The sequence below is a fragment of the Loxodonta africana genome, chromosome 12, assembly GCF_030014295.1.
Source record: "Loxodonta africana isolate mLoxAfr1 chromosome 12, mLoxAfr1.hap2, whole genome shotgun sequence".
Classification (NCBI taxonomy): Eukaryota; Metazoa; Chordata; class Mammalia; order Proboscidea; family Elephantidae; genus Loxodonta; species Loxodonta africana.
Genome location: NC_087353.1, coordinates 59,010,673 through 59,245,181, shown reverse-complemented (window position 1 = coordinate 59,245,181; position 234,509 = coordinate 59,010,673). Strand labels below are relative to the sequence as shown.

The window sequence follows — 234,509 nt, the reverse complement described above, 5'->3', positions numbered from 1 at the left end:
CCCTAACCAAAAACAAACCCGTTGCTGTCAAGTCGATTCCGATTCATAGCAACCCTACAGGACAGAGTAAAACTGCCCCATAGGATTTCCAAGGTACAGCTGGTAGATGCAAACTGCCGACCTTTTCTTTAGCAGCCAAGCTCTTAACCACTGCACCATCTATGCGCTCCGACGATACTCTAGAGCCTTCTAAACAACAGCTAAGATTCTTGAACAAGCCCAGGGAACCCCCCCCCCCCCGCGCCCCAGGGTTTCAGGAAGTAGACGAGAGAGTTGTATCCAAATCTAAAATGTTTAATGCTTCTGGTTGGAGCAAATTATCAGGCAAGCAAGAAATCACGTTTTACTGGCTGAAACAGACTTTGTAGAAAAGAAGTACACTACTTTCATTGAACAATTAATTTCGCAGAGGAAAAAAAATGCCAGAGAGCACAGAGTAGGAACAAAGTCTGAAACTCCCCTTCTTCCAACCTGTGGAGAAAACATTCTCTAACTGGAGGGGGAACACCACTCAAATTGCTGCTCTTCTGGGTCAGTGGATTTGCCCAGAAAACACAAGCTGCTTTCAGGAGGGAGAATCTGACTGCCTGCCCGCCCAACTAAGAGGGTAATAATAGCTTGACACCCACTTTTCCCTGGACCTATGCAGTACTCTGAGCCCTTCTGTCCCATGAAAAACAGTAACAAGTATCCTTGGGAAGGACCCTGGAATTTTTGGATGAGAAGCATTAAATAATCAGAGTAACAGCTGGCATTTATTAAGTGCTTCCTGTGTGCTAAGGACTTCACAACTGCTATCTCGCTTAGTCTCACTACAACCCAATGAGGTGGGCACTGCTATCCCAGTTTTACAGATGAGGAAACTGAGACACAGAGAGGTTAAGTCACCTGCTTAAGGTTACACAGCTACTGAAAGGAAGGCTGAGGTCTGAACGCCACCCCATCTAAATTCAAGTCCCAGGCTCCTCAGCACCATGGTGCCTGGGCAGGGGGTTGTAGCTGGCAATTGTTGCTGCTACTGCTGTTCTGGCCGTAATGGATCAATGAGTGAGATGGAGAAAGAAGTCACCCCAAGGAGTTTCCAGCCCTTGGGACATGGGGGTATCAAAAAGCCAAAAGTTTGGCAGCCCTGCCATTGGAGTTTTCATTCTAGGCCTCCCAAAGGCAAGAGAAAGGGGTTGTTGACGCTTCAATGGGCCACAAAGACTCCCAGCATGAGAGGAGAACCAGAGCAGACACCACAGTGGGCATCTGATGGTGGTGTGGCCCAGCTCCCCTTGTTCACTGGGGGACTGACCTTCCCCCAGGCCAGTGTCACTTCTGGGGTAGGAATGTAAATCACAGGACCCCCAGTCCCTTGGCCAATATGGGCCATAGGAATAAGCATGTGACTTGAAGCAGGGCCAGTCAGAGCCTTTCTGTGAGATCTGAGATGGGGAAGAGAGAATCTCTCTGCCTTTGAGGTCCTGAGCCATGTGCTTGTAGGCTTGGGGCTGCTGGGAGCCACCAGATGAGGGAGAGAATGAGGCCAATGTGCAAACATCCAGGGATGAGAGACTGAGCCCTGATGACCTTGGGCTCCTGGATCCAGCCATACCTGAAGCACACTCAGCCCTCCCAGTTACAGGGGCCAGTGACTTCCCTGCTTGGCATAAACCAGTGTGAGTGGGTTTCTCCTGAGGGGAGAGAGAACTCTTACGAAGCATGCCAAAGGGCTCTGAGGCTCCTCATCCCTGTCGTCAAGACTGGATTGATGACGGCAGACCTCCCTCTCTGGAATCAACAGATCCAGGTTCCACCAGTTTATCAAAAGCCAATTAAAATCCCAAGTCAAGGAAAGACTTCTCCCTCCTTCTCAGAGCCCTGGTCCTCGAAAATAAATGCAATGAGACCGGCATAAGCCTCTGGTCTTGCCTTTGATTATGGATGTTTTCAGAGACCCCACTATCATTAACACAGTCCCTTCCAGTGCCCGCCTCCGGACAGAACCTACAAAGGGGCTATAAGACCAGCACCTGTGCTTTAGCCTCTGCCGAATGGGGAGGGGGAGACCTCCTGGACATCCTCTGGGTTCCAGAGACAGCTGAGAGCACCAGGGAAGCTGATCCCAAAACACTTCTAGGATGGCCCCTAGTTGTTAGCAGTAAGCTAGAAATCCATGGAAAGATCACAAAACATCACAAATTGCTCTCATCCATAAACGTCCCATGATGTGGACACAATTAGTTTTGAGAATGTCTTCCTCCAGTCTCTCTCCCTCTTGCATCTGTACAATGCACACACACACATTCACACTTTGATACAGGGTGCAGTAATGGATTTTGTCATAAACCTGAACCAACAAGAAGTTGGATGAGGTGCTCTTCCTAAAGGGAGAAAGATGTCTCTAAAAAGAATGGCCTCTGCTCTGGGGTTTGGGTTAAGGTTGGTACAGAAGCCCTGCTCTTCTTGTCCCATGAGGCTAAGCCTGTGATGAGGTGACGATCCCCATCACTGTGGGTATAAATGCAGCCATCATGCAAGGCCCAGGGACTCTGGGTGTCAGCCACTGATAGCCCCCAACTCTAAGCTTACAGAGATAACAGTAATACTGATCTCTCAGCCCCCAGACTGGAGCCCAGGCTGCCAATGGAGCTGTATTTCCCTTGCAGGCAGTTATGAATGAGTGACATGGGCTGGGCATGAGGCAATAGAGAGGACCAGGGACTGAGGCAGTCCCACCAAGAGACACAGGCGCTGAGGTCACAGCTGGTTACTTTCATGCAGAAATGGTGCCCTCGTTTTACCAACACTCCCAAATGCCTAAGAGCTGCTGGACATCCTGAATTTGAAGTAAAATTTCCCAATTTTGAGATCACTCTATGGGCATAAAATAAACTTAAGGGCAGGCAGATCAGACTGCAGGCTGCCAGTTGGGGAGCTCTGATCTGTTGCCTCTTCTAGAGCCCAGGAAATGAAGGGAGAAAGGTCCTCGGGTCTCAAGGAGACAGAAGACTCTCCCATCTAAGAACACAGAGAAAGCTGAGGTCAGTGTTGGAGCTGGGTCTGCGAGTCAGATCTGCCCCAGGACAGAGTCAACAAAGTCACAAGCTCCCTCCTGCAGGGAAGTTCTGATGCCATGCTGGGGCCTGGATCCAGCTGTACCTGAAGGCCCCTTAGACTGACAAGTTACATGCACCAATAAATGGTTACCTTTTTTTGTTTAAGCAACTCGGAAATGAGTCTCTACGACTTACAACCAAAAAAGTTATAATTAAACTGCTAACCAGGAGAGAAAGGAGCCTACAGAGGAGGGTGGGGACAGCCTGAATCACCCCATCACTACCTGGAACTTAACAGAAACCCTGGGCCTCCCCCATTCTCTTCAGATCAGGGATGCTCAGGGCTAGGCCTGCCCACCAGAGAGCTGGGAAATGGCTTTTCCTTCCAAGGCGGGTTACTCCCCACAAAAGCAGTCTATGACTCATGTAACTGCTCAACCACACACATTTTGGGACACTGGGCATTGGCTACAGAGTCAGATACCATGACGAACACCAGCCATTTACCTGCCCAGCACCCTTTCCCCCTTCTTCTGAGGGGGACCCCAATATTCTTTGGGGTACCCATTTGCCCCTTCAGTCTACATGGCTGGCTCCTGGAGTGTGCATGTGACCCAGGCCAATCAGTGTTTTCTGTTCTCCTGGCAACTGTGATTGGCTCAGGAATGTGTGGGGGACCCAGTTAGGTTTATGGAAACTCAATTCCAGGACATGACATTGGTTGGAACTTCTGGGAGAAAGAAGTTCTCTCCTTTGCTGAGCTGGTGGGGAGGGTACCTAGTGGTGATCGCTGCCCCCTGCACGGGGAATGCCCACCTGAAAATGAACAGGACCCAGGAGAAAACAGAGCAAGAGTGGAGAGGGCAGGGTAAGCCCTGACGACATCATCACTTGGCCCTGAGACCCAGGTGGACCCCATGGTAGTCAGAGCGACACTTCGTATCTTCGTTACACAGTTCTGTTGCTTACAACCTCAAGAGCCTAGACTTAGAGGCTCATGTGGCACACAGGCTCTGGACACCGTGACTTTGGCAGCATCTAGACCCAGGTCACCAGCCCACGTGGCCCCAGACCTGACAGCCAGCAGGATTCTGGTTCTGGACACTTCCAGATGGCCATGGGAGGTGCTATCTGGAGATGAGGGAGCTGCTGTGCGACTGGCCAGAGGACGAGGAGGTAGCTGTGCTGAGCTGGGAGAAGCTGCTAGTGCAGGATTCCAGGCTGGACATGGAGCCCCTGGGGAGGCAGGCAGGGCACGGCATTACCTGCTGGTGGTGACACAGCCCCGGGGCCAAGCCACAGCAGAAGGAAAGCTGTTGACACTGCAAATGAGGTCCCAGGGCTCACACCATTGGGCTGATAACAGCCCGGAGACCGGGCCAAGTGCAGAGAGAAAAGCAAGAAAGCAATGATGAGAACGAAGTTCCAGCCCTTCCCCCATTCTACCCCCAAACATAGAGCCGTTCAGGGGCTTCCCACTCACCTGAACACAGCCTGGAAGAGTCCGTGGCCCCACCTCCAGCCTCACCCCCCTCTTGCTCTTTGCCAGCAAGCCACACTGGCCTCTGGCAGCTCCTTCGATGTCTGGCTGCCCTCCAGCCTCAAGACCTTTGCATGTGCTGCTCCTGCTGTTGAAGCACCTTCTTTGCTCACCTTCCTCATTAGGTTAACTCCTACTCCAAACTTCAGAGCAGGACTGCCTAGTAGAACTCAGCAACGATGGACGTGTTCTGTGTCTGCTCTGTCCAGCGTGAAGCCACGAGCCACGCAGGACTACAGAGCACTTGAAACGTGGCACGAGCAACTGAGGAACCAAATGCTCAGCTTTGGTTCGTTCTGATTGCTAATTTAAATTGCTGCATGTGGCTCGTTAGCTCCACATTGGACAGTGAGCCTTAGGGCCTCACTAAGCAAATGTGGGAGACCCTCAGTGGCACAAACAGAGAAGCGCTCAACTACTAGCCAAAATGTTGGTGGTTCAAGTCTACCCAGAGGCACCTTGGAAGAAAGGCCTGGCGATCTGCTTCCAAAAGGTCACAGCCTTAAACCCTATGGGGCAGTCCTGCTCTGCACAACTGGGTTTGCCATGAGTCTGAATCAACTCGATGGCAACTAACAACAACAACAAAGTGTTGTCTAGGGACCAGCAGCATCAGCACCACCCAGAACTTTCTAGAAATGTACCATCTCTGCCCTGCACCAGACCTGCTGAATCTAAGCACTCAATTACTAACCAATAGGTTAGTGGTTCGAACCCATTCAGAGGCACCTTGGTAAACAGGCCTGGCAATCTATTTCTGAAAGATCAGAACCTTGAAAACCCTATGGGGCAGCTCTAATCTGCAGACATGGGGTCACGAAGAGTTGGAATCAACTCGACAGCAACTAACAATAACTCCAATGTCACTTCCTCCAGAAAGCCTTTCCAGAAGCCTCTCCCACGTCCCCTTCTATGCCAGGCCCCCTTGCCACAGGCTCATAGCTCACCGTATGAAGGTCCTGGGCATCTGGATATTCAATCAGCAGGTGGGTGCATCCCACACCCCCAGCCCAGAAGAGGTGCTCAGGAATGTTGGCCTGGCCTGGAGGGGCGTCCCTGTCCCCATCCCTCCTACCTGAAGTCCTCGGATGCCAGCACCTCGTAGTAGTACAGCAGCTTGCATTTGGGGCCAGGGCTGTGCAGGGTGATCAAGACATCGTCCATGCCGGGGAGGCTGCAAGCCATGCTGCCAGGCCCCCCGTGCATCTGCCACCGCAGCAGGTAGACACCGGGCCAGCGGGTCACATGGGAGCCCTGGAACACAGCAGCTGCCTGAGGCTCCATCCTCCTGGGCCTGGAATGGGGGCTGAGCCTTCATGGGCTCCCGGGCCCAAGAGTGGACAAGTGGGCCCTGCTTCCTGTGCTGACTCCCTGGGTAGTGCAAACGATTAAAGTGCTTGCTGATAACTGAAAGGTGGGAGGTTGGAGTCTACCCAGAGGCACCTGGGAAGAAAGGCCTGGTGATCTACTTCTGCAAAGTCAGCCACTGAAAACTGTGGAGCACAGTTCTACTCTGACACACATGGGGTCACCATGAGGTGACCAGGAGAGCCTTGAAAGCCAAGGTGAGTCACCCTCCAGACTTTCCCTCTCAGCCTAGCTGCCTGAGATCAGGGTGAGCATATGAGGCCTGAAATTTAAGGTGGCATCACTGAACCCTGAGAATGAGCTCCACCTTAAACTCTGCACCATCCACACCTCCCTCACAGACCCTCACCTGGCTCAGCCCACAGACCCTCCTCCCAAGGGCCCCTCTCTGGGATAGATGGTGCCCTTCCCCACTAGGGCAGCCCCCCTCATCCTTCTGGTGTGATAATGCTGGATTTTACCTGAACCCCGTGGAAACAGCAATGGTTAAGGAAATTCCCTGCCCTTTGCATTCCAGAAAACGGCTTACTGCATGAGACACAAATTCCCCTGGTTTACCTATGACACGGCTGGACCAGACTCTCCAAACTCCAGTTCCTCACCTCAGAAATGAGCAAACGAACTGCTTGTCCCCACTGATCAATCGGAACAACTGCTCCTTCACCAAACTTGGGTTACACTTCCCTCCTTCCCCTGACTCCCTGCACTTTGCCCCCTACCCCAGCCTGAGCCAACATACAGCCCTTTCTTAAGAACTCCTTCTGGATTGCCAGAAGAACGTTCGCATGAGGAACCTATACATAGATCAAGAGGCAGTTGTTCGGAGTGGTTTAAAGTCAGGAAAGGTGTGTGTCAGGGTTGTATCCTTTCACCATACCTACTCAATCTGTATGCTGAGCAAACAATCCAAGGAGCTGGACTATACGAAGAAGAACGGGGCATCAGGATTGGAGGAAGATTCATTAACAACCTGTGTTACACAGATGACACAACCTTGCTTGCTGAAAGTGAAGAGGACTTAAAGCACTTACTAATGAAGATCAAAGGCCTTCAGTATGGATTGCACCTGAACATAAAGAAAACAAAGATCCTCATAACTGGACCAATAAGCAACATCATGATAAATGGAGAATTCAAAAGATGCATTGCACCCCTGAGGGAGCAGGAGATCAGTGGGATGCAGACCCCAAATTCTCACAAAAAGACCATACTTAATGGTCTGACTGAGACTAGAGGAATCCTGGCGGTCATGGTCCCCAAACCTTCTGTTGGCCCAGGACAGGAACCTTTCCAAAGACAACTCATCAGACATGGAAGGGACTGGACAATGGGTAGGAGAGAGATGCTGATGAAGATTGAGCTATTTGTATCAGGTGGACACTTGAGACTATGTTGGCATCTCCTGTCTGGAGGGGGGATGGGAGGATAGAGAGAGTTGGAAGCTGGCAAAATTGTCACGAAAGGAGAGACTGGAAGGAGGGAGCAGGCTGACTCATTAGGGGGAGAGCAAGTGGGAGTACGGAGTAAGGTGTATATAAGCTTATATGTGACAGTTTGACTTGATTTGTAAACGTTCACTTGAAGCTCAATAAAAGTTAATAAAAAAAAAGATGCATTGCATTGGGCAAATGTGCTGCAAAGGACCTCTTTAAAGTGTCGAAAAGCGAAGATGTCACCTTGAGGACTAAGGTGTGCCTGACCCAAGCCATGGTATTTGCAATCACATGATATGCATGTGAAAGCTGGACAATGAATAAGGAAGACCAAAGAAGAACTGACACCTTTGAATTGTGGTGTTGGCGAAGAATATTGAATATCCCATGGACTGCCAAAAGAACGAACAAACCTGTCTTGGAATAAGTACAACCAGAATGTTCCTTAGAAGCAAGGATGGCAAGACTGCATCTTACATACTTTGGACATGTTGTCAGGAGGGATCAGTCCCTGGAGAAGGACATCCTGCTTGGCAAGTACAGGGTCAGCGGAAAAGAGGAAGACCCTCAATGAGGTGGATTGACACAGTGGCTACAACACTGGGCTCAAGTATAACAATTACTGTGAGGGTGGTGCAGGACCAGGCAGTGTTTTGTTCTGTTGTACATGGAGTCGCTATGAGTCGGAGCTGACTTGATGACACCTAACAACAACAACAACATTTCATGCCCACCCTGAACCTTAGAATGTGACCTTATTTGCAAATAGGCTCTTTGCAGATGTAATTAAGGATTAGGGTGGGCCCTAAACCCAGTGGCTGGTGTCTTTATAAGAGAAAGGAGAGGGAGATTTGAGACCCCAAAAAGAGACACAAGGAGAAGGCCACGTGATGATGGAGGCAGGGATTGGAGTGATGCATCTACAAGCTAAGGAATGCCAAGACTTGCCAGCAGCCACCAGAAGCTAGAAGAGATGCAGGGAAGGATCCTTCCCTAGAGCCTTCAGGGGGAGCACAGCCCTGCCAGCACCCTGACTTCAGACTGCTTGCCTCCAGAACTGAGAGAAGATAAATTCCTGTTGTTTTAAGCCACTAGTTTGTGGCACTCTGTTACAACAGCCCTAAAAAACAAAACAGTTGCCATCAAGTTGATTCCAACCCACGATGACCCCACGTGTTGCAGAGTAGAACTGTGCTCCATAGGGTTTTCAAGGCTGTGACCTTTTGGAAGCTGATAGCCAAGGCTTTCTTCTGAGGTGTCTCTGGGTGGGTTCAAACCACTAACCTTTTGGTTAGTAGTCGAGTGCTTAACCATTTGCGCCACTCAGGGACTCCTATGGCAGTCCTATAGCACCAATACACTTAGATAATGCTATGATTCTCATTTCTCAGATGGTAAAACCAAGGCTCCAGAGCCTGGTGCTCTCCACTGCCAACGTGCTGCCCCTCTCAGCCGAGGCCTCGCACATTTTCTACGTAGCACTGAGTGCAGGTTGGCTGGGTGAGTACTTACACGATGTCTCTCTCTCTTCCTGCCCCGCAGAGTCCCTGAGGCTGGGACCTCATCTGCTTTGTCCACTGCTGTATCTCCAGAGCCTGGCACTTAGGGCTCAGCAGTGTGTGACGAGAGACTACGTAAACAGAAGAACACGCACCTGAATGCTCTCCCCTTCACGGCAGACTAGGGGAGCCTCCACACGGCTATAGTTGGTGCCCAGGACCCAGCCTTTGTCCACCAGCTGCCCACTGGCCCTGGCTCCAGGTTCCCAGGGGCCCGGCGTGAGTGCCTGCCTGGCATGGTACAGGCTAAACACCACATCCCCGCGTAAGACGTCAAAGTCCCAGGTAATGACCGACTCCCCTTCCAGAATCTCCACTGCGACCTGCAATGGAGACAGCAAGGCTGAGGGTCCAGGCCAGGACGAGTACCTTGTCCTCCCACCAGAATCTCCCCAGGAGGAGAAGAGCTGGGATGGGGAAGATAGCCTTAGGAGGTACTGGGGGTGCCCACCCAGGTCTCCTTTCCTGGGCCACATGCTCACTCCCTGAGTGTGGGCTGCTAAGGTTCACAGCTGCTCCTAGGTCCAGAGAATTGCTCTGGGCAAAAGGAGCCACCTCTCCCTGAACTGCCTGGAAGCTTCTGCCCTGGGGGCAGGCCACAGTCAATGACTGAGACAGGTACAGACGGCTGCAAGGCCAGCCATTCTGTGATGCTGCCCACACTCCCAAGGTCCCCACGGGCTTATGTCAGTGAAACTGCCTCTTGGCTTAGGTTCCTCCCCATGCCCAGCTGCCCCACTCCTTGCAGGCTACCCGAGAGCTGTCCATCAACCAGTCACTTGCACAAGGATTCTTGTCTCAGGCTCTGCGTCTGGGGAACCTAGGGCCACCCCCAGCCTCGTAGGCCCTCCCAGGCCAAGCCCAACACCTCATGGGGGGCGCCCTGGAGCACGCTGGCTGAATGGTAGGTCTCAGTCCACTGCCGCAGCTGGTCGGCGTGTTCGTGTTCCTCCTCAGTCAGATAGAGGGACTTGGGGACCAGCCCTCCTTCGGGGACGTTACACTGAGGGACAAAGACAAAGGGTGGCAACAAGAACCATATGATCCCACTAATGTGGAATATCTAGAATAAGCAAATACATAGAGACAGAAAGTACAATAGTGGCTACCAGGGGCTGGGGGAGGGGGAATGGGGTTCAGGGTTTCTGTTTGGGGTGATGAAAACAGTGGTAATGGTTACACAATATTGTGAATGTACTTTATGCCACTGACTTGTACATTTAAAATTGGTTAAAACGGTAAATTTTGTTATAAGAGTACAGCCATAGAAAACCCCATGGAGCACAGTTCTGCTCTGACACACATGGGGTCGCCAAGAGTCAGGATCCACTTGACGACAATGAGTGTGGTTTTTTGCTATATTTTACCATAACTTTTTAAAATTAAAACAAAAGATAAGAAAAAGGTTGTCAGGTCCGGGGCCATCCAGCCCTGACCTGATCCAAGAAGGTGCTCTACAACCCCCTGAAACAACACTTACCACAGCTACCCTGTACTGAGCTGGGAGCTGGGCTTCCGTGGTCACACGTTACCCCCAGAACTACCTCTTAGGTAAGAACTATTTTTCTTCCCATTTCACAGAGGAGGAAACAGAGGCTCAGAGAGGTCAGGTCCCTTGCCTAAGATCACACAGAAGAAAAGGGCTCGGCCAGGATGCAAACCCAGGTTCATCGAACCCCTAGGCTCATGGTCCTTATCCCTAACTGATGCCTAAGCCTGGGACCTCTCCCACACTGCACCCTGCGGGGGCTATGTCTCTCCCTCCCTGATGGGGATGGAACAGCTGTGGGCTGTTGTAATATACAGGCTTCCTAAAACCAAAGGCATCATGGATCCTCAGGCCCTCAGGAGATGCCCTGCCACTGCTAGAGGAACCCCCACCCCACTCCATTTCACTTGGGAAAACACCAGTATTAACAAGGCAAGGCTGCTGCCCACTGCCCTTAAATCAGTCACTCTGAGACCTGCTGACCCACTTGCTAAAAATAAACCATATAAATGTATCACAACAAGTGGAAGAGCAGGCGAGGTTGGCCCTGTTCCTATGAAGTCTTTTTTTTTAATCTGGAAATTGTGCATGCATGCTGTTAGTACTTCTCTTAGACAAGAACAGAGGGACCTGCTCGCCCACCATCATTTCAGCACCAGGGAGGCAACAAGAGGGGTGTGGGCCTCGCTCTTGAAGCCGCTGCCTGATGCTCCCAAGGTGCCGTGTGGTTGTGTGCTGGGACAGATCCCTTTGGGTACGCCAGCTCGGGATCCAGGGCTGTTGGGACATTTAAGTTGCTGCCCCTGCGGCAGAGGGAAGCGTGAGCATGTAAACTCTGACGGCTGCTTAGCAACACCTTGGAGAGGGAATAAGGATGGGTAAACCTTTGGTGGAGTCCCTGGTGGCACTGGTTAATGCGCTTGGCTGCTAACAGAAAGGTTTGAAGTTCTAGTCCACCCAGAGGCACCTCGGAAGAGAGGAGTGGCAATCTACTTTCAAAAAATCAGCCATTGAGCTTTTCCCTTTTGCGGCCATCGCTGAAGCGGCTGCGGGTGAGGACTCGCCGGCAAAGCGCGTGTAATCTGCTGCCATCCCTTCCCGGCTCCGGTGACCCTCGCCCCCGGGGACCCTGAGACTTTCCCGGTGGCCGAATAGAAGCCGAATAAGGGGGCCGGGATAGCCTCGGCCCATTTTCCCCCTAGATCAGGAGCCACCGGGCTGGGGAGGGAAGGCAAGACCAGGAGTGTTGGGACTCAGAAACTGGGAGGAAGGGGACCTGTCGGGATGGAGTCACGTCTCGGCGGTGTAGTTCCGAAAGAATGGCCTTGAAATAACTTCTCGGTAAAGCATTCATGGAACTTCCAAACCGCGCTCGCCCATCGGATGGCTTTTGGATCCGAGAAAACTATGCAGGATTTTCCAGCCAAAATGAAGTTCAATCCCTTTGTGACTTCTGACCGGAGCAAAAACCGCAAAAGGCATTTCAATGCACCTTCCCACATTCGCAGGAAGATTATGTCTTCCCCTCTTTCCAAGGAGCTGAGACAGAAATACAATGTTCGGTCCATGCCCATCCGAAAGGATGATGAAGTTCAGGTTGTGCGAGGACACTACAAAGGTCAGCAAATTGGCAAAGTAGTCCAGGTTTATAGGAAGAAATATGTCATCTACATCGAACGGGTGCAGCGAGATAAAGCTAATGGCACAACTGTCCACGTGGGCATTCACCCCAGCAAGCCCTGGGTGGCACAAACAGTTAAGCTCTTGACAGCCCAGAAGTAACATCAGTAGAAGGGCCTGGCAGTCTCATTCTGAACAGTCACAGCTGTGAAAAACCTTATAGAGCAGTTCTCTGCACACATGGGGCCACTGAGTTGGAATCAACTTCTCAGCAATTAACAAGAGTGGTTATCACTAGACTCAAACTGGACAAAGACCGCAAAAAGATCCTCGAACGTAAAGCCAAATCTCATCAAGTAGGAAAGGAAAACGGCAAATACAAGGAAGAAACAATTGAGAAGATGCAGGAGTGAAATAATCTTACCTACAACTTCCATTAAAAACTGCAGAAACGAAGCACCTTTCTGTTACGTGTGGTGCTTTGGAGCTAGTTACTGTTGGTTCAGTTCAGGCTCTTTGGATTTGGAAAAGGAAGCTCGGGAGACATTTGCTGGTTGGAGGCTGGTCATGCCTATCTTGTTTGCTTGAGTGTACTAATGAGAAATACTGTTTAAGTATCAGGACTGGTAGGGTGGTGATTTTTTAATTTTATTTTTTTCAAACAGTTACTTTACATAAATGTTTGGTGTTGTAGACGTTGGATAGGTAATCCCTAGATGCTTGTCAACTGGACCACCACAGGTTTTATAAATACTTGTCAACAAAAACAAAAAAATCAGCCACTGAAAACCCCATGGAGCACAATTCTACTCTGACACACGTGGGGTCACCATGTGTTGAAGCCGATTCAATGGCAATTAGTAAACCTCCAAACTGGTGTCTGGGTTTCCTGAAACTTTTGTCTTTCCCATTGTGTTTGAAAGAATCGACGTTAAGGTCACACACTCAGGAAGCAGTCACACCGCTTGGGGAAGCTACTAATACAAGCAGTGTCCTCCGAAGAGCCAGGATGGCCCTCCCCAGGAAGAACAGATGCTCTCGCTTTACTCCAGCGCTCCGGAGGCTGCATCCTGCAGCCCTAGAGCCCAGGAATCCTGTCACCAGAGGCCCTGAGGAGATGACAGGGCTGCAGTGCTACCTCTCCCACCCACCAGCAAGCCCAAGCGCCCCATCTGCTGCACTCACCACGCACTCGCCCCCCAGGAAGTCGGGGATCACTTCCTTATCCAAGTAGTCCACGAGGCCCCCAGGGCCCTGGTAATTGCTGCCGCTGTAGATGAGGAATTTCTGTCTGGTGTTCTCGTTGATGAAGGGGCTGATCTGGAATGTGGGAAATAAATGAAATGGAAAGCTTTTTTTTTTTTTTTTTGAACCATTCCCAGTTCCAGATGGTTCTACTGTTGAACTGTTTCATGCCCGCTCTGCCATACTAAATGCCTCTCATTCATTCATTCACCATTATTGAACCCACCCACAAGCATCCAGGGTGCAGTACGAAACCAGATCGACAGGCAGCTTGTTGCCTGATGTTAAAAATACTCCCCATCTGGCATCAACACAATGTGGCCCACCCATCAATGGAATATCACTCAGCCATGGAAAGGACTGCAGGACAGATACCTGCTACAACGTGGATGGACCTGGAAAACATGATGCCAGGTGAAAGAACCCAGACACAAAAGGCCACAAATTATATGATTCCATTTTGTGACGTACAGAAAAGGCAAATTCACGGAGATAGAAAGTAGATTAGTGGTTGTCTAGGGGCTGGGGGGAAGGAGCCCTGGTGGCACAATTGTTAAGCAACTGGCTGCTAACCAAAAGGTCAGCAGTTTGAACCCACCCAGCAGCTCCACGGGAGAAAAGACCTGGTGATTTGCTTCCATAAAGACTACAGCCTAGGAAACTTTATGGAGTAGTTCTACTCTGTCCTATAGGATTGCTGAAGGAGTTGGGGGCAGGGGAGGATAGGAAGTGACTGCTAACTGGTATGGGGTTTCTTTGTGGGGTGATGTGACGGTTGCACAATCTTGTGAATGTACTAGAAACCAAGAAACTGTACACTTTATACTTTACACTGTACACTTTAAAAGGGTGAAATAATGGTATATGAATGATATGTCACTGAAGCTGTTATTAAAAAGAAATGACAGCTACCATTACTGAACATTTTGATTAAAGATTCTATAGATGAATCCTGATGAAAAGGAGAAAACGTAGAACAGAATTTCAAATTCTGATGGAATTCAGACTTTTTGGAGTCATGGAGGGTGGATGAATCCCTGAAACTATTGCCCTGAGATAATCTTCAAATCTTAAACACAAAATATCCCCTGAAGTCACCTGAAACCCAAACAACAGTTTAGCTTAACCAGTAAAAAATGTCTGCCTTGAGCATTATGCTCTTTTAAGAGCTATCTCTATGGGATCAAAGGGACAACACCAAATGGAAAGGTTAGATAGGAAACTTAGGGAGCAGTGAGTTTATGTTAATGAAGGAGGAACAACTCAGAAAAGGAAGGTGAGAATGGTTGCACAATTCAGAGGATGTAATCAGTGCCACTGAATTGTACATGTAGAAACTTGGTGTACGTTTTGCCGTGTATATTCTCAACAGCAACAAAAAAATAAAAAAGAGAAAGAAGTGAGAATGTACTGACAAACAAGATCGTGTTAGGGTAAATTAATTACCCCATCATATATCATATTTTTAAAGTCCACCCCCCCGAAAAGAAATGAAATGGGACAAAGGGGCAGGGCAGCTCACAGAGGGACCGCCCTGCCCATCATCAGCTTCCACCAGAGGGGGATGCAGCCCCGGCTCCCACTCTTACCAGTGTCCAGAGCACAGGGAAGACACAGGGGGCCCGCACAATGAGCAGCCAGCCCAGGGTCTCAGGGTAGTTGTCCTCTACCACCTCGATCATTCGCAGCAGGGCCTTCACCCCTGGCCGCCACAGGTGCCGCATGTTGAGCCCCTCCAGGTCCACGAGGCAGGTCCAGGAGCTGCGGCAAAGACAGCCCTTCATGCCACCTCACTCTTCCACCTGCCACGGCCCCAACATGCTCTCAGGGTCCCATACAGCGGGATGGAGGGGGTGGTTCAGTAAGGCAGGGCTGGAAGGAGGGAGCAGGGCCACAGGATCCCACACCATGGGGTGGGGCATGTGGAGAGGAGGTTAAGAGTGTGGACACTGAGACTGGCACCTGGATTCAAGTGTCACCTCCACCCCTGAGAGCTGTGTGACATGGGCAGTGAGCCTGACCTTCCTTGCCAGGAGAGAGGCAATGAGAATCACAGTCCCCATCTCAAGCCATTGTTAGGATTAAATCAGGTGGTGTAGGTGAAGCCTTCCACCAGCCTGGCACACAGCATGCACACCATAAAAACTAGTTGTTATTAATTACTGAAAAAATGCTAACTTCTAAATATAGAGTGTGTGGAAGGTGTACTCCAGAGCCAAGTGGCTGGGTTCAAATCCCAGCTTCACCACTTACCAGCTCAGTGACCTGGGTGAGCCTCACCCCTCTGAGAAGCAGTTTCCCCGACCATGAAAACAGGGACAAGAACAGTCCCTGCCTCATTGGATCTAGTGAGGAAATTAGGTTAGCTGTGTCTAACACTTAGGGGGAATTCGCTCCCAGCCCAGAATCTTGCCTGATGGGACGGCCAAACTGTTTTCTGTTGCCTTCACACCTCCTCTGGCCTTCCTCATTGATGGAAAGCACCTGGATGGTAGAGACAGTGGTGGGAGGTGTTCTCATGGCAGCCCCACCTGCAGGCAGCCTTCCTATAGGCCCAGCCCAGCCACCACCGGGTCCCAGAAATGGGTCCCACTCACGTGCTGCAGCAGAGCCTCCTCCCCCACTGCTTTCATCAAGCCTTTGGTGTCCATCTGGCCCAGGCGCAGGATGTAGAGGGGGCGGCCATCTGGGGAGATGGGGCCAAGCAGAGAGAAGGGCCGGTTATTTAGGGGATACTGATGAGAGGGGCAGGGAATCCCTGGGTGGTACAAACAGTTAACACTTGGCTGCTAACCAAAAAGTTGGAGGTTTGAGTCCACCCAGAGGTGCCTTGGAAGAAAGGCCTGGTGACCTACTTCCAAAAAATCAGCCACTGAAAACCCTATGGATCCTGAAACTATTGCCCTGAGATGATTTTTAAACCTTAAGCCAAAAATACCCCCTGAAATCTTCTTAAAGCCAAACAGTAGTTTAGCCTAACTAGTAAAGAATGTCTGCCTTGAGCATGGTGCTCTTTTAAGAACTGTCTATATGGGATCAAATTGACAACAGCAACTCTAAAGATAAGATAGGAAACTTAGGGGGCAGTGAGTATATGCTAATGGGGGAGCAACAATTTGGAAAAGGAAGGTGAGAATGTTTGCATAACTTGAAGAATGTAATCTATATCACTGAATTGTACACGTAGAAACTGTTGAATTGGCGTATGTTTTGCTGTGCATATTTTCAACAAAAATAAATGTATATAAAATAAGAAAACCCTATGGAGCACAGCTCTACTCTGACACACATGGGGTTACCATGAGTCGAAATCAACTGGATGGCAACTGGTTTTATGTGGAGAATTTATCTTGCAGGAAACCCTGGTGGCGTAGCGGTTAAGTGGTATGGCTGCTAACCAAAGGGTCAGCAGTTCGAATTCGCCAGGCGCTCCTTGGAAACCCTATAGGGCAGTTCTACTCTGTCCTATTGGGTCGCTATGAGTCGGAATCAACTCAACGGCACTGGGTTTGGTTTTTTTCTTTTTTTAATATATCTTGCAAGATAGAGCATGTTAACTCTGCTCCATGGTTACAGACCCAGGGAGCCTAGGTGAGTTTCTTCATGTCAGAAGGAGAACTGCCGGTATATCCTGGACTCCAACACTCTGACCCCGACATCACCCCCATTTCACTTCTCCTCCTGGGTTTAAGGTGGGGACAGCCTTGGCATCTATTAACTGCCAACTGGATGTGCACAGGGTTCCTTGGATGGTGCAAACAGTGAACGTGCTCAGCTGCTAACTGAAAGATTGGAAGGTTGAGTCCACCCAGAGGAACCTTGGAAGGAAGGCCCAGCAATCTACTTCAGAAAAATCAGCCATTGAAAACCCTATGGAGCGCAGTTCTACTCTGACCCATGTGGGTTTACCACTAGTCGGAGTTGACTCAATGGCAACAGGTTTGGTTTTTTTTGTATGCATGAGAGGGTCAGGTCAAAGCTGGGGATGAAAAGGTCAGCTCCTCAGAGAATGAGGTGCCCAGTATACGGCCCACCAAGGCCCAATCCATTCATTCATTCACTAATGTTGTTGTGTGCCATTGAGTCAAATCGTTCATACCTGCCTGCTTCTAAGAGGAGCTCAGACCTCTTACCACGAAAGACAGGAATAACAAAAGTGTGGAAATAAAGATAAGGTTTATGCATCATGGGGAAACCAGGTGAGGTACATGTGAGAACTTTCTGCTATCTTGGCAAATTTTCTGTAGCCCTAAAGCTATTCTGGAGCCCTGGTGGTGCAGTGGTTAAGAGCTTCGCTGCTAACCAAAAGTCAGCAGTTCAAATCCACCAGGCGCTTCTTGGAAAACCCATGGGGCAGTTCTACTCTGTCCTGTGGTGTTGCTATGAGTCGGAATTGACTTGACGGCAATGGGTAAAGCTATTCTAGAGTCTCTGGGTGGTGCAAACAATTGCTGCATTTGGCAGTGACCCTGGAGTGCTGTGTACATTACATGGGTAAAGGGACGCACCTATGTCCTGGTAGTGCCAGCCCCCAGCGTAGAACTCCTCCATCAGGGCAGGGGGCCGCCAGGTCTGAAGCAGGGAGTCCACCTGGTACTGCCTCCGCCAGCTCAAGGACTGGCACAGCATGTCCCGGGCCTTGTCCAGGTGGAAGTCTCGAGCCCGCAGGAACCGAAGAATGTGCTCATCTTTGGGAATCTGAGAGAAGACGGAGGAGGAAACCCATAGGATTTTATCCTCTAATCCAGTAGGTGACATGACAAAAAGCAAGTCTTCTGTCTCAGCTGCAAAAATGTTTTGGCAGGAACAGAACCCAGTTTTCCCCCAAGCACAGGCAGAGAGGCAATCGAGGGATGGAGTGTATGTAATAGCACAGGATGGGCCACCCCAGCCCCCACCACAAAGAATGATCCGGCCCACAAGGTCAATACTGCCAAGGCTGAGAAGGCAAAATAGCAAAGCATGTATTATGGATACATAACCCACTGCTGTTGAGTCGATTTCAACTCATAGCAACCCTGTAGGACAGAGTAGAACTGCCCCCATAGAGTTTCCAAGGCTGTAAGTCTTCATGGAAGCAGACTGCCACAGTTTCCTCCTGCAGAGAAAATGGTGGGGGGTTCGAACTGCTGACCTTTTGGTTAATAGCCAAACGCTTAACCACTGTGCCACCGGGGATCCTTTACGGATACATGGAAAACCAAAAAAAAAAAAAATCAAACCAGTTGTCATGACATGGATTCCAACTCACAGCGACCCCATGTGTGTGCAGAGTAGAACTGCTCTGCACAGGGTTTTCATGGCTGTGACCTTTCAGAAGCAGATTGCCAGGCCTTTCTTCCGAGGTGCCTCTGGGTGGGTTTGAACCACTAACCTTTTGGTTAGTAGCCCAGTACTTAACCGTTTGTACCACATGAGACAGTATATAATAAAAAATAAGGTGAAATATAAGTTTCCAGTATTGTTAATTCCATGAACATCTCGACCTCACCCTCCTCCCTGCCCCTGGTGCCTGTCTACCTGCAGCGGAAGGTTTACACACTGCTGCAGGGCCGAGCCCTGCACCCACCTTGCCTTTGTGGGTCTCCTGTAGCCAGTCCCGCAGCTGGATCAGGCAGCTCTCCTGCATGGGTGTGAGCTGGCCCAGGCACCGCTCAATGTAGTCCGAGTCCAGCTTGTCCCCTTGGAGGAGAAGAAGGGAGTTCAGGAGAAGAGGGAGACACCCCTTTCTGTAGCCCTTGCCTTACTGGCCATCCTAGCTCTGAAACACAGTTCCCAGCAATACTGTGACCCCTTCACCAGATGATAGCCCCCTGGGCCCAAACCAGTTTCCAAGGTGGTGTTTTTGTCCAAGGAGCCTGGTCACATCTCTCTGTAGCCAGTGAGTTCTCCTCTTTGACCTTCTGAAATAAAGATAAGAATTCCCACCCTCTGGAGCTGTTCTGAGGGCTCTTAACAACATGAGCTCATATTTACTGGGTGATGAGGGCCCATGTCAGCTCAGGGAATCCTCCCAACAGCGAAGAAGTGAGGCAACTGTCTCTATTCCCACTTTAGAGAAGGGAAAGCTGAAGCCGAGAGGTGAAGTCAAAAGAGAATATGCATAGCATGTGCCCAGCATGAAGGAGGTGGTTGGTAAATATCAGCTCCCCTGGCTTTCTGATCTCCCTACCCTCTTGCTGGACTTGAGACTTCTGGCAGCCAGACCCTGATTCTGAAATTCCATTGTGCCTCTGGTTAGGGGCCCTGGTGCCATGAGGATCACCCCCATTGTCCTGCCCCGTCTCACTCGACTGAGCTGTGTTGGGTCAGCACGGGTCAGCATTTAAAGGCCATTCCCCCACCTGAGTCCCAATGCCCTCCTCTTTTTTTTTTTCCCTTAAATTTTACTGCGCAGTAAAATTTACATAATATGAATTGTGCCATTTTAACCATTTGTTTAAGTGTACAATTCAGTGGCATTAACCTATTTCCAAAATTTTTCATCCCCGCAAGCAGAAACTCAGTACCCATTAAGGATTAACTCCCCCTTCCCCTTCTCCCCAGCTCCTGGTAACCACTAATAAACTGGTCTCTGTGCATTTGCCTGTTCTAAGCATTTCATATAAGTGGGATCATACAAAATTTCCCTTCTGTGTCTGGCTTACTTCACTCAGCATAATGTTTTTGGGGTTCATCCATGTTGTAGCATGTATCAGAACTTCATGTGTCTTAATGGCTAAATAATATTCCATTGTAGGTATATGCCACATTTTGTTCATCCATTCATCTGCTGATGGACACTTGGGTTGTTTCCATGTTTTGGCTATTGTGAATAGTGCTGCTAGGAACATTGGTCTACACGTATCTGAGTCCCTAATATACCTAGGAGTGGAATTGCTAGATCACATGGTAATTCTATGTTTAACTTTTTGAAGAACCACCAAACTCTTTTCCACAGTGGTTGCATCACTCTACTTTCCCGCCAGCAATGCCCACTGCCCCTCTCAACTGGGTGGCAGATGGCAGTGCACCACAGCATCTCAGCAGTGGGTGGAGACATTACAAAAAGAAGCAGCCTGTGTGGGCATAATGGTCCTTTGTGTATAGATGGGCACAACAAGAAAACAACTTATATGTCCACATTTCCAGCAGCAGGACCTAAAAAAAAAACAAAAAACAAACCCGCTGCCGTTGAGTCGATTCCAACTCATAGCAACCCTACAGGACAGAGTAGAAGTGCCCCATAGGGTTTCCAAGAGGCGGCTGGTGGATTCGAACTGCTGATCTTTTGGCTAGCAGCCGAGTGCTTAACCACTGCACCACCAGGGCTCCCAGCAGCACCCAAGGCTCCCCCAAAACAGATAAGCCCAGGGCCAAGGTCACCCCAAGTGCACCAAGAGGTATCTGTGTAAATAGAGGCAGGAGAGGAACCAACCAGGCCCTGCAACACTGCAAAGTGGTCAGCAGTAGAGATGCCAGAGACAGGGAGGGGATGGGCAGGGAGAAAATGCCCTGGAGAAGATTGCCTCCAAGCAGATGTGAAAGCCCTTTCTCCTGAACACAAAAGTGCCATGATTCAGTATGGGTAAAAGGGGTGCAACTGGCTTCTGCCAGCTGCCCTGAGTGCCAGCCCTGCTGGGGCAATGGAGGAGCACAGACAGAAAGGGGAGGGCAGGCTGGGGCACAAGTGGGGACACAAAGGGGATGACATCACTGAGTATGTGTACTGGAAGAGGCACGGGATGTGCTAAGAAAAACCTGCAGGTATACTAGCAGCCAGCCTTTGTAGAGTTGGTGTGGAATAAATACTCATGGCATGAATGAGTTTTGTTCTCCCCCCAAAATCAGCCATTGAAAACCCTATGGAGCACAGTTCTATTCTGACACACATGGGGTTGCCATGAATCAGGGCTGACTCCTGGGCAACTGTTTTTTTTTTTTTTTTAACACAGCCCCAGGCACATTTAGTTACAGGCACTATTATCTGTGTATCCTGGAGCCAGGTAAACTCCTACAATCCAGGGACCCTGGGGGAAAAACTGAATCAATGTGAACACACATGCACATTTTTAAAAAAACTAGGCTCATGGTGTATGTACAGTTTTGTATCCAAGATTTTAACATTATATTGTAAATATTTTCCGTATCTTTAAAAATTCTTTATAGTATGATAAAGGGCTAATTGCCTTAATATACAAAGAGCTCCTATAAATCAATAAGAAATTGATGGGCAAAAAGGAAAATGTAAAGAAGACAGGAACAGGAATTCATAAAAGAGGAAAACAAAGATGTCTAATAATGAAAAAATACTTGATCTTGCTTATAATAAAAAAAAAATTTTCTTATAATTAAAGAACTGAGTGACTGTTCCGCGCCTTTCAGGAATTTAAATCATTTCATAATATTCTTGTGGGGAGTGGGTATGGAGTCAGGAATAGACACAGTTACACACTTTTAGTACAACCTTTTAGGAGAACAAATGGATAATATCTACCAAAATTTTAATTGTACATCACCTTTGAACCCAGCAATCCACTTTTTAAATTTTATACAAATACAGTTTTTAAAAAAACCTACCTTAAGTACAAAGATGTTCCACATTGTATTTAAAAAAAAAAAAAACTTAAACAACCTAAATGCCCATCATAAAGGAGTTAGCTAAATAATGGCTCAGTCACATCATGGAATACTGCGATGTAGTAAAACAAGACACATGCTCTGATATAGAAAGTTGTTCAAGAAACGTTAAAGCTGAAACCAAACCATCAAGTCAATTCCGACTCACAGTGATCCTACAGGACAGAATAGAACTGCCCCATAGGGTTTCCTAGGCCATAAATCTTTACGGAAGCAGACTGCCACATCTTTCTCCCGCATAGCAGCGGGTAGATCTGAACCACCAACCTTTCAGTTAGCAGCCAAGTGCTTAACCGCTGTGCTACTAGGGCTTCTTATATGCACATACCCAAAAAAAAAAATACGTACCTATATATATGGAGTTGCTGGGTGGCACAAACCGTTAAGCTCTTGACTACTAACAAAAAGGTTACCAGTTCAAACCTACCCAAAGATATGTCAGAAGAAAGGCCTGGTGATCTGCTTCCAAAAGATCACAGCCTTGAAAACCCTATAGGGTAGTTCTACTTTGCACACGTGGGGTCACCATGAGTCAGAGTAGATCTGACAGCAACTAACAACAACCTATGTATGCTTAGATACTTTCAGGAAGCATAAACACAAAACTATTGTTGCCTCAACTGAAAGGAAAGGAGTCCTCTTCTCATTGTCCATCTTCTGAGCAGTTTGAATTTTTTCATAAAACCAGAGGAAAAAGCAATGCTGAGTCACCAGAGGTCAATCCCTGATGTAGAAATGAACTGGCTCTGGCTTTTGAGAGCAGTCAGGAAAGGGAGCGGGCTGTAGCCCATCCAGGACCAAGACCCGACCCAAGAGGACCCATAGTGATTCACCATCTGCAGAGCAAGTGGAGCTGCTGCAGACTTCCTGGGACTGTGGGGAGCCCCGAGGGCAAAAGTGGCCACCAGCCTCAGCTGCAAGGACCTACCATCCACAGTAGCCATCTCAGGAGCCAGGTCCAGGGTGCTACTGGGCCTGCCAGCCTTCGGGGAGTCTGCGTCCCGAAGTCCAGCATGGGTGCACAAGTCCTCCTCACAGACAGGGGCAGGCGTCCACTGGGGAATGTGAGAGATGCCCTGGGAGATGAGCTCGTTCAGGTAATGCTCGATCACCTCCTTCCCCTGGAAGCCAGAGACCCGAGACACATGAGCAGGGGCAGGGTGGCCGTGGCTCCAGCCTCAGGGCCACCCCACCTGGGTCTAGCCCCAGCCCCCACACACACCTCATGAGCAGCTGACATGTGGCTGGTCCAAACGGAGATGCGCTATATGTGTAACACACACCACACTCCAAGACTTAGCACATGTTACTGTTGAATACATATAGGACACGGTTTGAATTGTGTCCTCCAAAACAAGATGTTCAAGTCCTAACCCCCAGTGCCTGAGAGTGTGACCTTATTTGAAAATAGCGTCTTTGTAGACATAATCAAGTTAAGACAAGCTATTAAGGTGGACCCTAATCCAATATGACGGATGTCTTTATAAGAAGAGAAGAGACGAGACACAGAGGGAGAAGCCCTGTGAAGATGGATGCAGAGATTGGAATTATGCTGCCACAAGCCAAGGAATGCCTGGGGCCACCAGAAGCTGAAGGGACAAGGAAGGATCATCCCCTAGAGCCTTCAGAGGGAGTGTGGCCCTAATGACAGCTTGATTTTGGACTTCTAGCTTCCAGATGTGTGAGAGTATGAATTTCTGTAGTTTGAAGCCATCCAGTTACTTTGTTACAGTGGCCACAGGAGGCTGATACAGTATGAAAGAATGTAAAATGTCTATCTCATCTAATTTCATATTGATAGCATGTTAGATGCAATGTACCATCAAAATTAACGCCACCTGTCCCATTACACTAAAAGGCCTCTAATAAGTGATGGGTCTGAGATCTTTAAACCAAGCAGTGATCATTTTAACCAGGAAAAGGCACCGTGGAATGTCCCTCCTCCATCCAGAGGGTTCATTCCAAAGCCCAACATCAGGGGGCTTTGGACAGTCATGACAGGGCACCCACTACAGGCCATATTTTCTACCCATTATCTCAGGTGATATGGCCATTACTATAACACCCATTTTAGAGATGAGGCGACTGAGCCTGGGAGGGTAGGATCATATGGCTTGTCAGGTGGCAGAATAGGATTTGAACCCGGGACTGGTGGCTCTGAGATCTAGGTGAAGACCAAACCTGCCTCTCACCCTCTTGATGTTGGCTGTGTACTGCTTCATGGCAATCTTCTCCAGGGCATTCTCGAAGCCAAAGAAGGACCGGATGTCGAGGGAGGCAGACTGCTCGAAGCAGGTCCAGTTTTCATTCTCGGGGTGGACCTGAAAGCCAGAAGTGGTGTGATGACAGGGCCTCAGTGTGGGGACACTGAGCCCTCCCCTGAGGCTCTCCCAGTGACCTGGGCACAGCCAGGACACACTGTAGACAACCCTGAGTGGGAGAAAGGACCTGGCGATCTGCTTCCTTAGAGATTACAACCTGGGAAACCCTCTGAGGCAGTTCTACTCTGTCCTATTGGGTTGCTATGAATCCGAACTAACTTGACAGCACCCAACAACAACATAACATACGTATTATGTATAACCAGTTGCCGTCAGTCATGTATATAATAACATCATATATAACATGTATATATAAATAATACATTGATATATACATAATATTATATAAAAATAAGTAAACCAAACCAAAAACCCACTGCTGTCTAATCAATGCTAACTCATAGTGACCCTATCAGACAGAGTAGAACTGCCCCAGAGGGTTTCCCAGGCTGTAATCTTTACAGAAGCAGACTGCCACATCTTTCTCCTGTAGAGTAGCTGGTGGGTTCGAATGGCCGACCTTTCGGTTAGCAGCTAATTGCTTTAACCACTGCACCACCAGGGCGCCTCAAAATAAGAAAAAATATACTATAAATAAACTATATATATCCTGTATATAAATATGCTTTAAGAACTATATATATAAAACAGCAAAAACAAACTTCGCTGACAGAGCTACTCTGCAGACCCCAGATCAGTGTTCCACAAAGTCCGTGTGCTGATCTAAGATGCATCAATTGGTCTCAACCTATCTGGAGCAAAGGAGAATGAAGAACACCAAACACTAGGAAAATATAAGCCCAAGAGAAAGAAACGGCCACATAAACCAGAGACTCCATCAGCCTGAGACTGGAAGAACTAGATGGTACCTGGCTACCACCACCGACTGCCCTAACAGGGAACACAACAGAGAATCCCTGATGGAACAGGAGAAAAGTGGGATGCAGACCTCAAATTCTCATAAAAAGACCAGACTTAATGGTCTGACTGTCTTAGACATCTAGTGATGCCAACAAATACCACAAGTAGATGGCTTTAACAAAGAAAAATTTATTTTCTTACAGTCTAGTAGGTTACAAGTCCAAATTCAGGGTGTCGGCTCCAGGGGAAGGCTTTCTCTCTCTCTCGGCTCTGGAGGAAGGCCCTTGTCCTCAGTCTTCCCCCAGTCAAGGAGCTTCTCAGGCACAGAGACCTCATATCCAAAGGATGTGCTCTGCTCCTGGTGCTGCTTTCATGGTGGTATGAGGTCCCCAACTCTCTGCTTGCTTCCCTTTTCCATTTATCTCTTGAGAGAGAAAAGGTGGTGCAGGCCACACCCCAAGGAAAATCCCTTTACACTGCATCAGGGAGGTGACCTGGGTAAGGGCGGTGTTACAATCCCACCCTAATCCTCTCAACTTAAAATTATAAGCATAAAATGGAGACAACCACACAATACTGGGAATCATGGCCTAACCAAGTTGACACATATTTTTGGGGGGACACAATTCAATCCATGTCACTGACTGAAACTGGAGGGACCCCAGAGATCATGGCCCCTAGACTCTCTGTTAGCCCAAAACTAAAACCATTCTCAAACAAACTCTTCAGACAAAGATTGGACTGGATATAAGACATAAAATGATAATGGTGAGGAGTGAGATTTTTAGCTCAAGTAGACACATGAGACTATGTTGGCAGCTCCTGTCTGGAGGCGAGATGAGAGGGCAGAGGGGGACAGGAGCTGGTTGAATGGACACAGGAAACACAGGGCGGAGAGAAGGAGTGTGCTGTCACATTGTAGGGAGAGCAACTAGGGTCACATGACAATGTGTGTTTAAGTTTTTGTATGAGAAACTGACTTGAATTGTAAATTTTCGCTTAAAGCACAACAACAACAAAAAATAGGAAAAAAAAAAAGTCCATGGGCTCAATACCACCTAGGAGTCTGCAAAATATGCAGATTCCTGGGCCCAGCCTTAGAAACTTGTGACTGAGCAGGTCCAGGGTAGAGCCAGGGAATCTGCATTTCACAGCAAGCAGCCTGGGTGATGCTGATTCAGCTACTGGCAAAACTCCCTCTGAGAAACTTCACACTACAAGAGACTTAAAAAAAAAACAAACCCATGCCTCCCCAGTGGGAAACATCTGAGCATCCTGGTACTAGATTCTAGGAGCCCCCAGAGGAGCTGCAGATGTGGAAAGTGAGGGCAGACTGGCCCACTGCTGGGAGCCCAACCTTGGCAAGAAGTCTAGCATGTAGTAGGTGCTCAATCAGAATGTGCTGGAGCATAATAATTCATTATATCAAGAGGTAACACTGAACAACTGCCTCCTTTGCCATGAGACTAGTAGAACTGGATGGTACCCAGCTACCGTTACTGAGCATTTTGATCAAAGATTCTACAGAAGAATCCTGATCAAAAGGAGGAAAGGCAGAACGGAATTCCAAATTCTTATGGAAAAATCCAGGCTTCCTGGAGCCATGGAGGCTGGAGGAATCCCTGAAACTATTGCCCTGAGATAATCTTCAAACTTTAAACCCAAAATACCCCCTGAAGTCTTCTTCAAACCATAGTTTAGCTTAACTAATAAAGAATGTCTGTCTTGAGCATTATGCTCTTTTAGGAACTATCTATAGAGGATCACATTGATAACAGCACCTTCAAAGTTTAGATAGGAACCTTAGGAGCAGTGAGTTTATATTAATAGGGGAGTAACAATTTATTAAAAAAAAATTTTTTTTTTTTAATAATTTGGAAAAGGAGAATGAGAATGGCCGCACAACTTGAAGAATGTAATCAGTGTCACTAAATGGTACATGTAGAAACTTGAATTGGTATATGTTTTGCTGTGTATATTCTCAACAACAAAAATAAACAATTTTTTTTTTTTTTTAAAGAGGTAATACTCCTACAGGACATAGTATGTACCATGCATTGGTCCAAGGGGTTTGGTTATTTTACTTCACTTAATCCTCACCACAAACTATGTGATGGATTGGAGGATTAACCCCATTTTACAAATCCATTTAAAAAGTGGGCAGAGGATATGAACAGACACTTCACCAAAACATTCAAGCAGCTAACAGACACATGAGGAGATGCTCGAGATCACTAGTCCTTAGAGAAAGGCAAATCAAAACTACAACGAGGTATCATTTCACCCCAACATTACTGTCTCTAATCAAAAAACAGAAAATAACAAATGTTGGAGAGGTTGTGGGGAGATTGGAACTCTTATGCACTGCTAGTGGGAATGTAAAATGGTACAACCACTATGGAAAACAAGATGGAGCCTCGTTATTGTTAGGTGCCATCAAGTCAGTTCTGACTCATAACGACCCTGTCTACAACAAAATGAAACACTGCCCAGTCCTGTGCCATCCTCACAATCATTGTTATGCTTGAGCCCATTGTTGCAGCCACTGTGCTGCAACATCTCCTTCAGAGCCTTCCTCTTTTTCGCTGACCCTCTACTTTACAAAGCATGATGTCTTTCTCCAGGGACTGATCCCTCCTGATAACGTGTCCAAAGTATGTGAGACATAGTCTTACCATCCTTGCTTCTAAGGAGCATTCTGGTTGTACTTCTTCCAAGACAGATTTGTTCGTTCTTTTGGCAGTCCATGGAATATTCAATATTCTTCACCAGTGCCACAATTCAAAGGTGTCAATTCTTCTTCAGTCTTCCTTATTGATCATACAGGTTTTGCATGAATATGAGGCGTTTGAAAACACCACGGCTTGGGTCAGACACCCCTTAGTCTTCAAGGTGACATCTTTGCAGCAGATTTGCCCAGTGCAATGTGTCTTTTGATTTCCTGACTCCTGCTTCCATGGGTGTTGGTTGATTGTGGATCCAAGAAAAATGATCCTTCAATCTTTTCTCCATTTATCCAGATGTTGCTTATTGGTCCAGTTGTGAGGATTTTTGTTTTCTATATGTTGTTTTTTTTTTTTTGAGGGGAAACCCTGGTGACATACTGGTTAAGTGCTAAGGCTGCTAACCAAAGGGTCGGCAGTTTGAATCCATCAAGCACTCCTTGTAAACTCTATGGGGCAGTTCTACTCTGTCCGATAGGGTTGCTATGAGTCGGAATCAACTCGACGGCACTGGGTTTGGTCTGGTTTTGGTTATAAGTTGAGGTGTAATCCATACTGAAGGCTGTGGTCTTTGATCTTCATCAGTAAGTACTTCAAGTTCTCTTCACTTTCAGCAAGCAAGGTTGTGTCATCTGCATGACAAAGGTTGTTAATGAGTCGTCCTCCAATCCTGATGCCACATTCTTTTTCATATAGTCCACCTTCTCAGATTATTTGCTCAGCATACAGATTGAATAAGTACGGTGAAATGATACAACCCTGACCCACTCCTTTCCTGGCTTTAAACCACGCAGTATCCCCTTGTTCTGTGCGAACAACTGCCTCTTGATCTATATACAGGTTCCTCATGAGCACAATTAAGCGTTCTGGAATTCCCATTCTTCTCAATGTTAACCATAATTTGTTATGATCCACACAGTTGAATGCCTTTGCATAGTCAATAAAACATAGGTAAACATCTTTCTGGTATTCTCTGCTTTCAGCCAGGATCCATTTGACATCAACAGTGATATCCCTCATTTCATGTCCTCTTCTGAATTTCTGGCAGTTCCCCATCGATATACTGCTGCAGTCGCTTTTGAATGATCTTCAGCAAAATTTGACCTGTGTGTCGCTATGAGTCAGAATCGACTCGACGGCAACAGGTTAGGTTTGGGTTTTTTTTTTTTTTTCCTTTGATGATATTTCTTTGGAATAGAAATAAATACGGATCTCTTCCAGTCGGTTGGCCAGGTAGCTATCTTCCAAATTTCTTGGCATAGACGAGTGAGCACTTTCAGCCCTGCATTGATTTGTTGAAACATCTCAATTGGTATTTTGTCAATTCCTGGAGCCTTGTTTTTCACCAACGCCTTCAGTGCAGCTTGGATTTCTTCCTTCAGTACCATTGGTTCCTGATCATATGCAACCTCTTGAAATGATTGAATGTTGACCAGTTATTTTGGTATAGTGATTCTGTGTATTATTTTCATCTTCTTTTGATGCTTCCTGCATCATTTAATATTTTCCCTGTACAATCCTTCAATATTGCAACTCGAGGTCTGAATTTTTTGCCCAGTACTTTCAGCTTGAGAAATGCCAAGCATGTTCTTCTCTTCTGGTTTTCTATCTCCAGGTCTTTGCACATGTCTATAGTATTTTACTTTGTCTTCTCGAGCCGCCCTTTGAAATCTGTTCAGCTCTTTTACTTCATCTTCTTTTTGCTTTAGCTACTGGACATTCAAGAGCAAGTTTCAGAATCTCTTTTGACATCCACTTCCCTCCTCTTCCCTCCCCTCCCCTCCCCTTCCCTCCCTTCCTTGTCTTTTTAATGACCTCTTGCTTTCTTCATGTATGATGTCCTTCTACAACTCGTCTGGTCTTTGGCCATAAGTGTTCAAGCCCCCATAATACGAAAAACTGACAGACTTGTGGGGGCAGGGAGCCTCCTTAAAAGGCTAGAAAAAGAAATAACATATGATCCAGCAATCCTACTCCTAGGATATATCCTAGAGAAATAAGAGCCATCATGCAAATACACATATATATACCCATGTTCATTGCGGCATTATTCACAGTAGCAAAAAGGTGGAAACAGCCTAAGTGCCCATCAACAGATGAATGGATAAAAAAAACTTTGGTACCTACACACAATGAAACACAACTCAACTATAAAGAACATCCTCACAATCCTTGTTATGCTTGGGCTCAAAGATTAGACAGGCCTTTAAAACAAACAGTAACACACATGTAAGGAACGTGCTTCTTAGTTCAATCAAGTACACGAGACCAAATGGGCAACTGCTGCCAAATAGGAAAGAAGAAAAGGAAGGAAGGGACAGAATACTGGACCAATGGACACGGGGAACCCAGGGAGAATGCTGACACATTGTGGGGATTGGAACCAATGTCACAAAACAATTCGTGTATAAATTTTTGAATGAGAAACTAATTTGCACTGTAAACTTTCTCCTAAAGCACATAAACAAAACAAAATCCCATTTTGTAGATGAGGAAACTGAGGTACAGTTTGATGAAGGGAGGAAAGGGGAGAGGCAAAGAGGGAGGGAAGGAGCAGGGTTGCCAGATTTAGCAAATAAAATACAGGAAATCCAGTCCCATTAGAATTTCAGATAAACTATGAATAATAGTGTAAGTATGTCCCAAGCAATATTCAAGACATACTAAAAACCACCACTTGTCTGTCGGTTTGTTGTACTGTGGTGGCTTGCCTATTGATGTGATGATGCTGGAAGCTATGCCACCAGTACCACCCATGGTGGACAGGTTTCAGCAGAGCTTCCAGGCTAAGGCTGACTAGGAAGGACCTGATGATCAACTCCTCACAAAAAAATCAGCCAGGGAAAACCTTAATACTACAAAAGTTATCTATTGTTAATCTGACCTGCCAACATAACTGGGCGTGTTGCATCTTATCTGACAACGCCTAGAAGGGAGGGAGGGGGCTAGGGACCGAATGGGCATCCCACCACAGTGCTGGGCACAGAGGTGGATGCCAGGCCACGGTGCTCACCGTGTAGCTGCAGGTCTCGTTGACTACCACACGGCTGGCAAAGGTCTCGTTGTGCGCATTGATGAGGAGCGTCCTCTCCTTCCAGTTCAAGACGTTTCTCTGCACAAAAACAACGTGCTCCACGCCCACTATCTGCGAGAGAAGGGAGGCTGGCAGTGGAGCACGAGGGGTGGGGGGTGACCCCGAACCCGCATACCAAGGCCCCAGCAGATTCCCTCACCCACATCTCCTGCCCACGCCCCGGCCCCAAGTCCCCAGCCTCAACTCCCACAGCCTCGGTCACTTCCCCCCAGCTATCTCCTACCCAGCGCAGGACCCCCAGACCTGGACCCCACCCGGACCCCTGCTACCTCCCAGCACTCTGGCCCTGACTCAGCTGTCTGGTCCCCGCCCCGCCGCCCGCTCTCCCAAGTCTCCCCACCCCAGGCATCCCATACTCCTTCCCAGACCCGTGGACCCCGCACCTCCGCCGGTACCTGGTCTCCCGGGCCCCAGTCCCCTCTCTTCCTTCACCCCACCCCCACCCTCTGAAGCCGGTGCAGCCCCGGCTCAGCACCCCAGTTTCCCGCCTCCCGCCCAGACTGGCTCCTTTCCCGTGCCCCCGGTGCCCTGCTCCCCGGCCCCTGCCCACCTTCCGCAAGAGCCGCGGGGCCTCCACGCGCAGCTGGCAGCTCCTCTCTACCACGTGCACCGCCCCATCGGTGCTGCGGGACTGGCGCAGGACCTGGCTGCCCAGGAATACCGGGATCTGCGGGCAGCTGGGGAAGCGCTTCTCATAAGCCTGGGGAGGCGGGGGAGCGGGCGTGAGCGCAGAGGGCCAGGGTCGGGGGCGGGTGGGCAGCGGCCAGACTGGTCGTCCAGAGCTCAGCCCTCCACCTGCCCCACTAAAAAAACAGCGCTGTGTTATTTACGGAAAGCATCGCTAACTCTTGAAGGAGCAGGGATCACTGCTGTTATTACTAACAATAGCGTCATTTTAACACTTTTTACAGCAGTGATACAAGAGTGCCTGGGCACCGATTTGGCAAATACCTTTTAGTTCTACATCTGAGTGTTTGCTCCCAGAAGGAGGAGTGGACTAGCCTGGCACATTTTAAAAGAGTGTGTCTTTCAGGGAAAAAAAAAAATTGACAAAATTCAATACCCCTTCATGATAAAAGGAGTCCCAGGGTGGTGGTTCTAGTCCACCCAGAGTCACCTCAGAAGAAAGACCTGGCAGTCTATTTCTGAAAATCAGCCAATGAAAACCCTATGGATAACAAAGTTATGACCCACAACTGATCGTGGAGATGGTACAGGACTGGGCAGTGTTTCGTTCTGTTTCGGGTTCCCATGAGTCAGGGTCTCCAGGAGTTGGGTGGTGACTTGACAGCAGCTAACAACATAAATATATATAATATAAATTACGTATGTATATATAAAATTACATATATACACAGGTCCCTGGGTGGTGCAAACAGTTTGTGCTTGACTGCTAACCTAACCGTTGGCAGTTCGAACCCACTGGGGAAGAAAAGGCCTGGAGATCTGCTTCCACTAAGATTACAATCAAGAAAACCCTATGGAGCAGGTCTACTCTGTAACACACGGGGTTGCCATGAGTCAGAACCAGCTCTACAGCAACGGGTTTTACACACACACGTAATTTTTAAGGCACAAAACAACCTGTTGCCGTGGAGTCAGTTCTGACTCATAGCGGCCCTATAGAACAGAGTAGGATTTCTAAGGAATAGCTGGTGGATTCGAACTACCAACATTTTGATTAGCAGCTGAGCTCTTAACTGCTGAGCTACCCAGGGCTTATACAGACGTATTTGGTGTATTATAAATGTATATGTACACACAGGAGCCCTGGTGGCACAGTGGTTAAGCTCTCGGCTGATTATTGAAGATTATAGCCTAGGAAACCCTATGGGGTAGTTCTACTCTGTTCTGTAGGGTCACAATGGGTTCAAATGAACTTGATGGCAATGGGTGTATATATATATTAATATACAGGCTGTTGGTGAACCCCTCGGCACATGCCCCCTGTGAGCTGTAGCGAGTCTCATCTGGGGTGAAAAGCACAGACCCTGGAGCCTCCTGCCTGGGTACAAACCCCAGCTCCACCACTTACGAGCTGTGTGACCTCAGGCAGGTTACTTCTCAGTTCCTCGGTTTCCACGCTTGTCAATGAGCTAATACACAGCCCTACTGCTCAGGGTCACTATGAGGATGAGGGAGCTGAAGTGGGTGGAAGAAGGGACAGCTGGATCATTTCCCAGGGCTTGGCACTAAGCAAGTGGTTGTGGAGTTGGGCTCCACAGCACTGAGCCTTGCTGTCCTTGGAGCCATCTCAGGCCAGCGGCAGGCTCGGGGCTGGCTCCCTCCTGCAGGCAGGGGGTCCTCTCAGGCAGGTGCTGAGTTGGGTGAGAGCAGCTGGGGAGGATCTCCAAGCCCATAAACAGCGCTCAGGAAGGCCAAGAGCTGGTGCCCAGTTCTAGAAGTGCTGGGGTCAGGGTGGTGGGGGGCTGTGCCTGGCATCTGTGGCTGACGTTTCACAGGTGGGGTCTGCTCCAAGTGCCTGCTGCAGCCCATGTGCCCCGGAATCGGGATCAACGCGAGTGCAAAAACAGTGCTGACATCTAAGGACAGACATCACCTCCCCCATACCCCTACGCTCCCCAGAGAAGTGTCACCTCTCCCTGAGCAGGGGGAGGGGGTCAAGAAAGAAATGCGATAGCGGCCAGGTGTCTTTGGTCTCACCCCAGTCCCCACTAGGCCAGCCCAGCACTCCCCCACCCACAGTCAGAAAGACCGAACTGCTTCCTGCTATATTTCAAACCTGGATACTTTGACAAAACAGCAGTATTAGAACTGGGACTAAGCCTTGTTCAGGTTCTTACCTTTTTCTGACCAAGAATGACCAGGAGAGGCTCAGAGGTTCCACATGAACAGAGGATAACATTGAGAAGAATGGGAACTCTGGGGAGCCCTGCCCTGTAACAGTTCCTCATCAGCACAATTCAGTTGTTTTTCAAGGCCTCACCAGGTACAGAGCATGCGCAGTAAAGTTTCAGAGTCTCTTCTGACATCCATTTTGGTCTTTTCTTTCTTTCCTGTCTTTTTAATGACTTCTTGCTTTCTTCATGTATGATGTCCTTGATGTCATTCAACAACTCATCTGGTTTTCTGTCATTAGTGTTCAATGCATCAAATCTATTCTTGAGATGGTCTCTAAATTCAAGTGGGATATACTCAAGGTCATACTTTGGCTATTGTGAACTCGTTCGAATTTTCTTCAACTTCAACTTGAACTTGCATATGAGCAATTGATAGTCCATTCCCCAGTCGGCCCCTGGCCTTATTCTGACTGATGATATTGAGCCTCTCCATCGTCTCTTTCCACAGATGTAGTCGATTTGATTCCTGTGTCTTCTATCTGGTGAGGTCCATGTGTATAGTTGCCATTTATGTTGGTGAAAAAAGGTATTCACAGTGAAGAAGTCGTTGTCTTGCAGAATTCTATTATGGGATCTCTGACACCATTTCTATTACCAAGTCCCTATTTTCCAACTATCGATCCTTTTCTGTTTCCAACTTTCATATTCTAACCTCCAGTAATTATCAATGCATCTTGATTGCATGGTTGATCAATTTCAGACTGCAGAAGTTGGTAAAAATCTTCAATTTCTGTATCTTTGGCCTTAGGGGTTCATGTGTAAATTTGAATAATAGTTTTAACTGGTCTTCCTTGTAGGTGTATGGATATTATCCTATCATTGACAGCACTGTACCTCAGGATAGATCTTGAAATGTTTTTTGACAATGAATGTGACACTATTCCTCTTCAATTTGTCATTCCCGGCATAGTAGGCCATATGACTGTCTCATTCAAAATGGCCAATATCAGTCCATTTCAGCTTACTGATGCCTAGGATATTGATGTTTATGCGTCCCATTTCATTTCTGATGACTTCCAATTTTCCTAGATTCATACTTTGTACATTCCAGGTTCCAGTTATTAATGGATGCTTGCAGCTGTTTCTTCTCATTTTGAGTCATGCCACAGCAGAAAATGAAGGTTCCAAACAAAAGCTTGACTCCATCGACATCATTAAGGTTGACTCTACCTTGAGGAGGCAGCTCTTCCTCAGTCGTATTTTGAGTGCTTTCTACCCTGAGGGGCTTATCTTCCAGCACTACATCAGACGATGTTCCGCTGGTAATCATAAGCTTTTCACTGGCCAATTTTTTCAGAAGTAGACTGCCAAGTCCTACTTCCTAGTCTGTCTTGGTCTGGAAGCTCCACTGAAATCTGTCCACCAAAGGTGACCCTGCTGCTACTTGAAATACTGGCAGCAAAGCTTCCCATCATAGCAACATGAAAGCTACCATGGTATGACAAACTGACATACATATATATATATATATGTATGTATGTTTTTTTTTTGTGTTATTGTTGAGACTATACATGGCAGAACATAGACCAGCAGTGTCAAAATGTACAATTCAGAGACACTGATTACAATCTTCAAGTCGTGCAACCATTCTCACTCTCCTTTTCCAAGTTGTTCCTCCCCATTACATAAACTCACTGCCCCTTAAGTTTCCTATCTAATCTTTTGAGTTGCTGTTGTAAATTTGATCGCGTATAGATAAATCTTAAAAGAGCACAATGCTAAAAGCAGACATTCTTTAGCAGTTAAGCTAAACTATTGTTTGGCTTTAAGAAGACTTCAGGGGATATTTTCAGTTTAAGGTTTAAAAATTATATCAGGGGAGTAGTTTCACAGGTTCCTCCAGTCTCCATGGCTCCAGAAAATCTGGATTCCATGAGCATTTGACATTCTGTTCCACATTCTCCCCCTTTTGATCAGATGGGTGCTGACATTTTTTAAGGCATATGGGGAAAGTATGTATAATTCAGAAGTGCTTAGGCTCAGATCAAGTCCTGGCTCTGTTACTTTCTCACTGAGTAATGTGGGGCAAGTCTCTTGACCTCTTTGAGACTCTGCTTCTTCATCTGTAAAATGGGGCTGTATAGTTTGTACAGGAATCCCTGGGTGATGCAAACAGTTAACAGGCTTGGCCACTAACTGGAAAGTTGAAGGTTCGAGTCCACTCAGAAGCCCCTCAGAAGAAAGCCCTGGCAGTCTACTCCCAAAAAATCAGCCCTTGAAAACCCTGTGAAGCACAGCTCTACTCCGATACACATGGGCTCCCCATGGATCAGAATCTTCTTGACAGCAGCCGATACAGCCCCACCTCACAGTGGTGGGAAGGATATTCGTAGACAGTGTCCCACAGCAGTCAGCACACAGCACGCCTTGGCTGCCTCCACGAGACTGGCTGCGTTCGGCATGTTTTGCACTTTCTTTCCTTTAATCCTCTGAATGGCAACCTCATTTGACAAATGAGGAAGCTGGAGCCCAGAGAGGCCCAGTAACTTATCCAAGGTTACACAGTTCGAAATGGGAAACCCAGAATCATTTGAATCCCCAGTCAGCCAGACCCAAGCCCAGGCCCCCCTTGCTCCAGGAATGCATTGCTCAGCAACCAGGCTTGTTCTTGTAGGCAGCTCAGAAACAGCCAGACATTGTCCTCCAGAACCATGCTGGTCACTTCTCTACCTTTCTCCACCCTCAGTCCTTCAACTCTACCAGCCACGGCCAATTGCCCCTGAGCTGCTCTTCTTCTTCTGACTGTCCTTTAATCTCTCTCCTGTCCCCTCAGTGGAACAATTTGCGGGAGGGACATTCTCAGAACAGACCCTGATGCTCAGAGTCAATCCTAGGCTCCTTACCGTGGTCCACCACGCCTGGAGGATCTGCCCCACCAGCCCACCACCCACCCCTGGGCCTCTCACCTTGCTCTGGCCCCACCAGCCTTCACGCTGTTTCTAAAACACATCAATCTCACTCCTTCCACAGGGCCTTTGCACTTACTTTCACTCTGAAATGCTCCTGCCCCACAGCTCCCTCTCTCACCCCATTCAGATCTCCCTGTTTATGTGCCCCTGCTCCACAGAGGTCTGTTTGGACCACTGAATGTCAGATCACCTACTTATTCACAACATTACTCATTACGGCCAAAAGGTGGGAACAACCCAAATGCCCATCAACTGATGAACACATAAACAAAAATGTGGTATATCCATACCATGGAATATTATTCAGCCATAAAAAGGACTGAAGTACTGATACATGCTACAACATGGATGAATCTTGAAAATATTATGCTAAGTGAAAAAAGCCAGACACAAAAGGCCACACATTACATGGTTCCATTCATATTAAATGTCCAGAATAGGCAAATCCTTAGAGACAGAAAGTAGATTACTAGTTGTTTAGATCTGGGGGCATCATAGTAACATGTATGCTAAACAGGTTTCAACGAACGTCCAGACTAAGATGGACTAGAAAGAAAGGCCTGGCTATCTACTTCTGAAAATTAGCCAATGAAAACCCTATAGATCACAACAGTCAGATCCATAACTGATCATAGGGATGGCACAGGACAGAAGAGGGAGCATTTCATTCCATTGCATATGGGGCTGCCATGAGTGGGGGACTGACCTGAAGGCAGCTAACAATGACAGGGCCGGTGGGAGAGGAGAGTGGGCAGTGACTGCTTAATGGGTATATGGTTTGCTTTTGGGGTGATGCAATGTTCTGGTATTGGATAGAGGTGATGGATGTGCAACATTGTGAATATAATTAATGCCACTGAACCATACACTTTGAATGGGTGAACTGTGTGATATGTGAATTATATCTCAATAAAAATGTTAAAAATTAGATTTGGTTGTACAGCTGGCACTCTAAACCCTCACCTGGCTTCATTCTGCTTCACAGCAGTCATCACCACCAGGCACAGCAGACACAGTGCCTGAGACCCACAATACTTTCAGGAGCCCACGGAAATGTTTTCATTTTAATTTCTTTTAAAGTCATGTCATGGATTGAATTATGTCCCCCAAAAAATGTATCGACTTGGTTAGGCCATAATTCCCAGTATTGTATGGTTGTCCTCCATTTTGTGATTGTAATTTTATGTTGAGAGGATTAGGGTGGGATTTGTAACACCACCCTCACTCAGGTCACCTCCCTGATCCAAGGTAAAGGGAGTTTCCCTAGAGTGTGGCCTGCACCACCTTTTATCTCTCAAGAGATAAAAGGAAAAGGGAAGCAAGCAGAGAGTTGGGGACCTCATACCACCAAGAAAGGAGCACCAGGAGCAGAGCACGTCCTTTGGACCCAGGGTCCCTGCACCTCAGAAGTTCCTTGTCCAGGGGAAGATTGAGGACAAGGAACTTCATCCAGAGCCAACAGAGAGAAAAAGCCTTTCCCTGGACCTGATGCCATGAATTTGGACTTATAACCTACAAGACTGTGAGAAAACAAATTTCTCTTTGTTAAAGCCATCCTATTTGTGATATTTCTGTTATGGCAGCACTAGATGACTGAGACAAGTCAGAAGAAAAAAAAATGAACATATCATGAATCCAGCCTGGTCAATAAAAGTGCTTTTCGGCAACAGTGACCTCATGCCTGGCCCCAGCTCAGTCCCTGGCACACACTGAGGCATAATAAAGAAATGTCAATGCTTGGGGGACACTGAGCTTCTGCTAAGGGAGGTGGTAAACTTCAGGAAAGGTTGATGGCGATGGTTGAACAGCATGATGAATGTAATTAAAGCCACTGAACCGTGCACGTGCAAGTTGTTAAATGGCAAATGTTCTGTTACACCTATATCTACCACAATTAACAAAAAACTAAGAAGGGACCTACATAAGTGGGAAAACATACCTTGCCCATGGATGGGAACACTATGTTAACATAGTAAAAATGTCTATTCTACCAAAAGCCATCTATATTACAATACACTTCTGATCCAAATTCCAACTACATTTTTTAATGTAATAGAGAAACAAATCAACAACTTCATATGGAAGGGAAAGCAGCCCCGGATAAGTAAAGCATTACTGAAAAAGAAGAACAAAGTGGGAGGCCTCACTCTACCTGATTTTAGACCATATTATACAGCCACAGTAGTCAAAACAGGTACTGGTACACAGGCACATAGACCAATGGAACAGAATTGAGAACCCAGATATAAACCCATCCACATACGAGCAGCTGATATTTGACAAAGGCCCAATGTCAGTTAATGGGGGAAAAGATACTCTTTTTAACAGATGGTGCTAGCATACCTGGATATCCATCTGCAAAAAAATGAAACAAGACCCATACCTCACACCATGCACAAAAACGAACTCCAAATGGATCAAAGACCTAAACATAAAGACTAAAACGATAAAGATCATGGAAGAAAAAATAGGGACAACGTTAGGAGCCCTAATACAAGGCATAAACAGAATACAAAACATTACCAAAAACGACGAAGAGAAACCAGATAACTGGGAGCTCCTAAAAATCAAACACCAATGCTCATCTAAAGATTTCACCAAAAGAGTAAAAAGACCACCTACGGACTGGGAAAAAATTTTCGGCTATGACATCTCCGACCAGTGCCTGATCTCTAAAATCTATATGATTCTGTCAAAACTCAACCACAAAAAGACAAACAACCCAAGTAAAAATTTGGCAAAGGATATGAACACGCACTTCACTAAAGAAGACATTCAGGCGGCTAACAGGTACATGAGGAAATGCTCTTGATCATTAGCCATGAGAGAAATGCAAATTAAAACTACAATGAGATTCCATCTCACTCCAACGAGGCTGGCATTAATCCAAAAAACACAAAATAATAAATGTTGGAGAGGCTGTGGAGAGATTGGAACACTTCTACACTGCTGGTGGGAATGTCAAATGGTACAACCACTTTGGAAGTCGATCTGGCATTTCCTTAAAAAGCTAGAAATAGAACTACTATATGACCCAGAAATCCCACTCCTCGGAATATATCCTAGAGAAATAAGAGCCTTTACACGAACAGATACATGCACACCCATGTTTATTGCAGCACTGTTTACAATAGCAAAAAGCTGGAAGCAACCAAGGAGTCCATCAATGGACAAACGGATAAATAAATTATAGTATATTCACACAATGTAATACTACGCATCGATAAGGAACAATGATGAATCTGTGAAACATTTCATAACGTGGAGGAACCTGGAAGGCATTATGCTGAGTGAAATTAGTCAGAGGCAAAAGGTCAAATTTTGTGTAAGACCACTATTATAAGATCTTGAGAAATAGTTTAAACTGAGAAGAACACATTCTTTTGTGGTTACGAGAAGGGGGAGGGAGTGAGGGTGGGAGAGGGTTTATACTGATTAGGTAGTAGATAAGAACTACTTTAGGTGAAGGGAAGGACAACACTCAACACAGGGGAGGTCAGCACAACTGGACAGGACTAAAAGCAAATAAGTTTCCTGAATAAATTGAACACTTCGAAGGTCAGTGGAGCAAGGGCGGGAGTTTGGGGGCTATGGATTCAGGGGACATCTAAGTCAATTGGCAAAATAAAATCTATTAAGAAAACATTCTGCATCTCACTTTGAAGTGTGGCGTCTGGGGTCTTAAATACTAACAAGCGGCCATCGAAGATGCATCAATTGGTCTCAACCCAGCTGGATCAACGGAGAATGAAAAACACCAAGCTCACAAGGTAATTATGAGCCCAAGAGGCAGAAAGGGCCACATGAACTAGAGACTACATCATCCTGAGACCAGAAGAACTAGATGGTGCCCGGCCACAACCGATGACTGCCCTGACAGGGAGCACAACAGAGAACCCCTGAGGGAGCAGGAGAACGGTGGGATGCAGACTCCAAATTCTCATAAAAAGACCAGACTTAATGGTCTGACTAAGACTAGAAGAATCCCGGCGGTCATGGTCCCCAAACCTTCTATTGGCCTAGGACAGGAACCATTTCCGAAGCCAACTCATCAGACAGGGATTGGGCTGGACAATGGGTTGGAGAGAGATGCTGATGAGGAGTGAGCTACTTGCATCAGGTGGACACTTGAGACTATGTTGGCATCTCCTGTCTGGACGGGAGATAGGAGGGTAGAGGGGGTTAGAAACTGGCAAAAAGGCCACGAAAGGAGACACTGGAAGGAGGGATCGGGCTGACTGACTAGGGGGAGGGTAAGTGGGAATATGTAGTAAGGTATAAGAGGCTGACTTGTTTTGTAAACTTTCACTTAAAGCACAATAAAAATTATTTAAGAAAAACCCAAAAAACTAAGAAAACAACTGTAGGTCATTCCTAAATCATCTCTCCTTGTGAGACAGATAGGATTAACTGTGCCGGTGGCTGAACAAAAGAGCCGTTACAACATTACCACCTAGAAGTTGGGTAAACAGGAACCCACCCTGTCAACATGAAATAAGATTGAAAGAACCCTAAGTGTTTTCTAGTCCCCTCCTCCTTTACAGGCTCCGCATACACACAAGATCAAAGCGTGACCACTGTTTAAACTTCCTTAGCCCTCCAAAGATGGCAACATAGTGCCGAAGATCGAGTGCGTTTGTGCTATATCCCATAATAAGTGACACCAAGGGCTGCACAAAGGACTCCATCTTGAATATCAGTGGGTTCCATCTTAGATTCCAGATGCGCGAGCAACCTAATTAACACACACTGCCATTGTGAGAAGTACCCACCCCTTGAAAAAAGCCCACTAAATAGTCTTTATTGTCTCCACCGAACCCATATAAGCCCTAGCCCTGCTTCCGTTTTTGAGTCAGTCTTTTGGAGAGGCTTAGATCCCCAGTGACTCCTTTTGCTTGACTCAAGCAAAATAAACCTTGCTGAAGATAAAGTTTGTCTTTCGCGTGTATTCTTACTCAGGAAAAGACAAGGACCCTTTGTGTCAGATTGGCAACTGGTAACACTTGTTTATTTTTTAGATCTAAAATATGTGTAGAATACCTTTATACCTAGTGGTGCTTTGGGAGATATAAAACATGTATAATTTAGTAAGTGACAATGTTGTTGTCATTTGGTGTCATGGAGTCGATTCTGACTCACAGTGACCCCATGTGACAGAGTAGAACTGCCCCATAGGGTTTCCTAGGCTGTAATCTTCAAACCACCAGCCTTTCAGTTAGTGGCCAAGTGCTTAACCGTTGCACCAACACAGCTCCTTTAAGTGACAATAGAACTTTCAAAAAAAAAAGAAATGTCTCAGGCACAGGGACCCCGTGTCCAAAGGATGCGCTCTGCTCCTGGTGCTGCTTTCTTGGTGGTATGAGGTCCCCAAATTTCTGCTTGCTTCCCTTTCCTTTTATCTCTTGAGAGATAAAAGGTGGCGCAGGCCACACCCCAGGGATGGGGGAGGTGACCTGAGTAAGAGAGGTGTTACAATCCCACCCTAAGCCTCTCAACATAAAATTACAATCACAAAATGGAGGACAACCACACAATACTGGTAATCATGGCCCAGCCCAACTGATACACACATTTTCGGGGGGACATAATTCAATCCATTGATAGAACATGCAATCAAGATGCATTGATAATTACTGGCGATTGGAATGCAAAAGTTGGAAACAAAGAAGGATCAGTAGTGGGAAAATATGGCCTTGGTGACAGAAACAATGCCAGAGATCGAATGATAGAATTTTGCAAGACCAACCAATGACTTCTTCATTGCAAATACCTTCTTTCACCAACTTAAATGGCAACTATACACATGGACCTCGCCAGATGGAACACACAGAAATCAAATTGACTACATCTGTGGAAACAGACGATGGAAAAGCTCAATATCATTAGTCAGAACAAGGCCAGGGGCCAACTGTGGAACAGACCATCAATTGCTCATATGCAAGTTCAGGGTGAAGCTGAAGAAAATCAGAACAAGTCCATGAGAGCCAAAATATGACCTTGAGTACATCCCACCTGAATTTAGAGACCATCTGAAGAACAGATTTGACGCACTGAACACTGGTGACCGAGGACCAGACAAGTTGTGGAATGACATCGAGGACATCATACAAGAAGCAAGCAAGAGGTTATTGAAAAGACAGGAAAGAAAGAAAAGACCAAGATGGATGTCAGCGGAGACTCTGAAACTTGCTCTTGAGCGTCGAGCAGCTAAAGCAAAAGGAAGAATTGATGAAGTAAAAGAACTGAACAGAAGATTTCAAAGGATGGCTCAAGAAGACAAAGTAAAGTATTATAATGACATATGCAAAGAGCTGGAGATGAAAAACCAAAAGGGAAGAACACGCTCGGCGTTTCTCAAGCTGAAGGAACTGAAGAAAAAATTCAAGCCTCGAGTTGCAATGATGAACAATTCTATGGGGAAAATATTAAACGATACAGGAAGCATCAAAAGAAGATGGAAGGAATACACAGAGTCATTACACCCAAAAGAATTAGTCGACGTTCAACCATTTCAAGAGGTGGCATATGATCAGGAACCGGTGGTACTGAAGGAAGAAGTCCAAGCTGCTCTGAAGGCATTGGCGAAAAACAAGGCTCCAGGAATTGATGGAATATCAATTGAGATGTTTCAACAAACAGATGCAGCGCTGGAGGTGCTCACTCATCTATGCCAAGAAATATGGAAGACAGCTTCCTTGCCAACTGACTGGAAAAGAGACCCATATTTATGCCTATTCCCAAGAAAGGTAATCCAACTGAATGTGGAAATTATAGAACAATATCATTAATATCACACGCAAGCAAAATTCTGCTGAAGATCATTCAGAAACGGCTGCAGCAGTATATCGACAGGGAACTGCCAGAAATTCAGGTCGGTTTCAGAAGAGGACGTGGAACCAGGGATATCATTGCTGATGTCACATGGATCCTGGCTGAAAGCAGAGAATACCAGAAGGATGTTTACCTGTGCTTTATGGACTATGCAAAGGCATTCGACTGTGTGGATCATAACAAATTATGGATAACATTGCAAAGAATGGGAATTCCAGAACACTTAAACATGCTCATGAGGAACCTTTACGTAGACCAAGAAGCAGTTGTTCAGACAGAACAAGGGGATACTGATTGGTTTAAAGTCAGGAGAGGTGTGCATCAGGGTTGTATTCTTTCACCATACCTATTCGATCTGTATGCTGAGCAGATAATACGAGAAGCTGGACTATATCAAGAAGACCAGGGCATCAGAATTGGAGGAAGACTCATTAACAACCTGCGTTATGGAGGTAACACAACCTTGCTTGATGAAAGTGAAGCGGACTTGAAGCACTTACTCATGAAGATCAAAGACCACAACCTTCAGTATGGATTGCACCTCAACATAAAGAAAACAAAAATCCTCACAACTGGACCAATGAGTAACATCATGATAAATGGAGAAAAGATTGAAATTGTCAAGGATTTCGTTTTACTTGGATCCACAATCAACAGCCATGGAAGCAGCAGCCAAGAAATAAAAAGACGCATTGCATTGGGTAAATCTGCTGCAAAGGACCTCTTTAAAGTGTTGAAGAGCAAAGATGTCACCTTGAAGACTAAGGTGCACCTGACCCAAGCCATGGTGTTTTCAATCGCATGATATGCATGTGAAAGCTGGATAATGAATAAGGAAGACTGAAGAAGAATTGATGCCTTTGAACTGTGGTGTCGGCAAAGAATACTGAATATACACCATGGACCGCCAAAAGAACGAACAAATCTGTCTTAGAAGAAGTACAACCAGAATGCTCCTTAGAGGCAAGGATGGCGAGACTGCGTCTTACATACTTTGGACATGTTGTCAGGAGGGATCAGTCCCTGGAGAAGGACATCATGCTTGGCAAAATACAGGGTCAGCGCAAAAGAGGAAGACCCTCAACGAGGTGGATTGACACAGTGGCTGCAACAATGAGCTCAAGCATAACAACGACTTTAAAGATGGCTCAGGATCGGGTAGTGTTTCGTTCTGTTGTGCATAGGGTCACTCTGAGTCGGAACTGACTCAACAGCACCTAACAACAACAACAACAATTCAATCCATGACATCATCTATCTTATAAGACCTTACTAGCCAGAACATATAAAGAGCCCCTACAACTGAACAGCAAAAAGACAAATAACCTGATTAAAAAATGGGCAAAGGACTTGAATAGGTATTTCTCCAAAAATATGCACATGGACAAAAAGCACATGAAAAGATGTTCAACCTCATTAGTCATTAAGGAAATGCAAATGAAAACCACAATGAGATACCATATCACACTCAGTAGGATCGCTCTATCAGAAAAATAAAAAATAACAAATGTTTTTAAGGATTCGGAGAAATTGTAACTCTCATCCATTGCTGGTGGGAATGTAAAATGGTGCAGCCACTGTGGAAAACAGCTGTGCAGTTCCTCAAAAAATTAAACATAAAATTAACATACGACCCAGCAATTCTACTCCTAAGTATTTACCCAAAAGAATTGAAAGCAGGGACTCAAACAGTTGCTTGTACAGCAATGTTCACAGCAGCACAATTCACAATAGCCAAAAGGTGTAAACAACTCAAGCATCCATCAACGGATGAATGGATAAACAAAATGTGGTCTATCCACACAATGAAGTATTATTCAGTCCTTAAGACAAATGAAGTTCTGGTACATGCTACAACATGGATGAACCTTGAAAACATCATGCCAAATGAAATAAGCCAGACATAAGAGGGCAAATATCAGATGATCCCACTTATATGAAATGTCTAGATTAGGCAAATGCATAGAGACCAAAGGTTATGACTGGTTACCAGGGGGCAGGTGGGAGGAGGAAATGAAGAATTATTGCTTAATGGGTACTGAATTTCTGTGTGGGGTAATGAAAAATTTTAGGAAACAGATAATGGTGATAGTTCCACAACACGGTGAATGTCATTAATGTTACTGAATCGCACACTTAAAATATGGTTAAAATGGCAAACATTTTGTTATATATGTTCTTGTTGTTCGATGCCATTGAGTCAATTCCAACTCATAGTGACCCTATATACAACAGAACGAAACACGGCCCAGTCCTGCACCATCCTCACAATCGTTGTTATGCTCGAGCCCATTGTTGCAGCCAGTGTCAATCCATCTCGTTGAGGGTCTTCTTTTTCGCTAACCCTCTACTTTACTAAGCATGATGTCCTTTTCCAGGGATTGACCCCTCCTGACAACATATCCAAAGTATGTGAGATGTAGTCTCACCATTCTTGCTTCCAAGGAGCATTCTGGTCGCACTTCTTCCAAGATTTGTCCTTTCTTTTGGCAGTCCATAGTATATTCAGTATTCTTCTCCAACATCACAGTTCAAAAGTATGAATTCTTCTTTGGTCTTCGTTATTCATCGTCCAGCTTTCGCATGCATATGAGGCAACTGAAAACACCATGGCTTGGGTCAGGCACACCTTAGTCCTCAAGGTGGTATCCTTGCTTTTCAACACTTTAAAGAGGTCCTTTGCAGCAGATTTGCCCAATGCAATGCGTCTTTTGATTTCCTGGCTGCTGCTTCCATGGGTGTTGATTGTAGATCCAAGTAAAATGAAACCCTTGACTTCAATCTTTTCTCCATTTATGATGATGTTGCTTATTGGGCCAGTTGTGAGGATTTTTGTTTTCTATATGTTCAGGTGTAGTCCATACTGAAGGCTGTGGTCTTCAAGTTCTCTTCACTTTCAGCAAGCAGGGTTGTGTTATCTGCATATGGCAGGTTGTTAATGGGTCAATCCTAATGCCACATTCTTCTTCCTATGGTCCAGCTTCTTGGATTATTTGCTTAACGTACAGGTTGAATAGGTATAGTGAAAGGATATAACCCTGACGCACACCTTTCCTGACTTTAAGCCATGCAGTATCCCCTTGTTCTGTTCCAACGGCTGCCTCTTGATCTATGTAGAGTTTCCTCATGAGCACAATTAAGTGTTCTGGAGTTCCCATTCTTCTCAAAGTTATCCATAATTTGTTATGATCCACACAGTCGAATGCCTTTGCATAGTCAATAATACATAGGTAAGCATCTTTCTGGTATTCTCTGCTTTCAGCCAGGATCCATCTGACATCAGTAATGATATCCCTGGTTCCATCCTCTTCTGAATACGGCTGGAATTTCTGGCAGTTCCCTGTGAATATACTGCTGCAGTATATACATATACTGTATCACAATAAAAAAAAGGAAAGGCACTGCCTTCTCCGTGTAACCTGTGGCTACTCAACCCACCAGTGCTGAAACTGAAGCCTCTACGGAGACTCCCCCTCCCCTCCGCCGCAGTTCCCCACCCCTGTCACAGCCCACCAAGCCACAGCTTCTAGCTGCATTTTGGCCCAACCACGCTGTGGCCATAATCAGTTTGAATTGCTGCCAGAATCCTGCCCATGTGCAAACCAAGATTTCGGCAAGTGTGCAGGACCTGAAGAGCTGTGTCCTCAGTCTTTCCTTGGACCTGAACATCACCAACATGATTCAACATCTGGACCTCCAAATGTGGACATGGGAGGGCTAAGGACGGAGAGTTCCCAGCACCAAACCTAACCTCCAGACACCACTGGAAATAAAAAGCTCCCCAACTCCCTCAGACAGCGAGCACGTGGCCCTATGGTCACTAGACCCCACGTTGCTCCTTGTCTGAGCAGACAATAAATTTCCACTTTCTGTTTCCTTTACAACTGGTGGCGTGGCATCTGACTTATTTTGATTGGCTAATAGGACAGGACAAGAAACCTCCTTCAGTTACAAACCCCAGGCATTGGGAGACCCTAAAGCTCAGGCTCCATCAGACTGGGGAAGTCAGAGACCGAGATAAGGAACTCTTCAGCATCCCTGTGCCAGCAATCCAGCCTGGGGGATCCACAGGAGTTGTGAGGTCCAGTGTTGGACACCGTTTTTAGCTGATGTTTACTGAAGTCTAACTGCATGTCTTTTGGGGGACACATTTCAGCCTGTAACAGTCCCCATTCACTTGGCAGACATTTGTATTTTATACAATAAGTGTTTATTCAATTCCTGCTCTGAGCCAACAGCAGGCAGGGGACACCAGTGAATACGCCCTCAGAGGCGTTCAGAGTCGTCGGGAAGACAGACACGTCCCCATCACGTGGGGGACTGCCCGAGGAGGAAGGCAGAGGAGGGTCAGGGCTGGGCTGAGCATGACCCCAGCCCATCGGAGCCGAGGTCCGGGTGACAACCCGACATGAGAGGGCATTTGGTAGACATTGAATTTAGCATTGATTCATTTCAATTCTGCAGGCTTCTGTTCATAGTCTACAATTACTGCGTTTATTTTCTTTCCCACGCTTGGCCCTTGAGAAGTCTGAGTCCAGGACCCCCTGCCTGGCAGAAGGCCTCAGCAGGGGTTCTGAGTCTGAGCAGACCCTAGCCCCTTTGCTTTCACTATGCAGCAGGCTCACATAGTCAAAGAGTGTACAGGACCCTCCCTGTGTCAAAACCAGCTCGTCGAGGTTAGATTTGCCCAAGTAAGCAAGGGCCTCAGCCGCCTGGCTCACGTCCCCACAGCTGGCCTGCCCAGCACTGCTACCCACGAATGAGGCCTGAGCATCTCTCTGCTGAACACACATATGGTCAGCAGAGGATTCAGTTACAGCCCTCCTGACAGGTGGCAGGAGAGAGACACTTGAGCCTACCAGCTGGGGCGGGCAGAGACTGGTGCGCACTTCTGCTGGCTGCCTCCTTTGAGACGCCCATCTTGCCTCAGCATGTGGAGGTGGGTGGCTGGAGTTAGACAGCCCTGGGTCCCTACCCGGAAACTCTGGTGGCCTAGTGGTTAAAGTGCTACGGCTGCTAACCAAAGGGTTGGCAGTTCAAATTCACCAGGCGCTCCTTGGAAATTCTGTGGTGCAGTTCTACCCTGTCCTATAAAATCCCTATGAGTCGGAATTGACTCAACAGCACTGGGTTTGATTTTTTTGGGTTTGGGTCCCTACCCAGGCTGGCCCACCTCCAGGCTGGGTGACCTTGAGCATGTCACTTCCTATCTCTTGGCCTCAGGCTTATCATCTGTAGAGTGGAGTCACCCCAGAACCTCCCAATTAGTGCTCAGTGGTGCTTGTTTCCTTCCTTCCTGCATCAAGACTGCTGAAGTCAGGAGTCATCAGCTCCCTGGCAGTTCATCCTTGAATCTCCAGTGCTTTGCAAAATGCCTAGTACACAACTGACACTCAATAGATGCCTATATGATGAATGAATGAATGACAGCATAGCATAGCTGTTAAGAGCACAGATTTTAGAGCCTGGGTTCAAATCCCCACTCTGAATCATACTAGCTGTGTGACCTTGAACAAGTCACTAACCTCTCTGATCTTCAATTCATTTATGGGTAAAAGGAGAATAATTAAAGTGCCTGCCTTACTGAGTTGCCAGGGGAAATAAAAGAGTTAATTTTTGTGAAGCTTTTACAACAGTACCTGGCATATGGTTGAGTTCTATATAAACATTTGTTAAATAAAATTAAATTTCCAAAAAGAAGTTCTATAAAGAAAAGCTATTTCTGCTAATCAATTCACTTGACAGCTGCTCTCTCCCCTCCCCCTCCCCCCTTTCCGGTTGTTCCTCATCCAAATTCAGAGGGAGCTGGAACACTGTTTACCCCAAACCTTCAGTCGTGAGCAGGGAAGGAATATCCAAACTGCACCAACGCATTCTAGTGCAATACTTTGCCTTCCCTTTTCTATTCCACAGGCAGGATTCAGGGCACTGTCCCTCGGTGACAGGGCATCAAGGACGCCTCTCCCCCACCACACTCCTCAGGAGTCTCACTGATCAACCCCCTGCAAGCCTGGAGGACCCTGGAACAGGCAAGGGTATCAAGCAAATCACCTCCCCAATTCTTTTGTTTTTTCAATTGAGATATAATTCACATAAGATGAAATTCACCCTTTTGAGGTATAGATTCAGTGGTTTTCAGAATACTTACAAGGTTGTGCAACCATCACCACTATGTAATTCCAGAACATTTTCTTCACTCCAAAACTTGTAGCCTGTCATGGACTGAATTGTGTCCCCCCAAAATATGTGTCAACTTGGTTAGGCCATGACTCCCAGTATTGTGTGGTTGTCCTCCATTTTGTGATTGTAATTTTATGTTAAAGAGGATTAGGGTGGGATTGTAACACCACCCTTACCCAGGTCACATCCTTGATCCAATGTAAAAGGAGTTTCCCTGGGGTATGGCCCTCACCACCTTTTATCTCAAGAGATAAAAAGGAAAGAGAAGCAAGCAGAGAGAGGGTACCTCATACCACCAACAAAGCACTGCTGGGAGCAGAGCTCATCCTTTGGACCCGGGGTCCCTGCACGGAGAAGTTCCTAGCAGGGGGAAGATTGATGAGAAGGCTGACAGAGAGAGAAAGCCTTCTCCTGGAGCTGATGCCCTGAACTTGGACTTTTAGCCTACTTTACTATAAGGAAGTAAACTTTGTTAAAGCCATCTGCTTGCGGTATTTCAGTTATAGCAGCACTAGATGACTAAGACATAAAAAAAAAAAAAAAAGACATAGCCTTTAGCAATTATTCCCCACTTACCTCCATCCTCTCCCCATCCTAGACAACTCTAATCTACTTTCTGTCTCTATGGATTTGCCTGTTCTAGACATTGCACATAAAGGGAGTCAGACAATATGTGTCCTTTTGTATCTGGCTTCTTTCACTTAGCATCATGTTCCTGAGGTCCATCCAAGTTCTAGCATGAATCAGGACCTCATTCCTTTTCATGGGTGGACAGTGGTGAGTAGTATGGACCCCCTACCTCTTGCCAGGGGCACTCAACCAGAGCTTTTTTTTTTAATTAAATTTTATTGTGTTTTCGGTGGAGGTTTACACAGACATTTAGGTTGCCATTCAACAATTTCTACACAAGTTGTTCAGTGACATTTGATTTAGAAAATAATATTGGAATCATTATTCCCTGACCTTGAGCATAGAGAATGTGACCCAGCTGGAGCTGAGCTCACAAAGACTCACAAGGACACATCAACTGAGCCCTGAGGTGAAAGACAATAGCTAGGATAATCTTGGAAAGTATCTTTTAGGGAAGAAAAATATCTTTTAGGGAACCTTTCCCATAAGCCAATCAAACAGAACACACATGACTTTCCACTCTTATCTTTTCTATTAGCATTTAGTGAATAGAAAATTTGCTGGACCGGTGAAGACCCTCCTGACTGTCCTTACTGAAACCAGTACAAACAATTTTTAAGAAAGACAATTCAAAATGTAGGGTCACAGTTTCTAGCCAATCTGTGAAAAGGGGAAGCTTATTTTGTCAATTCTGTAATATGCTGTAGGGTAGAAAACTTCAGCTAGGTCACATTCTCTACGCTTAAAGACAGGGAATAATGATTCTAATATTTCCTAAATCAAATATTCCTTGGATTCAGGCAGACATTAGCTCTGGTAGCATGCTTGTCCGCTTCCCACTTTTGCCTTTTTGGATATATGCCAAATAAAACTTTCTTTTTGCTCTGCTAAACTCTGCGATGTTTTTTCCCTATAACATATTGGTTACATTCTTCACAATGCATGAATGTTCTCATTATTTCCATTCTGGTTGTCCTGTTTCCATGGATCTAGTTTCCCTGCCCCCTTGAATTCTCATTTTTGTTTTAAAGTAATTGTTGACCTTTGGTCTCATATAGGTGATTTTTTCAAGGAGTACAGTTCTTATGAGCGATATTATTTTTGAGACAATCTTTTATTTAGCTACAAGGTGACCTCAGGGGCTAGTTTCAGTCCAAGATCTGAAGATAGCTCAGGGCAATAATCTCAGGAGTCCTCCAGTCTCAACCAGTCCAGTTTCAAACTGAAAACCAAACCCACTGCCCTAAAGCCGATTCTGACTCATAGCGACCCTATAGGACAGAATAGAATTGCCCCATAGGGCTACCAACGTTGTAAATTTTTACACGAAGCAGAATGCTTCTCCCTTGGATTGGCTGGTGGATTTGAACCATGGACCTTTCAGTTAGCAGCTGAGCATTTTAATCACTGTGCCACCATGGCTCCCCAGTCCAGTTAGGTCTTTTTTGTTTTTTGAATTTGAGGTTCAGTTCTACATTTTTCTCCCATTCTATCATGGTCCATGTATTGTGGCCCTGATTAGCATGTCAACCAGAGCTTTTCTGCCGAATGACCACACACCTGATGGCATTGTGTCATCCCAGCTGACAAAGGGGAGGGGACATATTAGAACGAGGACGACATTATTCCAGCAGCTCCCGAAGATGGCCGATGCAGCAACTCTGTACACACAGGTATACCCGTGTGGCCTTCCTGCTGAAAAGCCCACTGCTGCTCTAACCAAAGAGCATTGTGGTTCACTGGTAGAATTCTCACTTTCCATGAGGAACACTGGAGCCCTGGTGGTAGAGTGGTTAAACAGCTCAGCTGTTAACCAACAGGTCAGCAGTTCAAATCCACCAGCCACTCCTTGGAAGCCCTATGGGGCAGTTCTACTCTGTCCTATAGGGGCGCTACGAGTCGCAATCGACTTGACAGCAACAGGTTCAGTTTGGTTTTTGGATAAGGGACACCCAAGTTCAATTTCCGGCCAATGCTAAGTTCTGGAAGGTGCTTATTTGGCAGGTGGAATGAATGCCCCAGTAGTTCCCCCTCTATAAGGTCACTGTGAGTCGAACTGACTCCAGGGCAACAGGTTTGGTTTTGTTTTTTTTTTTTTGAGATCCCTCTCTGCTGTCATAATGAGCAGCAGTGCAGCTGCAGCACCTGGGAAAATGGTGGCATTGGCCAATGAATAATCGTGAACAAGGTAGCAAGAACAGTTTTACCTGTTCTTAACAAGTTCCTGGACCTGTAGCTGCAGCCTGGAAAAGGTAGAGGGGGCCTAGTTTTCATTCATTCCTGGCTCTTCCCCCAAGCGAGGCAGGCTCCTTGCACGGATGGGACGTTCCCTTGTGCTGGCTGCCATGTCTCCCCATGTGAAGACACACCATCTGCACGCCCAGCCCCTCGGCGCTGGGAGAATGTGCCAGCTGGTGCCCACTGCCCATCCCCAGCGTCGGCACACACAGCCTGCTGTTGAGTCTCACCCATTTGTCAGAGTGGGGGAGGAATTTCTCCTGCTCTGAACATACGCTGCGCACAGGCACTTCAGGATCAGGTGGTGCCCCTGATGGTTTGGGGGAGATGCTGGGGCAGCAAGGCTACTCCAGATGTCTTGACATTTAGGTGGTATGTCAAGATCTGGGTCAGAGGGGAAGAGCTATTCTAGATTCTCCAAGTGTCTCAGGAATGCTTCCAGCCACCCACCCCCGCCCCCATCCTCTCTCGCCCAGATAACTGCCTGGATAACTGCAGAAGCTTCCGGACTGTTCTCCCAGCCTCCTTCAATCCACAGGCAGCCAGGGGATCCTCCTGCACCCCAAATCCCATCATATCATGCCCTGCTTAAAACCTTCAAAGGTCCCCAAAGTTCTTGACATCACCAGCCACTTTCTAACTAAGCCACTTTGATTTCTTGGGAGAGACAAGCTCTGTTCCCATGGGCCTTTGCATGTGCTGCTCCATCTCACCCTCCCTCCCTCAGCAACTTGCAGCCTGGTAGACTCAAATGACACTCCAGGTCCACCTCCCACCCCTTCTCTGTGTTCCTACAATGCCCAGTTCTTGCCCCATGGTACCCCACATGCTCCTATATGTGCATGCATGGCCTAGGACCACAGTAACAAAGTGCTGGGAACTGGCCAGCTTGGAACAACAGAAATGCATGCTTACAGTTCTGGAGGCTAGAGTCCAAATTCAGGGTGTCATTGGGTCCAGGCTCCCTTTGGAGGTTCCAGGGGAGAATCCTTCCTTGTCTCTTCAGCTTCTGGTAGCCCTGAGCATTTCTTGGCTTGTAGATACACCCCCTCAATCTCTGCGTTTGATTTCACATGGCATCTTCCCTCAGTTTTTGTGTGTCTGTTCTCATAACGACATTACTCATATTGGATTAGGGGACCATACTCTAGTATGAACTAATATGAACTTAACCAATTATATCTGCAAAGACCCTATTTCCAAATAAGGTCACGTTTACAGTATCAGGGGTTAGGACTTCAGTGCATCTTTTTTGGGGAACACAAGTCAACCCATAACAGCATGGTATTTGCCTGGCTGCTTCTCTCTCTCTCCCTTCCTTTTCCCCCTCTCTCTCACACACACACGCGCGCGCACACACACACGTACACTAGACTGGAAGCTGTATGTGGGCAGCAGTCAGGGACCACAACAGGGGAGCCAGCTGAACAAGACAGACCTAGTCCCTTCCTCCATGGAGCTGGCCTTGATGGAAAAGACTCAGGTAAACGAGTAAGCAGGCAAATCAACAGAATAATGATGCATTTCAAAAAGTGCTACGACCAAATATTTTGTAGCCCCTGCACCTAGCACAGAAGCTCTGGTGACACGGTGGTTAAGGCGCTTGGCTGCTAACTGAAAGGTCAGTGGTTTAAACTTGCTAGCCGCTTGGGAGAAAGATGTGGCGATCTGCTTCCATAAAGATTTACAGCCTTGGAAGCTCTCTGGGGGGCAGTTCTACTCTGTCCTACGGGGTCCTTATGAGTCGAAATCAACTCAACAGCAACAGGTTGTACAGTACTTGGGAACACGGCGAGAACTCAATAGATATTTGTGGAATGCATACATGAATGAATGAATGGAGTCCTCAAATATATTTCAGGGTCCTCTGAGATCAGAAGAGCACTGCCCTGGGCAGCAGATCACCTCCTTTCTCCCAGCTGGAATCAGAGCAACTTCAGGGCCCTCCCTGTAAGTGATCTATCTGGTGGAAGACGTTGTTTCCTTTAAGCTGTTAGCAACCGGATCAGATGACAGGCCCCAGGGAACTAATTTAAACTCATTTAAATAAGGCCCCTGCCGCTTTACTAAGGCTACATCCAAAACAAGGATTTCAACGGCAGTTTTTTTGCTCCTTATTAAACATCCTTTTGCTAAATGACCAGCTGTTTATCAATACAACAAAGCAAGGCCTTTAAATATTTCAACATATAATTGCTAATGACAGCCCTCACCTCCTTACCCTTCCTCAGCAAGAAAAGAAATTCTACTCCCTGCCATCTTCCTTCTTTAGGACAGCAGAGCCAGAGGTGGTGTGGAGGACAGGGATCCCTGGGGAGTGGCTGGACAAGAGGTTGCCATGCCATTCCTGAAGCTGGGACATCAGAGCCAGAATACGAGTGCCATGGCTTTGAGCTTAGGCTGTGGGGTCAGAGGCCCTGAGTTCAAATCCCAGCTCTGCCATTTACTACGCTCTGGGACAGATTCCTGAACCTTCCTAAGCCTCAGTTTCCTTGTCTGCCAGAGATAAGGCTGCTACAATAGTTCCTAGGTCTGAGATAATGGCAAGGGGTGGGAGCAGCAAATGTGCCTCTTGTGCAGCCACCTGTCAGTGGTGGCTTGCCTGTTGCTATGATGCTGAACAGGTTTCAGCAGAGCTTCCAGACTAAGACAGACTAGGAATAAAGGCCAGGCAATCTACTTCTGAAAATCAGCCAGTGAAAACCCTATGAATCACAATGGTCCAACTGGCAAACAATCATGGGGATGGCACAGGACCAGGCAGTGTTTTATTCCGGTGTGCATGAGGTCCCTATGAGTCAGGGGCCAGCTCAACAACAGCTAACAACAACAGAGAGCATTCAATAAACACCAGGCTCTGTAGACACTGTCTGCCTCCAGGAGGTCACGGTCCGTGGGCTTCAGCTGTGCTTCCCTTTGTGCGAACCTGGAAGAGTGCGGGTGATCTGGAAACAGTCCTATTGGTAACCGTCCTCATGAAACCCCTCCCTTCGCCCTGAGGCCTTCAAACCCTCAAGCTAGCTCTGAGAAAGGACAGCGGCCTGGGTGTAGGTCCCAGCCTGCTGCATGTTTGCTTTGTGGTGTTGGGTAATCCACTCCTCCTGTCTGTGCCTCAGTTTTCTCACCTGTAGAACGGGGCCACTCACAGAACCTAACTCATAGGGTAGTTATGAAAAGCCTATTAGTTAATTTTGGAATGGGTTCAGAACAGTGCTGGGGGTCTCATCAGTGCTGCGTGCATGATTGTTAAATAAGAAAATTTACAATGTAATCTGCTTATATCTATTGAATCATCACCACGACTCACAGCAGGGATTTCTTTGGAAGGGATACTTGATTCAACGTTATAGAAATTTATCACACGGCTACTGGTGATGGAGTTTAGAAACGGGAGAGGGAGAGAAGGGACAATGAGCATTAGGCTTCAAATTTAAAAATACTAAAACTAGGCATCCATTGCTAAGCATATGCCCAAGACAAATGAAAACACAAGTCCACACAAAAACTTGAACACAAATATTCACAGCAGCAGTACTAATAATAGCCAAAAGGTGGAAACAATCCAAATATCCCCTCATCCATGAATGAATGGATAAACACAATGTGGTACAGGCATACAATGGAATATTACTCAGCCATAAAAATGAATGAAGTCCTGATGCATGCAACAGTGTGGATGAACCCTGAAACCATTATGCTGAGTGAAAGAAGCCAATCATGTGTGTGTGACCTGGGTTCGATTCCCAGCCAGTTCACCTCATGCACAGCCACAACCTGTCTGTCCATGGAGGCTTTCTTGTTGCTGTGATGCTGAGCAGGTTTCAGCAGAGCTTCTAGACTGAGAGAGACTAGAAAGAAAGGCCTGGCAACCTACTTCCAAAAATCAGCCAGTGAAAACCCTATGGATCACAACAGTCCAATCCACAACTACTTATGGGGATGGCACAGGGCTGAGCAGCATTCAGTTCTGTTGTGCATGAAGCTGCCATGAGTCGGGCTGACTGGATGGCAGCCAACTTCCCAAATGGGTGGTAGGTAAGAGCCAGACCCACAAGGCTGGGTTTCTGCTCCTGGATGATTCCTTAATTCCTCTGAGCCAATGAAAGGTGAGAATTTTACCACTGAACCACAAAAACCTTCATATAATCTAGAATAGAGACAATGAGATGACCAGAGAGTGGCCTTCAGAACCAAATCAATCTGATCCCACAGTCCAAGATCTGTCCTTTGTATCCTACACATATGGACCTCCACACAGCCCCACAACCACCTCAGGGGATCCACAACAGTCACAGGAACCAAGGACCTGCTCCAACCTTGGGTACTGCAGCTGCCTCCATTGTTCTCATTGTTTATAAGGATAATACAAGCACATTGTCTGGCACCCAATAATATAAAAAAAAATAATATAGACTGCTATTTTTATCAAGAAAGAAGAAAGTAAAAATCTCCTGGAATTCCATCACTGGCGGCAGGATTCATGTCAGGTCACTTGGCCCAAGGAGAGAGACACCCATTCATGAGATTAGAGAGATTTTTTAAGTAAAAGGGAAAAAAAAATTATTTAAAAAAATTTTTAACCTGGGTCTAGAAAAGTTGCCTCAAAGTACTATTTTACAACCAATTCCATGAACCTAATTTCAGCTGTTTTGTTGTCACTGGTGGAGTTTTGAAGAAGCAAGGTCACTTTGATGTTAAAACAGAAAAACCAAGAGGCGAGCTCATCTGGCCACTGGGATGCAGAGAAAATAGCTTAGTTCATTCGCAACTTCCCTGGCAGCGGCTCCACACTGAGGACAAGCGTTTAGCTGAGAAACAATGAGGAACATTAAGTGCAGAAAACTCCTGTTGTGCTTCTACAGTGCACAACTGATGCTGAGTTATGCAGCTACGGGGCGGGGGGGGGAAGGTGCAGGGACGGGACAATGCTGGCAAAGTGGCTTTGTCAGCCCTGCTGCTGTGGTTTGGGGTCATTTCACTGACAAGAACTGTAAGGAAGATAAGAGAATTTGATTGTGGCAGTTCCATTGAAAAATACAAATAAATTAGCAGAGATGCAGATAATACATACTTGAAAACCTTGTTTCCTCACTGCAGCCACAAGCTTCTATACAGGTAGTCCCTGACTTACGACTTACGACGAGGTTCCATTCCAAGGACTCCGCTGTATTCTGACTTTTAGTTTTCATTATTATTGACTTTTTTTTTATCAATATCTTTTAAATTCGATCTTTGTCTTTGGGGGTTGGAGACATTACATATAAACTTATAAATATATTTTAACATTGTATGTAGCACATATTACTAATGACAAGATGTAAAAAAAAAAAAAGAGACGGTCTTAAGTGTGGTTCATCTTAACTCGAGTTGGTTCCTATGGACCTTGAAGCTTACGAAGTATGTGTAACATATTCTGATCAAGGAAAGAGAGTACGTTAGTAGTCCTATTAATACAGTCCTAAGAGCCCCATTAGCTGGCAAGTTTTATTTTACAGTGCAAAGATTATCAGTATTTTTGAGAACCTTAAACATACTAAATTCTGTTTACATTTATCAAGTCCATGCAGTAGTTAGTTTTCCATTCTGTGGTCACGTGGATTTATTTCTCTGCTTCTTGACAGAGAACCATGAACTCCTGGGTTGTCTGTTCCCGAGGATGGGGATGTATCCCTCTTCTATTGAATGAATGAATCCTAGGGCCTTAGAATGTGTAAGCTCCCAAGAACTTTAAACAGAGGACAATTATTTATATTTAGCTACTGTACTGTACTGTAGTGGCTTGTGTGTTGCCTTGATGCTGGAAGCTATGCCACTGGTATTTCAAATACCAGCAGGGTCACCCATGGTGGACATGTTTCAGCAGAGCGTCCAGACTAAGATGGACTAGGAAGAAAGGCCTGGCGACCTACTTCTGAAAATTCTCCAGTGAAAACCCTACGGGTCACAACAGAATACTGTATGATATTGAAACAGGCTGCTCAGCCATATCTTGAACAGTACCTGAGCCAATTTTTTTTCCTTCTTCTTTCTCTCCTTTCTCTCCTCTAGCCCATCCCTGCCTCCAAGTAAGATCCTGATGTTAGCTACCCAAATGGTTAAGTGTTAACCAATGTTTCCTCTAAGACTGTGGAAAACAAGTGATATTGATCTAAGCCTGTCAAATAAGATGAAGGATGGAGCCAGCTACCCCCTGAGCTGATGGGATAATGGCAGGAAAAGATCAACATGTTTGCGATACGACCACCAAAACCAAACAGAAGAAAGAGAGCGCACATTCCACAAGTCCCTAAAACTTACGGCCCGGCCCCTTTTCCCTTAAAAACCCGAACCCATTGGTAGTCTGGTGAGACAGACGACTTTAAGAGGAGATCATTCCCCTCTGTCTCCACATACCAGTATATCTAATAAAGCTCTTGTTACCCACCTCACCCCGTTCTCAAGAATTGGCTATTTGCGGCAGGCGGCTCCAACTCACGAAATTGCGGTAACGATATAATGCTGGAACATGAGCCCCGTAGGTTGGAAGGCATTCAATGATCAATGTTCATGAAGATGGCACAGGATCAGACAATTTTTTGTTCTGTTGTACCTGGGGTCTCCATGAGTCAGAGCTGACTTGTAGGCAACTGACAAAAACAACAACGATTTATTGTCTGTTTACTATGGACCACGCCCTGGGCTGGGCACCATACACACAAACACCCACACACACAATCATCTTATTCCTCATGACAACCCTATGCAGTTCATGTAACCATCCCCATTTCACAGATGAAGAAACTGAGGCTCAGAGAAGCTCAGCAACTTCCCAAAGATACAGCCAGAGTGTGGCAGAGCAGTGGCTGCGACCCAAAGCTTCTGACTCTACCTCGACTGTCTCTTCCTCACCTCCTGGCACTCCTGGCGCTCCATTGCCTTTATAAATGAAGAAAACTCAAACAGCCACAGGCAACAGCAACAGTTATAAAGCAGCTCAAATTCAGTCAACACTTGACCTGTGCCGACCCCTGCACTGGGAGCTTTACATATATTGACTCATTGAATCCATAGCATAACCCCAGATTTGGAAACCACTGTGATGCCCATTTTACAGTGGAGAGAGTAGAGGCTCAGAGAAGTTAAAGAACTTACCCAAGGTCACCCAGCTAGTCCATTTTGGAGCTCGGAATGACCCCAGGCAGAATGGCTGCACCATCTGTACCTGTAACCACAATGCTTCCTGCCTCTCTGCTACCTGGAAGAATCTACAGGTGACTGGGCAGGACACACACACACACCAACTGACATCAAAGTTCTTGGACAGGAGGCCGGGGCTAAACAGCCTGGGGAGGGATTCTAGTGTTTCTAACACTTTGAATACAATCATTTATAAGACTGTGTGGTTCGATAGGAGTCCCGTGGGTGGTGCAGTTAATGGTGCTCAGCTGCTAACCAAAATGTTGGAGGTTTGAGTCTACCCTGGCAATCTGCTTCTAGAAAATCAGCCATTGCAAACCCTATGGAGCACAGTTCTACTCTGATACACATGGGGTCTCCTTGACTGAAACTTGTACCGGTGTACAATAACAGTGACAACAGGATTTAGTGAGCACCTACTGCGTGCGAGGCACTGAGCCAGAGGCACCACAAAATATCACTTTTAATCCTCAGCACAACCCCACAGCATTGCTCTATTTTCCCAAGAAGGGAAGCCAGGCTCCAAGAGGAAGAGGGTGGGGCCGAGAAAGAAACCCCCATCTATCTGCCCTGGGGTGCCAAGACAACTGACGCAGGGGCTGAGAGTCTTGAAGGCCATCCTTGTCCCCCAACTGCCTTGCTGTGCAGTACTGAGCAGAGCCACTCTGAGTCTACCTGGAAAACAACTCACAACATTTAGCTGTTTCCAAACCACCATTAGGGGCACCCGCACTTGGAGACACCAAGTCTGTTCACCTCGCCCTCTCCCCAGCTCCCATGTTTCAGGAGCTGCCTGGGCCCCAAGAAGCAGTGCCCTACAGCACGTAGACCTCAGAACCAGCAACCAGGACTCCAACACACCCTTCGCTGCTCTTCCCTGTCTGCACAGGAGCAGGGTGTGCATCCAAGGTGGCAGCGCCCACAACCTCTGTGCCCACCTACCCCCTTTCTACTCTCTACTCCCAAAGTGGAGGGGAGGGGATCTGGGAGCAGAAGGAGGACCCTCATGGATGTCATGGCTAAAATCGAAGCTCTGGAGCACCCCCCACTCCATCTTCCTAAGAGAAATAGGCTATACTATCAAGGAGGTAATAAGGGGTTGAGTGTGGAACCTAGAGACTTACTGAGACAGAGAACAGAGAGGCCCCCAAATCTGCAAACAAAGTAACAAGAAATGGGCCAGGGCACAGAAACAAAGCCATTCCCCAGAACAATGGGGCAGAGTATCTAAAAATAACCCGCAAAATTCTTTAAAGTTGCCTTTCAGAAGTAGCTGGAGAAAACCAGGCCCAGGGACACGCGCAGAACATCCACCTGTAACCGCTGTGTCGCCTTCTACCAGAGGCAGTGAGGGGCTACAGCCCCAGCCAGGGAATCGAACCCAGGGAGTGAGAGACTGGGCAGGTGCGACACCCCATAATAAGTCCTGCTACGAATCCCAGAGGCAGGAGCCATCTTGGAAAGCTGCTGCATAGGCACCATAGTTAATATATCCCCACCTGTGTCTATGAATAAACATGAATCTTTTCAGCTCAAGAACTTTTAAAAACTCGGGCCTGTCTTTTGTTCTGTGAGGGGGGGTGGGGGGGAGGGGTAAGCGTTGCTAGTCTAGGCCCTCCTCATCTCCACTTGCAAGTCTCTTCAATAAAGTTTTTCTTGTATGGAAAACTACATTGCTTTACCCGCTCCTTCTTGACCAGCGAGAAGCAAGAACCTTATTCTCGTAACATTCCCCCTCAGTGTGGTTCTGATCTCCAGCTCTACTTTTCCTCCTGACGAAGCCTGGAGCTGCCACAACACCTATTCAAGCCTCAGTTTACCCCCGTTCCCGTCGAATCGATTCCAACTTAAAGCAACTCTGTATGATAGAGTAGAACTGCCTATAGGATTTTCTATTTTTTTTTTTTTTTTTAGTCTTTACAGGGAAACCCTGGTGGCCTAGCGGTTGAGAGCTATGGCTGCTAACCAAAAGGTCAGCAGTTCAAATCCACCATGTGCTACTTGGGAATCTTATGGGGCCGTCTATTCTGTCTTATAGAGTCACTAGGAGTTGGAATCAACTGGACAGCAACCAGTTTTTTTTTTTTTTTTTTTGGAATCTTTACAGATTGCCAGGTCTTTTCTCCCTTGGAGCCAGCTGGTGGGTTTGAATCCCCAACTTTTCTGTTAGCAGCTGAGCACTTAATTGTTGTATCACCATGTCTCTTATATTTACTTATTATTATCACACAAAATGACAGCAGTGGCTTGGACCTTGATATACTTGTTTTCTGTCAAGGATGGCTCAAGTGAGAGCATAGGTAAGCTTTATAACTAGGAGAAGGAAGAAAGGACTTGTTGCTGACACTGGACAAGGATTCCAGAAGTTCTGGTGAAAGGTAGCGGGTGGTGAATGGTTGAGTGGAGGGGTCACTGCTTAGAAGTCTGACCCATCAGGTCAGCTGAGCAGGGTGGTCTAGTTGACTCAGACTGATCTGGGACTCCCTGTCCCACCACCATCACCCGAGGGCCGAGAATCGGGGTTACTCACCGCCATGACGAGTTCAAATGGGTACTTGTAGACGCGGACCGGGGATTGGTACTTCTGCACCATGTTCACTAGGGGCTCCAGGTGAAGCAGTCCAGGCAGGGTGGGCACGCAGAACCTGGGAGGTAGTGACGAGTAAGGGACCGCCCCGGTTTTCCCTCTGGCCCCACATCTCCCAGCCCTCAAAGTGAGGGGGCCGGAATTGATCCCCAAATTACTCTGAGCCAAACCCCAAACACCTATCCTGTCCATTTCCCGCTCCCCAGACCAGCGCGGTCAGCACATCCAAACGTCTCTTCTTCCCCACCTCTCCACATTGAGGGCCCTCACAACGCACCTCTCACTGCCACTTGCGTGAAAACACCCCCCCCACAATTCCTAACCTCCCACAATGCACTTCACGCATGCACTCCACAGGCATCCTGACCGTATAGCCCATCCAAGTATTCTTTCCATTTTCCTCCAAGACACCCCAACACACACATAGAGCTCACCAAATTTCACACGCACTGTCTCGGTCATGCACACACGCACAGCTCCCCTCCCACACGGGTCAACCCTTGCACAAGTACGCAACTTCGCACACACACACCCAGCCTCCCCAGCACACACACCTACCCAACTCCAGAAACCAAAAACCAAACCCTTTGCCATCGAGTTGATTCCCACTCATAGCAACCCTATAGGACAGAGTAGATATGGCCCATAGGGGTCCAAGAGCGGCTGGTGGATTCGAACTGCCTATCTTTTGGTTAGCAGCCGAACGCTTAACCACCGCGCCTCGAGGGCTCCAACTCCAACACACACACAATCCCCTGGTGTGCACAGACGTGTATGCACACAGACAAGCACGCACACACTCATGCACACACATACACAATCACAAGCACGCACACAGGCCCCTCAGCCCTGCTCACCTCGCCCTCGGAGCTTCTGGGGACGCAGTCCCTGGGCAGTGCCCCGGGCGCCGGGTTGGCCCTGAGCTGAGCCTACCAGGGTCCCTGCAGCCGCTTGGGTCGGAGCGCAGTGCCTGGGGCGGGACCCCAGTGCAGCCGCCCAGCTCGGAGCTCAGTGCCTGGGGCGCGACTCTAGTGTGGGCGCCCGGCCTGGGGCGTCCGGCCCTGCACACCCTGCGGCCCGACCCGCCGGGGACCGGCCTGAGAGGCGCAAGCGGGATCTGCGGAGCAGAGCTCTCTAAGACCGGGGAGAGCGGAGATGCCGGGCTGCCCCGCCCCCGCTCTGGCCCCGCCCAAATCCATTCCGCGCCCTGATCTTTCCCGCAGCCCAGCCCCATCCCCAATCTCTAGTCCTCCTTGGCTTGACCACGCCCCCGATCATGTATTAGGAAGGCCCCGCCCCCAAATTATATAGGTGCCCCCTCCCCTTACATCCCCATTCCTGGTCCTACGCCCCCTCGCGGTCTTGTCCCTAAGGTGCCTAGCCTGGGCCCCAGAAGACCCCTCCCCCAGGCTCCACCCCTAGTCTAGCCCCGCCTCCAGGCGGACCCTACGCTCTGACCCGCCCCGCCTCTCCTAGGACAGTTGACATTTGGCCCCTTTCCTAACTCGGACTCACCTCGACCTCCAGTCCCTCCACTCTGGGCTCTGAGCTCCAATCCTGCACTTGGCCATGCCCCCAGAGCCCGTCAGCGCCCCGCCCACATATTCATTCATTCATTCACCCTGCAGGTCCAAGAACCAAAACCCACTGCTGTTGAGGGACACCGACTCATGGCGAACTAACAGGGTTTCCAAGGCTGTAAATCTCTGTTGAAGCAGACTGTCACCTCTTTCTCTCGTGGAGCAGCTGGTGGCCTCCAACCGCAGGCTTTGTGGTTAGCAGTCGATCGCTTTAACCACTGCATCACCAAGGCCCCTACCCTGCAGGTACCCAGCCAAACCCAGTGCTGTCTACATGTACGTATTTATAGAGCATCTGAGTCCTGGTGACACAATGGTTAAGTGCTAGGGCTCTTAACCAAAAGGTCAGCAGTTCGAATCCACCAGCTGCTCCTTGGAAACCCTATGGGGCAATTCGCCTCTGTCCCATAGGGTCGGAATGGACTCAAGGGCAACGGGTTTGGCTTTGGTTTTACCAAGTGTCAGGCACCGCTCCAGCCGCTGGAAATTTAACAAAATAGACAGGAAACTTTGCCTTTATGGAGTTTACATTCTGCTGGGGCAGACATTAAATAAATGAGACAAACTCATAGTATGTGAGCTGCTGAAAATACCAAATAACTCAAAACCAAACCATTGCCGACGAGTCGATTCCCACTCATTGCCACCCTATAGGACAAAGCAGAACTGTCCCAGAGTTTCCAAGGCTGTAAATCTTCACAGAAGCAGATTGCTACGTCTTCCTCCTGAGAAGCGGCTGATGGGTTCGAACCAGTGACCTTTCAGTTCACAGCCGAGCGCTTTAACCACTGCGCCACCAGGACTCCTCTGAAAATGCCAAGGAGGGGGATAAATAAGCAGGGAAGAGGGACGGAAAGGGAGCGGAATGGCGTCAATTTAAAATAGGATATTTTGAAACGTCCCTACCCTCCTCCTAGGACCCCGGGAGGGCCCAGCCTCCCTCCCGGTAAATACTCCCCACCTACTGGGGTCTGAGAGAAGCAAGAGACCTACTCTGGACAGCACTGTCATCCGTGTATTTGTTCATACAACACTTACTGAACAGGGATACATGTGTGAATCAAAAAGACGTGCCTGGGGGTGGAGAGACCGGCAGGAAGGCAGACAAGATTCGTTTATCAAATATGTCATTGCACCTTATGAAAACTAGCTCCTGGTGTATACCAAAGGAGCCCTGGTAGCGCAGTGGTTAAAGCACTCGGCTGCCAACCAAAAGGTTGGCAGTTGGAACCCACCAGGCACTGTGCCAGAGAAAGATGAGGCTCTCTGCTTCCGTAAGGATTTATGGCCTTGTAAATTCTATGGGGCAGTTCTACTCTGTCCTCCAGGGTGGCTGTAAGTTGGAATCCACTGGACGGCAGGGGGTTGGTTGGTGGGTTGGTTTGGTGTGTATGGTGCTCTGTAATTATTGTATTTTTTCATTTGTTTGTGGGTTACTGACTGTCTCTTCTCAGACGCTGTGAGCTCCATGAGGGCAGGGAACTTGTCTGTCTTAGTTCTGTCTTAGTCCTGTGGGCAGGCTCCTAATGGGGGTGTTAGGTGTTAGTAGGTGTTAGGACGTTTTGATTTAAAATCATTATGAAAATAGAGTGCACAGTTCGTTCCTGCCACAAGGTGGCAGCAAAGGACAGCCAGTCGCTCCCGGGAGTCTCCAAAAAGGGAATTGAGGGTGGAGATAGGGTCCAGGGACGTTTGGCCCTGCCGTGGCTTATCCAGCAAACCCTTCCTCCTCCACCTGGGCCTCGGTGCCTGGCCTGTAGGGAGCTTTAACGTCGCTGTTAATACCAGCACAAAGGCATTAAGTTGGTACAAAGCAACCACAGAGGATATTTATACCTGGAAGGATGGGGCCAGGCAGTCTGTCCCAAACTTTCCAGTTCCTAAGGCTTCCCAGAGGAGCCCTGGTGGCGCAGTGGTTAAAGTGCTCGGCTGCTAACCAAAAGGCCAGTGGTTGGTACCCACCAGCGGCTCAGCGGGGAGAAACATGTGGCAGTCTGCTCTTGTAAAGAAACCCTATGGGACACTTCTACTCTGTCCTATGGGATCGCTATGAGTCAGAATCCACTCATCGGCAATGGGTTGGGTTGAAGGCTCCACTAGAGTGCATGTTAAAATGCAGGTTCCCAGGCATCACCCAGAAGAGCCTGGGAATCTGCCTTTTTTTCTTTATTAACTTTTATTGAGCTTCAAGTGAATGTTTACAAATCAAGTCAGACTGTCACATGTAAGTTTATATACACCTTGCTCCGTTCTCCCACTTGCTCTCCCCCTAATGAGTCAGCCCTTCCAGTCTCTCCTTTCGTGACCATTTTGCCAGCTTCCAACTCTCTCTATCCTCCCATCCCCTCTCCAGACAGGAGATGCCAACACAGTCTCAAGTGTCCACTTGATACAAATAGCTCACTCTTCATCAGCATCTCTCTCCTACCCACTGTCCAGTCCCTTTCCTGTCTGCTGAGTTGTCTTCGGGGATGGTTCCTGTCCTGTGCCAACGGAAGGTTTGGGGACCATGACCGCCGGGATTCCTCTAGTCTCAGTCAGACCATTAAGTATGGTCTTTTTGTGAGAATTTGGGGTCTGCATCCCACTGATCTCCTGCTCCCTCAGGGGTTCTCTGTTGTGCTCCCTGCCAGGGCAGTCATCGGTTGTAGCCGGGCACCATCTAGTTCTTCTGGTCTCAGGATGATTAAGTCTCTAGTTCATGTGGCCCTTTCTGTCTCTTGGGCTCTTAGTTATCGTGTGACCTTGGTGTTCTTCATTCTCCTTTGATCCAGGTGGGTTGAGACCGATTGATGCATCTTAGATGGCTGCTTATTAGCATTTAAGACCCCAGACACCACATTTCAAAGTGGGATGCAGAATGTTTTCATAATAGAATTATTTTGCCAATTGACTTAGAAGTCCCTTTAAGCCATAGTCCCCAAACCCCCACCCTTGCTCCGCTGACCTTTGAAGTATTCAGTTTATCCTGGAAACTTCTTTGCTTTTGGTCCAGTCCAGTCCAGTTGAGCTGACCTTCCATGTATTGAGTATTGTCCTTCCCTTCACCTAAAGCAGTTCTTATCTACTAATTAATCAGTAAAAAACCCTCCCCCCTCCCCCCCGTAACCACAAAAGTATGTGTTCTTCTCAGTTTATACTATTTCTCAAGATCTTATAATAGTGGTCTTATACAATATTTGTCCTTTTGCCTCTCACTAATTTCACTCAGCATAATGCCTTCCAGGTTCCTCCATGTTATGAAATGTTTCACAGATTCGTCACTGTTCTTTATCGATGTGTAGTATTCCATTGTGTGAATATACCACAATTTATTTAACCATTCATCCGTTGATGGACACCTTGGTTGCTTCCAGCTTTTTGCTATTGTAAACAGAGCTGCAATAAACATGGGTGTGCATATATCTGTCTGTATAAAGGCTGTTATTTCTCTAGGTTATATTCCGAGGAGTGGGATTTCTGGGCTGTATGGTAGTTCTATTTCTAACTGTTTAAGATAACGCCAGATAGATTTCCAAAGTGGTTGGACCATTTTACATTCCCACCAGCAGTGTATGAGAGTTCCAATCTCTCCGCAGCCTCTCCAACATTTATTATTTTGTGTTTTTTGGATTAATGCCAGCTTTGTTGGAGTGAGACGGAATCTCATCGTAGTTTTAATTTGCATTTCTCTAATGGCTAACGATCGAGAGCATTTTCTCATGTATCTGTTAGCTGCCTGAATATCTTCTTTAGCGAAGTGTATGTTCATATCCTTTGCCCACTTCTTGATTGGGTTGTTTGTCTTTTTGTGGTTGAGTTTTGACAGAATCGTATAGATTTTAGAGATCAGGCGCTGGTCAGAGATGTCATAGCTGAAAATTCTTTCCCAGTCTGTAGGTGGTCTTTTTACTCTTTTGGTGAAGTCTTTTTTTTTTTTTTTTTTTAGATGAGCATAGGTGTTTGATTTTTAGGAGCTCCCAGTTATCTGGTTTCTCTTCATCATTTTTGGTAATGTTTTGTATTCTGTTTATGCCTTGTATTAGGGCTCCTAACGTTGTCCCTATTTTTTCTTCCGTGATCTTTATCGTTTTAGTCTTTATGTTTAGGTCTTTGATCCACTTGGAGTTAGTTTTTGTGCATGGTGTGAGGTATGAGTCCTGTTTCATTTTTTTGCAAATGGATATCCAGTTATGCCAGCACCATTTGTTTAAAAGACTACCTTTTCCCCAATTAACTGACACTGGTCCTTTGTCAAATATCAGCTGCTCATATGTGGATGGATTTATATCTGGGTTCTCAATTCTGTTCCACTGGTCTATGTGTCTGTTGTTGTACCAGTACCAGGCTGTTTTGACTACTGTGGCTGTATAATAGGTTCTGAAATCAGGTAGAGTGAGGCCTCCCTGCCTTTTTTTATAATAATTTTTATTGAGCTTTAAGTGAACGTTTACAAATCAAGTCAGTCTGTCACATATAAGCTTATATACACCTTACTCCATACTCCCACTTATTCTCCCCCTAATGAGTCAGCCCTTCCAGTCTCTCCTTTCGTGACAATTTTGCCAGTTTCTAACCCTCTCTACCCTCCTATCTCCCCTCCAGACAGGAGATGCCAACACAGTCTCAAGTGTCCACCTGATACAAGTAGCTCACTGTTCATCTTCATCTCTCTCCTACCCATTGTCCAGTCCCTTCCATGTCTGATGAGTTGTCTCCGGGAATGGTTCCTGTCCTGGGCCAACAGAAGGTTTGGGGACCATGACCGCCGGGATTCCTCTAGTCTCAGTCAGACCATTAAGTCTGGTCTTTTTATGAGAATTTGGGGTCTGCATCCCACTGATCTCCTGCTCCCTCAGGGGTTCTCTGTTGTGCTCCCTGTCAGGGCAGTCATCGGTTGTGGCCAGGCACCATCTAGTGGAATCTGCCTTTTTAACAAGCTATTCAAATCTGGACAACGCTGGCTGACAGCTCGGTGGGGGGGGGGGGTGCGGGCAGTTTCTCAAGCCTTCGGGATCCCAGGATGCCTGGGTGGGGGGGCTTGCTGATAAGTCTTAGCTCCTCGGGAATGGGGGTGTGTGGCTGCTCCTCACTGGCCATCACTGTGATGGCCCACCCAAGCAGAATCTTCCTGGCTGCCCCACCCCCACCCCACATGTGTCTCCTTGTCATGCTTGCGGGAGCAGAAGGGGGCAGGGGAGATTGGGGAGCAGGGTCAAGAGAAGCCCTGAGACTGGGGGGACCAGGTTTCCTTGCTACCATCAGCGCTTCCCTTACCCACCAACCTTGAGGAGTACAAAGGAGGGTGGAGAGAGGCAATGTGTCAGCTGAAGATGGGGCCCACGGGAAGAGAGAACCTAGGTCCCCACCTCTAGCCCTGGCAATTCCAATTAATAATAAACACCACCGCCTACCACGTGCAACCTATTACGAGCACTGCTCTCTTACTAATTATTCCTACCATTTAGCGCACACTCATTGGCACTTACTGTGCTGGGCCCCATTGTGAGGGCTTTGCAGACATTAGCACATGTAATCCTCAAAACAACCCCTACAGTGATGAACATGATTTGGAACTGGAGAGAGGGGGTGTTTTTGAAACACTGGGAATGCATTAAACATCACTGAGTTGTACACATTCAAATGGCTAATTTTTTTGTAAGGTTCTGCAATTGTATTTTATTTTCTGGGAAAATATTGTCTGTGTAATAAATACATAAAGCTTGTCAAGTGCTGTGAGTCATTCACGTTTCCAAACAAAGAGTGAGACACTACTGAACACTAAAAATATGATCAGTTAACCCTCCCTTTCCACTCCCCATATGTTGGGGCTGGGAGAAGCAAGGTTGGGCCCCTTCAGTGGAGCAGGATGGACTGGACTGGGGTCAGGGGTGGAGCGGGAAACCAGGGCTGGGAGGAGGAGGGGGTTGTCCAGATCCCACTGGTGTTGACTCATCGGTCCCTGAGGCTTGGCTGGGCAGGGGATTATGCCTGAGCCTGTGACCAGAGAATGGCCTGGAAGGGCAGTTGATGGGACAGGAATGTTTGAGCTCAGCAGAGAGAGTGGACAAAGGGTCTGGGCAGACCCAGACTGAGGCAGGTAGGAGGGGGCTCATGGAGACAGGGCAGCTCTATTTTAAGTCTAAATGGCAAAAAGACAGCACCTAACGGTGGTGGAAGACCGAAGAATTGATGCTTTTGAATTATGGTGTTGGTGAAGAATGCTGAATATACCATGGACTACCAAAAGAACGAACAACTCTGTCTTGGAAGAAGTACAACCAGAATGCTCCTTAGAAGTAAGGATGACATCTCATCTCATTTACTTTGGGTGTGTTATCAGCAGGGGCCAATTCCTGGAGAAGGACATCGTGCTTCGTAAAGTAGGGGGTTGTCAGCAAAAAAGAGGAAGACCCTCAATGAGGTGGATTAACACAGTGGCTGCAACAATGGGTTAAAACATAGCAATGATTATGAGGATGGCGTAGGACAGGGCAACGTTCCGTTCTGTTGTACATGGGGTCGCTGAGTTAGAGCTGACTTGACGGCACCTAACAACAACAATGGTGGTGGCCTCCTTGTTTTACTCCCTACATCTTGGGCTTCCTTCTGGTGGCAGACATACAGACTTCCCATGCCCCTGACTCAGGCCCTAGTAATCCTTGGCAGATCCTCCTCTGTGGGCCTTCCCTGGGCATTGGTCCTCTCATTCATTCATTCAACAATGACATTGAGTACCTCCTCTGGTCAGGCACCTGGTCTGATGCTGCCAGAGGTGGGGACAAAGGCTTGGACTCAGACTGGCAATGTTTAAATCCTGAGTCGACTGCCGACCACCTTGAGCAGGCATTTCATGTTGTGGAGCTTCTGTTTCCACGTCTGGAAAGTGGGGAGAAGAAGAGTACTCATTCATCATCTCAATTGTGGGAATGATTTCATGGTTGGATACTTACATCAAAACTCATCAACTTACACATTTTAATATGGGCACCTTATTACATGTCTGTCATACCACATTAAAGCTCGAAAAAAGAAGTGCAAACTCCTGAAGTCAAGCACTTAGCATAGTACTTCGCACACGGTAAGTGCTCAATAAGTGTTGCTATGATTTGTCATTATTACATGACTTACATCATTGTCTGTTCAAAACCCTGGAGAGTAGAAATAGGAATCCTAACGCATTGCTGGTGGGAATGTCAAACGGTGCAGCTACTGTGGAAAACACTTTGGCAGTTCCTCAGAAAGTTGAACATAGAACTACCGTGTTGTTGCTAGGTGCCTTCGAGTCTGTTCCAACTCATAGCAACCCTGCATACAACAGACTGAAACACTGCTGGGTCTGGTGACATCCTCCAATCATTATACTTGAGTCCATCGTTGCAGCCACTGTGTCAATCCATCTCATTAAGGGTCTTGCTCTTTTTTGCTGACCCTCTAGTTTACCAAGAGAACTACCATACGACCCAGCTATTTCACTCTTAGGTTTATACCCAAGAGACTTGAAAGCAGCAACGTGAACAGACACATGTTCCTTGCGGCACTTTTCACAACAGCCAAAACGCGGAAACAATCAAAATGTCCATCAACAGATGAATGGATAAACGAAGTATGATACATACACACAATGGAATACGATTTTACAATAGAGAGAAATGAAGTCCTGATGCATGCCACAACATGGATGAACCTTGAAAACACTACGCTGAGCAAAATTAGTCGAAATAGGACAAATACTATATGATCTCATTTATATGAAATAAGCAAAGATATATAGAAACCAAAGCTTATGAGTGATTACTGGGGATGGAAGGGAGGGGAACATGGGGAGTCATTACTTAGGGGGCATTGAGTTTATGTTAATGGTGGTGGAACGATTTGGAAAGGGATAGCAAGAATGGTTGTACAACTTGAAGAATGTAATCAATGTCGCTGAATTATACATGTAGAAATTGTTGAATTGGTGTATGTTTTGTTGTGTATATTTTCGCCATTAAAAAAAAAAACCCTGTGGGGCAGGTGGCAGAGTTTCCCATTTTACAGATGGGAAGACTGAGCTCAGAGAGGTGCAGACACTTGCCCAGGGTCACACAGCCAGGAAATGAAGAATTCAGATTTGACTTTGGTTCTGCCCAGTGGGGCCAGGCTGGGCCAACACACAGGGCTCCAGGCTCCAGAGGGAAGGGGTCCCGACCTCTTGACTGGGACCTTCCCCAGGGTCAGGTCATACCCTGGACACTGGCCCCAGGAATGCAGCCACACAGGTCTTGGCAGCATGAGCCCTGGGAGGGCCTGTGAGGCGGGGCTCGAGGAAGTAGCAGCGGGTGGAGGGAAGACAGGAGTTTTAGGGTGAGGCTGCGCAGCCTGTCCTGCGGGGATCCCAGGCCTGGCAGAGCCTGTCTGGCCCCACCCAGCTCCACACCGTGCCCTGGCGGATGGCTTGAGCTTGAAGAAGCCCTGGGTCAGACTCAAAATGAGGTGTCCGCTCGTGTGTAGCAGGTTGTACCGGAAAGGCTGCCCAGGGTTCAAGAAGAGGTGTCTGAAACCCCTGAGGCCTGGATCTGCCAGATGAGCTCCTGGTGACAAGACTGGTCAGAGGGGGACACCAGCAGCTGTGGTGGCCCCCTGCTGAGCTGGGTTAACCCCTTTGTGGCTGGGTCCTGGGGAAGGGCAGGGAGGGGGGTGGCTGGAGGGCACTGGGCACTCAGAACAGCTGCTCTTCAACCACTGGTGTGGAGGTGTTTCAATATTTTGTCAACAGACACGACTGACCATGGGCACTCCTGCAGCTGGGAGGGTGCACAGCAGGGGGTCATAGGAGCAGTGGCTCCCTGGGGCAGGGCTACGAGGCAGGTGGCCAGGAACAGGCCTTGGTGGGCGGGAGCCCTGGGCACATTCTCAGGGAATGACTCAGGGGCAGGTGGAGCTGGTGACTCACCAAGGACCCCCTCCTGCCCCTGCTGCCAGGTCCAGCCTCCCTTCTGCCCCAAGAGGGCCCCCAGCTCAGGGCTGAGTGTGAGTCAGACAATCTGGGCTAGAGGGCCAGCAGAATTTTCCATCCCTCGCATAGTCTTTCCAGAAAAGTAAATAAACATTGCAAAATATGGGGTGAAGCTGGGCCAGCCCCCTCGTGTCCCTTGGAGGACGGGTGGGAATGAAAGGGGCCTCCAGGTTAAGCACTCTGCGCACGTCCCTGCTCACTGGCTCGTCCCTATTTTACAGATGGGGAGACTGAGGTTCAGAGGTCAAGCCACCTGTCCAAGGTCACACAGCCAGGATGCAAGGCCAGGCTGGCTCCAAGCTAAAGACAGAATGGCCTGGTCTGTCCAGCATCTGTTCAAGGCTGTTTGTCAGGGTGACCCAGCATTCCATGGGTAGGGGTTTGTTAAAAGGCAGATTTCTAGGTCCCACCAAGAACCACCAAACCATAATCTCTGGAGGAGGGGGGCCTGGAATCTGCATTTTTAAGCGCTCCCCAGATAGCAGTGGGAGAATGGCTGCCCATGGGAGGATGGGCCCGGGCCTCCACCCTGGGAGGAGAAGGTTCCAGGTCCCATCCCATCCTGAAAGGAACAGGCTGCCCCATCCCACACACCCCTCTCCCAGGCTGGGGAGAATGCTGCCCTGCTTGTTTCAAACTGGTTCACGTGGTGAAAGCTCTGACCACCACTACACCTCCCAGGAAATAGGGAGGGCCTGGGCAACCTCTTCAGGCTCCTGCTCAGCTGCAGGGAAGGGACCGGCTTCAGGGGCCGAGGGGGGCCTGGTGGCCAGGGAGCCGGATGGCCTGCAGGTGCCATCTCTGTGGGGTTAACCATCAAGCATTCCTGGAGGAAAGGAAACACCCTCCTTGGCCCCGGAGCAGGCTGGGCCCCCACCCCCACGTCAGGAGAGGAATGAGTCATTTGGCATATGAGGGCTCCATGGAACCCAACAAATTGCATCTGCCCAGAGGAGGATGCACAGGGTGGAGCAGACCTCCCCTGATCTGGCCTTCCCAAAGATATGTATCTTTACACGTGTGTACACACATGCACACCCACAGTACCCATCAGCTCTGAGCGGGCTTCCAGAGCACAGAGGGGGCAGGGGTGGTGGAGAACAACTCACATTCCTCCTGCAATGCTAGTTCTCCCCATCTCTCAGCTGCCCGAAGCCTGTGAGGTGGAGGGTGGAGGCACGCGGGGGTCCAAGACCTGGGATGCTGCAGCAGGCTGACACGGGGGCTAGCCCAGCTTGCCACTGCACTCCACAGAGCCTTGGTTCCCTTCTCTGGGAAAGAACACAAGAGACTGACCACCTCCCAGGCGGGCAGCTGGTCTGTTTCACCCCATGTGGGGCACTGGGGAAAATCTGTACCCCTGGGCAGGTTGGCACAGGCCATGTCGCCTGGCCAGAGTCAGCCCTCCATAAACGACGTGACTATTATCAGTGTCGTTCCTGTTATTCAGCAGCTGAACTACGGGCCCACTAACCTGGAGATCTGTGGTCTGGATCCCTCCCCAAAACTGACCTTCACCTTCCTAGGAGGTATGGGGAAAGGAGGTTTGGAAGTTTTAACAAGTCTAGGGTTTGGACACTGTTTGGAGCTCCAGCAAACTGCTTGTACCCTTCAGTCCCACAAGCTTGTAGTCTTCAGCTACAGATCTAACTCCCTCCCATTGGTCTGAGCCCTAGCTAACTGCCAGGGGCCATGCTGAGTGCTTAACACACAGGATGGTATCCTATGAGGTCAAGGCTACAATTGCACCCATTCCACAGACGGGGAAAACTGAGGGTAGAAGAGGCAAAATGCCTTGCTTACCTTCACACAGCTGACCAGCACTGGGTTTTTCTACCCAAGCATTTGAACCCTGATGAGGTTCCCTTCTTCCCTGACTCTTATGCTGGTCGGCTTTATAGTTGTATCTTTGCCTCTGCCCCCGGACTATCAGTAACTTGACTCAGGCGACACTGGGTTTCTGGTAAGAGTTACGGAAAAATTCGGAAACAGATAATGATGATGGTTGTACAACATGATGAACACAAGTAATGTCACTGAGTTGTACATGTAAAGAATGTTGAAATGGCAAACGTTTTGTTACATACATATTTACTTCAATAAAAAGTGAAAAAAGCAATTCATTAAAAAAATCATATACATGATTATAAATAAAATGCAAACACCATAAAAGAGTACACAGTGAAAATTCACATTTCTCTCTTATCCCTTCTGAGGGGAATCGCAGCTAACAGTTTCTTGTGGATCCTTTCCAGAAGTTTTTTCTATGCGTGTACAAGAATAAGGCACACACACATATACTCCTTTCTCTCTCTCTCTCTAACACAAATGGGAGCCCCTTATGCACTCTTTGGCACTTTGTTCTTGCACTCGACTATATATATACGTGTCTGGTGAGCGTTCCACATCAGGCTATCATTCTTCTTCAGCTGCAGGGACCTCCCAGTGTGGAAGCATCCTGGATTATGTAATCAACCTCCTCTCTACACTATCAGATTGTTTCCAGGGCTTCCTCCTTAGCTATAATGTGACAGCGAACATCCCTGAAGGTACACTTAGTACCTTTGTGAATTTAGCACCCAGTGGGAACCCATCTGTAGGGAAGTTACTCCCAGGGAGAAGTAAGAAAAGGGTTTCCAGGCAGCGTGACAGCATGGGCAAAGGCAAGGGGACCAGCAAGATTCCCTCTGAGCCTGTCCCTGTGGCCCATCTGGGGTGCAGGAGAAGGGGTCCATGTGGATGAACAAGCTCTGTGATGAGTTTGACTTCTGCGGGTCCCGGTGGGCTGACCACCCCCTCCACCCGTGTTTGGAAATACCTGCTCCCAATGTCAGTTGGCTAAAGGGAGCATCCCCTAGGTGCCCTCCAGCCCTTGTCTGAACCTCCACCTCAGGAAGGGAAGTTACTTCAAGCGGAAGGAATTGCTCAAGACTTTACCTGCCCTAACAAACTTCCAGCTTAGAAGGGAGCCAGGCAAAGCCAAGTTCAGAAGGGAGTGACTAGAGAGAGGTTTGGTGGGAAGCTCGCATCAAGGTCCCTGCCTGAGTGGCAAGTGGGCTGCAAACAGAGACCCTCACTCCCAGTTTCTCAGAGCGAGGCTGCAGACTACCAAAGAAACCCATGAAAAGTTCAGATTCCCTGGGTGGCACTGAGTTTCTGTAAAAGGTGATGGGAAAATTTGGAAAGATAGCACAATATTATGAAAGTAATTGATGTCACTGAATAGTACATGCAAAAAAACAAAAAGTTCAGATTCCTGGGCCCCTCCCCAGACTGCCTCTATCAGCACCCAAAGGAGCCAGGACCCTGGAATCTGCATTTTGCATATTCCCTGGGGATTCTGATGCACAACAGCTCAGAACCGCTGCCTAGTTGGGGTCCTTTCTCCTTGTTCGGTTCCCATGTTTCTGAAAAGTATATTAACTATTTGAGTGTTTTTTTTTTTTTTATCATGAGTCCCCCCAAGACTGAAAGCCCCTTGAGAGAAAGACCCCTTTTTCTGTTTTGTGGTTTTCTTTTCTCATGTAGCAGAGCCATGCACAGAGGGTGGGAGGGTATTCACAACTATCCCTTAAGAAGCCAATGTATGAATCCAGTGAAGTGATAGACCCTTCCCCAGAAAAAAGCACACATGGACATGCACATTATGCAAGCAACTTTAGGGGAAATGCAGACCCCCTCAAGTCCACCCACCGATGTCCCTTCAGTGGCAGGGGCAATAGAGGGACTGAAGAGCATCCAGTGTCTTTAGATGCTCTGCAGTCTGGGGCAGGGAGGAACCTTGGAAGTCAAATTCCCCATCGACATCCTTAATTTACAAATAAATACATGAGGGGAGGGACTGAGGACTCACACTAGTCCTGGGCTGAGGCCCACCCCCTCCCCCAGGCCCCAGTGGGCCTCCATACTCCCCATCTGACCAACAGCACAGCACTTTGGCCATAATTTATCCTGCAGACTTCTGGAGTATCCCCTGGAGACTGTGTGCTTGAACCTCCCAGTGTCCTCCAGAATGGTGCGGAATCCTCCCAGCTGTTAGGGCCCCACTCGGGCTCCCTGCCAGGCTCGGTTTACTGTCTGCCCAACTGCAGCCTTCTCCACTGACCTACAGTCTAACCTGGGCACACGCTGGCGTGGTCTAGCCTAGGCACACACTGGTGCATGGCCTGACCCAGGCACACACTGGTTAGGTCCAGCCTGGACACACAATGGCAGAATTGTGCAATATGCCCATTCTGAACCAGAATCAAGCAGCTTTTAAGACCAGGCATGAAGTACTTTTGTCATGCCAGGACCTAGAGTTATTAAAGTTTCAAAGGACTTTTTGTCTGCCCTAGATGGCATGATGAGAAGCAAAGCAAAGCTCCCTGCACTTGGCTTCGGGCCAGGCACCGTGTCTGGGATTATCTGCAGGAATCCCCTCACAACACTTTGGGAAGGGGCCGTCTGTTACCACTGTTTGCCAAATAAGGAAACTGAGGCAGCCGAGGGAAGATACCGGCGAAGCGGTGGCCAGTTGTGGCGGCAGGATTTGATGTGGCAGGCAAACCTCAGAGCCGCTCGTTTTCAGTAGCCTCTCCCTCCACTGCGCCCATTAGAGTGTAGTTCTCTAGTTATAAGGGCTGGGGAGCCCCCTGAGTGTCCAAGTCAAGCGCGGGGGCGGGAGGGGGGAGGAAGAAGCCAGGCGAGGGCTCTCAGCCAGGGCGCGCGCCAGGCCTGTGGGTGCTCGGGAAGCCGGTCTGTACCACCCTCTGGAGCCCCGGACTGGGGTGGGGGTCTGGCCAAGACCCAGCGCCCCTCTCCGCAAGCCCCAGCCCCACTCGCTGGGCCTGGATGGAGGCTGGGCGCCTGCCTCGCGGGGAAGCCCCGCCCACCGCGGCTTCTCCTCGGGGAAGGTAAGCACCACCTTCGCGGGGAGCGGCCGGAGCGCGAGTGGCTGGCGGGCGCCCCGCCCCCTCCGAGTAGAGCTGGCGCCGCCGCGCGCTCGCTCGCTCGTTCGTTCGTTCGTTCGTTCGTTCGTTCGGTCCGCAGCGCCCTCACCTGCGCCCGCAGTGTCGGTGCGTGCCGGGCCGCCAGCCCTCCCAGCCTTCCCGCCTCCACTGCCTGCCACGATGAACTCGCTCTTCAGGAAGAGAAACAAAGGCAAATACAGCCCCACCGTGCACACCAGGAGGTGAGGAGGTGCTCGCTGCGCCCCGGGGCCCTCGGAGCCCTCCAGCCGCGGCGCGAAGTGAGGGCGCTCTGGGCCGCAAGCCCCGCCCGGGCGCGGGGCAACGGCGGCGCCCTGGGGGCAGCTGGGGCGTGGGGAGCACGCCCCGGAGGCCTGCAGGGTGAGACACCAGGGAACACGGACCCGGGAGCGTCCTGGAGCTGTGGTGGGGATGGGGGTGGGCTGGGGCGCCGAGGGGGCCCGATAGGTGGCCCTAGGGAGTTCTAGAATCCTCGGAGCACGATCTTGGGGCCTAGAGGGCGGGGAACTGAGCTGGGCACAGGAACACCCGGGTCCTGGGGTCGCCCTTGCGCCCGGCGTCGCCCTTGCGCCCGGCGTCTCCCTGGGCCCTGAAGCACCGCCGGGGTACGGGTGGGGGTCCGAGGACGCTACACCAAGGCCGGGGCGCCGGAAGCACCGTGTAGGGGACGCACAGGGACAGGGAGATTGAGCAGGGGCGTGGGGGGCGCGCCCAGCGCTTCTTGGAGAGCGCACAGGTGCTCCTAGCGTCGGGGAGGCTAGGCGGGGGCGGCGCAGTGGGGGAGCCACCTGCCGCAGCACTTTCCCGCACCTGCCACTCTGCACTCAGAGCCGCGCCCAGAGGAACTGGGTGGGTGTGGGTCGGGTGGGAGGCACAGGCTGAGGGACACCCTCCAGCTTCCCGGGGGTCGGGGGTCTGCGCTGCTGCAGGGGGGCGCCGGAGTCCTCCTCGCCTCACTCTTTCTCAGAGGGTGTGTCCTTCTTTCCGTCCCTCGAGCCAACCCTGAAACTTGCAGCGTCTCTGAGCCGTGGGTTCCCAGGCAGCCTGGGAAGGGAATAACAGGTCTTGATGTGTTTGCGTTGAGTCGGCGGCCCACATCTGTTTTGACAAGCGTTAATATATTCACTTAATAACCGGTTTGGGGGAGCCTCCTGGAGATGCTGAGATTGAGGGAGGGGGTGCGACTCTGGCCCTGCCTTTCTCCCCTTCGCCCAGGGAAAATGGGCTGGGGGCTCCTGGCTGTGAGGAAACACTTTCCCAGCTTCTCTAAACTAGGGGGAAGGTAGGTGGGAGATTCAAGGGCACAGCCCACCTGACTGGGAATACCACTGCAAAGTACCCTCACTGTGTGGCCCCTACTGCACCCCTGAGCAGTCCCTCAACCCCTCCCCAACCCCCATGTGAAGGCCACAAGAGGGCTCTGGGCCCTGGGCTGGCACCTGCCCCTGTGGTTCAGCCCCGAGGACCTGTCTGACAGATGCAGGTGGGCCTGGGCACTTTGATTCCCTAGATTTCCAGCCCTTTCACAAACCCCACTGCCCTGGCCTTCCCACCACCCAGTCTGTTTGGGCTGTTTCAAGTTCAGAGGCAGTTCTTCCCCACCCCTTCGATGTTCCCCTTCAGAGCCACCCCTCATATGATCTTTCACAACCCCAGAGACTGGGTGGGGTCCTTCCCACTGTTCCTCTGTGGCCAGGTCCAGCTGGCACTCAAACTGGGCCTGGGGTCTGGTCCAGTCCCCGTGCTGTTGGTGGGCATTGCACAATCAGATACGCTGTGCCAGCCACGAATGGCTGTTCTGTCCCCCCCCACCCCCCGCCACCACAAGACTCAGGCTCCTCCAGTCCTTCACACATGCACACACCCACACTCATGCACATGTGGGGAGCTGTATCAGGCAGGGCCTACCCTCTGCCTCCCACCTCCCAGCTCTCCATTCGTCCCCCGAGGCCTGAGTTTGGATGCCTGAACTTGGACACAACAAAAAGTTATAATGAACCCAGAGAAGCTGGGAGGGGCTCTGGCTTTCCCGGGAAAGGGTAGAAAGGAGGGCGTCCTGTCCTTTACAGCTGCAGGGACATGGGGTCCTGCCCTTGTCCCTCCCCTCCTTTACTCCTGGCTGGAGGAAGCCGCCTCTTCCCTTGGCTGACATCCGTTGGTTGGTCCCCAGATCTCAGCTTAGGTTTTTTTCTCCAGAAAGCCTGCCCTGATGACTCTGCCCAGGCTAGGGTGAGACCCTTCCCATGGGCTCCGCTGGGTTCTCTGTTACCCCTGTCCCAGCACTGAGAATGAGAGCGGTCCTAGCCCTGAGTAGGTTCTTGGTCCTTCCCTGTATGGTCTCGCCAGCCCTGGGCATCCCTCTGCTCCTTCTTCTTGGTGGGAGTCGAGTACTCAGACCAGATTGTAGGGTGGGACAACACTTTGTCCCCCTCTCCCAACAAGAATCTCTTAATCGGTACATACTTGGTTCCAAGTGCCAAGTGCCACATGAGGGGCTTGTAGCTCTAAGATGTGGTCCCTGGTTAGGGTGAGCTGACCCCCAAGGTTTATTTTTTAAATTATCTTAAAAAATGTTTGTAGTGTGGTAAAATATACATAAACTAAAATTTACCATTTTAAACCATTTTTAAATTGTACAGAAACTTGGTACCCATTTAAAAATAACTCCCCACTTCCTGCGCCCCCCAGCCCATGGCAACCACTAATCTGTTTTCTGAGTATAAATTTGCCTGTCCTGGACATTTCATATAAGTATATTAGTATAGTCATATAATATTTGTCGTTTTGCGTCTGGCTCATTTGACTTAGCGTAATGTTTCCCATGCTCTCCCATGTTGCCAATGTATCAGAACTCCATTGTTTTTTATGGCCGAAGAATATTCCATTGTATAGATAGACCACGTTTTGTTCATCCACTTAGTATTTGATGGGCATTTGGGTTGTTTCCACCTTTTGGCTATAGAGAATAGTGCTGCTATGAACACTGGCATACAAGTGTCTGAGTCTCCAGGTTATTCTTTCACCCTGACTTTTCTAGGGGTCTCCTCCCTGGTCTGGGTGAGGGTGGGGCTGCTGCCGAGATTCGGCAGGGCATGGTATGTAGGAGCTCCAGCCCTGGGAGCAGAATGCCTCTGACCCCAGCTTTGCTACATCTGCTTGTGGAGAAGTCATGGGATCTCTCTGAACCCCAGTTTCCCCACCTGCAAAGTGGGGCTGGTGATAATAGGTGTCTCTTGCACAGGGTTGCAGGGAGAAGCCCATGTAATGATGGAGAGAATGCCTCTAGCACATAGGAACTGACCACTGTCCTGAACTAAGAGGTCCCAGAAGTCAGGAGGTGTGATTGTCACACCCAGGCAGTCAAGGGGACAGCAGAAGTGCTGAGTTAGTGAACAGAGGGGCCGGGATGTGGCTGAGCCTGGTCGAGAAAACTGCCCCTCCCTGTATGTCAGCCTTTTGGCAGCTGAAACTGGGGAGGGGTGGAATAAGGGCGTGAACCCCGGCTGTGCCTGTAGTCCTGGTTCCTAATGACAGGTGTAGGAGCTGATATTCATGCTCAAGCTAATGACAGGGTCAGGCCAGTGGTGCAGGTCACCAGAAGCCAGCATCCAGCCTGGTGGGGAGGGCCTGGGGGACCTGTTCCCAGCCTCCTTGGAGGCAGCACAGAACTGTGGCTGACCAGCCGCCGTTTCCTGGCTGCACAACCTTGGAAGAACTGCTTGGCTTCTCTGAGCCTCTGTTTTCTCACCTGTAGAATGGGGATAAGCACAGTTGGCATAATGATTCAATGAAATAATGTAGGGACGGGGTTAAGAACAATAGGAGGCCTCACTATCCAGCCACTATAATTATAATTATTGAACAATAGTTGTAATTATTGAACAAATGTGGCTAAGGTACCTACTCTTTGTCCAGGATTGAGCCAGATGCCATGATGGACAGGCTGTGCACTGCACACCTGAAAGGCTGTAATGGATCCACAGGGGGCAGATGGATGTGCAGGAGTTATGACCCCTCTCCCTGCACTTGAGTGGCTGGCGGTCATGTCAGGGAGATAAAGGGAGTCATGCTTTAATACACATATGTGACATGATTGTGTCATGGGGTCATGGAGTAGATCAGGGGACAATGGGACATAGAACAGGACAGGTGAGGTCTCCAGCTGACCACTGTGGTGCTCTGTGACAGGTCTTGAAGTGAGAGGAGTCGGGGTTAAGTGGAAATTCTGGAGCTAGTCAGGGAGGTCATCCTGGAGGCGGTGTCTGACCTGTTAGGGAGAAGAATGAATGGGGTACTTAAGATCCAGCTCTGCAATGAGACTGAATTCTGCCTCCATTTGACACTGTGAAAGAAACTTGATCTCACTGAGCCTCAGCTTCCCCATCTGTAAAATGAGGCTAATTTTGTTTTTCCTCCCTGGCCTGGGTCATAGTGGCCTAACCTCACCTCCCGACCTCGGCTTAGGCAGGGCAGTTTCAGGAGCAGAGTCCTTGGACAGTGGCCCAGGAGGGTGGTGAAATGAGAGGATGCTCTCCTTGAAGCTGTTGGGGACACTCTGAGCCTGTTGGTGGTTAAGAGCACAGAGTTTGATGTTGGTCAGGCGTGTGCTGAATCCTCAGTTCTGCTTCTGAGCTGCGTGATCTTGGACCGGCCACTTAATGTCTCTGAGCCTCAGTTTCCCCATCTGTGAAATGGGTGAGGTAGTGAGGTCGCTGGCTGGATTAAGCCAGGTAATGTATATGACGGACCCACCCTAGACCTGGCTCAGTACCAAAAAAAAAACTAGTAACTGCTGGTGAGTGGATTCCAACTCAGAGTGACCCCATAGGGTTTCCGAGGCTAAAAATCTCTATGGAAGCAGACTGCAATGTTTTTCTCCCGAGGAGCGGCTGGTGGTTTACGACCTGCTGACCTTTCCTTTAGTAGTTGATCTCCTTAACCACTGCGCCACCAGGGCTCAGAAATAAGTGCTCTGTAAATCAGAGCAGCCAGTATCAGTAATCATGGCACTGCTGTTGAGAGTAACAATAGTGCTAGGTCCAGAGCCGACGGGGGCAGCTTGTCTCATTCCGGTTCCGGTGTGGCACGAGGGTACTTGAACCGACCCATTTCCCCAACACTCACATGGACCCCCTTTAAGGCAGGCACCTGGGGACACGTGCACACATTGATAAGGAATAGCTGGAGAGCCTGAACGATTTGGGGAGGGCCCCGTCGGCAAAATCCATATCTGGGGCCTGGACTGGAGTGAGCCAGCCATTTACTGAGCATCTGCTGTGTGCCCAGCATGGCTGAGGACATTATGTGATCTCATTCTGACAACATATCTATAGGCAGGTGGTGGTGTCCCATTTTGCAGAGGGCAACACTGAGGCTTAGAGTAAAGGCAGTCGCCTTGGGCTCACAAATGGCTGATGCTGGGGGTCCAGGGACCCCTGTGGAGGGGAACTAGGTCTCCCCACCGGACATGGACTGGCAGCAGGAGTACACAGGGACTCCCTGGGCCAGATGGTAGAGTCTGTTTTCCCTGGTTCTACCCCCAGCAGCCCTTTTTGCTGCTCCTCTCTCAGACGTTGCCCCCACTTGCCCAGCTTCTCTTGACAGAGGAAAAAAGACTCGATATATTAGATTCAGGGCACAGCCGAGGTTGACTTAAAGGAATGGCTGCTAATGGTGACATTTTAGGCATTGTCAGGGGCAATACTTTGGGGGACGGGTGTCTTGAGGGAAAGGGGTAGTTCAGTTCAGGATACTTGAGCAACACCCCGAGGTGGGAGAGGGGCATCGGGAGGGCTGGGGGCTGGCGGAGAAGCTGCTTTGCAGAGTGTTTGCAAAGCTTCTTGTTGTGGATGGTGGACCCAGGATTCTGAGCAAGCAGCTCCTCTTTGCTCCAAGCTGGCCGTGCAGGAGGCTCTGGCATCACCTGCCGCCCTCCCAGCCAGCCTGTCTGGGGAGAGGAAAGAGGGAATAGCCTCTCTCTTTGTTCTCCCTGCTTTTTGTGGGACCTTTGTGTTAGCTTCCTGAGCCTGGGGGAGGCTGCTGGGTGCACTTAGTCTGACTTCAGGTCCAGCCCTGCCCTTCTCTACTTTAGTTGTCCCCAGTTCTCTTTGCCTCTAGTGCTAGCAGCCCAGGCTGGGCCACCAGCTCTTCTTGCCTGGACACTACAGTGTCCTCTTCATTGGTTCTGTGCCCTCCTCAAGCACCCCAGTCCGTTCTCCCTGTGGTGGCCAGGGAGCTCATGGCAAGAGGCGAATCTGTCCCTGTCCCCGGCTGTTTAGCGCCTTAGTTCTCAGTTATCCTGGAGGCTGCTGCCCTGCACAACATGAACATATGCCACCACCCTCTCAATCTCCATTCTGCATCAGCCTCATGGCCTTCCCCCACGCTGTTCCTCCTGCCTGCAATGCTGTTCTTGCCCCTCTTTGCTCGTTTCTGTTCCTCCTGCAGGGTTCAACTCTGCTCCTCAGGGAAGTCTTCCCCAGCCTCTGTGCCTGGCTGACCCACCTAGTCTGTGGTCTCCTGGTCTCCTTTGTGGCTCTTACCTCAGAGGCCATTTGATCCCATGTGGGGGCCAGATGGGTGATGAATACCCATCTCCCCCAGAGACTGGCTGGGGCACTGAATGAATGAATGAATGAATGCCTAGGGGTCAGTTATGGGGGACTGCTGAGATTCTGTCCCTTCTTTAAACATCTTATGTTTGTACATGCTGGTGTGTGCACACACACCCTAGGGGGTCAGTAGAACCAAGAAGGCAGGGGTTCTGTCTAGTGGAAAGGAGTGCAAAGGTGTCCACTGACCCCTGTTCCCATCCAGTCATGTACTGCGTGCCTTCTATGTGCAGGACAGTGGGGGTGAGTGGGCTGAGCAAATAGCTGACAACAATGAAGGGTGATAAGACCTGAGGTAGAGGAGGCAGAGATCAGCAGGAGAGCAGAGCAGGGTCCAAACCTAGACAGGCAGGCTTCCTGGAGGAGGCAGCATCTAAGCCGGATATGAGGACTAGCAGGAGATGGGGAAAGGAAGAGTGAGCACCAGGGAAATGAGGCAGGGGAGGTATGTACTCATGTACCTAAATCTCAAAAAGCATCATACTGAGCGAATAAAGCAAGTTGACACAGGATGCAAAGATTATGATGAGTTTATGCAAAGTTTTAGAAACATACCTACAAAGCTATTCCATGTGATGTTTCTGGATGCAAATGTGTATATGTATTGAAAATATAAAACAGGCAGACACCAGCAACTTCAGGATGCTGTTACTGCTAAAAACCAAAAACCAAACTAGCTGCCACTGCCATTGAGTCGATTCCAACTCATGGCGACCCCATGAGTGTCAAAGTAGAACTGAGCTCCACTGGGTTTTCAGTGACTAAGATCTTTTGGAAGTATATCGCCAGGCTTTTCTTCCAAGGCCCTTCTGGGTATATTCAAACCTCCAACCTATCAGAGGGGCTAAAAGGATAAGTACGGTGAGCTAGCTGAACGATATTTCTTTTCTTTTCTCTTTTACCTGAATACAATTTTTTATTGAAGTATTCTTTTTTTTTTCTGAGCTTGATAACTTTATACACATTTTATTTATTTCTTTAAAAATATTTGAAGCAAAGATGGCCAAGTGTCGTCTAAGATGGATCAGTTGGTCTCAACCCACCTGGATCAACGGAGAATGAAGAACACCAAGGACACAAGGTGATTACGAGCCCAAGAGACAGAAGGGGCCACATGAACCAGCGACTACATCATCCTAAGACTAGAAGAACTAGATGGTGCCTGGCTACAACTGATGACTGCCCTGACAGAGAACACAACAGAGAATCCCTGAGGGAGCAGGAGAGCAGTGGGATGCAGACCCCAAATTCTCATAAGACCAGACTTAATGGTCTGACTGAGACTGGAAGGACCCCAGTGGTCATGGCCCCCAGACCTTTTGTTGTCCCAGGACAGGAACCATTCCCGAAGCCAACTCTTCAGATGTGGATTGGACTGGACAATCAGTTGGAGAGGGATGCTGGTGAGGAGTGAACTTCTTGGATCAGGTGGACACTGGAGACTATGTTGGCATCTCCTGCCTGGAGGGGAGATGAGAGGGTGGAGGGGGTTAGAAGCTGGCGAAAATGACATGAAGAGAGAGTGGAGAGAGTGAGCAGACTGTCTCATTAAAACCAAAAACCAAAACTTATTAGGGGGAGAGTAATTGGGAGTGTGTAGCAAGGTGTATATCGGTTTTTGTGTGAGAGACCGACTTGATTTGTAAACTTTCACTTAAAGCACAACAAAAATTATTTAAAAAAAAAAAAAGATGGCCAAGTGAGAGCACCACTTACAACAGTGGTGGGAACATAGGTGACTGGTTCTTTTCAGTACTTCTGTTTATGTTTGAAATAGGTGAGGACTTTTAAAGGTTTTTAAACTTAAAGTCATGTTATCAGAGGAAACAGCACGCACAAGAGCCTGGTGCAGGGCCCAGAGTCCTGCATCTCAGGCCAGTGCGTAGGGAGAGATAGGGTCTCAGGGGAGGTGGAGGAGGTAGCCACGGGAGGGGAAAGGGGAGCAGGTGTGGGGGCAAGAATGGAGGGAAAGCCAACAGGTTCTGGATGGGGAGACTTACACAGAAGGTGTTAGATGGAAGTGGGAGGGGAGGGGAAATGGGGAAGGCTGTGAGCTTAGGAAGAGCCCTGAGGTTGGATCCCAGCTCAGAATAAAAGACCCTAAATTATGATTATGTTGTTACTGGGCATTTGTTACTGCGTTTGTCTTTCTCAGATAAATATTGCCCTCACCCGTATTTTCCAGATGAGAGAATTGAAGCTCAGAGTTTAAGTGATGTGTCCAAGAACATTCAGCTGTCAGGAGGAGATTCCGAGCTGGCCACCCTGACCCCTCCTTCCCTGGACAGAGGGTTTGGTCAAGTCTTGTAAGATAAGCACAATGCTGCTGCTGCAAAGCTGATTGCTTGCTGGCAGCTCCATCCTGCTGCTGGGCTGGGAAGGCCATGGGGCTGCAGGAGAACTGTTGTTTACAGAATTCCTTGCTGCTCCAGCTGCCTGGGCTGGGATTTTAGGTTCAGCATACTTTCTAGGGTTTTTGTCTTCTCAATCTTGGGTGTGGCTACTGCCACTGAAAAGAATTGAGACTGTCCAGTTGAAGGTTTAGGAAGGATCATGAGTTTGTGGCATAAAAAACAGAGGAGGCTCTGGCTCTGCTCCTCCTCACCCCAAGATAAGGAACTTGGCTCTTCCCATCCATGTTACTGATGAGGAAACCAAGGCCCATGGACAAGGACCAAGAACGTGGTGGGTCGGGAACAAAGAACCAGAGCTTTGGGGCTTCCAGGCCCAGGTCTGTTGGTTGTGAATGATGCTGGTCATGTTCCTACCTCTCATCTCTAGAATGTAAGCATATGAGGGTAGGGCTTTCCATGCTGTGTGGCCACTGCTGTACCCACAGAACAGTGCCCAGCACATAGTGGGTGCTCACTGGTGGTTGGAGGTCTGTTTTGAATCTGCAAATTGGAGGCATGTAGAATTGTGGATGATGTGTGTAAAGCGTCAGGCACGTAGTAGGTGATCAATAAACTGAGGCTCGTACTCCTTGCCCACTGGTCTTGAACCCAGAGTGACATCCTAACCCCCAGGGTGGCAAGGTTGCCTTGAGTCCTGTCTTAATCTTGCAAAAATCTTCAAGTCGTGCCCTGGTGTTACCTAAAGAGACTGGAACTTCTGTGTGTGTCTGTAATGAGAGACCAAGAGCACATGCCTGACAGGAAGCCTAGGCCCTACTGAAAGGCCAGAGGTGGGGTGGCCTCACCTGGGTGCAAGCAGATTAGGCTGTGAAACGGAGCCATAGTTACTACCACACCAACAACTCTCCCAGCTGAGGCTATGCTTCCCCACGATTAAGAGCTGGGTCTGGGGGAATTTACTGTCTAATTATTATGCAGGTTTCTAGTGGGAAGAGTATCAGTCAATTGACCAGTCAATCTGATATTTATTGGGTGCCTGTTGTGTACTGCTTTTTCACAGACGTTCTTCCTGTAGATATCTAGGGATTCTTCCTCATCTACTTCCCTTTAATCCTCTTAACGTATCCCTATGGGTCATTTCCTCACTCTAAACCCTAATCTCACATTAGAACCACCTGAGAATCTTTAAGACTGATATCTAGGCAATTTCCCAGACCAGTTAAGTCAGAATCTCTGGGGTGGGGCCCAAGCATCATCTTTTGATGTGCAGCCAGTGGTGGAACCCATATTTTTATACAGATTGCCTCGTTCTGTCTTGTCTTGACTAAATGGACCATGCTTTCTCTTTTCAGTGGCAGTTGTACTACATTCCTTTATTCTCAACCTTCCCATATTGTTTGGTCTCAGATATGTGTTTTATAAAATGGCATGTAGGTGGATTTTTTTTTTTTTTTCGTATTGTCATCTGAGAGTCTTGTCTTTTGGTAGGCCAGTTTAACCCATTTGTATTTATGGTAATAACTAATATGTTTAGACCTACTCCTGCCACATTATTTTGTATTTCCTACTTATCATGCATTTCTTTTGTTTCTGTTTCTGTTTTCCTGCTTTTCATTGGGTTGAACTGTATTTTCACAATTAAAGTTAGGATGTAAGGTCTGGGTGGTACAGGATGGAGGAAAATACTCTGACTCAGGCAATTTGAAGTCTTGGTAATTTTAGTCATGGGGGGTGTTTTTTTTTTTTTAATTTTTATTGTGCTTTAAGTGAAAGCTTACAAATCAAGTCAGTCTCTCATACAAAATTTTATATACACCTTGTTATATACTCATAATTGCTCTCCCCCTAAGGAAACAGCACACTCCTTCCCTCCACTCTCTCTTCTTGTGTCCATTCCGCTAGCTTCTGAACCCTTCTACCCTCTCATCTCCCCTCCAGATAGGAGATGCCAACATAGTCTCACGTGTCTACTTGATCCAAGAAGCTCATTCTTTGCCAGCCTCATTTTCTATCCCATTGGGGGGTGTTTTTCTTAACCCTAACCGATTAGGCCATAAACTTCTGGGGAAGGAAGATTTACTCGTCTTTTGTAGGGGACCGTCTGTAACCCTTAATTCCAGGCCTTGCTTAGGATTAGGGCTCAATAAATAGATGTCAAATAGAGCAGACATTTTATAGCATGTCAGCAACTCATGTCTTCTGGAGTTTGTTGAATGGAGAAGGCCCTATCCTAAGGGTCTGTAAGAAGGGTGAAGAGAGGACAAAGAGATGTGTGGTGGGGGTGAAATTTTACTCAGTAATTATTGAGCATCTAGAATGTGCCAACTGGAACTACAGCACTCATTAACATAGTTACTAACCCTGTAACCCTGACAAGTTGCTTCTCTTCCCTCAGACTCAGTTTCAGCATCTGCAGTGTGAATAATAATAGTACCTAACTTGAGGGGTTGTTAGGAGGATTAAAGAGGGAATGCATGTCAGGCACTGGAACAAGGCGTGGCCCCACAAGGTGTTCACTGAATACCTTTCCGCCTGAAAGTCCTTTCTGCCTGAAAGTCCTTTCTGCCTGAAAGTCCTTTCTGCCTGAAAGTCCTTTCTGCCTGAAAGTCCTTTCTGCCTGAAAGTCCTTTCTGCCTGAAAGTCCTTTCTGCCTGAAAGGTCTGCTCAGAGGAACAGGCTGGGAATCTCTTATAGTAGCATCTTAAGAGAATGACTCAACCTCAATTTACCACCCTCAAGTGTTACCCAGCCGCCAGGATTAATTGTACTAACAAAAATGCCAACAGGACGTAAATCATTATGTTACCCTGGGTGGTGACTGCCCCTCCACATCACCCCATTTGCCCAATGCCTCTCTATTTTTTGTCTGTAGTGGGGTGGCTGTGGGTCAATATTAGTTTTCCCTTTTATCGAGAAGGTGGCTGCTTGGGTTCAAATCCTGTTCCCACCACTTGCCAGCTGTGTGTCCTTGTACAGGTTTTTTAACTCTTCTGAGCCTGTTATCTTCATCTAGAAAATGGGGAGGCATGAGTTGTTGACATGCTATAAAATGTCTGCTCTATTCAGCACTTATTTTATTGAACCCCAAGCCTATGCAAGGCCTGGAATTAAGGGTCGCAGAGGGGCACCCCAATAGCTATAATGATCCCTACCTCCTAGGACTGCAAGATTTTAATGGATGATGCAGGAATGGGGCTCAGCAGGGTAATAGGCACGTAGTAGGTGCTGTAAATATTTAGTTGTTATTGTTGTATGCCATCGAGTCAATTCTGACTCAGGGACCCTATAGGACAGTAGAATTGCCCCATAGGGTTTCCTAGGCTGTGATCTTCATGGGAGCAGATCACCAGGTCTTGTCTCCTGCAGGGTAGCTGGTGGATTGGAACTGTACCCTTTGGTCAACAGCCAAGCATGTAACCATTGTGCTACCTGGCTCTTTTTAGTTGTTATTACTACTAAGCAGTCATTTCCTAACTGCCTGTTCTGTGCTGCCTTTGTGTCAAGGACAAGACAGGTGCTCGGGGAGCCACCAAAACCAAACCCGTTGCCTTTGAGTCAATTCTGACTCCTAGCGACCTTATAGGACAGAGTTGAACTGCTCCATAGGGTTTCCAAGGCTGTAGTCTTTACAGAAGCAGACTGCTACATCTTTCTCCTGAGGACTGGCTGGTGGCTTTGAACCGCCAACCTTTTGGTTAGTAGCCGAGTGCTTAGTCACTGTACCACCAGGGGTCCTTTGGGGAGCCCCCAGCCAGTGTTTAAAGAAGGTGCAGGCAAGGGAACTACACAACACCTCAGGACAGCCAACCACCAGGTCTGGAGGTCACCAGGAAGCCCCTCAGGCGCTGGCTGGCCCAGGAGCACGTGGGAACCTGAAAGAGGATGACTGTGGCCTGCAGGGGCCCCTTCTCCAGGCTCCAGGAAGGGCGAGGCTGGTTTCCAGCGAAAAGTGTGCACTCTTTCGCGTTCCAGACGTTCCAGTGCTCCCTGCTCCCCTCCCCTGAGCACCCACTGAGACAGAATTAACCCCCAAAGGGAGGAACATAAGGGTGATCAAGGGCCAAAACAAATGGGCTGACTTATACCTGGACTGTGAGGTGGCTTGTCCAGCAGGGAGTACCATCCCCACCAGCATACCAGAGCCTGCAAGCTCCCATCCCTACACATGAAAAGGGAGGGCAGGCTGGGCTACGACTGGGCAGGGACAGCTGGGTCAGGGCTGATGGCAAGGACATGGCCTCTTCTGGTTGCTGGGGTATGATATGCTCCCAGAGCGGCCAGTTAGTGAAGGGGCATGTCCTTCCAGCCTGAGGGAGGGATGCTGTGGAATAAGCCAAGCGCCCAGCTCTACCCAGTGGCTCATGGGCAAGGATGCTGCAGTCCTCAGAGCCTGGGGAAGGGGGTCAGGCTATGGTCTGTATGCCCTGGCACTCCACACCCAGGCAGCCATGGGTGCAGCTGGGAGCTGGATAGTTTTGGAGTTGGGCAGCCACGGACCCTTGGAGCAGGTGTCTGGTCAGCATGTGTGGGTCTGTGGCCGGGCAGCAGGGAGGAAAGGGAATGACTACATGTTAAGTGCCCCCAAGTTTCCAGGCACTGAGCAAGGCAAACAAATGTTTTGAGCATCCCTCAGCTTTATTATAGCAAAACTGGCAGGCTACAGCCTCAGTGGGCTTAGAGTAGACCCCAGAATCACCTAGAACTGCGCCACCCTGTACAGTAACCACGAGCCACATGAGATGTGCTCACCAGCTGAGATGTTCCAGAAGCTTAACATGCATGCCAGATTTTGAAAATCTAGTAGGAAAAAGAGGAGCCCTGGTGGCATGATGGTTAAGCACTCAGCTGTTAACCAAAAGGTTTCCAGTTCTAACCCACCCAGCAGCTCTGCAGGAGAAAAGACCTGGCAGTCTGCTTCCGTAAAGATTATAGCCTAGATAACCCTATGGGGAAGTTCTCCTGTGTCATGTGCGGCCGCTATGAGTCAAAAATCAACTCAACTCGATGGCACCTAAAAAGTATGAAAAAAAAAGTGTAAAGTACCTACTTAAGAAAGTTTTTAGATTGATCACCTGTCAAAATGATAATATTTTGGAAGAACACCAAAGACACAAGGTCAATATGAGCTCAGGAGACAAAAAGAGCAACATAAACCAGAGACTGCGTCAGCCTGAGACTGGAAGAACTAGATGGTGCCCTGCTACAACTGATGACTGCCCTGACAGGGCACACAACAGAGAATCTCTGATGGAGCAAGAGAACAATGGGATGCAGACCTCAAACTCTCATAAAAAGACCAGACTTAATGGTCTGACTGAGACTGGAGGGACTGTAGAGGTCATGGTCCCCAGACCTTCTGTTAGCCCAAGACAGGGACCATTCCCAAAGCCAACTCTTCAGACAGGAATTGGACTGGACTATAAGACAGAAAATGATACTGGTGAGGAGTGAGCTTCTTGGCTCATGAGACTATGTGGGCAGCTTCTGTCTGGGGGCGAGATGAGAAGGCAGAGAGGGACAGGAGCTGGTTGAGTAGACACGGGAAATACAGGGTGGAAAGGAGGAGTATGCTGTCTCATTTAGCGGGAGAGCAACTAGGAGTACATAGCAAGGTATATATAAGTGTTTGTATGAGAGACTGACTTGATTTGTAAACTTTCACTTAAAGCACAATTTAAAAAAAAAGACAATATTTTGGATACATTTGATTAAATAAGATGGCATTGGTGGTTCAGTGGTTGAAGTCTCACCTTTTGTGTGGGAGACCTGGGTTCGATTCCTGGCCAGTGTACCTTTTGTGCAGCCCACCACTGATCTGTCAGTAGAGGCTTGTATGTTGCTAAGATGCAGAGCTTCCAAACTAAGATGGACTAGGAAGAAAGGCCTGGAGATCTACTTCTGAAAATCAGCCAGAGAAAGCCCTATAGAGCATGGCAGTCCAATCCGCAACTGATCATGGGGATGGCACAGGACCGGGCACTGTTTTGCCCGTTGTGCATGGGGTCACTATGACGCAGGGGTCAATTCTCTGGCAGCTAAGAACAGCAGGTTAAATATATTATGAAAATTAAGCTCACCCATTACTTTCTATGTGGCTACTAGAAAGTTTTAAATTCCCTGTGTGGCTCACATTGTATGTCTATTGAACAGTGCTGGCCTTGAACACAAAGCAGCATAGTCTCAGACCCTGCCTTGGGGACATTTCCTGCTTGGTTCTGTTTGCTATGCTTAGAGCAGACACGATGACCCATTTTATGGATGAGGAAATTAAGGCTGAGACAGGCACAATGATATGTGCCATTTTTCCCAATAGCCGGAGCCATTCATCCAGCCATTCATTGACCCAGCTCTGTGCTGGGTGCTGTGAACACCACGGGGAACGAAACAGACAAATGTCCTTCCCAGCCCCCATGAGCCCTCAGTGTAGGCCAGCCACATCCAAAGTGCTTTGCAAGGAACATCTCCTTGGAGCTTCTCAACTGTGGTGAGAGCTACTCTTACCCCATTTCACAGAGGAGGAAACTGAGGAACAGAAAGGTTAAGGAACCCAGGTCAGCACAGCTCTACAATCTGTGGTCTATGTCAGGCGGCCTCAGTTTCTGTCCCTGCAGGGGGGGGGTCGAGAGGAGTGTAGGTCAGTTGGTGCAGAAGGTATCAAGCGCGGGCCTCACTGCACCCCCACCTAGAGAGCCCCCCCAGTCCCAGGTTGCTGAAAACGGCTGGGGGTGGGCCATTCATGGTGCCCCTTGGAGGGCTTGGTGTCTCCTGGGAGGCTGAAGGCTGGGAAGTAGGTCCTTCTGTGGGCTGCTAAGCTCTGAAAGAGGTGGAGAGGTGGGGGGTGGGTGGGAGGTTTGCAAGGTGGCCCTGGGGCGCTATCCACCTGCATCGCTGTAGGGGTGACCTGGGTGCAGCCCCCACGGAGGCTCTGAGATGGGAAAGCCCTTTGCCCTGAAGGCAGTGCAGTTGTTGCGGGGGGGAGCGGTCCGAGACCAGGGTGGGGTGGTGTCTGACCCTTTCTGTGATCACTGGGGAGCAAGGTGGGTGGGTCTCTTAGTTACCTAGTGCTGCTACAACAGAAACACCTCAAGTGGATGGTGCTAATAAACAGGAGTTTATTCTTTCACAGTTTAGGAGGCTAAAAGTCCAAATTCAGGGCACGTGCCCCAGGGGAAGGCTTTCTCTCTCTGTTGGCTCTGGAGGAAGGTCCTTGTCATTAATCATCCCCTGGTCTGAGAGATTCTCAGTTCAGGGATCCTGGGTCCAAAGGATGCGCTCCATTCCTGGCTCCTCATTCTTGGTGGTAATGAGGTCCCTCTCCTCTCTGCTCACTTTTCTCTTTCATATCTCAAGAGAGGTTGACTCATAATACAACTAATCCTGTAGATTGTGTTCTGCCTCATTAAGATTAAAAAAAAAAAAACAAAACAGCCTCTAATCCTGCCTCATTAACATCATAGAGGTTAGGATTTACAACACAGGATAATCACATCAGATCACAAAATGGAGGACAACCATACAGTACTGGGAATCCTGGCCTAGCCAAGTTGACATACATTTTGGGGGATACAATTCAATCCATAACAGTGGAGTTTAAGCTGGAGGACAGCCATCTGGCTGCACCCAGAACAATCTTACTGACAGATGGAGGGAGGAGGCTGGCTAGAGGCAGGGAGAGTTGGGAAGCAGGAGATGGTTGGGGGTGGCCCTTGCATGGTCCAGGTGAGAGGAGGCCATAGCCATCAGGTGTGGGCCATAGTGGCAGATGGAGGGGATGATGGATGGGAGATCCATTCGCAGGTGGGACCAGGGACAGGGCTCTGGAAGGTTCTTTGGGTTCTGCCTGAACAACCGGGTAGACCAGTCCTCTGTTTCCTTCCTCCTGTGAGTCCCTCCTACAGGTAGAGGAGGGTTCTCAGAGCAGAGCATACCTTGTGGCAGAAACACCCTCGGCTTCCTCTGACCCCCAAACCTACCAACCCGGATCCTCAGCCCAAACCCAAGACACCGAGCTGCTTGGGGGAAGTCTGGGTCTTGGTGTCCAGCATCCTCACAGCAGGTATATTACCCATGTGTGAAACCCTGCTTCTCCTGTTTTGAGAGTGGCCACAGATATTGCAGGAAACTTTCCAAATATTGAGGTTGTTTGCAAATTCCCCTAGTCAGGACAAGGCAACATCCAGAGCAAGTTTCGGCTTGCTCAAGGATCAGTATGGGCAGCCCGGGGTCTTTTTTTAATCTCCTCAGTGCCAGCGGGTTCTGGCGTTGGGCCTGGGCTGCTGGCTTCCGTCACCTCCTTAAAAGGAGCCCACGTTCCTCCCCTGTTTGGTGCACAAAGGTTCAAGCAAAGAGCCAGGGCTCCATTTCGAGGCATCACTTTATATCCGCTCTCTCAACTAATCCTCACCCCAGCCCTGTGGCATACGTCTGACAATAATGCCCATTTTACAGATGCGGAGACTGAGGCTCGCAAGGCTAAGTCATTTACAAGCTTCCAAGGACAGAGCCAGTAAAGGCTTGTGTGTTGCTATGAGGCTGAACAGGTTTCAGCAAAGCTTACAGGCTAAGATGGACTATGAAGAAAAGTTTGGCCACCTACTTCTGAAACTTAGCCGATGAAAGCCCTGTGGATCATAATGGTCCAGTCTTGCTGTGCACGGGGTTGCCAGGAGTTGGGGGCCAGGTAATGGCAGCTGACAACAACGACAGAGCCAGATTTCCAACCCAGGCCTGGGTGCTTAACCACTAGGATGTACTGCCTTCAGCTGCAGAAAAGAACAAGTGATACTTGTACAAACCAAAGCAAAAAGGGGAGATTAGAAAGGTGGGGAGCGAGGGCCCCTCGAAATGCCTTTATTTTCGTCCTTGGCCTGCGTGGAATATTGCTGGTGTCTTGGTAAGCCAGGGTACCATTTCTCCCCAGCCTCACTGATGGGCCTTCCTGCCAGCCCTTTGAGCAGACCATGGGCTTTGGTATCCCACAGCCCTGGGTTCGAATCACAGCTCCCCACTTTGCAACTGACCTGTCTGTACCGCTGTGTCCTTGCCTGTGAATGCAAGTGGCAGATGAGTTGCTGGCTATGAAGCAGATCTAGCATGCCACTGTCTGGCCATCGTGTAGTAGCTGGGCCACAGTTACTGAGTTTCTGATGCCCAGTGACAGAGCACATACATCTGATGCCATCTGAGGCTCTCAGGCCCTCTTCTCGAAGCTCCAAAGGCATCCTGGGACCCAAAGAGGAGCCTGTTCTGTGTTCACGCTGGTGGGTTAGTCTCAAAGAGGCTTGGTCTGGCCCCTGACCATATCTTCAGACCAGCCCCCTGGCCAGCCTGGGCCCCACTTTTTTGCTCCTTGTGCCAGGAGTCTCCTGTATGGACCAGGCCCAGTATAAGGGGTACCTGGTCGCTCCTCTGGGCAGGATATGGGCCTTCTGGACCCATACTCGACTCTGACTTTCCCAGCCTGGGAATAGAAAACAAGGCTGATTCCTGGGAGAAATAGCCCCAGTCTACCCACATGACCTCCATTGGGCTTGTAAAACCTGCCTGGCAGCCCTTGACCTGTATCTGGGCTGGGCTAAGGGGGCTGTGTCCAAGGACAGCCAAGTCCTAGGTTCCCGTTCAAATCCCTTTTTACCAGGTTAGAAACTGGGGCCTCAGCAACCTACCTCCTCCCTACCTGTCCACAGGTGGGCGTCCCGGACACCATTGTCATCACTGTGTGAGGCATTGCTCCTCTCAGAACTTGCCAGGAGACCTGGAAATCTAGAAGGAAACTTTGTTTTTTTTAGTTTCACCAGTTTTCCCCTCATGTCCATTTTCTGTCCCAGGATTCCATCCAAGATCCCATGTTGCATTTACTTGTCTTGTCTCCTTAGTCCCCTCCGATCTGTGGTGATTCCTTTGTCTTTCCTTGTCTTCGTTGGCATTGAGGCTTATGAAGAGCAGTGCTCAGGTGTTTTGGAAAATGCCTCTTGATTTGGGTTTATTTGCTGGGTTCCAGGGATGAGATGGAGGCTTACCTCCCTCGAAAGGAGTCCACAGACGTGATACGTGTCCTCCTCAGCTTACCAGATCAGGGGTTACACGATGCAGACTGATCTCATGCTGGCGATGTTAACCTCGAACTCTTGGTGTCGCTACTGTAAAGTTACGGTTCTTAAAACCAAACCTGGTGCTGTTGAATCAATTCTGACTCATAGTGACCCCACAGGACAGGGCAGAACTGTCCCATAGGGTTTCCAAGGCTGTCTTCTTTATGGAAGCCGATTGCCATATCTTTCTTCCACTGAGCAGCTGGTAGATTTGGACAACCAACCTTTCAGTTAGCAGCCAAGTGCTTAACCACTGCATCACCAGGGCCCCTTGTAATTCTAGAAGGAACCTATTTTATAGGTCTGAGCACTACAGGCAAGTGAGGAACTCCCAGGAGAGAAAGGGGCTGACAGACAGAGCTGTATGTCCAATTTAGGGAGCAATGTAGAGGATCAGTTTCATTGTTAATGGCAGCCCCAGCGGGGACTAAAAGCTCAGTGAATATTTGTTGCATGGATGAATGATTCTTATTATTTATGGAGCCTTGGTAAGTGCTAGATCATTCACATTTCCGCATTTAACAAATACGTGTTGAGCACCGGAAGTCCTTAGGTAATGCAAATGGCTAATGAGCTTGGCTGCTAGCTGAACGGCTGAAGTTTTGAGTCACCCAGAGGCACCTCGGAAGAAAGGCCCAGCAATTTACTTCTGAAAAATCAGCCTTTGAAAACCCCACGAAGCACAGTTCTACTCTGACACACATGATGTCGCCATGAGTTGAAGTTGACTCGGTGGCAGCTGGTTGTTGAACACCTACTGTGTGTCCCTGGCACTGTTTAGGAGTTGAGAGACAGCAGTGACACCCCAAAGATTCCTATCTCTGTGAGTTCAGAGTATCTGTCATCTGCTCTTGGGTCCCTAGATGCTACTCTGAACCTCCAGCTCAGTCCTTGTACCTCTAAGTTGTCTTTGAAACTCAATTTAGGTGTTTTCAGAAATGATTCTGACCTCCTCTCCATCTCACCTAACAAGGTAGGATTTGTTACTCCCATTTTACAGATGATGAAACTGAGGCTCAGAGTAAAAAGTAGCTCCTGTAGTCAGGCTGCTAGTTGGGGGATAGTCAGAATTTGAATCCAGTCTGTCTGGCTCCGGATACTGCAGCTGCCCCGGGATGACCTTGGGTTGGTGTCTCTGCTTCCAAGGGCCTCAGTTTGCTCATCTGTATAATGAGCAGGTGGGGCTCAATAACTTCTGAGGCAGTTTCTTATGCCAGTGGTCATTGGCCTCAAGACCTGTGTCCATGTTAAACCTCGGAGTAAGGAGAAGGAGGCCTTGGTGCGTTCTGCTTCCCAGCATGTCGGCTGTAGGAGCTGGAAGCCCTGAGTGTAGGTCCATTGTCCCCTTCCTGTCCCTTCTCTTCCCTGAGGTGGTTGGGGGCACCTCGGCTTTCCTACCTCAGCTAGGTGACTGCCATCTGTGTAGGTAGATTGGACTTGAACAAGGCTGGTAGGGAAGGGCTGTATCTTGGCCTCCATCAGTGGGGCTGACCGCCCACGGATACCATGTCTGGTCAGGCTCATTAGTGAGATGAAAAGCCTGATTGGCCTGGCCAGTTCCTGTACTTCTGGGACCTGTCCCTCCTCCCTTCGTATTCTTGGCCCGCCTGCATTCCTGTAGCTCCTGGTATGTGGCCACACAGAAGGATGCTCACATGGGAGGAATGGACCCCGTACCCAAAGGGTGAAAGCCTGGACCTGTTGTGCTGAAGTGTGGGAACTGTGCCACTGGAGGCCTGGATTTGAGTTCTGGCTCTGCCCTGCTTTCTGGTTGTGGGAATGTGGCCAAGTTACCTAATTGCTCTGTGCCTCAGTTTGCTCGTCTGTAAAATGGCTAGAGCAATGCTACCTAGTTCTGAGGTGGTAGGATGGGTGAGCTAATGTATATGCGACTTGCTCAGCCCTGTGCCTGCCATGCAGTGAGCCCTCTGAGACTTAGCTCCTTCCCCCATGCAGCTGGGCGTTACCTGGAGCTGGCCCAGCCCCCTCAGAAAAAAACAGAAGCTAAAAGGCAGGACCGACTCCTACAAACCCCTCTCACTTATAAATGGCATTTACCTTTTTTTTTGGTAATGCTTTAAAGTGTACAATTTACGGTTCTTTTTTTTTTTTTTTTTTTAGTACAGTCACAGAATTGTGCAACCATCACCATAATCAATTTTAGAGCATTTTTGTCGTCCCCCAAATGAAACTGGGTATCCTTTTGTAGTCACCCGCCAGTCCCCATCCTTGAAGCCCCTGGCAACTACTAATCCACTTTCTGTCTCTATGCTTTGCCTATGCAGGGCATTTCATACAATAGAATCATGCAACATACGGCCTTTGCATCCAGCCTCTTTCACTCAGCATCATGTTTTCAAGGTTCATCCCTGTTGTAGCATATGTCAGGAATTTTCCTTTCTATGGTTGAATTGTGTACACATGTAACACGTTTTGTTTATCCATTCATCTGTTGATGGACATGCGAGTTGTTTCCACTTTCTGGCTATTGCAAATAATGCTGCTACTATGTTTAACTTTTTTGAGGAACCACCAAATTTCTTTCTGTAGCAGCTGCACCAGTTTACATTCCCGCCGGAAGTGTTTAGAGGTTCCAGTTGCTCTACATCCTCACCAACACTTGTTATTATCTGTCTTTTTCATTCTAGCCATCCTAGTGGTATCTCATGGCGACTTGGGGCACTTGACATTTTTAAATTATCCGGCTAAGTGCCTACTTGCAGGAGCCCCCATAGGATTGTCACATGGAGTTGTAGACACTTGGAGTCTGGGGCCTGCCAAGGTTAGAATCCTGGCACTGCCATATTGCCAGAAATTGTCTCCACCTCTCTGGTCCTCAGTTTCCATATCTGTAAAGTGGGAATAACAATTAACCCACCATGCTGACACCTGCCTCACCATGTTGTAATGAAGATTAAGTACGAAGTGAGTGGGGAGCCTGGCATGTAGAAAGTAAATATTAGCTTGTGCTGTCATGGTGATGGTGGTTGTTGCCATAGGCTGGCTCATGTGGTTCCCAGTACCTCTAGAGTAGCTGTTAGCCCGGTGGTTGATCATGTGTCTTCTGGAGCAAGACTGCCCAAGAGGAGGACCCAGCTCCTTGTGCACAAGCTGCCACCCTGGGCGTGCATCTTGACGTCTCACACCTCAGTTTCCTCATCTGTACAGGGGTAGGCAAACCTCCTCCAGGGGCTTGGAGTGAACGTGCCTGGTGCTAATAAATCACACAGCCAAGTGTCAAATTGCTGTGATACCTGTGGTTATCCCCAGTGGGCAGAGGGAGAAACTGAGGCTCGGTGGGAAAGTGACTTACCTGAGATTGTAGAAGCAGCGGACGGCCATCTTGGACTTGGGAGCTGTGTCTGTCTGACCGCAGGCTCATGCTGAGCCCTCCTTTGTTCCCATTAGGAACCCAAGATGCCCCTCCCCCTGCTGTGGCCCCTCCATGCAGGGCTTGGCCTGAAACAATGGGACCGGCGGGGTGGGGTCTAAGTGGTAGTTTCTCCCGCATCCCAAACAGGAATAGGGCAGGTTTGGGAGTTGGCCCAGGACCCTGAGGTGGGGCTGGGGAGGGCCTGAGAGGGACAAAGTTCCTAATGGTAGCCCAACAGTCATGGGTTAAATATTTAGGTTGGGATTCACTGCTCCGGGTGCAACAGGCTAGACTGAGAGAGGGTGACTAGGGCGGGCCCGTCCATGCCCATGAGGCTGAGGAACCTAGAAGTGCTCAGAATAGACCTTCCCCCGGTGGCCCGCCCAGCCTAAGGGTGGGCCTCTGACACGGTAGCTCTGCAAACCCACCCTTATCACCCCTCACCCAAACCCTCCCCCTAAATTCCCCCCTCCGGAGCCTTCATGGTCACTCTGGCAGATACTAGTTTTCTCCCCTGCAGGACTTCTCAGAGCCTTTGCTGACTCATTAACTTTTGTGATGATGGAGGGGTTAGGTTTTCCTAGCTACCTTGATTGCTGAAACCTTTCTTCTGGGAGTAACTTATAGAACTGGGGTTCCCAGGACCCCACTTTGGGAAAAGCTGCCTCCTTGGTTGATTTCACAGAGGGTGGGGCCTGGGTCTTTTTCTCCAAGTTCCCCCCCACCCCAGTCCCTGTGTGTGCAAGCCTTTAGTTTCCATTCCTCACTCCCCGCTGATAAGTACAGATAGCAGGTACTGTTATTCAGTAGGACAGAAGGAAACTGGAGGCACAAAGAAGTAAAGCAGTTTGCCCAAGGTCACACAACTAGTGGCTGATTTGAGCCAAAATTTGAACCCGTGTTTGATTTTGGAGCCAAGGTCCTTATTTAACCTCAATAGCATTTCCCACAGTTGGTCTGTAACTTGATTTGTGACAGATGTGACTGCAGAGAACATTGACACACAGAGGGAGATCGCCATTCTGTTTTCAAGTCTCTCTCAGCCTCTCTGAGAACCTCCAGGAGAAAGTCTGTGCTTGGTGCTCATATGTTCTAACAGCTCTGATAATGTGCCAAGCCCTGCTCTTGAGCAAGAAAGGGCAGGGCTCAGACGGGCTGTGTACAGGCGACTTGAGTGTCCAGCTAGAATGTACTGCCGTTGTTTTAGTTCCATGAAATTTGTTTTGAGGGTTACCTCCATTTATGTCAAGGGCTCCTGGTTTTCTATGTACAGTGGGGGGAGAGCAAGTGACCTTTTTCAGTAAATGCATTTAATTTCGAAGAGTGAGTAGATTGCAAGAAAAATATTAATTAAGAACAAGGTGGGCACAAAAAAACTTGTTCACTTATGAGTATGTTCATAGCACCATTATTCACAACAGCCAAAAAATGGAGACAATCCAAGTGTCCATCAATGGATAAATGGATAAACAAAATGTGGTCTATCCATACAATGGAATTTTGATGTTGTTAGGCACTATTGAGTTGGTTCGGACTCATAGCAACCCTGTGTACAACCGAATAAAACATTGCCAGGTCCTGCACCAGCCTCACAATTCTTGCTACGTTTGAGCTCATTTTTGTAGCCACTGCGTTAATCCATCTTGTCGAGGGTCTTCCTCTTTTTCGCTGACCCTGTACCAAGCATGATGTCCTTCTCTGGGGACTGATCCCTCCTGATAACATGTTCAAAGTATGTGAGATGAAGTCTTGCCATCCTTGCTTCTAAGGAGCATTCTGGCTGTATTTCTTCAAGACAGACTTGTTCGTTCTTCTGGCAGTCCGTGGTGTATTCAGTATTCTTTGCCAACACCATAATTCAAATTACTCAGCCATAAAAAGGAATAAAGTTCTAATACATGCTATAACACGGATGAACCTTGAAAACATTATGCCAAATGGAAGAAGACAGACATAGAAGGCCATATATCGTATGATTCTGTCTACATGACATGTGCAGAAAAGGCAAATCCAAAGAGTCAGAAATCAGATAGGTGGTTGCTAGGGAACTAGAGAATGACTGCTTAATGGGTACAGAGTTTCCTTTGGGGTGATGAAGAAGTTCTAAAATTAGATGGTGATGGTAGCTGCACACTTCTGTGAATATCCTAAAACCACTGATGTGTACACTATTAAAAGGTAGATTTTACAGTGTGTAAATTATATCTCAGTAAAACATGGGGAAAAGGGTGACATGCTACCACAAGGATAAATCTTGAAGACATCATGCTGAGAGAAATAAGTCTGTCGCAAAAGTACAATTATGATATGATCCCACTTATAGGAAATATTTAGACTAGGCAGGTGTATAGAGACCAAAGCCTGTTAGTGGTTACTAGGGTTGGGAGGGAGAAGGAGGGGGAGCCATTGCTTAGGGGGCGCTGAGTTTCTGTTAAAGGTGGTGGGATAATTTGGAAACAGATAGTGGTGGTGGTCACACATGATGAATGTAGCCAGTGACACTGAATCGTACGAGTAAGAAATGTTGAATTGGCAAATGTTTTGTTATATATGTTTCTACCACAATGAGGCAACTTTAAAAAAGGGTTTGCTCAGCCAACATGACAAAACAGCAGCACTAGAGTACATGAATGAAGTGGGGACAGACACCCCCGTCCAGTTGTTAACACTTTGTAGCTCTAGTGATGTCACCCGTGGTGACAGCCAAGCCCCTTTGAAGGCACGGGTACAGTCTCTGCTCCAAGCCTGGTGTTGGGGGGCAGCCTGGGAGGACAGGGTGCTGGAGGGGAGGCTGCCCGGCCGCAGGCCTTCCACTGACCACCGCCCTCCCCCACCCCGCCCCCCGCCTGTAGCATCTCCAACAAGGAACTGTCGGAGCTGATAGAGCAGCTGCAGAAGAATGCCGACCAGGTGGAGAAGAACATCGTGGACACGGAAGCCAAGATGCAGAGTGTGAGTGCCCCTGTCCCAGCCAGCCCCTCACCCCCTCACTCCCGCTGTACCGCCGGCTCCGAGCAGTCTCAGTGCCTGAATCAAATGAGCAGTTCTCACTCGGGCAACTGCACCCCAGGGGACATGTGGCCATGTCTGGAGACAGGTCTGGTTGTCACAACTGGAGGGCATACTCCTGGCACCCGGTGGATGGAGGCCAGGGATGCTGCTCAACAGCCCGCAGTGCATAGGACAGCCCCCTACAACACAGAATGAGCTGGGCCAAATGTCAGCAGTGCTGAAGTCAAGCAGCCCGGGTCTACACGTAGTATCTGTCGATGGGGAAGGGAGCCTTGTTATCGTTGTTAATACCCGTACCCCATAGCGCCACTCTTCCCTGTTGGGAGGAGAACCAGCTCCACCAGATAATGTGTAACCTGGGGTGCAGTGATTCCCTTTGCACGAGGGTAAGCGGGAGCATCCTCACCTTGCTGGGCTCTCATAAAGATGGGATGAGATCGTGTAGGTACAGTGCAGGGATCAGTGCTGCTGTTAGCATCATCATTATCAATACTTACACTGCTGCTGCCAGCATTCAGGACCCTGTGGTCCTCCACCTTTTTTTTGGAGAAGAGAGAAAAAATAACTGGGCAAACCCCTTTGCCTCCCTGTGCCTCAGTTTCCTCTTCTGTAATGCCGGGATCACACCCACCCTGACTCACAGGTTCTCCCGAGGATTGAACAGATGACAGCTCTGCACTGTGCCAGACGCGCTGACACCTGCGAGCTGCTGAAACAATCACCTTCTCTTTGAACCTTCCACCAGCCTGGTGTGGTTAGCATCATGCCCATTTTGTAGCTGAAACACTGAGGTTTAGAGAGAGCTCGAGTGATGAGTCATCACCAGAACTGGTCCCAGAAGCAGCCCAGGGATGTGGTGGCCAGATTTAGCCAATAAAAATATAGGCTGCCTAGTCTGATTGAATTTGAGAACACAAATTATTTTTTAGTGTAATTTTATCCCACGAGCTAGTTGGGATATACTTATGCTTCACAATGCGTTGTTATTTATCTGAAATTCGAATTTAGGGGGGTATCTTGTACTTCATCTGGCATCTTTACCCAGGGGTTGACTAAAAGACAGGTCCAGAGTGGTGGGGGGCTGAAGATGGAGAATCACAAGGGAGTTCAAGGTCTGCCTGGCCCCTTGCTCTCCCCAGGCTCTGCTGTGATGACAGGCCCGGTCATCTCCTGCCCGTCCACCTCCACTGCCACTCTGACAGCCCAGATGTCTGCCTTCCCAAGGGCCTGTCCACAGACAGTCCAGAGACCCCAGAGGATGTGGGGGCAGTGCTGGAGTCTGTACGGCTGGGGGTGGGGGATGCAGAGACCATGAATAATGGGGCTGTGGGGAGAGTCGGGGAGGAAGGCCTGAGAGAATTCTGTTCTCTGTCACAAGCTGGCCCCTGCAGGGATCTTGGGAGTCCTTCTCGCCCCCTTTCCCCTGCCCATCCCCCCTCCTTCCCTGGCTCACACCTCGCCTTCCACCTCCTGCTTCCCCGCTTCAGCACCCCTTTCCCTCCAGAAGCCCCTTGTCCCCGGCTCCCTTTGTGAACTTTCTGTCTACCCCTGTCTCTTGGCCCCCCCCCAGAGATGTTCTTTCCTTTCCTAAATGAAAACAGCTTTTCTGGGTGTGTCTCTCTTTTCTCTGATAATAAAAGTAATGTGTTCATTACAAATAGTTGAGGAGAGAGAAACAGGTCTAACAAAGCCAACTAAAACAGGGGTGACTCTAAAAACAGGGGTGACTCTAAAAACAGGGGTGACTCCACCACCAGAGCTGTCAGCCATGACCAGTGTGGCGTGTGCCTTCTCATGACTCCACCACCAGAGCTGTCAGCCATGAACAGTGTGGCGGTGCCTTCTCATGACTCCACCACCAGAGCCTTCAGCCATGAACAGTGTGGCGTGTGCCTTCTCATGACTCCACCACCAGAGCCTTCGGCCATGAACAGTGTGGCGTGTGCCTTCTCATGACTCCACCACCGGAGCCGTCAGCCGTGAACAGTGGTGCCTTCTCATGACTCCACCACCAGAGCCTTCAGCCATGAGCAGTGTGGCGTGTGCCTTCTCATGACTCCACCACCAGAGCCATCAGCCATGAGCAGTGTGGCGTGTGCCTTCTCATGACTCCACCACCAGAGCCTTCGGCCATGAACAGTGTGGCGTGTGCCTTCTCATGACTCCACCACCAGAGCCATCAGCCATGAGCAGTGTGGCGTGTGCCTTCTCATGACTCCACCACCAGAGCCTTCGGCCATGAACAGTGTGGCGTGTGCCTTCTCATGACTCCACCACCAGAGCCGTCAGCCATTAGCAGTGTGGCGTGTGCCTTCTCATGACTCCACCACCAGAGCTTTCGGCCATGAACAGTGTGGCATGTGCCTTCTCATGACTCCACCACCGGAGCTTTCGGCCATTAGCAGTGTGGCGTGTGCCTTTTCATGACTCCACCACCAGAGCCATCAGCCATTAGCAGTGTGGCGTGTGCCTTCTCATGACTCCACCACCAGAGCTTTCGGCCATTAGCAGTGTGGCGTGTGCCTTCTCATGACTCCACCACCAGAGCTTTTGGCCATTAGCAGTGTGGCGTGTGCCTTCTCACGACTCCACCACCGGAGCCGTTGGCCATGAGCAGTGTGGCATGTGCCTTCTCATGACTCCACCACCGGAGCCTTCGGCCATGAACAGTGTGGCGTGTGCCTTCTCATGACTCCACCACCAGAGCTGTCAGCCATTAGCAGTGTGGCGTGTGCCTTCTCAACCTGTCCTCACACCAGTGTGGGCATGTGTGTGCCCAGAAGCCCAGCATGTTTTCTTTCCCCCTCCCCAAAATGGGATCATGCTCTGTATGCCATCAAGTAACCTGTTATTTTACCTGATAATGTATCGTGGCCACGTGAATCAAGATCTACAGCATCATTGCTTTGTAACTTTAAAACAATTTGTAGACTTACATAAAAGTTGCAGAATAGCACAGAGAATTCCCGTATGCCCTTCAGCTGGCTTTGCCCAATGTGAGCAAATCCATGGCTGTAGCGTGACGATCGGGAGTCCCTGGGTGACGCAGATGGTTAAGTGCTCAACTGCTAGCCAGAAGGTTGGCGGTTCGAACCCACCCAGAGGCACTTCGAAAGAAAGGCCTAGCAGCCTGCTTCCGAAAGGTCACAGCCTTCAAAACCCTATGGAACAGTTCTATTTTGCACACGTGGGGTCACCATGAGTCAACATTGACTCGATGGCACTTAACAACAACAGATCAAACCAGGAAATTAACATTGGCACTGTGTAATGAGCTACAGTGCAGTTTTTCCACAAATATTCTTTTTCTGGTCCAGGATTGCATCCAGGATCCCATGTTGCATTTATTTATTTAATAAATTATTTAAAAAAAATTTTTATTGTGCTTTAAGTGAAAGTTTACAAATCAGGTCAGTCTCTCCTACAAAAATTTATATACACGTTGCTATTTACTCCTAATTGCTCTCTCCCCCTAATGAGACAGCTCACTCCTTCCCTCCACTCTCTCTTTTCTTGTCCATTCCGCCCGCTTCTGACCCCCTCTGCCCTCTCATCTCCCCTCCAGACAGGAGATGCCAACATGGTCTCAAGTGTCTACTTGATCCGAGAAGCTCATTCTTCACCAGCATCTTTTTTCTATCCTGTTGTCCAATCCAATCCCTGTCTGAAGAGTTGGCTTTGGGAATGGTTCCTGTCCTGGGCCAACAGAAGGTCTGGGGGCCATGACCACCGGGGTCCTTCTAGTCTCAGTCAGACCATTAAGTCTGGTCTTTTTACGAGAATCTGGGGTCTGCATCCCACTGCTCTCCTGCTCCCTCAGGGGTTCTCTGTTGTGTTCCCTGTGAGGGCAGTCATCGGGTGTAGCCGGGCACCAAATTATTTATTGTTGTTGTTGAGAATATACACAGCAGAACATACACCAGTTCAACAGTTTCTACAAGTACAGTTCAGTGACGTTGATTACATTCTTCAAGTTGTGCAACCATTCTCACCCTCCTTTTCTGAGTTGTTCTTCCCCATTAACATAAACTTACTGCCCCGTACGCTTTCTGTCTAATCTTTTGAGTTGCTGTTGTCCGTTTGATCCCATATAGATAGTTCTTAAAAGAGCACAGCGCTCAAGGCAGGCATTCGTTACTAGTTCAGCTGAACTATTGCTTGGTTTTAAGAAGACTTCAGGGGATGTTTTTGGTTTACTATGTTGCATGTATGTAGTCTCCATACATTCTTCCAATCTGTGACAGTTCCTCAGTCTTTCCTTGTTTCCCTTGACACTTTTGAAGAGTCCTGTTCAGTGGTTTGGGGGAATTTCTCTCGATTTGGGCTTGTCTGTTGGTTTCTCATGATTAGAATGAGGTTATGCATTGTGGCAGGAAAATCACAGAGGTCCCTCGTGACCCTTCCTGATCAGTATTCCCCAGAGGTGACCACTCCTCATCTCTCTCACTGTTGTTAGTTTTTCCTGGCTTTGAACTTTGGGACACCTCTATGCCTAGATGTCCTCTTTATGTCTCAGCTGCCTCGTGAGATGGCTTGTGTTCCCACACAACTCTGGCATGAATTAGGTAATGATTAATTTATCCCCCCTTCGCAGAATTAACCTTTGACACTGTAAGTGCTCAGTACAGCGTCAGATCAGCTGGTGATGGTGGGGTAGATAAAATTCCACCCAAGCCAAGGACTGTGCCGTTTGGTTGTAATTAGCTGGCCAGACCTGCCTGGGGTGGTGGGGCGTGAGCCAGCTCCACTGGCCTTTGGCGTGTTGGCCTCAACTTCAGGCTGCTTGGGGCAGCCAGGACCCCCCTCATCCCTCGGCCCTCCTGAGAGGTCCGGGAAGGATGGCCTGGACACCTTTTTCTCCTCCAAGAGCCCCATCTGTTGAACCTTTGCTCTGCACCAGGCACCCACATCACCTCTGTCAGTTTTTCTTTGTTCTTTCCTTCATTCTCTCTCTCTTTTCTTTCCCTTTTTCTCTTTCTTTTTTCCCTTTTCTCTATCTCTGTATCTGTTTTTCTCTTCCTCTCTCCCTCCCTCCTTCCCTCCTTCCTTCCTTCCTTCCTGCCTCCCTCCCTCCTTCCCTTCCTTGTCTCCCTCTCCCTTCCCCTTCCCCCCACTCCTTCCTTCTTTCACACCTTTATTGAGGCATGAAATGCTCCCATTTCAAGCGACCAGTTCAGTGATTGTAGTAACATCACACAATGGTGCAGCCATCACCAGAGATCAGTTTCAGGACGCTTCCATCCCCCAGTAGCACCCACTGGCCCATTTATAGCGATCGCTATTCCCTGCCTCTCTGGATCCACCTCTCACAGCCATTTCATGTAAATGGAACCCTGCAGATACGGTCTGTGTGTCTGGCTTCTTTCACTCCACGTGGTGTTTTCTAGGTTTGTCCATGACATGGCATGAGTCAGTAGTCTGTTCCCTTTTCTTGCTGAGTAATATTCCTCCATTAGCCTGTCTGCCTTTTCTGAAGTAGGTGTTTTTCTTATCCACATTGTAGAGACAGGGACACCGAGACCAGAAAGGCTACAGGATCCTGCCTTTCAGCCACAGGGGCCTCTTGCCATGCCTCAACCACAGCATATTCTTCCCTGCCACAGGACCTTCGCATGGACTGTTGTCTCAGCCTGGAACACCCTTCCTGCTCCTCCTGGCTAGACCCTTCTCATCTTTTGTTTTTAGCTGTGTCCCTGGAGCCGAAGTAGCTCTCTTAGGTTCCTTCTGTGGTTGGTTTCCTTTGTAAACACTGACTTGGACTTGCATTCATCATTGTGTGGTTTATCTTTGTGAGCTCCAGGCAGGCAGGGGATAGGTCTGTCCCATTCACAACTGTGTCCCAGTACCAGGCACATAGCAGGCACTTGGAGACTGTGCGCTGAGTGGCTGGAGGAGGAACACCTCCCCAGACCCCTGGCAGTGAAGCTGGGCAGCTGTGGGAGCCCCTCGCTGGCCCCTCCCTCCAGTCCCCATGGCTCTGCCACCCCACATTCCTGAAGTGCCATATTGAGCCCCAGCCCACTGTCCTCTCATGTGACCTCGCAGGACCTGGCCCGGCTGCAGGAGGGCCAGCAACCGGAACACCGGGATGTGGCCTTGCAGAAGGTGTCAGACTCAGAGAAGCTGCTGTACGTGCTGGAGGCGGATGCGGCTATCGCCAAGCACATGAAGCACCCCCAGGGGGACATGATCGCCGAGGAGTAGGTCCCTACCACTTTGGGTCCCCAGGGAGCCTCTGGGCTCTGAGCCAGGGCAAGAGAGCTGTGGGGTGGTGGCCAAGGGAGCTCAGCACTCAGGAGTGACCCTGAAGGCTGTGGGCAGCTGTCAGGGGGACACTTACCAAGGATACTGGACAAGGTCCCTGGGTGATGTAAACGGTAGACACCTCGGTCATTAGCTGCAAGGTCCACCCAGAGGCGCCTCAGAAGAAAGGCCTGGTGATCTACTTTTGAAAAACCAGCTGCTGCAGACCTTATGGAGTACAGTCCTACTCTGGCACACACGGGGTTGCCATGAGTCAGAGTCATGGCAACTGGTTAACTAAATTCAAAACAAAAAAAAAACCAAACCTGTTGCTGTCAAGTTGATTTCAACTCATAAACACCAGGCACGGGTCAAACGCTTACCCTTAGCCTCATAACAATGCATTTTGCAGTAGGAGAGACTGAGGCTCAGAGACCTGATGTCTCCTGCTCTGGTCACAGTGTGACCGCTGTTCCCTGAGCCTGCCCATTTTCTCTAACCTCCATCTCTTCCCACACCCAAGGTCCCACCCACCATCCCAGCAATGAGCTGACTGTGCTTGTTGCTCACGTCTCTACTTAGATGGGGATAAACTAACTTTTCATGACCCCCCAGTTATGCACCCTACCGCAAGGCAGGGTCAGGCCTCTCGAGGCCGCATGATCTCCCTGTACTTGTCCCTGTGATAGCACACACAGGTCCAGCTGCCTCCCCAAGGGCACAGTGAGCTCTAGAGGGCAGTGGACTTGCTTGGGTCTTCTGGAACCTTTTACGGTTCTGGCCACACAGTAGGCCCTTCCAGAACCTTCTAGGGTTCTGGCCACACAGGCTCTCAGTAACATTGATGGGGGGAAGAAAGATGGAAGGGGAGGTGAATAGAAGGAGGGGTGGGAGGATGGGAGCAAGAGAGCTGACTGAGCGGAAAGCCCGAGGCTAAGGTCTGGGGTTGGGGGCTCCTCCACGGGGCCTGCTAATTGGGGTGGCCTCTGTCCCTGTTCAGCATCCGGCAGCTGAAGGAGCGTGTGACCAACCTGCGTGGGAAACACAAACAGATCTACAACCTGGTGGCGAAGGAGGTGGACCCACAGGTCAACTGGGTGGCTCTGGTGGATGAGAAGCTGGTATGGCTGGGGCAGGGCTCCAGGGATGCAGCTGGGGAGTGGGCCTGTGTGTGCAGGGAGAGCTTTGTCACTTCGTGGGCACATGGTCCTGCCCGGGAGGCTCAGAGTGTCCTGCCCAGGAGGCTCAGAGAGACTTTGGGTCAAGGCCACACAGAGAAGTGGAGGTTAGCCATTCCATGCTGCTTCCCCGGCACTTGATCTCCACCGTGGCTCATCAGGGTGGGGCAGTGGCCAGGCTTCTGAGGGAAGTCTATCTTTCCTGTGCCCTCGCAGAGAAGAGCATGGCCGCTCAAGTGGAGTTTCCTTAATCGGAGTCTAGGCTCCCTGCTTTTATTGGTGTGACCCTGGGCAACTGCCTCCACCTCTCTGAGCCTCTGCTGCCCCATCTCTGAAATGGGGCAATAACTGTGGGTCTGTTAGGTGGTTGTGAGATTAAATGAGAGGACATGACATATCGGGGCGAATGCTCAGAAAGTTGAATTGCAGTGGTAAAGCTGATGGCCTCTGCTTTTTTTTTTTTTTTTTTAATAATACTTTGTGTTTTCTGTAAAGGTTTGCACAGCGGTTTAGGTTCCCATTCAACAATTTCTATACAAGTTGTTCAGTGACGTTGGTTACATTCTTCACAATGAGCATGAACGTTCTTATTATTTCCATTCCCATTAATCTAATTTACCTGTCCCCTTACCGTTTCATCTTTGTTTTGAAGTTTCCAGTGAAGCAATTGTTGATCATTTGGTCTCATATAGGTGACTTTTTAAAGGAGCACAGTACTTACAGGTGATACTCATTATTTGTGAGCCAATTTGTTATTAGCTACAAGGTGACCACGGGTTAGTTTTGGTTCAAGGTTTGAAGAGTATCTCAGAGCAGTAGTGTCGGGGAGTCCTCTAGTCTCAACCAGTCCAGTAGCTCTGTTTTTGTTTGTTTGTTTTTAGGAATTTGAGGTTCAGTCCCATGTTTTTCTCCCATTCTGTCAGGGTCCATCTATTGTGGCCCTGCATAGAATGGTTGGTAGTAGTAGCCGGGCACCATCTAGTTCTTCTTCTGGTCTCAGGGTAGATGAGGCTGTGGTTTGTGTAGACTGTTAGTCTTGTAGACTAGTTTCTTCTTTGAGCCTTTGTTTTCCTTCTTTCTCTCTTCCTCTGGACTAGTACAGACCAACGGTTGTATCTTAGACTGAGGGCCTCTGTTTTGGTGTCCTGTGGCTGCTGTAACAAAATACCACAAACAGGGAGGCTTAGAAGAGTAGGAATTTATTGTCTCACAGTTCTGGAGAGTGTGAATTCGAGGTCAGGGTGTTTGTTGGCTGTGTTGATTCCTTCTGAGGCTTGAGAGACAATCTGATGCATTCTGCCTTCCCAGCATCTGGCAGTTCCAGGCGTTCCTTGGCTTGGAGTGCGTCTTCACTTGGTGTCCTTCCTCTGTTTCCCCGTGTCTATGTCTCTTCTTCTATAGTCATATAAGGTTAGGACCCACCCTGCTTCAGTATGACCTCATGTTAGCTGATAACACCTGCGAAGACTCTAGTTTCACACAAAGTTGCATTCATAGGTACAGGGGTTAGGAGTTCAGCATATCCTTTTGGGGACACAGTTCTACTCCTAAAAGTGTCTCTCCCTGCCTCTCATGGGGCCACTGCATTTACGCCCTGTGAGGAACAGAGCATTGTCCCAGGTGCAGGGCTGAGAGCTGAGGGCCTGAGGGGGGAGTGGGCAGCCAAGCCCCTGCCCAGCCCCTCCTCCAGTGTCATCCCTCTGCCCAGGACAAGCTGAGCAGCCAGGGCTTCGGGACAGAGCTGCCACTGGTGGATCACCAGGTGGAGCAGCACAACATCTTCCACAACGAGGTCAAGGCCATCGGACCTCACCTCACCAAGGACAGGGACAAGGTAGTCTGCATGGTGGAGGTGGGGACCTGGGGAGGGAGGGAGCTCAGTCCCGAGTCATCAACCTAACTTGTGCTCCCGGCTCTGTCCTTAGGAGCAGAACAGTGAGCTGCAGGCCAAGTACCAGAAACTGCTGGTGAGAATTTCTCAGGGGGAGGTGTTGCCTGTGAAGGGATGCAGGTGTGGGAGGTGATCAGGCGCCCAAAATCATGGTGATGAGAAGCATCTCTGTGCATCATTAACTTATCCTGTTAAAAACGGTATGTTTGTTAGTTGTCGTCAAGTAGGCCCCTGACTCTTGGTGACCCCATATACAACGGAATGAGACACTGCTTGGTCCTGCACCACCCCCATGATCAATTGCAGATCAGACCATTGTGATCCATAGGGTTTTCACTGGCTGATTTTTGAAGTAGATCACCAGGCCTTTCTCCCTAGTCTGTCTTAGTGAGACTAGGAAGCTCCATTGAAACCTGTTTAACATCATGGCAACATGCAAGCCTCCAATGACAAACGAGTGGTGGCTGCTCATGAGGTGTACTGGCGGGGAATCCAACCCAGGTCTCCCGTGTGGAAGGCGAGACTTCTTCCATTGCCTCATCAGAATGATATAGGCTTGCAGTAAACATTTCACAGAATAGGACGGGATGAAGTGAGAAGAGACAGTGCCCTGGCCCATTCCTGTGCTGTGCTCTGTGCTCATGGACAACTCTACTAGACCCCAAGGGATACAGCCCGTCCTACAATGTGCTTGTTATTTCTTGATGAAGCACCTACCATGTGCCGAGCACAGTGCACATGCTTTGTATACAATAGTTTTCTTTTTCCCTTTTTACAACTTTTTAAAAATGCATTCTTTTTTAAAAATTAATATACTTTATTTTTTAGACTAGTTTTAGCTTTACAGATAAGTGGAGCAGAAAGGACAGAGTTCCTACGTGCCCTTCTCCCCTCTGCACAGTTTTCCCCGTTATTTACGTCTTGCATTCATGTGGTGCATTTATCACAACTGATAAACCAATACTGATGCATTTTTATTAACTAAAGTCCATAGCTTGCATTAAGATCACTCTTTGTGTTGTACAGTCCTGTGGGTTTTGACAAATGCTTAACATCATGTGTCTGTCATGACAGTATCTTGCAGAATAGTTTCACTGCCCTAAAAATGCCATCTCTTCATCCCTCCTTCCATCCCCTGAGCCCCTAGCAACCACTGTTCTTCTTACTGTCTGTGTAGTTTGCCTTTTCCAAAATGTCATACGGTTGGAATCATACAGTATGTAGCTTTTTCAGACTGGTTTCTTTGATTTAGCAGTATGTGTTAAAGATTCCTCCCTGTCTTTTTTTTTTTATTGCTGAATAATGCCCCTCTGTATGGATATACCACGTGATTTTTTTGAAATTGCATAAGCAGTGCACGAATGCTTTCTCCTGCAAATATTTCAAACACCACAGCCATGAGAATACAGAGGCAGCATGATATAGCAGTTGGGAGCCTCCGGAGCCAGTGGCCTGGGTTTGAGTCCCAGCTCCTCCACTTCTCAGTGGTGAGAACTTAAGTGAGCTCCTTAGCTTCTGGCAGTCTCAGTTTGCTCATCTGTAGAATGGAGTTACTGCAAGTCCCTGTCTTTCCTAGTCTTGGTTCTCTAGAGGAGCAAAACCAGTGAAGTATATGTAGATATATAGAGAAAATTTATTTCCATGGCTCATGCAGTTGTGAGGAAATGGCTCATGCAGTTGTGGGGCCTGGGAAGTCCCAGACAGACAACAGACAGGCTGATGACCTCTGCTGGCTCTCATGGTTGGTTACAGGGGCTGATGAACCCAGAATCTGCAGGTCAGGCAACAGGCCAAAGGCCCGCTGGCTCACGGGCATTGCAGGAGTTGGCGAATCTAAAATCTGCAGCAAAGCAGTTGCCATTGATTCTGACTCATGGCGACCCCATGTTTGCCAAAGTAGAGCTGTGCTCCATAGGGCTTTCAGTGGTTGATTTTTCAGAACTAGATTGCCAGGCCTTTCTTCCGAGGCACTTCTGCGTGGACTCAAATCTCCAACCTTTTTGTTAGCAGCCGAGCATAAGCTAAAAGGAGCTTTTAAGCCATAAAAAGTCCTGGAGTAACCTTAAATGTGTATTGCTAAATGAAAGAAGCCTGTTTGGAAAAGCTACCTACTGTATGATTCCCAACCATATGACATTCTGGAAAAGACAAAACTATGGACAGTAAGAACAGGAAACTGCGTGTTAACTCTTTGTAACCACCCAGGGACTATGTACATGCTAGGGACTGTTATTATGCAGAAGAAAGCACAAGCATCTCTCCACCTCTCCCTTCCTTTCTGCCCCACCACTTCTCAGACATAAATGAGCAGCAGTTTGTTGCTCTTTCCAGCTCTCTCTAAAGGGTCATGATAAAGCTGAAAGTGGAAGCTGTAGCTGCTAACGTTTATTGAACACTTACTATATGCCATTCCCTGTGCCCTATAAGGTCAGCACTATCGTTATCCCCATTTTACAGACAGGTAAACTGAGGCTCTACTAAAACATCAGTGCTGTGAAGGTTTTGTGTGTTTTGCTCTCTGTTGTATCCTGGTGACTGGAGTGATGCCTGGGACTGACTAGAGGCTCACCAAACATTTGCTGAATGAATGAATGGAGCTCACAGGGGTCAGGTGACTTGTCCCAGGGCCTAGCCTATCCTTGCATCACCCCCACACCCCTAGGCATTGTCACAGGCACGGCAGCAGCACCTGAGCTCCCTGCAGGACTACATGCAGCGCAGCACCAATGAGCTGTACTGGCTGGACCAGCAGGCCAAGGGCCGCATGCAGTATGACTGGAGCGACCGCAACCTTGACTACCCCAGCCGCCGGCGCCAGTATGAGGTGGGCGTTGGGGCTCAGGAGAACCACCCAGGGCGGGCAAGGGGCCCGGGAGTGAGCAGAGGGTGGCCAGGTGGGGCACTGAGACCTACTCTGCCCCACACTGTAGAATTTCATCAACCGGAACCTGGAGGCCAAAGAGGAGAGGATCAACAAGCTGCATAGTGAGGGGGACCAGCTGCTGGTGGCTGAGCATCCTGGGAGAAACTCCATTGAAGTAGGTGCACAGCGGAAGGGGATGGCCCTCCACCTGGGCCACCCGGCGCTTGGGCAGTCCTTGGAGGTCTTGGTCCTATGTGCTGCATCCATGTCTATCTGTCTGTCTCTCTTTCTCCCATTCTATCTCCCCATTTTGCCAGCTCCTTCTTGCTCTGGTTGGCTCTTCCCTTCTCTCAACATCTCGAATCTTTGGCACATGCTGCCCCTGGCCCCAGGACTTCTGAACCCATAGGGTGCCTTTGTCTGAGCAGGTACAGCTCCTACTCGTTCCTTATGCACTGTACTACCTGAGCAACTCTACATGACAGCCCTGCTCACCTCCTAGACATGCCCCCTCTCTCCTCCTCCCACCCCAGGTGCCTGGCCCAGAGTGACCTCTGGGTCCTGCCCATTCCCCAGCATCTGTGCAGGTACTGGCAGCCTCTTTGTGGGCCACACCCAGGCAGACACCAGATGTCCCTCTCTGACCCACTATTCTGTGGGCCCAGCATCCCTCCAGGGCCCACCTTGCACCCTAGCACCTGACCAACTGTGTCTGCCTCCCACCCCCGTGCAGGCGCACATGGAGGCTGTGCACGCAGACTGGAAGGAGTACCTGAACCTGCTCATCTGTGAGGAGAGTCACCTCAAGTACATGGAGGACTACCACCAGGTACCCGACCACCTGTGTGGGAGCGCTGAGGACCTGCTGGCCCCCCCGGCCTCGGCTCCAGAAGCTTTGCAGGGGCTCTTTGTGCCCATACTTTTTTTTAATTTTTATTGTGCTTTGAGTGAAAGTTTACAACCAAGTTTACAAACCAAGTTATTCTCTCATACTAGAACTTATATACACCTTGCTATATACTCCTAGCTGATCTCCCTCTAATGAGACAGCACACTCTTTCCCTCCACTCTCTATTTTCGTGTCCATTTGGCCATCTTCTGCCCTCCTCTGCCCTCTCATCTCCTCTCCAGACAGGAGCTCTCCACATAGTCTTATGTGTCTACCTGATCCAAGAAGCTCACTCTTCACCAGTATCATTTTCTATCCCATAGTCCAGTCCAATCCCTGTCTGAAGAGTTGGCTTTGGGAATGGTTCCTGTCTTGGGTGCCCACACTTTTAAAGATGTGAGCGGTCCCCAAGTGTGCTGGTGGGCTCTGTGCATTCTCCCCGGGGGGGTGGGACCTCAGAGTCTGATTCAACCAGTCATCAGGGGTAGGGTAGGGGGAGAAATGTGCATTTTAACAAGAGCTGCAGGTTCTTAGGATTGAGCAGTTTAGGGGAACTTGGACTTGAATGTCTGAGTCCTGCTGGACTATGAGCTTCACAGAGATCCATGTTAAGCTTAGGGCATGAGGGGGCATGGGGATGACTAGGTGATCCAGAATTGATGGCCCTGATGAAAGAATACCAGTTGTGTCAAGTTGATGGCAACCCCATGTGTGTTAGGGTAGAGCTGTGCTCCATAGAGTTTCCAGTGACTGATTTTTTGGAAGTAGATTGCCAGACGTTTCTTCTGAGATTCCTCTGGTTAGACTTGAACCTCCAACATTTTGGTTGGCAGCCAAGTGCATTAACCATTTGCACTGCCTAGGGAATTCGATGGAAGAACAGGCCAGATGACTTTGGAGAACAAAGTGGGAGGCTTGTCTTCCATCTCTTGAGAATTGCAATGGAAGTATCACCTCAAGATGGTGTGGCCTAGCACAGAGAGAGGAATGGGGTAGAGAAGAGAGCCCAAAGCTTACTGGCACAGATGGGAGAACTTGATATGTAGGAGAGGTGGCATCTGGAGGGCTGGTGGGGAGGGCCCACCTGGGCCAGGCCATGTGGGTCAGGTGATTGGGAGGCCCAGCCCCACCTGGGACTGAGTTTGAAGCCATAGCCGGGAGAAGGTCCAGGGGCTTCTAGTGGTTTCCTGCCTGTAACGAGGCCACCCGGTCCCCCCAGTTCCACAAAGACGTGAAAGACACACAGGAACTGCTGCAGAAAGTGGACTTGGACCTGAACCAGAAATACAGCCCCGACTTCAAGGACCGTTACCAGATCGAGATGCTGTTACGGGAGCTGGACGTGCGTGATGGGGCTCCCGGTCCCCACTTCAGCCCCCACCTGCCACCCACTCTGCCCCACCCCCTTGAGAGGCTGCGGGTCTCACCCAGCTTCCCCCGCTTTGTCAGGACCAGGAAAAGGCACTGGACAAGTACGAGGATGTGGTACAGGGCCTGCAGCAGCGAGCCCAGCAGGTGGTGCCCCTCAAGTACCGGCGGGAGACACCGCTCAAGCCCATCCCCGTGGAGGCGCTTTGTGACTTTGAGGGTGACCAGGTGAGCCGCTGCCCCACAGTCCCAGACCTGCCATTTTCACGTCACTGGGAAGTCCTGGTGTCACAGTGGTTAAGAGCTTGGCTGCTAACCAAAAAGTTGGCAGTTCGGATCCACCAGCTGCTCCTTGGAAACCCTACGGGGCATTTCTCTGCTGGGCTGGCAGACCCCACTGATGTCCCTGCCCAAGCCTCTATATGGTGGTGTCTTGAGGTGGGTCTGAGAGAGAGGCTAAGACTCCCCAGGTCCAAGATCGAGGGGGCAGGCGAGGAGTTGGGGTGAGCCAAGGCAGGCCTTGTAAGTCTTCTGACGGTGTGGCCCGCTGTGCCCTCCAGGGCCTGATCTCACGGGGCTACAGCTACACCCTACAGAAGAACAACGGGGAGAGCTGGGAGCTCACAGACAGTGCCGGAAACAAGCTGACCGCCCCAGCCATCTGCTTCATGATCCCCCCAACTGACCCTGAGGCCCTGGCTCTGGCTGACAGGTACAGGGGCAAAGGAGGGAGCTGGTGTAGGCTGTCTGCGCCTAGGGGCTTCTTGGGCCCCAGTCATAAGCCGGGGAAACTTGCTTCTGTGGGTGAGGGGTAGGTGGGTGCCGTGACCCCAGCTTGCTCCTCTGCTCTCCCAGCCTGGGCAGCCAGTACTGGAGCGTGCGGCAGAAGGCAGCTGGGAGCAAAAGCGTGCTCCAGCAGCGGCACGAGGTGCTGAAGGCAGAGAACCCTGGAGGTGGGTGCCAGTGACTGGACCACGGCTCTGGGAGGATGGAGGGAGGGGCTGGACCAGGGGCTGTGCAATGGGAGGAATGGCAGGGACAGGGGAGGCTGGGCCAGCCCCTGCCTGGCCTCACGACCCGCTGCGGCCAGCCCCGACCCTGTCTTCCTCCGGCAGATGCCTCTGACTTGCAGGGGCGGCAGCTGCTGGCTGGCTTGGACAAGGTGGCCCGCGACCTGGACCAGCAGGAGAAGGCCATCACGGGCATCCTTCGACCACCGCTGGAGCAGGGCCGGGCTGTGCAGGACAGTGCTGAGCGGGCCAAGGGTCTCAAGGTACCACCCAGCAGGGGCCCAGGCTAGGCCCTGGGGAACTCGGCCGTGGCCCCTTCTCAGCCCTACAAGGGTCTGGGGACATTGATGGCAGGTGCTTGACTTGCCACGTGGCTTGCCTGCCACGTGTAACAACGTGTAACCAGCAGCTCTGTGTTGAGGCAATGGCAGGGCTGTTCCTTCCACCTCTGTAGACTCTGAGAACCCAGGTGGATGGGGACAGTCAGAGTACCTACCTCATAGGGTTGCCACAGATTAGATGAGACCATCAAGTGAACTGCTCAGAATGGTTAAGTGTTCAAGTATCACCAATTGACTGTTGTCATCACTACTGGTAGTCATAGTCCACCTGCATCAGTGTGTCCTGGGGTGCTCATTAAAAACGCAGGCTCCTGGGCCTGCGCCCCAGACACGTCAGCCTCCAGGGCGTGGGCTCAGGCCTCTGCATTTTCACCAAACATCAACACTGCTCCTGCTATCCCTGAAGCGTGGGGCCCACTGCCCTCTTACCACATGCTGTTCCCCTATTTGTGTCCACCTGGGTACATCTTTGGAGGGACAGAGGGTGGTGGGGGCTGCCCAGGTTGGCTGGCCTGGCCATGCTGACCAGGGGGCTCTGTTCCTCACAGAACATCACCAACGAGCTGCTGCACATCAAGCCTGAGATGGTGCGGAGCACAGCCGAGTGTGAAGCCTTCATCCAGGCCCTCCCGGGCAGTGGCAGTACGCCCCTGCTCAGGACCCGGGTGGACGACACCAATGGCAAATACGAGCGCCTGGCCCAGCTGCTGGACTCAGCCCAGGAGAAGTGGGTGGCAGGCAGGCAATGAGGGCCTGGGATAGCAGGCAGGGGGCCAGGAGGGCACCCCTCAACTCCTGTCCACTGTCCTCAGGGTCGACGTTGCCAACCGCCTGGAAAAGAGCCTGCAGCAGGGCTGGGAGCTGCTGGCCACATATGAGAGTCAGCTGATTCAGGATGACATGGTGCCTGATAGTGGCCATGCCCTGGATGACAAGAGGCAGGAGCTGGCCGTGAGTCGGGGACCACGGGGAGTCCTCCTCTGAGGTGGGGGTGGCTTTTGGGTGTATCCCATCCTACCACCGCCCTTAGAGAAGGGGAAACCAAGGCCCCAAGTTACCACAGCGACAAGTCTCCATTTTGGGAATGCCTAAAACTAAAACCAAACTCACTGCTGTCATGTCAGTTCCAACTCAGTGACCCCATGTGACAGACCAGAACTGCCCCGTAGGGTTTCCTAGGCTGTAGTCTTTATGGGAGCAGGTTGCCAGGTCTTTTCTCCTGAGGAGCAGCTGGTGGGTTTGAACTGCTGACCTTTCAGGTAACAGCTGAGCACTTAACCACTGCGCCACTAGGGCTCCTTTGAGAATTCCTAAGGGTGTCAAATTAGAAGTTGCGAAGTGGAGGTCCACGGCCCAAATCCCAGCGGCTCGTGTGGTCTGTGTGGCCTGTGAAATTTCAGGAGCCCGTCATATTTTGAAATCAAATGTCTGTATAAAATTCCAGGCTTCTGGTGTCTCTTGCTGAGCAGTGGATCTGGCCTGTGCACCCACATGGGAAGTCCACTGAGTGGAGGGGCGGCTGCCTCCCCTGCTGGGGTGTCTGTCCACCAGGCCCTGCACGCACTGGCCTGCCTGCAGCCATTTGAGTCTGTGACCTCTGTGGTGGCCCCTTCCTCAGAACACAGCAGGAATATCACCAGGTTTAAGGAGAGGCCCAGAGGCTTCTGTGGGCCCTTTCTACTCCCAGGCTTGAGTGCCCTCCTGAGCAGAGGTCCCAGCACTTCAGTCAGAGCACTTGCCATGGGCTCCAGGAGCTCTGTCCATAGTGCCCACCTTTCCTCCCTCCTTGCCTGGGCAGGCCATGGCCTCCGAGCTGCAGGCCAAGAAGTCCCTCCTGGGCGAGGCCGAGCAGAACCTGCAGACAGTCAAGCAGTGCTCGAGCTCGCTGGTCAGCCGCTTCCAGGAGCACTGCCCTGACCTCGAGCGGCAGGAGGCTGAGGTTCACAAGCTCAACCAGCGCTTCGACAACCTGCGCCAGCAGATTGACCACAGGTGAGTTGGCCAGAGGATGGGCAGGGGTGGCGCGGACAAGGAAGCAGCCTTGGGCTGAGCTGGTCTGCCTCGAAGCCATGAAGGTAGGAATCCTCCAGGAGCCAGTGACGGCTGTTTGTTTTTTTCTCTAAGTAATTTCCTTTTTGAAGAAAGCAGTATACACAGTAAGACGTTCAAACAGTGAATACCCCCAAGGTAAGGGGGTTATCAGTTTCTTGTGTATCCTCCCAAAAATATTCTGTTTGAGCAAGGATGGATGAATGGATGGATGGGTTGGTGGATGGACAGATAAATAGCACATGACTAACAACATACCGTGTATACTACATCTTGTTACTTTTCCTGTCATACACGCACTGGCCTCGTGAGTCAGTAAGAATTCCCTCCTCTTGTTTCCTGGAAGAGTATAAGTAGAATCGATAGTCTTTCTTCCTTACGTTCTTGGTAGGATTCACTAGTTAGGCCATCTGGGCCTTCAGTTTTTTGTGTGGGGGAAGGTTTTTAATTACAAATTCAGTCTCTGATAGTACAGGAACATTTGGGTTATCTAATTCTTGTTGAGTTCACTTTGGTAGTTTGTGTCTTTCAAGGAATTTGTCCATTTCATCTAAGTTGTTAAATTTATTGGTATATGGTTGTCACATAACACTCTCACCCTTTTAATGTCTGTAGGATCTGAGGTATTATCCCTTCTCTCTCATTCTTATTACCATCTTTTTGTTGTCATTGTGTCTTCTTTTTCTTTCTGATCAGTCTGTTGGAGGCTTATCAATTTTATTAAGATAATTTCAAAGAACTAGCTTTTGGTTTCAGTCATTTTCCTTTGTTTTCTGCTTCATTGATTTCCACTCTTCATTATTTGCTCCTCTTTTTTAAGGTGGAAACTTAGATGTTGAAATTTTTCTTCTTTTCTAATAAGCATTTTAATGCTATGTATTTCCCTGTAAGCACTGCTTTAGCTGTATCCCCTGAATTCGGATATTTTTATTTTCAGTGAGTTCAAAAGATTTCCTAGCTTTTCCTTGTGATTTCTCCTTTGACCATGAGTTATTTAGACCCTATAGTGTGGGGATCTTTGCAGGTCACTGCTTAGAGGCTAACCTTGTTCTTTACAAAGGCTATGGAGTGCTCCAACTTAGCATTCCATAATTTACTGAATTAGTCGCTTTCTGGTAAATGTTTAGGTTATTTCCAGTTAAATTACCCTTTCTTTTCCTTTTGAAGAAATTAGGACAGCCTCTTTTCAAAGAGGATCTGAGGTGGCTTCCAGTGAGGCACCTGCTGCCTGTGGCAGAGTCCTGAGTGGCTTTTCCTCATGTAGGTCTCAGAGCCTGCAGGATGCCAAGACTGCTTACAACAACTACCGTAGCGGCTATGACCACATGCTCCAGTTCCTGTCCAACATCCCCAGTTACAAGCCCCAAGAGACAGACAGCCTCAGCCAGATGGAGACCAAGCTGAAGAATCAGAAGGTAAGGTGGCTTCTTCTGGTTTGCAGATGTATGGCAGCAAAGGGAAGGGTTAGAGGCCAACAAGCCCTTCTCCATGGAGAAGAGCCACACCCTCAGGAAGTAGAGCAGGCAGTGGTGGCTAACAGCCTTGGTGGGAACAAGACAGAACCTGGCCCAACCGTCCTGCTGGACCTTGGCCCTGCTTGGCTCCCAGCACCTCATTCTCTTTCAGACTAGAATTGTGCCTATCCATCCCTCCCTCCTTCAGTGTCTAGCACAGGGCCTGACCCAGAGTGGACACTGGGTGAAGGCTGGCTGAGTGAGCCAATGGCACAGAAACACAAGAGTAGCCCTTGTGGGGCGTTGGGGGGAACAAAAAAAAAAAACCTGTTTTGTTTTTTTTTTTTGAGTCCTGCCTCAGAAGGCAGCAATGCCTTGGGGTTGAGCCCTGGAATCAGATAACCTAGACTGAAAGCCCGGCTCCATCACTCATTAGCCATGTCCCTGTGGGCAAGTTACTTACCCTCACTGTGCCTCAGTTTTCCCGTTCATGAGCTGGAGATAATGATGGTGCTTACCTCATAGGATTATTTGAAGATTGAATGAGATGATTTAAGTAAGATGTTAGAACAGTTAGAACGTGAGTTTATTGGCAAAGGTGATTATCTTCTTGGCCCTTCTTCACAGTGCCTCAGGATTGATTTTTGTAATGAACAAGTAAACACAAGGAAGCCATCGAGTTGATTTCAACTCATAGTGACCCTATAGAACAGAGCAGAACTGCTGCGTAGGGTTTCTAATGCTATGATCTTTATGGGACCAGACTGCCACATCTTTCTCCCACAGAGCAGCTGGTGGGTTCAAACTGCCGACCTTTGGGTTAGCATCCAAGCACTTAACCACTGCGTCACCAGGGTGCCATACTTCACACAAGAGAATAATTTCAGATTCTAAGGAATCCAGCTACTCTGTTGTCTTAGTTATCTACTGCTACTATAACAGAAATACTACACATGGATGGCTTTAAAAAAATTTTTTTTCTCACAATTTAGGAGGCTTGAAGTCCAAATTTAGGGTGCTGGCTCTAGAGGAAGGCTTGGCTGTCTTTTGGCTCTGGGAGGAGGTCTCTGTCTCCTCTGAGCTTCTGCTCCTGGGCTGTCTTCATGTGCTTGGATCTCTCTTCCTCCGTTTCTCTCTGCTTACTTGCATTTAATCTCTTTTAAATTTCAAAAGAGATTGACTCGAGATACATCCTGCACTAATCCTGCCTCATTAATGCGACAGAGATGACCCATTCCCAAATGAGACTGTAACCACAGGCATAGAGATTAGGGTTTATAACACACATTTTTAGGGGGCACAATTTAATCCGTAACATCTGTCAAGAGGGTTTTTTTGTTTTAATTTTGATTTTTAAAATCTCGTTTGTTTTATAGAACCTGCTAGATGAAATCGCAAGCAAGGAACAGGAAGTAAAGAAAGTCTATGCCAATTCCCAGCAGTACCAGCAGGCTGTAAAGGTGAGACACAAAACTCCAGCCCCAAGCACAACACAACAGGGTACCTCTGTACACCAGGTGAGCTAGGGAGCAGTGCACAGCTCTGGCAGGTTGATGAGTAACTGGTTAGGCTTACACCCTGCTGGTGGCCGTGTAAACAACACAGCCCTTTTGGAAAACAGTATGGTACTAGGCACCAGAGGCCATAAAATGATTTTATACGCTTTGCACCAGTAAACTCCTTGGGGAGATTTACCCTAAAGGAAAAAGTACAAAAGAACAATGCAGGATAAACAAAATCGTTGTAACAGCACTATTTATAATAGCAAACTAGAAACAAAAATATAAAAACAAGCTAGAAATAACCTAAGTGCCCAATAGCATGACACATCCATTGGATGGATTACAAAGTTATCAAACTGATGAACATGAACACGAGGTGGCGGCAACATGAGAAAAGGTGTATGTTTTGATGTTAAGTGAAGAAAGTGGGGTGTCAAAATCTCGGGGAGGAAACACTGGAACAGGTGGTGGGGGAATGGGGACTGTGGGCAGACCTTTTCTTTTTCCGGCCTGCTGCTCCGTGGCATAGCTATGCTTTGCAGATGCAGTAATGATTTATTGCTCTCCTGGCAGTTAGCAAAGGGTGCAGCTGGGAGAAAGACCTGTGCAGATTACCAGACCAAAACCAAAAAACCAAACCTGTGGCTGTCAAGTTGATTCCAACTCATAGGGACCCTATAGGACAGAGTAGAATCGCCCCATGGGGTTTCTAAGGAGCAGCTGGTGGATTCGCACTGCCAACTTTCTGGTTAGCAGCCAAACTCTTAATGATTGTGCCAGCAGGGTTCCATTTATCAGACCAGCATGGTTTAAAGACTCAGTCCCACATGGCAAAGGCCAGGGCTTGGGTCAGCTGGAAAGGGTATAAGAACGTTCTAGTCTCTTCTCACTTCCTGTCATCTGTCCTCTGGCATGTCTCTCTGTCTCACCCAGGACTACGAATTAGAAGCAGAGAAACTAAGGTCCCTGCTCGACCTGGAGAATGGAAGGAACAGTCACGTGAGCAAGAGAGCCAGGCTCCAGTCTCCGGCCGCCAGAGTAAAGGAAGAGGTGAGCTGTTGGCATCTGGGTGGCGAGACACAGGGCGGGCTGCCTGGTTCCCCAGGGCACTGCCAGCGGGCCTCCAAGATAATGCACAGTAGGGAGACTGGGGTGAGTGCCCTCCCAGGTTGCAAACAGGTTTGGTAAGAGGAAAGAATGATGAGCTCATTCTAGGACGCTGACATTGATAGGCCTGCAGTGACAGCCTAGTAGAGGGAGGCATCTGGGCCACAGGGATGGATTTAGGAAGCTCCTGCTTTGGTGCGCCTCATTAAGCACACAGGAGAAGGGCAGATGTTATTCTTCCTATGCACTGAAAATGAAGGTACACGAGAGGCAGAGAAACAGGCTTGGGGTCGCAGGGGCCAAGAGTCAAACTTGGCGCGTCTGACTCTAAATCACTTTTCTCTCCACTCCAGAGACTGGAGTAGAGCTCCAGGTTATCAGTAGGCAAGGAGCTACCCCTCAGCAATAACAACAATCAGATTTTATTAAAACATAGAGCTGTGCTCATTAAAATGGTGATACTGGGCCAGAGAAAGATTAAAACAATGGAACAGTTTAGAGGGTTAGCAAATAAATCCAAATTTTGGGAATTCTGGTATGATAGCAGTGGCATTAAAAATGAATGAGGTATGGTCTGCCTTGAGCATTATGCTCTCTTAAGAACTGCCTGTATGGGATTAAAGCAACAACAGCAACTCAAAAGATTAGAAAGGAAACTTAGGGAGCAATGCTAATGGGGGGGAACAACTCAGAAAAGGAGGGCAAGGATGGTTGTACAACTCGAAGAATGGAATCAGTGTCACTGAATCATACACGTAGAAAGGGTTGAATTGCTGTACATTTTGCTATGTATATTCTCAACGACAAAATTTTTTAAAAATGAGGTAAATATAAATGATTCAATGTATGATTTAGAGACAACAGCACAACTATTTGGAAAATAAAATTATGTTCAAATCTTTATTTTAAATAAGCAGCAGCTAAACCTTCTAGCACCTGAACACCAGATTTTTCAGATGCTGTGTCCAGGCTTTCTAGCTCTTTCCCCAGTAGCCTGTAGACCCCTGTTTGCTAACTGTGCTCCTAAACACCTTCCCTGCAGGAAGCCTCTCTTGCTGCCAAGTTCACGGAGGTCAGCGCTGTCAACAGACAGAAGTTACAGAATCTGGAGTTCGCTCTCAATCTCCTGAGACAGGTAACCAGTCTCAGCCAGAGATGCCATTGAAACCATTCTCACGAGCTAGGTGAGAAAGAGAAGAATCACTCTGCCTCAGAGACACAGCCTGTGAATTCAGGGGACTGCCACTTGCTGGCGTTTCTGGGCAGTGCCCATGCAGACGCTGGGCTGAGCCACTGCTCCTGTGGACACGGGTGGGTGGTAACTTACATCCTCAAATCAGTAAATATCTGCCAAGTGCCTGGTAAACATTAACTTATTTTTTAAAGTCCATAATGGTTAGGGCAACACTGTTTGTAATAGCAAGAACCTGGAAACACCGCAACATTCCTGAGCAGTGGGCTAGTTCAGTAAATTATGGCCCGTGCTTACAGTGAAAGGCTGCGTAGCCTCGAAGTAACAATGTGGCATTATCTCCATGCGCTCAGTGCAGCAGGCAGGGTGCAGCCCAGGAGACCACCGTTTGTGGGGGAGAAGCAAACACAGGGTGCACGTGGACAGCATGCGTGCTGCGTGTGCACAGAAAATGCCTCATCAGGGCCGAGGCGGGAGACTGCTGCACTCCTGAGTTTTCTGTAGCTCTAGCATGTGTACCAGATGCATTTTAGAAACCCAAGCTAGTCATTTTGCCCTTTCCAGAAGTAACCCTAGAATTGGACTGATGTGAGCCAGCACTGGGGAAGTCCTTTGGGACCTTAGGACAGCCAATCTGACCCATTCCCAGGTGTCCCTGATCAGCTCTGACCCGGGGCACGGGCTGCAGGAGAGCCTGGCTTTAACCGTGTGTTGCCTTCTCCATCCCAGCAGCCAGAAGTGGAAGTAACCCATGAGACCCTGCAGGGGAGCAAGCCGGGGTCCAGGGCGGAGGAGATGTGGAAGATTAGGAAGGAGCTGGATGAGGAGACCCAGCGGCGGCAGCAGCTAGAGAGCGAGGTCAAGAGTGCCCAGGAGGAAATCCTGACCCTGCAGAGCCGGGAGCCTCAGGAGTCGGTGGTGAGGAAGGAGGTGCTAAAGAAGGTGCCAGACCCTGCGCTGGAGGAGAGCTTCCAGCAAATGCAGCGTACCCTGGCAGAGGAGCAGCACAAGAACCAGCTGCTGCAAGAGGAGCTGGAGGCGCTGTGGGCTCGGCTTCGGACGCTGGAGCATGAGGCTGAGGATGGTGCGGGGCAGGAGTATGTGGTCAAGGAGGTGCTGCGCATCGAGCCCGACCAGGCCCAGGAGGACGAGGTGCTGCGGCTCCGGGAGGAGCTGGAGGGGCTGCGCAGGCAGAAGGGTATGCGGGAAGCAGAGGTGGCCCTGCTGCGGCAGCGCATCGTGGCCCTGGCTGAGGAGAAGAGTAGGACGCAGGAGAAGGTCATGGAGAAGGCGGTGGTGAAGCTGCAGAATGACCCCCAGCTGGAGGCGGAGTTCCGGCAGCTGCAGGAGGACCAGCAGCGGGAGGGCCAGCTGCGGAAGAAGCAGGAAGAGGAGCTGAGCTTCTTGCAGGACAAGCTGAGGAGGCTGGAGAAGGAGCGGGCTATGGCCGAGGGCAAGATCACTGTCAAGGAGGTGCTCAAGGTGGAGAAGGACCTGGCCACTGAGAGGGAGGTCAGCAATCTCAAACGCCAGTACGAGGATGAGGCTGCCAGGGCGCACGCCAACCAGAGGGAGAAGACGGAGCTCCTCCGGAAGATATGGGCCTTGGAGGAAGAGAACGCCAAGGTGGTGGTGCAGGAGAAGGTGCGGGAGATCGTCCGGCCAGACCCCAAGGCCGAGAGCGAGGTGGCCAACCTCCGCTTGGAGCTGGTCGAGCAGGAGAGGAAGTACCGGGGGGCTGAGGAGCAGCTGCAGAGCTACCAGAGCGAGCTGGAGGCACTCCGGAAGCGAGGCCCCCAGGTGGAGGTCAAAGAAGTGACCAAAGAAGTCATCAAGTACAAGACGGACCCTGAAATGGAGCAGGAGCTCCAGCGGCTCAGGGAGGAGATTGTTGACAAGACCAGGCTGATTGAGAGGTGTGACCTGGAGATCTACCAGCTGAAGCAGGAGATCCAGTCCCTGAGACACACAAAGCCCCAGGTGCAGACCAAAGAGGTCATCCAAGAGATCCTTCAGTTCCGGGAAGACCCCCAGACCAAGGAGGAAGTGGAGTCTTTGAGGGCAAAGCTGTCCGAAGAGCAGAAGAAGCAGGTGGACCTCGAGAGGGAGAAGGCTTCACAGGAGGAGAAGATCCAGGAGAAGGAGAAGGAGCTTTCCCAAGTGAGGGAGAAGGTGGTGCAGCAGGAGGTGGTCCAGTATGAGGAGGACCCGGGCTTGCGGGCCGAAGTGAACTCCTTCACCGAGAGCATCGACATCGAGCTCCGGCAGATCGACAACCTCCGTGGGGAGCTACGGCGGCTGCAGCGGCGGCGTGGTGAGCTCGAACGGCAGCTGGAGGAGCTGGAGCGTGAGCGGCAGGCACGCAGGGAGGCCGAGCTGGAGGTGCAGCGCCTGAAGCAGCGGCTGGCTGACCTGGAGAAGGAGGAGGGCGAGGCCCATGAGAAGGTGACCCTCAAGCAGAAGGTGGTCCTGCAGCAGGACCCCCAGCAGGTCCGGGAGCACGCCCTGCTCACGCTCCAGCTGCAGGAGGAGCGGCACCGGCGGCAGGTCCTGGAGAGCGAGCTCGAGACCCTCAGGAAGAAGCTGCTCCACCTGGAGAAGATGGAAGTCAAGGAGAAGGTGATCTTTTCTGAGAGTGTCCAGGTGGAGAAGGGCGACATGGAGCAAGAGATCCAGAAGCTCAAGGGCAGCTTAGAGGAGGAGAGCCGGAGCAAGAGAGAGCTAGACGCTGAGGTGAGCCGGCTGGAGGCCAAGCTGTCTGAGCTGGAATTCCACAACTCCAAGTCATCCAAGGAGCTGGATTTCCTGAGGGAGGAGAACCACAGACTGCAACTTGAGCGGCAGAACCTGCAGCTGGAGACCAGGCGGCTCCAGTCGGAGATCGAAATGGCGGCAGTGGAAACGCGGGACCTGAGAAGCCTGTCAGCAGTGGACGTTGGGCTGAGCCTGAACTCCAGACTGTGGTCCCTGGAGCAAGAGCTGGAGGAACTCAAGAGGCTCTCCAGGGACAAGGATGTCGAGATCGATGAGCTGCAGAAGCGCCTGGTTAACGCAGCTGTCAAGCGGGAGCAGCGGGAGAACCACCTGCGGCGCTCCATCGTGGTCATTGACCCTGACACAGGCCACGAGCTGTCCCCTGAGGAGGCACGCCGGGCAGGCCTTATCGACTGGAGCATGTTTGTGAAGCTCCGGAGCCAGGAGTGTGACTGGGAGGAGATATCGGTGAAGGGCCCCAACGGGGAGTCCTCGGTGATCCACGACAGGAAGTCCGGCAAGAAGTTCTCCATTGAGGAGGCCCTCAAGAGTGGCCGGCTAAGCCCTGCCCAGTATGATCGCTACGTCAACAAGGACATGTCCATCCAGGAGCTGGCCATCCTGGTGTCTGGGCAGAAGTAGGCCCGGCACTTCCACCAGTCTCTTCTCAGTGGCCAACCCTCTCCTACCCAGCACCCTCCTGGGTGTCTCTTCCTCCCTGGCCCCATGTGCCCTCATGCAGCTTCTTCCTCTGTGTGGAGCTGAGCACTGTAGCCATGCCTCACTGCCAGGCTGCTCAGACCACAACTCCGGACTGTGACGCATCCTCAACTGTCACCTGGGAGGTGACCCGCTGCACCCTCCAATGATTTGACAGCTGCAATGCCCTTTTTCCTATCTCCTACACACTCCCTTCAATAGACTCATGTGATGCCTGGAAACAATCTGAAATCTACCAAAGCACAAGCCAAGGCAGGCAAGCCCGCTCCACACAGCTCAGGCCTGGCACACCAGATGGCCCAACTCTATGGCAAAGGGGCCCTCTTCCCACACACCTGTCCCTTCCCCCAGGGACTAGGCCGCCAGGGCCCATACTAGCACTCACACTCCTCTGGGCTTCTGGCCGAGAACCAGCTTTCTGTCAGAGCAGCCTCCTCCGGAGTTACCCTACTTGTGAGGCACAGCTAGACTGCCAGCAAAGGCTGAGAGAGACCAGAACCATGTCTGGCCCTTGAGAGGTGCTAGAGTGGAGGTGAACTGTCAGCTAGATGTCCCTAGAAAACGTACCAGAGATTGTCCTATGGTTCTGAAATTAGAGGATTTTAATAGTGGAATGTGTTGCTGTAGCCCGAGTCTCAGTGCCCTTTAAGTCTTGCTTATCTCACTGGTATTTAGGAATGCGAAAAAGATGATTTTTCACCAAATGAATTTCTGATTTTGTAGAGCATGTACTATGTAAGAAAATGGGAAGCAATGGGGAAGTCTATAGTGTGAAAATAAAAACCTGGTGGCTTGATTCTCATTTAATTGTAAGGCACGTTTTTCCCTCTTTTGCATGTTAAGCATATTCCCCCACACTCCCTTCTTGGCTTTCAGCCACAATGGACATTACATATATACCAGCTCCTGCGGAGGAAAAATTATTTGCAAATATGGTAAAAAGGGAACACGTTTTGGAAAACTTGAAACAATTTATTGAGTTACTTTATACAAGATTAACAATTTCCACACCACCCCATAACACCAACATAACCGCTGCACAAAAGCCACAGCCCTTTCACACCTCAGACAGTGCCAAGGCAGGGCCAAGCAAACCCCTGCAGCCGCCACAGCCCCAGGCCCAGAGCCACCCACCTTCCATGGTGGCCGGGGCTTACAGTTCTGCCTTGCCGTGGCTGTTTAAGTCATTCACTCTCCTGCTACCACAAATAAAGCATAAAGAAAGAAATCTCATAAACTCCCCATCAAAGAAACGTTTCCCTGAGGCAAGAGGCATCGCTAGATTCCTAAAAACGAGGGTATTCCGCTCCAGCTGCACGCTGACGGTACAGGGGAGGAGGGAGGGAGGGAGAGGCTGGACTGCGCCTGGGATGGTTGAGGCACACAAGCCTTGAGAACCCCCACTGCTCAGCTTTCCCCGTGGCTCTGAGCTCAGCAACACAAATCTCTTCTTTGGCTGTTTTGCTACTACCTAAGACTATTCTGTAAACAAACTGGAATCTGAGTTGAAAAAAATATAAAGGAATAAGGAATCTACTTAGCATAATGTGAAATGCAAATTGGTTCTCCCTTGTTAAAAAAAGTCAGAGCAGAGGCCTGGCTGAGTGCAGTAGCAGGCCTGGCTCCCCAGGAGGGAAGCTGGAGCGCCAGCACGTCTGCACGGCGGTGAGTCGCTGAGTACACATCCCCGGGTTCGGATACCACAAGTGGCTATAGTGTGTTCACGCAGGTGTGCGTTCTGAGGCCACTGCCCACTCTTACCACGCATGACATAACCTAGCTGTAGCAGTCGGCCCTGCACACCTGTGGCGCAGACTGCACAGATGGAGGCCTGCGCCCTGAGACTCCTGGGAAACAGCGCTGCCTGAGCGTGAACACCTGGTGATCTGGAATGACTGTCCTCGTCTTTGACCTACTCTCTGAGATCATCCGCATGTCTTGTCACCCTTCAGGGAACGCACAACTTCACCCCCCGGAGAGCCCCAGGACATCATGGCCCGTGTCTGCAGGACAGATATTTCCCGGGCCTGTGTCTGCAGCTCTGCCTAACAGTGATTTCTAAGGAAACTAAGTGGAATGTCTACCGTGACTTGGAACCCCTTGTCTCCTCTGCCCACCAAGATAGGGCTTTGGGGCTCTGGAATCCACCTATGTGAACTCTGGAAAAACAGCTAGGGCCCTGGCTGAATTGGGAACCAGGTTTTTGGGGCCCACGTGACCTTCTAGTCAGGCTGGCACAGATTATGATGTGCAACCCTAAAAAACTCAAATAAAACTGGTTATGTCTTGACTACAGACATGTCTTCATCTGAGATGCACTCAGGGCTGAGATGGACATGCGGTCTGATTCTGCTCCACCATAAAGGCACTGGGATTATGTCTTCCTACAACATGACACACGATCCACAGTCCCACTCCATCCAATGCATTTCATGGGGACGATGAAAACAGCCAAAAATAAGTGTCTTTAAAAATCCTATCACAATGGTTGAATCTACAAAGATCTTTTCTTTCAAAGAACTTCTCTGTTATGCTCAGAGGAGAGACCGGCCCCCACAGTGAGCACACACCAGGTGTTCTTAGTATCCCTCAAACGGACAAGGTCATCTCCCAGCTGTGGCTTTAACCCCAGTTTATGTCCTGTGCAGCACATGGCCCGAGGACGGGATGGACACCATGGCTATGCCAGGGATCCTGCTGTGGCCAGAAGGAGCCCTGTCTGGTAGGGCGCCGTGAGGTACTCTGACCAAAGACCAAGGGTAGGGCAGACTGGAAACACAGGTGTGCAAACTCATCTGCCGCACCACTGGAGCTAGTCACAGTGGGCTTCCACAGGGCCCGGCAAGCCCCTCGACGAATGTCCAGCGACACAGCCGTGAAGCCCAGAGCACCAGGTAAGTAAGTGCTTCTTGAGGAACAGACAGCTGCTCCCCTACCTGGAGGCACATCACACGTGCCAAGAAACGCTCCCCTCAGAACTCACGCCTTCTCCAGAAGAAAGCCTGTTTGCAGAAAAGAATGCAGTCGACGTCCAGTTTCTGAGACCTGTACGTTCAGTTTCCACCCAGACAGACATAAGTTGGTTGAGCCTTTCTGCTGAAGAAGTCACAGTTTCCGTGGTACACTGGGCCCTTTCCCATGAAGCTGAGAGGCATCTGGAAAAGAGTAAGCAAAAACAGGACACACGAGTTTCAGGATCTCGGCTTCTCTTAAGGGCCCCCCTTAAGGTAAGCCAAGGGGATCACTTCTGAAGCAGCAAAAGCTCCTGCATGCTGAGTGTTCTGAGGCTCAAACAAGCCAGAAGGCATCTGACAGTGGTTTTCTGCATGCACTGAGACTTGGAGCAGGCTTCAGCGGGCTGCACGGGACACTGACCAAAGCGAAGGCAGAAGACTGCTGAGTACCATGTTCACAGAGCAGTGACTGGGCGACTCAAGCCACTCAGTCCCCCAGCTGCAACCACCACCCCATAGCAGGCTGGGCTCTCATGTGAGGCCTGGCTGTCCCAGGAAACTCAAGGTGGCACTCGCCATTCTCTTAACCACCCAAGGCGCCTCAGGCATGTGGAGACAGAGCTGCAAGGGCACTAGCATTGAGAGTCCATGGAGGAAAAAGAGGCAGCAAGCAGACAGCTTTCCACTTAGAGCCACTCGGTTTAATCCTACGACCTGAGCACAGCTGAACACGATATGCTTACTGGGATAATCTCCTTTAGCATCACCACTTTTCTGACAGATAGCCTTTTAATGCCCAGAAGAAAACAGGAAAGAAATGGTACAAGAAAACAATCTCTCATTTTTTTAAACGAAAAATACCACAGACTAACAGCCATGTTTCCAATGGCTCTTCGATTTTCTGTCTTTGAAAAAGTAGTAACGTTCCCAAAAGCAAGCAGAGGCTTCGCAATCTCTAAAACAACAAAACTGCCCACCTAGGTGGCTCTGTAATTCCCTCGGTTATCCTCCGAACAACAGGGGCGGCCTCTAGGGTATGGAGTCAGCCCAGTGCATGTTACTGCTTCTCCAGGGAAAAAAAGAGACTGCAGGCATAGGCTTGGCCCCTCAGTGTGCCTCTCACAAGCAGCAGAACCTCCACCTGGGAGACTCCCACCTGGCGGCAGGCCGAACATCCCAAGGACAGCCTGCCTCCCTCACTACAACACGGGTGCCGAGGAGCCCATGCCACAGGAGAGGCACAAAGGGACTCAAGAGAGTCGAAGGCTGAGCGCTCAGGGCCACTGCCACACTTGCACCTAGGGTTTCTCATCTCTCATCCTTCCCGACCCACCCCCCGGCACCACCAGCCCACCAGCGTTACTGGGGGATCCACTTCCTCAAGAGTGGCCCTGCCCTGACCAGTGTAGCCTCCCTGGTCATTTCTAGAGCAGGTCTAGAGTAGTAAGAAGAGCAGGAGGTCAAAACCAAATGCCATGAGGCTGAGCACCAGTCTTGGATGTAGTATACGTGAGAACCAAGGCTCATGGCAAGACAGGCGAATCACTTCACGCAAAGGAGCCAGCTGGGGCAGCTGGGCCGTCTTTCCCCCTGCTCCGCCAGTGTCTGAGAGCCCAGGGCTTTGAGAGGCTCCCGATTTCTCAAGGCCACTGCACCACAAGGAGGAAGGGCAGGAGGTGAGGGAACGCCAGCCACGTCCCTGCCATGCTCTCAGTCTGTGTGGATACAGGTTTTACACCTGAGCTTAATCTGAAGCTGCTCCTCTGGGACCTATTCGATGTCAGAACTTAAGGTGCCCTTCTGAAGGCCATCCCTGTCCATCACCCTCTGCTGTTTGGACTTTCCCTTTTGTTTAAACTAAGTTCAAAGCGCCTCATGGAGGGCCGAGCAGCTTTAATTTACAAGGCCTCGCGGTGCCCCAACTGGCCCTTGGGAGAGATGTCCCATGGCCCTTCTGTTTCTGTTTAATTGAAATAAAGAGGAGAATCTGAGCTCAGGGCTGGGCGCTCCTCTGCCTCCTACCCAGGCCACCATGGCTTCCTCTGTGACGACAGCCTATGGTCACACAGGGTGGCAATCTAAGAAACAAGGCTGGCCCAATGGTGGTTCCAGGGTGGGGACCAAGGGACAAGTCAGAGTGGCAGAGCCCTGCTGTCACCCTCTGTTCATGCCCACAGAGCCAGCACCTCAAAGGACAAGCTGAGGGACAACACAGCGACAACGAGGTGAAGACTGCAACATCTGGCACAGACAAGCGGGGGGTGATGCACAGTGCACAGGGCAGGCAGCCATCAACCATTACCTGGCAGGCTTTGTGGGAGATGGGTGGACAAGGCAGCGTGTGGGAGGGGCGCTGCAGGGTGTGGGCTGGAGTGCAAGCCAGCCAGAAGACCTGTGAGGAAACAGGAGGGGGAGAGAGAACAAAACACACACATTGAAGACGCAACAAAGGGCAGCTTCCAGGACCAGTTCTCAGTGAGAGCCCCACAGCGCCCAGAAAACGTCCCCATGGCCGCACACCAGACACACAAACATAAAGCACAGCACACAGTGGGGGCAAGCTGACCAACGGTCACAGCTCACCGAGGTGAGAAGGAGAGGGGCACTTACTGTGGCTGAGGCCATGGTGGAAGGTCCCAGGGGCAGGGCCGGTGACGATGGCGTCCTTGGAGACCCCTGCTTTGGCAGCAGAGTCAGCAGGGAAGGAGAGCACATGGACAGGAAACGGGACGGGGCCGATGATGCCCAGGGAGTTTGAGTTCATGGTCCCGGGCAGCTTTGGGCTGCTGGGCTTGTAGGATGGAGACAGCAGGTTTAAGGGCGAGGTGCTGGTCAGCAGCACGGCCCCACCGGTTCCTTTCTGGGAAGGAAGCACAGCAAAGGGTCAGAACGCTCAGCCTATGCATGGCTCACGCACAACCACACACAGGACCACACAGGTCAGGGACACACACACGTGCGTCCAATGCCTCTTACAACGAGCCCTCCTGCCTTGCAGCCACAAAGAGGAGGAGGAAGGGCTCTGAACTGAAACAGAAGGGCTTCCGGGATATGGCGTGTTTTAGAAATCAGGGGATTGAACATGTTGAAAATGTTATATGCACCAAAAAGAAAAAAAAAAAAATATTGCCATTAAGTTGATTCCTACTCATAGTGACCCTATGGGACAGAGGAGAACTGTCCCGTACAGTTTTCCAAGGCTGTAATCTTTATGGAAACTCTATGGGGGCAGTTCTACTCTGTGGTATAGGGTCGCTATGAGTCGGAATCGACTCGACGGCAGTGGGTTTTTTTTTTTTAATCTTTATGGTAGCAGACTGCTACATAGTTCTCTCCTGGAGCGCCTGTTGGGTTCGAACCTCTGACCTTTCAGTTAGCAGCTGAGCACTTAACCGCTGTGTCGCCAGGCTCCTTACCAAAAAAACCAAACCCAACCCAGTGCCATCGAGTTGATTCCGACTCATAGCAACCCTATAGGACAGAGTAGAACTGCCCCATAGATCTCCACAGATGTATGTATGTCCGTATACATGTATGTACATACTTATGTACATACAAACATACATACATGTATTTTTATATATTTATTAGCCTTTGTTTTTAAAGACAAACAGGAAAAATAGACCAATGAAATACACTAAAAGAGAGAGAAACTAATGAAAATACTTACTTCATGGGGGCAGGGGGAACAGAGTGAGGGAAGTGAGCCTTCTCTGAACAAACCTTTCTAAAACTCTGTCTTTCAACCACAGTTTTACATATGGGAAAAAGAAAACAAACACCCTTTCCTGTTTCCCCAGACTGCTTCCAAATTTCAGGTAAGACTGCTGGATCTGGATGGCTGGCCTTGGTCAAATCACCCTTGTTTGACCTGCTGCAGGTTCCTTCAAAAACCAAGAGAACCACCCTTAGCAGGTGGTGGTATTCCTGGGGCCCAGACATCCCCACAAAGCTAAGATCTCATAGGTAATGGCATTTTCCTTTCACTTGTGTGGAACAATGTGTAGGACACAGGTTATGGAAGAAGGGAAGCGCTTGGCGCCTTCTATGCCTCGCAGGTCCACATTCTCTCTACAGATACAGGTGCTCACTGGTCCTGTCACTCGCTCTTCATTCTCAGGAGAAGCCTCAGGCTCTCCCGGGACTCCTGCCACCAGGAGAGGGAGGTCTAGTAAATACATTTCTGACCTCAGTGACCCCACCCGACCTTTTCAGACCACATTCTCCCAACAGGGCAAGGCAGCAGCCTCATCTTCAAGAGACATGAAGGGTGCTGTCCTGTGGGTACTCACTGGCAAGGAGGTAGACGATGTCACATTACTGACCACAGTGGGCTTCAGGGAAGAGGTCAGCAACTTCGCCACCCCCTGGGTCCCACCACTCGAGTCTCCATTTGGACCACCCGGTGGTGCCACCAGGGTCAGCTTCTGGGAAACAGAAGGTTTCTTCACTGCTGAGCTGGGAACCGGTCGGCTGGTGGACTGTCCCACGGAGGGAGGCTGTATACCTGGAAGCAAATTCCCGCAAGAAGAGCTCTGGCCTGGCGTTCCTCCAGAGGCACAGCTGCCGGAAGCAGGCGCGTGTTTGGAGATAGAGCCGGCAAAGGGACTGTTCTTGTACACTGATGGCCCTGACAAGCTGGCCGAGTGCTGTTTTGCTGCATGGCTCAGGGAAGCAGAGGACGAGGCTGGGTTCCTGTGAGAGCTGCTGCTGCTGGAGGCTGGGGCACCTCCAGAGGTGGCTGCCGGGGAGGAATGGAAGCTCTGGCCTTTGGTCGCGGTCTTTACCAGCTGGAGGAGGGAGCGGTGACACTGTGGGGAGGATGCCTTTGGGCCTTGGAGCTTGTTGACAAAGGGAGCCGGGGGGGTGAAGCTTTTTTGCTGTTGCGTGCCTGCGTGAAAGACTTTCACCTGGGGGCCGGGCACTGGCGCTGACACCAGGGGGCCGTGGGACGTCCGCGGCAAGCTGTGGTGTTTTGCTTTGGGCTGGTGTGCTTCCTGCAGGCTCTTGCTGAGGGGAGCCTGGCAGGACAGCTCTTTGTAGCCAGAACTCTCTGTTTTTTTCTCCTGAGAGGACTGTCCCAGTGCCAGAGCCTGTTCAGCCAGAAAATTGAGAGGCGACTGCAGAGAGCTAGAGGGTAGTGGAGCGGAAGTGCTGGGTTTCGGAAAGTTCCTTTTTTCTTCCATACATAAAACACCTGTGACCTTTTCTGCAGGCACTTTTGAGGGTGCAGGCAGTGCGAATTCAGAGCTCCCACCAGCTCTGCTATTCAACACGTCCAGCTCCTTGGACACAGGTTCCAGTGAGGAGGATGAGTTACGCAGTAAGTCTTCATCCAGAGAGTCCTCCAGGTTGATGGGTGCGGGGTTCACCAGGCTGCTGGATGCCTGGGAGGAGAGCTCCCGGTCCAAGGCTGCAATGCTCAGGCCTCCTCCTTGATGCTCGGAAGGCAAAGCAACGGGGCCGCCTATCTGGCCTGATGGGACAGAGACCTTTTTATCAGGCTTAGCAGATGATTCCTAGAGGGAAGCAGAAACACTGGTGTTTAGAATGTCCAACGGTGCTGACACGCCCTGTCTCGAGGTCCAGGGAACCGGGTCTTCCCGTATGATTACAAAACCAGAGATGGAGAAGGGTGGGTGCCATGCCTGCTATGACTGTCAATTGCTGCCACTAACTACCCTGTGATACATGGCTGCTGGCAGGTGCCGGGTTATTTGAACAGGCTTCGTCACTAAGTACACACACACCCATGAGACTGTAGCAGGGACGCTCTGCCTGCTGGCATTTGCACTACCTCAGCGGGCTGATAGCTGCCATTGGAAAATGACACACGACCTAACACGGGCTTTCTTTTTCTCCTCGATTTCTCCCCACACCTGTTTGCTCAGCCTGGGTTCAAAAGGAAAGTCCTCCTTGGGGAGCAGGAACTGGGTCTCTCCAAGGGCCCCTGTGTGCCCCAGGCTCAATGCAGCATCTTCGGGCAGTGTCTGAGACATGGCAGAGGCTCAGCAGACACCACCAGTAAGTGTTTTGCCCATAGTACTCTCACAGAGTGTGCAGGTGTGATCAAGGGCACTACCAAGGCTGATGAACTGGTAAAAGCTTTGGTAAAATAGCAATTTTTACTACCCTGAGAGGTTTATCAACACCAAGAAGGATTTCTCGGGCTCTATTCTCTTCTCCAATCACTGTACCTCCCTCTCATTCTGCCAGGTAAACCCAACACAGCCACCTTTTGTCCCTGTGCAGCTCCAGGCTTTCTTCCATAAAAAAAAAAAAAACCAGTGTGATGCCTTCACACCTGCAGGGGGCTCCCCTTCTCAAACGGCTGTCATGAAGACCTCATGGACTCCCCACCAGCACCCCGGGAGCTGTGCTGGGGGAACTGAGCTGGAGGGCAGAGGCCCGGGTCTCTGCACTGCCAGCCCCATGCCCCCAAGTGGGCCAGGCTGCCTCCTGGGCAGCCTCCAAGTACCAACCTGAAAGGCTGCCCTTAGACACGTGAGAGGTTTCAGGGGCATGGCAGGAGACAGCTGAGAATGGGCATCACGGGGCCAGGCAGGCTGACTCACCTTCACCTTGACTTTAGAAGGGGCCATGACTTTCTTCTTGGCCCTGTTCAAAGGAAGGACATGGAAAATGTTTAGAGGATGTTTGCACAAAGAGATAAAATGAGAGTAGTCCCGAGAAGTGAAGACCCCAAGACACTCACAAGATTGATGTGAGGTGCCCGTGGCCGCGCCGGCTCTCCTTAAACAGGGTCCTAGAAGGAGCAGAGAGAACATGGGCAGTTGTACAACGCCTCCCTGGAAGCAGGGACTCTGCTTCTAGAGCTCTCCACCACTGACCCCACTAGAAGTCAGTGGGTATTACTCACTCCACGTCAACTAACCAGCCAGCCGCTTACTGCTAAGAAGGTCTCCAGTAGCTGTACTGGCCACCCAAGAGCCAAAGTCTAGTCTCTACCAAGAAAAGCCACACTTTGCCCCGAGCTTATCACAGCGATTCCCCTCCCAAAGGCAAAAGAAGGATCCCTGGTGGTGCGGTGGTTAAGGGCTCAGCTGCTAACCAAAAGGTTGGAGGTTCGAACCCACCAGGTGCTCCGTGGGAGAAAGATGTGGCAGTCTGCTTCCATAAAGATCACAGCCTTGGAAACCCTATGGGGCAGTGCTACTTTGCCCTGTGGGGTCACAGTGAGTTGGAATCAACACAGTGGCAATGGGTTTGGCAGTGGGTAAGGCAATGGTGCTTTTCTTTACTGTCTACTCTCATCTCTTCCAAGAGAAAAATGTGCAGTGACCCACAGCGTCTTTTCCCACCTTTGGGAGAGACGAGCAGTGCCATCTTAAGGGACAGTGAGACCACGGAACGTTCCATGATTTGTCCAAACTGTGGATGAAATCAGACCCTATCAGGACAACTACCTCCAAATGTCTGTGCCCTGTGTACTGCAGACATATTCCATTCACGGGAAGTGGCATGACACAAATGAGCCCTGTTCAGAACATTAAGATGTTCCCAAGATGAATCCCCCTCCCAACTTCTAGCAGCAGCCATTATCTCTAAACAGGAAACTGTTGCCTGAGATGGAAAGAGCATGCAGTCAACCTGACAAAGAATGACAGAGACCAAACCTCATAGATACTTTCTCTTTTTCTAGACAATGAGGACGCCCCCTTAACAACTGTCAGTACACAGGTGAGATCGGGGTCTAGTCAGTCGATGATTCCCCACAGGTAGGGCCTTGAGTCTAGTCAAACGATACAATGATACCCTGGCAGGTGGGACGCTATTGGCCTGGCACAAGAGCAGCATTCAGACACTCCTTGAGTACATGAAGGCTCTACCTCATGTCACACCCACCCCGACCCGGTACAGCTGTTCACCAGCCTTCACCTGGCCTGCATCCAGCCTTTGGGCCAGAGAGGTTTGACTTCAGCATCCAGAAAAGCCTTCACGTAGTCCTCCCAAGACTGGGCCTTGTTGTTCCTCTCTGGATCGTAGCTCTCCAGCTTCATCTTCACCACATGGCAGAGCAGCTCCCTGAGGAGGGGCAGATATCAGAAATTCCAACTACCCCAAAGGCTTCTTCCAGGGTTCAATCTCTTTCTTCCAGCAGCCCCGCTGAAAATAAATGACTCTAACCTTCATTAGAAATATGGGGACATACTCAGAAACTGGCCCTACAAACCCTCCAAAGAGGCAAGGTCCCACTTTGGGCACACCTGATTTCATCATTCCACTGGAATTTCTTCCGGGGTCCCATTATTCGTCGCCCCCCCTTTTCTTCATCTTCTTCCTCATCTGAACAAACTCGTTCTCTCTGCTCCTTGTCCTTCTCCTCTTCCAGCATCCTACAAGGTGAAGAGAATCGAGTGGGACCCTAAGGCCACCGCATGAAAGCTGCTCCCTCTCCCGTAACTGGGCTTCTAAGATAAGGGGGTGGAAATACAGCCCAAGAGCTAAGGGCCTCATGAGGACACACCGCTAAGTACTGACACACGTGGAAAAGAGAGGGGGATGATGCCACCTGAGAGTGACAGGGCACTTACTTAGCAACCTTTGCTTGCGTGTGTGCCTGGCATTCATCCTGGTACTTGGACATCTGCTCTGGCATCGCCCTGCCAATGGCTTCCTTAAGCTTCTGGAGAGGCTCCTTCAGACGCCCGCCCTGCAGAGAGCATCACAGACCACAAGTCAGGTTCACACACCACTTCCCACACTAAGGACACACGACAGGACCAACTGAAGGGAGGCCGTGCCACAGCAGATGGGGCATCTATGAAAACATGGCCATGCCCCTTGGGGGCCCCCCTCAAAAGCCAAGGCACCCCACTCCCCAGTCACCCACCTGCTCATAGAGATGAAGTTTCCGAGCACGTTTGAGTAGGGTGTCCTTGCTGCACGGCAGCACTGAAGCAAGATAGGCATACACCCCTGAGCGAATCTGGCTGCTCAGCTCCCGCGTCTGCACCTCTATGCTGGAGAACAGAGCACAGTCAGTGGCGGCCCGCAGCCCACTGTGGCTTCTCCCACCATTAGGTCATCCCGCCATGGGGAGGAGTAGGGGCCACAGGCAGGTCAAACCTTTCTTGTTGGTTGCATATACAACTGCATGGCCAATGCAAAGGATCTTCAGCAACCAACAAACTAAAAGAACTCCTGACCTTGGCTAGGTAAGGTGGGTCAGGACTTTCGTGTCAAAGACAAAACCATGTCAAAGGAAAGCAAAGCCCAAGAGGACAAGCACTGAAATACTACATTTTTAAATGAAAAACTAATAAAAGTTTCCCAAAGGGAGAGTAATCAGCTGTTTGGGGTTGACAGGGAATACTTCCTAGCAGCGTCTCCTTTTTCCAGCTCCCAGTTTTATCCATGATTACAAGCTCAGGAGAACGGCCAACCCTTCCACTTTCCCAGTCTACACCGGATGCGCCTTCTGTGCTGGGCATGCTCCAGCAGGTTCCTTGTCAACATGAAGCTCTCACCTGTGCCAATCCTTGTGTACCGTCCACAGCCTATACTTCCTTCCTGACCCAGGGGCCAACATGGATGCTTGCCAGGCAAGCTCATTGGTTTGCTAGAATATTCCCAAGTCTTGACAACAGTTCTTAAATGTGCCAAATCCTCAGTTGAGCAATAAGCTTCCTCAGCCACATAATGCAACTCAAGGAACAGCTGGCAAAGCCGTGGCCCAGGTACAAAGGAAAGCCACACACAAAGAACTGGGCTTGGACTTTGCCCATTTGGTTTTTCCCTTCTAATACAGTTCAGGCAGTACAGTGCCTCAGACGTTCAGGTATGCGGGAGACGTGGCACAGGATGAAGTGCACTGGCAGAGGGAGCAGAAGAGAATGACCAGGTGCCTGAGGGACACCCGATGGAGCAGATGCTGAGGCTGCACCGAGTTGTCTCTTATTTTTCTGGATTCTCAAGAGATGGTAAACAACACATTTTCTCTCATCTATCTCCTACTTGCCAAGAACTCATCTTTCAATGGGCCATGACTATTACATACAGTGCTGTAAAAAAGCCTCATGCTGAAGCCCTAGTAAAGCCTATCATTTCCTGGAACATATTTAATATCTCCCTTTTTTTTTTTTTCTTAAGAAAACATGTAAAACCCATTGCCATCAAGTCGATTCTGACTCATAGCAACCCTATTAAAAAAAAAAAAAACCTGTTGCCGTCAATTCCGATTCATAGCAACCCTATAGGACAGAGTAGAACTGCACCACAGAGTTTCCAAGGAGCACCTGGTGGAATTGAACTGCCGACCTTTTGGTTAGCAGCCATAGCACTTAACCACTACGCCACCAGGGTTTCCAGCGACCCTGTAGGATAGAGTAAAACTGCCTCATGGGTTTCCCCAAGGCTGTAAATCTTTATGGCAACAGACTGCCACATCTTTCTCCCGCAGAGCGGCTGGTGGGTTCAAACTGCAGACCTTTCGGTTAGCAGCTGAATGCTTAACCACTGTACCACCAGGGTTCTTTTTTTTTTTTTAAATAGAACAACAGTAATTCTTTTATCTCCTTGGTAGTCAATGTCATCTTTATGTAGCTCAATTTGTTACTCTCCCCTTGGTCTATATCCCTGTTCCCATTCTCCCTAGGCATGGTGACAGCAGATACAAACAAGCAAGCAAGAAACAAAGAATACTCACTCTAACAGGATGCCATTAATGTCCTGGGTGAAGAACTTCTGCTTGCTCTCTCCCTCAGCAGCTCTGGCAGCCTGGTTCATCAGACAGTAACATCTGTTAGTACACTGACACCCACATACCTTCGCACTCACCCACAGGCACAAGAGCCATCGGTCCCTGAAGAACTTCTGCCGGTAAAATCCTCGCCGCCACCTTCCCTACTCTGCCCTGACCTCAGATTCAGCTCACCCGTGATCAGTGTTCACAGAAATGATATCTCTAGCTCTTTCCAAATGCTGCGGAAGCATCTATAAACTGTCTATGTTCTTCCCAGGACTTAAAGCAAATCACATAAAAAAATCAAACAAAGTCAAAGCATCGTGAGATACCTAGTACAGAGGCTAATTCAGCCAGCACCTCATCAACTAAACTGTGAACTGGAATTTCCATCAATTCACAGCACGAAAACAATGAAGAGTTTGAATAGACCTATAAGATTTAAAGCCCTTTCTCCACCGGGGTGGGCAGGAATTACGTGTAGCATTTAAGGACATGAAGACTCATCATCTACTTAACAGTATGTAACAAACTCTCCATCACCCAGATCATTTGAAAGACATTATTACCTGCTCCAGCAGGCTACTATACTGTCTTTGTTGCTTTCCACAAGAACACAGTCAACGCCCTGTATGGCAAGCTTGAAGAACCCTGAAGCAGACACAGTGGCAGCAAATGCACTGCACTGAGGCAGAAGTCAGGAAGACAAGCCCTGCAGAAGCCTTCACCAGTGGATCTCTGACTTTCCGGAACCCCCTGGGGCACATCCCTCACCCCAGAAAAATGACATCAGAATCTCTGGGGATGAGGCCCAGCCATCGGTACTCTTCCTAAGTGACCCTGGTGATTCTGATGTGCAGAGAGGGCTGAGAACGGCTGACCTAAACTCAGGAGTCGCTGGTCTGACGGCTTCAGGCAAAATCAAATTTCTGAAATCAGACTGGATATGCACTAATGATGGCAAACAAGTGCTATAAGGGGACCGTGGAGAGTGAAGGGATAGATCCTGTTCACCCTCTAACAATGCAGACATTGCTGGCCCCTCCACCCTCCTCTCCTGCACTGGCTGGTCTTCCTCTGGGCGCTCTTTGCACCTCCCTGACTGCCCCATCTCGGTTTATGCACTGGACCAGAAATCTCAGTCTTCTAACGGACTTCTACGAAGGTGATCCTCTGCCCTGCAAACTCAGTTTGCCCAAAATCACACCCACTGGCTTCTGCCCGCATCTGCCCTTCCTCCTGTGTCCCCCACTTCCCACGACAGCTCCCATCCCTGCTAAATCTTTTTACTCCCTTCTTCAGAACCCAGGCTCCTGCACACGGCATTTAGGGTCCCCCAGAATCTGGACCCAGCCATCCACTCCACTCTCCCTTCCCTCATATTCCAGGGGTTCCCATCACCCAACAACTTGCCCAACCTTGGCTCTGTGTCCTGGCTCCCCATGAGGCTGCCTCTGCCATGAGGCTGGCCGACCCACTGCCTGCAGTCTGACTCCTTTGTACTCTCCCAAAGCTTCTCTTACCACCTAAGTCTGGCTGTCCATCAACTATCTGACCATCTGTCCGGCCATCCAAACATCGCAGAGCTCGTTTCACTCTGCTCTGCCCTCAGTCAGTGGTCTGCATGTCCATCAATTCACTCACATACTAATAAGCTCATTGAGAATAGGAACCAAATCTTATTCCTCAATATACTGCCCACAGCTGCGCCTTACGGAATAGATACTTAGTGTTGGCTGAGCAAATGAATGAGTGAACATGCAAATGGACAGATATCACTAAAAGGACGCAAACCAGAGGAAGAAAAGCTTAATACTGAGCCAACCAAAAATAACTTGGAGGAGACATGCAAAAGTCGAACTTGTGAAGATTCCTTGGCTATAGGAGGGCCCAGAGACAGGAGAAGAAAGGGGATGGGTAATGGAAGGGGAATGGCGTCACCTGCTAATTTCTTATACCTTCAGAAGTATCAGAATGTCGCCTGGGCAATTTTAATGTACTGGAATTATGACTTTAGTTTGATCAAAAATAAAACTGAGTCACTCTTTTGTTCAGGCCAGAAGCACCTTCATGTCAATTCAACCAAATCTCTTTAACATGTATTTCAGAGCCATCCAATGCTTGTTCTGAATCAAATTTTATTTTTAGATATCAGCCATTTCTCCATTACTTCTGAAGCTTCCCACCCTGATGATCTTTAAAAAGATTATTTTTTCTTAAAGCCTTTTGAATTGTGTAGAATCTCAAGGTCTATTTTTCTATTAAAGATAGTCAACTAAATTGATAACTAGTCAGTTAAAAAGATCTAATTAAAATTATTAAATATATACACATCTAATAGCCTTCCAGAAGTAAGGTAGGTCCCTCAACCCTGAGACACCCTTGCTCCAGAGGTTGCATAAACTGATCAATCCTAAATTAAGTCAGAAATGAGGTTAAACTAAACACCCGATCGTGTCAATTTACAATAGTTTGAACAACCTTTTAGTGAGCTGCTTTATTTATCCTAAGAACTACCACTCATAGCCTTTCAGCACCTAGCTCAGAACCTTACATACTGTACCTATTTTTGCTGAACAGAATCAAATCTGGCAAGCTTCTCTTTTTAAAAAAGATCAAACAGGTTGGCTTTTCCCCCACTTCATTCTTTTTGGATCCATCCCCTCTCCTGGGTGTCTCTGGGGTGCAGGGGTCCTAAATCTATAGGAGGGTAAGCAGCAATGGGTACAGCAGAGGGGAGGGGGACCCGGAGTCTCTGCTTCTTTTCAGCTCTCAGTGCCGTTGCCATTTTATGCTTGACTAAAGAAACCCAAACCTGGTGCTGTCAAGTCAATTACAACTCATAGTGACCCTATAGGACAGGGTAGAATTACTCCATAGGGTTTCCAAGGAGCAGCTGGTGGATTCTAACTGTGGGTCTTTTGGTTAGCAGACTGCCTCTTAACTACTGCCCCACCAGGACTCGGTGCTTGACTGGAGAGGGCCAAAACAGACCTAGGTCATCTGTGTGGACCAGCTGAGTGGCTGCCAATTATACTAAGACAACCCCTGAGCTTCCTCAATACCTGTTGGTTCCAACAACCAAGACCAAAGACCCCAGCAATGCATAGTAAGAGGAGACAAAGTAAGACCATGAAATCAAATCACTGGATTCCTGGGACCCATAAAAATGGATGGCATGAGGGGATGAGATAAAAAATGAACTGACGTGAAAAGAAAATGAGAAGCATCCACAGGTGTCCACCAGGGTGCCCTTCTTGGAGAGCCTCTTGAGAATAAGTTTATAAATATGATTTTTTAAAGTTTTCAGTATCTCATTACTTAGACAGTAACTGTAATTTTTAATTCCTACAAAGAAAGGGTTTTTCCTTAAAAGATGGATACATATCAGATTAGATTCATTGTACGTGCTGGGGCAGATCACAAAACATGACCAACTCCTCCCCACCCAGTGCGAGCACTCCTGCATAGGAAGTGCCTAGAGTTCCCCAAGCCTTGAAGCTGGGCTGCTCTTCTGACTGGCTCTGACCAACACAGCATGGTGGAAATGATGTCGCACTCGTAACTTCTGGGGCTAGGCCTTAAGGGTCTCGTGGCTTCTGCCTTCGCCCTCTTAAAATGTTGCTCTGAGACCGCTATGCCCTGAAGAAGCCCAGGATGACAGCCCAGTGGAGAGAGAGGCCCCGCCACCCCAGCCGTCCCAGTGCCCAGCCAACTTGCCAGCTGAATGCAGCCACATGAGCAAGCCCAGGAAAGACCAGAAGAGAAATTGCCCAGAAGCCCATGGAATCAGAAGTAAATCGCTGTTTTAAGCTACTAAGTTTTGGGGTGGTTTTCTAGACAGCAAAAGAAACGTATCAGCAAATGATACGTATATCATCTAGGGCCAAGATTTAAAATCTAACCAATATTATTATAAAATAAAGAAAGTAGAGAAGAAAAAGAAGAGGAATGAAAAATAAAGTGAGAAACACATAACACTGCTAATCTTAGTTATTAACATTGAGTTCAATTTAAATTTTTAAAAAATGCAATGTCCATTTCAAGATCTAGGATGGGGCTCCTTCTTAAGGATCCAAATATCCATGGATGGCTTTTGAAATTATATGCAATTTTTGTGTCCATGTGCATTTTTCTTCCTGGGAAGACTCTCTTTCCCAGCAGGTTCTCAGAAGGGCCTGGTTCAAGAGCACTCATGCACGACTGGGAAGAACATTTGCATGGGAAGCTTGAAGTCCCAAAAGTGCAGAGCTCTGGTTGGAAAGGAGTACCTGGGGACCTGATGGGTGGCACTAAATAACTCTCTAAAATAAGCCTTCTTTTTAATGCAACCGTCAAAAATGATGAGGGCTTTGCAATAATATTTATTAAGTGAAAAGAACAAGAAACAATTACTCACAACTATAATTACAACCACATAAAAACACATACACAGAGGCTAGAAAGGAGTACGCAAATTGAAAATCATGTTTAGGTCAGTGGGATGATATATAATTTTCATGCTTTCCATCCCATTTTCCACAGTTTCTTGATGCTGTTACCAGCGAAGGGGCAGGTAATGACTAAAGCGTCAACTTCATCCTTGAATGTTATATTTTCAAACCAGTAAGTCTACCGTGAGTCCACCTTGGCTATGGAACTCCAAACCCTATCTCCATCGCGCCCAAGCAGATCAGACTTAATGAGAACTGAAGGAGGACAGCTTGCCAACAGCTTGTCCATTAAGCAGACTCCAGAAACTGAGGGTTTCTTGCATCACAACTTAATGCTGTTGCGCACCACGCCACTTCATTTCCACTAAATTTGCCCACATCTTTCCCCAGAAAACGAAATAATGAGTATAAGTTTTCCAACTAGAACCCAGCCTGCGGTGGGAGAGAGGGGAAACCCATCCAAGAATTGTTTTGACTGTTCTCTAAAAAATGACTGGCTACTGTCAGACAGATCTAACTTACTTAAGTCATTCAGAAGCTACAAAACAATTTGATTGTAAAGTGTTAGGACTGAAAAAGAACAAGAAGTAACTTTTTTTTTTTTTAACATCAATTCTGAGAGCAAATATAGGATTGTAGGCTCAAACATGCCAAGCTCACATTTATCTCCTTCCATCTTTATGCTCTGAGTCCCTGACATGGCAAAGTTGACTTGAACTGTTACATTTAAATAGAATACTTAGGTCTAACACTGCACACAGGCTAATGAGGATGAGCTGAAGATTTGAGTAAGATGTCTTATATACTTCATAACTTGTGTTCAAATATTTTGGAAAAGTGAGAAAATCATGTGTAGCAGCGGTTCTTCACATTTTACTCTGCCCTAAAACCCAAGGGACATTATACGTAATACTGTGGTGAGGATCACCGATTTAAAACTCAGCGCCATCGAGTATAAACACCACTGGAGATGTGTTACAGGTCCAGATGCCTAAGGTAAAATGTTTTAACTAAAAGGTCATCATAACTAATGAGCCATGCTTGGTCTACAGTTAGTAACATACTACAGAACCGACCATTCTCAGCACCAAAGGGATCATTTCCCAATCTCTGGGGGAAAGGGCAGCAATGGCTGCTTTTTTCTAAAGGCTGCTGCTGTTGTTTTACTTGGGCATGGACAGCATTTGAGGTTCAGCTTCCTTTCATTTGTCATAATTCAGGCATTGCTAACACGAATGATATGCAATTCAAAGGAGCAACTAAAACTTGGTGGCAATAAGCACGTAAGTTATGTGTGTGCAAAGCTTTTGTAAATTTCCAAAACCTTCAAGAGAATACTACAAAGTTGAGTCTCGGCCTCAACTGCCCACTGCCCATGTTAGTGTCAGCCCATGGCACAAAAGGAAAGCTACTTTGTTGGAAAGGAACTGATGGACAGAGAACAGAAGAGAAGATCTCCCTAGAAGAAAGTAAATTTTCCAGGAGTGACTGAACCAAGAAAGGACTGAAGATAATGCCCGATGGGCAAAGCTTACAGTTTTCCCCCTCCAGAAAGAAACAGCGCTTGGAAAGAGCTTACATGTTAACTGCCAGCTTGCTAAGGAAGGGTTTCTCAGGGCATAGAGCTTCCTGTGGTGTGGAACCAACGTCAGTCTGCCCCAGCAAACCGCTTCCAGGAGAGCCCGGCCACACAGTGTCACCATACCTGAGCCAGCTCCTTAATGCGCTTCTCCAGGGGCGTGGGCAGGCCTTCGGGGAGGGAGGAGGACTGCCTGAATTCCGGGTCCAATCCCACCCCAAGGGAATTGCTTTCATCATCCATGTCACGGAAAGGGCTTCCTTCTGGAGACTCACTGAGCAGCTGCTCCAAGTCCAAATCAGTCAGCGAGTCCACGACAGTGGCTGCCTGCAGCAAGTCATTGTCAGAAGTGGAGCCGAAGAGAGACAGCAAGGGGTCAGAGGTGCTCTCCAGTTCCCGCAGGCTCTGAGCTTCTGCGGACAAGACGGCTACAGGCTTATGCTCCTCGTCCCTCTTTTTCTGAGCCTCTTTCTCCTTCTGAAACTTCTTTAACATCTCTTTCACGCTTAGAGCCCCAGAGTATTTCTTCTTCTTCTTCTCCTTACTGGCATTGAGGGCTGTGAAGCTGCAAGCAAGAGGGGAACTGCTTATGAAGGTTGTGGTATACCTCCAAAGGGAAATTCAGAGGGACTTCACCCCTGCTCCTGGCACAATGGCCTCTGGGAGGACCGCAACAGCCACAAGGCCTCCCTGTTATTAAGCCTCCCTCCTCTTGGCATAGAGAGCTGGTTCTTGCTGAGACCAAAGCTTGAGATTTAATACAGGTTAGCAACACAATGTCACATAATGCTACATATCCAATAGGTTTTTAAAAATCACTGCCAGGCTGAAATAAAAGGTTGCAAAACAAACAAACAAACAAAATACAAGAAAGGAAAAAAAAGGGGGCAAGAGAAATCTTTAAAGGGAGAAAGCAGGAGCAGCAGAGAACAGCAGCAACTTGAAGAGCAGCTGGGGTGAGACTGAGTGAGGAAAAGGAAGCATGACCACAGGAGACAAAGGAGAACGCAGAGACAGAGAAAGAACTGGGGCAGAGACAGGAGTGCCCGGGAGGACAAGAAACACCGGCATCATACAGTGACAGAAATAGCTGCCAACACTGACAGTGGCACAGAGAAAGCACTGGCTATCTGACACACAGATGTGAGAGCACTGACGGCCCAGGGTGGGACTGGGGAGGCAGGTGGGAGGACAGGCCCTGCTGCCTCGTCTAAAGCTGTGGGGAAGAAGGTGAGTCAGCTCCCGGGTGTGCTGACCTAAAGGCTCAGATTTTATCCTAGCAAAGAAGCTGCTGCCTCTCACCCGGCTTTGGAAAACTTGGACTTTTTCGATTTCTTCTCCTTGTCATAAGTGTCATCTTTTTTCTTCTTCTTTATCTTCTCACCACCTTCCTTCAACTTCCGCTTCTGAGAATTAAAGACAAGGCACAGTTACGCGGCTCCCTGGCTCAGGGAGCAAGTGCACGCCACAGCACTGGCCTTGCCCCGCCCGGGCTACACTCTGACACCGGCCTCCTCTCCTTCATGAACAAAAGCTTTGCGGTTGGTCCCTGGACATGGAGCCACAACACCACACGTGCCCGCTGCATCTCAACACAGCTTTCTCACAGCCAGTGTCTCCTGGAGACACTGGGGACTGAGGCAGCAGTGGGCCACCCTGCAGCCTGAGAGGAAACCTTTCCAGACTGAAATGAGCATCCGCAAGATTATGTGGGCCCTAGCTCTCACTTTAAACACACAGGCAGCGAAGATACATTTTTAAATAAAGTGACGTGAAGGTGGATTTGTTCTCACTGGGTTGACAGCCCTGGGAACTGAAGTCCTCTATGTCCATGGCAGAGACACAGCACAGGTGGTGCACACTTCCCTCAACCACACCCTTCACCGACCTTGTCCCCGCCCTGAGACCACCTCCAGGAACCAATCCCTGCTGACCCTACTCAGATGTCAGTGTGATGCGGACATGACGCCCAGGAGCTGAGCAGAGCCCTCCTAGCTCACATCACTTTGTCCTGGTCAGATGTGAGAGGGGAGCTGCCGCCCTTGGCAGTAGGTGTACACCCCACTCTTGTCACAATTGTCTGAGGCGTACCAAGCCATCACGTTTCCTGATCTCACACAGTCACATAAAAAAGCGTTTCTGAGAACCAAAAGCAAGCAACGTTCTAACCTTTGGGGATTTTTTCTTCTTTTCTTTAATGAAGTCATCCTCGGATTCCGATGCTTGTCTAAACTGCAGGGTCCCCGAGTTAATGTAGAATCCTCCATACTTGGTTGTCAAGGAAGCAGGAACAAGCTCGTCATACTGAAGAGGGAAAAAGTTCTGGAATTATATTCCAAAGGTGCAAAGCTGGTCCTCAGAGAGCAGACACTGAGTCTCTCTGTCACATTTCAGAGAGCTTGCTAAGACATCCCTGCTGGCTAATCATAGACTGCCAGAGCTAGAGGGCTTTTTGGACAGATCTGGCCATCATTTTACAGACGAGGGAACTAAGGCCCAGAGAGAGGGGTGTTGCTTCCTCTCTCAGCTGTGCTGCTTTTTCTGACCCCACCGTCGCTTCCTGGCCATTACCATTGAGAGTTCAAGTGCTACAGTTCTGATAATCCATTCCCATTAAATACTTACCGCCTCGGAGTTATCGATGAAGGAATCGGATTCATCATAACCATACCCCATATCAATCAAGTCCTGTATTCGGTCTTTTCTTCGTTTCTTTCCACCCTAAAATTTAAAAACAACAAAGCATATGTTTTTTGATAAATATCTGCACAGAATTAATTGCTGTCATGAACTTCATCAGCTCGTTACTGAAGGTTGTAAAGCACTGGAACCAGTCACACACATGCATGCAGACACACACCAAAACCTCTTTCCCCGAAGACCTTTTGAAATAGAACAGATTTTTTTCTGCATAAAATGGCTTAAGATAGAAGAATGAACTAAATGGCTTCTTATGCTTCATACCAAACACTTATTCTAAGGAAGAGTTCAAGTCCCTCATGTTCATTTGTCCACTTAACTACACACAACTATTTCCTACAGATGGATCTTCTGTAAATTAACGCATCTGTCTAATAATTGTATTCTGTTCTATCCGAGCTCTACAGTAGGTTCTAGGCCAGGATTCATTTAGATCACAGTTCATTAAAGGAGATGAAAATGTCTGGAAGGCTCTCCCACCCCGCAATGAGGTTGTTGTTGCCCAAGAGAGAAATCTTACATATTTTTCTTCAAATTTCCGGGCAAGGGCCTCCACTTTATGCCTTTCCTTTTCTTCATCATTGAAAGGATCTGAGAGATCTTTCTTCTGTAAAGAGACCATTTCCACAAAAAAATAAGTCACAAAAAATTCCCACAAGCCTATTCAAAGAACCTTCACTGACTACTCACACCTACAAACTGCATAATAAAAATAACTGTTTTTCTGAAAAGACAAGGTAAAGTACATGCTACCATCTCACAAATGTTTACCTTGGCTGTTTAAGAAAAAACTTCCATTTGTGTAACTCAACAAAACTTGATTAAGCCTCAAATCCACCCCCATGACACTAGATGCCGTAGGGCTCCGATTTCACCAAAGGGCCTCCAGACAGGGTGCTCAGCCTATAGACAACTGGGTCTCAATAGAGACTATTTCCTTTGTAATCCTGAAAGTTATTTTTATGTATTTACAAACATTATTCTAAGAAGGGATCCGCAGACTTTACCAGACTTCCCAAGTGGCCAATGGCTCAAAAAAGGCTCAGAACCACCGAAGGTAGCGCAAGCTCTCTAGTGCTATTTGGGAACAAGGCTCTCCACTCACGCATTCCCTATCCCTGGAAGCCTGTCTTGAAGGATCAGTCATCAATCTCCTCTTGTCCTCCCAATCTCCATACTCCAAATATTTTTATGTAGTCTTTCCAAATTCATCCCTACTCATAAACTTACTTATTCTTGTATTTTTCTCATGAAATAAATTTTCCAGAGTTGGAACTTAAGCTTCTTGGGCAAGATGTATTAGTTTTAATAAAAGATTCCCGTACCAAGTATGTTTACCAGCAGACGAAAATCACTAAAGAGTGGATATTTGTTTGAAAACGAAGCTCCATTATCTCACCTTCCCATCTCTGCCTACTGATTCCCACCCACCCATAAAGAATCAGTTAAATAAGAGATTACAGAACATATACATAATGTATGTACTACAAATGGGTGGTTTTTAAAACCTGTGCTTATCTGTATTTTCTAATTTTTCTACAACGATCACATATAGCTTAAGTGACTAACATAATTTTAAAAACTCCCACCAATCTTGAGCAGTGTTGGTCGCAATTGATGTATACTCCCAATGCCTTGCACACAGTAGTCCTCCAATAACCATTTCCTGGATGTAGGAGGCCCCAGGTCTGTCCAGTTTCCAGAATGTAAGCTTTCCTTGCTCACACCCTCAACAGCCTGTATTTGTTCTAAATTTAAACAATTACCACATTGTAACTTGTTACTTTTGTTGTTATAATTGTCCTAAAACATCTACAAAATTGCAAGTTCCCTGAGGTTAAAACAGCAGCTTCTCCACCTTATATAGCCCATACGGTCCAGCATACTACCTCCCCTTTGTAAAAAATATGTGCTAAATGAATTAGTAAATGAATCTGTCAGATTATATTGTACTTTTAAACACGCTGAGTAGATACACGAAGATTTTGGAGTTCTCAACCTGAAGTCCAGGAATGACTCTGCAGAGAGCAGACCCAAAGTTCTCTGCGTACACTCGGCACAATTTTCGACAATGGAGAAAGACATGTGGAATCCAACAGAGAAACCACAGTACTGAAGTTCTAAGTTCAACTGATCTACTGATTTGGTTTGAGCCTATAAATAAATACAGTAATCAATCTGCTTCCTCACTTCCTCTCAAAGAGAATACCATTTCCACTTTCGAAAAGGGATTGTGAATGGATATGAAATTATTTCTTCTCATCTTGCCAGCTGGTCCTCACATAACAGGTTGTCCTCTGATACAAACTCACTGGCTTCTGTTAGCCAATCAGACACCAACTGAGAAAAATTCCTATCTTTCTAACCAAACATGCTCATCCTAAACAGGACACTGAATTAGGATGCACACTTGCCACTAAGGCACTCTGCTAGAAACTACCTACATAGTCCCGTTTTACCCTCAAATACCCTGTGAGCCAGGTATTGTCCTTAGCTCTACTTTACTAAGACCCATACTAGAAACCAAAATACCACAGGCATAGGACCTTACTTATCTTGTCCTCAGAGCCTAGCACAGTGTATGGGTATAAAGTAAGTGCTTAAAAATGTTCCTCACCTATAACTCCTGCTCATACTGTATGATTCCATTTATAGAAAATAAAAAAACATGTAAAACTCATTGGAGCTGTTTGCAACCAGGGTTGTAGTTACTCTTGAGGGTAGGGGTACAGTCTCTGAAAGGCATATATAGGTGTCCCGGTAAAGGTTTCTTTTCTTAACCCAGGTGCAGGTTACACAGGTGTGTCAAGTTTGTGAAAATCCACAAAGCTGTGCATTTATCACATGTGCACTTCTGTACATAATTAAACTTAAAATGTTTTTGAAAAATTAAAAAAAAAAAAGTTAACGAATTGCAAAAACATCAGTAATGGCTGAAGCTGGGTGATGAGTAAGCATGTGGACGCTTCTTTCATTATTCTCTCCACTCCTATATGTGTGTTAAAAGTTCCACACTAAAAAGTAAAACATATCTGCCAGCAAAATAAACAGATCATTTTTAAAACATCTAGGAAATCAAACTGATTTTTTAGAGCCCTGAAGGTTATAGCTCAATTCTGGCACATAAAAAATAAAGTTAAAAAATGTTTTAAAAAAGGGCAAAAATAGATCTCTATCCAGCCAGGTGAAGAAACTATCCAGACCATCCCCACATTTAGAAGAGATAAGCAGTTTGTGTTTTATCTGCCCTTACACCAGGCAGAGAGTGAGAGTCTCATGGAAAAGAAAAAATGCCCAGCACAGAATTCCTTCATTGGAATAGCCAGGGACTGGTCTCATTGATGAGCACTTAAGACTTGGCATGAAAAATTCATTGTTCTTTTTTTTACACTAATTTGCCATAATTCAAATGAACCTTGGATGTTTCATGCATTTTTTTCTAGTATAAGTCAGGAGAATGGTTCCAGAAAGAATTCTACCCTTTCACGCCCAGAAGCAAAACCAGCAAACCCTGCTCTCTTTCTTGGGGTGGGTAACATAATCCTGGCACAGTCAAAGCCTCTCTAGTCTTGCCTCCACCTCACGGAAGTCACATTTGCATATGCTGATACCCAGTAGCTAGATCGGCTGAGTGACACCGGGTGTACCTTGTCTCCGGGTTGAAGGCCTTTCACTTTCCCTCGTATATTCTTCACCAGCTCTGGGTAGAAAAACTCTGGGCAGCGCTTGTGATCTGGTTCAAAGAGGGTAAGTGTGATCCGAACAGCTGCAGCCGCCGGCTCAGAGTCCTGAAGCTGTTCTGCTCCCCCCACCTCCTCCTTCCGGGATTTCTTCAAGAATGCAGGATTCAGAGGACCTGGGAGAGAGGTGAACTGGACCCTGTGGGGCTCCGACATGGCTACCAACAAGTCTTAGTGGTTGTCACTGCATGGCTTCTGTTAACATTGAAAAGAAGGGCCAGGTCAAGCCAAGATGATAAAATAATGGTTTTCCCATTCAGCTACATAGATTTAGGTTTAAAAGAATTTTATTATCAAGAAGAGTCCACTGTTGAACCTAATTAGCATTAACAGATTTTTTTCTGCTTAAAAGTACTCATTTTAAATATACACATTTTCATAGGTACATATGAAAGTCACTCCCAAATCTTATCATCCAGAGCTAACCACTGTTTAGCATTCTTTCTTTCCAGTCTTTTTTCTACATACATATGGTAGATGTATACTATCGACGGCAGTGGTGGGTATATAGTAGACCCTTAATGTTAGGAAACACATGCCAACAGATCCTTAAGAATCCTCAAAATTGCAAATACCACTATAGAATATTGTTTTCCACCGAATTTATCTTTCTTTTTTCTAGCAGAGAATAAACTATTTTCTTAAGATCCCTTCACCACCAGCACAGCTTACTTATGCTTGGGGCTAATTTTCACAATGAAAAAGCTTTCATTCCCTCACAAAAGTTGCTGCCTACCACCAGGATAAGAAAAGAACACTGTCTCAGGTGGGTGTGGCCAGGCTCATTTTCTAACAGAGTCACTCACGGCTCCTGCGCTTCTGTGATTCTGCCCCTACCACCCAAATACAGGCATCCGCAAAGTAACAACTGATCACATACCAAAGACCTTCAAAGTTGCTTGGGAATGGCCAGAACAGATTCTGAATGCCAGAATCACAAGGGTTTACGGTATATATGCAAATACTGGCCATATATTTAGGTTGTGTGTGTGTGTGCATGTACACATGCACAATAGGTATAAAATTGTGTCCTCCTTTTATAAACTCACATTCTACTGCAAACTTTCTACCATATCGATAAAGGTATTCGTCACAGCCTCGTTTGTATAAGAAATATGGAAGCAACCTGAATGTACAGCAATAAGGGAACAGTTGAATAAATTGTAGTTTTGTTGAATTATAAGGTCTCTTCATACAGTATCAAGACATTTCCCTTTGCTTGTCATATCTCTCACAAGTACTTTCCTGGTTTGTCATTTCCTGTTTAACTTTGCTGAGAGTAAGATAGGATGAAAGACAGTTTAACTTTTTACGCAGTCATAACTGGGCTCTTTTCCTTATGACATCTCCCACTTCTTTTATGTCTAAAATGTCCTTCTCCAACCAGATCTTGTATAAGAATTTATCTATTTAGTCTTTTATAGACATATTTTTCATATTTAACAGTTTAATGCAAGTAGAATTTATTATGCTATGAGATATGAGGTGACACTCTCCTTGGTTTCTTTCATCATCAATCAAGCACTGATCGAATATTTGAACCAAGCATATAAAATTTTACATGCAGTTTAAAAGGGTTAAGGGAATTTAATTAGCTGTTTGTAAAAAGAGTTCGTAATTGTTTAGGGGAATTCAATCTGCTAAACCGGTATCTTAATTGAAACTTTGTCAAAGATCCAGTAATTTTTTATATGAAAATTCTTATATTTGTAAATAAAAAGATTTGTGAGTAAAACTTATATGCTCAAAAAAAGCTGAACCTTTAAATATGCAACTTCAATGAGTTGAACAGTGTTCTACACACAAAAGCATTCCTCTTAAGAGGCCTGATGGGCAGACCACCTGACCCATTGTTTGCTTTAGCCTTTTGGGCTCAGCCCTCTCTTCTGTGAAGTGCAGCTGGGGAATGAAGAAAGCCAGGTACCCAAACTTTAAAGACTACCACCAGTAACTAGTTGCCATCAAGTCAATTCTGATTCACAGTGACGCCATGTGTGTCAGAGTAGAGCTGTGATCCATAAGGTTTTCAACAGTTGATTTTTTCGGAAGTGGATCACCAAGCCTTTATTTCAAAACACCCCTGGGTGGACTTGAACCTCCGACCTTTCAGTTAGTGGCCAAGCGTTTCATCATTTGCACCACCTAGGGACTATCAGAACTATAAAATAGTCGCAAGGATTGTGTGGGGCAGTGAGAGTGACGGGGATTTTAGCAAACTAGATAAAGTTCTGGTAGCTCGGTGATTAGGAGTTCAGCTGCTAACCAAACCGTCAGCAGTTAGAATCTACCAGCAACTACTTAGAATCACTATGGGGCAGTTCTACTCTGTCCTATAGGGTTGCTGTAAGTCAGAATCAACTGGACAGCAATGAATTTCAACAGGTTGGATAAAGCATGCGCCTCTAAATAAATGCCCAAGAAATGTCAAAAAAAAAAAAAAAGCATTCCTCTTAAAAAGTTCCAACTGATATTACCCAAGGAATGCTATACCCATTTACTCAAGCTTCCTTTTGTACCTCGGGTTATTCCCAGGAATTGCAGGTTTTGGCTATTGTGAGCAGAATCTTTTAACCATTAAGTTTTAAAGCTGGTTAGTGATTAAACTGAAAAACTAACTGAACTTTATATGCTGATTGTGTAATTAGTCCTTTTACTGAACTCTTATTAATAGTTTCCCCTTGCTTTTTTTTTTCTTTCAACTAGGCAATCCTATCATCCACCAAAATAGTAATTTTGTCTTTCTCTTCCTGAAAAATTATATTTCTTATTTTTCTTATTGCATTGTCTAGAACTTCCAGAATAACAATAGACAATATTACATATATATACGTTAGTAAACATTATATTCTTTACCACTTTCCTTGACTCCTCTAGGTCCAGTACAATGTTGATTTAATATTCCTTTGGCACAACGGTTAATCACACAGCTGCTAATCAAAAAGTCCACCGTTCCAACTCACAGTGGATCTGTAGGAGAAATATATGGTGGTCTGCTTCTGTAAAAACTACAGCCTTGGAAACTCTACTGGGCAGTTCTACCCTACTCTATAGGATCATTGTTGAGTCTAAATCCACTTCAAGGCAATAGGTTTTTTATTCTTTACCCAAGAGCTGTGGTGGCTCAATGTTTAAGCTGCTAACTGAAAGGCTGGTGGTTGGAACCCACCCAGCAGCTCCTCTGGAGAAAGACCTGGTGGATCTACTGCCATAACGATTACAGCCAAGAAAACCCTTTGGGGGCAGTTCTACACTGTCACGTGGGGATCACTATGACTCAGAATCGACCCAAAGGCACCTAACACCATTCTTTACCCAGTTATTAAAACATCACTTGACTCTGAAAATTAAGAATTTTTAAATTAGTAAACTGCGTTGATATATCAGTCTGTCTTTAAAAAAGTAAATGACAGTTTCTAAAACTAATTCACAGAACTTAAGACAAAGTCGACTCCAAAGAAACACCAAGCTGTGGACAACCAGTACCTTAAAACCCACTTACAACCAAAGCCTCTGTATAACAAAACGCTTACAGGAAATGCGGGCGGACCGCTACCTTCTCCAGCAGGCTACCTTTTCCAGCAGTCGGTGACTCTAAACTCCAATTCTAACTTGAGCGCCGGAATGAATCCTTGGGGTCTGTGACACTGCGATTTTTCTTAAAATTTTATTTCCTGCCTGGCGTACGGAGGTTTGAGCAGAGACTTGTGCTGGCCTGCTATTAACCGTTTCCACTTCACAGTTTCATTTTAACGTATTGAAACTACGCTTGGCATTTGTCGCCCTGTTGCCGCAACAGCCCGATCGCAACTTCTCTCAAAGTGTCAAACTGCAATAGGGCTTGCAGAGCCCGGTCCTTACAAAGACACGCACCTTTGTCCCCAGCGCCGACGAAACTACAGCCCTACGGGCCGCAGACGTTCCCCCGCGGCTGTCCTCATGCCGGCCCGGGACCCCAGGCTACGGCGCTGCTAACGGCCGGCTCCCCAGGCATGTCTTCCCGCGGGCGGCCGGCCGGAGCCGCGGCCCATGGCCGGCCCCAACGCGCCCGGGGAGCCTCTTCAGCCGTTCTGCGCGGAGGCCAACGGAGAAAAAGGTGGAGAAATGCCCTCTCGAGGTCCGGGAGCAACTCGGGGGATCACCGGGCAGACTGCCAGAGGGCGCCCCTTGAGAACTTGCTGCGGCGGACCCAGACCCCCGAAAGCGGCTGCCCGAACGCTGGCCGCGGTAAAAGAGTGGTCCAGCGAAACCAGGCGGCGGGAGAGCTGACCTATCACCCGCCTGCAGAGTGCGGCGTCCGGAGCTCCGGGGAGCGCAGAGACAAGGGGGACCCTGGCCTCGCGGCTGCGGCCGAGCACAGCCCTTCCGGAGCGGGGCCCCGAGCTCCGGGGGCGGCCGGTTTCCAGGTCGCGCCGAGGTCCGTCAGGGGAACTTCTGGGCGCCGCGACGGGCCGGCTGGTGCCACAGGCTCGAGAATGGCCCCGGGGCCCGCTCGGGGATAACGGCCGTAACGGAAGCGCCACGGCGGTAAGAAGACTAGAGTCCCCCAAGGCCCGGGAGGCAGGGTGGGCCGCGAGGCCAGCTCCCTCACGCGCTCGACCGGCCGCACCGTCGTCCCCGCCGCCCCAGCCTCAGACCGCGGGCGCTTCGTTGTCACGAGCCGAAGGGAGGGGGAAGGAGCCGGGAGTCTCTGCGCTCCGACGCGCGGAGACCAAGGCGCCCGAATCACGTGCCACTCGGCCGGCCAATGAGATCTGGCAGGCGCGGTGACGTCAGAGCAGCGGCGTGGCCGATGACAGCCGGCCCCTGTCACGTGGCCAGGCCCACTCCAATGGGCGGTGCCGGGGCCACCTGATGTTCCCGACGGCCAGTGCGTCGGCGGTGGTTGGGTGGTAAGATGGCGGCTGTGAGTCTGCGGCTCGGCGACTTGGTGTGGTGAGTCCGGGCGGCGGGGGACAAGTGAGATGCGTCGGGGATCTGCTCTTCTGGGCGCAGGGTTCACGGCCAGCCCCGGAGCTGCCTTTCTATGCACTCCAGGCCACGGAGAGCGGGGAAGACGAGGTGCCGGTGCTGGGAGCGACGCCGGGCGGAAGGGGCAGTCCGGCCCCAGGGGACGGAGGCCGAGGGTGGCCGCGGGGAGCCCGGCTCTGAGCCCCGAGGCTACCCCGAGGAGGGCTGCATTCCGGCCCGGACGCCGACGGCCACCGCGATGGGAGCCTCCGGCGCCGCGCGGCTTCCGCGGCCGCCGGGTTCGCGGGGTCTTACTTGGGTTCCCCGAAAGCCGGGGAGCCCGCCGGGCCAGTTCGCCGGGGCAGGCCCTTCAAAACCTGCGTTGCAATGGAACTGACGTGTACGGGCGGCTCGGCCGGGGTTCTTGAAACCGGACTGCTGGCGCTGCCGCGTGAAGAAATGGAGGGGGGACTTCTCCTTGACAACCGAAGGCTTGGCAATGACCAGTGCCTTCTTGGGTGCCTCATGGTCTGCTTCTGTGTCCCAGACAACCGCCCAAACCAAGACTGACTGTCGCCTCCTCCCTGGAGCTGCGTAGCTTGTTTCTCGACCCAGAGGAAGGCTTCTATTAGCATTTGTCAAAGCCAGACTGGTCTCGTGGTGAATTAAAGCAGACTTTGTAAAGGGAAGTCTATGTTTACGGAGGAAACCGTCCCCCACCCCGGTCACTGGGAGGCTCTAGACAAGTGGCTCTTGATGGTTTTGTTGTTCTGTATTCTTTGTCAGCCGAAGAATGCTAGTATCTACTATCTACGTACATACGTATACCATTTTCCATTCTGTTTCTGAGGGTTTTGGGCCTTCTTGGGCCCAACCTTGGAATCCAGATTAAGAACTCCTTTTGGCCGGTTTTTGTTCTGGCACTTGAGGGTGCAAGCCGAGATTTAGGAAAACAAATTGCAGTTTGAGTGGGTTGAAGGAGATGGACTGGCTTTCCCAGGGCAACTGCTGACTCTGTGTTTTCTCTAGGGGGAAACTCGGCCGATATCCTCCTTGGCCAGGAAAGGTGAGTGTCTTGCTACTAAAGGAAGACATCCAAACCTGGGTTTGGGGAAGTGGGGAATGAATGAATGCAGGTTTCTAACGTTGAGTAAAACTGAGCCTGTTTAAATAACACTCATTCAATTTTTCTTCCTAGTATCAGCTCATTCACAAAAGGCCATATAAACCAGATCATTTAGCCTGCAGCAAACACTTATTTCTTGAATAGGAGATGAATTATGAAGTCTTTTTTTTTTTTCTGACCGAGGAAATCACTTCTCATTGAATTAAGCTTTATGTTTAAATCTAACTAAAGAAGTGTGGGGAGGGGGACGAGTATCTAGGAAGGGAGAAGTCTAAATGTAGGTTAGTAAAAAGTCAGAGTATTTTTGTCCCAACTAAGTTTAAATCTTCTCTCCGTTTTACCATATGTGCTGCTCCAAAGTGTCTTTCCAAAAGTTGGCATTCTGAATTCTTCACAAGGCAGTCCATCACAGCTTTCCAAATGTTCAGTTTTTATATTCTTGCCAGGAGCCAGTAAATGTCTTCAGATTGTCTCTTTGGAATATGGCATTTTCAGTGACCCTCTTGCCCTTCCTTTTCATTGTTATCTGCCTTATTAACTCCCCCTGCACGAGAAGTATTTTTTAAGAGTGTCCTCAACACTTTTTCAGCAATGGGTATGAGACAGAGTCACATTGAGGGAGAAATGATGCTGATCTTAGTTTGAGCTGCTTTTAAAACCAGGCCACTGCAGTAAAAGGGATGTTGTGCCAAGTGCTGTACCACATGTTAGTTATAGGGAACTTCCAGAGTATTTTGACATTTTCACATATCTCAGTAGAAAAGTGCCAGATTTGGATGTATACTAGGCCTTGGGTTTTTTTAATATACATTTCTCTTGTTTCACCTTATTTTTCTTACTAGTTTACAGTTGTGAAAAATTACTTTCTCGTGGACTATGTTACCATCAAACCTTTTCTTCCCTTTTATCCCCCAGATTGTGAATCCTCCCAAAGACTTGAAGAAACCACGTGGAAAGAAATGCTTCTTTGTGAAGTTTTTTGGAACAGAGGATCAGTGAGTAGTCCTCCCCAAGAATTTCACTTTGCTTTTGTTTGGAAGTTACCCTGGGTCTGAGCTACTTCGAGAATATTCTAGGGATCCTATTTTAGTATTACTATAGCCTGCAAGAATAGCATACCAAACTGGCTTAATTCCTAAATGGAAGGTGCAGTTTTTATTGCAGATGTTGCTGTGGGCAACTGTCCTGGGGCCAGTGACAATTTCAGTCAAGCAAGGACTGAAGTTCATTACCTTCTAAATGTGCTAACTACATTGAGTTTCTTGCACCTCTCTTTACGCACCTCACTAGGCAGTTCCTGTGACAAGAGCCATGTTTAGGTCTCTTTTGATGGCTGTGTATCATTGTGGTTTGTGCGTGAGGTATACAGTGAAAACTCAAATTTGCTTTATCTTGATAGAGATAATTGTTTAATTCTATTCTCTACTGTAAAACTAGATGATTTGCCTTAATATTGTAGCAGTAAAGTTTTTTAGCCAGATCTGTCCTAGGTTGAGGAAACCAGGGCCATTAATTTGAGATTCTTTGACCTGACTCTCCAGGGCTATGTAAGAAGTCATAATGAGAGGAAGAGCATGTATAACTTGAGTTTCTAGTGATTTGCTTTGCTTTCTTGTCACTACATCATGTTTGATTACCTGAGCCTAGCTAGATGGGTCGATCTCTTTAAGTAGTTGTATTTTTATTTATGATCCTTACAGGGAAATGTAGCTTTGGGTTTGGAAAATGTCTCTTGACTTCTCTGATAAATCTAATACTTGACCATTGTTGCCAGTGAGTCAGTTCCAACTCTTAGCGACCCTATAGGACAGGATAGAACTGCTGCATAGAATTTCCAACACAGTAATTTTTATTGAAACAGACTGCCACATTTTTCTCCCTCAGGGCAACTGGTGGGTTTGAACTGCCAACCTTTCAGTTAGCAGCTGAGCACTTAACCACTGTGCCACCAGAGCTCCTTAATCTAATGTTAGGTGGTTAATATGCTTTCCTAGAAAGTAATATATAATAGTATAGGTGAAAATCCTGTATAAACCCTGTTTTTAACTCATTCTGGAGTTTATACAGTGGAGTCTTCTCTCTGGTTTAGTGTTTCATAGCGTGTCTGCTTTAACAATATAAATATATCGATATACCCAGCCCCCAATTCTTTATCACAAACCAACTCAGTAGGCTTACGGTGGCATCATTTCAAGGGAGTCCCAGCCTGCAGCTGTGAGAGCCAAAGACACTCTGGAAGAGAAACTGTTCTTCAGTGACATGAATTCCGTAAGAACGATTGTCCCGATGCATAAAAGTAAGTGTTGATTATTCATCCACAGTCTGCATTGCTTCACAATGAAGCTTCTCTTAGGCGCTCGGGTAGATGGACAAGATATAAATGTTGCAGACAAGATTACATTCAAAATGAGCAATGCAGGTAACTTTCGTTGTTGTTGAAAATACACACAGCAAAACACACACCAGTTCAACAATTTCTACATGTACAGTTCAGTGACACTGACTACATTGTTTAAGTTGTGCAGCCATTCTCACCCTCCTTTTCTCCCCATTAATGTAAACTCTCTGCCTTCTAAGTTTCCTGTCTAATCTTTTAAGTTGCTGTTTTCAGTTTGATTCTGTATGGATCTTCAAAGAGCACAATGCTCAAGGCAGACATTGTTTATTAAGCTAAAATATGGTTTTAAGAAGACTTCGAGGGATATTTTTGGTTTACAGTAGTTTTAGGGGTTCATCCAGCCTCCATGGTTCCAGAAAACCTGGATTCCTTGAGAATTGAAATTCTTTTCCTGAAATTTCCCCCTTTTGATCAGGATTCTTCTCTAGAATCTTTAATTAAAATGTTCTGTAATGGTAGCCAAGCACCATCTAGTTGTTATGGCAAAGGAGGCAGTTGTTCATGGATACAGTTAGCCACACGTTCCATTTCCTCCTCCTATTCTTGACTCTTTCTTCTTTTGTTGCTTCAGGCAGGTAACTCTTAAATGATTCTAGATGAGAGAGGGACCAGTGGAGAGCAGTGAGGCCAGAGCTGGATGTAAGCAACAGGATTTGAATCCAGTTCTGGAGGATAGATCGAATATGGATAGGCAGGAACGGGAAGGGAGTTCCAGGCAGTGGGGATACTGTGAACAACAGCTGGGCAATAAGTGGGCTGTTTGGGGCAGGGAGAGAGGCTCCCTCCCTGCCTGAGTGAAGAGCTTGTGCTTGAGAATAACAGATGGTATGCTTGGCGCAAACTTGGTTGGCTAAATAAAGAATTGCACAAGTCTGAAACAAAAATGGGAACTCATGGAAAGTGGAACTGAATCAGATTACAGAGGGCTCAAAGCCATTGTTTTGTTATGGTAATTTATTTTTTAATGGTGGAAGGCACGAGAGTTAACTGTGACCCCTGTGTAAAAGAAATAGTTGACATGGGACACAGAAAATTAGAGTTGAGTGAGTTTCCGTGCTTAACCAGGCAAACGGGTGAAGCCAGTGATAAAGGATGGGCTTGACCGGACACAGAAATAGCCTGATGGTATTGGTGGTTGGTGGCAGTGATGGGGGCAATGATGTGATTTCTGAAAAACTAGCAAGCTCTTTGGGGCATTTATAAGCATAGTGGATACAGGGCAACTGCTAGATACGATATCTTTAAGCCTTTAAAAAGCTATAAAAATGAAGTCATCCCTCAACTAACATGCTATCTTTTTTGTGGGTAGACATCTGATTCAGAGAAACGAAATAGAAGGTAAGCATTTCCCTGTAAAAAGGAGAAGAGTTCCTCAAGGATTGGTGTCAAGGCAAATTTTAGTTAGTCTTTTTCTGTTATCTGAAGATAAAACCTGAAGTGGCAAGTGGCATCGGATTACTGTGGGGCAAGAGCTTTGGATCTTTTACCAGCCTGGTGTGCATTCAGACTCCGGTTCTGCCGCCTCTGTGATTTAGGTGAGCTGTTCCACCTTTCCTGTCCTCATCCACATATGGGGATAACACCCCCTACCTTGTCCTGGGGAAGGAAAAGTAGGATCGCTCATATAGAGTGTGGTTTGGCATGCAAGCAGGTGTTAGCAAGCACAAGACAAGGGTACACATTGGTTATACAAGAGGGAAGAACAGCTGGTGAATTTTAGCAACAGCAGATGCCTCTACGTAAGGAAAGGAATCTGAGAGTTGGTCACCCAGGTATGCTCTTTTGACGAGAAAGGCTTTGAACACAAAACAAAACGCTATTTCTGCTTTATGTAAAAATGTAATGTGCCTCACCAGGTATACTATCTGGACCTCATCTCATGCTTCCAAAAGGATCTGATGGAATTAGTCAAGATCCAGAGAAGGGGACTGAGGCAGACAAAAGAGTAGGCCTCTGGTATGGAAAAGCCAAGGCTGAAACAAGAGCTTGATCAGGATTTATGAAGTAACTGAATGGTCTGAAGAATGTAAACACTAATTTGTTTGTAAGCCCTCATGAATTTTGACGAGGGGCCCCTCTAGTGGAAGGAAGAAATGGTGTGTGAGTGTGTTTCAGGCAAATATATGAAGTAGACATTTAAGAGGTGGTGCAGATAAGAGCCCTGATGGTGCAGTGGTTAAAGCGCTCACCTACGAACCTAAAGGTCAGCAGTTCAAAGCCACCAGCTGCTCTGCGGGAGAAAGATGTGGCACCTGCTTCCATAAAGATTTATAGCCTTGGAAACTGTGGGGCAGCTCTATTCTGACCCATAGGATCACTATGAGTCGCAGTCAACACAATGGCAGTGGGTTTGGTTTGTTTTGGTTTTGGTAGACAGGAAGTGCAAGTGGACTTCTTTTTTTTTTTTAATTATTGTGCTTTAGGTGAAAGTTTACAAAGCACGTTAGTCTCAAAAATACGGAATGCTTCACAAATTTGCGTGTCATCCTTGCACCGGGGCCACGCTAATCTTCCCTGTATCATTCCAATTTTAGTATATGTGCTGCCGAAGCGAGCACACGGGTGGACTTTTAGGGATGAGAACTAGTTTGTTCTGTGTAGCTACAGAAGAAGCTAGATTCAACCTCACCTTTACCGGTTGATGTTACTCCTGGTACATCCTGGGTTGGGACTTGGTCTGTTACTGGATCCTGGACTGGGCAGATATGGTTTGGAAGTGTGGCTGTTCCTGTATTCCTAAGAAACAGAGGATTTGGTCAGAAATGTTCAATTTCGGGAAAAAAAAAAAAAAAACCATAAATATAACTAAAGAGTAAAAAACGTAGCTTCTAAGACAAGATGTATGATTACTTCAGTGTCCTAGAAAGCTGGTTTTTCTCTCTCCCTTCCTCTACCAAACCATCTAACAAGTTGTGATGGTGTTACCATCCCAGTGTTAGGAAGACAGGACTAGGCCTCCCTGGATGGGGAGGTGGCTTAATAAGATAGCTGAATTCTGCTCTCAGAGCCTTGATAGCCAAAACAGAGATCACTCACAGTCATTTTAAGAACTGTTTTCGTGGAAATACAGAGGGAAAAATAACTGTACCGTAACTTGGCCAGCTATACCAGGTGACCCTGTCCAGAAATCAAGTTCAGGTGCCTGAGGGTCCACTTTGGACAGGTCTGACCACTGGTGGTTGCCATCACAGTAGAAACTGAGCTCAGGGCTTAAAGGTTTTGTCAGTGCTGTGGATGGCAGGGAGTATTCATTTAGTTTGCAGGTGCCAGGAAGCTGCCAGGAGCAAACCAATTCAGACTACCCTAGAGTTTCCATAGCAATCTTCACATCTGATCCTCCTAACAGCCCTTGCAGGAAATGGACGGGTTAGCTGTTCTGGTTCTTGTTTTTTTCACAGCCAAGAAACTGAGAGGCAGGGGATTTGAGGATTTAAGTGCTAAGGTGTCCAGGATCCCAGACACAGTACTTTTTACACCAAACCATCTTCCAGATACAAGGTGGGAAAAAATCTGAGTAGTTGTGAAGTGTCTGAGACAGTACTAAAGTAACTTCTAGAAAAATCGATGGCATATAGTAATTAGAACATAGCAGGTTGGGACCATGTGAGCCTCCCTTTTTCTTTTCATCTTTCTCATCCCTAAATGTCCATTCATATTTTTTGTGTATGCTGCTTCTTAAAACCTGGCACCTGATGACTCACTTTCACTACATCTGACACCCTGTAATAGTTGAAGAATTGAGTGCAGAGGATAGTGAGGGCTGACTGGGGCAGCAGTGTCCCTCTGCCAGGGTCAGACAATAGCTGTCCTGGAGAGAATCAAGGCACTTCCCTTCCTCCAGCAGTAGCTCCTATCCTACTGGCAATTCCCTTCTGAGTTGATGTGTTAGCTTCAGTCACAGGTGTCATGTAACAGAATTTTAGAAACTGCTGCAAAGAGAAGTTGCTGGCCATGTTGGCATAGGCAATAACAAGCAGCACATGTAAAAGCCTCTCCAGCATTTGGGAACGTGTATCCTTAAAAAGCGTTCAAGTTTTGGAAATAGAATCCTTTAATTCTGTATTACCTGTGAGTCTTACTTGGTATCTGTACAATTAAAAAAAAAAAAAACGAAACCCAGTGCCATCGAGTTGATTTTGACTCATAGCGACCCTATAGGACAGAGTAGAACTGCCCCATAGAGTTTCCAAGGAGCGCCTGGCGGACTGGAACTGCCGACCCTATGGTTAGCAGCTGTAGCACTTAACCACTACACCACCAGGGTTTCCCTGTACGATTATAGTTGCTTGAAATTAACTGAGAAATTCCTAATAGAAATTGTTTACCAACTATACTCACCAAACGGAGACAGGAACGCAAACCCACGTCTTCTTACCCCATCCTTGTTCTCACTTCGGCACTTTGTTCTCTTTTTCTTTTTCGGGAGGAGTTTCTTCACAAGGAGAAAGCTGCCAGTTTCCTTTGCAGAGTCCAAGACACGTATGTGAGGGTATTTGAAATTGTTCGTAGGCATCTTTAATATGATACCTACATGGTGTGATTTTAATTTAAAGGGGAAGCAGATCAGAAATATAGAAGTTTTTGCAATTGTGAGTTTTCTCTTATTCATTTTGAGCAGAGTTGAGAGTGAGTAACTCAGCAGTGGTTTAGTGGATGTTCTGTATAAGCGGGTGGATCAGGGTACTAGGTGAGCTTGCTGCTTTTGGCGGTATGACAGGGACAGTTACACCAGCAGCCAGGCAATATATTGCTCCTTTCCTGGAGCAAACCTACAAATCAGGAAGTCAGTGGTGGGGGTGGGGAGGTCCTCTGGGCAGGGAGAATAGCCTGTACTCCACAGCGCAGGCTTTTATTATTGATTTGTTTTTTTGAAGGTAATACATGTTTATGGAAGGTACCCTGGTTGGTGCAATGGTTAAAGCACTCAGCTGCTAACCAAGAGGTTGGCAGTTCAAACCCACCAGCTGCTCCAAGGGGGAAAGATATGGCAGTTCTGCTCTCATAAAGATTTTTTTTTTTTAATTGTGCTTTAAGTGAAAATTCACAATTCAAGTCAGTTTCTCATACAAAAACTTACACACACATTGTTAGGTGACCCTGGTTGCTCTCCCTATAATGTGCTCACTCCTCCTCTCTACCCTGTTTTTCCCATGTCCATTCAACCAGCTTCTGTCCCCCTCTGCTGTCCCATCTTGCCTCCAGACAGGAGCTGCCCACTTAGTCTCATTGTCTACTGAGCTAAGCAGCACACTCATCACCAATATCATTTTGTATTTTATAGTCCAGTCTAATATTTGTCTGAAGAGTTGACTTCAGGAATGGTTTTAGTTTGGGGCTAACAGAGTCCGGGGGCCATTTCTTCTGGGATTCCTCCAGTCTCAGTCAGACCATTAAGTCTCATGTTTTTACTAGAATTTGAGTTCTGCACTCCACTTTTCTCCTACTCCATCAGGAATTCTCTGTTGTGTTCCCTATCAGGGCACTCATTGGTTCTCATAAAGATTTACAGCCTTGGAAACTTATAGGGCAGTTCTATTCTGTCCTGTAGGGTTGCTATGAGTCAGAATCAACTCGATGGCAATGGATTTTTGCATGTTTGTGGTTAAAAAAAAAATCTAACTGTAAACAGTGAAAAGTTTCCGTTCGGCTCCGTCCCCCGCCCACAGGCATCCAATCAGACTAGCTTCTTGTGTGTCCTTTCAGAGAGATTGTGTGCATGATCAAGACATTGTATATTCCTCTTTGCTCATCTCTGCGTAAATGGTAGTGGACCGACCACACTATTCAGCATCTTGCTGATTCTTGTCAACCAGATACCTTCAGCGACCTTCCGTTTACTTCCTGGTAACGACCTCACAGAATCCCATTGTCAACGCACTGTGACTGGGTTAGTCCTCCACTGATTGCCAGTCAGCTTGTTTTCAGGCATTTACTATTACAAACCATGTGTGATTAACTTCCTTGTACATAAAAGCAAAGCCTCTTACTGCAGACAAACCTTTATTAAGCTTGAGTATCTGGGCGGGAAAAGGTGCCACGCCAGGCAGGCACAGTGAGGAAGTCAGGAGGGAAATCACAAGTTACTGCTTGTGACAAGGGAAGATGGAACAGTCCTTTAAAAGAACAAACAGCCAAAAAAACCTTACAGCCTTACAAAGCAGAGCTTTTTAGGGACCGGTTACTCCAGAGGCGAGCATCCCAACCTCAGACGTGCCCAATGACATCCTCTGCTCAGGGTTTACTTTCTGAGCACTAGTCACAGGCCAGGCTGGACTGCTGTGCCTCCATGGATTGGAAGAGAGTGTTGTGTCACTGAGACTGAAAGACATGCCCTTTTTCAGAGAGACAGGGTTTTATAATACAGCCTTTCAAAGGAAGAAGTTTCTATTCAGTTGACGAAAATGATTTTAAGTTTTGGCTTGCTTTCAAGAGGTCATCCTCCGAGGGATCTGAAGAGCTGATGATTGTGACTTTTTTTCTGATAAAAAAAAAGAAACCAAACCCAGTTCCGTCGAGTCGAAAACAGAAAAGCTGCCACATCAGGAAAAAAAAAAAACTGAGATGAGTTTTTTCTGATGTGGCAGCTTTTCTGTTTTCTCTTTTTTTGGTGTTAAGCAGATGAACATTTCCTGCAGTTATCCGCCTTGAAACCATATTTATAGCGTTGGTTCACTTAGCAAACCCTTTCAGTTTTTCAAAAATGGTAGCACAGAGGGAGATTTCACTTTAAATATCTCAAATTCAGTCTTCAGGGTAAAAAGGGATTTTTGACCGTACTGCTCCTTCTAAAACCCCATTGCCATCGAGTTAATTCTGACTCATAGTGACCCTACAGGACAGAGTACAACTGCCCCATATGGTTTCCAAGGAGTGCCTGGTGGATTCGAACTGCCAACTTTTTTGGTTAGCAGCCGTAGCTCTTAACCACTGTGCTACCAGGGTTTTTGTTCCTTCTAAAGAAGGCAGAAATTAAGAAACCACTTAAAATGCTTAAACAAAACAATAACCCATTGTGGTCGAGTCAGTTCTGACTCTTAAGTGACCGTACAGGACAGAGTAGTAGGGTTTCTGAGGAGCAGTTGGTGGACTCAAACTGCTGACCCTTTGGTTAGCAGTTGTAGCAGTTAACCGCTGTGCCACCAGGGCTGCATACAAAACAATTGGCATCCTTTTATCAGCATTTCCTCCACAGATGCCCTCACCTTCCCACTTATTCTGAATCAGAGGTTAACATGAGCTCCAAGACGGGGAGGTAGGGGTGGCATTAGCAGGACGAAGTGGGTGGGATCAGTGGTTTTGGAGTCTTTTGTCCCATCTCGATCTTAGGATGGGGACTTGTGCAGTTCCCGGGCCCTTTAAGCCTCACCAGTGGTCTTGGTTGTGTCATCTCAGAGCCCCCAGTTAGCACACAGCTTCACTTGCTCTACAGGGCATGTCTGGCTCTGCACCTGATTGCCCTTGTCTGTCCTTAGAAATGCTATAAACACAAGGAGCAGTGTGAGTGTCAGCTCAGTGATACCTTTGCCAGAAGATACGGGGTCAGGATTTAATTCCATCTTTCCTCTCCGTATGATCGGGCCCGTGGCTCCTTATGTTAGATTTCAGACTTTAAAATGAGTTGGTCACTAGGAAGGTATCTGCTTAACTCACCTGGTTGGAGCCCTGTGACAGTGAGGCCAGTGTCTGTGTCCCCTTTTGTCGTCTTGTTCAGCCATGGATAACCTGCTTAGTCCTATTTTGCTGTCTGGTACTTGCAGGCTAATGATCCGGGGCTGTTACGTTCATGCAGAGCCATCATCAAGACTGTTAGCGCAGCCCTCAAAATAGCAGATCACCATTGGTTGGTTGATAACATTGTTTCACGTGCAGAGGTTAGCACTTTACTACTATGAGTCAGTGCTCTCTAGCCAGCTCATATCCTTAACCTGACCCACTTTCCTGAGGGTTATACTATGAAACCTGTGAGTGTTACACAGTCAGACATATGTGAATTAACTAGTACCTTGCCAAGCCTATAAAACCTTTTCCTTTATACTTGGTGTCTGTGAGTTGAATGTCATTTAGGGAAGCCCCAGAAAGCCAGCTGCATTATTCTGGTTAGGAGAGTAGACCAGATAGCCCAGAAATGACAGCTGAAAATGTTTCATTTTCATATGTCATACGTTGATGGTAGGAATTCAGATTTAAATATTGAAGGAACATATTCTTCTACCTTCAGCCTCAAGAAGAATCTTGTTTTTAAGGACCCCCTTTAGTGATTGCTGCCCTCATTCCAAGCTCTGTATCACATGTTTTGTGTGGTTTTAGTAGCCATGGATACAGTCATTTATGAATAAATACAGGCTTGATGGCTGTGATATCTGTAAAGGCAGCAAATTTTAGAAGATGCTGCATTTCCTTAACCCTGGTAACATCCCTGATTCTTGGTTGGTATTATCAGATTTATAGGTGGTAAATCTGGTTCAGATTGTTAACAGGCAGCAAGGGTTTGACGGCACAGCCGCACTGCCTCAGTTGATAGTGCTTCCCAGGGGCCCACATGTGGCCATTTGTCCTGTGGTACACATGGTGGCATCTCCAGCTATTCTCTGCTCTGAGCAAGAGGCAGGGTGCAGGGAGTTGGGCACTGAAGACTGAGCAAAAGTGGAACTGAAGAGCCTCCAACTAAATGGTTTCATTTGGGGAATGTTCTGGTCTGTGTCTGTTACTGTTCTGTGCTTCACTTGTTTCCAGAAAGTACCTTTTTAGGCCCACAAGTTTGGGATGTTTGATGGCCTGTTTTGAAAACATGGAGCCTCTTCCAGAGTTGAGTTAAACCACATGGGTGTGTGCCTGTGTTCCGACGAGGTCTTCGGTACTGTTTGGTGTGCGCCATGTGGATCGGAGACCCTTTCTTGTTTGTTTTCTGCTAGTGCCTGGATCAAAGTGGAACAGCTAAAACCCTACCATGCTCATAAAGAGGAAATGATAAAGATTAACAAGGGCAAACGGTTCCAGCAAGCTGTAGATGCCGTGGAAGAGTTCCTAAGAAGAGCCAAAGGAAAGGACCAGGTGAGAGACTGAGCAATTTTCGTTTATGCCAACGCCAGACTGATTATTTTTGTGTAGTAACTAGTGGATTAAACATCACTCAAACCTGAGACATTACTCTTATAAAATGCCAGTGGAGGGAGAGCTACTTCAATTCTAAGGAGTCAGCATTTTGCTAATCATCTGGAGATGCCATGAGTGCAACTAACCTTTCTGGAGTAGATTGGTGCTCTTAGGAAAGTTGCTTGGACCCAGGGGGAGTAGCTCAGCTTTTGGGTAAAGCAAAGGCCGCTTCTTGCTCTCATAGCCCAGTGATGAGGAGCACAACCTCTGGGATACACCTCCTGGGTTTAAGTCCCACTCCCTAGCTTTGGGACCTTGGGCAAGTGACTTGGTTTTTCTTTATGTGCTTCCCCAAAAGTAAGTGGGGATGCCAGCAGTGCTTGTTTCCTAGGGTGGTGAGGGCGATACCTTTAAAGCTGACTGCCTGGCATGTGTCAACGGTGGTGGTGATGGCAGTAGAAGCAGCTGTTGTGGTTATTATTATTATTATTAAACTTTCAGACATCATCCCACAACTCTGCTGATGACAAGAGTCGGCGTAACTCCAGTGAGGAGAGAAGTAGGCCAAACTCAGGTGATGAGAAGCGCAAACTTAGCCTGTCTGAAGGGAAGGTGAAGAAGAACATGGGAGAAGGAAAGAAGAGGGTGTCTTCAGGCTCTTCAGAGAGAGGCTCCAAATCCCCTCTGAAAAGAGCCCAAGAGCAGAGCCCCCGGAAGCGGGGTCGGCCCCCAAAGGATGAGAAGGTTTGTTGATTTCTGCAGCTTTGGGATTAGTGGCTTCCTTTTGTAGAAGGTAGAGTTGAGTGCTCCGCCGGGCTTCAACTCACTAAGCAGTCGTAGTCCTAGGCTAACTGCTGCCCTGAAGAATCTTATAGACCAGGCTGAGGAATGGCCTGGATGCATGGCGTGAACTAGAATACCAGGCAGTAAACCACACAGGTTCAAGCCAGAGGGTCAAGGCAGGAGAGTGGTTGGCCTGAGCCAGAGGGCAAAGGCTTGCACTGGATGCTCAACAGGGAGAGGCAGGGTGTTTCAGAGATGGAGGACACAGTCCACTTGCGGCCAAGGTTGGTATGAACGCCCTCAGTACGTGGAAGGGCCCTGGTGGTGCAATCGTTAGTCTCTCAGCTGCTAACCAAAAGGTCAACAGCTCAAACTCAGTCACCAGCTCCATGGGAGAAAGACCTGGTCATCTGCTTCCTAAAGATTTTAGCCTAAGATAACCTATGGGGCAGAACCACTCTGTCCTATATGGTCGCTATGAGTCAGTATCAACTCTATGGCACGCAACATAGAATAATAAGGAAAGGGGAGGAATATAAGTAGGCTGTAACTGGATTATGGAGAAGCCTGGGAGGCCTACTTAAGCAGTGTGGATATCAACAAAGTCAGGAGGCCTTGACAGTGTTTGAGCTGGGTGTCGAGGTGGCAGTGTGATCCAAGCTGTGTGTTTTGTCAGATTTGATTTTTTTTTATGTGCTTCCCCAAAAGCAAGTGGGAATGACAGCAGTACCTGTTTCCTAGGGTTGTTTTGAGAATAATGCCTATAAAGCTCCTGATAGTCACTGAGGGCAAAGAAGAAAGACTCAAAGCCAAGTAGAAGGCTAAACCCATATGTACAGTTTTAAGGAGCTTTTCTAAGGGGTGATAGCAAATACTGAAAAGTAACATGTGAGGAACTTTCAAAGGAATAATAGTTCCTAAAATTTGGCAACTGGTTATATAGGGAATGAATGAGAAAGGGAGATGAACATGACTTCAAGCTTCAGACCTGGGAAAATGGTGATGCTTTTCTTAAAAGCAGAGGAGTCAGAAATGGAACTGGAACTGATTTATGGGGGAAGAAGACCAGCCTGTTTGAACATGATGAATTTGAGGTGATGTCTAGACAGCCAGGAAGACTGGGGGGTGACGTCAGCACTGGAGATGTAGCTTTGGGAGCCAAGTGTTAGGAAGGAGAGTTGAATCCACGAGACTGGAGGAGGTGTCTTAGGGGAGAACAAGCAGAGAGAAGAATAAAGGGGAGAAGAGACTCTGGGGAGAGGATGGAAGGAGTCAGAAGAGCCAGCCAAGTTAAATAAAGTGGAAACAACGTATCTTGCCTTCTTCCTAAGAAGATGTGGGTCAAGGGTCTCAGAAGCGGAGGGAGGAGCATTTGGAGATAAGGGGTGTGGTTGGTATCAGGAGCGCAGGCGAAGATTGTCACAGCAGGAGAAAGGGAAGAGAAACCAGATGGCTGGCAAAACAGTTCGGTGATGAGGCTGTAGATGAAATGCTAGACATTAGATTTCTGGATTGGGACTTGCAAACTCAGACACCAGCGAGGCCAGGCAGATAATGGGAGCATGTGAAGCACCTGGGCATAAGAAGAAACAGAGCTCAGCTGTGTGGTTCCCCCCAGCCCTGAGCCTCTGCCTCAGTGTTAGGGGCGGTGCACAGAGGCTAACAGCCTGGGGAGGTTGGGGTGCTCTGCCTATGGGGTTCCAGCCGACTGTTGACAGATTGCCTGGTTTTTCTCGAGAGAAATTGGAAATACAGATTATATGAGATGTTCCAATTTTATATGTTAGAAGCTAGTTCCAATTTTAAAAACACTTTGTAGGTAAAAAAAAAAAAAAAAAAACTCTCTAGGCTAGATTCTGCCTGTGGGCTGTCACTGTGCGACCTCCAGGTCAGAGAAGGCTTTTCTCAATGCGAAGTGGCTGACTACTAGATGAGGGCAGAATGTAGTTGGGTGACAGCCCGGATGGCAGTGTGTACAGGGAACCGCCAGTCCAAAGGTGGGCAAGTTTTGGAAAAATGGCCAGCTACGGTGTGTGAAGGATTTTTCAGAGGGTGTGATGCTATTGTGATTTGATCCACAAAAACGTCTTGTGACTTTTTGAGCTTACTTTCTGAGAACCCAGGGCTGTCGAGTTCCACTCTTTTCCAACTTGATGTTGCCTGGTGTCGGAAGTGCTGGATCTCACCGACTCCCATCATACCTGCTCTGCAGAGGAACAGTTTCTTCTTGGACAAAGAGAATTCAGAGGAGAGGCTAGGACTAGGACCGAGGACCCTGCATTTGAATCGTGAATGCAGGATTTGCTCCAGTTGTGTGACAGTGGCAGCTACCTTGGCCTCAGTGTCCTCACCTGGCCACTGGGGACAGTAACCGCAAGGGCCTCGCAGGTTCCTGACAAGCACAGTGCCTGTGGCGCACAGAGCATCTGGCCAGTTGGTTTGTTGTTTCTCAGGAAGTAGCAGGTGTGTGGTGAGATGTAGGCGGCGTTTAGTGCCACTCCAGCAGCTGCTGCCCAGGCTTGCTACTCAGAATGCCTCAGAAGCTCCTGGTCAAAGCCAGTTTGCCCTTGGGTCTGGACACCTAACTTGAACAGTAGCGTGTCTACTTCTGTTCGTCAGAGCCAGATCCCAACCCAGGAGCTCTGCCTGCTGTTGACTCTGTGAGGGGTCCCTTCTACATGGTCTTCACACCTGACCTGACCTGTTGTGCAAGGATTTGTCACCAGGCATGTGGCTAGTGGTATGCACCAGTTCACACGGGTGGGGTTAAGCACCTTCAGAGAAGTAGGGGCCTTGGGATTTGGGCGCACCTTACAATCTCATATACCCTATGGTCTCAAATGAGTGTGTTGCTAGAATAATTGTCACTTGGCTGTAGAGCTCCTCTCATAAGCAGTGAGGAATTGCATATGCTGATGAATGGGAAGAGTCCCTCATGATTGCCTCTCGGGGCATAATCTGCTGGGGGGGGAGCGGGGGGAAGGGCGGGTGTTGGTGAACAGAAAGACTGACCCTGATCACGGAGGTGGAGGTGTCAGTTAGGTGAAGGTCAGCAAAGGCTGGTGTAGGGCCAGGCAGAGCAGCTCTCACCCTCGCAGGTTCTTCTAGTCCCGAGCCAAGAGCTACAGCTCTGAGCACAAACTACCCTGACAGAGTAATATTGTCAGTCCTCTGGCTCTCCTGAAAGACCAAGTTGCTGCAGAGAGCAAAGGATTGGGAGGCAACAGCATGAGTTCCTGCTGGACCTAGCACTTGTCCTCCTTACTCTTAACTGCCCCGTAGAGTTTCTAAGGAGTGGCTGGTGGATTTGAACTGCTGGCCTTTTGGTTAGCAGCCGAGCTGCTAACCACTGCACAACTGAAGCTCCAGGGCAGATGTCTAGAGATAAAGCAGTATAAAAGATAGACAAGGTATCTCATGTCCGTTTCTTCAATAAATGTTGTACACCTACTATGTGCCAGACATAGTTCCCAGCATTGGGATCTAGCATGAACAAAGTTGGCAGAACTCTGGCTTTTGTAGAACTTTGTTAAGAGAGCATAGACCCTGGAGCTAGATGCCTTGGGTTTCAATTTCATTTACCTCTGTGACATTGGGCGAAGCTACTTAAACTGTGCCTCAGTTTTCCTTTTCTGTAAAGTGGATATGATAATTCTCACGAGGTTGTGAAGATTAAGCAAGAATATACTCATAAAATGCTGATAGTGTATCTGGCACATAGTACGCACTCCCAAAGCTTTGGCTGTCATTATCAATGTCATAATCAGCGCGTTCTAACGGGAAGATAGAGTTCAGCTAACGCCACTCTGATAAGATGACAGCAGCCTGAAGTGAGAACATCACTCAAGTTGGTTCTTGTGGGAACAGCTTTCCCAGCAGAGGGAGTGAAAAGTGCAAAGTCGCTAAGGTGGGCATGCTCTTGGTGCGTTTGGGAAGCAGAGAGCCAGGGGGGTGCTAGTGAGCTGCAGAGAGGTTAGAGGGAGCCCAGCACAGGGTAGGGACTGCAGAGCAGGCCTACATGGAGGCCTCAATAAAACCTGGCCACTTTGTAGAGACTAGACTGTCAGGGGCAAGAGTGGGAGCGGGGAGGTTTACTTTGGCGGCGGTCCACACGAGGTGCAGGTGCCCTGAGCTTGGGTAACAGTGGTGGGATGGTGAGAAGAAGGGCTGGGAATATTTCTAATTATGCAGCTGCAGTCGCAGCCGGTGAAGAGTGGAATAAAAGGATCACTCCAGAGGTCTTGGCCTGGTGGGATGTGGTTGCCATTTTCTAAGATTGGGAAGACAGTGGGCAGAACATTTTGGGCCAGGGGAACCAAGAGTGCAGTTGGGGCATGTCGGAAAGGCCACTCAGTTGGAATGAGGGGCTGGGGCAGAGCCGTGTTAAAGCTGAGACAGTTAGCCTTTGTCCAGGAAGGGCTTGGGCCAGGCCATCAGTGAGGAGGGCTGCTCCATCTCCTTCCATCCATCTCAGGAGACAAGCTGCTGGGGTTGGGGGAGAGAGCAGTGCTTTTGGGTTCAGACAGTCCTGGGCTCTAATTCGGGTCTTGTCACTTTGTAGATATAAATTATGGGGCCAAACTCCTCATCAGCATCGTGTGACTTTGTGATTCTTTTTGAGAGATAGTGATTCCTTCTGAAGCCAACACTCTTTCTTAATGTTTGTCATCTGCCATCGGGATTTTCTCTGCCACTTGTTGGTGATACTGAAGAGCCCACTGCAGCTTCCCGATTATCTCTGCCCTGTGAAATTCAGGCAGAAGAGAACATTTTGTTATTTCAGCAGTGGAGAAGGCCTACCCTCTGTTTATGGGAAGTACAGGCCTGTCTCTCCCAACAGATGTCAGTCAGAACCTGTCTAAAGACTTTCGCCTGAACTGACCCTTTTTGGCTTAGTTTGGGGTGGGTGTGGCTGGAAGCAAGCAAGGCGGTGAGGATTCGGGGCGGAGAGGGCGGGTACATCTGCTACCAAGGTGGCTTCGGTGTCTTAATGCTTTGCCTTTCCCCTCTGTAGGACCTCACTGTCCCCGAGTCTAGTACCGTGAAGGGAATGATGGCTGGACCGATGGCAGCATTTAAATGGCAGCCGACCGCGAGTGAGGTAATACACTCTCTTGCATGCTGCCAAAGCCACGGCTTCAGAGTTGGTTCCTGGAGCTGCTGTGTAGTGCTCTTTTCTTTTTCCATCTTGTGTATGAGGCTTTTGTTTTTTTTTTTCCAAAAATGTTACAGAAGTGTATGAGGTAAAATATGAAGGTTCCAGGGTGATCGCTGTTAAGTTTGACATAACTTATTCCAGATCTTTTGGTACATCCATCCAACGGTTACATAATTACATACTCACGTGTAGCTTTGTTGTTGGGGATTGGGTCATTTTTCACACAAGTGGGGTTTTTCTGCAGATTTTTTTTTCCCCTTAATATTTTATCCTTGGTGTGGCTGCGCTGTGCTCCTGTTGCTGGGCGTAATTGGGAAAAGCTGTTTCATTACTGCCAGTCCTCAGTAAGATGAGCCACTCAGGCCTAGTACCACACACATGTAGACCCTAAAATTGGAGAAGAGAGTTGATTTAGCTTAGTCTGCTGGGTTATCCGAAGTGGCTGGTGTACACTGAATTTAAAAAATACCAGCATGTGTTTTAATATTTTTCTCACGAATAATGGTTAGAGTAATTCATATACCAAGCTGCCAGGAACATCTTTTCCACTGGAAGCCAAATTTCCTCCAGCTGGAATGGAGGCCACATATAAAAGGCTCCAACCAACAGTGGGGAGAGTTTCCAGAGAGCTGTAAAAAAAAGAGGCCAGATCCCAGAGGTGTTTCTACCAGAGGACAGTCTGGTTATCAGGCAGAAGGAAGTGACCTTTTGTGAAAGATAACTTATTTAATTTCATCATTTTCTGGTTTCAGCCTGTTAAAGATGCAGACCCTCATTTCCATCACTTCCTGCTCAGCCAAACAGAGAAGGTGAGCTGTTCTTTAAGGGTGTAGATTGTTGGTCAGGGGCTAGCCTGAGGGAGAATCCTGCTCCCTCGGGATTGACTAGATAGGCTCTTCCTGTATACTGCCCAGAGCAACTAGTTAACAAAGTCAAATATGGGCCCACAAGTGAACTGAGTATTGTCAAGATTTAAAAAGCTCAGTCCACCTTGGCTGAGGATTCGCAGTTGCCGTTAGCATCTAGGGCAGAAAGCAAACATCTTGAGCCGTCAGCGACCTGCAAAGTAGTTCACACTGCTTAGCGGCTGCATCCTAAGGCTCTCGGCCCAGGCAGCTTCAGTGAGTTATGGGGTGTGGAGGGGACATTTCCCTGAGTGTCAACGAGGCTGTGGTGAGGCTGAATCTTGCTAGGGTGCCATTTGTGGCTTTAGAGTTGGACAGACCTGGGTTCTAAGCCCAGTTTATACGGACTAGTTATGTAACCCCAGGCACATGACTCAAGGGCTCTGATTCACAGTGTCATCATCTGCAAAAGAACCACGCACAGTGGTATGGACAGGTAGTTGAGGTGCTGTGTGTTAAGTTTCTAGTGTGTTATTTGCAGTTCCATAAAATTGGACACAAAATTAGTGTTCGGTGTTGCCTTCGCACTTTAGACCTAACCTTTTAAGGAAATTGTATTTGTCTCATGAAATTACTTTTAGGGGAATTATAATGAAGACCTGTTAAGAGCTGGGTTTAATAAATGGCCTTTTTCCTCCCTTTTTATTAGCCAGCTGTCTGTTACCAGGCAATCACGAAGAAGTTGAAAATATGTGAAGAGGTACGTGGCATCCGCACTTCCCATTTTTGTTTCCCCTGGGGCCTTTCCATGGGCAGCTGGCTTCATCATTTGTGTGATTCCTCTCCCTAGGAGACTGGCTCCACCTCCATCCAGGCGGCGGACAGCACAGCAGTGAACGGTAGCATCACGCCCACGGATAAAAAGTACGCCCTGCAATAGAATCGTTGCCTGTGGCACAGGTTCTGCCGGGGGCGGGTAAACTGAGGGGACTCTCAAGGGCAGTGTCCCAGCCACTGGAAGGAGACAGCTGAGGTGATGACCCTTACTGACAGTGGTCTTCCTGGGCATCATTTGGCTTGGGGAAGACAAATTGTCATGTGAATCTACAGCAGTGCTCCCCTGAGCCTATGCTAAGGGCTTGGCTTCCTAACTCACTGTGAGTCACCGAGCAGGCAGCTCCTGGTACAGGGGTTCTCAGACTTCCTCACACGCACCTGGAGGGCAGCTCGCAGAACACGGATTGCTGGGTTTCTAAGTCAGTGAAGCAAGTTTCCAGATGCGCAGATGCTGCTGCTGCTGGTCAGGAGACCACACTTTGAGAACTCCTGCCCAGTGGACACATGATGACAGCCCTGAAATTAGCCATGGTAGGACAGGTGGAGGATAGGAAGGTGAAGGTATTTGGAGTAAAGCCCATCTCCCTGCCTCCCATGGCCCTCCTTGCTGTCACCACCTGTCCCCCATCCTACCTCCCATACACCTGCTTGTCACTCTCCACCTGCCGAGGCAGGTGAGAGAACCAAGACTGGTCCTCCTGGGACTTGGACTGCAAACCTTCACTTATGCTTACTACAGTGGCACTTGGCTTCACTCTATGGGCCAGTTGTGTTGGCAGAATCTTGTTAACTAAAAGGCCTTCTTTACTAAGAAGGAGTATTCTCCAGAGCAACAAAACGAAGACCGAAGTTCCAGTTCGTATCTTCCGTGCAGTTCTCTCTCAGATTAGAAATAGTGTATCTTTTACTTTATAATTTCTTGTTCTCTTGAAATCACTTATTCCACAGATTATCTTTAGTACAATTCCCTCTAGAGTAAAGGAGATAGGGCATTTTAAATGCTAACTAAAAGGAAGATGGGTGTTGCCATTAATTTAGTGAGGGTTGTGAGGGAGCCCTCGCTCAGTGGTTAAGTGCTTGGCTGCTAACCAAAAAGTTGGCTGTTCAAACCCACCAGCTGCTCTGTGGGAGAAAGATGTAGCACACTGCTTCCGAAAAGATTTACAGCCTTGGAAACCCTATAGGGGCAGTTCTACTCTGTCCTACAGGGTCACTTTAAGTCAGAATCAACTCAGTGACAACAGGTTTGGTAGGTGGGTGTGTGGGGGTATGTGTGTGTTTAAAAAAAAAAAAAAAACAGCCCAGGATGGGACTGAGGACAGAGTCCTGATGCTTGCACCGAAACCTTTAGCACCCTGTTAGTCAAAACTCTTTTTTAATGTGAGCGTGAAGTGAACTGGAAGGCAAGCCAATTATTTTATCACCCAGCCCCCGTAAATCCGCCTTTCTCCATCTTGTCTCAGGAACACTGTGAAGGACTGTGAGTTGTCATGTTAAAATCTAGGTGCTTTACCCCCAGGTCTGCTGGGTGTGTAAAGGACACCAAGACAAGGGAAGGGAATTAGCCTGTCGTGATGTAGAGTCACAGAAGGAAATTGTAATACACAGCTAACTATGAAGAACAAAAGATAATTCCTTGTTTCTAAGCCTTGGCTTAAAGTATAGTGGGCCAGAGACATGAGTTCCATTTTCAACTTTTGATCCCAGTGATTCATACAGGGCGGGACAGAGAGAGTGTGAGAAGCTGGTTTTCCAGTAGGGATTCAGATAACCTCAGAGGACAGGAGCTGTTTAAAAAGGTAGTGTGGGGTCAAAGTGGAAAAGCTAACAGGATCCCTAGAGCTGAGAGAAACCAGAATTGAACATAAGCATGATGTAAACAAAATTAAAGGAAGAGGCATTGCCTACCCATGTTCTGTGCAGTGAGAGAGAAAAAAATACAAGAACCCAGAAGTGAAGTCTAGGCAAGATAATATCATCAGAACAAACACGTAGAAGCAGTGAGCAGTAGTGGAGTCATAGCAACACCCCCAAGCTCTAGAGCCTGTAGGAAGTGAGGCAAGCAGAGCATTTGAGTGCTCAGTCACAGAAGGGTCGAAATGGACCTGTAGATAGAAGCGTGTCGGGGTGCAGTCACTGGGAGAAGATCAGGAGGAGGAGACATAGGAAGAAGAGTTCATAAGCTAAGAAAGATTGGCTCCAAAGCTTGGGGGACAGACTTAGCTTTGGTGAAGAGCCACAAGGCCCATTTCTGCTGGCAGCAGGAAGAATGAAAAGGTCGTGCAGGGGCATACAGTTGGGAAAAATCGGAGTTAAGGGAAGATACAAACTGTGATCCTGTTTCCTAGTTGAGGAAGTTGCCCAGCTCTGGAGCATTATTTCAGTTACTTGGGGTGGATCTGAAGCCCAGCACTTGAGATGCTGATTGAGGGGCTGTTTAAAGGGCTGAAGAGAGCTGTGTACCTTCTCTTCATAACAGAATTGGCAAGCTCAGACCCTCAGTGAAAGCACCAAGAAACCAAACATGGGAGATGTGCCTTAAGCCACACAAGACCTGTTTCTTTCTCTGGCAGTTTAAGGTTTAGAAATGCCCATTTGAGGTGGGGCCAAGCTGGCAGAGTAGTCAGACACTTCAGGTGATCACTCTTACAACAAAGACCCGAAAAAACAAGTGAAACGATTATATTTACGATAAGCTAGGAACCCTGAACATCAAAGGCAAAGTTAGAAAACAGACCAAGCAGTAGGGAGAGGGAGAGATGGTTCAGAATCAGACAGCTGTTGCCAGACTTGAATCACCAGAAACCTTCAGGCTCTGTTCCCTGGAGTAACCATGGCAGGGCTGGCAGTCACGTTCTGGACATGGTTTCATCAGGAACAGACAGCAAGCTACACAGCCTACTCACGCCTCTGGAACCAGAGAAAACCGGCGCTCTCGGCCAAAGCTAAGTACTTGCGTTTAGTTTACTGTGTCCCCAGCCCCCAAGCCGACTTCAGTGTCTGTCGATTTCCCTGGGCCTGAGATAGGTCCTGCTGCGTTGCCTGAGCCATTCCCCAAGCCCTGAAGAGTGAATAAATTCACAATTGGGGGAAAAGATAATCTTCAGCTCCACTAACCTGGGGCACTCAGGACAGAAGCGGCTCCTGTCCAGACATAAATGGTCCGTGGACTGTGAATACCTTACACCCCTGGGTGGACTTGTTTGGGCCCATTTCAAGAGAATAGGCCCTTGTTGGCAGAGACTGCAACTGTTTCAGCTGTGCGGTGGAAAGGTGGATGTTTGATGTTTGACAATGCTTTGCCTATTAAACAGGGTCCTTACCCACATCAGGGGCCTAAGGACTGGTGGCTCCACCCACATCACCTGGCCACCCATGACAGGGGTCCAAGGATAAGTGGTACCTCCCAGTTCTTAACAATCAAAAGCATTGGGTGCCCATGGTACGGCTGCAGGACACACCTGCCACCACAGCGCTCTAGGGAACAGCAATGTGCTTTCCTCAGACACTTGAGGGATAGTTCTCAGCCCCCTGCCTTGTTCAGAGCATGACCCACTGCTGCAACCAGATACCTATACCTACACCAATCATCCCTACCCCTCTAAGACTGTAGGGCAGAGCCTGTACCACACACTTGATGACCAACTACCTGGACACCTGAGCTGAATCCATACAAGAAAAGTGAACGGACTCCTAGGCTTATATGCCTGGTAACAGCTCTAGCCATCTGGTGACAGGACATTAGAGCTTCAAAGGTGAAAATAATCATGCTAGCTCACTCAAGCAGCCTATTTGGGCATATCAAAACAAAGCAAGAAGCTAGTATGCAGTACGCAAACATGAAATAAGCTAATATGATAACTTATAGATGGCTCGGAGACAACAGTCAATATCAAATCACATGAAGAAGCAGACCATGATCGCTTCAGCAAGCTCTCAAAAGAGAAAAATCAAGGCATCTTCTGGATGAAGGTGCCTTCCTGTAATTACCAGATGCAGAGTACAAAAGATTAATATATAGAACTCCTCAAGACATTGGGAATGAGATCAGGAAGAAGCTGAGGCAAAATGCAGGACAAGCCAAGGAACACACAGATAAAGCAGTTGAAGAAATTAAAAAGGTTATTCAAGAACATACTGAAAAATTTAATAAGCTGCAAGAATCTGTAGACAGCAATCAGTAATTCACATTAACAATAACAGAATTAGACAACTGAATAGAAACACAAGCAGAATTGAGGAAATGGAAGGCAGAATTAGTGAGATTGAAGGTGAAACACTTGGCACCATTATATTCAAAGAAAACTCAGATAAAAGAATTTAAAAAAACAAGAAGAAACTCTAAGAATCATGTGGGACTTTACCAAGAGAAATACCCTACTAGCGATTGGTGTACCAGAACAGGGAGGGATAACAGAAAATACAGAGAATTGTTGAAGATTTGTTGGCAGAAAACATCCCTAATACCGTGAAAGATGAGAAAATGCCTACCCAAGATGCTCCTCAAACTCTAATAGGAAAGTCACCAAGGCATATTATAATGAAACTTCCCAAAACCAAAGATAAAGAGAACTTTAAGAGCGGCTACGAATAAATGAAAAGTCACCCACAAAGAAGAGTCAGTAAGAATAAGCTTGGACTACTCCGCAGAAACCATGCAGCCAAGAAGGCAATGGGAGGACTTATATAAAGCATTGAAGGAAAAAAATTGCCAGCCAAGAATCATATATCCAGCAAAACTGTCTCTCAAATACGGAGGCGAAATTAGGACATTTCCAGATAAACGGAATTTTAGGGAATTTGTAAAAACCAAACCAAAACTACAAGAAATACTAAAGGGAGTTATCTGGTTAGAAAATCAATAACCTCAGGTTTCAACCCAAGTCTAGAACACAGGACAGAGCAACCAGATGTCAGCCGAGTAGAGAAATCACAAAAATAAATCAAGATAAATGCTCAAAACAGGGAAACAGCAATGTCATTATGTAACAGTAGACAACATTAAAACAATAAAGAGGGATTGAAAAATGTAGTCATAGATCTTTCATACGGAGGGGAAGTCAAGGCAATATAAAGAAATAAAAGTTAGGTTTATACTTAGAAAAATAGGAGTAAATATTAAGGTAAGCACAAAGGAGACTAACGATCCTACTCATCAAAGTAAAATAGAAGAAAAAATTAAAGACTCGGCAGAAACAAAATCAACGACAATGAATAAGAGGAGAAGACAATATATGAAGACAAACAGCACAGAAAATTAAGTGGGAAAAAGAAACTATCATCAACAGAGACATCAGAATGACAGCACTAAACTCATCCCTATCCATAATTATACTGAATGGACCAATAAAGAGACAGAGTGGGGCAGAATGGATTAAAAAAACACGATCCATCTGTATTTTGCCTACAAGAGACACACCTTAGACTTAAAGATACAAACAAAGTAAAACTCAAAGGATGGAAAAAAAATGTATTAAGCAGACAACAATCAAAAAAGAGCAGGAGCGGCAATATTTTTGACAAAACAGACTTTAAAGTCAAATCCACCATAAAGGATAGGGAGGGACACTATATAATGATTAAAGGGACAACAGACCAGGAGGATATAACCATATTAAATATTTACACACCCAGTGACAGGGCTGAAAGATACATAAAACAAACTCTAACAGCATTGTAAAGTGAGATAGCTCCACAATTATAGTAGAAGACTTCAAAACAGCACTTTCGGTGAAAGAACAGAACATCCAGAAAGAAGCTCAATAAAGGCACAGAATATCTAAATGCCACAGTCAACCAACTTGATCTCATATACAAAACACTGTACCGAACAGCAGCCAAGTGTACTTTCTTTTCTAGTGCACATGGAACATTCTCTAGAATAGACACATATTAGGTCATAAAGTAAGCCTTAGCAGAATCCAAAACATCGAAATATTACTAATCATCTTATTTGACCACAAGGCCATAAAAGTAGAAATCAGTAACAGAAAAAGCAAGGAAAAGAAATCAAACGCTAGGAAACTTAACAATACCCTACCCAAAGACAACTGGGTAATAGAAAACATCAAGGATGGAATAAAGGAACTCATAGGATCCAAAAAGAATGAAAACACTTCCTATCAGAACCCTTGGGACACAGCTAAAGCAGTGCTCAGAGGTCAGTTTATATCAATAAATGCACATATACAAAAAGAAAGGGCCAAAATCAAAGAATTATCCTTACAACTTGAACAAATAGCAACAAAAGAAACCAGAAAAAAACAAATAATAAAAATTAAATGAAATAGAGAAGAGAAAAACTATTGAAAGAATTGAGAAGACCAAAACCTGGTTCTTTGAAAAAATCAACAAAATTGATAAACCATTGGCCAAACTGACAAAAGAAAAACAGGAGAGGAAGCAAATAACCCAAACAAGACATGAGATAGGTGATATCACAATAGACCCAACTGAAATTAAAAGAATCATATCAGACTGCTATGAAAAATTGTACTCTTAACAAATTGGAACAACTAGAAGAAATGGATGAATTTCTAGAAACACATTACATACCTAAACTAACACAAACAGAGGTAGAACAACTGAATAAACCCATAACAAAGGAAGAAGTTGAAAAGGTAATTAAAAAACTCCCAGCAAAAAAAAAGCCCTGGCCCGGATGGCTTCACTGGAGAGTTCTACCAAACCTTCAGAGAAGAGGTAACACCACTACTACTAAAGGTATTTCAGAGCATAGAAATGGATAGAGTACTCCCAAACTCATTCTGTAAAGCCAACATATCCCTGATACCAAAACCAGGTAGACATCACAAAAAAAGAAAATTACAGCCCTGTATTCCTCATGAACTTAGATGGAAAAATCCTCAACAAAATTCTACCCAATAGAATTCAACAACATATCAAAGAAATAATTCACCGTGACCAAGTGGCATTCATACCGGGTATGCAGGGATGGTTCAACATTAGAAAGACAATGTGATTGATCGTATAAATAAAACAAAAGACAAGAATCAGATGATCTTATCAATTGATGCAGAAAAGGCATTTGGCAAAGTTCAACACCCATTCATGATAACTCTCACCAAAATAGGAATAGAAGGAAAATTTCTCAACATAATAAAGGGCATTTATACAACACCAACAGCCAACGTCATCCTAAATGAAGAGAGAGTGAAAGCATTTCCCTTGAAATCGGAAACCAGACAAGAATGCCCTTTATCACCACTCTTACTCAACATTGTGCTGGAGGTCCTAGCCAGAGCAATTAGGCCAGATAAAGAAATAAAGGGCATCCAGATTGGTAATAAAAAAGTAAAATAATCTCTATTTGCAGATGCCATGATCTTATACACAGAAAACCATAAGGAATCCTCAAGAAAATTACTGAAACTAATAGTTCAGCAGAGTATCACAATACAAGATAAACAGAAAAATCAGTTGGATGCCTCTACACCAACAAAAAGAACATCGAAGAGGAAATCACCAAATCAATACCATTTACATTAGCCCCCAAGAAGATAAAATACTTAGGAATAAATCTTACCAGAGACGCAAAAGACCTGTACAAAGAAAACTATAAGACAGTTCTGCAAGAAACCAAAAGACAGCTACGTAAGTAGAAAAACATACCTTGCTCATGGATAGGAAGATTTAACATTGTAAAAATGTCTGTTCCACCAAAATCGATCTATAGATACAGTGCAATTCTGATCCATATTCCAACAACATTTTTTAATGAGATGGAGAAACAAGTCACCAACTTCAAACAGAAAGGGAAGAGGCCCCAGATAAGTAAAGTATTACTGAAAAATAAGAACAAAGTAGGAGACCTCGCACTACCTGGTTTTAGAACCTATTATACCACCACAGCAGTCAGAACAACCTGGTGCTGGTACAACAACAGATACATAGACCAATGGAACAGAATTGAGAATCTAGACATAAATCCATCCACATATGAGTAGCTGGTATTTGACCAAGGCCCAAAGTCAGTTAAATGGGGAAAAGACAGTCTCTTTAACAAATGGTGCTGGCATAACTGGCCATCCATTTGCAAAAAAAATGAAACAGGACCCATACCTCCCACCGTGTGCAAAAACTAACTCAAAATGTATCAAAGATCTAAATATAAAATCTAAAATGATAAAGATCATGAAGAAAAAATAGGGGCAACGCAAGGAGCCCTAATACATGGCATAAACAGTATACAAAACATTACTAACGATGCACAAACACCGGAAGAGAAAGTAGGTAACTGGGAGCTCCTAAAAATCAAACACCTGTGCTCATCCAAAGACTTCACCAAAAAAGTTAAAAGATTACCTACAGACTGGGAAAAAGTTTTTAGCTATGACATTTCTGATCAGCAACTGATCTCCAAAATCTACATGATACTGCAAAAACTCAACAACAAGAAGACCAATAACCCAATTAAAAAATGGGCAAAGACGCTAAAGACATTCAGGTAGCTAACAAATATATGGAATGTTCACGATCATTAGCCATTAGAGAAATGCAAATCAAAACTACAATGAGATTCTATTTCACTCCAGCAAGGCTGGCATTAACCCCAAAAACACAAAATAGTAAATGTTGGAGAGGTTGTGGAGAGACTGAAACACTTATACATTGCTGGTGGGAATGTCAAATGGTGTAACCACTTTGGAAATTGATTTGACGCTTCCTTCAAAAGCTAGAAATAGAACTACTAGACGATCCACCAATCCCACTCCTCGCAATACATCCTAGAGAAATAAGAGCCTTTACATGAACAGATATATGTGCACCCATGTTCATTGCAGCACTGTTTACAATAGCAAAAAGGTGGAAGCAACCAAGGTGCCCATCAACAGGTAAATGGGTAAATAAATTATGGTATATTCACACGATGGAATACTATGACTCGATAAAGAACAATGATGAATCTGCGAAACAATTCATAACATGGAGGAATCTGGAAGGTATTATGCTGAGTGAAATTAGTTGCAAAAGGACAAATATTGTGTAAGACCACTATTATAAGAACTCAAGAAATAGTTTAAACAGAGAAGAAAATATTCTTTGATGGTTTATGAGAGGAGGGAGGGAGGGAAAGGGGTATTCACTAATTAGGTAATAGACAAGAAGTATTTTAGGTGAAGGGAAAGAAAACACACAGTACAGGAGAGGTCAGCACAACTGGGCTACCAAAAACAAAGAAGTTTCCCAAATAAACCGAATGCCTCAAAGGCCAACATAGCAAGGGCAGGTGTTTGGGGACCATGGTTTCAGGGGAGAGGTCTAGGTCAATTGGCATCGTAAAATCTATTAAGAAAAGATTCTGCATCCCACTTTGGAGAGTGGTGTCTGAGGTCTTGAACACTAGCAAGCGGCCATCTAAGATGCATCATTTGGTCCCGACGTAGCTGGACCAAAGGAGGATGAAGAACACCAGAGACTCCATCAGCCTGAGACCAGAAGAACTAGATGGTGCCCGGCTACAACCGATGACTGCCCTTACAGGGAAAACAACAGAGAACCCCTAGGGAGCAGGAGAGCAGTGGGATACAGACCTCAAATTCTCATAAAAAGACCCAACTTAATGGTCTGAATGAGACTAGAAGGACTCTGAAGATCATGGTCCGCAGACCTTCTGTTAGCCCCGGACAGGAACCATTTCCAAAGCCAACTCTTCAGACAGGGATTGGACTGGACTATAGGATAGAAAATGATACTGGTGAGGCATGAGCTGCTTGGCTCAAGTAGGCACATGAGAATATGTGAGCAGCTCCTGTCTGGAGGGGTGTTGAGAACGCAGACAGGGACAGAAAGCTAGCTGAATGGACACAGAAATAGAGGGTGGAGAGAGAGGGAGCGTGCTGTCTCATTGGGGTGAGAGCAACTAGGGATATATAGCAAGGTGTATATAAATTTTTGTATGAGAGACTGAGTTGATTTGTAAACTTGGCACTTAAAGCACAGTAAAAAGTTTTTTTTAAAATCTTTAAATTTAGGGACACTTGTAAATAAATGGCACAGTAAGAAAAGACATAGTCTGGCTCTGCAAATGTAATGTCAACACCCTGTGTCAGCAGTGCCTCTGGTGTCCTGAGGTCATGCCTCTGCCTGGAGCCACCACAAGAACATGTGCACCTGTACCCGCCCGTTCTTCCATGCACTCATCAGTCTCTGTCTGTTTTAGGATAGGATTTTTGGGCCTTGGCCTCATGGGAAGTGGCATCGTCTCCAACTTGCTAAAAATGGGTCACACGGTGACAGTCTGGAACCGGACTGCAGAGAAGGTGAGCATTCGCAGCAGTGCTGCTCATGCCGGGGCGGGGAGGGGAGGGAGGCGGGGAGTGACTTCAAAGATAGGAACTTCTTCCTGTGCTCAGCATTTTATGTGTGATAGAGTAGGAGCAACCAAGCACCTGCAAAGTTCAGGGAGATAGAAATGTAAGTATATGAGCTTAGGATGTTACAGAGACCAAATGTTAAAAATACCCGAGGGTATACAATGAGAGGAAAACCCCCACTCCCTGCTGTTACCTGCATGTGTGTGTGTTGACATATATTGTTAACTCCGTTCACATCGATTGCAAATGGATATCTCTTTCCTTCTTTTCTCTGTTGCTTGATGTGCGTCTGTCCATATATCATGAATTCCGCTCACATTAAGTCCATATAGATAGCTCTGTTTCATTCTTTCAGTGGCCACATGTATTCTGTTGTTTGGGGGGAGTGTGTGTGTGTGTGTGTGTACATCATGAATTCCGTTCACGTGGAATGTGTATAGATTTGTGTCGTTCTTTTCAGTGGCCGCAGTATATTCTGTTTCGTTTGTGTTGATCAGCGCTATCCACTAGAACACTCCGTGGTGATGGGAATGTTCTGTATCTGCACTGTCCGCAAGTGACCATTGGACACTTGTAATATGACTAGTGTGAGTGAAGAACCAGGTTTTCAGTTTTATTTAAGTTTAAATAGCCTCGTTTGGCTAGGGTTGGTGGTAGCAGACAGCATAGGTTTAAAAGTGTCTCAGACTGAGGTGGTCCATGGCTTCTTCCAAGAAGAGGTGAGGAGCCACAGTCTGAGTACCAGGAAAATAAAGCACTGTACCTATCGCCAGGAACAAAGGAAAAGAGAACAGAAGAGTACCAGCTTGCTGAAGAGCATGATGTGGTTGCGGGTGGCTCAGGGAATGGGTTAGCACCCATGTGTGTGCAGAGCAGCATTACGGCAGCCCTGCGAATGCACGGCGGTGGGGAGAACTTACAGGAGGTGTGCTCACTAGAGGAGTGTCAGAGCTAACAATGCTCATTAACAGGAACATTCTAGGCAAAGTAAAAAACTCACTTTGCTGAGAAAAAGCCCTTTTCCAAAGTAACAAGGAAATGATTAGAGAGTTGAAAGGGGTCCCAGGGAAAACAGGCACTGAGGACCAAGCAAAGGCATGGGGGTGTCAGGCGCTGGACAAAGGGTTGGCACTGCGGGTGTCTGAGCCAGCAGCGAGGTCTCAGAGGCCCCATTAGCTGGTTACCTTGCAACTCAAATATTCTTCCAAGTCCCCCCTATGGCCGAAGAGCAGGGTGGCCAGAACACTTGTGCAGACTTGTTTGTTAGAACATCAGGAGAATTAGAGGGTTTGTGTTATAAGTGTAGCCCCCTTAGATATAAGTACCCCCAGTCACTGGGAAACCTAAATGGTCATTTGATTTAATTTATGGGAAGGCAGTAGAGCAGAGAGCAGTTAAGGACCTGGCACAGCTCTGCCACAGACCTCCTGAGCAAGTTGCCTTTAAATGTAAATATTAAAATGATATTAACAAAAGCACCTCCTTCATAGCGGTGTGGAGGTTTTAATGAGATGATGAAAGTACCTAGCACCATGCCTGCACAAATTATTTAGTACATGTTAGCTTTCAAAAGCAGTTTTAATCTAATTCTGCTACAATTCTCATGTAATTTCTTAAAGGGTCCTGACAAAAATGACTCTCTGGTTCTTTGGGAATGCTAAATAGGAAACATTTTTAAATTTTTCGAAAGAAGAGTGGTGAGAAGGACTCTCCCAAGCAAAGCTTAAAACGTAGTATGAAAGCTGTAGTACTAAAAAGCCATGACAATGCACTTGTAGGAATAGGAATCAGTCTAATAGCCTAGGAGTTACTCAGAGAAAAATGGCATCCTTGCAAATCAGTGAAACAGAATGAAGGATTAGTCAGTAAATTATGTTTGGTTAGAAGAAATTTAGGGAAATATCAGTCTACTTCCTACCACATACTAAAATATATGCCAGATAGATTACTGAATTAATGTTTCCAGAAGAAATTAAATAAAATATTTACATAGGCCTTTCTAAGCCTGGAGCCCTGGTCGTGCAATGGTAAAGAGCTCGGCTGCTAACCAAAAGGTCAGCAGTTCTAATCCACTTGCCACTTCTTGGAAACCGTCTGAAGCAGTTGTACTCTGTCCTGTAGGGTCTTTGTGAATCGAAATCAACATAACAGCAATGGGTTTCGTTTGGTTTTGGTCTCTAAGCCCAGAAGCAATCAAAGTCACTTAAGAAAAAGATCAACACATTTTTGATAGAATGAGTAGTGCATTGATTTTATTAAGCACATTGCTTGGTAACTCTAAGACAAACATAGCTCACAGAAGAAGGAACACAGTAAACAAAGGTGTAAAAATGGTTTGATAATCAGGCATATTCAAAATATGTCAAACCAGAAGTTGCCGTTTTTTCGCTGGCTAAATTATGAAGTAGGATAAGTTTAAAATGTATTTATGCAGGCTTATTTGTTGTTTTTAAATGATAGGCTCAGTGCTGGTCATTTGAGACCTTGCTGATGATCATTATAAGTTGCACAGCCCTGTGGGAAAGCCATTTGTCTTAGTGTTATCAGTACTTTAGAACAGTTTGGAACCAGTTTTATTCTGTTAAATTATGAGGGTGTAAATTTGAAACAAAGAAGGGAAGTTTTGTACACAAAGTGTTTGTTGAGTGTCCCTAATTAAAACTTGATATCAGGCTAGACGTCAAACTGTAGGGGAACAGTTTGGTAAATTGAGGTGTATCTCAATGGAATGTTTTGCAGCCATCCATTGTAAATGGTAATTATCAAAGACCACAACCCTAGTGCCGTTGAGTCGATTCTGACTCATAGCAACCCTATAGGACAGAGTAGAACTGCCCCATAGAGTTTCCAAGGAGTGCCTGGTGGATTCGAACTGCCAACCCTTTGGTTAGCAGCCACGGCACTTAACCATTACGCCACCAGAGTTTCCAAGACCACAACAGTATGGATAAATTTGAATCATATAAAATATAAAAATAAATGTCAAATGGTAGACACAATTATTCTCATTACTTTGTTAAATGCTTGTGGAAAAAAATACTAAGGATGTGTTTTGTCATGGGATGTTCTGGGTGATTTTAATTATCAGAAGAGTTAGCACTTTTAGACCCCCAGAAGTCTCAGCCTGGCAGAGAATTGCTCAGTGAGGAACATCAGCCAGGATAGAAGCCTCTGTGCCCAGACCTGATTCCCCAGCACTGCACTGGTAGCTCTGGGCTGTGGCATGGGTTCTGCCACAGCAAAGACAACCACAGCGGGGCTGGGGACAGGTACTGTTCAACATCCTGTTCTTCAAACAGGAACCCAACAACAGACACTTGTTTTGTGCTTTCTGTGAAGTAGAACATCGATCTAGGCACCAGGTATGCAAAGACACAACACAGTCCTTAAGAGGCCCGTTCCCTTCCCTCAGGAAGTTGAACCTCTAGCTCTGGGATCCTGCTCCACCTTGGGAGGTGGCGAGGAGGGCTGGTCACTGCATCTCTGGCCTGGCTGGCACGTTTGTTATGTGCTCCCTGTGGCTCACATTGGCATCTGTGACTTTTGCAGTGTGATCTGTTCATTCAGGAGGGGGCCCGCCTAGGAAGGACCCCCGCTGAAGTCGTCTCAACCTGCGACATCACGTTCGCCTGCGTGTCGGATCCCAAGGCAGCCAAGGACGTAAGGATCCCTCCCTCCCTCCCCAGGCTGTAGCCAGGGAAGCTGGCCAGCTTGCCCCCCTTCTCCCTAGCACACAGAGTGAGTGTCTGCAGGTGGGGATGGAATTTTCCACCTGGGGCCATCTCCCTTTGTGAAGGGTGTTCAACTGAATGCGGGCTTCCTTTCCTTCAGAATAATGACTGAAAACCACCAGGGTCCCAGAGGTCTAGGCTGAAAGGGTTCCATGTATTCTTGTTGAGCTGGAAGCTTTTGGGCTGAGTGTGCCTTTGGTCTATGTGCCAAGTTCCTGTGTTTAGCTGTCACTGTATTTGTATGCCCTAAAAGTTCAAACATAGATGAAAGTAGTCATCTTGTTGAACTGGTGGCTAATCTAATCCAAGTAAAGCCAAAGAAGACCTAAAAAATAAACACTGTGGTTCCTTTTTTAACTGGGATGTTTTTAATGAAAAGAAACACACAAATATCCTTTCTAAAGATGAATGAGAACCTACTGGAAATACTTCTATTTCCCTTGCTTTTTTAATTACGCTTCCCTTTTCAGTCTTAGTAGTTAGCTCCTAATTGGGAAATGTGCCCAAAAGGCAGCAGGATTCTGATCTGGGGCCTGAGGGGCTTGCTGGGCAATTGGCTGAGAGCCTGGGCTATTGCTTCTCCCTTGTGTCCCCACAGCTGGTGCTGGGCCCCAGTGGTGTGCTGCAAGGGATCCGCCCCGGGAAGTGTTATGTGGACATGTCAACAGTGGACGCAGACACAGTTACCGAGCTGGCACAGGTAGCAGCCTAGTTTGGGCTGGCCCTCCAACACCCTTTCAATTGGAGCCCACAACCCAGAGTGAACAGACCCAAGTGTTGGCAACTTTGTGACCCTTGGAGACAAGTAGCCTTAGGACTAGCTGGCCTTCACATTCTACTTCAAAGCTGCAGCAGGTCGGAACGGCTGTAGGAGATTGCTGTCCAGCTGAGCTGGGCACTGGGCCCTGCAGCTGACCCCTCACAATGAGAAGTGGTCCAGGCTGCCAGCATGGCCTTTTTGGTTTGAGCAGCTATCTCCAGTTGACATGGTGGAAAAGTACTGCTCCTCCCTGAGTTTCTGGGCCCACATGAGGGAGCAGTGGCTTCTGGACCCCATGAATGTTCTGTAGGGGGGCTAAAGTCAGAAAGGGCAATATAGGGATGGTATGTTCGACCACCACCCTAGGCAGGCCCCCTACTGAATAAACAGATGACACTGCAAAAGTCACAGTTGGTGATATTCTTTCGTCTTTGTAAGAAGATGCAGGGTAAGTGGGCGCCTCCAAGGAGGCTCCAGCGTCTCTATTTACTGCCGTGTGGTTTGTGTGTCCATTGGAGGACAGTCCGTCTAGCCCTTCCTTGGCTCTGGGGCCTCAGTGGACGGCTCAGAGCTTGCACCCCTTAACTCTGTTGTGGGGATGGTGAACAGATGTGTTCCCAGGTTGCAAGACACCTGCCTGAGGGCCCTCTGTACTCCCTATCCCATGTGCTCCCCACGTGGACCCTGTGAGAGAGGCAGGGTTCCAAGAGCTGTGACTTTCCTTCCCAGGTGATTGTGTCCAGGGGGGGCCGCTTTCTGGAAGCCCCCGTCTCAGGGAACCAGCAGCTGTCTAATGATGGGATGCTGGTGATCTTAGCAGCCGGAGACAGGGGCCTGTATGAGGACTGCAGCAGCTGCTTCCAGGCCATGGGGAAGACCTCCTTCTTCCTAGGTAACACTCCTGGCACCATCGTGTCACTTCAGGCCACACTCCCCCAGACCACACTGACAGCTGCAGCTGCCCAGCACAGCCTCTGCTGGGGCCCCATGGGAGGTTTCCTCTGGCCTGCACAGTCAGTGCCCAGAAGGAGGAAGAGCCAGTTCTGTTGGGGGCAGGTGCATGGGGCCCCTCCTTGGTGAAGAGATGGGCCCAGAGGGCTGGAGGGTGGGTCTGAGCAGGGCTGAGGGTGGGGCAGAAACTGCTCGCCTGCAGAATTCATGGAAGTGACTGTGACTCTTTGCAGGTGAGGTTGGCAATGCAGCCAAGATGATGCTCATCGTGAACATGGTCCAGGGGAGCTTCATGGCCACCATCGCCGAGGGCCTGACCCTGGCCCAAGTGACAGGCCAGTCCCAGCAGACACTCTTGGACATCCTCAATCAGGGACAGTTGGCCAGCATCTTCCTGGACCAGAAGTGCCAAAGTAAAGCTGCCTTTGGCCTCTCTTCACCCATTTTACTAATTCATCACAGTAGGGAACTGGGTCAGGCAGCTGCTTCCTGCCACAAGACAGTTTCTTCTTCAGGGCCTCACTGGGGGTGAAAGAAGGACTCTCTCCAGTCAGTATATGCCCTCAGTCCAAGGACTTCTAGAGAGACTGTGGAAGAGATTTGAGGGCACAGGCTCAGGACTTAGAGGGACCAAAAGGGTTAGACAAGTTGGGAATGCTAGGTGGCTAGCCCTGTTGCTTCTGCAGATGTTTTCTTATTTATGGTCCTTTTATTACTTCTGATGAGTGATTTTTTTTCCTCAGATATCCTACAAGGGAACTTTAAGCCTGATTTCTACCTGAAATACATTCAAAAGGACCTGCGCTTAGCCATTGCTCTGGGTGATGCTGTCAACCATCCAACTCCTATGGCAGCTGCAGCCAATGAGGTACCAGCTCCTGTACTGTGTACCTTTCTGTCAGTGAGGCCACCTTCAACTGCAGCTACTTCTGAAGGGTTCCAAGAGTGGCCCGAGTTGGGGAAGCATCTCTGTGAGGTGCTTTTTGAGTTCCCTCTGCTCTGACTCTATAGGATTCATTGGCTTGGAAACAAATTTTTTGATTAATTTCTCAATGGAGCATGGGAGTTTCTGACCACCAAATAGTGTGAACCACAAGTTCAGGGTCTTGTGAGAATTGTGATGTGGTTGGATACGGAGCTGCCGTTTTATCACTTGATTTCTGTTTGCCACTTCTGTCTTTTGTCTGTCTCTTTCCCCTTTTCTGCCTTCTTTTGGATTATTTGAATATTTTTTAGAATTTCATTTTATCTTATTTACTGGCCTGTTAACTGTTCCTGTGTGCATATCATGGTCTACTTAGAGTTAATATTGTACCACTTCACGTAAAACGCAGAAACCTTGCAACCGTCAAGATCCATTTAACATGTCCCATCTTTTGCAGCAGGGTTTCTCAGCCTCCACACTATTGATACTTTGTGATGGGGGGCTGTCCTGTGCATTGTGGAATGTTTAGCAGTACCCTGGCCACCCCCTCAATTGTGACAATCAGAATGTCTCCAGGTATTGCCACATGTCCTCTGGGGGTAAAATCTCTACCAGTTGAGGACCACTGCTCTAAAGTAATGTCCTGTGTATTATATTTACCTGTGTTTGAGACCCCAGACAGTACTGTGATTTTATGCTTTAAGTGGTTACATGTATGCTAAAGAAATTAAGAGGAAGATAATTTTATATTTCTCTAGATTTACCCTTTCCAGTGCTCTTCTTTATCCTTTCCTATAGAACCAGGGTTCCATCTAGTATTATTTCCTTCCAGCTGGAAGAATTCCGTTAACATTTCTTGTAATACAGATCTTCCGGTGGCAAATTCTCTTAGTTTTCTTTTACCTCAAAAGGTCTCTTTTGAGCCTTCCTTCTGAGTTAACAGTTATGTTGTTGTGTGGGCTTGTTTTTACTTCCATCACTTTAAAGATATGGGTCCATTGTCATCTGACCTCCATTGTTTTTGGATGAGAAGTCCTCGGACATTCAAGCCCTTCTTTCTCTTTTCCTTGGATTAAAAAAAAAACAAAACCATTGCCGTCGAGTTGATTCTGACTCATTGTGACCCTATAGGACAGGGTAGAACTGCTCCATAGGGTTTCCAAGAAGTGACTGGTGGATTCAAACTTCCGACCTTTTGGTTAGCAGTTGAGCTTTTTAACCATTGTGCCACCAGAGCTCCAGTAGAATCTGTATAAATGATCCAGTCTTTCACTGATGCTTTCATTTGTCATCTCCATTCTGCATAAATTGTTTGTTTTTCAGTTTTAGAAGTTCCATTGGTTCCTTTTTTTATGTAGTTTCTCTGCTGAGATACCCTGTCTCTTCCTTTATTGTGAACATATTTTCCTTCATGTCCTTAAGCCTAAGGATAATAATTGCTTTTAAATCTTTGTCTTCTAATTCTGATATCTGGGTCTCCTCAGGGTCAGTCTCTGTTGCTTATCTTTTCACATGAAAATGAGTCACATTTTCCTGTTTCTTCATATATTGAGTAATTTTGGATTATGTCCCGGACATTGTAAAGATTATGTCGTGGAGACTCTGGATTCTATTTTATTCCAACAAAAAGTGTTGCATTTTTATTGTTGATATAATAGCAAGGCGTTAACCTGGTTGGACTCAAACTGCAAACTGTTCACCAGCAACTCAAACCTCAGTTCAGTTTTTCGATTCCTGGTCAGGCTGTTGAGCTCTGTCCTGCATGTGAAAGGGGTCAGCCAGAGATTGGGCAGAGTTTACATGGGGAATTTTTGGGATTTCGCTCTCTGGTGCTCTCCTTTCTAGGATCCCTCCCTCAGTTTCTAGTGGCTGTGGTTGCCCCAGACTCCGGCCTCTGATTCTTCAGGCCCAAAAAGCTGCAGGCTTAGCTGCCCTGCCTGTGCAAGCTACAGCCTACCTTCAGGCAAAAAGAAACAATGAAAACCCATCCCTGCGGCATCCTCCTTCCAAGTACCAAGACCCCTCCAGAATCTGTCTGCTTGTCCCTGCGGGGCCTATGGGGAGTTTGTATTTGGTCCAGAGTTTATAGTTGTGATTGGGAGGAGGGTTGGTCAAGCATCTAGGCTCTCCCAGGCTTTCTGCCACAGCGGGGCTGAAAAGAACATCTACCAGGTCAGTGCCTCTCTTGAAGGTGTGCTAGGGAGAAGGAATGAGACTTGGTTGCCATTCTCTGGGGAGGGTTCCGTCACAGCTTTCTGAAAACAGATGTTGTCTGTCATGCACCCTCTCCACAATAATGGCCTCCCACAAGGGTCTGCACCCCAGTTGAGCAGACATCCCTGGGCTCTTGTCTAGCACCTTAGGTGCTGACCAAAGGCAGGGTGGCAGGATCCACCCCCCAGAGAAGCCAGGGTGTTGCTGGCTGCTCTCCTTAGCCCTGTGCCTGCCCCTTCAGACCCACTTAGGAGTCACAGAGAGCCTGAGAGCAGAGGGTGCCAAGAGCGGGCTCCGGGTTCTTCCAGTGTTTACACCTGAGCTATAACAGTCATCACGTCACCTATTTAGTCATCGTGACCCCAACTGGACTATGTTTAAAACACAAGCAAGCAAGCAGAAAATCTTGCCTCAGCACGACTAGATGTCATAGTGCCCTGTCAGCAGTGGCTCTTTAATTCTCCCCACCCTCTCACATACGCACCTAGTGTCTCTGGATCACTGTTAACTGCCAGGCACTGTTGCAGGCTCTGAGGACATGTTGGTGCTCAGCTCCTTCCCTTCCTGTGGAGCTTCCATTTTAATGGAAGGAGATACAAAATAAGCACACAGACATTTAAGCAAGTTAAGAATTTCAGAGAGTGAGAAATAAGATTTTTAAAAAAACCAGTCCATAGATAGATGCAGCTGGGATGCAACCGCTCTTTGAGGTGGCGTGGGCAGGAAAGGCCTGTGAGCTAATGGGGCAGGGGATAGCTTCACAGTGGGACTAGTGGTCCAGGCATAGGGGCAAAGGCCAGAGAGTAAAACGGGAGGGCCTTGGAGGGTCCTGAGCAGAAGGGGGCATTGCTGTCACAACTGACAGCACAGCACATTGAGCACTCACACCTCTTACTACATTTCATCCTCATACTGTCCCAGTGAAGGAAGGGCAATGGCTGAAGCAGAGAAGCTCAGATACTTTGCCCCATGTCAAGCTAGTAGGTAGGGGAGCCAGGGTTTATACCTAGTCTCAATTCCAGAACCTCCCTGCTTAGCTGCACCTGGAACGGCCTCCAGAATCAGGTCCGTGTCTTTAAGTCAGCTCCATGGCCAGAGGCTGATCCCCATCTCTTGTTTTCCAGGTGTACAAAAGAGCCAAGGCACTGGACCAGTCTGACAATGATATGTCTGCCGTGTACCGAGCCTATATACACTAAGCTGTCTACGCCCCCTACCCCCACCCCTCCAATATTCCCTCTGACCCCCTCTTCCTCACACGGGGTCAGGGTCCTGGGACTTAGCTCTGGACCAGTCCACCTGTCTCCATTTCCTTTTCTACAGACTTTGAGACTTGCCATCAGCGCAGCATACAGCACCACTCCCCTGGATGTCCTGGGGAGGGAGGGCTGCTAGCAGAATTGGCTTGTGGGAAAGCTCTCGAGCTGGGCACTGGCCCCTGGACTAGGTGGTTGTGTATATACACACAGACACACACACAAACACACAGGCTCTCGCTCCAGGATAGAGGCTGTCCAGAAACTGCTACCTGGCTTTTTTTCTTCTTCTCAGTTTGTCTTATCTCAGACCCCTTCCAGCCAAGGAACTGGAATCAGCAGTGAGAGTTGGAAGGCTCCCGACAGCTTCCACAGAGTGAGGAGGCTGTAGTCATGTTCACAACCTACTGGACCCCCTGTAGGTAGAGGCTCTGGGCCAAAATGAGCCAGCAAGACTCCAGAAGGAGAGTCTTGTGGGACTGCCAACATCAGGTGACCAGCTGATAAGGATTTTCATGTTTAAGCTACCAGTGTGCTACCACCTCTTCATAAATGCCTTTGTGAGCTGAAGAGAGTTTGGCAAAGTCCAGCAGAGACAGGGCAGTGGCTTTCCAGGGAGGGCAGAAAGTAGCCAGCCCTTGGGTGAGCTTCGTGGAAGCCCTGCCCTCTTCGCTACTCCCAACACCTGTCCCAGGAGTCGCCAGCACTGCGGAGCCCTGGGCTGGGATCAGAGTTCCTTTTGTCAGTGTAGTGGGAGCTTGCTTCTCACCAGACTGTTTTAGTATTTGGATTTGCATTCCAGCCCTTGGGAAAGGGACTCTGAGGGCTGCCAGTGAGGAGTGAAGAGTGATTGGGGGAGATGGGCTCCTTCCTGTTTCCGTTATGCCACAGACTCTTCAACTGGCTCTGGAGAGCTGCTCTGACCTGGCCCTTCACGCGGCCCTGCCTTCTCCCAGCTGCCTGCCCTTCCCTGCACAAGTCCCCTGCATGCTGCCCCCACCCTGTCCTTCCCCCTCTCCTCCCAGAGGGACAGTATTTCTTTCTGTGCTGTCTTTGGCCCACATCCAGCCTGATGGACCATTTCTTAGGCTTAGCTCTTGAGAGGAAAGAGTGTTTTCCCTCCAGCCAGCATCATGATCTTCGGGCTTCCCAGCCTGGGGTTCCGTGGATCAGGGAGGAGGAGAACTGGATCTGACCTGACCTGACCTGACCTAACCCTCAGAAGACAGAGTTCAGACATCCTCGAGGCCCTAGCATTTTTCCTTGGATAGGGGACCAGAGTGGGGTTGGAATGTTGCAGAAGAACAAGGAGAAGTCACACACGGGATGTCAGCTTTTTCTCCCTCAACATGGGTTGGTTTTTCCAAAGCCACAATTTGCAGAACGTCAGCATTTATAGGGAAATATATAATTATATATATATATTTAAAAAACCTTGTGGCCACACTGGTGTGGGTTCCCGCCTGGCACAACCTTGGCCCTTTTTCACTGATTATTAGATGATCTGAGGCCATGGGGGGAGGGCAGGGGAGATGCCTGTCCAGTTTTTGGCACCGTTTGTAATTTGGGTTTCAACTCATTTCTGTCTGAACACAAAGCCTGTTGTCCTGGTCGGACACACGGGGGAGGGGGGTGGGGGGTGCTGTAATGAAACTGGTTAGTCAATGTTGTCTAAATATTGTTGACAATTCTGTAAAGTTCCTTTTTATGAATATTTCTGTTTAAGCTATTTCACCTTTATTTTGAAATCTTTCCCTTTTAAAGAGAAAATGTGACACTTGTGAAAAAGCTTGTAAGAAAAGCCTCTCCTCTACCCGCACCCCATTTATTTTTCCTTTAAACTTCCTTTAAATGACAATTCTTCTAGGTGATTAAGGTTGTGAATTTTTATTTTTGCTTTGTTTTTAATGAACATTTGTTTTTCAGAATAGGAATGTGTGATAATGTTTAAATGGCAAAAACAACATGATTTTGTGCAATTAACAAAGCTACTGCAAGAAAAATAAAACATTTCTTGGTAACATAGTTGTGCGGCGTGAGTCGATTGTCTCGGTGGCCCTGGTCTGCAGCAGGGACATGCAGGGCGGGGGGTGGCCGGGCCTCCTGGAGCTCCTGCTGGTGTGGTGAGAGGGAGGGTGAGTGCGGAGATGGCTAACTGCGCAGAGAGACCCGGTCCACAGACCCCGGCGTGTGACGGGGACAGACACCGATTGGTGCGGACCGGTCAGTGCCCTAGCGGACCCAATCCTGGCCGTCCGCGGAGAGCCCCGGGGCCCAGGCGCCCAATGGGGCGGCCGAGCGACAATAGACCGTCGCAGGGCCCAATCACCGGGCGCAGCGAAACCACGTTATCCAATCACGGGGTGTGAGTAAAGAAGGGCGTCCTATCAGAGCCGGGGAGGGACGAGACAAGCGTCACCGCGTACCGACCCACAGCCGGTGTAAATACGGACTCAGAGCCCCGAGGCAGGCGCTGACGGCGTCCCGAACGAACTGGCGCAAGCCGGGTTCGCGCAGCCGCCGAGGGAGGGCTACAGTAGCGCAATCACCAGCCTCTGGGCGCCCGCAGGTCTCGTGAGCCGGGCGGGCCTAGAGGAACTGGCCAATCGCCGACCCAGAGACGGGCTTGGGGCGGGGCTGGTGCCCGCTCGGCCAATTGATGGCAGGACAGGGGGCGGGGCCTGAGGCGCTGAGGGCCGACGGGCTGCGGGTGGCGGGCTGAGGGCTGCGGGCGGGTGACGGGTGTTCGGCGGCGGCCAGCGATGGCGACTGCGATGGCTGCTACGGCGGCGGAGCGAGCGATGCTGGTGAGGCGCGGCCGGCACGCGGGGTCCGGGCCGGGGCTCCCCTCTGCCCTCCGCGCCGCCGGCCTCTGACTGCGTCGTCTCCGGCTAGGAAGAAGAGTTCCGCTGGCTGCTGCATGATGAGGTGCACGCCGTGCTCAGGCAGCTCCAGGACATCCTCAAGGTAACGCCTCCGGCTTTGCGGACCCGGGCCCGGTGCCTGCCCGCACCCTGCCCCCGGGCCGTTGCAGGCGCGGCTCCCGGCTGGGCATGCCGACCACTCGTTTTCTTATTCCACTTGTTCCAGCAGCCATCCTGTCTACTGAGCGCCTGCGTCGATACTCAGACAGGGCCCCTAACCGCAGTGAGCTTGTAATGTGGTGGGCGACACAAGCAAATAGTTAGGTAATTACACAAGCAAGAAAGGAGCCCTGGTGGCGCAACGGTTAAGCACTGACCTGCTAACCGAAGGGCTGGCAGTTCAGACCCACCCAGCGGCTCCGCAGGAGAGAGACCTGGCAATCTGCTCCGGTAAAGATTACAGCTTAGAAAACCCTATGGGGCAGTTCTACTCTGTCACATGGCATCGCTATGGATCAAAATTTACTTGGTGGCATTTAACACCAACGCACAAGCAAGTAGGTGAGTGCAGGGGTTGCCCAGTCCTTCGAAGGAAAACTGCTGGCCCCGAATGAGCGAGCCCAGCAGGGGCCTGATGTAGCCCTCCTGGGGGTCAGGAACGGTTCCGTTGAAGAGGTGGCATTTAATCTGAGATCTGAAGGCTCTCCACCTGTCCAGAGCGTGGTGACTTCAGCCAAGTTACTCAGCCTCTCAGGGCCTCTGTTTCCTCTTTTAAAAAGAGGAGATACCAGTGTCTCTTGGGGCTGTGATGAAGAAAATAAGCCAGTCAACGCACAGAAATGTGTCGCCCAGAGCTTGGTAAGGCTGGGAATTGCTGGTTACAGTTATTGCTGTTTTTATTCCCTGGTTCTGCTCCTCTCCTTCCCAGCACCTCAGCTGAGATCTCAGTGAATATGGAATGAGCAGGTTGGCCACGGAGCCTGAAACTCAGGCCCTGGGGAGGGGCCAGAGCTACTGCAAGGTGCTCTGAAGGCTTGGCAATCACCATCTAGCCCCAGTTTTGTTCTCCTAGGCAGACTTGATTAGGTAAAGGTTCTGGAGCTTGGACAGAGCTGGAAGCTACCCCAGCTTCTGAATGTGGACTTTCCTCCTCCCTTGCTCTCCTCTGACCTGCAGGAGGCCTCTCTCCGCTTCACTCTGTCGGGCACAGGCACTGAGGGGCCAGCCAAGCAGGAGAACTTCATCCTGGGCAGCTGTGGGTGAGCCCAGTTGGAAACCAGGGGATGGGGACTGGGGACTCCTGGAGCACTCTCTGGGGTTAGGAGGCACAGCCACAGCCCCTCCCTGCAGGCTGATGTCAGCTCTGATGTGCACAAGGTGTGGGCAGGACAGGCGTGGCCCGTGGTCCATCCTGTGACAACCAGGAACACTGGTAGGAGGGGTAGGGTGTGAGCACCCCTCTGACCCCCATATGTTGCAGCACAGACCAAGTGAAGGGCGTGCTTACTCTCCAAGGGGATGCGCTGAGCCAGGCGGTGAGTCCCACCCCCTGTCCCCTGCCCATCTACCAGTGGGGAAGGGGATGGGGGTCTTGTGCTTATTTCAGCTCTGCTGTGTGGCTCTGGGCAGGGCCCTGATCTCTCTGGGCCTCAGTTTCCTCATTTGTAAATGACAGCCATGCCTGTGCTTGCTCCTGGATTGGTATGTGGGTTCCGTGAGGGCACGGGACAGGGCCAGCTCTGTGGACAGCCTGGCACAGTATCCAGGCCCAGTGAAGCGTGGGTATTGTCAGAATTAGGCTGGCACCAGATTAGCATTCCTGGCACCAAGGCTGGGCGAGGGGCCCCCATCACCAGCCTGAGCCTCTTGGCCTTTAGCAGCTATTCCCCGTTTGCCCACAATCACATACCTCCTCCCAGCCTTCCCCTTTCTGCCACCTTCCCCTTTTTCCTGCCCTTCCCCTTTCTCGGGGCCTCTTTTCCCTTTCATTTCTCTACGGCTCCTTTGGGGCCTGAGTTCCTATTTCCTGACCTTTCTGCTCATCCTCCAAATGGCCAAGGCTTTGGGAGACCCTCTGCCCCAGGGGGTGGTGGGGACATGAGCCACCACACCCTGCCTCTTTCTGCACCCAGCCCAAGGGCTCAATGTGGCCAAAAGTGGGAGGGTGTTCCCTGTACTGCCCTCTTCCCCCCCCACCCCACCCCCACCTCCTGATCCCCACTCCTATCCTGCAGGATGTGAATCTGAAGATGCCCCGGAACAACCAGCTGCTACACTTCGCCTTCCGGGAGGACAAACAGTGGAAGCTGCAGCAGGTAGCGAAGCCCCTCCTGGCCAGGGCTCAGGCCACAGGGGCAGGTAGGGGCAGGCCTGGGGCCTCCATTGAAAGAGACTGGCCGTGGGGTGTTGTGGCCACAGCAAGCCTGGGAAGGCATTTCCTAGCAGTGAAGCCAGTGCAGGCAGTGCCTGGGGCCCCAGAGCTGTGCCATCTGGGAGGTGGAGGGCTTGCCTGTCTGTGGGCTCTGGGTCCCACCATGAACCACAGGGGTCCCCTACCCCACAGCAGCCGGAGTGGTCACTCATAGTACCCCTCAACAAGTTACTCCCCTGACCAGAGCCTCTGGGGTCTTCTCATAGCTTGTAGGTCAAAATCCGTGCTCCTTACCAGCTCCAGTGAGATTTGGCTATGGCCCCTGGCCCTGCCTACCCAGCCCCCATTCGCTAACCCTGGACTCCACCTTGGGGTCTTTGCTAGTGAGAGCCTCTCTACTGGAGTCCTCATCCCCCAGCTCTTCTCACCACAGGGTCTCGGCTCAAGAGCCACCCCATTGGGGGCCTCCTCTGACTCCCTGTCTGGAGAGGCTACCCTTCCTTCGGCCTCACCCTGTTTGTTACCTACTGGTTCCTGTCTGTCTCTGGCTTTAGAATGTAGCCAAGAAACCCCAAGAGTATAGGCCCAGGACACCTTTTTAACTCAGTACTGAAGTTACCCCTGAGGCTCACTCTTCAGCCAGAGATTAGAGAGGACCATAAAACAGAACGACACTAAGTGGGTACACCAGCCCAGGAGCAAGGACTAGAAGGCTGGAGGGGACAAGAAAGCTGGTAACAGGGAACCCGAGTTCAAGAAGGGGAGAGTGTTGACATGTCATGGGGTTGGCAACCCATGTCACAAAACAATATGTGTATTCTTTAGTGAGAAACTAATATGCTCTGTAAACCTTCATCTAAAGTACAATAAAAAAAAAAGAAAAGCTATATGTGGGCAGGGACCGAGCCTGCCTCTCTGTGCCATATCCCCAGCACCCAGCCAGGGCCTAGCCTCGGAGAGTGTGGAGCACACAGCTGCCACATGAGAGATTGAGTGAACTGGGCCAGGCAGGCAGCACCTACCTTACCCCTCCAAGGAGGACAGGCCCTCAGGGTGGGGAGTCATGCCTCCCTGCGGAGGCCTAGGCCAGGTGCTGTTTTCAGATCCAGGACGCCAGGAACCATGTGACCCAAGCCATTTACCTGCTCACCAACCGGGACAAGAGCTACCAGTTCAAGACAGGAGCTGAAGTTCTCAAGGTGAGCCACCAGCAGAGACGGGAGAGCAGGTTGCCCAACCCTGGCTTTGACCTCTGAACGAGCCCCTGGAGGACTCAGCCTGCAGGGCTCTTAGGAAGGCCTGGACTCTTGGGCCTGGGCCCATGTTCTCAGGCTCAGCTGCAGTTTGACCCTTCACCTCTCGAGGTACACATCAGTTACAGTATAGTGGCTACAGCCCAGGCTCTGGAGTGAGATTCTAGTCCCACGGCCTTACCTGCAAGCTGTGTGGCCTCAAGTCACATATGTAGCCACTCTGTGTCTTATTTTCCTCACCTGTAAAAGGGGACAGGCTAGAACGATAAACATGACGATTCATGGTAGCTGCCAGTACTAGTAGTAGTAGTACAAGCAACCTTTACGACAATTACAGAGTGAATCGACTTGGTGTGGTAGGAAGGCTGAGATCAGATGCCTGGACTCATCCTCTCTCTGCCCTGACTTTCTGTGTGTCCCCAGGTGGATCGCCCACCTTCTCTGGGCTTCTGGTTTCTCTTATAAAAAATTGGAACCAGGTGGACTAAGATCCCTTCCACCTGAGGGGATAGGAGGTCCAGCCCCCATTCCTCCACCAAATTCTTCTGCTGTCTCCCCAGGGCCAGATCACCCCAACTCCCATAGCAACAGCCAGAGAGTGGCCAGGAGGCCAACTCTGAGGAGTTAGCCAGGGCTTTGCTCCATGGCTGAGGGAGAGGCTCCAGATGGCTCCCCTATTCAATAGCTGTGTGGTCTTGGACAAGGGGCCTCTGAGCCTCACTGTCTTCATCTATAAAAATAGTGCTGCCCACCTTAAGGACTCAACTCAGCCATCCCATCACCTCGAGGAAGCCCTCCCAGAGCCTTTGCACCCAAGCCAGACAGAGGCTCTTCTTCCAAATGCATTCATTGCTTTCATCCCCATCCCAAAAGCACTTACACCCCTGGGACATAGCTCTGCATTGGACCAACATCCAGGCCCCATATGCCACAACCTCCCGAATGGATGGTGGACAGTGCACGTATCCTGGTCTGCATCCCAGCTGGAGCCCAACTATCTGCATCTTTAACAAACCCCTGCTGTGGGCATCAGGACCTGAGAAGCAGGGCCACCGAAGGCAGGAACTGGAAACTGCCATTACTTTGTCTCTGGGATCTAGCCCAGACCTGCCTGACACAAGAAGCTCCCTGAGCCGGGGAGGAGTGAACCAGGGCCTGCTGCCCATGCAGCAGTGTGACTGCCTTCTCCCCTAGCTGATGGATGCCGTGATGCTGCAGCTGACCAGAGCCCGCAACCGGCTCACCACCCCGGCCACCCTCACCCTGCCCGAGATTGCTGCTAGTGGCCTCACGGTCAGTTCCCCTATTGGAGGAGGCAGGGACCCTACAGAGCAGGGTCATTAACCCTGGGAGGGACACAGGGGTCCTGGAATCCCCGAACTGTGGTCAGTCAGAATTCTGCTTCTATGTATGGTTTTCTGGGAAGGAGTCCTTGACTTCCATCCTGTGTACCCCAAACATGTTAACCGTGCTCTGAGTCAGGGGTACCTGTACCTGGTGGTGTGGCAAGACACCTGAGGCACCCATGGGGCATATGGCAGCCCGTCTTTGCCCCAGCCCATGGGAGGAGCATCTCAAGGATGAGGGTGTAGTGGCCACTCTGTTCAGTCCTGGGGGAGAGGGCCCATGTGGTGGTCCGCTGTACCCACTGCCCACCATGCCTCTCTTAGCGGATGTTCGCCCCCAACCTGCCCTCGGACCTGCTGGTGAATGTCTACATCAACCTCAACAAACTCTGCCTGACCATGTACCAGCTTCATGCCCTGCAGCCCAACTCCACCAAGGTGAGGGACCCCCACCCAGCCCACCCATACACTGCAGCCGGTGGGCGGGTCTGACGGCGCTGCCCACTTCTCTGTCTAGAACTTCCGCCCGGCAGGAGGTGCTGTGCTCCACAGCCCCGGGGCCATGTTGTAAGTATGTGGGGTACTGGAGCAGAGGGAGATCTTCGAGCACCTTGGGGGAGGGCTTAGCTGGCCAGGCCCACCCTCAGGGACCCTCGTACTCCCCACAGTGAGTGGGGCTCGCAGCGATTGGAGGTGAGCCACGTGCACAAGGTGGAGTGCGTGATCCCCTGGCTCAACGACGCCCTAGTCTTCTTCACCGTCTCTCTGCAGCTCTGCCAGCAGCTCAAGGATAAGGTGGGGGATGGGGGCTGCAGGTTGGGGGGCAGGGCTCACTCTCACACAGGGACCAGCGAGGGGGCAGGGCTGCTAACCCCTTCAGGGCCCCAGGACCTTTTGTCCATGATGGGGAGGGAGTGGGTTCTGAGGGCTCCTATCGCACCTCCAAAGTGCCCCCAAATCTGAAGGCTCATTGTACCTCCTTACCCCACTGGGCAGTGAGCCTCAGCATTGCTAGGCAACACCACCCTCTCCCCTGACACACTGCCCTTTGCTGACCTTAACACCTCCCCTGAGTCAGGGAAATGCAGCAGGGCCTGCTCCCTCCAGGGGCCAAGCTCTGCAGGGAGCCCCCCACCACCACTGACTGCGCTCCCCCTCCCAGATCTCCGTGTTCTCCAGCTACTGGAGCTATAGACCCTTCTGAGCAGAGCGCGCAGGAGCCTGTCTCCCTGGCACGTGACCCAGGGCGTCCTGTCCCACCCCTCACACCCTGTGTGCCACTGGGTCTGAGCCTGGGCCCTGTGGGCTATTTCCCTCTCTGCCTTACTCTGCCCTTCACATCACACCCATGGGAGCTGACATTAGGGCCACTGGGAGGGAGGGAAACTGGTTTGGGCTGGCTCTGGAGGGAGGTCAAAAGGCTGCTGAGAGGAGGCCCACATTCTGAGCTCTGCCCTGACGGGGACCTTTGGACTCAGGGTGGAGCTGGGCTGGCTCTCCTTTGCCTTGCCTTGCTGAGCTGTCCCCCCAACCTATCCCCACCCCCAACCCCCGCCACCAGTAGGATGGCAAAGGTAGCTGGACACCCTCTCCCGCCACAGGATCGGGGTAGGGGGGCTAACAAGCTGTGAGTTGGAGGGGAGGAGGGGAGATAGGTGGGTTGGCCAAGCACTGATGCCGCTGGTTGAGTTTGTTCTACAACCCCACGGGAACATCCGAGAAATAAAAGATCATCAGACTTTGCCTGGAGCCCCTATGTCTGCCTGTCTTTGTGTCTGAGTTGGGACACAGAATGGGGATCCTTGGCAGTCAGGAGCCTCCCCTCTTCCCACCACACCCAGGCCTGGGTGAGCTCCTTGCAAGGAGCATCCAATGGTACCAGCCCTGGGTTTCCCCTCCCTACGCCTGTGGGGCACACAGCCCAATTTGACAGGATGCCCTGGCTGCCAGCATTACCAAGGGCCCAGGGGGATGGTGACGGCTCTGCCTGGGGATTCGGTCCCCTGAATTTGAGACCAGCTTCTCCTCTCAATAGCTAGGTGACCCCCACCAAGTCCCTTAAAGCCTTTAAGTGCCAGGCTTCTGTGTGACACAGCACAGTGACAGCCATCAGCAGCTGAAGACACTGAGGGACCAGGTGGTTGTCCACGTGAAGCACCAAGTCCTCCCTCTGCACACCACCACCGGGGGCTGTGTACACACTCTGCGGCAGGCTCAGCTCCAGGCAGCACCGGGCGCTCTTACTGTCACAGCCATGCAGGACACAGGAAGGGGCTGGCAGGGACTCGTTAAGGCTCCAGGGCGAGGTTATCTACCCCCTTGGGGCTCCGCTGCAAGAGACACAGAGGAGCCTGGTGGCGCTCCAATTGTGGGAGAGCCAGCACCCGCCCTGCAGCCACCCTCATTCCCCCAGTGCGGTCTGTGATGCACGGGCACCAGGAAGGCCAGCCGACGCACCCTCATGGGGCTAACCTTCAGGGACCTGGGGGAGTTGCAGCAGCAACAGCAGCAGCAATGAATGATGACAAGCAGTAGCAGAAACAGCACCGTGCCTATGGATGAGAATGAGTGTCCAGACCTGTCCCTTGGCCCTCTGGGGCCGGGACAGAGGCTACTAGGGGGCTGGAGGCGGTGGCCACACTCACCCACAAAGATGAGGAAGACGACAAAGGCGGCCGTGTCCCAATCAGACTGGAACAGCTGGCGGCTCTTCAGTTTCCCCAACACATCCTGGGCTGTGGCCTCCAACTCCTGTCCCAGGTCCTCAACCGACGGAGCCATCTCAGCACTGTGTCCTGGGTGCCACCTGCCCAGCCCTCCAGCAGGGCCACCTCAGAACCCTGGGCTCCTCTGCAGGCTGGCCACACAGTGGTGGCCCAGGAGGGCTGAGCCAAACCCCAGGTCACACTGCCCAGCCCCAGCCCCCAGCTGGCCCAGTTCCCACCCCAGCCCCACAACACACCCTCCCCAGATACATATCCTGTTTCCACTCCTGCCCTTGCTTCTGCCCTAGACTCCCATGCCAGCCCAAACCCCTCCCGGCTTGGCCCCTGAGCCCCAGCACTTCCCCCTGGTCTCTCCCCTGCTCCTGGCTCAGGCCCACCCCCACACCTACCCTGACCCAGGTCTGGGCAGCCCCCTCCCCAGCTCCTACCCTCCCTTTAGTCCCCCTACCCCAGATCCCTACCTTGGGGCTCCCCGCTGGCAGTCAAGTCCTGGGTCCTGAAAGCCCAGACTGCTTCCTGCTTCCGGATCTTTGGCCACCTGAGACCTTGGCAACCAGCCCCGCCCCTCTCTGGGGACAGCCAGGTGTTGCCAGAGCTCAGGGGAGGGGGGGCACCAGTGCTGCCTTCCCAGCCCCCACAGGTATGAGCCTGCCTTTGACAGGTGTGCGCACACACCTGCCTCCCAAGAGGCCATGCTGCAGGACCCAGGGGCCAGTCAGGTTCTTTTTCTTTTCTCAGTATCCCAAACAACCTGGAACCCAGGGGGCACTCAGCCACTGTGGGCTTCATGACAGGCAAACAGAGAAGAGAAAGGAGGGAGAGAGAGAGGGAGACAATTTGTTTACATTCCACTATGGCTCCTTAGGAAACCTTAGTGGCGTAGTGGTTGGGAGCTACGGCTGCTAACCAAAAGGTCCGTAGTTCAAGTCCACCAAGTGCTCCTTGGAAGTTCTATGGGGCAGTTCTACTCTGTCCTATACCGTCACGATGAGTCAGAGTCAACGGTAACGGCAACTGGTGTGGCTCCTTAAAGGAGCCCTGGTGGGCAGTGGTTAAGTGCTTGGCTGTTAATCTAAAGGTCAGAGGTTTGAACCCACCCAGTGGCCCTGGCTCCGTGGAAGAAAGATGTGGCAGTCAACTTCTGTAAAGATGACAGGCTTGGAAACCCTATGGGGCAGTTCTACCGGCCTGAAGGGTGATGGCAACAGGTTTGATTTTTTGGTTATGGTTCCTTGGGCAGCCAGGATGGTTCTTATCTTCTTTGCTTTAATCCTCATAGTAACCATTGCAGGAGGTAATGATTATCCCTCGAATGAGCTCTTTCCCCAAACTTGGGGCCTGGGGTCCTGACCTTGACCCTGATATCTCTGACCATCCCCACTAGGGGACAGAGGCTGTGTCCAGCACTGGAGGTATGGCTGTGAACCAAGTGGACACAATCTCTTGTTCTCGTGGCACTCATGGTTTAGCAGGGGGAAAAACACCAGCTAATGTTAGGCTCAGAGCCGTGGTGGTGCAGTGGTTAAGCGCTTGAGTGCTAACCAAAAGATTGGCAATTTGAATCTAGCAGCCACTCCTTGGAAACCCTATGGGGCAGTTCTACTCTGTCCTATGGGGTCGCTATGAATTGGAATCGACTCCACAGCAACAGGTTTTAATGTTAGGCTCCGTGCCTATCACTGCACATACATTATCTAATTTCTTCCTCATGGCCATCCTAATGTGGGTGTTATTGCTATTCTCTCTTTAAAGATATGAAAACTGAGGTCTTGAGAATTTAAGCCACTAACACAAATCACACACCTAGTGTAGTATGTTTCCAATTACTACTGTTACATATAACCACAAACTTAGTGGCTTAAAACAGAACAGATTATTATTTTACAGTTCTTGGTGGGGGGTCAGAAGTCTAAAATGGGTCATCAGGGCCGCGTTCCTTCTGAAGACTCTGGGACAGAATCCATTTCCTTGCCTATAACCCCTGTAACCCCCACCCGGACCGAAGCAGAACAATAATAGAAGGCAGTGGTAGGCAGTAGCTAGGGTAGGTCAGCCCTTCACACCCACCTGTATGTGACCTTGGGCACATTCCCTGACTCCTGTCTCAGTTTCCTCCTCTGTAAAGTGGGTATATTCATAGTACCCACCTCCTAGGGTTGTCATGAGAATTAAATAACGTAAAAACTTTCTTAGCATAATGCCTAGCACACTGTAATAAATGGTCGTGTATTACTATAACCCAACTCATGGGTGCAATTGCCCAGTTTTTTGTTCTTTGTATGCATTTGGGCTGGCCTGCTGTAGTCAAACGGCTCAAATCGCCTTAGCCTGTTTCCCCAGCAACACAGCCAAGAGCACCTTTCCCAGTTAATGTGTGCTTTTGAGACAGATAGGGCTAACTGTGCTGGCAGAACAAAAGAGCTGTTAAAAGATTACCATATAGAAGTTGGGTAAACAGGAACCACACCCTGTCAACATGAGATAAGGCTGAAATTACTATCTCCTTAGTGTTTTTCTAGTCCCTTTCCTCTTTACAGGCTCCCACATGCACAGGAGAACAAGGTGTGACCGCTCTTTAACCTTCCTTAGCCCTCCGAAGATGGTGACGTAGTGCCAAAGGTCAGTGCGCTTGCTCTATATCCCATAATAAGTGATGCCAAGGGCTGCCGAGAGGACTCCATCTTGAATAACAGCAGGTTACATCTTGGATTCCAGATGCGTGTGCAACCTAATTAACATGCACCGCCATTCTGAGAAGTACCCACCCCTTGAAGGAAGCCCACTAAATATTCATTACTCTGTTGTCTCCACCAAACCCACATAAGCCCTAGCCTTGCTTCCATTTTCAAGTCAGCCTTTTGGAGAGGCTTACTGCCCCACTGACTCCTTTTGCTTGACTCAAGCAAAATACAGCTTGCTGAAGATAAAGTTTGTCTTTCGTGTGTATTCTTACTCAGGAAAAGACAAGGACCCTTTGTGTCAGATTGGCGATTGGTAACACTTTCTGCACACCTGAGTCTCAAGATTACTTAGGAACCTGTCCTTTGCACACACTGACTTTGTAAGATCCTGCCAGTGCCCACTGATACTGTCTCCCCCAGAGTTTTCAGACTCATACATCACTCACCTGGGATGATCTTCCTGGAGAAAGTTTCTTCTCTGCAAAGAGGTTTATTTCCTTCAGGAACATTCCCAGAAGTGGAATCTACTTTGGTTGAAGGCCAGTCCATTTGTCACTGGAACTGTTCCATCTTAATAACATCTTGTTTACTTTTATGAGGCCAGGCTTGTCCTCAGTAGCTGTGAAGTTGTTATTGTTAGGTGCCGTCAAGTCGGTTCTGACTCATAGTGACCCTATGTACAACAACAAAACACTGCCCTGTCCTGCTCCAGTCTCACAATCATTGTTATGCTTGAGCCCATTGTTGCAGCCACTGTGTAATTCCGTCTCGTTGAGGATCTTCCTCTTTTTCGAAGACCCTCTACTTTACCAAGCATGATGTCCTTATCTAGGGACTGGTCCCTCCTGATAACATGTCCAAAGTATGTAAGACATAGTCTCACCGTTCTTGCTTTCAAGGAGCATTCTGGAGTTGTTACCACAATTTTCGCAAGTGAGAGCCGCCTGCCGCAAATAGCCAATTCTTGAGACAGGGGTGAGGTGGGTAACAAGAGCGTTATTAGATGTACTGGTATGTGGAGACAGAGGGGAATGATCTCCCCTTAAAGTCGTCTGTCTCACCAGACTACCGATGGGTTCGGGTTTTTAAGGGAAAAGGGGCCATAAGTTTTAGGGACCTGTGGAATGTGTGCCCTCTTTCTTCTGTTTGGTTTTGGTGGTCGTATCTCAAACATGTTGATCTTTTCCCGCCATTATCCCATCAGCTCAGGGGGTAGCTGGCGCCATCCTTCCTCTTATTTGACAGGCTTAGATCAATATCACTTGTTTTCCACAGTCTTAGAGGAAACATTGGTTAACACTTAACCATTTGGGCAGCTAACATCAGGATCTTACTTGGAGGCAGGGATGGGCTAGAGGAGAGAAAGAAGAAGGAAAAAAAATTGGCTCAGGTACTGTTCAAGATATGGCTGAGCAGCCTGTTTCAGAGCTGTAGCTTGTGAGATTTCACTGTTGAAAATGGAACCGTAGTCCAGGGTAGGTTTGGCCCCCATCCTCCTGTCCTGGCTCCTATCCAGCCCCAACTCCTGTCCTCCAACCCTTTAAGTCTACACTGTCAGACTTGTAGAAGGTGGGGGCAGTAGCCGAGAAGAAAGGAAGCGGTGGAAGGGCCATAGATGAAGAAGGATAGAGGGCTGTTTGGGGCTGAGGATAGTTAAGGTGAGCAAACTGGGGCAGAGGTGGTGAGCCTGAGAGGATGATAGTGGCAGCAAACTACACTGCTTCTGTAAATGCAGTTTTACTGGAACACAGCATGCCATTAATTTACATACCGTCTAGGGCTGCTTTCAGGCTACAATGGCAGAGTTGAGTAGTAACAACAGAAACCTATCTGGTCCATCAAGCCTAAAATATTTACTGTCTAACGCCTTCCACCAACTGTCTATCAGATTGTCATACTATGGTGGCTTGAGTGTTGCTATGATGCTGGAGGCTCTGCCACCAATATTTCAAAGACCAGTAGGGTAACCCATGGTGGTCAGGTTTCAGCGGAGCTTCCGGACTAAGGCAGACTACAAAGAAAGGCCTGGCAATCTACTTTTGAGAATCAACCAATGAAAACTTTATGGATCACAACAGAATATTGTCTGATATAATGCTGGGAGATGAGCCCCCTACCCTAGGAAGGCACTACACAATAGCTGCAACGATGGGCTCAGACATACCAACCATCATGAAGATGGCACAGGACCAGGCAACATTTTGTTCTGTTATGCAAAAGGTTGCCATGGGTTAGAAGCAACTCCATGCAACTAATATCAACAAGCCCTTTACAAAAAAGTTTGCTGACCCCTGGGGGCAGAGGAATGCTTAGGGCTTGCGAACTCAGGTGCCAGAAAACAGGCGAATAGGAAACAATTACGTGAGCCGGGCTTGATAAAAATATCTTAGGGTTGAATTATGGTGTTGGAGAATAATATTGACTATACCATGGACTGCCAGAAGAATGAACAAATCTGTCTTGGAAGAAGTACAGCTAGAATGCTCCTTAGAAGCAAGAATGGTGAGATTTCATCTCACATACTTTGAACGTGTTATCAGGAGGGTCCAGTCCCTGGAGAAGGACACCACACTTGGTAACGTAGAGGGTCAGTGAAAAAGAGGAAGGCCCTTAATGAGATGGATTGACACAGTGGCTACAACAATGGGCTCAAACATAGTGATGATTGTGAGGATGGCCCAGGATCGGGCAATGTTTTGTTCTGTTGTACTCAGGGTTGCTAAGAGTAGGAACCAACTGGAGGGCACCTAACAACAGCACCAAAGAGTTAGAGAGACAATAGGGTGGGTGAGGACTATGGCAAGCTGGAAAGCACATCACCTATCTACAGGAGGCAGTACAAGCAAGCCATGGGACTGTGCTAGAGTTGCCAGTGTTTGGGATCCTTTAAGATGCATTGGGAGGAACCTTGGTGGTTAAAGCCCTAGGTTCTAACCCATCAGCCATTCATCAGGAGAAAGATGTTGCAGTCTGTTTCTGTAAAGATTTACAGCCTTGGAGACCCTATGGGGCAGCTCTACTCTGTTCTATTGGATTGCTATGAGTCGGAATCGATTCAACGGCAGTGGGTTTGGTTTTAAGATACACCAGAAATCTAGATTTTTAGTGAACAGGAAAAAAGGCAGTAAAGAGTGAGCACATGACTCTGGACCCCGAGTGCCTGGGCTTAAATCCCAGCTCTGCCACTTCCTCACTGTGTGACCTTGAGCACATCCCTCCACCTTTCTCTTACCTGTAAACTAGGGGTGGCAACAGCACTTAGTTCATCGGGTCATGATGAGTGTTAAGGAAATTAATATCCAACACCTCCCAGAACAATGCCATGTATTGGGTAAATATTTGCCAAATCAATCCTTTAATTTTTCAGCACTGTCATCTTAAACACTCTGACACCAACACTGGCCAAAGAAAACACACTACGTTCCACTTTCAGGCCATGGGTGGCGGGTTTGCTTCCCCTGGCAGAGTGGCTAAGAGGCATGAACTTGGACATCGGAAGCCCAGCTATACACCGGGACCTCGGGCAAGGGAGCTGCCCTGGGAGCCTCCAGGTCCTTGTACTGTAAACGGTCATTGCATCACCTGGGACAGGGTTGTTGTGAGGGTTACAGGGGCATTGTCCCAAAAGGGCCTGGGGGTCATTGTGTTAGTCATCTAGTGCTGCTGTAACAGAAATACCACAAGTGGATGGCTTTAACAAAGATAAATTTATTTCTTCACAGTAAAGTAGGCTAAAAGTCCAAATTCAGGGCCTCAGCTCCAGGGGAAGGCTTTTTCTCTCTGTCGGCCTTCTCATCAATCTTCCGCTGGACTAGGAGCTTCTCTGCACAGGGACCCTGGGTCAAAAGGACCGCTCTGCTCCTGGCACTGCTTTCTTGGTGGTATGAGGTCCGTACTCTGTTCTCTTCCCTTTCCTTTTGTAAGATAAAAAGTGGTGCAGACCACACCCCAGGGAAACTGCCTTTACATTGGATCAGGGATGTGACCTTAGTAATGGCGTTACGATCTCACCCTTTAACATAAAATTACAATCACAAAATGGAGGACAACCACACAATACTGGGAATCATGGCCCAGCCAAATCGATACATTTTGGGGGGAACATAATTCAGTCCATGACAGTCATCTTCCCTGTTCCCTGCTCCTCCTCTAGCTGCACAAGAGCCCCCACCCAGGTGGGGGTCCCAGGAAGGGGGATGGAGCTCAGATTCTTCTGTTAACTGTCACCCTCTGCCCTCCCCCTGGATACACACCAGGGCCTGCTCAGCCAGGAGCAGCTGCTGATAGCTCCCAGGGGACGTGGGCCACCAGGTGCATTCAGAGATTGCTGCTTCTTGCCCTCCTTTCTCTATCTCTCTTTCTCTCTGTCTGCGAGCTCTCTGCCCTGCCTCCCCGGGAGACCATCTCCTCTGTCTGTTGGGGCCTGTTCCTGGCTTCTCTCTCTCTGTCCCTTTTGCTCTCCTGCAGCCTCTCTCGATCCCCATCTCCGTCATCTCTGTCGTGTGTCCTAGGGGCAGAGTGAGGCCCCTGAGCAGGGAGCACCTCTTCCTGAGCCCACTCCCCAAGTGGCCTGCTAAAACATGAACTGCCTCTCCATGTCCGCTGGACCCTGTGGCCTCATCCATGACTCCAGCCGAGACCCAAGCCCACCCCAAGCCTGGGCAGACCCCTTCTAGGGGAAGTGATGGAGCAGGGAGCCAGCCTGAGAACTCCTGCCCTGGCTAGGGTTAGGGACATGAGTGCAAGCTAGTGGGAGGGCAGATCCTTGGGGTGCATCTCAGCATGGGGGCTGAGTCTCCCCCAAGAAGCAGCTCTCCGTAGGTACCGCTCACCAAACCCCTCAGGTCAGAGGACTTGGGGTAGACTAAGGGGCAGGAAGGGTGCTGGGAGTCAGGGCTCAGAAGCTAGAGCTCAGGGTTCTTCCCCTTCTGGAGCCCGAGACACAGCCCTTTCCCCCACCCCACTCTGATGACAGGCATTGTCGTGCCCTTGGCCCCATGGACCCAACAAGGCGGTCCCCATCCCCCTGCTCATCGCGGACCCCCAGCCCCAGGACCCCACCCTGCGGCGAGATGCTTGGTTATGTGGGCATTGAGGCTGTGCTGGACCAGCTGAAGATCAAAGCCATGAAGATGGGGTTTGAGTTCAACATCATGGTGGTGGGTAAGCGCGGGGCTGGGCTCGCTGGACAGGCTAGCAGACATGTCTCCATCAGCCTGGGTATGTCACTGCAACTCTTGGAGCCTTAGTCTCTCCATCTGTTAATAGCACCTCACTGGGTACTGTCGGTGAAAATCTGGGAAACACTGCAGAGTCCTTAATAGACAAAAGCACCCGACACCGCATGCTATGTGGTTTCGCAGATGTCAAGGTCAAAGGCAGGCAGAACTATTGGATGTTGATGGAATATCTGATGAGTAGTTACAGAGAGGGGGCAGGAGTGGGTTTGTGGGGTGCTGTAATGCCTTGCTTCTTGGCCTGGTGCTGCTCACATGGGTGTGCTTAGTTTGTAAAAATGCATAGAGCTGGACACTGAGAACAGTGTGTACTTTTCTGTATGTAGGTTGTACTTTGAAAACAGTTAAGTTTTACAAAATTGCACTTAGGAGTTTGAGAAAGAATACCTACAGCATCCACCCTGCTTGCTTCCATCACGGTTACTCCCAGGGCAGAGCGGGCTGGGCAAGTCCACAATGGTGAACACTCTGTTCAAGTCCAAGGTGTGGAAGTCGACCCCGCCGGGCTTGGGGGGGCCCACGCCCCAGACGCTGAAGCTGCAGTCGGTGACCCATGGTGAGTAAGTCCCCACCCCCACCCCCTCCTACCCTACCCGGTCCAATCTCCTTCCCCTTCGGTCTCCCTCCACAGTCATCGAGGAGAAGGGTGTGAAGCTGAAGCTGACAGTGACCGACACGCCGGGCTTTGGGGACCAGATCAACAATGACAAATGGTGGGTCCCCTGGGGGCTGAGCCCCAGCTGCCTCTACCCTTTGTCCACCCTACTCCCCTGAACCCCCACCCTGGCCTGGGGAACAGATCTGAAGCCACCTAGCTGCTGCATCTTTGAGCCTCAGTTTCCTTGTCTGTATAATGGGTGCATTCAACTCTACCTCAATGACTGAAGTTCAGTATGTAAAGGTCTTAGCTTGCTGCCTGGCATACAGTAAGCACTCACTAAAGGCCACTGTATAGCAGATTGTGAGCATCCCACATTCCAGAGTTAGGACCCCTGGGTTGGGCCACTTTCTAGCTGCTTAAGCTGGGACAGGTCACATAAGCTCTCTGAGTGTTGATTTCCTTCACTGTAACTTGAGGATGATGACAGCACCTTAGAGAGTTGTTCTAGGGAGTTGATAAGAGCCCCTGACATGGCTGGGAGTGCACACACACACACACACACACAATCAGTGCCGGCTGAGTGGTTTGGGGGGCCCAGTACAGTGAAAATGCAGGTCCCCTTGTCTTAAAAATTAAAAATTTTAAGATCATGGCGGCAGAGCATTAAACCAAGTGTGGGCCCTTCTAGGCGTGAGCTGTCTTTGACTGCACAGTTCACACCCGTGAAGCCGGCCCTGTGCACAATGCTTTACTGAGTACCTGCTATGTACCAAGCTCTGGTTTAGCAACAGGGAATACAGCAGTCAACATCAAACAGATCCTTGCCTGCATGGAACTTCCATGGTCGTGGTGGTGGGGGTGGAGGTGGGGTGGGGAACAGGCAATGAAAAAAATAAATCAGTTATACAGAGAGTGAACACAAAATCTATCATCCAAATGGGACATTTTTGAGAGTTAAGGGGGTATTGTGATTCATTATACTGGGGCAGCAGGGGGAAGCCAGGAGTGTCCCAGGTGAACTGTGAGATGTGGTCACCTACAAACACAGTCTATTAGAAGATGCAAAATGCTAATGGAAAAAAAAGAAGACAGGGAAGGGGGTAGAGAAAGCTGTACCCACTGCCATCAAGTCAATTGTGACTTATAGTGACCCTATGGGGCAGAGTAGAACTGCCCCATAGGGTTTCCAGGGCTGTAAATCTTAATGGAAGCAGACTGCCACGTCTTTCTCCCATGGAGTGGCTGAACCTTCAATTAGCGGCCGCGTGCTTAACCACTGTGCCACCAGTAGGTGATCAAGAGAGACCTCACTGACAGTTTATGCTAATACCTGTTGACGTTGAGTTGATTCCAACTCATAGTGACCCTACAGGACAGAGTAGAACTGTCCCATAGAGTTTCCAAGGAGCACCTGGTGGATTCTAACCACTGACCTTTTGGTTAGCAGCCATAGCTCTTAACCACTAAGCCACCAGGGTTTCCTTTATGCTAACAGTGGTGGAATAGTTTGGAAAAAGGGCAGAGAGAACGGTTGCACAACTTGAAGAACGTGGTCAGTATCACTGAATTGTACATGTAGAAATTGTTGAGTTGGTGTATGTTCAGCTATATATATTTTCACACCTCCCCCCCAAAAAATCAGTACATAGCAGAAAAAATGCATTTTTCTCTTAGTAATATAGAGGCAACATTGCTGAAATTTGCAAATTTTCTCCAATAGTAGAGTGTGAATAAGAACACACTTAGAAAGACCTCACTGAGAAGGAGCCAAATGGGCCAAGACTTGGAGTTAATGAATGAGTTATGTGGATATTTGGGGGCAGAGCGCTCCAGGCAGAGAAACAGCAAGTGCAAAGGCCCTATGGTAGGACAGGCCAGGTGTGCTCAAGCAACAGCGAGGAGGCTGGAAGGGCGTGAACAAGGAGAGGCGGATGGGGAGATGGGGCAGGAGGAAATGGGGTCAGATGGTGTAGGGCTTTGCAGGCTTTTTCTCAGCCTCTAGAGGTTGAGCAGAAAAGGGACACGATCTGACTGACTCCTGTTTTTAAAAGCATCCTTTGGGCCACTGTGTTGACAATAGACGGAGGTACAAGGGGGCACGGGAAGAGGAGTCGGGGCACTCTTGCAATAATCCGGGTGAGAGTCAGTGGTGGTCTGAACCAGGCAGGCATGACTGTTAACCTTGTTTAATGCTCACCACTCCCCTGTGCCCATTTTACAGACAAGGAAGCTGAGGTCTCAGTTTGAGAATAGCAGGGAGTCTCCTGTGTCTCTCTGACGATGCAGGCTGGGGAAGGTAACAGGCTGACCAGCCCTCTCAGTTTGCCCAGAACTAAGTTTTATGAAGTCCCTGGGTGGTGCAAACCATGAACTGAAAGTTAGAGGTTTGAGTCAGGGCTGGATTAAGACATGTGAGGGCCCTAAACGCTGACAATCTGTGGTGCTCCCTCCTCTGCTTACTCATGCATTTGAACGGGGTATGTGAGTTATATATACACATGTATATCTACATATACGCGTGTGTGTGTTTTAGCTATCCATGACATAACTTCTGTTTAAATATAATATCAGTGATTGAATGCAAATTGGCATGTGCCATTTTAGCGGAATGAGATGAACTATATTATCAAATTTTTAGTGGATGTGGGGTACTAACATTTTTACTACTACCACATTTTCTAGAAGAAGAATACTCCACATAGTCTACAACAAAGAAAATGAGTCAGTGAACTTAGTTGTTTCAACAATCAATATAAAAATCTGCTGATCTTCCACAAAGAAAAATTGACTTTCACCAATTTTGCTTTAAACGGCTCATACTTAAATTTTGACGCTTGTTTTGTAATGCTATAGTTATAAATGATCAAATGAAAAGATGTCATAAAAGAAAATTTAATCATCAAAAAACAAATTACAAATTACTATATTTTATTTTTAGATAGATCTTTCATCTCTAATATGTTACAGTTAAAAACACTTTCCTATTCTTTGCACTTACAAATTCTTCAATGATTTCATCACAATTAAGCTGCAGAACAATATCTACTTCCATACATAATAAGGATAATGAATCAAGTCTTCCAGGGCACCACTCGCTTTTCCTTGTGTCCCGTCTGCTAGGCAAGTGTGAGTCTTTGCTTTGGACAAGTGGTGCACCTGTTTCGTTGATGGCCTTAGCACATGCTTACCTTGGTTATTGGGTAATCCGTCCTTGGTTCAAGTCTACCCAGAGGCGATTTAAAAGAAAGGTCTATTCATAGAATGCTTTAGGTTCTTTAGTGTCCTTGTTACACACGAAGTAGTTTGAAAACCTGGAAAGCTGTTGAATTCATGTGCTTGCATGGGAGAATCTGTGCAGTGTTTTTTCAAAGAATGTATTGGGAACTTTCCATCTCTGTAATACAAAAAGTACTTTGAAAACCTAAAAAAAAAAGAAGAAGAAAGAAAAGAAAGGGGTAGAAATAGACTTCTGAAAAAACATCCATTGCAAATCCTAGGGAGTGCAGTTCTGCCCTGACACACATGGGGTCGCCATGAGTTGGAATCGAGTCCTGCATCCTGGGAAACTCCTCAGTGCCAGGCACACCAGGAGGACTGGTCACCCTAAGGGTGGGAGGGTAGGATGTTTTCGACAGCAGGGGAGGCAGGCTGGGGCCTCGGGGGTGGTTCTGAGGGGAGGGTCCGTCTTGCCGCCTCAGCTGGGACCCCATCCTGGGCTACATCAATGAGCAGTATGAGCGGTACCTGCAGGAGGAGATCCTCATCACCCGCCGGCGCCACATCCCCGACACCCGGGTGCACTGCTGTGTGTACTTCGTGCCACCTACTGGGCACTGGTGAGGTGGCTGGGCCGGGCAGGCTGGGGTGGGAGACACAGGCAGGGCTCTGGGTACCTGCAGGGGTCCAGAGGAGGAGGAGGGTCTGCTGATACGGGCTGTGGGCTGGCGCCACCCCCTCATTCACACACTTGTCACCACCACCACTGCCACCACCGTACTGGGGACAGCCTGCGGCCCCTAGACATTGAGTTCCTGCAGCGGCTGTGCCAAGCAGTAAACGTGGTGCCCGTGATCGCCCGGGCAGACAGCCTGACCTTAGAGGAGCGAGAGACCTTCAGGCGCAGGGTGAGCTAGGCACACAAGGTGGGGCTGGGTGGGGTGGGGCACAGTGGACAGCGTGGGTGGGCTGAGGTCACCTGTGCATGGTCCCCAGATCCAGCACAACCTGAGGACCCACTGCATCGACGTGTACCCACAGAAGTGCTTTGATGAGGATGTCAATGACAAGATCCTTAACAGCAAGATTCGGGTATGGCTGTGGGGTGAGGGAGGGGAGGCTTGAGAGACTTAAGGCTGGGTGGTTTTCTTCCTAATCATCCATTGCATCTGAACATGCATCTCGCTCTACAACTCAGGGAAATGTTCATGTATTTCTAGTAGGTCTGAATCTCCATCCACAGACTCCAGCTGAGTAAGAAACCGTTCACAATGGGAGAAAATGCTTGCCAATCCTACATCTGATAAGGGGCTTTTATCCAGAATATATAAAGAACCTCTTACAACTCAACAATAAAAAGACAACTAACCCAATTTAAAAATGGGCAAAGAATTTGAATAGACATTTCTCCAAAGAAGATATATGAAGGGCCAATGTTGTTGTAGCACAGTGGTTAAGTGTTTGGCTGCTAACCAAAAGGTAAGCAGTTCGAATCCACCAGTCGCTCCTTGGAAACCCTTTGGGGCAGTTCTACTCTGTTCTATAGTGTCACTATGAGTCGGAATCAACTCTATGGCAACAGGTTAGTGTTGTTGTTGGGAGATGTCGAGTCAATTGTGACTCACAAGGACCCCATGTAACAGAAAAGAACTGCCCCATAGGGTTTTCTTGGCTGTAACCTTTACAGAAGCAAATTACTAGGTCTTTTTCCCATGGAGCTGCTGGGTGAGCTAGACTGGCAATCTTCCAGTTAGCAGCCAAAAGCTTTACCTTTGCACAACCAGGGCTCCTTGAATGGCCAATAAGTACATGAAAGAATGCTCAGCATCATTTGCCACTAGGGAGATGCATATCAAAACCACGATGAGATACTATTTTGCACCCACTACTAACCCAACTAACTAACCCATCACCACTGAGTGGATTCCGACTCATAGCGACCCACTAGAATGGCTGTTATCAAAAGGACAGATAATAACAGGTATTGGCAAGGATGTAGAGAGGCTGGACCCCTCATACACTGCTGGTGGGATGTAAAATGGTACAGCCACTATGGAAAACCATTTGGCAGTTCCTCAAAATATTAAATAGACTAACCGTATTCTATGGACCCAGCAATCCCACTCCTAGGTATAGACCCAACAGAAATGAAAACATGTTTCCACACAAAACCTTAAAAATTGATGTTCATGATAGCATTATTCATAATAACCAAAAAGTGGAAACAACCCAAATACCCATCAACTGATGGATAAACAAAATGTGGTCTATCCATACAATTCAGTATTATTCAGCCATAAAAAGGAATGAAGTTTCCTTTTTATAGTTGAATAATACTGAATTGTATGGATAGATGCTATAACATTGATGAACCTTGAAAACATATGCTAAGTGAAAGAAGCCAGATACAAACAGCCGCATATTGTATGATCTTAAACCAAAAAAATATTCCCTGAAGCCTGCTTTAAACCAAACAACATTTTAGTGTAATTAGTAAACAATGTCTGCCTTGAGCATTGTGCTCTTTTAAAGAACCATCTAAATGGGATCAAACTGACAACGGCAACTCAAAAGGTTAGACAGGAGGAAGCTTAGGTGGCAGTGAGTTTACGTCAATGGGGAAGGCACAGTTTGGAAGAGGAGGGTGAGAATGGTTGCATAGCCTCAAGAATGTAATCAATGTCACTGAATTGTACATGTAGAAATCGTTGAATTGGTGTATGTTTTGCTGTGTATATTTTCAACAACAATAAAAAAAAAATTTACAAAGTCAGGGTGTGGGCTGGATTTGGCCCCTGGGCTGTAAATTGCCGACCCCTCCCTGGTTTACAAAGTTCTCTCTTTTAACCTTTATGATAACCATTGAAGATTACTGTCTTTATTTAACAGGTAAGAGGCTTGAGGTTAGCAAGATTATATTATTTATGTGGTTACTAGTAATGTTACAGTTTCCAAAGTCTATTCTGCTAATCCTTAACTAGGCTAAATGCTTCACAAATATTCACAAAGCCCTACACTGGTACTACTATTATCCCCATTTTACAGATGAGGACATGGAGGCACAGATTAGAACTTGGGTCTTTTGACTTGTTAGGTATTTTGTGCTCTTCTTACTGCTTTCTGTCCCTGTTTCTTGCCTGGGTGCCTTCTCTTCCACCTCCCCAACATGGCCTGCCCTCCTGTGTCCTACCAACCCTGCAGGACCGGATCCCCTTTGCTGTGGTTGGGGCTGACCGAGAGCACTTGGTGAATGGGAGGTGTGTCTTGGGCCGGAAGACGAAGTGGGGCATCATTGAAGGTCAGTGAGGGGCAGTGGAGGTTTGGGGTTGACGCAAGTGAGAATGAGCTGTAAACCCTACCCATAGGGCCCGGCGTGGGTAAGCCCAAAGACAGGCGATAGACCTGGGATCAAGCCCTTCCTCCCAGTGTGAAGCTATGGGCAAGTCACTTGACTCTCCAGCCCTTTGTGTCTTCATAGGAAAGTGGGTGTTGTCATAGCATCAACCTCATGGGGTGGGGGTGGAGGTTGCAGAGAAAGGAGGACTCCCCATCACCTTGCATGGTGCCCAATTCCCAGGAGGCTCTGTTCACTCAACAGAATTTATTGTGGGCCTACTATGTCCTGTTTTCCGGGATGTAGTGAAAGCAAGACAGACCAGATCCCTGTCCCCACAGAGCTTCTGTTCAGGTGGAAGCAGGGAGACCGGCAATAACCCAAAAAAGGAGGCAATGACAGGGTGAGGGTGGCTGTCTTAGTTACCTAACCAAAACCCATTGCCATCAACTCATCCCAACTCATTGTGACACTATAGGACAGAGTTTCCTAGTTACCTAGTGCTGCTATATAACAGAACACCACAGGTGGGTGGCTTTAACAAAAAATTATTTTCTCAAAGTCTAGGAGGCTAAAAGATGAATTCTGGGCCCTGGCTCTATGGGAAGGCTTTCTCTCTCTGTTGGCTCTGGGCTCTGGGTGAAAGTCTTTGTCTCTTTCCGGCCTCTGTTCCTCGGCTTCTTCCTTGGTGATCTTCCTGTGGAGTGGCATATGTCTTCCCCTTCTCTGCTTGTTTGTTGGCTTAATCTGCTGTTTTATATTTCAAAAGAGATTGACACACCCTACACTAATTCTGCCTCATTAATGTAACAAAGACACCCATTCCCGAATGGGATTGTAAACACAGGTATAAACCATCTATGCAGACTCACAGCGAGCCTATAGGACAGAGTAGAACTGCCCCATAGGGTTCCAAGGCTGTCATCTTTTACAGAAACAGACTGCCACATTGTTCTCCTGAGGAGCGGCTGGTGGGTTCAAACCGCAGATCTTTCACTTAGCAGCTGAGTGCTTAACCACTGTGCCACCAGGGTGCAGGTATAGGGATTAGGATTTACAACTCATAACAAAGGGGGACCACCTTACAGAGCCAGGGAAGGCTCCTCTACAATTTATAAGTATTAAAATGTAAGGATAAATGATGGGTGGACTCATCGATTCAACCAGTGCTTGTAGGAGCCACCTAGCCACTTGTGCCAGGCACTGGGGACAGTGACTGAATGGATAAATGACTGAATGAATGAACAAATAGGAGGTGAGACATGGGGGAGGGGCTATGGTGGGTATCAGGTGGTACTGCAGCATACAGTAGGCAGTCAATGACCCTTGTCTTGCAGTGGAGAACATGGCGCACTGTGAGTTTCCGCTCCTGAGAGACCTGCTGATCCGGTGAGGGTGTGGGCAGCCCCGGGGCTGGAGAGCTAGAAGGAACTCCGGGGGATGCTCAGGCCGCGACTGACCTGCCTCCTGCCTCCCAGCTCCCACCTGCAAGACCTGAAGGACATCACTCACAACGTGCACTATGAGAACTACCGTGTCTTCAGACTCAACCAGAGCCATGTGCTGCCCCGGGGGCCAGGCTGGGTGAACCTGGCCCCGGTGCCGGCCAGCTCCCCGGTCATCCCCAGGTCCTCGAAGGTCCCCGGTAGGGTCCAGGAAGACTCTGAGGAGAAATTCTGAGCCCTGGTGGATTCTGGCCCTGCTGAGCTCCCCGAATCCAGCAGCGTACCCGTGTATACCTGTGTACTAGAGCATCTATTAAAGACGGACATTGCTTTTTATGAAAAGCTGTGATTTGAAAACCAAAAGCGTTTTGTAAATGGCTTCTTTAAGCTTTTCTCAAATAAAACTGTGGTTCTTTTGTAAGTAATAGTGTGAGACCCAAGGGCCTCGGGATCTTGAAGACCTGGGAAGGAGTCCCTCCTTTGGACCAGAACAGACTCAAGTTACCAACCAGATTCTGAGATGCCAAACTCTGCTACATCCCAACCCCTTGCACGGGGCACAGCACTAGGCCCACAGGATCAACACTTAAAAACTCCCTGTCTTTGGTTGCTCACTGTTTGGATATCAAACTCTGCCCCACTGCCTCCTGCCTTCCTCTTTCCCCTGCCCTGGCAGCACAGCACAGTGAGAAAGCAGCTCCAACTCTGGAGTCTGGCAAAGCTGCTTCAAACATCCCAGCTCTGCAACTGACAAGCAGTGTGACCTTGGGCAAGTCACTTACTCTTCCTGTGCCTCAGTTTTCCCATCTATAAAATGGGGGCGACAGTACCCCTCTCAGAGCACTGTTGCGTGCATAAAGCAGAATCATTCATGGACCATGCCCACCACGGCATGGAGGAACGGGGTGTGCATCAGTCCAGGGAGGGAGGATGTGAGCACTCTCCCAGGACCCTACAGAATCCTCTAAAATAAAGGGACTTTGTGCAGTCCCATGTGGTGGAGGCCAAAAATAAGTTAGTTTGGTAGCAAGTAGAAGGTTGTTATGGATTGAATTGTGTCCCCCCCGAACGTGTTGTAAATCCTAAATTCTATGCCTGTAGTTATCCCACTTGGGAATGGGTTGTCTGTCATGTTAATGAGGCAAGATTAGTGTAGGTTGTGTCTTGAGTCAAACTCTTGCAAGATAAAAAAGGACCAGATTAGGACAACCAAGAAAGCAGAGATAGGGGAAGAGAGATGCCAAGCCACATGAAGATCACCCAGGAGTAGAAGCTCAGAAGAGACACAGGCAGACAGCCTTCCCCTAGACCTCGGCACCCTCAATTCGGACTTCTAGCCTCCTCAACTGTGAGAAAATAAATTTGTTTGTTAAAGCCATCCACTTGTGGTATTTCTGTTATAGCAGCACTTGACAGCTAAGATAAGGGGTAAGCCCTAAAATCTGGGGAGTGGGGGATACACCCAAGTTATAGGAGTGATCGCATAGTGAGCCTTAAGTAAATAAGCTAGGTATTACCAAAAACCAAACCAAACCCAGTGCCATGGAGTCGATTCCGACTCATAGCGACCCTATAGGACAGAGTAGAACTGCCCCATAGAGTTTCCAAGAAGCACCTGGCGGATTCAAACTGCTGACCCTTTGGTTAGCAGCCATAGCACTTAACCACTACTCCACCAGGGTTTCTGAGCTAGGTATTAGTACAGCTAAAAGTCACCTCCTCCATGAAGTCCTCCTTGACTTCCAGTTTGATGCTGGAACTGCTCCCTTGTGTACATATTATCACATGATTTGGTTCCCAGTCAGTCAGTCTTTCCCATTAGACTGGGAGCTCTGTGAGGGCAGATGTATGTCTGAGGAGACATCCCTGCTCCCAGTGCAGAATGAGTGAATCCTACAGTGCCTGGCCCATAGCTATTTATGGGTGGGATTCACAAATCTGCCCCTCCAGCCCTACCCCAGGTTGACTCCAGGCTTGGAGAGCTCCCAGGGCCTGTGGGAACCCACACCATCCACAGCCAACATCTCAGCTGGCCTGCTGAGACACTGTACTACTTCACATCAGATTCCTGAGGTTAAGATTCGCCCCAGCAATATGGCAACATCTACGACATTTTAAAATCATACGCTCTTTGGCACAGCAGTTGCATTTCTTGACATTTTGGGCCAGCTGCAGCAGAGGCAGCTGAACCAGGAGGCCAACCAAGAGATGGTGCAGGGAGGCCCACGGAGAGAGAAAGCTGAGTGCCTTTGGGCTGAGGCTTATTGGCAGAGTAGGGTGCCTCTGGACACTTATTGGCAGAGCTAAAACAGTTCTGAAACACTTGCCAGAGCAAGGCAGAGGCTGAGGGGCTAGAAAGAGAGGTGTACCTGTGGGCACAGCGGAGAAAAGGCTGTCCTTATCAAAGAACTGTCTCCCGAGCATTCCTGAACCTGAATTGTGACCTGTTACCTTCCTAATAAACCCCACAATCATAAATATTGTCTGTGAGTTCTGTGTGGTCATTGCAACAAAATATCAAACCCAGCAGAGAATTAGAGAGTGCCTTGAGACAGATGGTTGGAGTCAGAACTGGCAAAAAGTTTGGAGGGTAGGAGGCACGTCTGATCTCAGCCTCATAGGAATCAGCCTTGGGCTGTTGACCTTGATCCTTCTTCCCCTTTGTGAAGTCAGAGGAGGTCAGATGCCCCTGCCATCTGGAAACCTTCGTTGGCAGGCACTGACCCCCTGGAGAACAGTGTCATCTGTCTTCTTAGTAAAACTGACATTTCTAAAGAAAAAAGGTCTTCAAGGGGCATTTTGATGAATATTCAAAAGATTGAGCGAAACCACTGGGCCTTCCCTGACTTTCTTCGTTCCTAGGACTACAAAAACCCCAATCTGTCCCATTTCTTTGGAACACTCAGTTTTTTATGCTGTGTGTTGCCTAATTCGTGAATTGTATGGTTGACTAATAAATCTCTAGCATTACTTTAACTGTGTTTCCACTCTTAGAAATTCTTCGACAGTATCCAGTGTAGAAGCACAGGGAAATGGCCTAACTGTCCACCAGGTGTGGGCTGGAAAATGAATCATGGGACAGCCATACCACATGTATAAGTTTTCTGTGGCTGCTGTAACAAATTAGCACAAACTTGGTGACTTTAAGACAGAGGTCTCAAATAGCTTCCTTGGCAGGCCCTTAGCTTTACATTAACATCCTGACTCCCCTTTCCTTAACTACTGGCCGGAACTGGAAGAAACCAGCAGATGCAGTTTAGGCGCCATGTTGACATTCTGGGTAACTTTTTAGCTCATTAAATACCTTATACGCAGTAACTTCTCTGCTTCTGGGTAAGTTTAACCACCATTCTCTGAACATGTGATGCAGAGCCACCTCTTGGGAAGACCTCCTGGGCCTGAGTAGTATGATTTAAAACGATTACAAATGTTGCTGATGTAACTTGTATGAACTTTTTGCTTGTAAACACCATACAGGTAACCTTCCCTTTCACCCTGACTTAGCAGTCTTAGGGGCAATGAAATAAAGGCCTTTCTCCTCTCCCACCCTGGCCTCATGTTTATTGGCTGTGATGAGTTGGGCAGAGCAAAACCTGGGGTTTCCACCCGGGAACAACTTAACACATTATCTATTCTCTTACAGTTCTGCAGGTCAGAAGTTCTGTAGGTCAGTAGGCCTGAAAGAGTTACAACTCTGAGCGCTTACTGCGCCCCATTCACATATGTGCAAACTGAGGCGCAAAGCACGCGTGGGACTAGCCCATGGTCTCGGCAACAAAGACTCGGCCTCCCAGAAGCTGAAGCCCCTTCCTCGGAGCCCACCGCAATGCCGCCTCTTTGGGAGACCCTCAAGGAAACTCCACAGGCTCCCCGGAGCTCCCAGGTATCCCCTACACAGGCACGGCGCGGGGCACTCTGGGAAGTGTAGTCCCAGCCTGCCCCCGGATGTGGTGCCCGAGACTTCCGCTTCTCTCGGTGCCACCTTTCCGGAGAGCCGAGAGGAAGGCGCGCTCGGCGGTGGCGAATCCGGGCGGTGGGGTCTGGGAGGGCAGGTGGAGCTTAGCGGGGTTCGCGTCTTGACATTGATTCTGCACCTACTGTGTGCGCCGCGAGAGCTGGGCTTTGGGGCGCTTTCTTGGGTGCAGAGGTTGAAGCTGTGGGAGGAGAGGCCACTTGGGCGTGGTCACAGCCACCTGGGCACCGAAACCCTGCCTTGCTTACCTCTGTTATTATTAAATTAGGAACAAACGTAGTGCAAATGTGTGTTGCCTGGTGCTCAAAAATTATTTTGTTATTTCTGGAAGAAGCAGGCGTCGGACAAGGGATATTTAGGGTTGGAAGTTGGGGACTAGGGAAGGGCGGGCTAGGAGTTGACATGGGAGATCTTTTAGCCCCAGGACAGAGGATGGGCAAAGGCACCAGGCTCCTCCTCTTATCCAGTCGTATTTGAACAGCTTCTACCTTTAGAAATGAGAATTGCAAAGTCACTTTTGCTTCTTGAGAGCAGTTTTCGAGCTGCTCAGGAATAGTGAGTTAACACAGTAGGCTGTAGAGGACAGAGCAAGACAATGGGGAGTTCGTTCACCCTGAAAGTGGTTGAGAAAGATGCCCATTCATTCCTCAACTGGACCTCTGTGTGTGTATTTCTCTTTCTCTTTCATAGGCTTGCATTTTATTAATTGCCTTCAGCCCACAGCAGATTCTTTAGGGGAGCCAGACATGCTACCTCTGACTGTCTTCCCTTAGCTCTGGCCTCCTACCCTTAAGAAAGCCTTTGAGGACAGATTGGAGCCAAGGAGATGGTGGCTTCCATTCTTAAGCCCAGGTGAGCTGATGGACTTTTACCTAAGTATTCTCCCTCTATTTTTAATAGAGCAATGGCATCACTCTTCCTGACCACGCTTTATTTTCTGCATAGTGCTGTCACCACCTGGCATTTCATATGTACATGTATGTGTATGTAGCCTTATTTGTGTGTGACATGTGTGTTTTATTTACCTCACATGGTATTTTTTTTTATCTATTTTAAGTCCACATTCACAATTGGGAGTTTGCATGTAAGAATGAAGATACGTGGCTTCTCAAGGACAATCAGACTGGCTGGCAGAGGGGGTCTGCATCCCCCATAGGAGGAGCCTCCTGGACCCAAGAAGTGGCAAAAGAAACCAGTGGCCATTGAGTCACCTCTGACTCTTGGTGACCCCATATGTGTCAGAACAGCACTGTACTTCATAGGATTTTTAGTGGCTGATTTTTCAACAGTAGATCACCAGGCCTTTCTGAGGCACCTGTGGATGGACTCAAACCTCCAGATAGCTGCCAAGTGCATTCACTGTTTACACCACCCATGGACTTCTAATTAGTGGCGGCCTCCTTTAAAGCAGGCTTTCGCCCTTACTTCCTGTTTCCCTGACACCTAGGCCTTGCATGGCAGTCCTTTGTCATCATGCCGGCTCTTGTGTTTTCCTGTGGTGGAGAAAATTTCTCCATACTCCCATTACTCTAAAAAATGGTCATACAAAAGAAAGACCAAGGGGACGTGTGTTTGTGGAAAGCAAGAATATTCCAGAGTGTTTGATATACAAACAGTGTGTTTGTGTCGAAAGCCCTGCCTCCCTCCCTGGCCTTGTGGGTGTCTGAGCAGGTGACCCCAGGTCTAGAGTGGATGGTGTTCTGAAGACTGAGAATCTTGTGCTTTTTCAGGGACTGGTGGTGTTTGAGGATCTGTGTATTTTTCCCAGGAGGACTGTGTGAATCTTCATTCCAAGTGATGTCTAGGCTGACCGCAACCAGAGCAACAATATCTCTCTCCCCCTCACCCCGCTGTATTTTTCTTCATAGTGCTATTAGAGCTTAGCAGATGTCACCCCACAGGTAAGGATTTCAGAGCATGCCTGGTCTTAAGTCACCTTTTCTTTCTCTGCCCTCTGGCCTTTCTTCAGAATGCCTTCATTCTAGAGGCCTTTCTCCCTCAATGGAATTTGTACACTTTGAAAAGCTGTTATCATCTGTCTGAGCCCTGCTGGCGCAGCGGTTAAGCACTGGGCTGCTAACTGAAAAGTTCATGGTTTGAGCCCATCAGTGGATCCACCGGAGAAAGATATGGCAG

The 234,509-nt window shown here is 48.5% G+C and overlaps 7 protein-coding genes and 1 non-coding gene across 30 annotated transcripts; 5 read left to right on the top strand and 3 right to left on the bottom strand.

Annotated features, from left to right (window-relative positions):
• Nucleotides 1–11,858: 11,858 nt before the first annotated feature.
• On the top strand, nucleotides 11,859–12,212 carry LOC100660131 (large ribosomal subunit protein uL24-like). Its single transcript, XM_003417730.4, has one exon. It carries the CDS (start codon nucleotides 11,859–11,861, stop codon nucleotides 12,210–12,212), a length of 354 nt encoding a protein of 117 aa, XP_003417778.2.
• Nucleotides 12,213–77,908: 65,696 nt separating this feature from the next.
• Nucleotides 77,909–130,813, top strand: PPL (periplakin). Its single transcript, XM_010597326.3, has 22 exons — nucleotides 77,909–78,055; nucleotides 103,134–103,233; nucleotides 109,339–109,493; nucleotides 110,537–110,657; nucleotides 112,423–112,548; nucleotides 112,640–112,681; nucleotides 115,268–115,429; nucleotides 115,536–115,643; nucleotides 116,202–116,297; nucleotides 117,577–117,699; nucleotides 117,807–117,953; nucleotides 118,286–118,437; nucleotides 118,581–118,678; nucleotides 118,841–118,998; nucleotides 119,625–119,803; nucleotides 119,889–120,027; nucleotides 120,875–121,068; nucleotides 122,390–122,540; nucleotides 123,956–124,039; nucleotides 125,015–125,131; nucleotides 126,231–126,323; nucleotides 127,110–130,813. The coding sequence occupies exons 1-22, from the start codon at nucleotides 77,994–77,996 to the stop codon at nucleotides 129,774–129,776; spliced, it is 5,274 nt and encodes a 1,757-aa protein (XP_010595628.1). The 5' UTR covers nucleotides 77,909–77,993; the 3' UTR covers nucleotides 129,777–130,813.
• A 32-nt stretch (nucleotides 130,814–130,845) lies between these two features.
• UBN1 (ubinuclein 1) lies at nucleotides 130,846–160,003 on the bottom strand. Of its 8 annotated transcripts, none has more exons than XM_064295536.1 (19): nucleotides 159,496–160,003; nucleotides 158,819–158,932; nucleotides 155,873–156,160; nucleotides 152,746–152,832; nucleotides 152,151–152,246; nucleotides 151,695–151,829; nucleotides 150,828–150,931; nucleotides 149,652–150,090; nucleotides 143,478–143,548; nucleotides 141,663–141,792; nucleotides 141,364–141,482; nucleotides 141,037–141,165; nucleotides 140,708–140,854; nucleotides 139,524–139,574; nucleotides 139,291–139,426; nucleotides 137,101–138,327; nucleotides 135,419–135,668; nucleotides 135,111–135,200; nucleotides 130,846–133,009 (listed from the first exon to the last, which is right to left on the bottom strand). In XM_064295536.1, the coding sequence occupies exons 3-19, from the start codon at nucleotides 156,119–156,121 to the stop codon at nucleotides 132,960–132,962; spliced, it is 3,510 nt and encodes a 1,169-aa protein (XP_064151606.1). In that variant the 5' UTR covers nucleotides 156,122–156,160; nucleotides 158,819–158,932; nucleotides 159,496–160,003; the 3' UTR covers nucleotides 130,846–132,959. The 8 variants fall into 8 exon arrangements, with proteins under 8 accessions (XP_064151606.1, XP_064151609.1, XP_064151605.1 ...); XM_064295539.1 differs by having other exon boundaries at nucleotides 159,836–160,003; XM_064295535.1 differs by lacking the exon at nucleotides 158,819–158,932.
• Nucleotides 160,004–160,803: 800 nt separating this feature from the next.
• GLYR1 (glyoxylate reductase 1 homolog) lies at nucleotides 160,804–203,357 on the top strand. 11 transcript variants are annotated; one of them, XM_064295542.1, is made up of 17 exons: nucleotides 160,805–160,897; nucleotides 161,942–161,978; nucleotides 162,954–163,033; nucleotides 173,349–173,487; nucleotides 174,031–174,273; nucleotides 179,327–179,413; nucleotides 180,223–180,279; nucleotides 181,025–181,075; nucleotides 181,166–181,239; nucleotides 191,336–191,435; nucleotides 194,789–194,851; nucleotides 195,039–195,151; nucleotides 195,824–195,920; nucleotides 196,710–196,872; nucleotides 197,165–197,344; nucleotides 197,675–197,799; nucleotides 201,195–203,356. In XM_064295542.1, the coding sequence occupies exons 1-17, from the start codon at nucleotides 160,860–160,862 to the stop codon at nucleotides 201,267–201,269; spliced, it is 1,722 nt and encodes a 573-aa protein (XP_064151612.1). In that variant the 5' UTR covers nucleotides 160,805–160,859; the 3' UTR covers nucleotides 201,270–203,356. The 11 variants fall into 11 exon arrangements, with proteins under 11 accessions (XP_064151616.1, XP_064151612.1, XP_064151613.1 ...); XM_064295543.1 differs by having other exon boundaries at nucleotides 195,057–195,149; nucleotides 195,819–195,920; nucleotides 201,195–203,355; XM_010597330.3 differs by having other exon boundaries at nucleotides 195,039–195,149; nucleotides 195,819–195,920; nucleotides 201,195–203,355.
• On the bottom strand, nucleotides 166,888–166,994 carry LOC111752721 (U6 spliceosomal RNA). The gene has a single exon (XR_002787619.1). It is a non-coding gene; the product is annotated as a U6 spliceosomal RNA (small nuclear RNA).
• A 654-nt stretch (nucleotides 203,358–204,011) lies between the features above and the next one.
• ROGDI (rogdi atypical leucine zipper) lies at nucleotides 204,012–210,435 on the top strand. 5 transcript variants are annotated; one of them, XM_023557397.2, is made up of 11 exons: nucleotides 204,012–204,133; nucleotides 204,222–204,293; nucleotides 205,367–205,449; nucleotides 205,676–205,725; nucleotides 206,425–206,505; nucleotides 207,665–207,760; nucleotides 209,009–209,107; nucleotides 209,485–209,598; nucleotides 209,678–209,727; nucleotides 209,808–209,955; nucleotides 210,323–210,435. In XM_023557397.2, exons 2-11 carry the CDS (start codon nucleotides 204,247–204,249, stop codon nucleotides 210,362–210,364), a joined length of 810 nt encoding a protein of 269 aa, XP_023413165.1. In that variant the 5' UTR covers nucleotides 204,012–204,133; nucleotides 204,222–204,246; the 3' UTR covers nucleotides 210,365–210,435. The 5 variants fall into 5 exon arrangements, with proteins under 5 accessions (XP_023413165.1, XP_023413164.1, XP_064151622.1 ...); XM_023557396.2 differs by having other exon boundaries at nucleotides 205,671–205,725; XM_003417733.4 differs by having other exon boundaries at nucleotides 204,013–204,133; nucleotides 205,671–205,725; nucleotides 209,829–209,955.
• A 970-nt stretch (nucleotides 210,436–211,405) lies between these two features.
• Nucleotides 211,406–211,941, bottom strand: SMIM22 (small integral membrane protein 22). Its single transcript, XM_064295553.1, has 3 exons — nucleotides 211,806–211,941; nucleotides 211,633–211,712; nucleotides 211,406–211,490 (listed from the first exon to the last, which is right to left on the bottom strand). The coding sequence occupies exons 1-3, from the start codon at nucleotides 211,939–211,941 to the stop codon at nucleotides 211,449–211,451; spliced, it is 258 nt and encodes an 85-aa protein (XP_064151623.1). The 3' UTR covers nucleotides 211,406–211,448.
• A 7,623-nt stretch (nucleotides 211,942–219,564) lies between these two features.
• SEPTIN12 (septin 12) lies at nucleotides 219,565–228,717 on the top strand. Of its 2 annotated transcripts, XM_064295549.1 has the most exons (9): nucleotides 219,565–219,730; nucleotides 220,235–220,360; nucleotides 220,436–220,517; nucleotides 224,104–224,241; nucleotides 224,412–224,529; nucleotides 224,618–224,713; nucleotides 226,823–226,919; nucleotides 228,293–228,344; nucleotides 228,434–228,717. In XM_064295549.1, exons 1-9 carry the CDS (start codon nucleotides 219,565–219,567, stop codon nucleotides 228,633–228,635), a joined length of 1,077 nt encoding a protein of 358 aa, XP_064151619.1. In that variant the 3' UTR covers nucleotides 228,636–228,717. The 2 variants fall into 2 exon arrangements, with proteins under 2 accessions (XP_064151619.1, XP_064151620.1); XM_064295550.1 differs by lacking the exon at nucleotides 224,104–224,241.
• Nucleotides 228,718–234,509: the final 5,792 nt, after the last annotated feature.

Excerpts from the sequence above, each read along its gene's own strand:
- LOC100660131 (XM_003417730.4), top strand. The coding sequence starts at position 11,859 with ATGAAGTTCAATCCCTTTGTGACTTCTGACCGGAGCAAAAACCGCAAA.
- PPL (XM_010597326.3), top strand. The coding sequence starts at position 77,994 with ATGAACTCGCTCTTCAGGAAGAGAAACAAAGGCAAATACAGCCCCACC. Across the intron at positions 103,234-109,338 it reads CGGAAGCCAAGATGCAGAGT|GACCTGGCCCGGCTGCAGGA; the intron begins GTGAGTGCCCCT and ends GTGACCTCGCAG. Across the intron at positions 112,549-112,639 it reads TCACCAAGGACAGGGACAAG|GAGCAGAACAGTGAGCTGCA; the intron begins GTAGTCTGCATG and ends CTCTGTCCTTAG.
- UBN1 (XM_064295536.1), bottom strand. The coding sequence starts at position 156,121 with ATGTCGGAGCCCCACAGGGTCCAGTTCACCTCTCTCCCAGGTCCTCTG. Across the intron at positions 141,483-141,662 it reads AACTTCATCTCTATGAGCAG|GGCGGGCGTCTGAAGGAGCC; the intron begins GTGGGTGACTGG and ends TGCTCTCTGCAG. Across the intron at positions 141,166-141,363 it reads ACGCAAGCAAAGGTTGCTAA|GATGCTGGAAGAGGAGAAGG; the intron begins GTAAGTGCCCTG and ends TTCACCTTGTAG.
- GLYR1 (XM_010597330.3), top strand. The coding sequence starts at position 160,860 with ATGGCGGCTGTGAGTCTGCGGCTCGGCGACTTGGTGTG. Across the intron at positions 191,436-194,788 it reads GGAACCGGACTGCAGAGAAG|GAACCCAACAACAGACACTT; the intron begins GTGAGCATTCGC and ends TTCTTCAAACAG. Across the intron at positions 197,800-201,194 it reads TGGCAGCTGCAGCCAATGAG|GTGTACAAAAGAGCCAAGGC; the intron begins GTACCAGCTCCT and ends CTTGTTTTCCAG.
- ROGDI (XM_023557396.2), top strand. The coding sequence starts at position 204,089 with ATGGCGACTGCGATGGCTGCTACGGCGGCGGAGCGAGCGATGCTG. Across the intron at positions 204,294-205,366 it reads AGCTCCAGGACATCCTCAAG|GAGGCCTCTCTCCGCTTCAC; the intron begins GTAACGCCTCCG and ends TCTGACCTGCAG. Across the intron at positions 205,726-206,424 it reads GGGATGCGCTGAGCCAGGCG|GATGTGAATCTGAAGATGCC; the intron begins GTGAGTCCCACC and ends CCTATCCTGCAG.
- SMIM22 (XM_064295553.1), bottom strand. The coding sequence starts at position 211,941 with ATGGCTCCGTCGGTTGAGGACCTGGGACAGGAGTTGGAGGCCACAGCC. Across the intron at positions 211,713-211,805 it reads CGTCTTCCTCATCTTTGTGG|GCACGGTGCTGTTTCTGCTA; the intron begins GTGAGTGTGGCC and ends TCTCATCCATAG. Across the intron at positions 211,491-211,632 it reads ACTCCCCCAGGTCCCTGAAG|CGGAGCCCCAAGGGGGTAGA; the intron begins GTTAGCCCCATG and ends TGTCTCTTGCAG.
- SEPTIN12 (XM_064295549.1), top strand. The coding sequence starts at position 219,565 with ATGGACCCAACAAGGCGGTCCCCATCCCCCTGCTCATCGCGGACCCCC. Across the intron at positions 220,518-224,103 it reads CAGATCAACAATGACAAATG|CTGGGACCCCATCCTGGGCT; the intron begins GTGGGTCCCCTG and ends TTGCCGCCTCAG. Across the intron at positions 224,714-226,822 it reads TCCTTAACAGCAAGATTCGG|GACCGGATCCCCTTTGCTGT; the intron begins GTATGGCTGTGG and ends CCAACCCTGCAG.